The sequence below is a fragment of the Synchiropus splendidus genome, chromosome 7 (genome assembly GCF_027744825.2).
Source record: "Synchiropus splendidus isolate RoL2022-P1 chromosome 7, RoL_Sspl_1.0, whole genome shotgun sequence".
Lineage (NCBI taxonomy): Eukaryota > Metazoa > Chordata > Actinopteri > Syngnathiformes > Callionymidae > Synchiropus > Synchiropus splendidus.
The window spans coordinates 9649726-9893423 of NC_071340.1; the positions used below are offsets into that span (position 1 = coordinate 9649726).

Consider the following 243698-nt stretch of genomic DNA (forward strand, 5'->3'; position numbering starts at 1 on the left):
TTTCCATGAGACGTCTACAACATCTATATCTATATTTTATTTTTGTAGGTAAGTAAAACAATTTTTTTTTCAGATTGATACTTTCATTTGAATTATTGATGTTGAATTGTTGGAGATGATGCAGTTTTTTTTTTCTTTTTTGCCGCTGCTGGGTCGTCTCATCAGGGGCCGTCACGGGTCATTAGTCCGGCCAATCACAGGCTGCCAGGCGCCGAGCGAGTGCCAATCAGCCGGGACAGTTCAGATCTCCATCAGGCGACGGTGTCAGAAAAATGCAGAGTGGGGATCAGCGTGTCTGGCGGCGGCTTTGCCGCTGTCACCCGGCGAGCTGACTCAGAATATGAAACGTATCAATTGATATTCCCCTGGTCTCTGTAGCCGGCGTCGGCCCCAGCCAACCACGGCGAGCGCTTTACACTGACAGCGGCGCCACAGGATGACTAAATCGTGGCATGTACTGTGTCAGGTGTGTGCGGGTCTCCTTGTTTGCATGTGTCTGCGTACGTGTGTGTTTGGGCCTTCAGGGAGTGAGCGGGAACAGGTGGTACCTCCAGACTACAGGAGAGCTCCTGACAGCAGCGGGGTCCCCAGACTCCCAGCCCCTCATTAAACATTGACACAAAAACACCGCGACTGTCTGTGTGTGAACAGTAATGAAGCGCACACTGCTACACAGGTATACACACGGCAACTTAGCTCAGCACGAGGCCTCGGTCCGCCGTCCATCTGTGTGAGCTCATTAATGAGGCCGTCCGTCCACAGAGGTGTCCGCTTGGATATGGAGGAATTTGTCAGCTTTAGCAGCAAATACAGCCGTCTGGAGTCAGAGGCCACCGAGAAACGTCCATTTGTGATGTGATGGATGCCTGCCCGCGAGAGGAGAGTGTGTGTCGGAGCATGAAAACAGATTCACCTGTTCCTGAGCGCGTGGGACTCCCCGCGTGTGTGTGTGTGTGTGTGTGCTCCTGACCTGTACTCAAGTCCCCGCTCACTTCCAGTCGGTAATGACGTCCCTCGGGTGCAGCCTGCTACAGCAGCCTCCTCCGGCCTGTCTCACTGTATACTTCTAATGACATCATGATCACACGCTGCTCCCTTTCATGTCAAAAGCCCTCTTCCTCACCATAGCCATCAAAACTCCTGTCCCCCCCCCCACACCCCTCTGCACACTGCAGCGCCGCTCCTCAACACATCAAGACCCTGACATTCACTTGCACAAATGTCAATCTATTATACTGGAAACTTTCACCAACAGAAAGCAGCTTTCAAGTGGATTCTTAGTGAAAACAGCGCAGTTTTTTTTTTTTTTGTGCCGGAGAAAGTAGTTTGATCGAACCGACCAACAAAAGAAGCTGCAGCTCATTCTATCAGCCAACACTGCATGGCATTTCAGGCTTTGAAATCGTCCTTGAATGCAACACAATCTTGACTGTGTTTAGGGTTGACTTCAGATAAATGAACACACTGCCATTTTGGGCGGAAAGTGTCCGAGCCAAACATTTAGCTCCTTATAAACTACGACCAAAGTCCATGAGGTCATAGGTGAGATCCTCCTCAGCAACATGTTTAGCATTACACCGTCGTCCCTTCACTTGTCCCATGGTCTGGTAGCAGGGTCCCACACAAACCCTCCTGACTGACCAGGAACAAGGCATGCAGCAGTTCCATGAACACAATGGTCAAGGGGAAGTAAAGAAAACTGATGTGGAGTAGGGGGCGCTTCATAGGACCTTCATCAAGTGGTACAGTCATTTTTTTTTACCATAAAATTTGACCTAGCATTTTTGATTCATCCTCACTAGCCATTGCTGTTTTGAGTGTTCAGAGTCCACTACAACGTTTTCACCTATAAAATCTAAATGATTGTATTTTGGAGGAAACACCCTCCTGTTCATTATGAACTGCTTGCGGGCCGCTGGAAGAAGTGACCCTTCAGAACATCAGCTCAGCCCATCACAGACATGACTGGCACGGTCCTTCAGCAGCCTAGTATCTGTTACCAGAGGCCCTCTTTTCAAGTTTCAGCAGTTTTTGGTACTTTCTTTTCACCAGCCACCACTCCTAACGGACAAAAGGAGATTCATTTAATCACGAAGAGGCGAGGAGAAACAGGTGGGCGGAGTGGAGTCCGTTGGTGAGTGTGAATATGACACTTGCTTGTCAAGAAGGACATGTGGCTAAACACTGAAGCTCATCGCTCTGCCATGTTCCAAATGGCTGCTGGCTGATTGTGTTTTCTGAGGAAATGAGTTTACATTTTAACTATGAAGAATCTCCAACGACAAACACAAACTGTAATTTTAAAGTAAACCTTGGTTTTCGAACGGCCTGGCTTGAACAAATCGGAGTTCGAACAAAAATTTGCTTCTGATTTCAAACAAAAATCCAGAACTCGAACGCCCCCGAAAAAAGTCGGAAAAAACATTACGTGCGCGGCCCGATCAGCTGACCCACGACATGCTTTGTTATTGTGTATAACGCAGCCTCTGTATGCAGACGTGTCCCGTTAGCTACATTTACTGACTGTTTTCTCTTCATATTGAGGTGTAAAACCTTTCCTGTCTCCTCACTGGACCGTGGTAGAGTGTCACAGGGGAGGTGCTCGCTCTCCACACCTCCGAGGCTGGAGCGCTCACTCCAGGGTTTGATGTCCTGTTGGAGCTGGGACAGGGATGAGGCGAGTCTGGGACAGAGCGTTACTTGGTTTATGACTTTGTCACAGCCAAACTGCACAGAAGCGCACATTCAGAGCTGGACACGCACCGGGCACCTCTTCACTTCTGGAGAGACGTCACTCACTCGGCAACCCCTCCCAGAATCAGAAGAATCAGAATGTTATTATGTATAAACAGTTGGAATCCAGCTCGAAGCAACTGTGAGTTTGGTGAGAACCAGTGTTGGAGTTTTTAAGTTCTTCCTGTAGTTGTGTGGGTTTCCTCCTACAGTCCATAAACGCGCAGGTCTGTCACTGGAGGTGTGAATGGTTGTTGTCTATGTACCTATGTAGCTGGGGCCGACTCTTGCCCCTAGAGGAACTCAAATACGTGGTTTGAAGCTCATGTAACGTCTTACCAAGACGACACTTGAGTCAGTTGTGTCTTACTAATGAAAGTCTTCATCATCATTTGTCATAAAAGTTTTTTCAGTTGAAACCAGGACCTCATTTAAGTAGTCCTTGTCACTTTTTCAACCAGACTTAAAAGGTCACACGATTTTTCAATGCATTGTGGGACTTCGTTTACGGCCCTCAGCTAGCTTAGCTAACATAAGTGCCATTGCTGCGCGCTACTTGTTAGCTTAACACACACTTGGATTGAAATAGGGAAACTCACGCAATAATATACTTTTTTTCAGAAGTGCGTAGGACAACGAGTGCGCTGTGACAACGGTTTAACAAAAAAATTCAAGTGAGGCGGCCATTTTGTAAACTTGAGTACAAACTTGTAAATTGTATTTCGATGCAAAGCTACTCCGTGAGAGTCTGTAGGTCGATTACTGCAGAGAAGAAAACCCAATAAAGCATCTTTAACATGAAAATGCGGATATAAGAGCGGTGTATTTCCCACTGCCAAGCCAAGCACTAGCTGTCATGCTTATAACTCCTACAAATACACACGCACACGTGGCTGCTGTGGATCTCAGGAGTCAGCTGCAGATGTCATCTACCAGGAGAGTCTCTTCCTATCATTGGTATTCGAGGGCTGCCTCCTCTTCCTCCTGCTAAAATGTCCAGGGCCTTTGTGCGACGCGGAGCTTGATATCATTAGAGGAGCATAAAAAAGGATCATAGCATGTGTTCCTCACCAGCGCCCGCAGCATCAGCGCGGCGGCTACAGGGACCGTCTTCCTCCCCTGCTCTTCTCGCAGAAGGCCGTCGGAGTTTGATCTTGGCTCTCCCCCTCCATCGGCCCCGAGGCGTCTGATTAAATGCTAATTAAAGCCGTTAGCGGCGCTATCTCTGCCGCTAACTCTTCTCTCTCTCTGTCACAGAGATTAATGCCCCTCGTTCATCATCCCACCTCGGCCAGCCTGAGTACCTGCCCGCCTCGCAAAAACCTGATCAAGTCATCAGCCCCCAGACCCCTCTTCTCCACTCTCTCCCCCTGCATGAAGATGGACGAGGGGCTGAAATTTTAATTTGAAAATTGCCCTCAATTACTTGTGCGGCCACCACTTGCCGTGCGCTGGAGTGGGGAAGGGGTTACGGCGGCGGGTCAGTGGCCGCGATGAGCGATAAGGGGACATTAATAAGAAAGGCTGAGGTTCATTTAAAAACCGAAAGGACAGTGGGAGCAGCGTTCTCATTATTTAACTCCCCCAGCTTTATTTAAAGGACTTTATTTAAGGATACCAAGTTAATGTGTCCTCCAGGACGGACAGTTAAAGCGCCTGACAGAGTGAGAAAGTTGTGGCCATAACTTACACGCTGAGCACACACTGTGGCCCCATCCTTTTTTTTTTTTTTTTTTTTACCTCTTCTGACAGTCTCGCGGTTTTCAGGCGCAGTGCAACGAGCCTCCGAGGAGCATAAAATGTTAGTGGAAAGTTACACACGTCATTTAATTTTATTCCTTCACAATTTCTGGCCCACAAATGTTTTATGGCTTCCAATATCAGTAATCATTACAAGCTATTGGACGATATTGAGCCATGTATAACACGTCATGCCAAATGTCAGTTCAACTACTCGCCGATTACAGGCAGAGACGCGGCGGAGTCTCATCTGAGGATTGTTTTATGATTATAATTTCACCAAATGTCATCGCAAACAGAGCTCACAGCAAACAGGGTGTTGACATACACTAAACACTCGGCTCTGTGCTGCCCAAGGGCCACATTGGGACTCTAACTGTAGCGGCCTGGACCCTGCCTTGTCAATAAGAATCGAAAATTCCAGCATGAATATGCACAATTTACTTATTTTATAGGCTTTTTAAACTGTGGCTGACCTCAAAAGTCTTCACACCATTGGGCCAGTGCTCATATTCCATTTTTGATTTCATCATTTTAAATCTTTTATGGTGTTTAACTAGCTCTTTGTTCTCTCCAGTGTTTAAATTTAATTTTGTAAGATCCCCAAATATTAATGTTTCCCACTGTATTTAGGTTTGATGGAATATTTTAAACTTGCACTCACTTCTTTTTCTCAATTAAATAACGCTATTTAAAATTTCATGAGGTAGCAAAAATCTAATTTTTAATGTGATATATTACATTTACTACATCTCTTTTTTCATTTTCTTCACATTTCGTCTTCTTTATTGTTTCATTATTTTGCCTTTTTTATGATTAAACACGGCCAGTTTCAGAATATTCACTTAACTTCCTCACTGTGAATGAGTTGACTTCTGTTATTGGATGCTTAGAAATGAACCCAAGGCTACAGCTTAAGTCCTTGTTTTTCAGCCCTCCTAAACTAATCTCCAAGTTCAGTCAGCCTATTTTATTTGCAGACTGTAACTGGTTTTTGCACCTGTGACCTGCCATCTCATGCCTAAATGATTTTTATTTCCCAGTCTCGTTCGCCAACTCAGTCTTGGGTGCCGGTCCAAAAGGCTTTAAAGCCGACTGCCAAGTCTTCATGATTCCCCAATAAATGCAGCGAACTGGAGTTTGAGCTTTTCTCTGTTAAAAGCTTTTATAGATGAACACACTTTCCAGGACTCCGTCTCAGAGAGGTCATCTCAAAAACATGCCGTGTTTTCTATTTTCTATTATGTTTGCTGTATATGTTCTTCTATTGTGTAGGAGATGTGCAACGTGGACGACTGCAATTCTTGATGGGACCTTCAATGTGAGTAGGGGGTGATTTTTACTGGCGAACCATAGGCCTTGACATCATGACACTCGAAGGTGGAGAGGAATCCAAAGACACACACAAGGCTCGACTCAGCCTAAAGTCCATAAGAAGTTCAGTCAGTCAAACAAGTTAAAAGGTGAGAAAGGTCTCCAGGTTACAAGCCAGAGGTCATTCATCGCAGGATACATCCCCTTCTGACCCAGAGAGAAGCCAAAGTTATACTAAAAGAAATATACAAAAGTCGCCTATGCGTTACAATGGAGTCAGTATAGAACGCAATAGTCCACTTTCCCAACATCAATTTATAACGCCATAGGAGTGAGGATGAGTTGTAGTTGTGCACCTGGTCACAAAAGGGAGAAGTCCCTGTGTGTATCCAAGAAATGGTAACTCCATGTACCCCAGCCCTTTCAATCCACTCAGCGTCGACCAATTGGTTTGCTGACACCTCGCTGAAGGGTTGGTCGAAGGTTAGCAGCAATGTTCCCTCTAATTTTTCATGAGTCTGAGCAAACACAAAAACTCTCTTACCTGGACCAGTGAGAGCGGCCTGTCATTCTCGGCTGTGGTGACAGCTGTAATAGTTTATAAGCGTTTAAAAATATGTATATTAAAAAAAAATACAATTTACACACATTGAATGGAACATATGCGAAATGTAAAAATAAAGAAGTAGAAATAAAAGCCTGTCAATTGTCTTTGTATTGTTTAGTTTCTTTGTACATTTGTTCAACAGAATCATAATGTAATATATTCCCAATATATATATATCAAGAATCTTCCAATGCAATAAGTAAACTAACTCTGATCATTGAAGTCACATGACACCATTGAGGGCACTGCATATCAAACAACGTCATGCAACTTTTACAAATATTTATCCTTTCTCAAACGGCTTGATCTGGCTCATAAATCAGTCTGTTGTGAGACTGAAGTTTGTCCGCTTCAGGCCACCGTATTCTGTGACTGCTCCTCGTGGAATAGTGAGCCTGTGTGAATGAGGGTATAGTGAAGAAGGAACAGGTTTCTTTCACTGACTGCACAGTTAATTTCCTCACCTGACTAGTGTGTAGTCTCTGTGTGTTGTAGTCTGAAACCTGCACTGCAACGATTCTCTCCCATCTATGTAACTCCGCCGCCCCTATTGGCGCAGTGCATGCGCACGTTTTGACCAACCACAAGCGACTTTAAGAGAAATCAGCTTTTAAACATCTGCCAGCTCCAATAGTTCTCTTCAAATAGCGGGGTCTTCTAGTCGCTGTTCGTTCCATTGTGTGTATGTAGTTGTGTCACTTGGCGTACGGAGATCTTAAGCACTGTGCACCGGAGGAAAGGTGGAAAGTGCCAGCGGGGAAGGATACACACGGTCGAACAGCGCAGCGAGCGCTTCATTTTATTCTTCTAATGTCACAAGGCTTTCTGTCTTGATTTCAAGAAGCCTTGCAGGCAGGAAATTGCGGTAATTTATCTTCAATTCAGGATTCATTTTTGATCGTATCAGCAGGGTGCAATTGCGCACACGCTCATCTTAGAGAAAGCATTGGTTAGCAGACCAGATTAGCCGTCCAAATGAGCCCCACAAGAGAGTGCAGGGTCAGGTGCGGGATTGGAGAACCAAGTGAGGGGAGAGGAAAATAAGAGGGTAAAATGCTTTCACTGGTGAATGAGGAAGTCATGGCTACAATTTGCTAGCATTCCACCAGCTACTCTCATACTGCCTTTGATAGGGGTGGTTTTAGTTTCGTCCTATTGGAATCGATCTATTTAGTCACCTGTTCACTGGTTGAAGTTAATCCAGTTGGCACTGTGGTTGGACAGACCACCAATCCAAGATCGCTCAAGGTAACCCAGCTGTTCAGTTGAGGGTGGATATGTAGCGGTTTCGTTACGGAGGAATCTCGCGAAACCTGTCAGTCTCTTATAACCCAAGAATCCGGACTGTAAAGCCATCTTGTTACAAGGTCTGTTAAGGTGGATGCAGCACCATCACCAGCTAAGCCTAGGGACAGCAGCTGCTTGAGTTATCACTGCAGACAACATCACCAAATCACTGGTGATATCTTTCGCTAGTCGTCCAAATTGTTCCGCCGATTGCGAGCCAAACATATTGTCACATTTCTGTCTTGGTCCTTTGTCTGGTTGGCTCCAACATCATGGAGTATTTACTGTGCCGAGGCTTTGCCAGATAGCTTTAGAGCCAACGACGGATCATGATTCCAGGTAATGTGACATTTAATAGCGTGCCCATGTGCAATGAGGCAGCGCTGCAGAGAAAAACAGAACCTTCATCAAGCCAAGCGCGCGTCACAGGAAGAAATGTCTTTAACATTCCTTCGCCGGCTGATTAAAAGCCTAAATGAGTAACAGCATGATGTCCCCCACTCACTCCCTCACTCTGTCATTTTTTTTTTTTTTTTTGTTCCTTTCCGGCAGCAGCAGTCACTGTGCGTCCGGCGTTCTGGAACAAAGAAAGGCGAAGAGAGACGGAGAGAAAGAGGGATGGAGCGACAGGAAGAGCAGAGAATGAGAGCATATATCAAGGCCGCTCTCAGTGACATTTGTGCTCTCGGTGTGGAGAGCCACGATGAATATCAATATGAACCCATGGAGAGGAAACCTTGTCTTGTTCCCCTCCTCTCCCTCGCTCCGGCTCTCATTGGGCTATTCATGCACACAAGAAATCTATTCAAGTCAATGTAATGGCCAATCTCCGAGCCTGCTCACGGCTCTGTGAACACTGCTGCCTGGCTCTGCATCTTCCCTCTCTCATGAGTGCGGCTCCACTTGTATATTAGTGAAAAACACTTTACGTCAAGTGCAACTGTGGCCGACACAAGAGTATGTAAATCAAGCGCTCGCAAGAGTTGATATCCACTGGCACCCACCAGCAACAGTTTCCCTACCATCGTTTTGGGGTGTTTTCACGCTGCTCTTCCTCTGGTGCTGGGAGATATGGAGTCAAAGGGATGCAAATCTGCCCACTTCCTTCCTCCCTTCCCCCCGTCTGCAAACACTGATAGCCTCGGGCCAGTCCCATGCCTTTCTATATGCAGAACCAGTGACAGGAGTTATGCGCCATTCTCCGCTGTAACAAACGGTTCCCTCCCTAACAAGCGGCCGGCCTCCGTCTCTCTGGGCGTCCGAGGGCGTGTGATTGGTTTGGTGCCAACAATACAGCTAGACGCCTCCTCCCAGCTCAGATTTTCACCCCTTCTTTTGCTATTTTCATGTGTGTGTGTGTGTAACCAGCTGCTGATATGTGGGTAGCCTCACATGCAGCCTCATTATTTTCTATATATCTCAAGTTCATTTTTATGGTCGACCTTCAAACTATGATTTTAATATTTTACATTCTCTATTTCCCCTCACTTTATTTGTTTCAGCTTTTAAAATGATTTTAAAACTTTGCTTAACCTTTTGAAGTGCCTTTTTTTAAAAACTTTTTCCCATTTAAGTTGTTTATAGCAATTGCATTTTATTTGTTTAGTTTGGGTTTGGTGATGTGCCAAAATTTCCTCTACCAAAAGATATATTTTTTATTACTACTATTTACTTACTATCCTGAGGAAATTGGACTACCAACCCTTAGTTCAATGTCTTGACAGCTTTTAACAGTCAACTGTCAAAGTTATCACACACTTGTCTGCGCTGTTTGCATGATCATGTTGACCCATTTGAGTAAAACAATGTCTGTCCATCTCAGTAAGCCAGGGTCATCTGTGGTCATCCAAGGCCTAAAACCAGTGGCCTCTCAGACACTTCTGCCGGTATCTTTACATGGTAATTGAGCTGGGCCAACTTTTTTTTTGTGAGAACAACCAAGTAAAAATGCACAAATTCAAACCATTTCAAAGTCAAACTCCTGATGTGAAATTACTTCCGTTCGTCTTCGCAATGTCTCAATGATGTAGTGTTTGTCTCAATCCAAACTTTTGGTTGTGTGTCAGACAAATAATGGTCTTGGGACTAGGGTTCCAGTACTCAAGATCAGCCTCGGTCTCGAATGCTTTTTTACTGAGCTGACTCAGGATTTCTGTCGTGGCGGGATGGAAGCGTTCATGCCAGTGTCACTCACTCGGGGTGACCATGCTGACTCCTCACGGCGGGAGATTATTAACACCTTGCTGAAGCAATGTTGTGTTTGCATCTGTGTCAAAGCATAATTGGCAAAAGAAGGAGTCAGAGTTTTTGTTCAGTTTTCTTGTGGTTTTCCTTTGATATTTATGATGGGTCTCAGACTCATCCACAAAAGGGTCACAATGGCTGCAGGTTTTTGCGCCAACTCATCAGGAGGAGGATAGCCAAACACCAATAAGTTATCTGAAGACTGGTCCTTGTTTCAACTGACACCTGATTGGTTAACCAATGTGTGTTTGTTCCACTGAAACAAAAACTTGCACCCACTTAGTTTGAGCCTCCTCACATATACTGTCTTGGTCTTGTCTCGGCCTCAGTCTCCCAATATCTTGGTCTCATCTTGGTCCTGAAACTCTCCAGTCTTGATGTCTTTGTCTCAACTGATGTTGACTACTACACTACATGGATGTAAAAATCTTGACACTATTTCATGAGACCTACAAGCTTGGTCCTGTGCTGGGCTTGACCACTAACCGTCGAGGTATTGGTCTCAATCTTCTAAGTCTGAGTCTTGACTTTGGTTGAACACCTTAGATGTTTAGATGCACCTAACCCTAACCATAACCCCTTGACCCTCGCCCTTCCTTGCCTTACCCTGGTCACCCCCTGCAACGGTCTTGGTTCTCTCTGACAGTGACTAAACTCACCTTCAGGTACTCCACTGAAGCCACAGTGTTGTCTCCGCTGTGGCCACATCGTCATTGACAACTTCTTCTTCTTCTTCTCTAATGTTGTTGACCTTCCTGTGTAGCTTTTCTCACTTGTGTGTTCTCAAATAGGAAGTGCTGGGTTATCTCTTTGTGAGATGTGACACAGAATCCGATCTTGCTGATGTGTTGCACATGTGATGCCTAATGTGGACCTCTGCTTCTCTGACCTTTATCATCCTCCAGATCTGATCTAATTTCCACAGTTATCTTCCTGCTCACCTTTGTCAGTGTGTGTTGGCTGTTTCAGCGCGGTTGTGGATCGCAGGCCCGGAGCTTATTACTTTAAGTTGTCTCCAGTTCTGGCACTAATCCCTGTCTTCTTCGGGGAGGGATAACAATAATACAGCGCGATCCAGAGGTACTAATGAAATCCTATCTTCTCTCCCTGAGTCTGAATGTCAGGGTGAGAGAGGGAGGTGCAGCCAGCGTATGTGCTATTGATTGAATAGACAGCAAAGTAGAAAGGAAGTGCGGAGGAAGTGAGGAAAGTAAGGAAGGGCAGTGGTGGAAAAAAAAGTTACTGAAAAGGAACAAAAGTGAGGAGAGATAATCAGAAGAGAGGAGGCGCTGGCAGCGGAGAGCGGAGAGGACTTGTCAAAAGAGGAGATTAGAAGTGGATGGGAAAGTTGGGAACCAGCGCGGTCGGAATGTTTTCTCCTCGCTGACTGAACATGCGGAGGCTAAAACACATCAGCTCTGACTGGAATGGTTTTCACATCCAGACCAATTCTCCCTCGGCGGCTCCACCAGACCCACCGTGCGCCTCTGGGATTAAATTAGGGCCTGCCCTATTATACAGTTACCATGGGGACCATGACACCTCACTGACAAAGTGAGATCCACGCAAGGCTGCTGAAGTGTGTGTGGATTTTATCTTTTTCACCACGACCTCTCGACCATTTTCAGGAACCTTAAACATGTTGAGTTGTATGTGGAGGGAGAAAAGCATCTGGTTGCTGGTCGCTCCTCTTTCGTTCTGGCGATTTTTGCAACCACTTCTATTAACACATGACTCTACGACGATGAGTGACACCGACCACTCAAGAATGAGAAGTCACTCAGACAGCACTTGCTTTTCAGGCTCGTATTCCCAGTTCAGTGTTCCAGTAGAACATGCATATTAATATAAAATGAATGTTGTTCAGTCTGCAACTAAAGGGGTGACACACATAGGGACTTTTGTATGTGAGAGACCTCACACATGAAGATAAATAGTCTGGCATTGTTCATCATGTCTGTGGCATGTGCCCCCGAGTCCCATCGCACTTTGCGTCACAGCTACCAAGAAGTCCTCCAAACCAGAAATCATGATCCTGCCTGATAAAACAAAGAGGAGTTGTCACAACAAGATGAAAGCACAACTCACAACATGAAAGATGATGGTGGCTTTTGTGTCGTTTATGACAAAAGAATCCTGAAAGAAACATCACAGTAACCAAATGACAGGAGCACGTCTGTTGCTTTGCTGCCCGGACATCTGACGGAATGGACCGTGGTAGAATGGCAGCAGCTTGGAGTGAGATGAACTTCCAGGGATTAAAAACTAGAGCTTCTATCGGCATCAAGTCAATAACTGTCAAAACTGCCCCCTTTGCATCTTCGTTTCTCAGTCAGATCGCTTCACACCAATGTTGAAGTCGGGATCGATCAGCTCTCTCCACACATGTTATTACTGAATATGTTTAGCATTTTCAGATCCAATTGTCTGGTCAAGTTCACGCTGAGCACACCCCAGGATTCTCTTGTAGGATAAGCAAATTTAAGATAAAAAAATCGGTCAAGAACCAGCAAAACTGGGACAAAAACAGCCCAAATACCATTATACCTGTAGCCAATTTAGGTCAGATTTATAGAAGTTGAGATGATGAAAACATTCTTGTAAAAAGGAAGAAAAGAGTTTTCTCTTATATTTGTCTCTCTCTTATATAGTCACATCATTTTAGTGTTTTTTTTTTCTTCTCATTTTTAATTTGCTCAGTTCCGTCCCATACTTGGACTAAAACAAACTTACTGCACATTACAGCAACCAAAACAATATTCATTCAAAATATAATTATTAATTCCACAAAGACAGTAAAATAATATATTCACTCTTAACATTTGAATTTGTAGCCACAAACCATTTTAGGAATCTAATTATATACTTTTACTCTCGTTTCTTTTGTCAACTCACCATTAAAATGGTTTATTTTATTATTTTCATACACTATTTTAGCATATAAAGTACTTTCTCTGACTGTATTATCTTCTTTGCATTATTAATATTTAGGCTAGATGGGCCTGTAGACCAGACCTAGTTTCTCTTGCCACCCCTTAGGGAAATAAACTGCCCTCCTCGGCTCTGCAGTGTCAGTACAGGGTCTGTTTGCTCATTACACTTTACATGAATAGTTACATGAATTAAGAATTTAATTTTTTGTAACTGCAGAGCAAAACCATTTTAACATGTGAAATGAAACTGTCTAAGCATGTAACAGTAGATTCGAAGAATTGGTATTAGCTATACGGTCTAAACATATTCTAACTGTTAGCAACCCCTGAATCATCACAAAACAAGCTGCTTATGGACGTTAGTAATGTCATTTCAATGTTACTTCCGCTTCTATTTCTACGCTCATAAACTATTTATAGGCTTTTGTGGTCAAAGTGGATCAGTGCATTTGTAAATTCGATAGGAACCGCCATGTATATTTCTTTATTTACTCGCTTATCAGTTTTACTTGTGACCCCTGGGAAACGCAGCACTACAGAGATCATTTAACCACTTACTAACATCTTCACCACACACACACACACACACACACACACACACACAGACACACACACACACTCAGCAGAGGATACCTTGTCTGTCTCCCCACATTGGGAGTTTGTCACCAGTGCAGATCTAATGGATGGCCAGAGAAAAGGATGCCACCCACAGCACCATCTGGCTAATGCCCCGTGCTCCGCTTATGAATTACGCTAAATTGTGCCCAAGAGAGAAAAGCCACATGTTCATTATGAAAGCTGCAGGGGTATTAGAGATCCCCCGAGTCGCACCAAACGAGCTGCATGTCACAGGACGGCGTGACACACAACGCGGTGCCATGACGAGAATTGAAAAAAACAGCCCAAGCGTCTCCACTTTTAATAGGATGAATTCATTATCTAACCTTGAGTGAGGCTGGAGATTTGTCTGCGATCGTCTCACACATTATCAGACCTTCAATAGATTGTTTGTGAGGATGCTGATGCTTCCCAGCCATTGTCCGACATCCTTGGAGTCACTTTTCATGTATATAATTGGATTTTCTCGGCCGTACTTTCGAGGTCTCAGCCAGCGACTTCCTCAAACATTGTGTGCTACAGTACATCTGTCACCACTCTGAACACAAAGAACAACAACAGAATTTAAATATTAATGAAGTTTGTGTGTTGCTACATGGATAAGCTATTTACGGCCACTTCAAAAGTGAAAAATGTCTTTCATTGAAAGAGCCATAGGACAATGAACTGTCTGCAGCAAAAGAGTTATGAACTGGTTTTCTGTATGAAAACCCAGAGGAAACGGCAGGGAAGTAACGTTGAGAGTGAGCGCTACTTCCGCAGAATCCCCCCTCTTTTTACTGCAAAACCACAGCCGCAGCTTGATGCTCCACAGATGACAAAGGAAGAGAAGTGTTGAGATAAACATCAGTGTCAAAGAGGCAAATTTGGGCACAACCAAACAAGCTCTTCCTTCACCATTCCACTAAGAATAGTAGGGCACAAGGCCTCGCCAGGATTTCCACCTCTCACACTCAGTTGGTGTCCTGCTGGGACTTTTAGTTTGTTGCCAGATTGTTTGAGTGGACTCTTGCTCCTGACTCTCAACCATCCATCTGACCCTGCTAACCTCATCGACCCCGGATTGCCAACCCAAACTTTGTCCTCGCCTCTTTCACTTGGGCCGTCCAGCTGCTCCCCACCTCCTCCGAAAGGATGCAGGACTCCCCGTCTTCTCCGACCCAGGATTGCCCCTGAACTGCCTGATGCTAAAGGCCCATTTGTGCTCCCTTTATCTATAAAATAGTACCCATCCATTTCAAATGATGTTACCATCAGTGATCACATGCTTCCGTGTCTTCTTTAAGTTGCTGCTCACCAATATATCCACAGGGGATAGTTTATGACGACGACAAACTCCAAAACAAACATGGCAACTGTGGAAGAAGCATTGAGAATGTACCTCTTGCTCAAGAGAGGAAAGAGAGGCAGCGTTGTAGAAGACGATGATTGGTGAGGCTGTTGAATATATGGCGACTGGGGGACTGAGAATTTCTGCCATTGTCATGCCTTCTTTGTGTCTCTTTAGAGCTATGTATCGGACAGTAACAGCAACACTGCCCCCATGGTTTCTGGTGGAACTGCTTCGTTTGGTCTGTATCCGTAAGCTTTGTGGATACAAAGTAATTTTCCCTTTTCCACAATTGTTGCCATTTGAAGGGGTTAATAGATGATTTATCCAATCCATTGAGTCAAACAAAGCTAAGCTATGAATTGACGACTGCCAAAACAGCAATGTTTTCAATGTAACCTGCATTTACTTGGTTCAGTTCTGCCAAAAAGTACGCACTTTGGCCCCTGACAGGCTTCCACCTCTGACACCCCTGGCCTTAATAGTGTCATTCCCTGATGTGCATTGTTGTACCATGTTCACCTGCTGTGTCAAGACATTCCTCTCAACCCTCATTTGGCTGGCTGTATGCTTACCTACAAAGGACGTGATGCAGTAACAATAAACACCGTGTCTCTATTTCCTTTCTTGCACGAGGCCTGAGATGAAACATGAAGCCATTTTGAGGCAGAAATGTTCCCAACATCAGGCCAAACTACCACTGGGTGCCTTTATCTTTGTCTAGACCATCATGAGAGCAGCCTAACAGCATCTGTCAGTCCCAGTCAAACCCCCCCGGTACCATAAAAACCGGGCCCCTTCGCTAAAGGAACCGAGGCTGCGGAACCCAGTGGGGACTCGTATGAATCTATACCGCGAGAAATAAACTGCTGTTTTTCTCCATCTTCACCAGCGTGTGCCCCATGCATCGCCATGCGGGCAGATGGGGGAGGTGGGGATGGAAATAAAACATGCATGAGTCGCCTGCAGCCCCGGAAAATAATTACTGCCATTTAACAGACATGTAGAGGAGAGCGGCGAAGCCTGGTCTGCCCACAGTACACCGCCACGCCACCTGCATACCGATGAACTGGAGGGATCACGGCCATGTGGAGACTCCGGAACAGTAACAAAGACTGTACCTCAACTCTCTCAGGACCGTCACCGTGGATTGTGTATTTTTCAGGACAAAATCCCCAATGTATTGGTATAGTCGACTGGCTGATGACCTCTTCATTTAGAAGACACTACCTTCCTCAACCTCCACAACCTTTATACTGTGGTTCATAGTGCCCCTTTGTTTCACCAGCCTTGCTTGTGTTCAGTCTCCTTTCCTTTGCCTTTCCTCTCCATGTAAGACAGTGGAGGATCTGCTGAACTTACCAGTGTGAGTGAGTGGTTTTCTGTCTCGACTTGTCCTGTGACGGACCGGAGAGCTGTCCAGGGTGTCCAGTTGGCTGGAATAGGTTCAGAGTAAAACTAGTCAGTCAGTATACTAGTCAGTCAAACGTTTGTGGCATTTTAAGATGAGTTGCAGCTCCACATGAGCCTCACAATCAGAGAGCAAACTTTTCATCCACTCAATTAGTCGCCTTTCATTTTGAACTCAACCATAATAACCATATTTTTTAGAACACAATGTCTTCAAATTAGAATTTCATTAACCTGATAATAGTTTCCAAGGTCCTCCCAACCTTTCATTCACAACTCTCATTCTTCTTTTTGACATTTTTCTTATAATATCAACTTGAATTGTATCACATATTGTAATTTTATCTAATATAATTCATCACAATACACTTATACAGAAAAATACTTATAAGATATTGAATATAAAGTGGGCTGCTATTTTAGTCCCCTAACAGTCTATGCATAGGCATAGGACTTGAGTTTGTTGCTAAGATATGGTAATCAATTCAGCATGTGATCTGTCACCACAGGACAATAAAATGCATCCATTAGATATTTAGATATAGAACCGAATCAAGAGGAAATTGGGGTCAAAACAGTTTTAACTTCTGAGGGGAAGCCTGCATGTGACACGCCATGAAAGTCATGTGGAGTAGGGTCGACATAATTCACAAGTTTGGAGATCCTTCCTTTTCTTTCAGCTGCCTTGAGTCTGAGCGTGGGACAAATTTATGGTGGGTGGAGGGATGCCAGTGGAGGTCAAACGCGTGAGCGGCTCCCCATCTCCCCGGCTATCATTCTTTACGGCCGATCCAGTGGCGAAGCCTTCATTACCCTGAATTACACGTGGCGATTATTACCTCTCCCCCAGGCCCCAACAGGACGGCCCTGGCCTTATCGTCTTATCATCCCGCCCTAGAGGAACATAAGGCAGGATCTCTTCATATACATGCAACATCTGCCTGCAGCGTGAGACCACTGCGGATCTTGGAGCACCACATCTAGAGCATGCGATGTTTCACGGAGGACGGCTGAAATCAGCGGCTTGTTTGTGGACGTGCCGCAGAGGAGCCCTGGCGGAGGGGGTGTGGTAATTCCGCGCGGATTCCCTTCATGTGTGTAATGAAGGTCTAATTAGACGTACTGATCCACACATAATGGAAACTGATAGGTTTTTCTTGCTGCTGAAAAGATCCTGAATGTTGTTCCAGGCGCTGGAGCCGTTTCTTTCACAGCGAGGAGCCTCTCTGCCGACGGTGAGCCGCGCAAGACGACTTCGCCGACAATGTCTGGGATTAGATAACAGAATCGGAGATGGGGCACCAAATCAGTGGCCTCTTACCAACGTTCTGTCACCAACTCTGCTGCCATGACAACTCAAAAAAAAGGACCTCTGCAGTAGCGTCAGGTTTATTTCAAGGTGGGCGCTGAGGGGCAGAGCGACCTCAGATTCTCTTGTCAGTCATTAGTGAACTTCAAACTGATGCCATCTTTGTATTCTGAGTACGGAGCGTTCATTCTTTCAGATGAGGAGGGTGGAGGTCCTTAGAAGAATGTCACTGTGGCCTTAAAAGGTGGACGACAGCGGAGTGGACGAATAAAATGGATGATGGAATGACATCATCATGAGATTTCTGACTGATCTCTGTGTGTTAGTCAGAGCTGACTCTGGGGTGGAGGGTTTGGTCTCTTATGGTAAAGCCAGATAACCGTCTGCTCCTCTCTCTTGGACTATAGCTTCTCACAAAAATAGTTTACTTGTAACCAAAAATGAGAAAAACACTTAACCTGTGGCACCACTGTATTTCAACTTGATATAAAAAAACTATTTTTGAGGTCTTTCCTTTTAAGTTATTTTGGATCAAAAGTGCGAATTTAACAGATTTGAAATTACATTTCTCTTTTAAAATGTGCTTGAAGACATGCAGTTTTTGAACTTAACAGAAAAAAAGAAATATTTAAATCCAGACCATCCATCACACACACACACGCACACACACACACACACACGCACAGTCATACATGTTTATAACCACAACTGAGGTGCCAGTGTGAAGCCTGATAATCTGGGAAAGCAGCAGGGGGCTTGGATAGTTGCAAGCTTCGCCAATCTTGATATATCATACTTTTTTCACAACTCATCTTGTCGAGTGCTCGCTGTGAGAGGCCGCGCTGTATTGTTGTGGAGGAAATATCAATGCTGGCTCAGAGGGGGGTGGCAGGCGCGGACGGCATGTCACAAACACCGCTGAAGGCTTCATCATATCAGACACCAGGCAGAAACAGAATGATTCTCTAGACTTTCCATTTGTTTCAGGAATTTCACTTAAAAAATGTAAAACTTAAAAGTATTGCAGAGACAAATGTGACCAATAATAAATATAAAAAATGTAGTTTACAATCACGTGGGGAGAAATATCAGATATCAACATGAAATATCACAATATTATACATGTATCTTAATGCCGTTCCTTCATGAATGACATCACAATAATAAGTGAAGAGGCAATGGCACAGCATACTCCTCATTGTCATCCAATCTATGATTTTGATATAATTTCCTGACATGTATTTTATCCATATAATTCATGTTAAATACATTCCGAGTGCAATTTGCTCATCCGGTCTGCAGGTGGCAGCAGCAATGGATGAACGAGATTGTACATCCACATTTTGCCACAATGGACACACACAGTGTGATTTCCTTCAGTGATTCATTGGTATATAGTCTTTTATAAACTCAGGAGTTCCATGGCTTTTCCAACCCGAGACAGTCACATGACTGGAAGTGAGAAAAAAATTTTATTTTTCAAGTGAATATATTTTATGAATCAGAAATGCAAGTCAGTGCATCTTCAGTTGAAGATGTGCTTTCACATTCTGAAATGAATGGCAACAGATGTGGTCACATGGCAGCCATTACGGAACAGGAAGTCATAGGTTTCAAATCCAGTGAGGTCACCAGTGTGGGCAATAGTGTGTTCCAATGAATGTCCATCTTGAAAACGTGACCTGTGATGCCACAATGAATTCACCCCTCAGTGTGTGCCAATAGAGCAGATCCAGTTAAGTCAGCGCGAGCGTGGAGTCAGACAAGCGACGACTAGTCATGGTGATACGCGTCAAATTGTCGTAACACTGTTACCGCTGATGACTGGCTCTCATGTGACTCTGTAGATGCTCAGCCCGTATGGAAGGATCGTATAGCACATCTCAGCCAACTACTTCATCAAGCTGCACGCTTGTTGTACTGTATCATGACCTGCGTGTAAGTACAGACTCAGCAGGGGCTTGTAGACAGGATTTGGATGACACACACACATTCGGGCCGACGCACACACAGCGCCCTCCCTCAAGCGCGCTGTTGTATCAGGCAGCCAGGCAAGGAGTCAGGGAGCAGTAACAGGGCTATTAGGACTCCCAGGGACCCTATCGATCTCCTCATTGATCCCCTCCTGCCTCGGCTCGTCCAGACAAGTGTGAGGGTTTATACGAGTGCTTCTGGAAGGAGCAGAGCGATACTGCACACAAGTAGAGCAGCAGAGTGAGGCCCTGGAAGAGAGGGCGCCTCAACTTCAAGTGTGTGTCATTTCTTTTAGACTGAATCCTTAATGAGACAGACTGCTGCACATAGATATTCTCAGACAGAAACACCATTCAGACTTGGTGGTGTTTGGCTCCTTGGGGTCGCTGGGGTCACATAGTCTGAGGTTATTACGGCCCCTCAGGCCAAAGCAGAGTCCGGTTCTCTGGAGGTTTCTGCTGCTGTTTTTCTTTCCCACAGAACTGAACTATTGCTCTCTCATGGACAGGACTACTGCAGCACAATTACAATAAAGAACTGTGCCAAAAAACAATTATAAACATTAGTTATGAGTGAATTATTTATTGTCTCATCATTGCTTTTATCTTGTTGTTGTCCCTGTTGGCATTCACTTCACTTGACTGTAGAGGGAGCAAGTGAATGACTTTGCTTAGGCACAGGATTTGTATTCAAGTATAGGGGCCCAAGGACGGATCCCTGCTGCACCTGAGTATATACATTGAAATCACAATACTGAATACATGATGATTTTTACTCCATTGGACGCCTTAACAACGCTGCACTGACATTCCACAGAACTCAAACTGCTCCCTGCTTGAACCCTTCCAAAAATGACATGACTAATGGACTTGAAAAATAAAGATAGACCGTGCACATACAGATGTCTGACAAAACAAAGAGAAACCACAACACAAAGACTTATCAAAACCAGAGAGACACTCCGAATGGAACACATTAAAAACCACTGAAGTTGACGGTTGTACTCCATATGTAGAGCCAACTGGGGTTTCTTTGGGGATCGGTTTCACAGACATATTCTATGGATCTATGTGATTTATCATTTGAACAAAAAAAAACTTTGAACGTGCTGCTGTAAGTAAATCCGGTGCAATGTCGTCCCCTCTGGAGCAATATTGGTACTGCAGCCGCTGTTCACGTCAGCCAACTCATCCACCACACAGCGTGCGTCTCTTGTGGAGGGAGCTGTGCGCTGCTGAATGTGCAGTCTGACCTGATGTGTATTAATGACAGAGGAGGTGACGGGTCCTCATCAGAGTCCAGCTGATTAATAACCGGCCCCTTCACACCTTCACTCACAATTAATGGCTTTCTGTCGCGCTCTGTCTATTATTATCACTCAATAATGAGCTCTCAAAGAAGCCATGGTGAGAGTCCGAGAGAGACGCACGATCTGTACACGATGGTCGTGACTACCCCCCCAAAAAAGAATGTCATGTATATAAATACAGTATGTAACATTGTCACAAGTTGGTGTAGTGTTATAGCCGTGATCGTTTCAGATTTTCAAAGTTATCGTGGTCGTACTTTTATTTTGAAGAACCAAATACATTTCCGGTGCAATGTCCGCGTTTCTACACGCAGAAAACAAAAACTACAAATATGAGAAGAATTGTCGGTTATAACGCATTTTTTCCGCCCAACCGACGGTAAAAAAATATAATTGCATACTTGTATAAGAAATGTAATTCTGCCATGCGTATATATTGTCTTTGTAAAGGTTAGTTAAAGCTTAACCACGTTTTTGCTTTGTTTATCAATAATGTTGAGCTGTTAGGGGCTTGTTGTACGATAACAATAATTCAAAGACAATTTTAAAAAGAAACACGTAATGAATAATAATTAAGTTTCGTATTTGGATGACCTTTTTTTCTGAATAGTTGTTAGCACTCAAGCTAGCTCTGGAATATTGCTTATAATACATGTAATTTTGAGTTATTTTGAGTTTTGCTGTAGTTTTGGTTTGTCATGTCTATCCCATTTATTCAGCAAAAACCTCGTTTTTCTTCAATTAGTAGCATTCAAATAGGAAATAAAATGAAATTGAAATGCTGTGGAAACCTGTTTTCTCTCACCCACTTGTTTATCTTTCAGAATTCTTTGGAAACACGAGGGACGAAGGACCCTTCAGTTGGACATGAACCAAAAGTTAACTATCTATGCAGAAAGCTGAACACCGAGGGTAAGTCCTAAAACTCGACATAACACCTCAGATAAAGACTCTCATTCATATTTACTTGGATTAATTAAAGGCCTCTGGTTGCTCGTCGTATGTTATTTTATGGTGATTTATTGTCCATATGTGTCACACGGGATACACATACTGTCAGCGGCGTAACAGATGTGGTGTGTCTGCGAAATACTCACTTCAGTCTTTGGGTGAATATGTTGAGCAGCTGCGAACACGTGTTAAATGGCAGGCATAAAGTGAAATGAGCAGTGAATAATAGCAATTTGAAACTAACATGAAGATTTAGAGTTGGTTCTGGCCAGCCTTGGTTTTTATGCCTGGATCACTTCTAGTCGTCCCTACAAACCTCTTGAACCTGTTGTTTCAGTGACTACTAATAAATTCAGTAGTTAATATATGTGACGCAGAAAAGTACAATGCTGAGGTCGTCATTACTGGGTCAAACACAGTCGGCTTCTTGTGACGCAAAAGGACAAACCAACTTAATGAACAAGGACAGGCTGAGTGCACGGAAGTGGATGAAGTTACAAGCGATATCAGCCTAGATTTGAGGGATTTATCAGCATTCTGGACGTGATGACTCGTGCTTGTCAGAGGAGGAAGGGTCTGATGCTGTGTGATGCTTAACAGTGATGGGTCAAATAAAAATAAAAGAATTTAAGATAAAAAAGAACTGCGTGTTTCACACTCTTAACAAGAGTCAACAGTACAGAATATTAAATGCGTGCTTTTTGCTGCGTAATGCAGTTTGTTTGCGTTTGAAAACCCTGGCTTCTGCAGTCGCTTTCAGAACCTGTTTGAGGTGGACTTTCTGGCCAAAAGGTTCCAGCAGAGCTGCAAAATGATCGCTGCAGATGATCGACAACGCAGTCGATATATGATCATTTCCTACTGCATATTTATGCTTAGTTCAGGGGCCTGACTGTGACTCTTAAAAGGATTTTAAATTTGGTGACGCTGAATTTCCACATTCTTTATACATAGTGCAATATATTGCAGTAAGTAACTTTTGTAGCCCTTTAATATGTTCTCATGTCTCATGTACTGAGTAGGATGCGTCCCTTAACTTGGCACTTTTCATGCTGCTTTCATGCAAGTCTCTGTGGTTTCTTTGTAAGTTGGACTACACTTAAGTCTTTCTGACAGCTTGACCCACTCTTCTGTTCCCCATCTACGCAGTTGCTTCAAAGAAAACCCTCTTATGATTACAAGATTCCAGCAGAGCTCCGCTCCTTATGACTTGTTGCTGACTCATGCTATGAGTCCAGACAGTATGCGATAACAGTGCTGGCCATAAACAAGAAAAAAGACACATGTGACTCTTAAATGACATCATGCAAGTGCTGAATGTGTTGGTCCAGAGCTGTCGACCAAACAGCTGTAAACCCACGTCACTAGCCTGCTCCTGTCACCAGACATATGAGAGTGTAAACATGCTGAATAGGCTTCTAGTGGAGCAATATCGCTAGATTTGTTACTGATAACAATGATATGAGCCATAAAAGCATTCACCACAACAGTTTAGGGAGTGGTATTCATTCATACGTCCTTGACATTGCAGCAAGTGATAGTAGAGCTGGTCAAGAGCAGAACTTTTTTTAGAAAAGTAATCCAGGGAACTAAACAGATATAGAAGGTTAGTTTGATTCCAGCTTGAGGTGTCTCTTGGAGCTCACTTGGGACTTTCTCTATGGGATCGATATGTTCTCCCTGTGCTTGCATGTACATCCTGTGGTTTCCTCTCATTGTCCTGTAGCATAGCACAGTTTTCTCAGGAGCTACAGAGCCATTTTTGACCAGTGTACTTGCCTTGTGCTTCATTCTCAACGTACTTTAGAAAGGTGTGGAGGTATTTGTTTCTGAAATTCCAGAGTTTTCAGTGCAGACGTAATGCTGACGTAATGCTTTCATATATTCAACCTTCAGTTGGCAAAACCCTTATGGAGTCCCACTCTACCTTCGATGGGTTTGTCGTGTCGCCCAGTTCCTTGTTCAGGTTTATGCAATAAGAGAGCCCCAGCAAGCTAATAGGTGTGAGAGTAAAAGAAATATTTGTTCAGATTTTTTAAAGAAAAAGCAAGTTTCAGTTACTCAGTCGTCCCTGCGTTCATAACTCAACAGCCAGCATTCCTTATCGTCTACCTTGCACACGAGAGCTTCTTTCTCAAGGTTCTTGGAAACATTAACGTTTATTTGCAGACAGCAACCACTAAAGTGTTTTGACTGGGATGTTGTGCAACTCATGTCCAAGTGCTGTGAGCACATGCAGCCAGCAGGTATGAGTGAGAAGACAAACAACAGCTCATCCAGGCAGATGCGACTTCAAGCACAGCCAGCTTCTGCTGTGATGGCAGCCACACAGATGAACTGGGACGCCAGTCATACATATAATCCAAAAGCTAAGAACAATTTTAGCTTGAACTTCTGTGGAATATTAAATAGTGAACAGAGCTCTTGTGCCAATTTGCATATGGAATTGTACATATTAATTTTGATTTTTGAGTTCTGTTGAGCTAATGCAGCAAGATGGAAGTAGCACTGTAGATTTTTCCCCCACAAAAGTGTTTTAGAAAACACAACTCGCAATCGAAGTGACAGTCTGGGACATTAGAGTACAATTCAAGTGATGCCATACTGATGGATACTACGAGGGTTTGAATGGTGACTCAATAGCTGCACTGAAGTTATGTTCTAAATGCAATTGTGGCCGAGCAGCAGGTCTGACTATCCGGTCGAGGACTGAACTTACATACTCACCTTCATGTTGAAGTCGGAATAAACCGCTTTAAGGTACAATTCTCCCTGTTGACATATTTGAATTAAACCAAAGTTGGTACGACAGCGGAAATCTCACCGTATTTAAGTTTTAAATAATCTGAACTAAACTCCCAAAATTGCGATGAAAAAGCCAATAGTAAATGATGTATTTATGCTGTTAGAAAGCCTCGGGTCCGGTTCTTTGTAACTGACTGCACATTAATAGTGTGTTAATATACAACCAAGGAGGCTGGAACATCCCAACCACCTCCCACCTGGGAATGAAGGAGAAAACACACTCCCATGTGTTGGTAGTTGGAGGTATTTTCAATCCAGGACAGGAGGAATTTGATCTTGTGTTGAAAAAGAATCTCCAAAATGATGAAGAGTCTGAAGAGGCAGTTGTGGGCGGTGGTCCGCGGGACCCTTCCAGGAGTGGGTTTGGCTTTGACCTGCGCCGGGGCCTACCTGGCGTCCCTGCAGATGAAAGTCCTGCTCTCCTGGGGTCTTGCTCTGGCCTACTTCATGATCGTCCTTGGGTCTTTGGTGATCCTCGCGGGCGTCATCTGGGCCATCTGCAGCAGCATGGAGAGCAGAGCGTACCACAGGAGGCAACGACAGCAACGTGTGCAGATCTTTACAACTGAGAGGTAACTGGAGTCGTGTCCTGGAAAATACTTACAGTATTTCATATTGCTGAGCTCAATGGTTAATTATTTGTTTTTTTTTTGCATTATTGATACATGCAAAAATAAATGAATAGAAATTTCTGCAATGGCATTTAAGAAATAACCGAAAACAGTTGAAAATTAAAAAAAATGAAGAGGCAAACAAAAAAAACTGTAGGGAAAATATTAGAAATGTGAATATTACAGGTCTTTAGAATACATAGAAAAAGGAGGGAGGAAAAAAAATCCTTTAAATTCTTTACAAAAACATGATTATAAATAATACTTGGCATATACCCTAGCCTGGCATGTTTGTATGAAAATGACCGAGTTAATAACTGTTTAATAATTGATTTGCTAACTCGTCATTGTGTTGCAGATATGATTCATATTATTAGTCTGCATACACTGTAAAAGCTCAAAATCTTACCGTGTTTGTTAAGCCTTATTTTTAGTAAAAATGTCTCGGCCCACCACTTGATTTACATTCACTGGAGATGACTCACTCATTTCACAGTACTTTTACCTTGAAATAAGTGAAAAAAAATCTGCCAAAAGTACAAGTGAAAAAACATATTTAAGACTGCATCGTCTTAAGAGAAGTCCCACTACCTTGCGGAAATGTCATATATAAGTGTGTTTGTCTTAATTCAAGTGGAATGTGATATTTGAACTAAATGTATGGCTTGACAAAGTTTTTGCAGTCTGGAACATTTACCTGGCGTCAGACACAGCTGTTTATCACAACAACTTCCCTTTATAAAATTAACAACATACAGCACTTTTTAAATATTTGACTTGAAACTCGAAAGTAACTCAATGTAGTGACATGACATGGTTAGTATAAAGAGAAAAATCTCTATAATAAAGCCCCTTTTATAAATACAGTGGTGCCTCGGTTTTCGAACGTCTTGGAATTCCGACAAATCGGCATTCGAACAAAAATTTCGAGATTTTTTTGCTTCGGATTTCAAACGAAAATCCAGAACTCTATTTCCATTCAATGCAATGGGAAAACACGATTAAGATTTCAAACAATTCGCTTCTCGAACGGCCGTCTGGAATGGATTATGGTGGAGAACCGAGGTAGTAGAATGATAATGCATCTAAGTGAGAAACACTTAATAATAATATAGTAATATGTTTTTACAATGCACTTCCTTTATCCAGGCACTGACTCTCTTTGCAAGAATAAAAGTGCGTTGTTTCTTATTACAGTTCAACAGGTGTTGTTCACAGGTCTACCACTCTCTGTCCTGCTGCAGGTCCAGCTCTCTCCCACCATCTTACGAGGAGTCTCAAACCAGCGCCTCGCGTTGTAACGAAGCCTCTGAATTCGTGGTCATGGTGGACGGGTGGGAGATGGTCCTGACCTTGGCTCCTCCGCTCTACACCCAGGACAACTCGGAGGAGCCCGACTGCTCATGGAGCTGGGAGCGCCCGCCTCGCTACAGCCAGGTGGAGAGAGCAGATGCAGAGCAGACTGGAGAGGATTTACCTGTCCGGTGAAGGATTGGGGGAGACACTGACATGTTTCAGACCAAGCGATGGAGAAGCTTTCAAATGTGAGGATGTCATTTGTTGGTTGAAATGAGGCCTCCGATTGCTGACTGCCACAGAGCTGGCCAACCATCTACATGGCTTTTAGGAAGCTTGTTTAGGGGAATGTGCCATTGTTCGGAGGTCCTGAGAATATAGAGCACTTCTCACACTCGGCAACATTACAGTCCACCCAGGCTTGAGGATTGTGTTTCATCTGCCAGTTTATAATTCTAGATCTGTAATGATTGTGGGCATGGAAATGGTGTTGAGGTGAGTGTGAGATTACACCAGGTTCATATCAATAACAGTAAAGTTTATTTTCCGTACTTGTTGTTGTGTGTTTTTTTCTGTCCAGACTTCCTTATTTCTGGTCTCTTCCAGAGTCAAAAAGACTGAATTGACTCTTCTCCTTTTAATGTCCATCCATCTCTTTGTTATTTATTGTGAGCAACTAAAGTATGCAACATGCAAAAATGCAGGAAGTGATTTCTTATAAGATTTTGTATTGTAATATTATATTATCAATTCACCATTCATTCATTCATTGCATTTATTCACATTAATCCTTCCCAAAACAACACTTTCTACAGCTGTTTGGAGTCTCAAATAGACATTTGATTATGTTTGTTTATTTATTTAATTAGTTGGTTGCATTATGTTTCTCACTCTCACTGAAAACAAATTAAAGAAGTCAAATCCAATTTAATTTTCCAGTGAGCGAGTTCTGAGCAGACGTAAACAAGATGGGATACAGACGGCTGGTGTGAGTGGAACGCCTGCTTCTCCACATCTAGAGGGGCTCAGGCAGGTGTTTGTCAGTGTGGTTTCTGGTGGAGGAACTTAAGTAATAAATATGTCGTGAATATAGTCAGTCAAATAATCGAGACCTATTTTTGTTGAATGTATTGCATGAAATGTGTCATGTTATCATTACAAGTGTGATTTATTTGCTGGATGGTTTTCTATTAACAAGGCATTGCTGGAAATGATGTGAAACAGTTGCTCGTGTCAATCCTGTCATGTGTAGAATTGTTTTGAAACTTGATCCTCTTCATTTTAAGTGATGGGAAAAAGTAGTTTTAAGTCATGTATATTGTGGTTTTAGTATTGTTTAATACTAGTTACAGTGGCTGTCTATGACAAAGTCACATTCGCTGACTTCAGTTTTGCGATGATAAAGTGAGAGTGTACCTGGAAATACGACGGTGTCATCTTTATGCTCAATAAGATCATGACCTCTTACTTACCAGGACGGCAGCCAGATGCTGAACTGTGATCTGCCGGTGAAAAACTGCCACTGATCGAAACCTGACCTCTGACATTCTCTCACTGTTGGATGGGCCAATAACCTGTAATAGCTGACGGGTAATGAATAGATGACTGAGTGATCACATCCTCGTGGAAGTCCTCGGCTCGTAATGACGGCAGTCGGCCTGTTTATGAGTTCCTGCTCCCTGTCTCTTTCAAGATCAGGCCTTGTTGCTTCTTATCGCACCAAAACAGCGCCTGCTCTCCGGCTCTGTTCGCCGCCTTCATTTCAGTCTTGCAGAAAAGTACCACTGAGCACCTGAATAGATCAGCGCGGCATTTAATTATGAAAAATGCCTTTAATTAAAATCTAAAAATGCCTAGAGGCAGCACGCAGTATCTCAGTGTAATGCAGATTTATTGGTCCCCATTATAGCTGTCTGATTCAATTACACAAGCCAAGTGCTACACACTAAACACTTTAGGTGGATTCTTCGAGTGAATTCATCAATATCTTGTTGCTTAAAGGCGCTATTAAGGTATGAGTTGATAATTACCATGTATTTATTCACCGAAGAATGTGTCGTGTTTGGATCACCTGAGGAAGCAACGCCATTCCTGCACTGACTGTGTATTCATGTAGTTTTTGAAACTATAAACCGGTCAAAATCCTTCAATTGTTCTTTTTAGTGCACAAAGGGATGCTACATGCTCACGCTTTGTTCTACAAGTTAGCCTGCGACTACACTTCACAGCAACATTGAACAGCATTAGGGCTTCAATCGATACTTGTCTTTACATACACACACACACACACACACTCCTTAATACACAGTACACCATTAACCTCTTCCTCAGCACCACACCTCGTTCTGCAGAGCTTGCATCTCACTGTGCAATAGCAGCACCACAAAACACTCACTACTACTCACTACCAGTGTCTTTTATGTGCCCAGAAACACCAACACACACTGCAACTTTTCAACCAAAGTGTGTTTTAAAATAAACCCTGCACACACACCGCTTTGCCAGTAGCATGCATTTGTGATTGTATTCTCTGTGGAACAATGTATTATTAAAATTCAGTTCTTCCTGCCCTATTTCACCGCCTGCCCCCATTTTATATATATATATATATGTGTATCTTCGTTTAAACCATGGTGTCTTTTAAATAGCTTGTGATCACAGTATTTCAATAAAGCCAGCAAGGTACAATGGTCAAACTCACATGCACATTTATTACATAGTTGCTCTTTGGTATTCAGTCAAATTTGCAATATTTATGGAGTGAAGGCCCCTTAGTAGGTGGAAGTGGACTGATGCTAGGGTGAAGGCATGTGTCGGATAAGCAGAAACAGATGACCACAGAGCGTTGTTAAGGTGTATGGTTGGTTGGTGTGACGTGGTTCATGTGATGACATTGGGGCCACGACGTCCTGTCCTCTCATGGATGTTGGAGATCTTGAGTGCGATTGCAATGAGGGGACCCAGTACCACCTGCAGGGATGACACAAAACAGCCAACAGTTACAGTCATCCTGTTACCTATGATGTGATGTCCTTTGGAGGTACAGCTTGTGTGAAGATTGGGGACAAAGATAAGAGGGTAGGGATGACTTGTGGAGCGATTCATGCCCAACATCTCAATATTGATTCCACACTATATGACAATGGGTTTAGTGAAAACCACATAAAAAGGATGTAGAAGGTCTTATGTCTGTCTCCGGCTGAATTTGGCTTGCAGCTGTACATTGAAGGGCAAGGGTCAGGGGAAGGTTTTGTGTGAAAGGAGTGTAACCCCATAGTTCAACCCTAACTCAAGGATCACACTGTCTTTTACGTGACATGTTGCATAGCATCAGGGACTGCCAAGGCGACACAGGTGCTTAATTTGAATGACATATGCGTCAAAATGCAACACACCCAGCTGTCTTGTCTGTCACTCTGGGACACGACAGTCCACTTGCAAGTAGTCTCTAGTCAATTGAAGAGTCATTCTTTGGTACACCCCACTTTCAGACTTCCATTATGAGGCCTCAGCTGGTTGGTGGGGCAGTGACTCATCATTCACACCACAGGCCTCCCAAACTTGTGCATGAAAGGTGCTATTCTTGTGTGTCCCTCATACTCTAAACTGTCCCTCTTTCAAAACCATTTGTCCAGCGAAAATCACTGGGCCCTACCTCACTTTCACCCTGAAATCATCTGCTGGTAAGAACGTTGTGATGGCATTCATAGTCAAGTCAATGTGCACGTGTCAATAGTCTGTCACACACCCGTTTAGTTGGGTCCACCTTTCCTTGTTTAGTCATTAACCCTGGAAAGCGATGAAAGTATATAGTTTGTGATTCTGTCTATTCGCACATGGTTTGCGGAGAGTTGGACTGAATCCTACTGGACTGTGTGCAGGGAGAGAGACGGACGCATGGATGCTCTCGCTTATAACTAACGTGGGTTTCTGGTGAGCAACAGAATGTGTGCAAGCAGTGGGCCAACACAAACATTCCACAGGAAAAGGCACTGTGCTCTCTCTAGCTGGCCATCAACTTGAACTTGCACATGAAAGCAACAAGAAGCCAAGTCTTCCATCAAGGTTCACCCAGCATATTTCATAAGTTAATAATCACATAGCATTACATTACAGATTGAATCAGTGACCGTAGCTGCCTGGAATATGATCTGGGCTCATTTTTGAACACAGCTTGTGCTCTGGTGTGAGACTGGAGGGGAGTTTGGGGGTCTCAGACTTCAACACATAAGTCCATGAGATGCAGAGAATAGACAACAACAGCGGTTGTGTTGTGTCATCCTGCCCTCATAAACATTGCATCACCACCAGGCCTGGCCGAGCCATTTCCTGTTAATCGTTACACCGGATTCATTCACAAAGTTTGAACGCTGTGCATAGGAGTGCAAAACTGACATCCGGAAAATAATGTCGCTGAGTCAGGTAATGCTTAACTTGACCTGTTAAAGGCTGTAGTCTGTTGCTAATATTGTCATTGTTATTTGCCTACTTTATTTTTACAAAAGCCATATATATATATATATATATATATATATATATATATATATATATATATATATATATATATATATATATATAGAGATATATGCCCTGTGCCCCTGATCTGGATATCTTCGCAACATCTCTTTTCAGTCAACATTGTAGACGCAAGGTTTTACACACGTCCTCCAAATCTCTTTCAAATGGCTGACGTCATTCAAGCTGTTGGGGAAAAAAACACACTACCTATCAATGAGAACAGAAGGATTTGATGAGGACTGTGCGGCTGCACAGCGGGAGAGTGGCTAGTGCTGCGGCATCACAAAAAAGGAGACAACTCATTCTAGCTTGAGGCATCTTTAGCTTTACAGCGATTGCAAGCTCACCTCTATAAGCACTCCTGTTTCCTCCCACGGAGGCTAACTGGTAACTCTAAATTGTCAGTTGCCATAATGGCCTCGTAAAGGCAGGCAGTGCAAGAAAATTAAATGGAGGAGTTCTTCAGAGGAGTATTTTGTAAATATCCAGTTAGAAAAGCCTGGGGAGTGAGAAGCAGTGTGGTTGTGAATCAGTGCCTTTCAACTTTGAGTATGTCAGGCACTAAGGTCTGGTGTAAGTTGAGGTAGTAAATAATTGCAGAGGTGGAAGTGGTACACAAATATATCTACAAACTTCACACACAATGAATTCTGGAGCATATTTTCAGTTTGTTTTTGCTGTAGTGAGGGGACACAAGATGTGCCTGGATGAAAAAAAGCATCACTGTGCGAATAGTACATAATAGTATCCATCCCTTTTACTTCTTCTATATTCTCCCTCTGTGGTGCGTCCTGTGTTCCTGTTTAATTGACTTGTTTTCCTTGTGATTTTATTATTTTATTATTGATAACAGGTTGCTGAACAGTGTCACGTGGGTGAGGGAAAGATGTGATCTTGATTTATCTTTTTTTTTTACCGTGGTGTTTACTTATGGACATCACTTTTCATCCCCCCTTCTCTTGCATGAAAATACAGATTTATTGAATGATTGAAGTACAATAAGTTCCTATAGAGTAAGAGCTTATTTCTCCATCCAAGAAACCTGATTATTTGTGTGTCTTTTTTAGCTTGTCGGGGGTTTGTTTGTTGAGTAGACGTGCAGTAGGGTTCATATGCTTTATGTCTTGGAAGCAACGCCCTGAGCCTCGTCCTGAACAAGGAGCGAAGAGTGGAAGAGAGTTTTGTGATCAATGTTGCTGCATCCATGTCGGTGTCTGAAGCGGCTTCGTGTGTGTGTGTGCACTGCCAATAAAAACAACAGGATATTTGAACAAGGAGACCTTTGCGAAATGCCAACAGGCCCGTTCTGGTCACTAGCTCGCCCACATCTGCAGCCATCATGAAATAATAATCATGTAATATACGTACATGTGACATTTGCCGGTGACTGAACTGTAGACTTTGGAGTGGTGTGGATGTGAATGTGAGCTGCACTTTAACCAACACACCAGATTCATGTTCTGTCTATTTCAGCCAAAAACATTTTAGCATTCATAACTGCCTCTGTGTGAATATATTCAGTCAGAGCTGGAATCAATAGCTTAATTGCTGCGCTTGTAATAATGATTTAACATCAAGATGATGTCACATATTTAAGGATTACAGTTCTGAGCCTGCAGCAAAAATGGGCTCATTAATTAAATATTGACTAATATTCTCCTGCAACACCAGATTAACATATTGGATTCCTTTTGATGAATCACTGCAGATTAATACATACTAATGATGATGTGAATTATTTATCACTTCACACATTTAAAACGGATGATAGTTCGCTGTTTGACCACTGCTCAACCACCCGACATCTGTCACGAATGCTCCATCGGATCTTTCACATTCAAGATGTGCATTTAAATGCTCAGCAGCTCTGCGCAGCAGGGTCTTAGGGCTGATATTCAGAATTAACTCAACACAGTTTCATTGAAGTTTCCACCAGAAGCATTAAAGAATTGTATTGTGGGTTAAGGGTTAAATGCCATTCAATAACAACATTCATTTATCAGGAAGGGTTTTGCAAATAATAGTGGTGAATACATAGTAAGGTAGAAATAAGAACACTACTTGCTAAGACATGAAATACTGTACATTCTAGACTATTGGCTGGAAAATACTTTTCATAATGAACAATCCCAGTATACGTTCTATACTGGCAAAAGAAGTGTAGTGGGGAAAACTGAAGGCGAAAAGTAAGAGAAATAAATAGGCTGTTCTACCAAACACGAGGACGAGCAGATTACAAATACAATAATAATAGAAAAAAACACAAAATACTAAAAAGCATTTCTTCTTAAAGCCGTAATTTCAATATACAGTTCAGTTTTACTGCAGGGAAGATACACTTTCTACTTCATTAGTCTTATTGCTTGAAAATGACCTGAAAATACAGGCTAATGTGTGTCTTAGACATCAGATTATTGTGCTACAAAATGTGTGTGAATTTATATTTGACATTAATTTGTCTATTGATCACATAAACAACCAAGATTCGACTGTTTTGCAAAGCTGCACATGGAAAGTGCATCTCAATAAATGAATGAATATGTGGTGGTTGTCGGTCTGTATGTGCCTCTGGTGGAGGCCAGGGATAGACTCCAACCCCTAATACTCCTGTAAATGTTTAGCTTCCTCTCCGCTCTCATTGGTTTGTTTTCAACAGCGACGGCACACACTCACCTGAGTCTCCCTGTTGTGCCTCTCCGGGTCTCTCTCAAAGCTCTCGGCATATATTCGGACGGTGGCGCCCATCCCTCCGCCGCTCCCGCTCATGCGAAACACCAGGCGAGAAGCATCGCTGAAGACGATCCTTAAACCCTGAATACATGAACAACATGCATAGTTGGGACAGCGATGCATGAAAACATTTTTTTCAAACAATTGTACAAACGTCTACAACAATTTCTGAACTTGCATGCCACATTTTGAATGCAGCAGTTCAAACTAAAGTTATTTTTTCATGGATGTTTCCATAATGTGAACGTGGACATAGAGGATACATTGGAACACATTTATCATTTATCTGTTATGCTGATGACTGCTGTATTTATTTCCCCTGAATAAGGAGAGCTGTTTCTCTATCTGTCCACTATTCCATGTGAATATAGAGACAGGCTTTTTTGAACTCTGCCCCTTATTTGTGGAATGCCTCCCCACTTCATGTGATACAGGCACTCATCTTTAAATGTACTTCAATTCTTTGGTGTATATTCCAGTGCAGACTTGATCTTGTTATCACCATGGTTTTAGTCTTATTTGATGTTTTAGGTTATATATCACTTTGTTGTCACCGTGTGTTGCCTATAAGGGCTATAAAAATGTTCTGGTATTCGAGAAGGCTGGAACGCTTTTCATGTAACAACGACTTATATCCACTAGGGGGTGGTAGTTATCCTCCTTAAAAACAGCTCATCACCCTTGAGAACTTGGGACTAAAACAACCACATTAAATTAATCGTTTGTGGGTCGCAAATGTGAGCCGCAGATGATGAAGAACACACTGAATATGAAGCTGTTTAATTGTACAGCCTCAGATACAGATTGACAAATTGACCGCCTCTATCCTTGTCCCTTCAGTGTAAATAAAAAAGTGGGCAAGATCATCCAGGTTAGGGTTAAAAAGACTGCTCTAAGTGTGAAAAATCTCTGCCCCGGTCCACGTGCCAATGTGTTGCAGCAGGAAGAACACACAACAAATGCACACTTCGTAGTCTCTGTAAAACGGACCGCTCTGACGCTGTTTGATTGACCATTGACCCAGAAGAATCCTCTTTTACAATAGCTCTGGATTAGACGTTCCTAATCTGTCTTTGGCTGAATTTAGGTAAGCCAGGGTGATAATGAGAGACGTCCGGCCGTCCGCCTGTCTGTCTGTCCTTCTATCCGCTAGTGTGGCGGCTCATCTCTAACAATAGAGCAGCAGTTATCAGCCGGCTGACTAATGCCTGGCTCAGAGGCCCGGAGTGGAGCACATACCAGCCACAAATGGACTCCCTCCGTCTTTATCTGGCCTGAGTTCAGGCCTGATTTTAGTCTCACATCTGCTGTAAAAGTAATAATGCTGTGTAAAAGGTTTATCGTAAACACGCCGACATAATGAGCGCTGCGTGCTGCTAAACTGCCGCTCAGGTGGTAATAAGTGTCCTAAGGTCTGAGCCTCTACCTGTAAATAAAGATAGACTCAGCTTAATGAGCATCCTGGTGGTTCATTATTGGAGCAGCAGAAGCCTAAGTGAATCATAACGGAGAGAAAACTTTGATTGTATATTAAGACCAACTGGACAAAGTAATGCCTCCTTCATCCATTCAGTCCTATGAGTCTTCCCTTCCACTGCTGATACTCACTGGTCACCACCCTGCCTGCACTCTCTTCTTCACCTATTCTGATCTCTATAGATTATTCTTAGCGGTGGAAAAAACAGGCTTTGTTCAGTGGTACTAATACAAAAATATAAATGGACTACTACAGCCAAGTTCAACTTTGAAAGCCAAGCCCCCAGCAGCCAATAATGTGACTCCCACCCAATGTTATTGTCCTCTAATAGAAGCGAACTCTTGAGAGGCAGCTGGTCAATTGCAGGGAACACTGCTGAACATCCGTGTTCCGGAGTTAGTGAGCCTCTTGCAATCTTCTGTAACAAAGAAGACAACACACTGAAGTGCCTGTATTGATTTGATGTTTTAAAATGTTATGTTTCCCGTATTTTTCTTTCCAAACAGTCCTGAACACAGCACCGTTCTCTCTCTAAATATAGCTTGTGTTGAAAATATTCAGAGACAAAATACAAATGCAGTAAGTCCGACCCCTTCCATACACGTCTGTGTGTGTGTGTGTGCATGTGTGTCTTTGTGCCAACTCCCCCCTTCAAACACACTTGGCGAGCAGAGACGACAGCTGATATAATTCTGTCCTGGGAGGAATGTGTGCTGTAATAACACACACTGGGGCGACTGGGATGCTGAGGATTTACTCGAGAGGTTAAATCATATTTCAGGGTGACTGACTAACTAGCTGTGGCGCTGCTGTAACCATAGCAACGCGCAGAAGTGTTCTGGCCTGGATGGGGACAGGAATTGTGCTGTCTCTGATGTGAACACGGCTGAGAAGTTGGCAGGCAAACTCAAGCCAGGACACGTGTGGGAGACGCTGGCCACATATGTGTTCACACTTCTGCACATCGACAACTGGTCGGCGGTACAAAGTACAGCGTGTGCATGTGTGTTGTCTTGGGTGGGACCAGGACTCTGAGACTTCCCGTCTGGCCTAAACAGAGGGAGTCAGCTGGGCAGACGTCTTAGGAAAGGGGGAGGACTGAAGATAAATCGAGGGGTGTGTACACAAGAGGACCATCGATGTGTTTTGTGTGCAGGGAGAGCATCTGCTTTATCGTATGTATGGATATGTTTATGGATGGAAATAGAAGATGGAACACCATGTCCAAACATGGCAGCCCCTCAGGTGAAAGCCATGTGGTCTGGTGGGTGGTCCAACATGTGAAGGGTAAAAAAAAGTCATGTTAACGTTCCCTTTTACTTCTGCGTTAAAATGGATGGACGGATGTGGCGCACTGACATGTGTGACTTCTTTGGAGCTGATTATTTATGTTGTCGCTAATGGGCTGAGTCAGCAGGCAGAAGACCAGCTACAGATCTTTGTTTTTGGAAGTTAGCTGGGCTTAAGCTGCCACCTAAATAAATCTGGCTGCACATGAGAAGGAGAAGAAGGGTTTATCTGGTTTCCTTCTGGATCACACTGACCTGGTTTCGGGCCACTGTTCCGTCCACAGGGTCGATGTACTCAAAGTTGTCGGCCCTCTCCACGCTGTACAAATGATCTCCCACAGCAAACTTCTGGCAGGTGAAGGCTTTGTCAGAGATGACCGCCTCCAAGTCTCGCATCATGTAGAAGGCGGTGCGCGGGTCCAGGCCTTCGTAGTCAAACCTGAAACCACACAACTATCAAAGATCCTGTTGGAATTGAGTTCCTAATTCAAGACAGTCTACTCTTGAAACCTTGGGGAGTCATTACAGTGAGACTTTTATAGTCATCTTCAGACCGTGCCCTGTGGGAGTAAAGGTTCGAAGAACTCAGAGTGAGAACATGAAGCTCAGAAACTGTGTTCAAAGTCACAGAGATATGTGAAAGGATGGAAAGCAGATTTTTTGCTGACAGTCAAATAATTTGTTTGCGTAACATCCCAAAACAGTTTACCTGCAAAAGTAATGGCGACCAAACTTGGCCCAGTGTTCTCTCACTATCTGTGCCACGCTTTGTTTTTTAGCGGCCATGACGGACAACCACACCAGCACTGACCACAAGCCGTCTTTTTCACGAATGTGGGCAGAACCTGGAAGAGAAGAACAAGAAAAGGTTGGTTTTTATTCATTCAGTTCATGACCTCTTAAACCCAGCACCCACTCAGCTTATCATGTGTGCGTTTGATGTGTGCCCTGTGACGTGGTGAAATTCTAGTTGTTTTTCCATTTTCATGTGTCTTTCTTTTTTCCATCACCGCCTAATTTAAAAGAATGTTTCAGTGTCGTATTTTGATATTTATTCATCTTCATATATCATCATCACTTATTTTGTCCTAGCTAGTTAGGGCAAGAAGCTGGGACACATGGGCAGGTTGCCTGTCCATCTCAGAGTGCAATTTAAAGTCCTCAAGCTGGATTCAAAGTTATATTTTTATCATGACACAAGGCATATACTCATCAAAAATCAATCTTAGTCTCATATTCAGGACTCAGGATCCTTGTTAAATTTCCCAGTCACAGTTGGTAAAATGGGCCTTAGGGTTAAGGGTTATTATTCGATGCGTTTGAAGATGAGTGTCCTAATAAGAGTCGCACTAGAAATCAAGGGACCTCCCAGAAGACGTTCTAAACATTCCACTTCAAGCCAAGTCCTATGAACTGACAAGAAGTTCCACCTGGGAGAGATCTGTCTGCTCCCTCAGACAGCTGCAGTTCAGCCTTCTTAAGAATGGCCTTCTCCCTGTACGGAATATGGGGGTTCACCTCCAATCCGGGAGGTATATTCCTTTTAAATGCAGATTACAAATGACACTCACTGTACATTGGAGAGCTGTAGACTTGTCGCTCTCTTAAATCAAGAGTGAGTCTGGCTCCAGCCACATACAGCTGTTAGGAAAGTGACAGTTGCCAGGGTCTAATCCGGGACTCACTGCCTACCTCCTTTCTTTGTGATCACATAATAAAGCAGACCTTCCATGATGCATTAATCACAGTCATAAAAATGCTCCCGGACTCTTTAGCTGATTTGTTTGGCTTATACTTCAGCCATCGAACCGTTTTCCTGCTCAAGATGTGTAGATTGGGAGTGAAAGAGTTGGGGTGATTTACTCTTCTGAGTTCCCACTGAGTTTTAACCTTACATGGGTCGACATGCAGGAAGCCTCCGAGTGACTTCAGTGAGCTCCCACGTCTCTCCTCCTCATCAGTTAAAGGTCCTCCGCTCTGCTCCTCTTCCATTCCACACAACCAACCTCTCATAACTGACGCCGAGAGAGAGGACTAGAAACCTGCATCTGAACATGGTTCATCTCCTCTAACGGTCGAGCTGCACGTCTACATGAATAGAAATAATGCAGGTGGCTGTGCTCGTAGCTGTGATTCACTCCTGTCTCCTTTTATAGCAGAAGAATGAGGATTATTTACACATGCAGCCAGGGTCACGGCCCTCACATCTATCACTGAGACTTAAGCTGAGCAGTCGAGATGCGCCACAGCGTTCATGATCGCCATGGTGAGGCCAGTTGGTTTCAGATTTTCATCTGAAATCATTATTGCAGACACTTTCAAATTGTGCTGACTAACTAAACTAAACTCACAACACTCAAGCCACCACTTATACACTGTAAAAATAATAAGAGCGACACCATGAGCACTATTACAGGTAGTTTCATTTGTCTGTACTATTTCAGCACCACATCACCGTATATAGCCGTTCAAATACCTCCACTAAACTTACAAACCAACACAATGTTATTCTCACCACAAATATTATCGTCTGAACTACAGTTACCAATTTACTGTAACTACTGCTGCTTTCAGTACCAATACTACTACTACTATTATGCCTGTTAATCCTAGTACTATGACTACAAGACTATATTCGTCATTACTATTATTAGTACTACCATCACTACGATTTTTATAGCTGCTACTAAAATACTATTGCTGCTGATGCTACTACTAGTACTCCTACTATTACTACTTTAGACAATACGAAGATACACATTGAACGATACAATGGTGAGGGAAGGTGAATGGAAAACGCCCCAACTGAGAGTTACCATTTGAGCAGTCATAATAATTTATTTTGTAGATACCACTCACATGACTAAGGGAACAGTGAGATCTCAGTAGATTATTACTTTGGTCTCCAGAGACTTGCAGTTTGCTGTCCATGTTTGGAAATGAATGTGTGTCCTCTGGAGGACAGGGGCTTTTGCACAATAAGCCAGTATTGATTCTGACGTTTGCATTGGTCTAGATCAGAGTGTTTTCACTCTGATTTCCGTGGTAATGTCGAGCTCTTTGTTTATTAGCATTCCTCTAATGAAATGTTAGACATTACCTGAGGAAAATATGAGCCTGAAATGGTGCAACTATTGTTTCAACTCTTGCAGTTTAGATATTAGGTGAAGGTTTTTGGATAAAACTGTTTCTCAGTCACCAACTCTCGAGTCATCTAGGCCTGTGTGCGCCTGGTCGGTGTTGCACATGAAAGACATCAGACTTCAGTTAGCAAAATCTCCAAAGGTTACTACAACCTTCATGGGAAGACAGTCACTCACTCCACAATCAATAAAACAGTTGTGATGTTGTGAAAGATTGTGATAGTATCAGCATCTGTTGTATTTGTTGGTCCTACAAGTAATTCTCAGAATGAATAAATTTGTAGATAAGGCATAGTTTCACATTGCATGAAAGATTACTTACTAGTTTTAAGCCTTTTGACCCCCAAATCCTGTTTGTAAATCAAAGGTTACGGACAGACAAATACATCTATGTGCCACAGGGTACCTCAGTCACGACGACTGTCCCATTTATCGCAACTCACAAATTCATTGTGCAACCTCTAAATGCACAGCAAAGCACTTTTGGGAAGCAGCCATGTAGCCCTGCGTTGTGCACAGGCCAGGTTTGAAGTAAAAATATTGATGAAATCAAATGCACTTTTCTCTTGACCAGAGAAAAAGTTGGAGCACATTCCTGGCACCAGCAGCTAAAGCCATGTTCACAGGCACAACTGTTTCCTCTCGAGAGGTCTTCACTCACGCTCCAACATACTTTCCACTCTGGTGCCGAGGTTTAAGCCTCTCGCTGCCATATAACACCAAACAACCAGCATTTATTCATGTGCCATACCTGTGCCGAAACTTTCCTCTCCGCAGAGGGAACAGCGTCCAGAGTCCATCAGGTTTCCAAAGTACCTCCAGCCTGCGGGGGTCTCGTAAAGCGCCAGTTTCATTGCTTTGGCTACCCTACAATCAGGATTTGGAGAGAGCCAATTACAAGCCAAAGTCATCATCCGTGTAAGCACATCGTGCCTCTGGTTGAGGGGTCTAATTCCAGAAATGTCTGAGAAGTAGCCCCCCCGATGATGAAGCCAGTTCAAACAAAATAAGGCATTGGAATACAGAAAAAAGAATAATCTAATCCATGCTTCGAGTCTCGTGTATTCCAGAGAGAGGTAAACATGGATAGAGCAGGGCAAGAATGAAAGGGAAATCAAAGGTAACTATTGGGTTAAAGCAGCATTCACACATGTGAAGTAGGAGGTCTGAAGTGGCATTAACTTTGTGCATCAAAAACACCAATATACAGTAGGGTTTACACAGAAGTACACACAGTCCTTGTTAGCAACACCAACAAGTCGGGTTTACTGACTTAGATACGTTAGCTAGCATCAGAAAGCTGATCCCGCCAGGTATATTTTCAATAGCAGTTGAACGTGGCCAGTTCAACCTTACGAAACAATCTCCATTAATGTCCTTGTGGGTGATTCCAACAATTTCTCCTTCCCCGCCAAGATGTTGGGCTACAATGTCAACTTAAAGCAGTAGAATAAGGACAGGCACTTTCTTTAGTGGTTGTTAATACTTGTGTTCATGTGTTATTCATTTGTGTTGTTCACTGAATTACACAAGCTCTGATAGCAACTTCTCATGGAAGGATATTGTTGTGCGAATCAAATGTTGTGATGTAAATTTGTGTTTCCTCATAAAGCAGGAAAAACTCAAAAACCCAGCCACGTTGGGTGATACGCAGGTTGGAATATACAGTCCTTCTGCTCTTCTGTGAGTCTCTTGTGAAAGGATGAGCACCTTGTCCTGTTTTAAACTGTCAGCAATCTCTTCACTCCATGTATCTATAACTGAGTCATGGCACCACTCCCTCAGATCCAGCTTGTGCTTGTAAAGAAAGCTGTACATGTTGAATTCTGTCATCCAGTCGTTCCTCCTCCACTCAGCCCACTCCCTGCAGATCCATTGCATTTTTATGAACCCCGTCTGACCTCAGCCGTCTCCATTCTAACAGCTAAGTGCCAGGGTTCATTTTAATTTGCACATAACTACAGTATCTCTAAGTTTAATAACCACTGTGATTGGCTTGTCAAGGCTGAGTTATTTAATGTCGATAGCAACTTAATATGATTTGATATGTTTGTTCGTCACACAGGGTTTGACATTTCTTCTTCTAAATGTCTGTTCAGTGGAAATCATCATGGTATGATGTTAGAAAATAGAACTCTCTGCAGTCGCCAGTTGTTTAGTTGATGATGGGATAAATGACCAAATAAGAGTAAAGCAGCTCCCCTCAGGGAAATGTGAGAGTTGGAGCGGAAAGGACTGCATTCTAGCAGGAAAACAACATTTCAGGAAGAAGATGGAGCATGTTAATGACGCGTCCACACCAAACAATAACACAGCCCCACATAAGAAGAGAGTAATCGAGGATACAGGGAATGATGACGGTTTGATAATAATACCTAAGAAGCCAAACCTCATGAGATCTTCGATATCATCTGAATGAATTCTTTATCACGTCATTTCTGCTCCTGTATTACCAAATTCAGCAATGCAATCTTAGAAACAATCGTTTCTTGTGGAGAAGAATTTTTGACCAAACATAGTCTCAGAGCAGAGTTTGGGTTTTAAGCTTAAGACAGAAATTTAGATAGATCAATCGGCAAACTGAGCCTTTGCTTGATTTTCAAGCTGAGATCTGGAATGTACCGCGGAGGAAAACATGGCAAAACTCTCAGACCTCTACAAGTTTATGGGGAGCAACTGTTAACTGACACATGGTTTCTCATGGTTTCATATCTGCCTCTCACTTCGGCACTCTAGTGTGTAATGCTGGTCAAATACGTTGGGCATTTCACATTAGGGATGTCCACAGCAAATCCATCTTAACTCTGCCACACATATCCTCTTCACGTCTACCTTTACTGCAGCCCTGTACCTCTGCGATAGCTGTACGCTTTTTCCTGGTATCACTAGCTCTCAAAACTTCTTCACATAAGCCGTCCTTGTGAAATAAATCATCAATAAATCAAGCTAAAAAGCCTTCCTTCCACGGTAGCTGACACCCTCGTGTCAGACTCTGTTGGTCATTCCACCATGCCTTCATTCTCTTCTTTGCCTTCCATAATCTCAATCTGTGGATACATGGTCCATTTGGATATTAGGGGTTTCATTGTTTGCTCTCAGTCAGTTTAATCTTTAGTGTCCAGCAATGCGCTCTATTTCATGAGAAATACCTCATGACTCTGAAATGCAACTTCTCCTGCTGTTATGATTATACGACAATCTGCTTAAGCTTCTCTGAAAAGTAACTTGAAATGTAACAACCATTTCAAAGGTCATCTGCTCATCAGCCCCGATAAAACTGATTCTCTCTGTTTTCATCAGTTCCCAAAACAACCTCCTACATGAAAGAGAAACCGACATTAATCATGCCGTTTATAACACAGTTCACCTCACCATCATAAACACACAGCAGGGTGGGTTTGCTCAGTCTAAACACTCGCACAGGCAATTGGCTTTCCTAAAAAGGTCGGTGGATTACTCTACTCCCAAGTACTGTGCTAGATTTGTTTGAGCAGATTGCGTATCTTATCACAGCCTAATCGCAAATTCAGGCTTCAGGCTGTGGTACAGGGATGGAACAGCGGGAAGTTGGCTTGAGGTCAGATGATGACTTGTGTCTTGATTCTATCATGGTGGTGGTTGTGACAACCTGGTCAAGTATTTGCCCTTCGACTATGAACTTTTGTTATTATGGTGCATATGAGAGTTGAACTCTTAACTCAAAGTCAAATCTGCTACGCCAAATTGTTTTTTTTTGGCTGTGAGGCTGTGTATGATTACCTTCATGTTTTGGCTCAGTGTTTGTAGCAAACTGAGATCATAAATGTCAATAATTCTTCCTGAAGCTTCCAGAGTCAAGTAACCTTCCATGCTGGCTTGTTAGCTAGGGGGTAGTGAAAACATATCATTCACCAAACTGCACCATTACATCATTTTAAATCAAGTTGTTTGATAGATCAAAGCCATTAAAACTACTCCTGTATCCAAATGTATAACCTGCTTTTTAGGGTATGAAAGAATCAGGGCTTCCTCCAAGTAGCAGTGTTAAACCCTCAGTGGGAGCCATTTTGGGATCCAGAACAATGTTAATGGTGATAACTTCCCCTGTGGCCAAATCCACTCACTCAGCACACTCCCGCCTTACATAAGACACAATATTTATATGTACTGTGATTGATGGTGTGAGGTTGAGGTCGATGACCTGTTAGTCTTATTCATAGTCCGTTTGTCTAATAGCACTGTCACTCGTCAGCGAAGTGTGGATTCAGAATAGACTGAGGAGTTTTTACCTGTCGATGGCGGTGCTGGTTGCCACGCTCCTGCCAAAGCCCCGGACCCCCTGCTGTCTGAAGTAGGGGACAGATTGGAGGTTGGCGGCCATAATGGCGACGGAATCTGACGGGTTTATGAAGAATCCATTTTCTCCAAGGATCATATACCGATCCTGAAAAACAAGTCATATTGTGCATTAGCAGTACTTCCCTTGGCTGTGTAGCTGAAGAACTGAGATAGAGATATGACTACAAGTAAACCCACTCTGGTCTTGCGTCATAATTACTAAAAGAATCTATTTTGAAGACCGTGGTCACAGTATTATGCAACATTAAATTAAACTCTAACCCTGTGAGATTTCAGCCAGCGTTACTAATGACTGAGATAGTGAGTCTGGTGGGAGAAACCAAGAAAGATTTCCTGACGCTTCTCTGATTTATTGAGAAAACAGAGCATGTGTATGTGTGTGACTTTTGGCTGGATAAACGGAAAAAATGAGCCGCCAGCTGAATCATGATGGACACTGCCTTGTGCTTATCTTGTACTTTGCACCAATACACTTATGAGTCAATTGAAGAAATGATAACTCAGGATTTTCTCTCTGTATTTGAAACAAATGACACATCACATGCACATGATGATTATTCCTATATAAGAGAGTCACTTTGGAATTTGAACACCACATATGTCATGACCATTGACTCAAAAAGTTCATAAGAATATCAGTTTAACAATTGACTGAGCAGTAATGAGTTAGCTTCCCACCCATAGACTGTAACCCCAAGAATACAAGCTATTTTGGTTTCGGCTCGTGAGGATTTTAAGATTCATTTTCATTATCAGCATCTGCCATTTGAAAGTTTCACTTATGTTTTGTGGAAGATAAATTACAGTTCCATTCTATACCTCAGGATACCTCCTGAATGCTTGAAGAAAGATGTGTCTAGAACACTAGTTGAAGCTGTTATGTCCACAAACTACATTTTCTCTCTTAAGAAAAAAAGAGATTTTTCTTATTCCTGGTTTGACACCACAATCTTCTCTATTACGTGAGGTGCAGTAGTCTTACCCCGTCGGCATCAAAGGCAGCACCAAAGCCAAAATCTCCTCCCTTCATTGCCTCCACTAGTGAGGTGCTGTAAGTCAGATTTGGCTCCGGAGGATGTCCCCCAAAGTCCTCTAGGGGGACGCAGTTCACAGCAGAGTTAGCAGGGGCCCCTAACTCATCGCACAGAATCCGTCGCACGTATGGGCCCATCACTGAAACGCAAGAGATGTCTTAATACCTCTTTATTTATCACTAATAAATTCAGTTGGCTTTACCTCCGTTCATTGCATCTATGTGTATCTTCAGTTGGTCTGGTCCTGTAAGGAGGCTTTTAATGGCACCAAAGTCGAAAATGTTTCTCAGCAATTGGAGATACACCTCAACAGAATCCACGATTTCCACTGGAAACACAGAGAACATGTCAAATAGGTTTTAGAGCTGGTCCTTTATGGCATCGCTCTACCTCGGAAAGGCTTAAACTTGTTCTCTAAGTCAAAATCCTGTCGCCCCAGCCTGGAAAGGTCAATGCGGAGGTCAGGACAGATGGCGTACTCCTCCAGTGTCCGGCTAACTTGGTGGATCCTCTCCATCACTGTGTCAGGAGATGGACCTGCAAAGCCAAGTAGAGTGACCGACTGTCTCCGAAACAGAAAAAAGATGGTCAAGTCCAACCTCCGTTAGCCACGTTGAACTTGATCCCAAAGTCTGCCCCTGGACCACCAGGGTTGTGGCTGGCAGTGAGGATGATGCCACCGATGGCCTTAATCTTCCTGATGATGCAGGAGACAGCAGGGGTGGACAGGAGACCATTGTGGCCGATCACCAGGCGACCAATCTGGACATAAATGATCACGAAAACTGTCAAATAAATCACTGCTTTGAAGGAGAAGAAAGGTCTTAAAACTCATGGTCAAGACTCTGCTGATATCAATGGAGTTCAATACTCAATGACCCATTTAAAGTAAGCGACCCGTCCAGAGTGGTGCCTAAATAACAGAAATGGAGTCTCTATTTATATTTGCAAGCTACTTTTAAAGTGGTAATACCACTGACAGCCCGTAATTCCTCGTCATATCACCTTTCCAAAATGTGAGTTTACTCACAGGACAGGAATTTACTCCACTTACACCACTACACCACTGTGCTGTATACTAGCGCTCCACCACACCTAGACCCCAGTAACAGAATTAGTGCAAGACAAGGAATAAATATTGAGTATATTAGTTATATGATCACGCCTTGCAAAAATTTTTGTTTTCTAAAGGAAGATAAAAAACAGCACTTTTGATGTCATGAGTACGACTCATTGGGTCTCTGTTCCTGGTCATCTCTGCATTGAAACCAGGTGCTCACTCACAATTTAATTTCATTGTTGTCTTCATGTAACATCACAGCAACTGTAGGGTAAAGGTTAGAGAAATGTTTCACACTATGTCCATCAGCTAGTGGTCAAAGATTTGTGTGTACTACAGTGGAAATAAATGGGAAATACTGTGAATTGTTAAATGCTTTACTAAGACGCAGCTACTTCACCTATTAAAGAAACAATATTTCACATCTTTAGGGACACTTTTCACACTTAAGTCCAATGGGAATATAGCTGGTCAGCAACCGTTTACTGTGTACATTTTCTTCATATTACTTACCTAAAACTTCCTGCCTAAATATCTGGTTTCAGAGTCATTGATTACAAACCGGCAATTGTTTTCAGGATGTTTTAATTCTGTCAAGACGTTTCCTTGATGTAATTAAATTGCATGATAAGTAACGGGTGGGTGTCGTTGTTTTGGTTGTGCTGACTCAGTTCCGCGCTATGTGGCAGGGCAACCCCGACGCAAACGGTTTGACCCAAGAGAGGAGGTCCCGAACATAGGAGGGGAACAAACGGAGGCAGGAAAACGGAGCAGGATGGATGGCAGTGCTGATAAGGCTGTTTGGCAGGGCCAGCAGAAAAAAAAAGTGATCTGAAAAACAAATTATATTCCTGTCAGATTTGGCTCTGGAGCCTGTCCAAACCAATCACAGAGATCTCGGAGCAAGCGTTTTACATCAGCTCTGGGGGATTTCCTCTCCCGTCTTCCTCCTGCCATTTATCTGCAGCTGACACTTGAAGTTCAGACACATCCAGAAGTGCTGACAAGTTTGCTAACCAGATAATGGTACTGTCACTGGGAGTGTGAGATGGAGTGACAGAGGTGTAGCTTTATACTTGTATGTAGAACTATTCAAAAGAGTCCCTGCAGCGGAAGACTGACAGATCTAAACTGTCAGTTGCTACCTCTCGCAGTCAGCTCATCGAATTCATGTAGTTATTGCTGATGATTCTCAGGGTTACCTTTAGGGTTGCCTCAATTCATCCGAGTGTATCGGACTATATTGTTTTCATGACGGCTTTGAGGTAAACACCTTTATGATCTTCAACACAATAGGATCCATCTGGGAGGATTTGCATATGTATTTATTTTATGGCATCCTGATCTGAGGTTGAGTCTATATTGTGTTGCATTTGGCTGAATCGTGACTCTATAATCTATGTTAGTGTTTGTACTCTAAATTTGTCATGATAACTGATCGACGCATAAATGTTTTTAAAGTTTAAAATAGGTTAATAATGTTGCGCATACAATGATCCATTTAGACTATGGGTTCAAGTAAGGGTTCTCAAGTAGCCACATACTGATCCACACTTTTGTTGAAGCGAATTTGGAGTTGAAAATACACTGAATTAATAGTTTGACTTGGACATCTAGACTGAAGCACGACTGATAGAACATTTGCTGGAAAATTCGGCCCTTGAGGGAGTGAAGAGGGGGCGCAGTTGAGCACTGTAAACAGATACAGATATTAACTGGAGAGTCTCTTCCTCGCCCGGCTGTCGTGCGCGTCAGGCGCTAATCTCCCGGTCGTGGGTTCGAGCCCCACCTCGAGCGACACGGTTCTCCTAGTTTAATTGTACTTTGTTTCTTATTAAAATATAAGTTTTTGTAAGGTTAAACATTATATTGGGTAGTGCACGTTTTCGAACTCACCCCGTTGGCAGCTGCCATCTGCACTATCACCTCGATGGCGGTCCGGCTGAAGTAGCGGCCGTCGCTGCCCACCACCATGGTGCATCCCTGTCGGTCCCGCAGGTCGATGGAGGACAGCAAACTCTGGACGTAATTCTGCAGGTAGTTCTTTTTCCCTTCGAACACCGCCGTTTTCCTCCGTAGCCCGCTCGTACCGGGCCGCTGGTCTTCGAAGGGGGCGGTTTGGACCGTCACCACCGGGATGGGGCTCGTCTCCATCCTCGCCGGATCCAAACAATAAACAACTCGAACTGCACTGCTGGTGTCTTAAAGTGTCTCACATCCGCAACTCCGACTGAAAGCAGATATAGGCTCCATCCCTCTCACTGCAAGGCAACTCCCTCGTCTCCTTATAAGAACTGCAGAAGAAAAAAAAGTGTACAGGGAGGGACAGAAGCTTCAAGGCCCACAATCAGCTGAGTGTGGAGACCAAAATAGAGCTCTGCTGTCGGAGGGGAATTGTGTCGAACCGCTGCTGTAACGGGATACTGTTCATGCTGGTCCTGAGTTCAGCCCTGCGGATTCTAACTATAACGACATGATTTCACCTTCCCTCTGGACGTAACTTCACAGCCAGGTGGACTCTGTTCCATTTCATAGAGAACAGCGCCTCCTTGAGGCGGAAAAGGAGAAGTGTTTAACTCATGTTGACGTCGCACAGTTATGACCAGTTCTTACTGGCAGAACGAGGGGTTCCTCAACCGGAGTTGAAAGGACCTCCGCGCGTGAATTTAAGACGCCAAACAGTTTACTTATAAGAAGAAGTCAGTCATCTGATTCAAATACACCGGTGCGCCGCAAGATGTCTCCGTTTCACGTATTGAAATTTTAACAATTGTATCGTTTCAGAATCAGAATCAGAAAAAGCTTTATTAATCCCTGGCCCTCTATACTCAACATATCACAATAAATTAAAAAGAAACTATATTATAAAGTGCAAAAACAAAGCTATGCTAAAGAGCTTAGAAACCAAGTGAACAATGTGCAAGAAAATGCAGTTCAAGATGAATCCTTCATCGTGATTTTTTCTGTTGTGTTTTAGCTTGGTTTTGTGCTCTTGCAATTGTCCTGTCAAATGGAGACATTTTATCTTCGTATACTGGTAAAAATAAAAGAAAATTGTTAGGTATGATAAGGAATTTCAGCCATCTTGAATTGCAGAATGGAACTTTCACATTTAAATTTTAAATTGACATGAGCTCATTTCTATTTGCATATTCCGTACTAACGAGAAATTATGTCCCTATGATTTAAAGTACTATAAACATCAGAGAAAATAGTTAACTTGTCCAAATGAAGCATTTTACGATCCGTGTCATTTCACGCATCAACAAAAGCGTTTCACATTTAAAAAGACTATATTTCTTCAAAATCCTGCTCGACATTCACGAAGACAAGATCCATATATCATAAAATAACTGTCACAATTTTCTATATTCAGTCGGTGTTTTGCGAAACGTTTCATGTTAAAGGTCGAGCACATAAAAGCCTTTGCGGTGAAGTCTGATGTGTAGAATAACGGAGCAGTTCCAAACTTGGACCCAGGGGGGCAGAATTGAGACACTCGAGGCTGCTGGAGTAGGAACCAGAGATGGTGCGTGACCCTGCTCACTGCGTCACCGTCATGCAGCTGCCATCATCGTCAACACGCTGCCTTCGGCTGGTTTAGGGGATAACCGCTCACGTTTCTCAATAAAACGGAATACGCTGTTCGCACACAAACGTATTTACCAAGGATGCACCAAAGATTCAGCCACCGCAGCACTGTTTCCGTTTTTGGCGGGAAGATGTCTAGCCCTGAAACAAGTTAGTTCTTCTAGCTGCAGACGACTCCCTGTCATTTAGCTGGAATGAAATTAGTTTTGCATTCTTCTGTTTGAAGAACAAACATCTGACGCAAGAGCGTGTGTCTACATCAGCCCGGCTAGCTCAGTCGGTAGAGCATGAGACTCTTAATCTCAGGGTCGTGGGTTCGAGCCCCACGTTGGGCGCTACTTTTTAAATCTTAAATTTTTAAATCTGTGCTAAAAATAGTTGTGGCGCGAGTTGTCATACTGACTCGAACCCTGCGGTGTTAGTGCTGCAAACGTGCCTTTCATATACTGTATGTGTGAGCCTGTATGAAAGGCATTCATGACTCTGACTTGAAGATCTTGTTCAATCTTCATCCAAGTCCTCAGAAGTCACTCGCAGACAAACCTTTTTTGCATACTGCACGTGCATCATTTGCATCCTCACACACATATACACACACTGACAGTTGTCACAAACAAGCCGTTCCAAGTGCATCTTCGAGTTGTTCTCAAGGCTGAAACTTCTGGTATACTTTCATGGTGCTTGGTTGTGGAGGCGGGACAGACGCTCTCTCCCACCTCCACAACCTGGAACCCCTAGCTGAAGACTCTGAACCTCTTGTAGAACATGACTGCATCGTAGGATCAGTGACTTGGTGGATTAAAATTTTTGTCATTGCTCTTGTTATTACTCTTTTAAGTGAGGGATTTCTGTTTCAGTGCATTCCGCAGTTGGACGTGTGTTACTGCCCCAGTGGAATACAAGAAGATGGAACAGCGCTTTCTTTTTAAGTTGAAATGCACTATATTATTATTATTATTACTTCTACAAGTCCTCTCTGATGACAAAGCATCAAGGCATCTCGTTCCAAAATAGTTTGACCTGGATGTGTTGGAGGCCACCAGCATGAGGCTCTTAATCTCAGAGTGGGTTTGAGCCCCATGTTGGCCGTTTCTCATTTCCGCTGGAAGTTTTGGGCTGGAGGCTAGAAACTAGTACTGGGGGAGCGAGCCGACACGCCTACCTTGCTCTGCTGGTCTTGTCATGTTTGTGCATGCAAATGTGTTTTTCACACTTGGTGAGGCTGTCCTATTCAATAATGGAGTAATATGATACAATTTTCTATTTTTTGTTAGTTAATGAGCAATTACGGATACGCAACAAAACTATGGAATTTTGCGTATGAATAATGAATGATGAATTATGCAGCCATGCTGCGACAAAAATACTTTTATACTGGTGGTTTTCTAATGTCACTACTTGTACTTGGTCGGAAAAAAAAAGGTATCATAGAGAATATATGGGCACATACAAAGTAAGCCAAAGCATTAAGCTTGCTGTTGGTTTGTGAGTTATTCAATAACAAGTAGTGGGCCGTGTAAGCGTTAACATTAATGATATTTTCAGGCGACCCACACCTTCACCTGTGTGCTGGATGATAAAGAACCTAATTTCCCAGCAGTCTGTTGTCCAAACTTTAAACTCTGATTGCTGAGAAATGTATGCAGGAGAGACAGAGAAAAATATCTTCTGACAGCCGAGTGCAACTCAACTATTCCTGCAGCACCATGGCCCTTGAAAGCCGTCCGAACTTAGGCGCTCGCCGCCCGGCTAGCTCAGTCGGTAGAGCATGAGACTCTTAATCTCAGGGTCGTGGGTTCGAGCCCCACGTTGGGCGCTTATTTTTAAGTCAGAGCTCCGCTGTTGAACTGCTTCTGCACCTTGTTACTGTTCAGAAAGTCAGAAAAACATGAATGATAGGATTCTTAGCAACACAATCTGAGTTGCTTTTTTTCTTCTTTTTTTTATGATGGACATTTTCTTTAAATGACGTCATGATGACGTCGCGAGGTTGTTGCCGGTTCTGGCTGGCAAAATGAAGGGGTCCACAGTTTCTGACCTGCGCATGCCATGTTTTCCTTGAACAGCCTTTAAAGGAGTTAAATATCGCAGTGTGACACTGATAAAAGGTCATGCATCTGATCGCCGCTAGGAGTCTCTTCGCTACACTCATTGGAAAACAATATATATTTGAATGAATGCCATTAAAACGCGTTTGAAATCGGCTTATCGGAGAGGGTACAATGTGTATGTTGTAGCAACAATATAAAACTGCAGAATGGAACTTTGCTTTGTGTGCCCTGCTTGTTACATTCTAAATGAAAGCTAGTGGGGTCTAAATTGATATAAGCTGAATTTTCTGTTTGCTACTGGATGATTGCTGAGAAATGTAGGTAGAAAAAACAGAAAAATCTTCTGACGTCTGAGTACACCTGCAGCACCAAGACCCTTCAAGTTTAACCGTCGCAGCCCGGCTAGCTCAGTCGGTAGAGCATGAGACTCTTAATCTCAGGGTCGTGGGTTCGAGCCCCACGTTGGGCGCTACTTTTAAATCTGTGCTAAAACATACCGTGCAGGGCGCAAGTTGGCACACTGACTCCCAGTCTGTCATGTTAGCAGTACGACAAATGTGCCTTTCGTATGCGAGAGCCTGTGTAAAAGGTTCGAGCCCCACATTGGGATAGGAGGCCAGGACTTGCACTGGGTTCTCTTCATCCTGCAGTCTGTTGGAACATTAGAACACTGTTTAAATGTACGTGAGCCAACATGACGATAATAATATTGCGGCGCTTTTGTGCCAGTAATTAGGTTACTACTCACAACAACACAAGTGCAAAATCAACATTTAAAAAAATTACGACCTCAAAAAAAGAATTCCACATTTGTATAAAGATTTATTTCTTCAAAATCCGGTCCGACATTGATGAAGACAAGATAAATATTGGTCATAAAATAACTTACAGTCACCGTTTTCCATATTCAGTCATTGATTTTCGGATATATTACCACAAAATCTTATTTACAAACACTTGATGTTAAAGATAAAGCACATAAATATCATGCGTTTAGGGTATTTCTTTAAGAAATGAATCAAGAAAAGTGTCCGTTCTTTGCTCAGCAGTAAAGTCTGAGGTGCTCGTTGAGTATCGGAGCTGTTCCCAACATGGACCCAGGGGGGCAGAACTGAGACACTTGAGGCTGCAGGAGAGTCGGAACCAAATAGGGAGAGTGACCCGGCAGGAGAGAGGAGAATCCAAGATGAGGGTTTTGGTTCTGGGGGGTTTTGGGAGCGGGTTTACCGATGATGGAGTCGATGCTGAAGGAGCACTTGGACTGTGAGCTGGGCTTGGCTGCGGAGGTTCTGGTGATGTTGTCAGGTCCGCTGGTCTTGCAGAGAGTTTGCGGCAGGATGTGGTAGGACGATGGAGCCATTACAAGTCCATCCTGCATTGGCATGTAGCGGAGAGGCGCAGCGGGAGGAGGACTTATTTGCCCACGGACTGGATACGGCTGTCCGTACGGTCTGTAGCAGCCGGAATAAAAGAGAAGTCCGTCTTTGGCGAATTCACCCGGGCTCCTCTTGAATCGCTTCCTCCTGCGGAGAAAGCTGCCGTTGTCGAACATGTCCTCGGAGGCGGGATCCAGAGACCAGTAGTTGCCCTTGCCGGGGTTCCCCGGTTCCCTCGGGATCTTGATGAAGCAGTCGTTCAGAGAAAGGTTGTGCCGGATGGAGTTCTGCCAGGCCGGGAACTTGTCCTTGTAGTAAGGGAACTTGTTGCTGATGAAGTCGCAGATGCCGCTCAAAGTCAGCTTCTTCTGCGGGCTCTGGAGGATCGCCATGGTGATGAGGGCGATGTAGGAGTAGGGGGGCTTCACCGAGCTGCTCTGGACCTTCCTGGACGCCGGTGCGTCCGTGCAGAAGCTGTTCTCGCTCTCCCCGGAGGAGTCCGAGGCGTCGGACTCCAGTGAGGAGCAGAAGTCGGTGCGCTCATCTTCTCCCACAATGTCGATCTCGTCGTCCTCTGGAGCCAAAACATTCGGGTGAAAGGCGTCATATTCAGTGGACAAAGTCATGGCTAGATGTTTAAGTCCAAAAAAAAAACGCAGAGATGAAGTTACGCGTGCCGCACAGGCATTAAAGGTTCGCTCGCGGAAAACCAAAGTAAAGTGGTGCGTAAAGGCGCACAGAGAGAATCTGGCCTTCACTCTGGGAACTGATGGTTGTGTCGGGACTTGGAGCTTTATATGTTGAGAGTCCTCTGCTCTGCAGGACAGTCCCATTAGAATGTGGACCTATCAGAGGGGGCCTCTCCGCGGGGGGTGGGGGTCACAGATGGAGGGGGGGCGCACGAACTATTTCTTAATTTAGCCCACATCGATGATTAACAAGAAGGCACATTTATTGATCAAAAGTTCTGTAAATTGAGGACGAAATATCGATATTTCTTTTGTCGTATTTTAACTTTTCATGTGGTCTAATTTTCACTCAGCTTCATTAAAGACTTTCTTTTTCAATCAAAAATCCAAACCTAACTTTCTTACGTATTAAACGATAGTTGGATTTAAACTTGTTCTTTAAATTGTTATAAATGCGAAGAGCTTTTGAAAGTTAAAAAAAACAACAACCCTTAGTTAAATGTAGAATATTTGTGATTCATTCGCATTTATAACCGCATAAAACTTTTTAGTTTCAGATAAATGCGCCGGTGTTATTTATTATTGTGGTTAAATAGAGCCACGTGGCTTTCACTGATTCAAGTAGGTATAATCCAAATAAATGTTTTCCATGACCGATAAAGTAGATTTGTACCTCGAAATGAACAAAACATAAACGAGGGAATCCTTTTTAAACTACGAAAAACGCTTGAGCATTCACGGAAAATACCGAGCGCCTATTGTCACTCAACTTTAACAAAATAAGCAAAACAAATGCGAATCAATCCGTAGTTATGTGGTTGTGATTTAAAAAAAAAAAATTTTTTTTTACATCTCAGACTGGTTCTTATTGGAAATGGCGACTATTCTTACTGCGGCCCGTGAGTGTTTCCGCCCGAGGAACCCCGCGGGTCCGTTTAGTTTGCCACCTCTGGATGCCCGCAGGTGGTGTGACCATGAAAATGGCCGTGGCAGGACGTCCCGCAGGCCGCAGAGAAAAGGGCCAATAGTCGAATTAACGAGGTCATCAGCATCAGAATCGAGTAGGAAATGGCTCGACGGCCAGATGCGCTCTGGGCTACAGGACTTAGCTCGGCTTTACGACCCGGGATCAATACGCAAACGTTGGATCCGCGCTAACGCCGTGCTGCTAAACATCTCCATTGCAAATGACGGAGCTGGGAAAACTCCACCCACTTCCTCACCTGACTGGACCCTGGGATCCATGTGTGCGCGCGTGTGTTAAGTGACTCTCACGTGACTGCTAATACCGAGAAAACAGGGAAGCGAAAATAAACGGTATCATCGAAGGTGTGTGGATCAACTCCTAACGTTACAAACCGCCATTCAGGCAAATACATTCATGTAATTGGCTCATTTAGAAACGTGCATCTCACCGCCACTCTCCTATTGATATGTAACATTTTTACATCAAAATGTCAAATCATGTTCACCGTCAAAAAGTGCAGCATACCCTGTTTTAATTTCTTGAATGAAGATTATTTAAAATTTCCCTTCATTTTATCAACTTCACAAGCAGACGGCACAAGCACTATCATAAGATTCTTCATAGCTGATATGATTTAAAATAATAACTTTTCATACTGATACTCAGTATTTGTCCAAAAGGTTAACACCTTTTAACAAAGCGTTTTCATGTTGTATGACTTTCTAGATCACGTTTTGAGCATTACTTCACACCAGAGCATTGCTAACTATTGTATCTACCTTGCTTTATTTTGCACTCATCCTTCAGAAAACACCTAAAAACCTCAAATGTTAATGCATTTTCTCACTCGTTCCACACAAAGCACCTTTGTTTCTGTTGTTACGGTAATCTGCTGCCATTGACGACTGGAACTGGTTGGTGACGGGCGACTAATGATTAAAAACATGATTTTGTTGGAGGAAAGCAGCGACACAAGTACTGCGAAACAACAGCTTTATTTGAAATAAATAATTAAAAAAACAGCAAGTCAAATCCTTGATTGAGACTGAAATCCATAAGACAAATTAGCGTATGTTAGCATCAGAACTATGGCTCTATTCAGGAGTGAAGCAAACCTATTGGTCCGATGGTGACATTCAGAATCAAAAGCCTCAATATCAGATTCAAACTACTGTGGATGGCAGGACCTGTTAACTCGAGTCCCTTGTCATAACCACAGTCGAGATGAAATGTTCCTTCAGGATATCTTTGTCCAGATTCCTTCCTGTCAGAAAAGTCAGTGACATTTAACTTAAACCAGTGAAATACCAACAGTACACACTATAAACATTTGGACTTGCTGTGATGCTATTGACACAAGTTGAGTGTGAAGTTTTGTTGAAATGATTCAAGGGGCGTCTTTATAGTAGTATGTGCAAGACAGCTTCAAGTACTAACTTCCCCTATGAAGATACAAATGACACCCAGGACACATATCTTTTCAATGCAGCAGCATAATATTCTTTGCACCTTTTTGTTTTTGCTAAAATGGAAAGTTCTAAACTCCCTAAATATGAACATTGCCTAGTCTCGTTGATCAAAGGCAGTAAAGCAAGAGCTTGCTTTCACATCAAGGAAATAATAACAGAAATGAATGACCAGCTGTCAAATGATGGTTCAGTGCAGCTGATAAATGACATGATCATCAAGAGATGCCATGTTTGTTATGTTGCAGGAGCATGAGCGATGACATAATGTCACAAAGTAGGGAATTATTACACAAATATACGATAGTACACAGTAAATATTGCTTTAATATTTAGGTTTAGTTGGGATATTTCAAACTTAAAAACCTGTTCATCAAAGGTATCTTTTTAGGTTTTTTAGGAAATCCATTCATGACGTTTTATGTTCCCAACATACAGATTGGAGATTTTAATGTAGGAATGTCTGCGAATACAATTACAGTTATGTGTCAAGGAAAACTGACTCTAAAATCTAATCAACATAACATTATTTAAATATTACAGACAAAAGACTTGTCGCTTTTTATCACAGCAGCTTCTTGTCTGCTTTACAAAACACTAACCACTGTTTTTGAACTGATCAAGTATTAGGTATTTTCAGCCGTCAACCTGCAGCACTTTTTTAGTGGAAATATTAGTGGTAGTCTGAAATGAGCAATGAACGCAGAAAATCTAGAAGAAAAGTAAGTTTAAAGCTTACAAGAATACATTTTATCATTGTAAATAAATGCTGAAGCTCGTACACCGGTGTTAAGGTGACAGAACAAGTGAAGTGTAATGAAGCGTGAGTGATGCTTGTAATGTAACTCATTCATCTGCTCAAAGGCCGCTGCGTGTGAAAGAGCGCTCTGTTCACCTATAAAGACCAGGCGGCTGATCCGCGACTTCTCCTCCCATAGCTGTGGAGTCTCATTCAGCTCGTACAGCTCGTGGACCCCCTGCAGCATGACTTGGTGGGCTTTACCTGGGAATGACACGATTCCCTGCGGACACACCGAGACGCCAGTCACAAGTCGGCCATTAACCCACCAAAGAATGGAGAGCTGGGAACTGATTAATGCTAATGGCAGAGAGACGGTTATTGATCGGTGCAGCCGCCATTGTGCTGGGTGGTACCTTTAACCGGATGACGGTCATGGGCTGGCCCGCCTGGTTTTTCAGCGTCTTCTCCCACAGAAGATCCTGGAGGGGAGGAAGTTTGGGGAGGTCATTCACTAAGACAGGACGACTAGAGAAGGGCTGTGGAGACACTTGTACCTGAATGAAGTTGTTCAGAGCGTCCTCGCTGAGATCTCCAGCCGTCTCAAATGTCACCGTTAAAATGCTCTGGCAAGAGGAAAGTATGGTGTCAAACTGAAGGCCCAGACATTAAGTCAGGCCACTTAGTCATTTTACGTGGCCTGCAAGAGTTTTACATAGACTAAATACAAATTTGAAAAAAAAGAATAATAATGAAATAAAAAAAAAATAAAAGAAAAATTTCTCATCTAAAGCAAACCATGACAGTTGTGAGCCACAAAGCTCCAGTGGATCAATTGACTTCAACACCACTGTTCCAAGGCTTTTGTCGGATGATTTGACTTGTTTAAGCAACACACTTTTTTCTTTACCTGGACATTGTAATAAATCAAACAATGTTAGACTTGAGCAGAATGTGAAGCTGCCGGGGTGTGGATCAGCGTGGAGCACCAGACTGACAGATCAGACATGTGGCTCCGTTTACACGGCGAGAGAAATGATAAATTGGCAGCGTTTCTAATCAGATGCGGCGTTCGTCTAAACCGCACCAGAATCCTCACCGTCAGAAACTTTTGAAAACAGGTTCCAGGGTGGGAACTTGTGGCTTCAGTGTCTAGTGTAAACACTAGAAACCAAAACAGCTGTTTGATGCAAGCACAAGTCACAGTTTTACGGTGATATACGGGTTTAGCTTTTCAATTATCATTTACACATTATCCTCAGTGATTCCATATAAAAATGGCATTCTGCATTACGAACTGGTAATGACCTGGTAATAAAAAAAAAACAACAACAGTGTAACATCAAGTCCACAATACCAAAGTCACTAGCGTCAGGAGGTTACCCTCTCAGTTTAGTGAAACCAGAAAAGCCATAATGACTCCATGTTCTGACGCCACGGTTGATGACTTTGTTGGTAAGCGTGTCAAAAATCGCGACTGCAGCCGGCTCCCGAAACCGCCAGTGGACCCCTGTTATCTGCGGACGCCCCTCCTTTCTCACACACCTCCATACAAACACATTTCTCACCCTCGGAGACAATTGAAACTATGAGCTGAAGAATGCGTCCCTTCACTGCGATTATGAAAGTAAAGTTGCTTTGGATGATGTCGTATTATCTGGGGGCGACCGGAACAGATGTTCACTTTGGAACACTCACACGCCGCTGAGCCATGCTTCCTTACAGCATTAGAAGGGCACTTAGCAGATATTTGGTGTTTTTGCGCTCAAGTGTTAAGGCAACACACTTCCTTGTCATTTGGTATAACAACAGAAAAACAGCATTGTCATTTACATGAAAAGAGCAACATGGTGGGTGGGTGAGTGGGGGGAGGGTGTGTGTGTGTGTGAAGGGATGAGGCTCACTTCATGTGGGAAAAGGAACTTGAAGAAAACAGACAACAATGAAGCCCAGCGCTGACCATCACGTGGTAAAAGTTTATGGGGAGACAGAGACCAGGCGGCAAAGACGACTCCTGGATTACAACTTCATTTGAACTCATGCCAGTCATATATTCTAACAGTGAAATGGGAAGGAAGTATTTCTTATTCTCAAAATATATGTTTTTTTTTAAAGCAAAATTGTATTGCCAGATTTTATGGCAGCTTTATTATCAAGATTCAACCCTCAAAATTTGTTGATCAACAATATGATTCTATATTACATTATAACAAGATAATAGTAAATATTTAATATTTTAGATTACATTTTAAGACCCTATTCTTACAAATATATGTTGAAAAACAAAATGAAAACATACTTTTTTATTCTTTATTTTGTAATTTCTAAGCAAGATTCAATCCTCACACTTTAATTCTCTATTTAAACAAACAGCAATTTGTGCTGACAAAGAAATAAAGCCATATAAATGTATAATACACATACAATTGTATTAAGAATATATTTAATTCAATGTGCTTTTCAACCACATTATATCAGATGTTGCAAAAACAAAACTCCCCTCTTATGTTCTATTTAACATATTGTTTTCTGTTAATCAAAATAAATTTAATGCAACATAAAAAAGATCAACAACACTTAGTGAAACCTATCTTATTTATTCTGTTATTAATTTTACAGTTGTCTATCATGTATGGATTGGATGTCAACAATCTCAAATTTGATCAAAGTGTATATGTATATATATATATATGAATATATACAATACAAAATATTCATGCAGTTTTTTCTTTACATTTAGCTGATTTTAAAAGAGCAACTTTGGCACAGTGTGATCCATTCAGAGTCCATAAAGTGAATTTTGGGATCTAAGAAAATAAAACATCAAAAGCTTTCCACTTGATCCAAACACAAAAAGCAAATCAGGAGGGAGTTTTCACTGCAGTGTCACAGCCTGGGGGGATGCACGGAGGACTCCCAGGCCCGGAACACATCCTCCAGTAGGAAATGATGTGTTAAAATACATTAGCAAACAAAACATGCGAGCAAAGCGAATAAAAAAAGGGGGAGTCAGATCATGTGAGGAACTTCAGAGGCAGAGAAACAATACCTTGTCCAGATGAGGTCTTGTTGGGCTCAAGAGCTGAAGCTTCTCCGCCAGACTTCAGGGGAGAGAACAACATTTAATATCAAGACAAACCAGAATCTCAAGTTTAATTTGAATGTGTCAATGCTTAGCAATTAAAATGAAGACCAGGTTAAACAGCAAAGGTATTTGAAACAAATTAACAACACAAGGAAGACCTCGAGTGAATAGCAGTCTTCTTTACATAGTAAGATTTACAGGACTCTCCATTTAAACAACCTAAAAAGAAATAAGATTACCATCATTGAAGTTCTAACTGCTCCTGCGGCAGAAATGTTTTAGTTAAATCTAGACTTGTGTGAATTATTGTAAGCTTTATTGTTGAATTATTATGATTAATAATAATAACAACAATAATAATAATACATATAATAATAATAATAATAATAATAATAATAATAATAATAATAATAATAATAATAATAATAATAATAAATATGTTGAGATGACTACCTGTATGATGACTACCTGCTTGCACTAATCATTTTGACTTATTTCTGTCTTGCACTAACAACATAAAAGCTCCAGTAACAGTGAATTTCTCCTTGGTGAGATCAATAAAGTCTATCTTATCTTATCTTAACCTTTGCTCTCTACTGCCCCTGCTGGCTGAACATTGCAATCCGACAAATAAGCATGGTCTGCACATGATATCACGATTGTGTGTATGGTAACTTGGCAGATTTAACTGGTCTTGAGTCTAGATCGCCACGTACAATCCAGTTTTGTCTCGATTCTCAGCAGGGAAATGGGTGACAGTTTTGCCTCGGAACTGTCGCTGTTGTGGTAATGCAACCTAAATATTCAGTCAGGTCTGATCTACAGCTGCTGGGGCAGATGAGTGAAAGGTGTTGGAACACAGCCGTTTGTTTTGCACGACCTCCCACTGGAGCTTCATCCATTGGAAACCCGAGCATGTGAGTTTTAGAAATGAACCACTGGTTTGATGAATCACATGATCTGGCGCTCCATCAGGACCACCTCGACTGGAAGCACTGTTCAGACCTGCGCATGAACTTTGACCTCCCGTGACTGAGTTGTGCCCTCTCTGGCCTGAAAACATGAATTTCTGAATCAAAAGACCTTGACATTATTAAGCTGGCGCTCATAATGTTGTGGCATGTGAAATATGACAATGAAGGCTGGCGGTTTCTAATCTCAAAGTAAACATCAAGAACCCGAATCGTGGTTATCAGAACTAGAGAAGAGATTATCTTCTTAGAGCCGACAGCCATCAGGCTTTAAACCCGGAGTCTTAACACGCTTTGTTGTATTTCCCGTTTTATCTTATTGTTATTGCGTCTTATCCTTGTCATGACAAAAGTTAATCTTAATTTCAAAGCTGCTTCCCGAGTGAACAAAATGACTTTTATCTGCGTCTTTTCTCTCCGGCTATGACGGGAGGGCGAACATTGTTGTCCCTGCAAAATCCACTGTGTGCTGGTATCAGGGCTTAATGACACCAGGCTGAATGAAGCTGAGAAAACTTTTGAAATGGCAATTACATCCAACAAAACACCCACCGCTGCTACCAAACAAACTACAGCTATTGTCCCTCCATCAGACCTCCCGGTCCTCCCCTTCTCGCTGACCTCACAAGGAGGCTAAATGTTGTGTCCAGCGGCTTGAGCCCTGCGCGCTGTTAGTTAGTGCCACACAGGTGGAGCGGCGGGGGGCCGCTTCAAACAGCCAGCGTGGGATCCTCAGGAGGAGGGGTCCTGGCTCTCAAAGGCGAGGAAAGGAGCTATCTGTTGGGACAAGGGGGGGACACCTCGGGAGTCAGTGGACACACACAGCTCTAATCCTCTGCAGCTGGCCATGGAGAGTGAAGGCATGTAAGAGAGATTTAACACTGCGGCCAGCTTCATTCACATGAAGGGATGAACACTGACTCTATTCATGACAATGACATTCTGCAGGGGACGCAAGATGATGGCCACCCCGGGCTGCGACAGGAGGACGCTCAATAAAAGACTCTGTTAATTAGAGGGACGCACGGCGAGCAGGGGTATCAAAGAGTGCTTCAGACGGGGCAGTAACAATAGCAGCTAACGCAGAACGATGCCAAACTTCTTAATCCAGCACCACGAAACAACAGCTGATACTGTGCAGCACACAGTGGCACCATGCCTTCAACCACACTAACCGATAATGAGGGACCTTTTAGGCAAGTTGGAGCGTGTGAACACGCAGATGTCCAACTAGTTCCTTAAGGTGTGTGAAAACAATCGGCATAAAATAACTAAAAAATAACAAAATCACAGCTATGAAATATATACAAGTAACATCCGACTTACTTGGTTCCAACCGACCGGTCGTAAGTCAGATTGGACATAAGACGAATGCCATTCAAAATGCCCGACGCGAAGGTTATAGGTACTACTGTATAGGATACACGATGTCAACCTGTTGCGTTTTAAGCAACTTTTTCTATTGAATGCTGTTACATAGCAAGCTGTTTATAGCTGTAACTGTCGTACGCGATGCAGGCTGGCTGCCATAATTGTCGTATGCTTTGCAGGGCTGCTACATGGTCGTAAGTACGGGTGGATGTAAGTCGAGCAGGTCATAAGTCGGATGTTACTTGTAGTTGCATATGAAACATTGCAATACTGTGCGTCACCTTCAGCATCAATCCACGATACAAGTCCAAAAATGGCAATAAAAGTTATATTTCTCAGAGAAGAAATGAAATGAAGATGGAAGAATGAGTCTACAAAGGCCACCAGGTGCAGCTTCGGTGTGTGATGCACCACTTTTAAGAGCAGCTGACTACAGAACAGACTTTTTTTTTTTTAACCACAACAAAATTTTCCTCAGCATCAAAACAACACTCCTAACACAAGGTCACACTGTATGTACAGTAGCAGTAGTTTACTTGAAGTGTTTGGGGGTGAGCTGCCGACTGGAGTTTACAGCATTGTAGCTGTGCATCTCTATATTTTAATGTCTGTATAGGGTTTATTTATTTTTATTCAATGCCTTCAATGAGGGGTTTGCTGAAATTTTAGTTTTTTGTGTATATATTATTATTTCTCAATCTTTTTCATTGTTATTTCATCTCATTTTTCGTAGCTTTTGTCATGTAAAACTCACACAATTTGTAATATCACTCTGCAAGTTCGCACGTGACTGTATTATATCAATGAACCTATTGACTCACTTTGCACCGTCCTTACTGTCGAAAGAGTGTAGGTCCAGCACCTTTGAGAGATCCACCCTGCAAAAGAACATTTAGGTTGTGAAGCCCAAGCACGAGAGCGAAAAGAGACACGAGCATCCATGACAATGTTTTTCTGATTAACCTCTGGCCGTGCGGCCTCTTTCATCCTTTCACCCCGAACCCAGTCGGAGGGCAGGAACACACCCACAACCTTTGATGGACTCTGCTTGTGTAAGCCAGGTGCTATCTGGGTCCAATAACACGCAAACACACACACGCATATCTGCACGCACTCTAGTTTTATACAACCCTGCTGGATGGAAGACTGGAGGTCAGAGAGTAAAGACTGGAGGGAAACTGGACACCAGTGAAGGTTTGGTGTTGACACAGGGTGCAGCAGTGTGTGTGTTTTGGGTAATGTCACGCCTGGACGGCTGCATCTTTGATACAGAGATCAGAGAAGCAGAAGCACGTGGACTTCATCTTCCCCTCCAAACAAAGTGGGAATCCCAGCTATAGTCAACCCTGATAATCCCATAATAAAGAGTAACCTGCTGTGGGCACGAAGAGATTGATTACCTTGATCTCTGCGTTTCTAAAATCCTGGCAAGACCGTTGATTGACCTGAGGAGAGAGAGAGAGGAGCAGTGGAATGGATCAGCAAAATAGCCGATTATGTAACCTCTAATTTTCACACAGAGGCTAAACACGAAGGTACCAGCTAATAGACTTTTTAGGAGGTTTGGTGGGGGGTCATATCATATTTCAGGAGTTTAAGTAGACATCTATAATCATACTTTCGGTTTGAATTTCACTGATCTTTATTACATTTTAATAAAGACAAGTGCTCCTGGATTGAAATTCTTATTTAGATTATAAATCTAAATATTACACTGAATAGCACTGAATATGATTTTTTGCATAATATGTATTACATTTTAAAACAAACAATTGATAATTCAATTTACCGTAATTTCCTGAAAATAAATCACTACTTGATTCTTGCTGTCCGAACCCTGCGGCTTATACAACGATGGGGCTAATATATGGATTTTTACAGGCTAAACAGCGTCATGCTACTAAAATAATGAGTCTCGTAACATTTTATTTACCTTAAAGCACTCAAAATGCAATGTTTTCGCCCGCGTGACCGCAGCTCCGCCAACAGAGCCGAGGAGCGGAGACGAGAAGCAGCAGCTGAGGTGTCGGAACTTTGGACACGTGGGCGAAAACACCACATTTTGAGCCCTTTAATGGAAATAAAAGATGTGGCGAGTTTGTTTCATGAGTCAGTGACGACGCTGGACCCCATTTTCAAAACTAGTTTAGAAGTGATTCACATGCATTTCTAAGCCTGGTGCACCACTGACCTTTCTACAGTGCAGACAGCACCACTGCAACCACGGCTTATAGACAGGTGCAGCTTATGTATGAACAGGGTCTGCTTTCCTTCTTAAATTTAGTGGGTGGGGCTAATATTCCAGCGTGCTCTATGGTCCGAAATTTACAGTAATAAAAAAATTAAATAAAATATCACAGTCACTGAAAAGTTCAAGCATTGGTGGTGATGGTGGTAAGGAGTAGTAGAACAGTCGCTCCATGACGGTGTGAGAATATCATAAACACATTTGAGTGCATTGATCAAAAAGTGATTGTCATCTGGAGGCAGAACAGTAAGCACCAGGTAACCACAACTTAGCTTCTTGTGGCAATTCTTGTTTTTAAAAAAATGAAGCATGTTACCTTTGATTTACATATTTAATTTTCACATTTTATCTAACTGGTTTGACATATGATATGTCAGATTAGGATGCTAAAGTGTTGAACATTTCAAGACTTCGATGTTTTTCTTTATTATCTTGTCCACTCAAGTAAAACAAGCTCACTCACATGTTCAACGTGTTTCTACTAACCGGACAGCGTCTCTGATCTGGACAAGCTCCTCATCATTCACCAGGTCTGTCTTGTTGATGATGGTCAAATCTGCCAGAGCAATCTGCCTGGGGAGAAAAAGTGTGTGGGAATGAACAGAATCATAATGGAAAAAGTTGTTTGTGATAATGCAACGTTGACTTATTAACTGAGAGAATGAAGTCACTGATCTCACAGGACTTATTTTGATCGCAAATATTTCCCCCACAAAAGCAAAGAAATACGACTGAGAGCTAGCATTTCAGTTTTGAAGCACCAGTCGTCCATGTGAAACAACATTCAGCGCTACACAGCCAGAAACCTCATGAGACATGGGTGGGCAGTTGAAGTCAAATGGGAGCGTTTTGTTGTTTAGTTTGAAGGTGAAAACACAAACAAAGAGGAAGAATGTGGAGGGTCACGCAACTGGTCTTTATTCAACAGTATTTGTTCAACAACAACAAGAGCACACAGCTGCTGGGCCATACACACACAGGGCTGCCCGCAGGGACAGACAGGCGGGTGGCACCGGTCAGATATGAGAGACGCAGCGGCAAATTTGGCGTCGCATCATGAACAACAACATGAACAAGTGTTCCCAAGTATTACAAATGCTGGAAGTTGCGGCTGTTTTGGTTGCTGGTGGTCGCTATTTTGGCAGAAGTAGTCATGGCGGTTGTTGTTAGTTATATTTGCCCTTAGTGTGGTTGTTGTATCTGTTGGTTTACGTTGTCATTTGTCTTTAAAAAGATAGTTTTTTTATGTGTTGATTGTGGTTTCATGAGGTTGGATTTTAACACTTGTATGATGGTGACTTATAAGCGGATGATGTCTTGGCTATTTTCAGGCCAAGGAGGTTAGGCCTTCGATGGCATTGGTTTATTTCTTTGTTTGGGTTCAAAATAACTTTAACAGTAATGGACGGATTTGGATGAAATTTTCAGAAAATACATGAAATGGAACAAGGGACAAATTATTCCATTTTGGGAATTATCCAGATCATCGTCTGTATTCAGGATACCTTATGTTTGGGGAGGACTGAAGCTGCTTGGCGGAGGTTTGCACTCTCTGAATGCTTTTCTAGTTGATGGACTGATGGCTGTTGTGGCAGCTATAGGGAAGTGTCTGTTGTAGTGGCAGTGTTGCATTGGGTGGTTCTGGTGACTACACTTGCTGTGGTTGTTATATAGTTCCGTGATAATAGTTGGGTTACAGGTATTTCAGAGAGCTTGACCTACCTTGCAGCCTCATTTACTAGTCCGTCTGTTTTCTCTTCATTGAGTTGCTGCCAAAATAAAGTGAACACAAATCAGCCCAGCAGCTAAAGGCGCAGGACGAATGATGAAATGCAGCACTTCAGACTTAAATGGTAATGAAATTTCCATCTGTCGAACAAACAAAACTTCTCATAAGAGACCTGGAGGGAAAAAAAAAGAAAAGCAAAACAACCAAATGCTTGACAGAAGTGTCCAACACACGTTAGCGGGAGCTGATGTGCAGATTAAATGAATTTTTGACTTCGATTACTCTGTCACGGTGATCCTGTCAATCTCCTTCATCTGGTTTCGCCATACCGCGAGGACAGAGCAGCACCTCGGCTGTGAAAAGTGTCACCTCTGTGGGCCTGACACCTTCACATTACAGGCCATTATCTAGGTGTCACGTGCCCTGTTGCTTACTACTGGGAGGCCAGAGTGTGTGTGAGAGTCCATTGCTTTGGTGGGAAAGCGTCTTCAAAGTTAAACTGCTTCTGACTTTAGGGGCATTAAACTTCTCAAGTATTTCACTGTACATCTAAACTGCCTATTGAATGACATGCTTGTGAATACATTTGTTTTCAAATTCTCAAGAGGTATTTCAGACCTTTGTATTCTCTTCTATCATTTGGAGGTAATCATCCTCAACCAGCCTTTTTTGGGAGGGTTCTTTGCATGAAATAGATATCCGGGGCAAAAATTTATTAAGGAAAAACCTGAATTTTTAAAACTGAAATGGTAATAAAGTAATTACTGATACACAATAAAATCAATAGTAACAAACCATTATTAACATTTAAATGGACAAAACACTGCAAGTGCGTCATTTCTGTTTCAACTTTACAGTGTATTCTACATCTCCCTTCAACTGGATAACTTGAAACGTGACATCATTTCTGACAAATTCTGGTTCACGAAGGCATTCTTGAGAGCTTGGTTTGCTGGGAAATGATGGAAGAGGAAACAGCTTCACTTGCATCCAACAAAAGTGGAAGGTTAGGCTCTGTATTCTTGGATACATTTCTTATCATCCTCTGCTATGGCCAAGACATCTGTGTTAAGTGAAGATTGACATGGATTCAAGTCACTTTCCTGATGGAGACCCACTGAGATGTGCTGCATGAAGCTCTGTAATTCACCTGTGACTCAGAGTAGAGTCACTTTTTCTCTTTTGAAACAGGAAATATTTTGTTTTCTTTCATTCGAAGACGCAGAGACTACAGCTTCACTCCATCTGGTATGAGTCAATTTGAAAGACAAGAACATGACAGGAATGAAATTCAGTTCTGTTCAGAATAGAAATTCAGTTCTGTTCAGAATAGATATTCAGTTCTATTCAGTATATTCTGTTCAGACTTGCCATCCATTTTTCATGTTATTTCTGGGTTAGACTTCCCCATCTCCAGCCCTGCTGGGGGAATACCAAGGCGAGTCTGCCCTACTTTGATAAAGTAACTGTTTGGTGACCAGATTGATACCTGCATAACGCAAATAAAGGAACTTTAACACAAGAAAGAAATGTGTCATTATTACATACCTGCAGACCATATTTGGCGTCAATGACAGTCACAATTCCTGAAAAAGTCAAAAGGAAAAACTATAACTGATTGAGGTTTGAAGCTGCTGATGCCTTTTGGTGTTTGGATTGTATGTTTAACTCTCTTATTTGGAGTAGACTTTTGGTCTGCTGACCTGCCATGACAGAGCAGACAGCTGAGCAGTCTGCGACAGTCAGTTTGAAAAAAAGCCAATAAAACAGTCAAACAGGAAGAAATATGCTTTGGACAAATATCACAAGTTTCCTATTAAGGTTTAATGCGAGTTAGTAAATAGTTCAAAACACGGAAAGCGTTTCCTCACCATCCAAATATATGTCGCTGCCCAGCTCAGCATCCACCCAGAACATGGAGGCCACAGCTCCTTCAGAACAGAAACAGCTCTTTATTGCAAACACCAACGACCAGTGACTATTCTTCAAGGGTTATTATTATTATTCAGCATAAGAGTGAACAAAAAAAACCCAAAATACGTGAAAGGATTTTTAAAGAAATGTAGTTTTTTTTTAAACATTTTTAAAATTGCATAAATGAATAAAATCTTTCTGTTGTAATTGTTTTGTTTCCACTGTTTCTTCCCTGACCTGATGTCACCATGGCAACCACAGCTTGTTCACATAATGCACTTTTGTCAACCTGCCAGGTGAGAATTGGAAAACAATGTAAATGTTTGATGGATGTGTAATGAAAACTGGATTTGAGTGACACACGCCTGTCCTGCAGGTGGGGGGGGGGCATTCATGATGGACAGCAATAATAATAGACCAATGACAGATCTGTCCTCGCTTGTAACTGGTTTGTCTCAGACGGCAGCCTGGCGGAGGCAGATGAAGGTCTATGTTATCAGCAATAATTCACCGTTGTGGGAAGAATAAAGATTCATCTTATCAAGAGACTTAAGTCAATAATATAAGACTCCTGAAGGTGTCAGTAGAGAGCTGTACTGTCCATAAAACCTGAGCCATACAGCAAAATTACTTCTTTAATTTATCTTTTTCAAAGGAGAAAAAACATCTCTTTTTAAGTTTTACTAGTTGCTACAAGTGTTTTTGAGGAAGCAACAAATATAGCCCATAAAGTTATGCCACTTTTACTTCCCATGTCTGTGAGGGATTGTCACAGCGCTGAGCAGATGTTTTGAATGTTATTCATTTATTTAAAAGGAAATCCTGATCAACGTTCATGCATTGTCAAAGGAAGATGAGTCAATGATAATAGATAGTTACAGCACAGGGGAAAATACTTAACTCAACTGATTTAATTCACTGAATTTCAACTGTACAGTACTTATTGCTCCCAGTTTTGTGCAGAAAACAATTAGAAATCACTGAATGTGATTTTGCCATTGATTGATCTGTCTTTTTTAAGAATTAGGAAAATTCTGAAGGGAAATTAAACAGTTGATTTCATCCAATAATACACTTCTTTTAACAACAGATTTTTCTCATGTGCTGTCACAGCAAGTTGTTCCTGACACAACGTCTCAAGTTATTAAGACAAATATATGCTATTTTCTGACATTTATTAGTCTGTCGTATGACATTTCAGCACTTCAGAACATTTGAACACTATTGTGAAGATTTGCTCATTGAAAAGCAACTACAAAAAGTGCTTTTTTTTCTTACCTGGATCAGCAAGTCCAGTAGTTTCTAAAAGAATATAATCAAACTTTCCCTTCTTCTGCATCAGATTCTCAATAGCCTTCAGACCATTGTCCCTGAAGAGAATGACAAGCCATCTTTAACAGCAATAATTTCAATGAAAACTTTCAACTCAGAACAGAGATTTGTAAAGCACGATTAATAGCAGCTGTTTATCAACCTACTTAACAGAGCAGCAGAGGCAGCCATTCCTCAGCTCCAGCCACTCCTCGTACAGTTCTCCAGCATGGCCAACAGCAAGGGACTTCTCAAGGGCGCTACCTGCAGGAAAACGATTGGAGATACAGAGAAGTACGATGCCTTAACTATTTTTCTATATTAACTTTATTTCGAGAATTAACCACTGTAATGACTTAAAATAATGTAAACGTTTAAACATATGACCCACTAACGTGCCCTACAAAACAGGTGCAATGCTGCCCTCTAGTGATGACAATGAAACTAACCAACAAGTAATTTTTCAACACATTGTCGCATCTGGGTGCTAAAGCAACAACCAGGAGAATATCAGAAACTCACCTTCACCAAATTCATTTAATATGACAGCAATACGTTTATTGTGTTGTTCGGTCAGGATGTAATTCAGTAGTGTAGTTTTTCCTGCCCCTGCAAATGAATAGACACCAGAATTACAGGATTAATGGTTCAGGTTCATTCTTTTTCTTTCTACATTTCTGATGAAAAGTGTCTCAGTGAAGTGACCTCCCTCCACCTCAACCTGTCTTGATCTTCCTCCTAGTCACATATTTCCTCTCCGTGTGCTTGTTTACCACAACCATGGACCTTGTTGGTTGTCTTCCTCATCTCCTTAGACCTTGCATATGCACTTCCAGTATCTCCTCACTACGTGTCAAAACCATCTAGTGTCTCCAAACTTCTTTGCATTTGCAGTCCCTCTGTATATATATATATATATATATATATATATATATATATATATATATATATATATATATATATATATATATATATATATATAGTACCATAAAAACCCTAAAATCACTGTATTGAATGTAGTTTCAGATTAAAATTTTGATCCTGTCTGAAGTAATAATTATTAAATATGGCAAACAAGGGCTTTTGTTTGTGTTCCTGAACAAAGTGATGAGAGGGCGATTCAGTAATCTCTGTAATCGTCTTAAGACAAACTGTCTCACCGAGGTAGCCAGTGATGATGGTGACAGGTATCTGCTCAGTGACAGGACTCGGCTGCGGGTCGATGGGCACCAATTCAGGGCAGTCGTCCTCCTCTTCCATTGAGTCTCAGCCAGGAAGGAGGTGGTTACCCAGGAAATGAAACCGTCTTAAGCACAAGTGACACAGAAGCAATAAAAGATCTAATGAATACAACAGATAAATGTCATGTTGGATCTTGCAGAATTCAAATCTGTTCGCTCTACTCAGCAAGAATGTTGGTGTGCAAACTCAGAAATAATGCACTTGCACTTCGCACTAGTGAAGGATTGGTCGGCTAAAATGTTCAGGGAAAATTAAACCACCTAGGTAAATATACTCTAATACATCACGAGCGCACAGTAGTTAATATACGTACTTTCACAGGCACCAAAATACGCGACAACGATTATCCAGGTGAAGTACCGTCGTCTCGTGTTGACAATGTGCAACGATGAAGTTGTTCCGGTGAACACAGAGCAGAAAGGTTCCGGTCGGTAATAGCGGACAAGGACGGACTTAAAAATAAAATTAAAAACATGAAAAAAAAGTATTTAAATGATACATAAATTTTGATGGCGTTGGAAACATCCGTCATAATCTGTTTTCTCCGTCTGCATCGAATAACGCAACGAATTACACTCTATGTTGTAATGACCTGGGACAGACACTAGAGAGCAGAGGAAGACATGCTACAAACACAAACGCGTAATAAAACATTCTTTTCACTTTACGGAGATTACCATAAATTCTATTCAATTACTGTATGATCCCGGAGATCATTTAAGACTAACACCTAAACACACAGCCACACACACAAATATATATATATATATATATATATATATATATATATATATATATATATATATATATATATATATATATATATATATATATATATATATATATATATAGAACCGATTTCAATTGATATATATATATATATATATATATATATATATATATATATATATATATATATATATCAATTGAAATCTGTTCTTTTTTTCATTTCAGCATCTCCCTCATCATTTTCACTCTGGTTTACGAAGATTTCTGTATTCATGCCCCTCAGAGCCCTGGACCCTGGGTGTGTAACTCCGGCCGTGCTGAGCTGCCTTTACGATACTGACGTCACAGTTTACTAATGAAAAAGATAGAAAACGAGAGAGAGAGAGAGAGAGAGAGAGAGAGGGACTTGCCCTCCCTCCTTCACTCCCTCCCTCCCTCCCTCTACTCCCTGTCTTTCAGACCAAATCTAACGCGGAAGTTGCTACCCAGCGAACGTGAGTCCGCGTGAGTTTTGACATGACGCTGGACGAGTAGCGGCGGTGACAGCGACCGCAGGAACACGCTCCGAGCCCGGCTCTCCTGCCTTCCGGACCCCGGCACCAACTCACAGATGGCGTCCCTGCCCAGCGCCGAGAGGCGAGCCTTTGCCTTGAAGATCAACAGGTACAGACCGAGCACGAGCTGGAGCCGTGAGGAAGAATTGACAGCGGGAGGGAGCGGGAGTTTGGAGGGAACAGGCGACCACATGTAGTGAATAGTTCATGTTCTCGTCACAAGTTTGACACGTGATCAAAACAGGATCGATTAAGGACAGATCACATGCTTTGGCGTGAAGCGATCTGGAGAAGTTAGTGATGTGACAATATATCCTGTCCAGCTGCTGCACATGTGGAGCGTGTGTAGTTCCTGAGCAGGTGGGGAGGAAGTCTATTGTGCATGTGACATCTATCATAACAAATGCTTCCCATTATTAGCTTCAGTTCCTTTCAGTCAGATGCTTGAATGGATTCATGAGGGAAGCACGTTATGGTGGGATAGTTTTTAATCCCACTCTTTGGAATGAACAACATAAAACATTCAGATGAGCTTGATAGGAGTTTAACGAATGAGAATGCAACATGCCTGTAATGACGCTTTAAACAAGATATACACGGCGCTGTTTATTTTAAAGCTCAAACAGATCCAGCAATATCTCCGTCCATATCACATGCTTGCATGCATCACCTCTCTACAACGAGCGATATATATATATATATATATATATATATATATATATATATATATATATATATATATATATATATAATAGAATGAAGCTAAATAAAATAATAAAACATTAATATTTATAATAATAAAATAAATATTTAGATATCAATATAGTAGCACTGTGGGTCCAGTGAAAAACACTTTTTTTTGTTTTCTGTTAATTTTTTCCCCACATAAATAAGCACATTATAATACAGAAGGATGTAGAAAGGTGGACGTCTTGCTTCAGCTGTCGATCAAAGGCAAACATGGAGTGAGCTTTGTGGTTGTTTCGGGGAAATCGGTGGCGTTGATTTTGCGATCTTATCCTCTTGAAAAGGTATTTTACAGTTGTGGGGTAGTGTAGACTTCATTAAAAATATATATTTTATTATTTTACTTGTATGCTCTCATATATGTTGACATGTTTGCAGACATGATCCAAGTGTTAAGAAACACTAACATATGAATACACACCTCACCAAGTGCTAGCGTTACTGCTGCTGTATCGTCTTTAGGAGCCACCAACTACAGTACTCAGGTGTTGGTGATTTAAAGCCAAAATCGTCTCATTGTTTGGTCTCATCGGAAATCCACTTGTTCCTAAAACTGGTTTTCTCCCCTCTCATTGACTTAGCTCGTCCTCTCCATGCTTAAACAGATTAGAGAGGATCTTTCACTCTCACCCTGCCAAACCTGTCCTGACATGCCGGACGCCATCATAAAATTCCCTATAACAATAATATTCCTCTTGGATGCTGGTGTCAATTACGTTGAGCTTGGCTCGCCTCATCATCTGCTGAAAAAGTGCCACTTCTCCCAGCTGAGCAAGACCAGTCCTAGAGAGATGCTTCCCTGTTAAGTGTTCACGCTGAGCTCAGCTGCTTGAGCAGTGTGAGAGATGTGGAAGCTACAGACGGTGATAAGCCTGAGGAGCAGCTGCTGACTGATGATGATGCTGTTTGGAGAGACGATCTGCAATGTGTTGTTGTACACAGTCTGATCAGGAAACTGTAGCAGGAAACGGACAACTGTCACATGCACGAGCTGGTTTTACACAGTAATGAAAGGCGAGCTTTAAAGGGAGGGCTGCATGGATGGGAAGCTCCCAGTTGTGGTTTGGTTCACTTGAATAAAACATCTGATTGGCTTTTGAAGTTATACTGTCTGTTTTCTGAGGCTGTGTGTGGATTAGTTGGTGGAGAATGTAGACGTCTGAATGTGTGAGCCTTGAATGATGCCTTTTTTGGAGTTTTGTTTGTCATAAAGAGGCTTGTCGAACCATTGTTTTTGACATTTATGTGTTGACCTATATGGCCATAGGGCCTCATGTGGCCCTTTGATTGTGACCATCTTTAATGTTTGTATACTGCTGTAACGTCCAAAATTTCCGTACTGTGTGTAGAATAAAGGCAGTTTAATCTAATCTAATCTAATCTTGCTCCGTCCTCAGTAAAATGCCTTCACTTCCCTCCTTTTTATCAAAGGAATGTGTGAGGGCTACTCTGTTCCACTCTCTCCTGGATGATGGAGCCCCCCCACCATATCTTACGGGGACAATCCACACACCCTGTGGAGAACTCTCACATGGTCCTTTTGTACAAATAACCTAGTTTCTTCAGTCACTAGTCAAAGATCTTGACCACAGTTTTCCTCTTGGCTCTTTCTAAACCGTGACAGGTTGAATGAAGGTGCTGCGCTGGCTGTTGATCTCGTACTCATCTTATTTGTTCCTCTCTCATGACCTTAAGTGTTACTCCTCCTCCTTGAGAAGGACCTCATATTCATCTTGGACAGAATATTCCACCAACTGACAACCATCTTCTCAGAATCTGGTCTTCACCTTGGCTGTTTTCTGGCGACTTCTGGTGGAATATTTAATTCTACACTAAACTGATCAAATATTATCTCTTATTCCATCACACCCATCATGACCCAAATCTAGTATTTATAATAGTAAAATAAGCTTGCATATCGGATCATAACTTTCATTGTAACATGAAATAAAGTCCATTCTTATATCTATAACGTGCTAATAATTGCCCCGATATAACGATATAAATAGTAAGTAATACTGAAATGTACCTCAAGACCAATGTAATAAAAGGGGTTGAAGGTGATGGATGAGTGGACAGATGTTTTGCTGAAGGACTGAAAGAGGGTACTCACTGTGGGAGCTCAGAGAGAATAAAGAACGAGTCTTTATCCATGACTGAGAACTTTTCCCTCCACTCATTTCATCCCACCAAAGGCTTGCAGGTCATCATAAAGCTTAATTGTTGAGGGAGACAACCGTGAACGTGAAGTGTAATGGGTCTGTAAACGTTTCTGAACCATCTGAGTGATTCAAGGAAATCCTGCTGATGCTGACCCACATGTTGCTGTTTTCACTTCTCCTTTCTTGCTCTGGAGAACGTTTCAAATGAGGAACTGTTGAGGTCTGAACAAGGAATTGGTTACAATGGTCAGAATGTAGGTGACATTCGGCGGGATATTGGCAGTTAGCATGCGTAACAGGTGTTTGGACAGCTGTGGACTCGGGGCCTCTGCTGTTCAATACTCTTAAGAGCCTGAGGATCCAGATTGAATTACAGCTGATCTTCCTCTGACATCTGCTGGGTGTGGTGGACTCACTTAAGAGATTTGGGAAGAATGGTTTGTTTTAGGCTCAGAAACAGAAGAGCTAGCAAACAATAATGCATATTTTAGTTTCATATATTTTACATCCTTTTCTGTCTATCACTTAATGCATCAACAAGGCCGAAATAAATCCTCATCTTTAGATGATTGTATCATAAAAACCTCCTAAAACTCCTCAAAATTGGACGTACAATTGTCAAGTCTCAGTCAAACCGCTTCCTACTGGCCACATATTCCGTCTTGGTGCAGCCGTGACCTGAGACCTCCCAGATGACTGCTGTGTTTGTGCGTGCCGGCCCTTGACAGGAAGCTGCGCCGTGATGGTGCCGATAGCTCTGAGACACATTAAGTCTGGAGACATATGATCGCAGGAGACGCACGGCGGGGGCATCCCTCTGCTTCCCTCTTGTCATAGACACTCTTTGGCTCAGATAGCGGCGCAAGAGGGGATTTACTGGAACAGCTTTGCTGATCTTTGACATGAGTGGACGAGGGAGTCTGACTTCATCGTTGATCATTATTTGGAGCGGCGACAGAGGAGAAATATTTTGACCTCTCTTCTCTTCCCTCTTCCCTGGCTTCTATAAAACAAGGACAGCACACATGTTTGAACATCACACTGTTGAGAAGTGGGAGAGGAATTTAATGGCCTTTGTGGAAAATGTGTTTAACCAGACACATATCTTGAACTGCACCTCCCGCCCTGAAATCTCAGTCCAACTTATCAAATGTCTGATGCTGAGCATTGTAAGCAGCCGTGATCCTGCTGCCTCTCAGCTCAGGAATGCTTGGGCAATGATTCCAGAAATGCTGACAGAAACACACCATATGCACACACAGCAAGCGCAGGCCTGCTGCAGACAGCATGACACAACAGAAACGTCCAGCATCTTTCTGTCAGGAGAGGTGTTCTCAAGCTGGGAGCTGGAACTGAATCAAATCTTGTAAAGCTGAAAATCCACCGGGGCTCCCTTCAGCAGGAGCTCTGGGTCCATGTCAAACATCTGTCCTCCTCATGAATCTTGATTTCTACATTGAATTACAGATCTGCATGGCTTACAAATATCGCTGCCCTGATAGCTGGATGCCTTTACCAGACAACAATGACTTCTAAAATACGCGTCATCCTGCTGTGCTTCTCAGAGCTACATTTTAATATTAACTTGTTTGAATGAATGAATCATTTTAAAATTAATCTTGAATAATTATTATTTAGTTAATTCCTGTTTCAATACATGTGTTGTCCTGGAAAAAGTGATGACACGAGCACAGTTTTGTATTGTTGCATGTAAATTTATGGATCAGGACTTGTACAGTCATTTGTGTTGACTCTGTTTGTTCCATTGAAATTGCTTTAAAAGACATCAAACTTGTTTTGAAAAGTAGTCACATATCTTGCTTAAAATGTACATTTGATGACACCCAGATACATAAGCCCTTTTGAAACCATTAAAATGACTCTAACAGGGAATTTAAGGTCATGTAACACTTTGAGGACGGATTTATCATCATCTGAGCAAGGCTGTCAGTTTGTTTTCAGGAGTCTGTGGACAAAAACTATTACTATTATAAAACTAAGTGACTTTTGAGAAGTAGTGGGGATGTTGAATATAATGGCTTTTTATTTCAGTGTTACTATAAAAGCATCTGTGACTCATGTTTATTATATATTTAAAGTGAAATATAACTTTATTTGTTTTCATTTTACTTTTGTAAATAGTTATCCTTTCTCATGAATCCCTCCCCCTTTTTGTCCACTTCAGGCCACTGTAGATCAAGCCACATGCGCTATCTACCTGATCTGATCGGTCTGAAATAAATAGTAAGTAGTAATAGTAATAGTAATAGTTTCTTTTACACGTGACGGTGCATCGCATCATAGCTGTGGTTTGCTTTCACTACTTTTCTTTCACTTTCTTGGATGAAGCACTAAGCTATGTATCTCGGCTGCGTGCAGATGACACCTCCAGGGGTGTCTGAATTTTCAATGCTACTGAGGAAAACTGGTGTCACAATGGCTCACTGGATTTGTGTGTGTTGGGGACAAAACAACACTTGATAAAAAGCAGGACGTTATCAATTAGTACTGAATTTGCAACAAGTTGATGATGTTGCAAGTACTAGGGCAAAATGCTAGTTTAATGTGCGGAAATTTGTATTGTTTATTTTGACTGGAACTACACAAATCAGATTTAGCAGCCTAAAAAAAGACAGAAAATATCGGCTTTCATCAATGGGCTCCAAATATAGAGTCAATAATGTACCAAAGGAAGCTGCATCTCCATACTTCTCTGGTTAATTCTTAGTTTTTTTTAGGCTGAAAGACTGATTGTGTACAATTTTGTGTTGACCACAGTTTGTCCACCAGCAGAGGTGTTTGCTATCAGGTCAAGCATTATCACTGTAAAACTAATCCGTGCTGCAGTGTTTATTCAGTCTCGCCTTTCTTTCCAATTGTACGCTTTAAAACCCTCCAGGAGTCTTTTCATTGCTCAGAGGCAGCACATGGTTATTTTCTTCTCTTGGCACTGTTCACGTTTTTTTTTTTTTTTTTTTTTTAAGTTGGACATCATCTGACGGACAGCTTTGAAGTGCGTGCCTTTTGGGCGAAACCACAATGGTCATTCTCTGAAATCTTGGACCTACAATGAGGCCCCAGAAATGTCTCAGAAACCACTTTTGAAGCTGCCCAGTTGACTTGACTAACATCTGTTTTTACAGAAAAGATGCTGTGACCACAGCCCATCAATCCTTTGCTCTACCAACATTATTGACTAAAGACATCACTGCAGCGAGCCTTTCAAAATGCTTTCTATTGTTATTTCCCTTTGGGCTGGACTTCAGAACATCTTTAATCCCAGCTATCACTTACTGTTTTTTTCTCCTAAGTGGTATTTTGGGAAAAAGGGGGACTGGATGATGGAGACTATCAGACTAACACTCAGCATGTGTGTCTGGTTGAGGGATGATTTTCTCAATGTGAAGAGCTTAGCCATCCGAGAGAGACTCCCAATAAAACTGTTGTCATTCCACGTCGTGAAGAGCTGTTGAAGAAGTCACCGATTTGTCAGTCGATTTATCAGCACAGATATGGGCATTCATGATGTTGTGATCTGCCTATCAAATGTTGGATATATGCCTTTTTTATAAGATGCTATTTATATTCATCCAAGATGAGCAATGTTATTACTCTTAAAAACATTATATCACAATGTAAAAATTACAAAATAAAGCAGGTATTGCTCTGGAAAATCACACTGCTTGTTGTGATGCTGCAGAGACAGATTATTAACAAACAAAAAAGCAGTGACTTTTGTGTGCAATTTAGACTTCCAATAATCGGTATCGCCCAAACAACGACTATCGCTGCACCTGACTGAAACCTTCCCTGATATGGAGCTCCAGGAATGACCAAGGACACAAGCCTGGGCTGGATACTCTTCAAAGAGTTTTTGGATGAAGGGTTTTGTTACTATAGATAACACACCTCTAATTGACAAACCTGTCAATTCCAGTGCCATATTCTGTCAACACCGTGCAGGTCCTGTCAAGAAATCCTATCAGGCTATTATTTCCACATCGATGCTGGCCCCACCAGAACACACGCAGCAGCACTTTATCATCCTGACAGGACCAGCAATGGTTTGGTGCGACAAACGCTGCAGAGGCTCACGTCCAGTAAAGAGAATGGCAGATGTTTGTGGTGACAGGCTGTTTACAAGTGGTTAAATAATTCCTGCTGGCAAACACTGATTACTGTTTTACTCGCCTGGTCTTTTTATAGACGCCTTCCTTCTTTTCGTGCTCCTCGAAACAGCCTCCCCAGCATGTAAAGGCAAACTCCAGCCAGCAAGCCAAGTTGTCATTTTTTTAAAATGACATGTGCCATTACGGACTTCAGACTTTAAGTGGGGTGTTTTTTTTTACCAAGCTTTACAAGTTTGGATGCAAACTGAATTTACATACTGAATTTACATGACCGCAAAGTCAGTCAGGGATTATTCACAAGTCACAAACATTGCTAAGGCCTAGTAATAGTAATCGTAGTAAAATAAATGCTCTTCTTGTGGCGCCACATTTGGACTTTGAACTTGTGAACGCTCCCAACCATACCTCGAACTCCAGGGACTTTTAACTCTTTATTACGAGTGTCAGTCAAAGCAGGTGGAGCAAGAGTGTGTCTACAAGAATGGTAGACTAGGGAAGAGAAACAAACCAGTAACTCCTCTGTGTCATAACTTTACTGTCCAATGGAAAAAAAATGGAACCCTCTGTAGAATCTTGGGGCGACTTGTCTGTGTAGACTGTAGTCAAAACAAGTTTTGTAACCAATGCGTAGTAATGACTAAATTATATGTAATTACCCGTGTAAAAAAAGGCATCTATTTCAATAATAGTTGCAGGGCATCTTTTGGGCATCTTCAGAGAGCTCTAGAAATTAAGTGCTTGGTATTCAATCCAGCAACTACTGACATTTGAAGTTAACATTTCTTTTTTTCTGTAGCTGAATAATAAGAGTAATTGAATGGTTGATCTCTGGTGGGAGGAACGACAACTTCCCTCTGGAAATAACCCTGAAGACCTGAGCCGTGACTTGCTCACCAACCTGAATGACCGGCATCTGTTTATTATCATTGCGTATTAGACATTGCTAACTAGTTTATCGCAGCACCGGTGATACTCTGATGGTGTTTAAAGTTGTTCTCCTTTTCTAGATTGCAGTTGTCCGATGATGCCTTGTGTTGAAGGTTTGCCAGTGTGTTGGTGATAATTAGTGGTGTGGCTGTCACAACAAGAGCTGGCAGGTCATAACTGAGCAGATGAGCCTGACCACAGGGAGGATTGGTGGGAATGTGACCCATATTCTGAGGTCTTCACCCTGTAAGCTTCCCTCCAGCCTGGCACTGATTTAATAATCTGTGGCTCTCATGCACAAACACGCGCATGTCAGTCTTTTTTCTTTGAGCTGCTCCATGCCATGAAAACTGGTATGCCACAAATCAGATGCTTTATATGACTTCTCTCAAAACGTTGGCCTTCAGATCAAATATGGAAACCAGATAGTGACTCGTCGCACGTGTTTGCATACTCACTGACTTGGTCCACCCGCTGGATTTGAATTCCACGACATCACGATGTCGGGTTTATTTCCTGGTTCGTCTACCACTAAAGTCCAGACGCTATTTCTGCCAGTCAAAGCCGCTCGTACAACACAGTTGTGCTTCTGTGTCCACTGCACAGCGCTGTGAATGGAGTCATCACGGATGGTCAACTCAAACTAATAAGAGGGGAAACAATCATTCCTTTATCACTTTCTCATGCTCAACATTGTCCTTGTGGCTCAGTCACAACATTCAGATGTTTCTCAAGCGACACCATACATCCAGCCTGAGGCAAAGCTAGGTTTGATGTGAGTTCTTTCTGGGTGCTAGTTTGGCTTTTCTCTGGGCGCTATGGTTTCCTCCTCAAAATTGTCTATAGGTGTGTGTGTGTGTTTGCATGTCTCGCCCTAAGAAGCCTGTCATCATTGATCTCTCCCCAAAATGACAAACAACAGAGTGCAACTGTTGAAAATGAATCACACAGATTAAAAGCAAATAAGATGACTTTAGAAAATCAAACCAATTGCATACTTAATAAACGTTATTGGGCGAAAACTGAAGTACCATTTGGTGGAGGAAAAAAAACTTAATAAGCATCAATGTCAAAAGTGATGTTTTGTATTTCCAGAAAATGAATGATAACGCGTCAATATTCACAAAATACTGCCAACTCAGTCTTTACTTAAAATATGTACACAAACAATGAGTCTTTTTCGGAAAACATGATTATTTCTCTGAAATGCTTGTGATATTTTATTCAAAAGAAAAGTGGATGTTTAAAAATATGTCCTGTCACATACGTTCATCAAACTCTTGCTGACATGACAGTGCGCTTAGTCAGAGGCCTGGATGTGGCCCTGGAGCCTCGCAGTGTCCTTCCTGACTGTCGACCCTGATGAGTGTGTGTCTCTTCATTCCAGGCATTCGTCTGCAGAGATTCGGCGAAACTTCAGTGGCAGCTTTGGCTTCCATCATAGCAGAAGCAACTCCAATGCCTCTGCCACCATGAGCCTTGCGGTGGTGAGTTCACTCCCTCCATCCCTCCCTCATTCATTCTTTCATCCTCGACAGCCACATGAGGCTGTGGTGTATCTGTGCCAGTTATCTGGGTTTACTTCAGTGTGATTCATGGACTGCTCGAGGGGAGCAGTGCCAACGGCTCGTTTTGAATAGAACCCCTTCTTTTCTGTGGAAGCTAGCAGGTCATCTGCAGCTTTCAAGTGGCCCACAATTTCAGTGTCTGTAGAAAGGGACCCCTGTTTTGCCTCACATGGTACCACATGGTGTGTGCACACCATCGAAGCCCTTGCGTTTCGGATCCACCTTTTGGGATCCTCACACTGGTGTTTTCTTTCTTTCGACATCAGAAAAAGTGGTTCCTGATTGCCTCTCGGTACAACACCACTTCTGACGCCAATACTCCTCTGTAGGTAGAACCTGCCCTCTGAGAGGTGTGATGGAAATCTGCAACAAAAAAACAGCACATTCACATATTTCTTAATCCCACATGAATAAACCACAGATCACCTTGAAGACCCTGTTCTCAAGGATCTTCTACCAAACCCATCTATATTGATCCAAGGAAGTCAGGGGGCTACAGTGACGCGTGATGTTATCTGAGGTCCCGTCCCTGGAGTCACCACAAAAGGTCAAATTACAGCAATTGTTCGTGGACAGAACGGAAAGTGCAATTGACCATTTTTACAGCTGCAGGCAGCAAGAACGCCTGACTCAGGCTTCATTTTGAGAATTATTACTGACTCATAAATCCAGCTGGAGGATAAACAGTACCTCTGTAAAACGGTCTGGATATTTTAGTCTGCTATTTTTGGAGTAATTGTTCTTTCTACTGATAATTTCTGAAGTCAACGCGCTTTTCCTTAAACCGACCCGACAGCTTAGAGGATGGAAGTGCCGCAACTTTTCCCTGCAGATGATGGAACGTCATTAGGTTCTTTTCTTGCATAAGCCGAGCAGAGTGATTCCTGCACTTTTAAGCAAGCAGACGGAGCGCTGTGCAGTAATCCTGTGCGGGGATTTGTCCCCACAACACCGTGTCTCTGTGGTACCCTGCGTGAACTGATGTTCCTCCCTCCCTGTTTCCTCGTCACAGATCCCCTGTCTCTGCCACTTTGTGTCTCTTTTTGACTTCCCAAAAGCCCTAAGTCGCTGCCATATCTACGTGCATGACTGACTGAGCTGGAACGCTTTGATACCTCCCTGGTCATGATCCTTCAGCAAAGTCAGCTGACAGAGGGAAGAACTAGAGCCGACCATCCTCACTTAATCTCTAACCTGCTTGGGAAATGGGTCAGTGGCTTGGCTACTGGTGGTCCTGCTTACCTTGCAGCTTACATGGACAAATCTTTAATATGGTCGGATTTGGGATGTGGGAGAGGGATTTTAATGCCATAATCTCTGGAATCATAGTTTCCTGTTATCAGCGTTTGCATGGGCCTCAACGTTGAGGGTGCCATCTTTGTGGTTGATACAAACCTCCGGTTCCTCCACAGTTGGCTTTGAATTTTGCCTTTTCTCAAGAATCGATTTTATTTTGAAAAGTTGCTTCTCATGAGCATAAAACTTAAAAAAACATTTGGGGCAATGGGATCCACGGGTGGGTCCTCACTGGAAACCAAAAGTAGAAGTGTAAGTAGTAAACATTTTCTATTGAAAAAAGGAAAATGGAGTGCACTGGAATATTAGCCACATCCATTACATTTAACAACGAAGATCTTGTTCATCTATAAGCTGCACCACTGTGCTGTAGAAAGGTCACTGGTGCACCCGGCTTAAAAATGCATGAGGATCAATTCTAAACTAGTTTTGAAAACGGGGTCCCGTATCGAGACTGACTCATGAAACAAACTCGGCAATATTCTGAACTTGAATCATGAACTCCTAGCAGCTTTTATTTACATTAAAGTGCTCAAAATGCGTTGTTTTCGCCGGTGTGTTCCAACACCACAGCCAGATTCAGCTGCTGCATCTCGTCCTGCGGACATGCAGGCAGAAACGGTGCATTTTGAGTATATTTAGCTAATTAAAATGCTTCTGATTTTGTCAGTTTGATGTGAGGAGGCTCGATATTTGGGCGCCCTTTATCCTAAAAATCCATATACTAGTCGCGTCATTGTATAAGTCACAGGGTTGAGACCACAAGAAAAAAAAGTAGTATCTTATATTTCGCAAATTATGGTCCATTAATGTAGGTGATAGGGATGAATTGTATTTACAGATTTTCAAGGAAATAAACTGAATTAAAAAGGAGCATAAAAATGTTTCTACCCACAAAGTTAGCAAATATGCAATTCACATTTTTAGTGCTATCTGTCTTAAGAAACACATTATTGTAGGTCAGGTCTTTGTCATCTACCGCAAGGTGTTGTTCTTGCATGAAAGTGTTTTTCCAGTGAAAATCACGATACTGAACCCTCTAACTCATTCATTGGATCGGAACACTAATAGTACAAGAGGAGTTGTTGGGTTCTTCACGGTTTTGGATGAAACTGTACTTTATACTAGGAAGCAAATCCTTAAATGATATTTATGGCTCAAACTTTCCCAGCAGGGTTGCCTTAACTTGTCCTTGCTAGTGGTCACACCTATCCTTCTTGCTAGTCTTGGGCTCAAATGTACACAATTCTAAGAAGCTTCCTTCCTTTGTGAAGCAAAGGTAGGTGTTGCACACATTGTACACATAATTTCAGATTTGAAATCTGACTAGATTGTGGTTTTGACCTCCCGCTCTGCTACACCTAGTGTGGACCAAAAACCAAACAATTCGTTCATGTTTTTTTTTTCTTGCATTTTCTCTTCTGACAATTTTGGACGACTTGGGTGATGCAACTTCCTTTTGTTGCAGTAAGTGTATGTGTTTGCTGACACCTTGTTGACAACACTTCCTGTATCGAGTTGCGGTTTCTGCTGCTCACATACTCTAGAAAAGTCAAATGTGTAACAATATATTTGGAGGCTTCATCCTGTCTCCCTCTACTTAAACCCATTAGTGGTCTCTTCCTCTTTAAAATGCTTGAATATTAACTCGCTGCTGCTTCTTGAATATGAGGATGAATTTTAAGAGGATCTCTCTGCTGCATTGAAGCTTAGTTTTGTCACAGCATTCACCACCACCAGTCGCACGCTTTACGTTGCTATATCCGGGGTGCGCCATTTTCTGAGCTTCCCTTTTCTCTGCCAACTTTTCACCAGGGTAAGTCCGCATTTGCTGTATTATGAGGGGCTGCTGAACAGGCAATGAGGGTGTTTCTCAGGAGTTGTAATAGTTGTGTTGCATTTTAGCCTTTTATTTTGTTGAATTATTACTTAAGGTGTGTTGAAACAATGTCGGTCTCTAGTGGACATTGCAAATGACATTGCTTATAATTCTGCCAATATTTTAAACGCTTCTTCTCCTTTTGTCTTTGTATGCCACCACGATTGAACCATATCTTTTGTAATATTTATTTGTAGGATTTCAAAAGAGGTTTAGGCTGGTGTCCATGTAATAATATATGGTGAAAAATTTTGCTTTTTGTAAGATTTCCTCCCACTTTCCTGTGATTTGCTCTCATGCAGCGATAGATGTCTTCATCCTGAACTATTGTGAATAATTTACGATACTCTCTGCACAGTCCACATTTATTTTATTTTTGTTATTATATTGGTCTTTACTTCTTATGTGTTTTCCCTCATCTGAAATGGCATGCATCCGATATTTTCCTCCCTCTGTTTTGTTCTTTTGTAGTTTATTGTAATTGTTTACACATATGAACCTTCTATCTCTCACGTTGTTCAGAACATACTCATAAACACAGCACAATATTCATTTCAATTCCTCCAGATTTAAATAAACTATCTTTTTGAGTATTTTATGTTCTTCAGCCATCTGGTCCTCCTAAACTTTGAAAATTAATTACGGACAAAAATAGTTGCTCCATCCATCCATTATCCTCCACTGAGAGCCTATGTGAGTGCACCAGTTCCAGGTGCAACGTATTGTGCAACACTGTGTTGTCACAGCCAAATATCCATGATGAAGGAGACTACATGAGATTTTGCTGATGGATGCAAAAAGGTTTTAAAAAAACTTGAGGATTAAAGGCGGCACGTAATGCATTGATGAGTTTGTTCATCACTAGAGATGTTCTACCCTGAATTGACCTGACAGCTGCAAATCTGTGAGTGATGATGAAAAGAAAACATGATAAAGAAAGTGATGCCGTCCACCCCAACAGTAAAAACTGTTCAAGAAACATTGAAGCAGTTTTGAAAATTACATTTTATGGCAATACTTTCATTTACACTTTACTAATATCTTCTTTGGAGTTTAAATAAAATATACTATTTTTATTTTATGATATTTAGACATAGTTTTATTATATTTATTTTATTAAACATTTTCTCAACAGTTTGCATGAACTGTATTTTTTTTCTTGACTTGCACCTGCTTCAGCTGCTGGTTGGACTTTTCGATGGCAAATAAATATCTTTGTGACGATCACATGGTATCGTGTCATTTCACAAGGTTTTGGTTTGTTTACGTGTAAGTAGATTATATATGGTTGTTGATCACAAATGAAATCAAGGGTATTGAATCAGTTCTATTGAATGGGCCCCGGGCACATTTGTTCTGGGAAAGGTGGGCCCCGAGATCAAAAAGGTTAAGGAACCGTGGCCTATGGTAAGACGTTGCTGAAGACCTTGCAGTTGACCTTGCAGTTTTGCACTCAAGTAAGGGAGTGGAGCATAGTGGAGCTTGACTCATAAGCAGGTGCAGTCGTGGGCTGCTCAGGCCGGGAAGTGAGACACTGCATGGAGGCAGACAAAGTGTGGAGGCTTGAGTGGCTTGTTCAAGCACCACGGCCCTGGTGCCTTGAGCAACTGAGACATTTTGCAATTCACACATTTCTGACCAGATTGTACTGTCAAGTAAGCTGAAGTGCAAAGTAATAGCCCGCATATTTATTTGAGATTCTTCATTGTGTGAGGGAACTTTTTTGTTTGAGAATAGTCCAACAAAATGCCTGTTTTGTGTTGCTCAACCTTGCCTACACCATAACCCCAAAACAAAAGCTGTTATTTACTTTGTGTAACAATACCACTCTTCAGTCTTCTTCACTGTCGTCCTCCCGTGCTGCATTCTAGCCGATACAACTCAGCAGAGAAAAATATCCCCTCGGGTATCCAGATATGCAAAAACATGTCTGAGGAGAAAAAAAAAATGCGCTGCTCTTGAACATCGAGTTGAGCCGTGACTCATCTTGTTGCTGCTGTCGACTCCGCCTTTCTGGGGACTTAATGTTCCTCTCCTCACCTCACAAACACCAATTGCTTCGTATTCTCTCACAAAGTTATTGGAAGGAGGAAGATGAATTATGCAACTACGCTGCAAAGATACTACGTGTAGCTGTAGTGGGCAGCATGGTGAGATAGTGGGTAGTGCTGCAGCCTTGGATCCCGATTGAGGCAACTCTTGGGTGCTTTCTGAGTGGACTTTGTTTGTCCTCCACGTGTTTTTGCCAGTTTCCTCTCACAGTCCAAATTTGTTGCCTGTTGTTTGGTGTGAGCGTCTGTATGTTATTACCGGTATGTCACCCACCTCTCTGCCAATTTAGGTATAGTTGACTATAGCCTGCAGCTCCAGGTGACCCTGTTATTTCATCTCTATCCATTTTTGCTCTTATAAGCGGGTATCAAATCACCACTAGATTAGTGTTAAACCTCACCACTCACCAATGGAGTCTGTGCTCCTGGCATTGCTCCTTTCCAGGGTGTCCTCCTCCCTTACCTGATGTGCTTGGATTCACACCCTGAGGCCCAGTGCTCGATGTAAAATACATGCTTTGAACAAAGCAAAGTTGATGACTGACAGTAGAGAAATGAGCTCAACTCTCACAACTATAGTTCTGTACTCACCTATGAATTCTGGAGAGCCCATCTCTTCCAAGGGTCCGGAGGGATTCTGTGGTATTGAAGACCCATACCATTTCCCTTGCATTTGTACGGTAAATAAGTGAGAGTGCGGCTCTGACTTTGAGGCTGATCTGCTGGCTGATGACTGTCCTAAAAATAGACCCTCAGAAACAGATAAAAGCCCTAGTGCTCCACTTTCTATTTGTGTGCCTTTTTTTTTGTCTTGGCAGAAATATTGCTGATTTGAAGTGTCCCTGCCATCACACCTGCCATCTTCCTTTATTCTCCTGCCTCTGTTGACTCAAATGTGATCGCTCCAGAAGCCTTACTTCACTGAAATCTCCTCACAGCCACAGTCCTATGAAGCGGTGGAACCTCTGGACTTGGAGGAGTTCTTGATGTCGCAGCTACGGAGCGGAGATTCTGCCCTGATTCAGGAATTCGGGGACTTCCCTGATGATGACCTGAAGGTGGAGCTGGTGGAGAAGGAGTGTCGGACTGTTCGACACTCTGTGCCTGAGGATGGGTGGGTCGCACGCGCGATGAGCCGTGACAAACCTTGATTCTGTTTGAGCTGTTCACAAATCAAAGGCGGTCTAAAAATGAGCTGAGAAAACAGCTACGCAATAAACAGAAAATATGTGGTCCAGCCTCCCAAGCTAGCTCACTTCAGCACTTGGTTGTAGCTTTTTAACTCACTCCAAATGTGAAGCAGTCTTTCCGGTCACATTCTCACCACAAATTCTTGTATACAAAATTTTTAAAAAACAATTCCTGGACCTTTGTGAGGTTTTCCAGACAGGATATGTATGTATTAAATGTGAATAAATGATGAATGCAGTTGGAATGATAAGTGAGGTATGTACATGTGTTTAAAGAAGGCTTTTTCCATGACTGAATGAATATTCATGACACAGTGCAAAATGAGCTTGTCATGCATGTCACTCACAAGTCATGCAAAACAAAAGCTGTAATGAGAAGAAGTAAATAATCAAGATGACATTCTCATAGCAGCAGTCTAAACCACATATTTACTGTCATTTAGAATATTGTTTAGTTCCACCCCACCCCCACCCACTCACCCCCAGTTTCACCCCGAGCAACATTTTGATGTCTATACATGAGCTGGTTCTGTGTTTCTTTACTTTAACCTGCGGTTTCTGTCCTCCGTTGTTTGCAGAGTGGAGCTGGATCCTCACGTGAGAGACTGTGTGAAGAGTTACACTCAGCCGTGGTTGGTTGTAACCAGAAGGTAATTTCACATGCAGTAAAATGGTTATAATGATGGAGAAGGAAAGTAGTTCGACCCAATAACCTGAAATGATGTGCCAGGGAAACCCTGTTAAACCACAATCCTCTGTCTAATCCATTCTGCTTTACCTTCTTCATCTCCTTCCACCAGTGACACACACCTCCATCGTGTTCACCGACTTGAGGGGTATCTGTTGTGACAATGTGTCCTCTTGTGTTTGTGTGAAGGTGCCAGGGCGATGGCTGGGGCGCGTACTCGGAGCGATCCGGGCTCCACAAACTTCTTCGGAAACAGATATTTCAGTCGGATGTACCGACTGAAAAGCAGCACGAACCGGTGAGAGCCGCACGCGCTGACTTGTCATCTTCATATTTAAATGATGTCTAAACACTAGAAAGTCACGATGTTTGAGTTTCGATCTGAGGTGTGTTTTGGGCCAAGAAATCAAGAAAACAAACTGAAAATTGAAAAAAAAATGTGACAGAAAATTCAACAAAACCCAAATGACTCTCAACATTTATTGACATATCGATGTCATAGTTTTGATGTGAAGCTGTTAAATTTCATTCACACATTTCATCACATAATTTTCTTTCTTCCTCTTTTGATCACCACTCCTGAGCATCTTCAACTCACTTCTAATGCTGTTGCTTGTCAGAGTGTCAGAGTACTGTCCCTAACCCTGACTACATTTTAATTACAAGAACCAAATGATATAAGTCAACATCGGTGTAAAACCTAGTTGATATAGCCTCATGCTGAGGCAGCCCACATTGCATAAACCAGTGTTTTTCAACCTTTTTTAATCCACGACACTCTTGGTTCATTGAAGAAATCCAGTAGGAACCAAAGGAACCTCGGCCAAAGCTACTGACGCTCTGTTGTTTTGCCATCCCATAAGCAGAAACAAATTGGAGAAAAGGTATCTGTTTAAAATGTGTCTAGAGCGGGTGGGATGTGGCCATAAATATATCGATTTATTTATGCCTCTCCTTCGTAACAACAGTGATTCTTTATTTTGGAGCTCATTTATTTGGTTCTGCATTTAGCTAACTTGTAAACCATGAAACAGACTAGGACAGTTTACGAGTGTCAAAGTTTTAAAGTGAGACGTGACGCTCTGTTAGCTCTACGGCTGTCTTTTGTGTCGTGGCTATGCCAAGGAACACTCCATCGTTCTGTTGTGAAGGTGTGTGGTCAAGTTAGAGGCGCATCAGGTTTAAAAACAACTCAAAGTTGTGCATTTTGCCGGCTTCTTTGCTGTGAGTGTGTGGGAGGATGCTAGCAAGTTATGGACAATTTTACGCATCAGCATAGAACTATAGTGTATAAGAAGAATCTCCTCACATTGGTAAAACATATTCTAGTTTGTGATTTAACGTCATCACATGGCCGACCTCTAGCTCAGGACAAATGAGGTGAAATTGGATTATTTCCCATGGCTAGTGTGCTGCGGCTCACTGGTTGAAAAGCACTGGTATAAACTTTATACACTGACACATAAAAGCAAACATGATGCCGGTTGAGTCATATCCATAAAAGAAAGATAATCTCATGAGGAAATACGTGTGGAATACTAGACTTGGGCATTAAATGTGAGACTGTACGACAGTCGGTAACAAATGCTCAAAAGTGAGGAGCTCATGTTTAATAAAAGTCAAAAGCTTGATGTTGTAACTGACAGAAAACAGAGCAATAAGCCTGGCCCATATTTGTAGGCTAGCTGCAGTGCATTATGGGTGTCCTTTATACAATTATATTTTCTTTTCTCTTTTTATGCTTTGGCATCCTGTATCAACCACACCTACGGATCGAGAACCTTTAAAACACCTCTTATCAGGCTATCCTTCTTTACTGACTCATATGTATGTTGCACTGAGTCATCTGAAGCAAATACAGACGTACACTCCCTCTCCACAACTCAGAAGTCATCCGACGAGATGTCAGGTTTTGCAGTAGCTTCTTAGCTTGACATTGCAAAAATAGTCAGCTCTTGGTTCACTCTTGTTATTTCCTCATCGGCCACCATGAATCATCCACTTCTGTTATTTCTCACAGAATATATTCTGCATTTTTTTTTGTCGGCTTTGGTTGAAAACTTCTCTTGAACACCACCTGGAGCACACAAAAAGCGATCTGTTTGGTTGGTGTGAATTTGTGTTTGTACTGTGCTGTGGAACCTTGTGGATTTTGAGAGGAGCAATTGTGGAGTCAGTATGGTTGTCCATAGTGATCAAGGCTGGTGAGAGAGAAGAGCCAATGGGAATGGGGTGATATGAGGGAGGGGTGGGAGCCTGGTTGGAGGGCTCTGGGAGCAACACAACAGTGTTTTGTTATTCTTGTCACTCTCTCCCAGATTCTGAGAGTCTTTTTACTCCACTGACTTGTACACAAACTCGTTGTGAGTTTGTTGCGCTGTGTTTTCCGACAGCTCACGCCAAGTTCCCATCCTCGCCCCCAGTGAATGCAGGTTGTGCACTGTCAGAGGCAGTCGCAGCGCCTCTAGTCCCTGTCGTCTCTCAACACCAACTCTCTCCTGCCTCCAGAACCGTGCCAATTCTGGTTAATCACCCAAAGCAAAGCGCCTTCATTACTGCCGCAGGCTTGCCATGATCTGCATGCCAGACAGAGAGAGTGACAGAGCTGGGAAGAAAAGCACTATTGTCCTCCAGCCTTAATGGATGTCCTCTACGCTGCAGTCTGCTGGGATCCTGGGATCACAGTGTGGACTCTTGAGCTCCACCGGGGGGAAGGTCCAGGGCTGAACTCACTCAGGCCTGATGTGCTGGAGATGTGAGAGTGACAGATGATGGGCAGGGAACAGACAGAGGAGGGTGTGAGTTCAAAGATTGAGCCAGCTTAAGAGTGGAGAGGTTACAACTGTGCCCTGTATTTGGAGTCTGAGCAGTTCCATATGGTACTGGAACCATGGTGAGGGGGCCGCAGCGTGAAGATACACCGACTCTTTTTACTGTAGCTCTGTTAAAAGGATGTGGATATTATAATGCAGTTCGCATAACAAATGCAATGTAACGGAACCAAAATAATCCAAAATGTTTCAAAAATTCCAAATGAACATTGTCCCCCCTCGCTCTTTTCTGCTGTTGACCCCAGGTCAAGTCCCCAACTCTAGATGGGCTGAGTGATGACTCTGGCCGCACGCTGACCTCTTCAGACTTTAACCTTCGGTGTTTGACCCCGGACCCCAGAGTGGAAGGCCTGCTGGCCTTCAGCAACCATGAGGAACTGGACCACTTCCACCAAGAGGCACGACAAGGGAACCGACACCCAGAGCTTTTTGCACTTTACCCACCTGCCGACGAGGTAACTGTGAGGACCGGAACCATCTTTGCGTTATTCTTGATTAAACATTACTTCATTTGGAATTCTATTAACATTTGCTATTTAATGTTCCCTTCAACCTGGATGGCCATGATACTGTGCAACTGCCTGGTTTTGTGTAGTAATTTTTATTTATCGATTTATTTATTAAGCAGAGAGTATGAAAGTCAAAAATTGGAAAATGCAGGTGGGGGGCGTGTTTTTGTTTTTTAAGGGTGTTTGTTCTGGCTGCAGGAAGACGCAGTTGAGATCAGACCCATACCGGACTGTCCGAAGGAACACTCTGGAGATCGCATCTTGATCCGTTGCCAGGCAGTCAAGTATGTCCATCTGGAGGTGGAATATTCCATTCTTGTGTGACTACAGCTGCCGAATGTTTCTGTAATATGTTTGACTTCTTAAGAGGCTTTCATGAAACAGCAGTTAACAAACAGAACATTCTCTGCGGTTGAAGGATAGAATGGTGATGTGAGGAGGACTGTTCTCGCCTGCATAGTTACATGTGCTCCTCTGTATTTATACTCCCTTTGTGTCGCACTAAGATGCATAACTAATCACATTTTAACCATCAAATGACTTCTACTGAATCATCTTCTCCTGAAAACCTTTCAGATTTGAGATTGACATCGAACCAATCTTCGCCACGATGGCGTTGTACGACTTGAAAGAGAAGAAGAAGGTAAGAAAACCATGTTATTTAAAAACCTGATTACATACTGGTTGCATTAATTTCCAGTATTTATCATGAGTGTTGACAAACTGGTGCAACTGGACGACTATTGTCCACAAAGGAAGATTTTGGTTTCACTTCTGAGGAGGCTAACTGTTTAATATTCACTCATTTCCATAAACGTCACCAGCTGGGTGCAGACGTCACCAGTCAACCCCAGCTACAGTGCCACCACAGTCCTGACATGATTTATGAATGGATATTTATGAATATTTTCCAGCACTGCTGCTGCTTGTCATGTGCCTCGTGTTGATTTGGGAAGGTTTTATGGTTTCTTGTCGAGCAGGCTCAGCTTAATCTCCGAGGTTCTCGTCTGACATTTATGCCTCATGGGGGTTGACTTCTCTACATCACTTGTGGATTTGAACTCAGGGCAGAAAGGAATTTTCGTCTGCCTTGTCAAGTTTTTTTGGGTGGCAGTCAGCAGAAGTATTGAAATATAACATTCGCTTCAGGCTAAACTTTTCAATTTACTGATCTGAATGTCTTTGTGAAGTTGAACTCATAAGAAGTCCAAAAATATTCTTCGTTTTATACTTAAAATCATCTTTGTCATTTTTCTCTGTTGTTTTGCTTCTGTCTCCAACCGACTTGCTGCAACACATCGTTGCTATGCTTGTCATGTTTTTCTCCAGTTCTTATCTGTAAAATCTGAAACAGATGTTCCATGTATCTATAATACTCTGGTCAATAATCAGGCCTCTCGACCAACCACGACTGAGCCTCACATTTTGACTCCTCATGTGACCTACATAATGCTAAACGTCTCGAAAAGCTCATCCCGAGTGTGCTGCAGGGACGAATATGTGCAGAAATATTTCAGGGGTTAGAGGGAACTCTTAATAGTGTTGTTGTTCCTCAGCAAGACGGGACAAGCCCAGTTTCAGTGGGCTGTGACCGCAGCCGATTGGTTGGACACGTGTGTGTTGGATACTCTGCAATCAACTAGTTACATGTTCCAGTCGGCTTGTTATTTCATCACAAAAGCATCTCTGAGTTGAGAAAACTGAGTAGCACTGTCCATTCAAGTGTTTCAAGACTGAGGAAATGGCCCTGCGGCACTCGAGTGAACATTTACTCTGTTTAGATTAACAGATGTCTATTTAACACAGATAATAAAAAGACAGAATGTTCTTTTTAATGTGTTCAGAGTGGAGCTTCTGGAAAGACGCTCAGCACAAGCGTATCCTCCCTCTGTTTCTATTAAGGTGCCTGTAGTAAACAAATCTACTTGCCTTGGATTATAACCTAAGTAAAGTGTGCATTTTCAGGTAGAGTTTGTCCGTCAAAATACAGACACTAAACTACGTTAAGTATACCAACCTTTATTGAAACCGAATGAATCACCCTCTGGTAGTATTAACACTTGAATTGTGGCTTTGTTATGTTAAAAAAATCGCAAGAAAATGAAGCATCATTCCAAGAGAAAAATAACATCTCCATGTTAGAAAAACATGAGTTTAACTGTGGATAAACAGAATTTATAATTGAATATGGGTTTTGCTCTGTTGCATGTTTGAGTCAAGAACAGAATCATGTTGGTGGGTGCAACCTCTTTTCCAAACTTTATTAAAATCAGGGTATTAAACATTAAAAAAGAGATCTTAGCAACGTTTTAAAGGTCTTCAATTTGCATTCCAAAGTTGAATATTATTTTTGCTGTTGCTAGCTTGGTCAGTGTCAGTGAAGGAATGAAGCTCAACCGTGAGGGTCACACGGTGTCGTCGGGATATATGACTTTGCTCAGTGCCCGAGGGTTGAACTGCGTTGAACTAGTTAGCGAAGCAAAAGGTTTCAACTTGTAGTCTTGGTTGGTGGATAGATGGATTTATGTTACAGATCCAAAGCTGGAATCAATTGATTGACTTTTTTGCTGGCAGATATCAGAGAACTTCTACTGCGATCTAAACTCAGAACAGTTTAGAAACTTCCTGAAAGGTCACACTCCGTACGTGGATCAGTCCTCGCAGGCCAGATCTGCCATTTTCTCCGTCACCTACCCGTCCCCAGACATCTACCTGGTGATCAAGGTAAGGATGACTCAGAGGGACTAGGCTCTTTAGGATGGTATTTTTACTCACTTCTCTGTGTTATAGATTGAAAAGGTTCTGCAGCAGGGTGAGATCAGTGACTGTGCTGAACCATACATGACCTTGAGGGAGTGTGACACTGCCAAGGTAAAGAATGCTCAAGGCTGAGACATCAGTGTTGAACTATGTGAAGGTGGAAGTACAGCTGCAGTTCTTGCTGTCTTCTGAACCCAGAACAAGGACAAGCTGGACAAACTCCGTGGCCAGGCCGAGGCATTCTGCCACAGGTTGGGTCGCTACCGCATGCCCTTCGCCTGGGCGACCGTCAACATCATGGAGGTCATCAGCACAGCTACCCCCGAACGTGACGTCACCGATGGCGACAGCTTCAGAGGAGGTACGTGCTGCACATGTGATTTTCAAACGTTCCGAATTCAGGTGTCGACATTTCACCTCCTCAGGCAAATCCAGCAGCATTGATCGCAAGACGCAACTTCCTCGTAGGAATTCAGAACGTTTCAACACCTTCGACGATCAAGTGTGCAACATTTCCGCCTTCAAACCCGCCACCATCACTATCAGCACCATCTTCAAACAGGTCGGACCAAAATTGAAACAGAGAAAAACAACATAGTCACTGTAATGTTCAACATAGTCCGCCTCTTTTGATGGAACTACAGCTGTGATTTGGGATTTTTATTATTGTTGAAATTGTTTTCATAAGCCATTTTATATGGTATAATACAAAATGATGTTACATTGATTTATTATATTCATATGTACTTACATTTTAAACAAATAGTTACCATGGAGCGACGCTAATGGGTCACTAATGCCCCCTGCTGTTCGTTTTAGCTCACTGCTATTTCAAGTGTATAAGTCATAGAATAAACGTAGGACAATAATATTGGTTGAAAACAAAAATATTCATGCTGGTGCTCACTCCATCTTCTAGACTGCTGAATCAGCATTCACATTTAACCCATTCTGATATTTTTAACTGATATTTTGTGTCCTCCAGGAGGGTGATCGTTTGAGTGACGAAGATTTGCTCAAGTTCCTCTCTGAAATAAAGAAAACCTCCACCCCCCAGAGGAGGATCAGAACAATACCAGGTTGTAATCTGATTTTATTTTGGTGTGACGTAAGCGATGTAACGTGAGAGTGTGTTCCAGGTTCCATCAAGCTGGACATGTCTCCGCTGCAAGACCTGCCACAAGCCTGTCTGTCCACCGAGCTCATCCCGCTCATACCTGTGGCTGAGAAGAACATCCGGTGTGTCAAAGAGGTGCTGGAGTTCCCCTCCAGTGAGGTCTACGTGCCTCACAACATCTACAGGTGGGTTTTCTGATCCTTGTCTTTGGCAGGACTGAAATATATTCAGGTCAATTCCAGATATTTCAGAAAGGTTGTGAGGTCTCAAGGAAATACATCAATCTATATTCTGTGACAGAATTCTTTTTAAATAATCTCAAATGAGCCATAAAAAATCACTTTTTATGTTGGTGTGATCTAATTTCAAATGTGTTTGCTGCTTAAATAAAAAGCAAAATGAAGCAAGTGTCATTATTCGACATATGACTGGTGGAATATTCTCACATTTCCAGTCAGTCGGATTAGTCACTAATCTAAAGTCACTAAACACAAATCATTGGTGATCCAGTACATCCATCTAGTCGGTGTAAGCGAGAGATTAAAACTACGAGTTCAGACGTCATTTTCACTCCCGTTCGCTCAGTGGAAACAGTGCCATCTAGCTTCACTGTAGGGAACTACAAGAACCCGAATCTGACCACTGTACATTTTCAATGAAACGTTCTCCCGCCGTGTCTGCAGGAATCTGCTCTACATCTACCCGCAGAGGTTGAATTTTGTCAGCAGACTGACGTCAGCACGAAATATCACTGTCAAAATTCAATTTATGAGTGGAGAGGACCCGAGCACCGCTCTTCCTGTAAGTGGCAGTTAATATACCTGTGATTAATATGTGCTTTTTCAAGGAATACTTGCAATAAATGTTTTTTTTTGTTAAATTAGAGAGACAAAAGTTTAAATTACTGTACCAGGAATTATATTTATCTATGTGTAATATTCATTAGATGTTGATGGTTATTTTTCAATGCACATTATTATTATTTTTTTTTTTTGACGTGTCTTTGTTATTATACCATGAGGAGCTAAAACTTTTGGTTCAGGTTCTGACCTATTTGTTCACACCTTCTTTATGAAAATTTAAATGGATGAATAAATCACCTTACAATGTTGTGTTGCTTGATCTTACCAGCCTTTTGACTACAGCAGTTCTATTAAGCATTAGCTTGACCTTGAACATACAGCATCAGCTACACTTTCTGCTCTTTGCTTTTCAGGTAATTTTTGGAAAATCGAGTGGCCCTGAATTCCTTCAAGAGGTTTACACTCCGGTCACCTACCACAACAAGTGAGTGAGTGCAGGGTGTGAAGCACTTTCTGGATTGGGTTTTTGTTCAACCCTTATGGGTTTGTCAGGTCGCCAGACTTTTACGAGGAAGTGAAGATGGTTCTTCCAGCCCGCCTGACCGAGAGGCATCACCTTCTGTTTACCATCTACCACATCAGCTGCCAGCAGAAGCAGAACCAGAGCGGCAGCTGTGAAACGCTCATTGGATACTCGGTAGGAACATGTCGAGCTATTGTTTCATTTTGTTTCCCCTTTATTGAGTCGCTCGATTCGACACAGAATTATGCTCAAACAAACGTCACAATTTGAAAATATGTAGGACACAATCGCATCAAAAAGAACTTGTTTTAAATTAACATTTCCACATATAAAATAGTAAAGCTTATCTGTTTTATTGTCATTTATCAGTCCATCCAGGAAATCGCGATGTTGCACGCGCTACTTAGTAAAGTGTCCAATCACTGCGACTTTTGTGCAAATTCAGAGATTAAGTCATGTGTGACGCCAAATGCTCATATTTTCCCTCAAATATTGCTACCGAGGGCCGCGACTTGAACATGAACAATTCATAAATGTCCAAATTCCGGTTATGTAGATGTATAAATGGCGGGACAGAAGCGGAACTCACTCACTCGTGGACGCTACACAGGGCAGATTTAAATAAACATGACTAGGCTAACCGTGAGATCCATCTCTCAATCCACCTTTTCTGACACTCTACATCCAGACTGTGTGTAATATGCCATATCACCAGTCGCCACATTTAATTCGCCGTATTAATGTGCCGCACAACTCTTTTTTTTACCTGTCAGACTCAGGCTCTTCCGAACGTCCGTCAATCTCCGCCCTTGTGAGGCGCATCATAACAAAACTACAAGCGCACAGTACGTGCTGTCAGTCTAAAAGCTACTCATGGTACAGCATAATAAAAAGATGCACTCATTTTATCCTCTTTAAAAAAAAATAGCAAGTACTTTTATTTTTTTGTGTGTCCTTTGTGCTTGAAATATTCATTTCTTTTTGCAAATAAAGCAGACTGGAACTTTTTTTAGTTTGGCTTACAGTGTAAATTGGGCTTTTATTGCCTTTAAAACAGTGCAAAAATGATTTGATGTTTTAATCAGATTTCATTAATAGATCGAGAAGAAAACATCCCACAACTCTGATCATTGAACTTTCATTTTGGATAAATTTACATTGTTAATATTGTTAAATATTATTATTATTCAACACTTAATTGAAAAGTACTCACAGAGGTCCACTTTCACTTTCTGACCCTGCTTTCTTGCTCTGTTCCGGTCCCTCCTCACACACATGCATTCTCAAGATGTTCCTAGAGTCAATGCGAAACCTGTATAGCAAAGAAATGTATTGATGGTATTCAAGTACACTACCTCAGCGATAGGCACTAAAAAAGTTTCCCATCACTTGATGTTCCAACACTGGATTTAAACTGTTGTTCTCCTTCAGTGGCTTCCAATCTGCAACAATGACCGACTCCAGATCGGACAGTTCTGTCTCCCCATCATCTTGGAACGACTCCCTTTGAACTACTCACTGCACTCACCTGAGGTACCTCGTTTTTACTAGTTCTTGTGTTTTATAGATCTAGACAAAAGATGCTCTCAATGAATGTCGTACTTATACTGACATGGATGAAGTTGAAGCTTCTTGGTCTCTGCTCTTGTAGAAGCTTCCTCAGCAGATTCCTCCTGTCAAGTGGATGGAGAGTCATAAAGGACTCTTCAACCTGGAGGTGCAGGCTGTTTCTTCTGTGCACACTCAGGTGAGCCCAGGCCGCACCTCATTTGAAGTACTTAATTAAGTTTGACCAACACAGACTTCACTACTTTGATGACAGTCAGTATTGTACTTGTCACACACACTCTGTTTCAACAACACACGCCCCGGGGTGGTGTGTGTCTGTCTGCCTCTCTCCTCTGTCAGCTCCACTCTCTCCTTCTCCTCTCTGCTAGGACAACCACTTGGAGCGCTTCTTCACCCTCTGTCACGCTCTGGAGGGCGGGGCGACCTTCCCGCTGCGACTGAGGGATGATAAGATTCCGGAGAACAAGCTGGAGCATGAGCTGAAGCTCAGCATCATTTCCCTGTCCTCGTCCAGCTTAGAGCCGCTGGTTCTGTTCCTGCACCTGGTGCTGGACAAGCTGTTCACACTCATCATGCAGCCCATGGTCATCGCCGGTCAGACTGGTGAGGGCGAGAACAAGGATTTTCACAACTGAACATAACATAACATAACATTACGACCACGCTCTGCTGGTGTGGATTGTATAAAAGGTTTCTTTGTTTGTCAGAATGACTTTCAAAAGACAAGTAGAAGACTCAAGTGTCAAACAGATGCAGCATATAATTTTCTCCCTCTTGTTCAAATCAGCATTGAGTTATGAGTCACTTCAGCAGCAGCAAGACATGTGGTAGAACAGTAGCAGAACCAGTTCTCGTCTCTTCTGTCTACATTGACACCTCTTGGAGGAGAAAAAAAAAATCTCTTAAAACTATACAAATTGTAAGTTCAGGTCTTGTAATACCTCTATTGATTTATATTTATTAATTATATACAGTATATATTACTCGCTTATTAACGCTTGCGTTGATAAAATCATCCTTTGAGTTACATACAGTACAAGTTCTGTTTTTAATTTTTTTACAATACATCTGTGTCTCTTCTAAAGTGCTGATCGTTGTGACGACACATTCACCATCGACATGTATATTATATTGAGGCTCTGTGCTGTCCATTTACATCAGATAGGCCATACTTACTCATGATGCATGTCATGTACTTGTCAACAAAACTACGTGTGGAGTGAACTGTTGACATCTTTTATTGTTTGTTCAGTCCTTATAAATGAAGATGTTTGACTGCACTGTCTAAGATGAGAATATAATGAGAATTAAAAGAATACTTAGTATTATGTTTATGTTTTGGCTGAGAATTTCTCTTAAATATACGGCATATAAAGGGCACCAAAAATTCTGTAACACATTTATTACAAACACAAATATGAAGGTAAATAACAGACAAGCATGATTAAATTCTTAACTATTATAAAAATTAACTATTTTTAGAGTACTTCTGTCCACCAAATACTGTGAATTGTTCAAGATTTTAACACAACGCAGTTACAATAATGAAGCGATAAGAACCATTTTATTACATAGCTATTTTCTGACTTTTTGTCCCCCCTTTCTTCATCATGGCAGATGTGCAATGCGATTAAAAAGTATGATCACCACTGAGTGCTACAGAGCAAACATGATCAAACTGTATCTTTAAGCTGCCTATTATTTGTCCCTGTTCAATCGGCAAGTTTTTAGTTTGCTCTTCTCTTTTGCTTTGCTCTTTTAGTTTGACCGAGATCATAATCATTTTTTTTAAGCCCATAAATAAAGGCTCCGTGGAGTCTATTTCAGATGGCGATCACTTACAAAATAATGGAACTTTAAAATATGATGCTACAAGTGCATGGCTGCTCACTTTTACATTATTGATATATCATCCGTGTTAAAAGAGGTTCCTGTTACAGTAACAACTTTATGTTTATTCGCAGCTAATCTGGCCCAGATTGCCTTCGAATCCGTTGTGTCCATTGTAAACAGCCTTCACAACAGTCAGGAGCTGGTTCGAGACCAGCAGGGCAGGAACAGCCTGTTGGCCACCTATCTGTACTGGGTGTTTCGACTTCCGGACCCTCCTACAGACATGCAGAATGGTAAGAAATTGCCTTTTTTTTGTTTATTTGTACTTGTATTGAGGTGGAACTTTAAATCCTCAGGGTCCGGTGGTACTGCAGGTTCAGCAGAAGGCCGCTACAGCACCATGGGTCGGGCCACAGCTGCTTCTGTCGGTAACATGCTGCTTCAGTCCAGGATCCGCAGCAGCAGCAACCCTGATATTCCTGCTCCACACACATCTGCTGAAGACCAAGAGGTCAAGAACATCCTCTCTGCAAAGGTGCTCTACTTTATTTACATTTGCTTAAGTTGTCTGTGGAGTTTTGTTTATTTAATATGCGGTACACTCACACAAATGCACTCACACACCACCTCAAACACACACACACACTCACACACAGATCCATAATACTATTCTCACACTACATTAGGTGTCTTAATGGGCCACTGGAGTCCCACTCTAATGAAAGCATTTATCACTCCCACTGAGATGAAGCCTGTGTTTGTGTGTGTGTGTGTGTCTGCAGGGTCTCAATGTCCCAGGCAGCCGCATGTCTACCTATGTGGAAGTAAACAGCAGTCAGAACGCCTCAGGAAACACCAGGCCCTCCAACAGAAAGGTCTGTTTATCCAGACAACTCATTCGGATTCCCTTCTCTCTGTCCTCGGTCTCCATATGTGATGGACTGGTGACATCTTCAGGGTGTCCCCTGCCTCGTGCCGTCAGGCTCCATTGAAATGAATTAGACTCAAAAACGTTCACGCCGCTCTCTTGGCCGCTAGATGGCAGTGTGACATCGTTGTTCTCATCTGATCGCCCAGATTTTTTTTTTCTTTAGAAAGGCATCGGTATAGCCATCAAAAGAAAGCTGTTTGTCTCGCTGACCTTTATATTGTTTTCTCTCTTGCAGCAGTTTCATGAGGAGCTCGCCCTTCAGATGGTGGTCAGCACTGGGGTCTGCAGGGAGAACGCATACAAATATGCGTGGTTCTTCTTCGAGCTGTTGGTCAGTGTGTTTTCTGTGCTCTTTCAGTTCTCACATTACACAAGTCATATCACAAACGCCAATGTGTCATCGTGTATCAGGCTGCCTACCTCGCTCAACTCTTCAGTTGTGATGCAGATGTTTACAGTTCCATTGATTCTGTCCAACTCCCAACATAACATACATGTTATTGGGGCCGCAGAGGACAGATTCCATGTTTGATTTTATTTTGCATAGGTCAAAAGTATGGCTCAGCATGTGTCTCATCTGGACAAGCAACACACCCCCAGGAGGAGCCGTTTTTCGGACAGATTTAAAGATGACATCACCACCATTGTCTCAGTGGTCACTGCAGAGATCGCCACTATCCTTGTGAAGCAGCAAAAGGTACCACAGCTATTACACGTCAGCCCGTGATTCAACTCCACTTTGGCCACAAATCTTTACCGCCTTGTGTCCTGTAAACAACAGGAAGGTTTATCGTATTTGTTCTCTCCAAAACAATAAAAAATCAAAGTTGCACAGTCAGCTCTGTCCTGAAAGACATGTCGATTTTGTTTGTGCATGGGTGTTTTGTTAGGAGGTTGAGCAAGCAGAGAAGGTAAACATCAGTCTGGCCTTCTTCCTGTACGACCTGCTGTCTCTCATGGACCGAGGATTCGTCTTCCAGCTGATTAAAAACTACTGCAACCAGGTTGAAAATAAAAATCTACTGATCACATTTATACAAGCTCTAACTAGTTATGGTCCATTTAGATGTCAGCCAAGAATATCTCCATGCCGACGTTGATCAGCATGCGTCTGGAGTTCCTGCGGATCCTCTGCAGTCACGAGCACTACCTGAACTTGAGTCTGTTCTTCAGCAGCCCAGCTTCTGCTCCAGCGTCTCCATGTCCATCCATCTCCTCGCAGGTCCGTCCTCCAATAGCTTGTCAAATCTGACTCCTGTGTTTAACCAGTTTCACTGTCCTCGACCACTTTTAAAACTGCTTTACTTTTGGTACAAGCTCTTGCTCATTGTTCTTATTTAATTGCTTTTATTTAACAAATTTTATTTCTCCACCTAATGGTCCTAATTTGTTCTTATTTAATTATTTTAAAACCAATTAATTTTTTTATTTAACAGTGTTGACTGTTAAAACTGTTTCAAGAGTTTGACTGAAAGTGTTCAGAGTGTAATTTATTAAAGTACTTTTTTATTCCATTCCCATGAATTTAATCGCCTTCATTCCTCTCTTTCCATTCAGAGCTCTGGTTCATGTAGTTTCCACGAGCAGCAAAGGATCTTGGGGCTCTTTGAGCTTTCCCCAGAGTTTAAGCATCAACATTACCTGACTGGCCTGCTGCTGACGGAGCTCAGCGCTGCTCTGGACATAGAGTCAGAAGGGTGAGCCTGTGTCCCTGACTGGTCTCTTGATGCTCTTAGTTTGGTTTGGTGACTTGTGTGTCTCTACTCAGTGGGAAGGTCCAGAGGAAGTCCATCAATGCCATTTACAGTCTGCTGTGCTCTCACGATCTGGACCACCGCTGCATCAAAACTGACGTCAGGGCCAAGGTGGCGGCTCTCTACCTCCCTCTGGTGGGCATCATCATCGACTCCACCAACTACCTGGATTTCACCGGTAATTCAACTCGGACACATTCAGAATTTTTTTTTTATATTGTTTGAAAAATTTCTTAATGCAACGTGAAATTTATCACACCAGCGTTGCATGGGCTGTTTAAAGGTGTGGTTTTCATTTTATTCTGTCATTTGTTGACAAAAATATGGAAGAAGTTGTATGTTTTGCTGTTTATCTTAAAAAATGTGCTGTTTTACTTTGAAATGAACCTCCAGTTAAAAAAAATGGCAGTTTAAGCGAAGAAAAAACATGTTTCTCTCAAGTTTATATGGCTGAAGTGCTGAACGACTCATCCACATAGGTTCTACAGCTGTTATAAAAGGAATGTTCAAGGTATGATCAGAAATGAGAGGTCAGTGAACGCACCATGATGTAGTTCGAGTGTAGTTTGAGTGATGCGCTGAAACAATTGACCTCAGGCAAAAGTGCCTTCCATAACATCTGAAGCCAGAACTAGCAGGAAATGGCGGAATAGATTGTCACACCTTTTTTTGTGTTAGCGCTTATAGATGGTGTGAAAACTTAATGATGAGCCTTCACAGCCATTATTTCCCGCCGCCATGTTGTCGCCATGCGCCTGAAATTCAGTGTCACGCATGTTAATGTGATTGAGAAACTTGCTGCAGTGTTTTGTCTCATGTAGTCGAACAGATGTGATGAGGGATGTGATTAACACATTTGGCCTCTACAGTTTCAGATTCACGTGGTGGGAAAAACAAGACGGGCGGACCCGAGGATGACCTTGAGAGTGCGACACCCATCAATCAGTATGTTGCCATGGCGATTGCTGGTAACCCATTCAGCACGCTGGGGAGGAATGCCCTTGTTTCTATGGCATCTATGGTAAAACGACACAATTATTTTGAAATAATGAGACAACCACCGATAGTATCTTATTTCTAAATGTTGTTGAGTTCCAAAGTGCATGTTTGTGCGCGAGTGTACCGCTGCTTCACAGGTGAGCTGTACTGAGGTTGATTGATTGGCTGTCAGACGCACACACACACTTCATTCATTGCAAAAAAAAAAAAAAAAAACAAGCTCACACTCACACAGACACATGCACACATCTGCGGGGAGATGGTTTATGGGCAGCCATTGCCATCATAAGTGAACGGGGCCGTCTTCTCTGACAAACACATCAATCAAGTGTAGCTACAGCAGCGACACCGGCACTAAAAACTCAACTCGGTCATTCTCGTTCTCTTGCTTTTCTCCCGGAGATGAATAAGTGGCTTGTGTGCTGCTACATGAAATACTGCCTCGGAAAAACTGATTCTCTCACAGCGGCGTCACTGACCTGGTGTTTATCATGGGTCTAAACATGGGTGCTGCAGATCGCAGACTGAGCTGCGCATCACGAGAAAATTTGCATTTCCAGGTGCTCAAAACAAATGACTCCATGCTTAAAAACCGTCTGAATATGTACCGGTGACGTAAAACAAAGTATGGGAGCAATATACTGGTTTCACTCTGAGCGAAAATCTCGCTTTTTGAGAGTGTTAGACATCTGGGAAATGTGATATCTGAGAGGCGACCCATGTTCCCATACTGTCTTTTGCCTACAACAAGCATCTGGTGTGGCTCAGAGGAACATATATCCATCCATCCACTGCGTCCCTCTTCCCAAATACCTCCTCCAGCTCCATTTCCATGACAACACATTTGAAAACATAAACTCTCCATCATGCCCTGGCTCTGCCCAAGAGCCTCCTCCCTGTATGCCATTCCTGGAACTCCAAATTGACATAAATTTCAGCCTGCTGTGTCACTTCAGCCACTTGGATCGAGTTTCTTGTGACCACAGATGAGCCAAGGAACAGCAGTATACAGCATCCTTGTGACTAAAGATGCTTCGCCAACCTGTTAATCTTCATCTCACGGTACTTCAACGCATCACCGTGAGATCTAATGTCCCTTCCTGGGAGGACTAATATCCATGTTCACCAGGATCCTCACTTTGAAGTTTTGCAACAACATTTAATGGTGTCAGCTTGATGCGACCTCTGAACAGAAACCATTAAGTTTTGGCCACCACACACAAAAAGTAAGCTGGCTTTTGCAGAAGTACTCGTAATACTTTCTGAATTGATCTGAAGGTCGCAAAGAAAACATACTTTTTTCCAAGTAAACTACAAGTATCTGATGCTCCGAGTCATTGGGTGGAACAAAGATCTCGAAAGAAGGTTCCAGGTGGGGCATCTAGAGCAGTGGGAGGTTAATGGCTGCATTTATCAGAGCTGCCAAGAAGTGAGCCGGCAGAATCCCTCTATAGTCGCCATTCATCATCCAGTGAATGAAGGTTCATTAATCTGCCGTAGATTTTACACCTATTAAGACGCCAACAGTGCCATATTTCACGGTCACAAGTGTGAAAGAAGAAAGCAGCCGTGTTCGCCTGGTTTTGTTTTGGAGGAACAATTAGCATTTTCTTCTAAAAGTGGAGCGAATCAGCACTGGCAGGGTTATGGATTTGTTCCCAGGTGGGAGCCATATGGTAGAAAAATGGATGCGTTTGCTGCTGTGAAGCGTTTTACATAGAACACCCTGAAGACAGTCGGAGGCAAATGAGGAACAGAAAAAGCTGGAGATGATCTAATCTTTATTTATATCATTTTCCACTCGTCAGCAGCATTTTCCGCCCGATTTTACATCTTAATCTCGGGTGAGACGGGTAGAAACCACGTCCTGCTGACAAAAATACGACGTGTCTGGTGATCGCACACCTCCCCTTTCCTCTGTTGGGAATGAGATCCCAAGAATTCCTCTGCCTGGAATTCAAAGTTTCCTACCTGGACTCGCCACCCTGTTGTATAACATATGAATGATATCATTAATCTTCACGTTTATAATCACTGATACTTGATGTATATATGAGTCCTGTCTTTGTTTCTAAACTAATCCCACATGCTTCTTGTCCTCTTCACAGCATAGTAAGTCTGTGGCCACCCTCGCTGCTGACACCAGTCGCCACCTGCTGGTGTGTTTCCTCTGGGTGATGAAGAACGCAGACAGAAGCCTGATTCAGCGCTGGACCATCGACATGCCTCCATCACAACTCAACAAACTGCTGGAGCTGCTGACCATCTGCGTGTCCTGCTTTGAGTACAGGGTCAGCAAACCTTGTTGTATGAGCCAACCCAACCTTAAGTCTTAACATTCATGGTGTAATGTTCTTTATATTCATTTTTAACTGTTCTTATTTTCTTATTTTTGTCTGCCTGCTTCACGTGTTCCTGCCTGTGTCTTCATAGGGACACCAGAGCAGTGACAAAGTGAGCACCCAGGCGTTCGCGAAATCTCAGCAGGCAAAGCTGCAACTGGAACAAGCCCTGCTGGGAGGGATTGGAGCCGCAGGGAAGATGATGCGGCGAGTTGGAGGTACAGAAGCTTCTTGCTCTTTAGGAAAAATAAACAGTGATTTTTGCTTTAATGTGAACCTCAGATGACCTTGGTGCAGAAACCAGTGGCTTGATGTGTAAGAGAAAGTTATGAGCAACATCGTGTCTGGGTGAATTTATGTTCAATTAAGGGAGAAAACAATATTAGAATGAAGCTTTGAAAATTCTTATGTTCTACTCAGCTGAATATGCCACAACTCTCACTCTGAATTTTGAAAAAGTGAACTTTGGTGGACACTGTCAGGGGCCTCCAGGCTCACGTGCACATTCCACAAGGGGCCCAGTGACCTAGCCGATGTGCTTTAGAGAGTTTAAAAAGTTGTTAGAGGTGAGATGCATAGCACCTCTGACATAGTCCGCTTGAGATCAAAAACAAGTTCCTTTACATGTTCCGATGACTGACAGGGATGGATAGAACTTTGGGTCAAAGAGAGAATCTGCGATGGAGGAAAGATCTGACTCAGTGGAGGCAGACCAATGACAAACAAGATAAGTGAGTTGGCCTGTTTCCTGACATTGTTGTTGTGAATGTCTTAACATCCGCCTTTAATTTCAAAAGGACAAAAGCAGAGCTGGATCAGGAGGCTCTGATCAGCGGGAACTTGGCCACCGAGACGAACCTCATCGTTTTGGACCTGCTGGAGACCATCGTGCAGGTCAGTTATTTTTGTTAGCCTGAAGAGCCCTGTAGTGGGCGCACTTTCTAATTTTTTTCATTTAAGTTTTTAATTCTGGAACCAACTTACTAGAACAGTTGGCAGAGGCTCCCTAAAGTGTTACTGTTGTGTTGTCCAGGCGGTGCCCTTGGCCGACTGTAAGGACAGCGTGGTTGGTGGAGTGCTGAAAGTGCTGCTTCACTCTCTCACCTGCAACCAGAGCACGACATTCCTCTCTCATACGTTCAGCACATTGAGGTCACTCGTTGTCAAGGTTTGTACGTGATGTTCCCTCTTGTGTGTGTATATAAGTGTGCGTTTCTGTACAATACCGGCTTTTCAGCGACAATTTTTTTGTATCCAAATGTTCCTATTAGCATGGGCATTAGCATATTCAGATAAGTGTCATTGTGTAAACACACTTTTGTGGATTTTGTGTCTCCATTATTTTTTCAGTTTGGAGAGCTGCTGTTTGAAGAGGAAGCAGAGCAGTGTGCAGACCTTTGCCAAAAGGTACTTCAGTACTGCAGCAGCCCTGTGGATGAGAACAGGAGTCAGGCATGCGCCACGCTGTACCTCATCATGAGATACAGCTACAGCAACGCCAGCGTAAGCACACACGGACACAGAACACTTCAAAACATGCAACAGAAATCTTCAATGAAGGAGTTGTTTAGGAGCCAAACCAGCGTTTCCAATAACAAATGACGGTGGTTTTAACTCAAAGATAATACAACAACTCGAATTTAAGACCAAGATTTGAAGATCTTTGCAGAGGCCAGGGAAAACCTACATTTTCAGACATCTTAAAGGAGAGGACAAAGATTATTAGGGTTTGAGTTTGGGGTGGCCCAGTATTTGTGTTGAAGGCCTCAGATTTATTCATGCTAAAATCAAGAAAATAAAACCTTGACAATTACAAAATAATCTTATGCTGAACAGTGATCAATATAAAACTTTTTGAGTTGGAGACATGATGGGATAAATACTTCTTACTGCTAGAGCACAAATTACAGGGACCAAGATAATGTGTGAGAATTGAGACCCAAATAAGACCAAGATTAGAATGAGATATCATGACATAACTGAGACAACCTCCACTTTTGATCTCATGTCTCAAGTGAAAACAAGGCTTTTTTTTGGGTCAGAACCAAGATACAATGTTGACATGTACCAAAACCTTGAAACATCATTAAATTATTCTGCACATCCAAGATCAAGTCAAAGAAACGTTTCTAAAAATCCCGATGATGTTGAAGCTTTTAGACGAAGAATATATCGAGATAAACATGTGGCCAACTGCGTGTTTACTCTGCGCTGGGTTAGCCTGCCTTCTACCCCATGAAATATATGTCATTTTAATGCTGTCAATGAAATAATGATGGCTTCCAGAGGAACCCACCCTTGACCTTGATGGATATAATAAATACATAAAGTATGCATGAAGATATTGAACGAAGCGTAGGCTATTACACTGACACAAGTGTGAGTAAAAGGAGCAGTAGTTGGTCCTACAACACTATCATTATCCATGCTCACGTGCTGCCTTTTAGCAAAGTTTTATTGCTCCGACACTGAAGCAAACGCTCACAAAGCAAATGTCAGGCGGTGGCCTTTCCGTCAGACAAAGCCTTATCAAACATCGACGCTCGCAGGAGGAATTGTGTTTGTGTCAGATTAGGTTTTAGCCGCATAAAGAGCGCATAATTCACCTGATGTATGCTTTTACAGAAGCAGGGAGTCACACACACACACACGCACATATCCTCCTCTCGGCTTTAATGTCTTTTCCATATCTATTTTAAGACCGAAGTTTCTTATGAAGGATGTGATCCTGAGTAGAGAGCGCAGAGATGTGTCACTGTCTGCTTCCCCATGTTCCTGCTCCTCTTTAACTAATGACAGCCAGACCGCCGCTTGTGTGCGCTTCGTGTGTGTGTGTGTGTGCGCCTCAAGGGCAGAGGGAAAAGACGTGAAAGGGGCGGAAAGGCGGATATCATGATGGAGATAGAGGAGTGTTGTAGCCAGAGGTGAAATGGTGATGAGGGGGAAATCGAAAAGACAAGATTGAGAGAATAAGGAAGGGAGGGATGATTTTCTTTCATTTTCTCTGATACTTTGAAAACACAATGAAGGTGTGTGGGTTCTGGACTGTAGGGCAGGCAAAGTGGCAAAAATGCAGCCCTAAATTGACCTGGCGTTCAGGATGTCACTGCAAAACTACAAAATAACTGGTGCTTTTTCATCTTCAGTTACCATTTGGAACTGCAAGTATAACTTAATTTTTATCTATTTACTTCTCTTTTTTTCTATTTTATATCTGCTTTTCTTCTCCCATTGCTGTTATATTGAAATGCTAAATGAAGGCAGATTCCTATGAGTACTTTTGCTCATTTAACAGTATTTCTTGTCACTAAAAATAAATCAACAAGAAACGGAAAAACACCTTGTAATTAAGTCCCTTTGTATTGTTCTGTTACCAAGATATTCAGTACATAAAAACCTCTACTAATATTTTTGATTCATATTTAGTAGCCTTTAATAAAATTAAATGAAATTTAATTAAATAACTAAAAATATGTTTTCTATTGTTATAAAAGAAATAAAATAAATGATATATTAAAAAAAAACATGAATTGCTTTCACCTGACCTCAATATCCATTTGATTCTTTCTTACTACATTTTTAAACTATTTATAATTACATTGCATTTTTTTTATCTATTTATTTTTGGAGACTGCGGATAAATCTTTTTTTTTTTGTAGTAATGTCTTGTATAATAAGAAATAAAACCACTTGGCAAAAGAAAACATTTCCCTTTCCTGCAGTAGAAGGACAGTAAGTCATCTTAGCAGTTATATTACATTTTTGGTCACAATTTATCACCAATTCTCCCGTTGCTTGTGTCTTCCGTTCTAGTGTTCCTTCCCAATTCCTTCCTCATTGTTTATTTAAACTACATTGTGGTTCAAAAATAAAATACAATCAAGAAAAGCCAAATATTTGTGGTCTGGAGTCGTCTTCCTGGGAAAAGGTTATGAAGAGTTGAGGAGAAGAATAGCAGAAACCTCGCAAAGAGCTGTATCTGCTGATTTAAGATATCATTTAAGGTACTGTTGAGGACACGCACGCACACACACACACACACACACACGTACGTTCACACAGACTGGGTCAGAGGACAGCGGCGAGTGTTTGGCTCGGGCTACATGCTCAGTTGAACAGAATGGGGACGTAGAGATGATCCATGGGTGATTATGTCTCTGCTAATGGAGGATCATTTCCCGCTTAGATGGTCTTGCTGGAGATAGATGGAGCTTCATAAGCTCACAGCGACCCCCACTTCTGAGAATGAGCGTTTGTCAGCGTTTACGACAGCTGGTGTGAAGAGCAGAGCAACAAGAATGGGGAGGAAAAGAGAGAGCAGATATTGTGAAGGGAACTGGAGGATTTTAGAAGTGATCAGAAGAAAGTCTCTTTCACTCGAATTTTTGGATGGATATGTGTCAATCAGCCGTATTCTTGCCTCAGTACATATATATACATATATATGAAATATGAATTAACGTATTCAGTCATACTCTTTTCTCTTGAGCAGAACTTCTCCAGGGTGAAGATGCAAGTCACCATGTCTCTGGCCTCGCTGGTGGGAAAGTCCTCAGACTTCCAGGAGGAGTACCTGAGACGTTCACTTCGGACTATCCTGGCCTACGCAGAGGAGGACACTGAGATGCAGAGCACACAGTTGCCCTCACAGGTACCTTCTTTCTTTTCCCTCTGATAGAACCTGTCTCAGGTGTTTATGCTTATTTCAGGTGGACGAGCTCCTGAGGAATCTGAACAGCATCTTATCTGACACGGTCAAGATGAGGGAGTTTCAGGAGGATCCGGAGATGCTGATGGATCTGATGTACAGGTGAGACGTCTCTAAAAGCTTCCCTCTGTGTCTGCTTATCTCCTTCTCGCTCTCTCTCTCATCGCTCGGTGGCTTCTTTTTTTGGCCACTGCTGGCTTCTATTTCTCTGCGGTCTGACTTGTTTTGCCTCTATTTACCGCCCTCACTATGGTTACCATGTGGTAGCAGTTTAGTGCTCTGATCTGGCTTTGTATATATGCAAATGCAAACAATGTGCGTGTGTGTAAGTCCAGATTGGAAACATTGAGACGAGAGCAGCGTACATGAGCTGTATGATGATTTGGTTGTTTCAGCTGCTTAAATGTCACATACATGTATCATTTATCATTGACTGTTTGGTTTAGCGTCACATTCGCCTAGCGAGGGCCTGACAGATGTGCAGACGGAGCGATTACCTTAGTGCCATTACCTCGACTCACCCCAAAACTTGCAACACGTTGCATGATCGCAGTGTGAGGACATTTGGCTTTAAGTCATTCAAGTCACTTTTTCTCCATAGTAAGCTGTGTTATTGCTTTTTTATTAATATGCAATGATCACTGCTGAATGAGGTTCAGCTGCACTGTAGGTGACTGGGTCAGGAAGTCAGTGATGGTAGTCAGTGACTACCTGACTAAACTGACAATTTAATGAGCCTGAAAATTCACAGACACACGTTTATCACTTTATGGTTTCGGATTGAGTCATTTGCTCATTTTCTAAAGTGTGTCTGCAAACTTTTGTTCTGGATAATAACTGGTTTGACGTACTCTAATGTACAGTATGTCATCTTGGGAGTTTGTGGCGTTTTGAGGTGAACAAACTGTTGATAATAGCACCTGTTATTTCCGTGAATAATAGTTAGTGCTATCCTGATTTCAATATGTAATGAAATTGTAATGTTTCGTTCAAAACATTCATCTATTTTCTTCAATTCATTCTCTTAATGGGGTGTCCATCACTGGACATACACACGGACAACCACTCACACAATCACTCTTAGCTACTTAAAGTTATCTATTAAGTAACCTGTGTTTGTTTCAGGACTTTGGGAAGAAATCAGAGTCCCTGGTAGAAGCACGCACAAGCATGCGCAGATAGCAAAAACTCCCCACTGATAGGACTCAGTGCCTTAAAGCACTATACACTTGGGAAACAAAATGAACAATGAATTTGATTTTAGAATAAAGACATTGTACAGTACAGTACGTACAGTAATCCATCTGCTGAATATTACCGAAACATTTGAAAAGCAAAGGACACAAGCAAAATTTAATCACGTCCATAGGGATTGTTCAACGGGGAGGAAGCCTTGGGTCACACCTAGGACGCGTTAAACCAACTCATTGTCATTCCCAAAGCGTCAAATAGCATCTATTTTCAAGCAGACTTTTGTGTCCAGTGTTGACACTGAAGTCGGCCTTCTGCATAGCATGTTAAGGTGGTGTTTCCCCTCCCTGTGGGCTATTCCAAATGGAGGGTTTGGGATGTGCATTTTGAGGTGCTCTGCTCTATATACTGAGAAATCCAGTTGTTTTTTCATTCTTTCTCTCTTTTATGTGACACGCTATCCACACAGTGCATCCATCAACATGCAACATGAAGGTTGAATGCAGCATCACTTGAGGATGCACAGGTCACTTGCAAGTAGTCACTATTTAATGCCTTGTGAGTGAGAATATGTTGGCTTAACTTGTTTTTGGTTGGTCTGCCTCAGTATGGCCCAGGAGAGCTGGCGGAGAGGGAAGTCTGGGCCTCTCTGTTTCAGCTGACATCGATTGGATCTAATTCTGACTGTTGCTTAAAGTCAGATGCTAATGATAAGTGACAAAACAAACTTGTTGTCTCAAACTGTATTTCAGTAGCAGCATTCTTATGTTCATGAAATAAATAACATTGACTGCGTCTTTTCCCCTTTCCAGAGCACATTTAGCAAGGACAGTCATTCCCATGTGTACTTACCACTTTCTATTTTTGTGACAGTTTAATGCCGTGGTGGTATTAAAGTCCTAATGGCTGTACAGTGCATGTGGTTAATTATAGGAAATCTCACATCCCTCCCTCTTCCGCCTCAGGATAGCAAAAGGCTACCAGACGTCTCCTGACCTCCGGCTGACCTGGCTGCAAAACATGGCAGAGAAGCACAACAACAGGAAATGTTACACTGAGTCGGCCATGTGTCTGGTTCATGCTGCTGCCCTGGTGGCCGAGTACCTCAGCATGCTGGAGGATCACAAGTACCTCCCTGTCGGCAGCGTTACCTTCCAGGTACAGCGTTTATCCGACGAGTTTAGTCTTGCCGCGATGAACTGATGCTTCTGGAGTTGAAGCTGTACTCTTCAGGCCATGAATTTGGGTTATAGCGCTCGATATGGCAGGGAAACGTGTGAGAAGATGTAAACAGGGTAAAAACAGGCACTCACCATGAGGCCATGAGCCATCATGAGCTGTATCCGCCACACATCTCAGTGGCACTCAGAACCATGTCAACAGGTCATCGATACGCATTCATTCTGTTTCCCCACTGTGGGACATTTCCGTTTGAAGTCGGCCTTGTGATTGATCATTTGATGAAGAGGCTTAATTGATTTATTAGTGCACTGATTCTTTCCCCGCCTCAGAGCATCTCGTCCAACGTACTGGAAGAGTCTGCGGTATCAGATGACATCCTGTCCCCTGACGAAGACGGGGTGTGTTCAGGACGCTACTTCACGGAGAGTGGGCTGGTGGGACTGTTGGAGCAGGCTGCAGAGCTTTTCAGCAACGTGAGACCACTGTTGTGCTGTACTGAATGGCTAGTTTGTCACTTATGTATATGTGTTTTTAGATAATTCACAATGGTTTTTGGTTCCAAGCCCACAGTACAAGGCAGATAAACCGTGGTACTGGTGCTTTTGTTGTCTCAGGGTGGGCTGTATGAGGCGGTGAACGAAGTCTACAAGATTATAATACCAATCCTGGAGGCTAACAGGGACTTCAGGAAGCTGGCATCCACTCACGACAAACTACAGAGAGCTTTTGATAACATCATTCAGAAGGTAATAGTCGTGTGGCGCTGGGGCAGCTGCAACATCGATCCAATTAATCGTCACTCAAGGATGGGAATGTGTGATACCAAGGTGGATTTCATCAAAAGTGTCGAATCGAGATCCTTGTTAAACACTGCTAATGATGTTAGTATCCATGATCTCTTCTTGAGAAGTCACAGATCCCCATCGCCTCTTGACCTCTCCAGATCTCTGTCCATTACCCTGCGTGATCAATCTATTTATTTGAACTGTGTTTTGCTACTTCTTGTCTGCGCATCTTCTCATCTCCTTCACGCTTCATCCCGCCTCCCTCTTATTCACACGCTTGTTTCCTCTACTCTCCATCGACTTCTCAAACTCTTCACTCTCACTTCTAATTCATCAGCATCGATTGTCACCTTTGCAGACTCCACCCTAACCTCGTGTGTCAGTCTGTCCATCATCATAGTAATCCTACTCTCATGCGCATTCTGAACTGCCCTCACGTACTTCTGTGGTGCTGGTTCTTTGCCCGAATGCATTCCACTGCTCACCTTATGGTGTGGCTCGTTCTCTCTATAGCGACTGCAGTAAAAAAAAACTGCAGTAATGTGCATATCACATTTGTTTAAGCCACGTCGCCCTTTTTGCATATACTATACATTTGTCAGTATAACAATACCTCAAGGTGTTATCTTAATTATCCGTGCAAAAACCGTTAAACTTTTACCGTGTTTTTGCGCATAACACTGAGCCTATGGCTCTTAAGCGTAATTGGACGGCGCGGTAATAACGCCCTTCTCATTAGGTGCTAATAAAAATGGCCCCTTTATTTCCCACCAGGGCCATAAGAGAATGTTCGGAACATATTTCCGGGTGGGTTTTTACGGGGCCAAGTTTGGAGATCTGGATGAACGAGAATTCATTTACAAGGAGCCGGGCATCACACATCTACCTGAGATTTCTCATCGTCTGGAGGTAAGAGACAAGGGAAGTGAGAGACTGCCGAACGTTTTGCACGCCTTTATTGCATTTATTTTTTCACTCCCAGAACTTCTACAGTCAGTGTTTTGGGGACGACACTTTGGTGATGATTAAGGACTCCACGCCAGTGGACAAAAAACAACTCAACCCAAACAAGGTAAGACAGCAGTTGTCAGCACTTCAGTCGCACCACCACTCCTTACACGTCAGGTGTGATGTAAACAAACAAACACGACGTCTATTAACTTGCAACACTGAAAACACTGTTAAAGACCTGCCACCTACACATGAAAAATGTACTATCATTGAGAGATGGATAGCCAATTGAAGGTAGTAGGAAAGAGAGCAACATGTTTGCTACATTAAAGCCTGCTCATAAACACATTTATTTTTACGTTTTATTAACAGTCACAGATACTGATTTGATTCAGCTGGATGTGTTGTGACATTGTACCGCCATACATTAGGCCATACATTTGGTCATTTGGCAAGGTCAGTTTCTCCTTTTATCTTCTGTGAGCTACTTTAACACCACCTGAGAGCCTGAGAGCTACCAATGTGTTAGTGGCGTTTTTGTTTGCAGAATAACTCCAAAAAGACAAATCTATTTCAGTAAAACCTCCAGGACTGGTTGGGCTTACAATGTGATTTGATTTTTGGTGGTGTTCTGTCAGTTTGTTTGTTCAATAGTTTTCCCATCGTTTTTCAAAAGTCTGGGCAACGCTTCGGGTCACATGACGAACTCCAGTTTAAACAGCAGAAAGCATGACATTTAGATTTCATAAAACAATACATTCAGTTGAAACATCTGTCATGTGACAAAGACTATAGAATTTCCCAAGGTTTGGAAGGTTTTCTTATTCATTACGAGATCACGCCTTCTTCTTCATGTCTATTATGCGTGTCGTAATGGTACTCCTGCACATTACTGCCACCTGCTGTCTGTTTGCTCATTACATTGGTTATATGTAGCATGAAATGCATTAATAAACAATGATTATGAAAAAAAGAGTTTCATAGTGGCGTGGATGCGAGTGAGTGGCTTGGGTTGGTCTGCTTTCTTGTGGGCAGAGAGTAGGCAGAAAATATATGCCCTTCCATTACTGTGAATTAAAATGCCATTTTATTAAACACTTTCTAATGCGCTTTCCCAGGATGTTTACCTCTTTAAACGATGTCTCGCTTAATGCGCTGGCCTTCTCTGTTGATTCAGTGAAGTGGCCTCACAGAGCTGACAAGGTGCATCTGTCCTCCGCAGGGTTACATTCAGATCACCTATGTGGAGCCGTACTTCGACGACTACGAAATGAAGGATCGTCTGACCAATTTTGAGAAGAACTTCAACCTGCGGCGCTTCATGTACACGACGCCTTTCACCAAGAGCGGGCGGCCGAGGGGCGAGCTGAACGAGCAGTACAAGAGGAAAACCATCCTCACCACCATGCACGCCTTCCCCTACATCAAGACCCGCATCAACGTCATCCAGAAAGAAGAGGTAGCTGCCGGGTTCGTGCCGGTGGTCCTGTTTATGTTCCCGTCACTCATCGTTTGTCCCCCCTCTTAGTTTGACCTGACTCCCATTGAAGTGGCGATAGAGGACATGCAGAAGAAGACGAGAGAGCTGGCTGTCGCCACACACAGAGAACAGCCGGATGCTAAAATGTTGCAGATGCTGCTGCAGGGCTCAGTGGGCACTACAGTTAACCAGGTGATGTATGATGGAGGCAATATGTGTTTTGAATATCTCTCAATAAGCACAGTGAATAGACAGAAATGTGTTGAAGTTTTGTAATCTCAGTCAAGATAGCAGCTCAAATATTGTTCCTCAATTGATCTAAATGTATTGAGCAAAGCCGCTTGTTTTGTGAGTGCTTCCTTCTGTGGTGTCACTGGAGGAATAAAAAGAGAACATGCGCCTTTATTTATCTTATCGCCTTCCCAGCCTCCATTGTGGAGTGCAGGTGGGGAGACAGTGATCACATCAAAGCTTCCATCCCATCCGAAAGCCTAATCCTTCTTTCTGCTTCTCCTCTGATTGAGTTAAAACGTCAATTCATGGCCCCACTTCCTTTCATGTGCGCAGGAGCGGAGGTCTCTTTGATCTGATAGCTTCCAGGTCCTGCCATGCGTGGTGAACAGTAGAGTAATGATGGTGCGAGCGCCAGCGTCTCAGCTTTATCTTCCAGCGTCTAATCTGACAGGTCCCTCACTCGGACCTGATGGCTGTATATACACAACTCTAATGCTCAGCAGCTCTGTAAACATATAACTCTGGACCTTTAATCAGGACAGGAGGCTCCGTTTGTTTTTGTGTGTGCGGCTGGGCGCTGCCTGGGCCGAGGATGGAGGCCCGGGTGCAGTTGTGATGCTAATCAGAGCTGTTTAACTGGTGGAGCTGAGCAGGCGGCGGCTTGATGATGAATATGAGTGGGGATAACAAGAAGTCGTACTGGAGCAAATGGGATCCAAATGGTGAACGTGTATGGTGCTGCTGGTGGCATTAGCTGGAAGCCAATCACGACCTCTCCATGCTAGCTTACAGTCACTTTAGGGATTTAGAGGTCCCTGACTTGGACCCTCTTTATTTATCAACGTAGATAATGTGTTCCAAACTAAGGCTGGCCAATTGATTTTTGTTTTTTAAGTTAGAGCCTCAAACCACCATAAATCTGCCGTGTCGCTTTTTCCGATTTTTCCCTTCTTGTAATTCTTTTTCTACCAAAGTTTCCTGCTGTTGTTTATTTTCAAACCCAATCAAACGTAAGGCAAATGCAAAGACTCGTTCCTGGACCCATGAAGACAGTTGGCCCCAAACTGCTCCTCACAAGACTCAATTTTTCATCTCAACTCGTATATATTTTTATAGCCAAAGTCTACAAGACTTTGAAAATATGTATACAAGGTTAATCTTCCACAACCTAACCCTATGAATTAAAATGACACTGCTCCCGCTTGGCATTGAAGTCAAATTAAACATTTAATGGCGCTGGACATTAGAAACTGAAGCGCCTTTTTGAAAATTGTCTGACAACGCTAGTGAAACATTGCACACTTTCGACTTGAACTTAGCTGCTTGAGCTGAATAAACATAAACATTTGTTGAGGAATATGTTTCTTTCTCAATCCTGTGACACGCACTCTTCCCATCCCCTCTTGCTCAGTGTAGTCTGCTGTGTGAGTGTGCCAGATGGCTGCAATACGTGTGTCACACGCTGAATGCATGAGACTTGAGACCTCTGGGCTCAGTATTGTTCCTCTGAGGTTGTGGACGCTGGATTAGCTCACAGAAGATTAGAAGGTGAACTGGCTATGTAATCCAGATCCGTTTTGTTCTGCAGTGTCTGAGCACAAGTCTCTATATGACGCAGGAGCGATGCCAACTCCTCAGTATGGAAAGTCGCTATTGGTGAACCGAGATCACCTAATTTGTCTAATAGCTTTGTACATGCGCCACTCATTTACCGCCTGGAGGTGGAGTGGAGCTGCATATGCTGATCTCTGACTGCAGAGTGATGTCCACTCGTACTCCTCAATGAGTCCGAGTGAGGCGGTGAGGCAGCAATGTGTCGCCAAATGTATCGAATTGTTAAGAATGTGTACCATACCTGTACATGGCAACACTACTCAGACATACTAATAACCACCTGGCGAATTGTGGTGAGTTGTATTCATGAATATAGAATAGTCGCTGTTGCCAAAGAATACGTGGGTTTAACTGTCTGTACAGTGTCTGGTTCTCTTGAGGTTTCTGTCTCAAAAAGTAGTTTTCCTCATAGCAGTTGAGACATCACGGCAGTTGGTGGTACACTAGTTTGTTCATGCTACATCACACATCCATGGAAAATCCTAAATTCCACAGTAATGCATTGCTATGCCCAGATTCCTTGGTAGAATTTGTTGACAATAGTGAACTCATGGTGAATATAATTGGGTTTTTAGTTCTTTCCCTGACAGACTGAGTAAAAACGTTGCCCTCCAAGTGCACGATTGGCCCATGACAGCTGCTTGTCAAACTGTTCCTGTTGTCAACCAGATGATAAATGGGTGTAAGAAGTCAGTTCAAATGCTATAGCTATTAAATAGCATCAAACAGCCTTGAGCAGATTTGCATGTCAAGAAGAGAGGCGGCTCCTTACAGCCGCTCACCTTTGTCAAAGCAATGCCTTTCAGCTGCACGCAGCTTTTTAACGAAGTGCATTTTCTTTCTGTCTTCTTCTACACCAAGCACTTCCTCCCCAACCTCCTCTCCTCCCCTCTCTTACATCTCCCTCCTAACTTTCTCTTGTTGTTGTTCTCCCTTTCCTGCCGCCTATTGTAGGGACCCCTGGAAGTGGCCCAAGTCTTCCTGAATGAGATCCCAGCGGACCCCAAGCTCTTCCGTCACCACAATAAACTGCGCTTGTGTTTCAAAGAGTTTATCATGCGGTAAGTCCCACAAGGATGAAGTCGCTGCTTCATAATTTCAATTTCTGTTCATGTTTAACCACCAATCCACATGATATAAACAGAAATGCTGCCAAATATGAAACATGGATTCTTGATCGTTTTGATTTCTCTGTTTAATATTTCACATCAAGGATCACATATGATGATGTTCTTGAGCTTTCATGTCTTGTTTCATGTCTCATATTCTTGACAAATGTTTTGCATCTTGTGTGCTTTAGTTGTTATGAGGTCTACGCCGACTAGTCGACGTGGTTAACTACAATTGACAGTTAAATTAGTCATAGCATGACCATCAATCCATATGCTGACTAGTCTGTAAGTTTTGTCTTGTCAAACAAAGCGACAAGAAATGTATACCTTAAAAAGTTTCGTGCCCTTCATTCAGTTCCTAAACAGTCAACAATGTATCGCCAACTCACATCTACTGTATTTGATGCACAAGCCTTCAGGACGGTGCAACAAGAGTTTATACACTTCCTTTTCAAAGTGCAAGTCTCCGTCCTTTTAAACATTCAGATCCGGTCTCTGATAAAGAAATTCTTCTGTGTGCTTTCATACTCTTGTGCGTGTGTGTTCTTGTCATACATCCATGCTTTGCGTCCGTCTGCCAGTTCTGTTTGCCTTCAAAAGGTGTTTTTCATTTTCTATCCTTCGTGTCACATTCCGTCCGACTTGATTGCTACAAGCAGGTTTGCAAATATTTACCATAATTCCAGCAAGGTTTATTTTCTGCTCCAAGTCCTGGTATGTTGGCACTGCAAGCTCCCTGCGTCAATGGCCTGTGGCTCTGTTGTAAAAGAAATAATTCATGGAAAGTTGAGTTCAAGCAGGTAAAGAACAGAGGCACAAATCCAGAGTTTATTTGTTTCAGGGAGAAAATAAATTCAGTATCAGATGTCAAGGTTGACTGCAACAGACTGGATCACCTGTCATGGGCCTCTTACCCCGTGTAGCTGGGATTTTTTACCACCCAGCTCCCACTCAATCCATCAATCGGCCAAAATTTCACATATGTGACATTCTATATTCGGAAGAAGTAAACAATATATTAAACTAATATTAAAGGTTTAGTTTCAAGAAATAAATTGTCACCACTGACTCACAACACTGGGGACTTTCTTATTTTCTTTTTTAAGCAGAAACGTTCATCCACTTTCACATATTTCATTCAATTCTCTTTTACCAGCTTTCATTTCAAGGAATTTCAAGACTAATTCCTTGTTTTTATACTCTTCGCTACTCATGAGCCTGTTGAAGGACTTGCTTGAATTAGCTCGAGTCCTTGTAGGTGAGATACTGACATTCTTTCTCTTTTTGGCCCTCCTTCAAGTAATTTTGAGTGTGGTTTGTAAGCATTGAAAGCTCTAGGCCGGATTTGGGCCTTGAGTTTGACATGGGTGCCGTAAGGAGAGTGGTATTTCTGCAGTAGACAAGCTTCATTGCCTTTTTCCTACCCTTTATCTGTCTTCCCTCACACTCGAGGCACAAGGTTTGGCACATCCTCTGTTTTTAATTGTTACTCTCTGGGGTGTCCTTCAGTTAGTCAGAAGCATCACATCAGTATCTATGACGGCGACCTCGCATCTGTTGCTAATCCCCTCCTGTTTACTGATGCACTTTTCCATATTACGCTGCTTAAAGATAGAAGCGCTGACATGTGTTTGCAATCATCCCGGTCTATTGCATTTCCTGCAGTCACACTGCTTCACGTGGACAGAGTGGCCCACTGTCCTGACTGCATCTCTGAACTTCTGCTGCCTTCCCATATCATCCTACACTTCCCCTCTTTTCCAGAGCAGGATTGAGAGCAGAGTCACTTTTAACCTTCTTGGCTCCGTTGGCCTTATTTAATAGCAAAGGGAAAAAGGCTTATTTATGCCGAGTAGTTCCCAGATGCAAAAACTGCGGAGTGGATTTGTAAATCCTGGAGGATGGAGACAGGATTACAGCTAGATTGGGTTGTGTGGAGTTGCCGATCTCAAGTTCTGGGGTCAAGAGGAACACCTTTGATTGCATTATTAGAGTAATCTCAGTAAGAGGTGGATGTCACCTTCTTTCATTTTGACGGTCAGGTGCGGTGAAGCCGTGGAGAAGAATAAGCACTTGATAACGCCGGACCAGCAGGAGTACCAGAAGGAGCTGAGGAAGAACTATAATCGCCTGCGAGAGAACCTGCGACCCATGCTGGAGAGGAAGATCCCCGAGCTGTACAAGCCCATCATCAGACCTCGGCTGGAGAACAGGTAAAGAAAGACAACAACACGCAAGCTATCGACCCTCTTATCACAGGTATGATGGCTGGACCCAGAGGAAAGTGAGTACAAATGGAATTGAGCTGAGATCCAATCGCGCTGACCGTGTCACCTCTACAGATATTGATGCTTCACGAGTGTCACACAGCAGCAGAACCAAAGAAGGAGGGCGCGTGTTGAGTTGATATCCAGGTGTTATATTTATTACAACACGCCATGCTGTGGAGACAGAGCCAATGATTCTTACATTTTAAGAGATGGGCTACATTGAAGAATAAAACTGTTGGTGAAAGCCACCATCGGGAGTTTTGCGGGGATTGAGGTCAATTGATCGAGAAGGAAATTTGTTCATAAAGATTTTGAATAGCTAATGTCCAGTTGACTTTGTAGGTTTTGTGCAGAGAGCGATAGTGTTTCCTTCACTGACTTTGTCGTAATTGAACAGTGCACAAGCACTGCTACTAATACTACAACTACTAATACCAATACGACTTATAACAATACACATATACATTTAGCCAATTAACTTACTCATGATGCTGCATTAAAAAATACAATCAATATTTTCATTGTAGATGCAGGTGAACCTTACAGGAGTGGAAAAAACATGAAAAGGGTATTTTTATGATATAAGGGGAATATTTTCAAATATATTTAAAAAAGATTAAGAGGAAGAAGATTACCATGAGGCTTAGGGGCAAAACAAAAAAAATAGATCAATGATTATTACAAATATCAAAAAAGAACTGGTTGAAATACAGAATAAAAAACCCCCCTAAATAATACAAAAAGAGTAAAAAAAAAAGAAAAACAAACATTATTGTGAGAGTTTATACATGCCATTCAACTTCACCTCTGAAACTAAGTGTTCTTAAAAATATTTTGAGAGATTTTATTCAATGATAAAACAATAGATAAATAAAACAATGAAAATGACATAATGCAGTAATGAGGTAGAGTACAAAATCAACCTTGAGAATAATATGTATTTTAATTGTATACTGTTATTGTTTTTATTGATCATATCGTATAGCTCCAGGGAAGATGTGTGAGGTACAAAATTAAAAATATATATTTCAAAAGGTATTCAATCAAAGTCAATAGACAGTACTGAATTAAGGGTGTCTTTTAATATTACAAAAAGTATGTTTGAATTAAAAACAAAGAAACAAAAAACATGAGAAAAATATGAAATGTGTTTTCAAGATTTTCACAAGTCTTTCTTGAGAGGGATGTGAAGTGGTCAGTAGGAGTGTAATGAATGAATGAATGTGTAATGAATAATATTAGTGCAACGGATTCTTCAACAATTTGGTTGTTTTACCGGATTTGTTCTTTGGAATTTCTCCGCACGTCAACTTCCCTCTGTTTTCACAGGGATTCCTTCAAACGCCTGAGTTTCCGCAGAAATCAGGAAGAGAACGCTTGAGACGGCACAAGAAGGCTGAAGCTGCAGAGGGGTGACATGGTACTTCTCCTGGTTAGAGAAACTGGTACTTTTCGGCCACCAAATAGACAGTCAGGGTTTTAACAACTGCACGAGAGGTACAGTGATCTCACCAAGCCTTGAAGCGCTGCAATCCTCACATGATCACAACCCCTGAAAATGCTGCGTTTCCTTGAACTTCACTTCGAAGAAAACTGGAGTTTTCTTTCAGGTCCTAGCTGGCTCGGGCCGACGTGAGTGCCAATTGTCTGTGGAGCTCAAGAAAGGTGCTTTGAGTCAGTGATGATACATGTTTTGAACCACTGAAATCCCAACTACCTATTACGAGCTGGAGGATTGTACACTGGATACGATAGACACCTCCTTATAACAGCTGTACTGCTGGTGAGCTGCACAGGACTGGGTAGCATCATTGTTAAATTATGAAGAGTTCTCCAATGTTTCACAAGCAATAGATTTTAGCCTTGTCAAAAGTCACATTTGTACATAGAGATAATATAGAAAAAAAAATATATATATCAAAGATGGATGGGCTCTATTTTGAAAATGCTTTTTTTTGTTTTCTATAAATTGCAATAACAATGAGTCAGTATAGATGTCTACGATGATGTCCAGTCATTTCTGTGTATAATAATGCAAATTCCCTGCTATTTACTTGAGATACTTCTGACCTTCTTTGGACACATGTTTACTTAGAGTGAGCATTCCTTGTTTGGCCAAATGACACCACAGTGTTTTTGATAGAAGACAGATTTCATCGAAAACATTTGAGCACTGTTGCAGAAATGGGTCTCTAAGTTATTGTTTTTGTACCACTGTTGCCCCAAAGTATTGTAATAAATGACTAAAAAAAACCCTCAAACTGTCGAATTTCTTTGATTTTACAACTTTATTGCATTGATTCGTCGTCATGTCATATTTATTTGAGAGGGTTTCAATCCAGCTGAAGGTGTCACACATTTGGACTGAAACGGTTGCCTCAGGTGAGCAGGATGTTTCTTGGGATAGGGAAATGCTTTTTTTTTTTTTTTTTAACTTTAATGGTTTCTGTAAATCTAACTGTAGTTGCTTTCAATGATGGATTTTTAAAAAAGTCTTCCATTTTAGTTCCCCTTCACTTTAGAACACCTTTGCATTCATATAAGCGTCAATTTTTTATGTCTGAATGTTTATTTGGCGTATTTATAAAACAAAAAGGCGGAGCAGACGGAGCCCCGGAATGAAAACTACAACTCGTCGCCTACTTGATGACGACATCATCGTGTGCCACGTGCTTCCTCAGTCTCAGCGCGAATGGTTGAAAGATGCACAGGGGTATGTTATATAAATAAATAGCTGTTTACTCGTTGTCGGGTACTGTTTGCTGTTTTCCCTTGAATCTCCCTGGGTGGAAAAAAGAAGCCAGAATGCTTCGTCTCGATTGACAGACGGAAACAGAAGCTGGTGTTTGATGTTGAGTCAAACCTTGTCACTTCACGGCTGTGTGAGAAGTCAGCGAACTTCAGCGTTTTTATGAAAATGTGACTTTCAAATCTGCGTAAAACGTCTGCATCCATTCCAGCAGTCTAAAGAGTATTGTCGCGTTTATTTCAAGGAAGTAAGGCTTTCTTTAGCAGCCGTATTTTGCAGTTAAGCGTGAAGTCAAGTTCGTTTTGTGACATTAGCATCATGAATTAAACATGCGGGGTTAACCGTGTCTCACTGACAAAGAAACCAAATTGTTTCTTATTCGGACACTAAATAATTGCAAGATGCCTTAAAACTTAATAAAACATATTAGAGAAAAATGTTCAAACTAGTTCTATATTTATTCTTCTACCTGTATTCTTTTATTAATTTCAGAAGAAATATCGGTAACAAATCACTTCTTTCTCTGTAATCTCTCTCATAGTAGGATAACTTTGATCAGTTGTTTTCCTTGTGTCATGACTTGTTCATTTCAAAACAGTTCGTCTTTTTATTTTTTTATCAAAATGTGGTTGACCAAAATTTATGATTGAAAACTGAAAAATGTGTACATGCATATTGCTGCCAGTTTCTGATTTTGACAATGGGCGCTTGAAAATGTAGTGATTCCCAGAATATCTCTTGACTACATCTTGTTTACTACATTTGTTTATAACCTAACATAACGTATACTGACAAGAGCATTGTTTTGAATAACCTGAACAGGCTCAAAAACATACTAAAAGTAATATTGTAAGAATTTAAGTCTTTATAAAATCTTCCTTCCTTTCAGTATTATTTAGAACGGATCCAAAATGTGTCATTGTTTTGTGATTTATTGTACTTCGGCTCGAGTGTTCTTAATTGAGATTAAATATACTATAATAATACTGACAGCCCTAAAATATATGTTGTTTGATTTACCTGTTCATTTGTCTGCTAGGCCCCCCCACACTTTTAAATATCGAGCACCGTTTGTGAGACATGGATTCGGAGAGTGACTTGAATCCTGACACGGATGACCTTCCACTCTGTGCTAACACCAACCACATCCTGGTGAAGCACTACGTTCTGGACCTGACCGTCTGCTTTGAAAGGAAGGTCATCAGTGGCAGCATTGTTCTGTTTCTGGACCCTTGCTCTGGATCAACCGAGAAAGATGTGCGTGAGAAAACCTGCTCGGAATCCAGTTCAGCATCTATGGATCCAGAGGTTGAATCCAGGGAAGGATCTGTGAAGAAGCACGATGACATGGAGAAGCTCTCACGCTCGTGGGAACTCTCTAATGACGGAGATTTCACCTTAGTGCTGGACTGCTGTGACCTGGCTGTGTCAAAGGTGGAAGAAGTGGACGTTTCTCATGTGTCTGACATCGGATCTGAAAAGGCAGGGGTCTCGTCTTTGACCCAGAATGCTACTCTGGTTCAGAACATCCTCTCCATGCCCTCCACTCGGTGGAGACAGCAGCACCAAATGTTTTCTCTCTGCAGCCGAGCGCCTGGGGTTCAAGGCGACAGCTCACTGCGGTTCCATACAAACCGCTGGAGCCTTCAGGTGAGGAAGAGGCACGTCTCATCCTCGCAAGACTTCCCCAGGGTGCTCAGGGTCTTTTATGAGACGAGGCCTGAAGGTGGCTCTGTAAGGTGGACCCGGGATCAGGACGACAGGTGGGTGCACGTCTGCAAATGCCTCACATTTAAGAGCAATTGTAGCTTAAAACAATTTATTCAGTCTGAGATTCTCCCCTCTGGCTTTTTCTTGTGTGTGTTTTTGGCTGGTCCTTTGAGAATTCAAATGAAGGTTGTTTTTAGTTTCCTGTTGTTTACCCTTCCAGGGCATGCGTTTACACTGCCGGCTCGCCCATCAACAACCGGGCCCTCTTCCCCTGCCAGGAGCCACCTGTTGCCATGTCAACGTGGCAGGCGATCGTTCGGGCCCCCAGTGACTGTGTGGTTCTGATGAGTGGAGAGGAGGCGGTGAAACCGACAGAGGACTCGGGTGAGGAGTTGAAGAGATTTGCATCTGTCTTGAAAACCCTTTTTAAACGTTGAAGGCAACATTCATCAAATATGTTATTTAACTGAGAAAATGCATGTTGTCGGGCCCGGATTTCAGTGTGTGTGAGTTGTTTGTCCCCTGCATCAAGTACCTGGAGCAGACTCCTGCTCCCTCTGGCCGCATTAAGAGACTGAAGGAAATTTGTGTTGCATCTTGAGGGTTTTTCTTCTCACTTCAGATTGTCTCATCTGGAATTACTATGTCACCATGCCCATGCCCGCCTCCACCTTCGCCCTGGCTGTGGGCCACTGGCGCCAAGTAACCGACGAAAATTCCCCAACTTTGGAAAAAGAGTCGGGGAACCGGTTGCACTGCGGAACGGGGGAAAACTTTGGAGCTGAGACCAGTGCTTTGTCCACACTTGGAAATTCCACCAGAGGAGAAGTAAAGGTCTCCACGCTGCAGCCTGGCAGGTATTTTATTATTTTCCTGTGTTCACCTACTTTCCAGACGTGATTAACCCGGGTCTGGCCCTTCCACATTCCGAAGAGAGATTTCCCTTGGCCTTCCAAAAACTAGTGCGGGTTAAGTTAAGGTGACAGCAATGAGCTGGTGTCCCGCCTGACTGACTAAAACAGAAGTTATTATGCACCCACAGACACACAAAATGTAACAGTACCACACTTTCAACCACATGCTAGTTGTTGTTGTTCGGAGGTGTCGATGAGTTGGTCATGACTTGACATCCTGATAACTTCAATTCACCTGAACATGAGGTTGAAGATCCCCCAGGAGCTTCTTGATAACTCTAGTGGGCAGCTCTTAAAGCCTCAAGGCTCTTGGTCACTGTGCTGGGACTAGTACAGGCCTTTTTGTGAGAAGCCACAACATTAGATCGATTGTTGCACAGACCATGGACCTGATTTAGATCTGCATTATTGAGTTTTTATAAAGAGCAGTTAAGTAAGTTCCTGCAAAGAAGCATGGCCAAGAGAGATACTATATCAAGTGGAATAGTGCTACACAATAGTGAACATATCGGTCCATGCATTCATGTCGCCTTTCTTGACTAGTTACTGCTAATCTACAAACACGATATCCTGACTTGACCAGGCATCAGTCATCTCAAAATTGTTGAGCAGAATTCAAAAACAATATAATATGAACGTCCCTGTCTTAAATAAGTGGGAAGTGGGAAGTCCGAAGTTTGACACCATATGGTAACTTTCAACCATATTCAAATCACACTCTATTACATCACGACAAGACCCAGTGCCTCGACTAAATATGTCTTTTTTTTCCTTTGTACTAGACTTTCAGTAATCTGGGGAGACAAGTGGGGAACATATAGCCTCCACACTGAGGGGACCCACAGTTGGCAGTGAGTAGATCTGGGCCTTCATGCTGTGCGGCACAGCACCAGCCACTCCACCATTGCTCTAGCAACCCAACACACAATAGGATCAATGAAATATGACTGCTCAACACAAGGGTGCAGTGTTTCTCATTCCTTCATTCTATCAATGATCCAAAGTCTGTCAATATTTCTGCTGGCAACTTGAGGAGTTACAACAAAGTGACCGCAGACGTGTGTGACATCGTGTTGTGTGAAAATGACACTTACTGAAGTCACTTTAAAGTTAATATCTTCCTGCTTTCTCTAACAACAAGAAGAAAAACGATTTCTCTGCGTCTCAGCGAGCATGTAAATAGTTAAGAGTCAGGAGAAAGTCGGCCAGAAAAGAAGGGCAGCCTCAGATTTTATAGCTACAGGATGTAGCTGAGGCCCACTTGCTTTGGGCAGGGCAGGGTCAGGGTCCCGTCTGCTCAGAAGTCGAGCTGGACTGCCAGGAGTTTCCAGTAATCCTCCTCCTCCTCCTCCTCCTCTTGGTGTTGCTCCTGCAGCAGTCCAGCTGACAGACCCTGGAATCTCCCGCTACAAGGGAAGCCTTTATTTTCTGTCATTGGCTCAAAGGAAACTTGGAAGCCATGCGAACTCATAGGAACAGTCCTGACTCTGTGGATAAAGCCTGTGCTGGATATTGAATTTATAGTCGACGAGATTGCACGTCAAGAACCTCAGTATTATGAGGGAAAACTCTGGGCTGCTTACGTCACGTACATATTCCATATTTCCACTGTTTTCATTTCCACACAGGATGTTAAGTTATCTGATCTGAATTTCTGCGTTTTAAGCTGTGATTTTAAAAAAGCTCTTCTTATCACATCTTTCATGATTTTTATTCTCTTTTTTTTATTAAATATATATATATATATATATATATATATATAGTCTGACGTCACAGAGGGACACACTATCCATAGTTTGGCCCCTAACATCATTCATCCATCCTTTCAGCCTTTCTGAGGGCCCTTCCTCAGTTTTCCCTGCAGACCTCTTATGGATCATGTCTTGGCCAAGGATTTGACTGCTCTTTCCATGCTGCTGGGTGCCACAGCGGCAGGATTTCTCACTGCCACGGTACTCAGCACACATGCAGAGTCGGACTAAAGTCACTGCCTTCAGCACTTCGCCTCGGACTGATACCTAACCAGTCCCTCGGGTCTCAGCCTGGAAACTGCCTCCTTATGCCTCCAGCTAACCTTCCTCCTCTGGGCCCCTTCTTTTTTGCTCATCTATCAAAATCAAAATGCGAGATCTTCTCACATCCACTGGAAGATGGCAGTCTACTTGTTTTCAAGTATATCTTCAACCCCCCAAACCCTTTGGTGAAACAACCCTTCACCATGAAAATCCATTTCATCCTGCTAATCCTTGTATTTCCCATGTTTATCTTTAACAGGGGACACCAGACCTCCCGCTCGCCCCCCTTGTCATCTCACCCTTCCCTGGAGGAGAAGACTTCACATTGCTCAGCCGTAGTGGATGACAGCATTCCTTGTTCCCATGGCGACTACCCTTGCCGAGTCGCTGAGAGCTCTGTGAGGTCCCAGCAGGTGATTCCACACCGTGTGTTTGCCCCAGACAGCCTGCTGCACAAAGCCCAGGTGGAGTTTCTGTCTTTCCTCACGAGATAATTATATTCTGCGTAATTGAAAAGCTGTAACTATCAGTTAGTGTCTCTATGACAACATTTATTATCTCCAGAGTAGACACTTAAGTTTCCTTAAACTAACTTTGAAATCTCATTAGATGTGTTGACGCACCTTTAGCTTTCTCTTTACCAGGGTGTGAAACGATTGCACGAAAGGGTTTTAAACACATTCCTAATGAGAAGCAGGAGAAGTCCATCAGAGGGAATAAGGATCCAAACAAAGCGCAATATCAGTCTCCATGTTGATTATTGCAGGCCGATTTTAGCATGAAGCATCGCTGGTTTGTATCAAAATCCAATTCATTGTACTCCTTCACCACCGATTCCTTGTGAACACAATGACACAGAGAAAGTATACATCGGTTTTTGCATCTTTTATCTTGACAATGCATATTTCAAGCTTTTATGACTTGAAATGACTCGAGTTTGACACATGCTCTAAACAGTTTGTGGGTCCCTGGGGAGGTTTCCCCGCCTCTCTGGTTAGAAACTGCTTCTCCTGGCACCCTTGCACATAGGCAACAGAAAAGTGATTTTTTTTTTTTCCTCTTCTTTTCATCACAAAATCCCATTTGCAAATCAGTGTATGGTTTTATCTTCAAAATGAATAACAAATTGTGTTATGATCAAACAAATATCAATGTATTACACTGGACATGCAGTTGTAACAGAATATAAATGATATAGTTGAGTGATAGTTATACAAAGGAATGTAGTTCATCTTAGTTTCTTGAATGTGGGGGAAAAGTGAAACTAAAATAAACATCAAATGCATTTTTAGGGGTTTCTCTCAATTCCTGCTCAAGTCTTTATATAATTATAAGTCTTTATATATAAAAATATATATTTTATATATATATATATGCTGAATATTTCACAGATTGGAATCTTGTCTCTTCTGCCAAAATGCTTGGAAGCAGCCTTTGAGGTTCTAGGGGTCCATCCCTTCTCCCGTCTCGATGTTCTCGTCGTTCCTGCAGGGTTCTCCAGCCTGGGAATGGCCAGGTAAGGCTTCATTAAATTGGTTTGTAAGTGGCTATGTCCATATTTTACTTGAGTTTCATACTTGTTGTAGTGGAGTGTGACGTTGCAAACACTTACACACACTTACACACACACACCCATGTTATGTTTTGTGGGGACATTGCATTGATATAATGCTTTCCCCAGGTTCTCACCCTGAACCTAGCCGTACTAAATCACACTTATATACCATTATAATGACCCACTTATTTTAAAGTTTTAATCCTCAACTTGAGGCTTAACATCCTGGAAACCAGCAAATGGTCCATACAAGGAGGTGTGTTTCCTAGAATTGGTCACAAGAGGTATAGATACAAGTTCATGCACACACATACACACACACACACATCCAAAACAAATGGCTAAAATTATCTGTCTTCACCCTCAAACTCTGGCTTGGATTTGTGGGGTCGTGCCAGCTGGTCCCCACAAAGGCATAAGGTATCCACAAGTAAGGATCAACCAGACACACACACGTTTTTTTTTCTCTATTTTTGTGAGGACTCCTCATTGACATGATGCTTTCCCCAGCCTCTCACCTGTAGCAAAACAAATGGCTCACCTTAACCAGGACTCTTTACGAAACCGTTTGTTACTAGACTAGCTTTACTTGTGAGTGGTGTCAAGCTAACCAAACAAATCAGAGCACATACTGCAGCTACCCGATTGTCCGTTTTCATGCCATGTTTTTACGACGTTGCTAACTGGATATGATCCATGATGAGCAGAACTGTAATTCTATGCTATTTCACGAAGTGTCAGGATTTGGAATGTAGCTTTGAAGAATACATTTTGCGCGCCCCAGCTATCCTTGTTTGCTCTTATTATAGGGTGAACAGCTGCTGATGTTGAGATGATGAAAAGAAGACAGTGAAGTGTTTTCAGTCTGTGTGCATGTTCATCATCACTGTGAGGACATCAAGTCCTTTAAACAGATCGCTTTCCCTTCTGTTGCGTGTTCAAGTCGCTTCTAAGATGCCAAATTTAGTCCAGACATCCACCTCTGCAGAGCAGACCTGACTGCGCTTTTTGTCTGCCTCTATTTTCCTCTTTTTATCAGCCCAATATTCAACATGTGATAATCAGTGCGGAGCAACTTAGTGGTGATGAATGGTGCGGGGAACTCCCTGTTTTTAATCTTGCTCTCTTGTTTTGTGGGTTGGCCTCTTCTTTAAAATGACGATCCCAGTCAGTCTCAATCACGGCGGAGATTTGCTTGAATTATGATCATATGGAATTAATCTGAGGAGCTCAATCGACTCCATTGTGATGTGTGCATGAGCCATGGAAAACATGGGAAAGTTGTGGGTTATTTTATGGCGGTGCACCTATCTGCTGGGCTACATTGTGGTTTACATTTAAGTGCGGCGTTCATACTGTCGGTGTGTCTTTGTAGAGCTCACGTCCTAATACTTGTGGGCCAAGTTGCATACAAGGGAGCCGCGGTCTTGTTCTTGACATTGCCCACTGGCCGCTGCTTGTTAAATCACTTTTGATTGTGCATTATGATGCCAGCAAGTCTCTCAGTATGTGAACGGTATTAACCTTTAGCCTGCTGAAATTGGAACAGCAAAGAGAAAATGTTCTCCATCACAACATCTCAGTTCAGAAGACGACCTCGGATGTCTTCAAAGCATCATTTCTAAGATACCTTGTTATAAAACCTGAATTCATTTGAACCTATTTGATCCCTGTTTAATGTCTGCCAAAAAAAAACTCAGATATGTCATTATTTTTCTGACATTTTATGAAAGCTCATTTGTGAGCAACAATATATTTTCAAACTCCTATCAATGTCTACTTCAAATCATCCTCTGTGTTTAATCCTCGCCTCATTATAGTTTGCCAGTAAGTTCACAGTATAAGCCTCATTATACTGTGAACGGTTTGTGTTCCCCGTGATTCTCTGCTATTTAGAAGTTTATTGATATGTTTGCGTGCAGGTTAACCTGAGGTCTGAAGGCAAAGGTGTGGGAGCAAGACAGTACGGAACAGCGAGTTAATGTCCAGTAAACTATAATATAATAATAATATAATCCTCCTCCATACATTCACTCTCCTTCTCCACTGACCTCCTCTTCCACTTCCATATGAATTGCCTTTTTATTCTTTTAAAACTCTCCTTTACAGTCATCTATCCTGAGGAAAATACGCATTCTGCTGCTTCTGTTTTTCAACCACTCAATGGTGCTTTCTTTCTTTTGATAGCATCTCTCAGACTTGTTAGGCCTCAATCACCAGCCGCACCGCCTTTTTCTTCTTCTTCTTCTTCTTTTTTTTTTTTTTTTTTTTTTTTTTGTGGCCAATTGCACTTCAGTCTGGCCGTGAGCGTTCTTCCAGCAGGTCTGGAAATGTTATTTCATACAGCAAAACACAGGGCTCATATGGATGACGGAAAAGTCCGACCTGGAGCTATGAATCGGAAGTGAAAATTGAACAATGAAACAATCATGGTGACCAAATATATCCATCCCTTTTTTTAGAATTAATTTGATAAGGTACGCTGCTGTCTGCACTCAGCGACCGCAGTCTCCTCCACGTCTGTCTTTCCTCTTTGGTGGAGAAAGTGCTCCAGACAGGATATGAGCTCATGAGTGAATATTTATTCTGTGAATGGCAACCTCCATAGCCAAAGTAGTTGTAGCTAAAGATATTTTGATGGAGAGCTTGACAAAGGGTCCGAGTCTGGGACTGTTTTGGGACAAACTACGCCACATACTTGATTTAGCAGAAGGTTTAAGAATGTATGATGACCGCTAGTATAATGTCTGCACAGTCTCAGGACTTTGAGACGGGTAGAAGCTGATACTTGTCAGCTTCAAGAGGCACCTCCTAGGTGAGGTGTTCTGGGAATTTCCAGCTGGGAGGAGGTCCAGGCCACTGACCGAGGAACACCTCTGTATTGAGGAGGATTTCTGGAGAGAGGAAGGTCGAGGTCGCTTCACTTGCTGCTGTGACCTGACCTCTTACAAGCAGGAGAAAGTGGATGGATGATCAATTGATTTGACGGTCAATTGCCAAATGTTCCCTTACTGAGCTCAGCCACTTTATCCATTTATAGGACAATTTATTTATTTTTATTTGGGCATTGCAATATTCAACATTACACAACTGAAAATAGCAGATTTAAAAATGAAATTACCTTACAATGATTAAATGTAACCGCTCTTGGAAAATGTAATAAATATATTTGGAAGTACCATATTCCTTTTATTATTCACTTCTCATCTGAGGTTTTCATATATTTTTTTATTTGCTTTTCTTTTAAATACATCATATTTTATGTAGTTTTAAATATTAATAACATACTTGAATGACAATTGATTCGCTACAAAGGCTAAGCATCATCACAGTTTCTGAAGCAACTATATGATTTCCATCACCTTTATTTTTTTATATGTGTTTGGTCGTGTTTGGGTTCCTCATTAAGGGGTGAAAAAGTTTGGTTTCCCGCCATTTTCCTGGTTAAAATAAGTCTTGTGTCATGTACTTTTACTTCTCGCTAAACATGTTGGGTGCAAGAAATGGATTGATGGCTTTTTCCTGAATGTGTCAGTGTGCACATGTCAGTCTCTAATCCCTGTTTGGCTTGATAGTTAGCTTTAATTAACTTCCTCGTTCAGGGGAAATCCCTCTCCATACTTGGCTGTTCTGCTCCGGCTGCCAAACGTCTTTGTTTTCCTTCTGTGAATCCAAATTCCTTGTCGGTATTCGATAAAATGCTGTGATAATGACTATTTAAACACAACTGTCGACAGTGCGCCGTCCATCTGGGCTCCATGTGGGCGGTTTGTCCTGTCATGGTCCAGCTTCTAAGTGGATGGTTGCACCATGGGAAGGCAGGAAGGTCAACCAAAATGAAAGTGGAGATTGAGATGGAGATGGGACAAAGAGGAGGGATTCGCGACAATCAAGTGGACCCCCAGGATGTGGGAGAGGATGTGTGGATTATTCCCAGCAACAAAAGCTATTAGACCCTGGACGGACTTCAGAGACTGGCTGTATTTAATCTGGAGATTGGGAGGCATGTGGGCCCCAGAGCTTGGGACCGTGCCAAGCAGAGGTTTTGTGTACCGCCTCGGTGGAAACAGCAGGAGAGGAGGGGGCCGCGGTAGCTGTAGCAAGGAGGTATGAGGTTGTTGGAGGGTTGCAAAAAGATGGGGGAGGATTCACACTGGCAAGTTTGAATTCTCTCATACAAAGAGGGAGGGCAGGAAACTAAAGATTAAGAAGTCATGTAAGGGCAAGTGTTCAGTGTCGCCACCAAGCTGGCACACACACTCAAAATAAAGACATCGGCTCGGTTTACTTACTTCGTGCAGCCTCTGATATTGTAACCTGATCCTCATGTTTGCTCTTCTTCTCTTTCCAGGTGATCCCTAGTAGCCCAGTGAGTAAACATAAGTGCACATGGATCAGAGGCTTAAGAACACAACATAATTCAACAACAGTCCTCTCATGCTTTCCTTTTACTTTATCTAAGTATCATTTAAAGTGGGCAGATGTCGCCTGTGATGTAGTGGGGTGGGGGGAATCTACTGACGCCCAATATGAAGAGGAATGAGGTTTTAGAGAATGTTTAAGTGTCTGAAGACAAGAAACTTCCTTTGTTCGTCAAGAACAGGATGTTTTTTTTGTTTGTTCAACACTCAGAACATTGTTGACTAAATATAGTTGAAAATGACCTTAGACTGCTAAAGTCCTCCTGTGCATAAGGAAAATCACTTGTGAAAAATGATCCTTCTTTGTAAATAATGAAAAGCAGAGACAGTTAATTGATAAGTCATATTATTATATTCTCATACTAGAAAAAAAAACCTACTATAATGAACGTAAAAGCTAAAATATGAAGAGGTTTTTATAAACGTTTTCATACGAATAATCCATTATATGTGTAAAATTTAAAAATAATATATAATCTATATAAAAGTCAGAGATTTGGGGAAAAAGCTGCATTGTAAGGGTTGTGGTCTGAATATCTTACTTCAGTTCAAGTTGCAACCTTTAGTTACAGGCTTACTACAGCTCCCCTGCTATATTACTCTGCCTTAATGCTTGGCTTCGATTTGCATCGTGATTCAGTTTTTTATATTTGACTATGAAATCTCCCCATTGCATCTCGGTCACGTCATGCGGTTCCAACTGGGAGTGACAGGAAAGGCACAGCATTTCCGCCCGCTCTTTGAAGCTGTGTGTCCTGAAGGCTGGACCTTTAATACCGATCAGATATGTGTTTGCTATGTGGCCAAATGAGAGGCCAGTGGTCCCCGTGAGGGCGGCGGTTTGTCCAGGAATGACATAATTGTTGAAAGTGCTCTCTTTTAAGCGGCGTGGGCGATGTGGGTTCGGTTTGTCTCCTGTCAACAGGCAGATTCTTGTTTTGGCGTGAATGCATGTATTGTTCAAGTGGTGGCGGTGAAAGACTGATGCTGGGGAAACAGGTTGTGTGCTTTTGTTTTTTTTATGGTGTGTGACAGTGAAATGGAAGCTGGTGCGACGTCCAAGGTCCATCTAAACAGATTCTGCTGTTTGGGTTTGATGAATAGATTTCACCCTGTTTCGCGAGCATGATGGCTAACACTGACCCTGGCACACTTTCAATTGCTTCAAAGGCAACATGGTAACACAAAAGTATGGACTAATGAGATTTTGATTCCTTTTTAAGATAATATGTTCTAAATATTATTTTAAGACTGACTGGAAACAAACCCACTTTTGTTTCTATACACCATATTTCTCCCACATTTTCTGTCATTGTCTTATAAAACACGTTTTTTTCTTTGATCGTAAAGGTCTTTTTGTGGCATATTTCTTTTTTTGTAATGCAGCGTATTATGCTGCCACCAGCAAGAAATCCAGTTTTCATAACCCATGACTCCCACGGCAATAATGCACTGCCCACAACTGGCGTTAATAAAACCTTGTTATTAATCGCTGTGAAAGCTGCGATCATGGTGGTCCGTGGGTGGACAGCATCCAGGGGCCATCTGAGCGAAACAAGTCATGATTTGCCAACTTCCTGACTGGAAAACATCGTACCCAGAGGAGATTGGGTGCTGCGGCTTTGTAAGTCAGTGCACCCTGCACTGCCTAATCGACGAGGGCCACATCACAGCGGGAGGGATTAAACTGTGAAATACCTTTCTGAGGATTGACGAATGGAAGCTCCTGGCTGTGGCTGGAGCCGTGACAGGGTTAAGGGAATCCGAGTATCCACCTCCGCTGGGAACAACAGGGACACATCCCTGATCACTGCTGTCCTACTGAGATGTTCTGGAAATTAAAGAGGTGTTGCATGAGTGAAGAAAGGTTGCTTGCTGACCTTGGACGCTGCAGGAGGGTGTTTGACAGGTCGAAATATTCTACAAGGGGTATCGAACTAAGTCAGGTGTACAGTAGAAAACATGCACATTACAGTAAAACTCCTTTCACTGATGGCAGAATTTGATATTAACCCCTGTTCAATGATTGCTGTAATTATTGTTCATGTTAATTTCAGTGTAAATCTCAGAGATTCACCAGCAGTTCTGACTCATAACACAAGAAGAACTCAGGTTTTAGGTGATCTAGTTTTTATTGCTATATTGAATTTTATTTTAAGCCATTTGAGTCTGTTTTTACAGCTCTAATGTTCTGAATATAATTACCTGAGAATGACAAACACGCTCTCCAGGACTGTTGAGAATAGATGTGACATTTGAGCTCATTGCTGTTCTTAATTTTGGGGGTTAAATATAATTTTTTTTATTTTACATATCACCTTCGGTTCTTGATGCTTGTGGTGGTTCTGTTCTTCTGAGGTGCCAGCCCTACTCAGCCGAACTGGTCTTAACTTGAGCCTGCCCTATCTCAAAATCCAGTCTAAGTCCTGCCACAATGCAAAGAAAACTAGCTATGTTCTTTCATTCACCGCTGAAATCTTCTGCGCAAGGATGATAGTTTCCTCGTCCTGACTGAAGATGCTGGCCCTATCAACCTGCCTATCACTTGTCGACAACACTCCAAGATGCTTGAGCTCCTTGAGAGGGGTTGAACTTCAGAGGCATCATTATTAGACTCATGATAATACAGACAACTGTAAACCGTACCTTTAAGAAAATCTGGACTGAATATTTCACAAGTTATGTGGACGGTTGGACTCAATGGAGTTTCAAGTGTTAAGGGAAACATTCAGCAATGGAAAGAACCCGAAGAAGCTGTAGCAATTTTATTGTAAAGGTGTTTGCTCTTCTCCACTGCTGCATCATCCTTAGGACCCTAAGTAAGTGTTTACTTTTACTATGAAGCTTTTTATTTGATATAGTAATTGGCCTAGAATGGTCTAATGATTTTAAGGTTCAGAGGTATTTATTATAGTTCATGTCCATGATCATCTGTGTCGTCGTGCCATGTGCCAAATTAGTTTTTTGTTCTTGTTTATTTGGGTAAATGAAGTTGGATGTGATTTAATTTAATCCGAACAAAAGGGGTGTCCTGTCCAGGCTTGTAACTTAATTCATCCGTTTCCTCACCGACTCCCACATCACTTCACACCCTTAATAAACTGCACCTGCTGTCTTCCCCTTGTCCCTGTTTTCTCATTTCTCTGCCGTCCTCCCCCTCTCCTTGTCCTCCTACCTTCTGATGTCTCAGTGGATTTCTTGCCTTTCTGCTCTTCTCTCCGGTTTGATCTGCGAAGTAACTCTAGAAGGGTGTGACACAGACCCGCTCTTTCAGAAGCCACTTGGGTGGGGGGTGTTGAGTGGGATGTGGCAGACTGGGAGGGAGAATGGGAGGCATAGGAGACAGTTAATCAAATAGTCAAGGATGAGGTGCCTCTTTCTTGCTGGTGTGAGAAGATCTGCCCTCACTTTTAGCCGCACAAAAGAGCCTGGCGGGCTGAAAGGTAGCTGTGCATGCCTGCACCTGGACAGAGGGAGAGCTTGCTTTCAAAAGACAGTTAAGAGATTTAGCTGGGCCGTCTTTCTCTTCACCTTTTACCTTCAACTGATAACAAAACGCAAGTGCTAACAGCTGCTATCTTTTCTTCTTCAATATCTTTCATGGCCTGACCTTTCCCTCATAGGAGGATTGCATGACTTTTGTTGTTACTGGAACATTCCTTTCGAGCCATATGGGGCCTTTCAACTTGCCTCCTTCCTCCACTGTACATGTTTATCACTCTGCACTGAAATGGCGAGCAACAGTCAATAGAAAGTTGTAAAACAAAATCCCTTGTTTCTTCTATCTTAACCTACAAGTAACGTAGTAAGGATTGGAATTAATTTGTCATGTTAACACTTAAAATGTATTCTTAAAGAAGCCTAGTTTTCAGTCAGAAAGGTGAGGAATGTCCTTGTAAGTTAGCAGTTAAATCTTCTGGTGGAGGAAGTGACCAACCTTGGAAGCACATCCACTGATCCTCCACATCCAGAGAGCAATTTGAGGTGGCTTGGCCACGTTCTCTCTGTGTCTCTTGGACGCCTTCCAAGCAAGATATTACTACAGTACCATGTCAAACCAGTAGGCAGACCCTGGGCGCACTAGCATTCCCAAAGTGGAAGTCTGCACCTCTGATTCAACTGCTGCTCCATGACCTTATTTTGGATTAACTGCGATGTACTAGAAATGAATCGGAAATCGGTTCCTAACAAATCTAAGGTACTGATTGAATGATGGGACATTTGTAATATAAATTGTGTATTTCATAATAATGTGTAATATTGTTCTGTTTCTTTTAATCGATATACAATAATGAGTAACTCTTAAAATGGTCAAAGGGGTAAAGAAGAATAGCCTGCGTTGACAGCCATGCTGTGGTAGTGGGCATTGACAGTATGTTGGTGAGAATCTTAAATAACAAACTTGATTTGATATTATGAAGCATATGAAATCCTACATATGAATGTGAATCAGGCTTAGACAAACCAATGATCCATGCCTTATAGCTAAAACGTATTTCAGGTAAAAGCCTGATTTAGGGTGTGTTTCCAGTTCTGCTGCTATTGAATGTCTCTCAGATCCTCCAGCGGAACTGTAAATCTGTGATTGTTCTGTCTGTGGTATCACTCAGGATTACAGTTGCTATTGGATTTGTTGTTTTCTCACTGTCAACGATCGTATATGATTTCTGATCTGTTGCATCCAAGTGGCTGTAAATGTGAAGCTGCTGGCAACATCTGGTATATAACCTTATAATGAACAGCAAAGCCGCCACACTGTTCCATAACTCTGGATTAAAAGGCCATACACAAGACGAGCCTGTCGCTGCTCACCCATTTCACAAACTAATGGATGAGTCCAAGGAAGCTATTCCCCGCAGTGATGCATGGCTCCAATGTGAGGCACAGGGGAAGCTGCCGTCGCCGCCGCCACTACTGTGCTTTGTGAGCCATGCATGTGATAGTGGAACCCAGAGGCTGAGGGTAATTTCATTTGTCTGTGCAAAGTCAGACGGCTTAATGTCCGTGGGACCTCTGTGCTGAACCGGCTAAAATGAGACATTTGAAACAAAGTGCTGCAAAATACTTGGCAGTAATGCTTCCCATGTCTGGCGTCTCCTTCTTGCCCCGGGCTGAAAGATGTGCCACCAAGCTGCTCTCTGAGTTAGTGTCGTGCAAGGTGATATTTTTCATCTTATTCACTTTCATAAATTCAGTCAGTGTTGCAACGTATAGACCTCATTTTAGAGAAAAGCTAAACCGAAATCTTGAGCGACGGAACTCTAATGTGTGCAGTCTGTAGTTAAACTTACCAGTTGTGGACTCCTGGCTATAATGGTTGACACTTTTTTTTGTATGTGACTTACAATGCATCTTCAAAACCTTGCCCATGGGTCTGCGGTGGAAACCGCTCTGGGATTCGAACTCACGACTTTCCATTGTCTGGTTGTATCTGGCTACAGTTAATTTTCATTGATCATGTTTTCTATTTTTTATTCACATTTCACATATGCAGTTTAACAGATTTCAAATGAGTCCAACTGTTCTCCATGTATATGTCTTGTGATGGACCGCAGCCTGTTCAGGGTGTCCCCTGTCTTGCTTCAACCAGTTGGAATAGGCGTTAGGCCGCCACTGTGACCCCATCAAAGGGATTAACAGGAAGCAGAAGTGATATTTGGAACTGTAGACTGTTTTGCTGATTGAAAGTTTATGATGGCCCCTGTCTAACCAGAAGAAAGCTGTAGCTGTCTTTTACACATGAGAGTGAAAGGGAAGCTTTACTAGACAGTCGTGACATCTGCCCTGATGAATGGTTTTGAGACAGTAGCTCTGACACAAGGACAAGAAGCAGAGTTTCAGTCAATGGGGCAGAGTTGAAGATGTTCCGGTTCTCGTTGGCAGTGACTTGGAAGTACAAGATTAGCATTTGCTAAGATCATTGCTGGTGCCAATTCAGTCCCCCGACCTGAAAATTTTTCATCTATTGCATTAATTTGCTTGAACCAGAGAGTGATAATGAAAAAAAACAGTTGAATGAGCGTATTCCAGTCGTTGCATTTGTAACATGCAGTAAGTATAAAGCTCCTATGACATTAGCAGGGAAACTGTGACTGCAGCTCGGCCTTGTTGCTTCAGGTTGGTGGTTTTTGTTGACATAATTACAGAATATCATCTGTCTTCACCTGCAATCTTTACAGTCACATTCTAAGACAGAGGCTGCGTTCTTCAAGTGGCAGCACCCGCTGACTACCTGCTCGTCAAAACAACCTCTCACTGAAGTATTCCGTCACCGTGAGCAGGGAGGACTTAAATCACACATCAGGATGATGAGTGTTGCACGCAGTTTACCAATGATTACCTATTGTGTTGCCCTGTGAGTAGGTTGTTAAAAAGGTATTTAAATCCCATGACCTTCGACCTGCAGTGAATCCATCAGAAGGAGGTTCTGTGTGCTCAGGTGACAGACTGAAACCTGTGGAGGAGACAGCTTGGCTTGCTGGCTAATTTCACTTCGATCTCGCCTCCATCCATCTTTTCAATCTGTCAGAGACTTTTTTTTTTTACAAAGCCCTGCAGTACTGAGCAATTTCACTTGCCCTCACTGTATCATTCTTTCAATTACTTTAAAAAAAAGGAGGAGAAATGCTGTATAGATTTTTTCCTGTCGCTGTCATCGAAGCACTGGGAGAAGCCGCGGTGAGGGTCGGAGTGCACTGATGATTGATGGGCCTTGCATGCAAATAGGTGGCGTAAAAATAAGACAGGAATGCTGGTGATGTCACATCATCACCCCCCTCAGTCTGATTGACGCAGACTTGTTTCAGGCAAAGACATAATTTCTATTTAATCCCTTTTAATAAGCCCTTTTAATAGGAATCCGTTAAAACCGTGATGTCGCTGTGAATAAAACATAAGATCCAGGGTGACACACTTTGCACAGGCTGTATAACAAGAAGTTCCCAGCTCACAAAGCAAAACTCACTGCCCTTGTAGCCGAGCATGTCGGGTGAATCTTCATGCATTAGATACCGGAATTCTTCATGAGTTCCCTTGTTTTGCTGTGCAGTGGATGGAGTGAATGAAATATTCCATTTTGTAGTACATTCATATTTAATGTGATCACAGATCCTGTCTGAGTGGAGTTTGTATGTATGCCTCTGTTGGTTTTCTCTTGCTGGCTTATTTCTTTCCACAGCCCCAAAACATGCAGGGGCTTATTGCTAACTTTAAAAAATAGTCAAAGTCAATCACTCCAGAGGACAAAATTTAAACCACTTTTGAAGTCACAGGCCAAACAGACTTGTGATATTGTAACAAGAAACAAGTGTATATTTTTTCCAATAGGAGAAGCCCATCCATTTTCTACCCCTCACCTGATGTCGGACTGTGCCCCAGAAAACCCATTTTGGAGGCTTGTGGTTTTATTTGGTCACTACCCAATGCTATATCAAGAGCTTTGTCTTTTGACTCTCCTCTTTCTACTCCAAGACAGAACCATACATCTTACCTGACTGAGCACGTATCATGGTCGCTTTGAGTTCTGGTGAGAATTTGAGCTCTTGATCTGATGGAACCAACAGCACCACATTGTCTGCGAAACGCAGGGATGAGATACTGAGGTTGTCAAACCTCTCCTCCCTGGCTGAGCTGAGACACACAGCAGGCACAAAGTAAAGCTACCCAGAGTGAAGGATGGCATGCATCCTGTTTTCCATAGTTTTCAGTCTACGTTTGTTAAAATGGTTTGTCATTTATTGCATACTGTCGGGGTCCTTCCAAAAACATCACCTTGACATACGCGAGCACAGTGAGGAGTGCTCATGTAGCGCTGCCTCCTCACAGCAAGAGGGTTGTAGGTTCCCCTCCAGCCTGAATGTTGTGTAAAAAATGTAACATACTTGCATAGTTCTACAGTATGTAGGGATTGGCGATAGCTTATCCCCGTGATGAGAATTTTGCATCTCATGATAAATTTGATAAACACACGGCACACTCGCCACATTGGACTTCTTGGACATACATTTATACAACAAGACCATGGCGGTGTGCCACACTCTCCAGCTCTGTGGCGTTTGACAGGTGTGGAGAGTTTGGTGTAACTTTGGTTCATGATCATAGTTTCAAACTTATTTTTAATGCAGAAAACTTTTCAGTGGTCCGCCTTGGTTCATATCAAAACACACAGGGTCTCCCACTCCAGACTGCTCAATTTAACCCCTAAATAAAACTGTCAGACCTGACCAGGTTCTACAAAAGATGTGAAACGTTGAATTTCTCATCTGTACACTTAGTTAACTGTTAGATTTATACATAAACAAATGAAGATGTTGCAGTCAAAATCCACTTTTAAGAATGACTGTATTGCGTCCAACACATATAATAGAATGAAAATGTATTTTTTTGTCCTTATCGCACACCCATAGTTCTCCGTTTCAGTGTTGGCTTATTAGCATGCTAGCATTTACAAATACAAATACAGTAATCCGTAAGTGATGGTGCTTTCATATATAGACTGCTGATTTATGACCAAATAATTTTTGATGTCTCATACACTCGTGTCATAAAATCAATAAACGTCCTGTTCCGGAGCTCAGAGAGTTCCTCCGATGACCTGCAATATATTTCCAGCAATGTATTTTCAGGCTGTGATAAGATGCATTGTCTGAGGGTTAGCTGGCTCTCCAGGGGCCGCAGCCTGGCCCCTGCTCATGTGATCTGGCCCTACATGGCGTGGCATTTGCCCTGGCCCTGAGGGGGGTGGGAGGCTGTGTCTGGGCAGAGTGTGCTGATCTGCAGCCACCCTCGAATTCCAGACATTTGAAGTCAGACTGGTTAGAAAAGGAAGAAGGCTGGAAAGAGTTAGATCAAATGGGCTGTGTCCGAAATAGACCACTGACCGTCTGAGGAGGAGTGTTTTCCTGGCTTTTGTGTTCGTAGTAAAGAATACAGATTACATTTTGTTTTTACTTCCACCGAGCTTCCATCCATCTTGTCTGCCAGTGTCTCTCTTTGAAAAGTTTGTCTTGGGTGTTTCTTTACGGAGTTTTGTGCACAATGTGTGAAATTTCACTGGTGATGGAGTAACTGTGTCTGTGTAAGAGACAGTGTTTCAGCATTTCAACATTTTTCAGCACGCTTCAGGGAAAGAGCAAAAGACTCATCTCACTCAGCGTTAGACAGAAATGCTCTTTCACTTTTCCTCTCTCGACTTCTCTTTCGCCTTATTTCAATCAGCCTCATCGACGTTTAACCTTTATTTTCCTGACTCACTGAAACACACATACAGTGTGTGTTTCCTCTCTCTCTCTCTCTCTCTCTCTCTCTCTCTCTCTGGGGGCTGCCTTACTGGTGTCCCTGCCATGAGTCGAGCTGGCTGGGGATGTCAATTACAAGAGTATGATCGGGCTGCTGTTGTATTATGCATGGAAGTGGCCCCCAGGGGAACAAATGTCCTGCAGCTAGCAATGATGGATGGAGGGATGAATAATGGATGGAAAGATGGAGAAGGAGAGAAATACTATTGCTATCTGCGTCTTTCTAAATCGAGGACTTGGCACGGCTCACACCTTAGAAGCTCAAGGCCAAGTCAAGCGGTGGTAACTTGCAGCTGAGGGCTTGTCATTCGAGGTCACAACCAATGACTTGCCTTTTAGCTCAGCTCTTTATGACTTCAGACCTCACTCACTTGTGAACTACAACTCCCCTACATGTGACAGAAATTCATGCACATTATGTGGTGGACTATCCTGCCACACTCTGTGTTAGAGGGACTGATCCTCTTCCCAGTTGTTGTTGGAACAGTTTGGCTGTGTTAATAGGAACATGATTTGATATAAGTAAAACGTCTGACAGAAGTAGCTGGTATGCCACTGTCAGTACACAGTAGAGATGTCAGTGATCTCAGCTTGTGATTGTATCATGTTATTGTCAAAGACTTGTCAGCCACAAAGCGTTGTCATGCTTTCAGTTAAAAATAAATGCAATCCAGCCTACGGATGAGTCAGAGAACCTGTTTGAGGAAAGTTGTTTTGGACTACATTGTTTTCCTTCCTGACACCACACAATGAGACCCATTGTAAGCGGCCAAACTTGAAGTCTAGCGGTGAAACTGTTTGTAAGGGCATCAAACACAAATTCGTAATGGAGGTGACTGACTTGGTCGTTGGGGCAACCTGTTGACCGTAAGACTTAAAGCCACCTTTTTCTGAATTAACCACTTTATTGAAACTTAACCTACAGCCCATGTATTAAAGAGTCATCTAGGAGTCCAAACAGTAAGTAGCAACTTGATTGATTTATTTATTTATTAGAGTCTTGAGATCGCTATTGGGTCCATTTTTGTTGTCAACTCTATTGAATTTTTTTTTTTTTTCAAGCCTGTGGTTGACCAACTCTAACTGTTGCTTCATACTACTTGAAACTTACCTAGGTATATCAGCCTGGTAATTTTGTGTGGTGTGGTCAATTCCCCCCAGTGTTTCCACCGCTATCAAACAATCATGCTGGAGACATAGTTATTCATTGGCCTTGCCCTCCATGGTGTGACAGCTCATCTCACTTTCACCGCGTAAAGTTCCTTAGATCTGTGTTGCTGTACTCTGCTGTTCTGATTACTTGACAATGGAGTCAGCCATCCAGCCAGTTGTAAGACGTCTTCTTACCTCAGATCCAGACGAGCTGTGTGTGTGACTTATAATGCGGACAGACTGCCCGACAAATATGATGCTGTAATTATATACTGAAACGTTGCGTCAGTTTGCACTCAAAAATACATGTCACATGCGGCGAGAGAGGTCTTCTGCCGGTGGCCAGCAGGAAATCACTGTGGAATTTTAGCTTCACAAAATAAAGACGATCACCTGCAAGTATAGTATTGTGTACTTGTGACTGTCTCCTGACGTTGGTACCTCAATGTGTACACATTCATTACGTGGTCAGGGAGCACAAAGGACACTTCTGTGTTGTTTTAGAGTACTTCTTTTTCGTGCTTCATCACGCTGAGGAAGCAGAGAGAGGGGGCAGGCGAGCAGCTAGTCAGCAGGGGTAACTATTTCTTGAAATTCTTGGCAGTAGGAAAGTGCCTGGAGTTATGAAGTCCCATGTTCAAAATAATGGGATGATCCCGGAAATCGTATTATGAATGACGTACAAGTCAAAATTGGTCATCTGATCTCCTGTCTTTCCAGTCACTTATGGGCAATATGCACAGTTGGTCAACGGTGCTGAATTTGTCTCCCTTGAAGTTTCTCATCCAGTATCCCCCTTCAGTCAAACTGATTCCTCAACCAAGAACTGCAGGAAATTTTCCAAAGAGAAACACATTCAAGAGAGCATGACGGTCTTTAATTTTAACAGAGCGTGTCAGCAAGCATGTGACGCAAGATGCAGACGGTGGGGAAAGAAATACAACTGTTGATGGTCATAGATGTGCTGCTCAGCGGCAGATAAGTTTGATAGTGTTCCCTGAAACCGTTGAGGCTTCCTCGACAGTTCTCATGTGAGACATTAGTGTCCCCACTGATGTGAGGTTCGCACACATCTTTTCCAGGTGCTCCATATGCATGGCTGCCTGTGGAGGTCCTCTCATGCAGGAATTGTTGACAGGTCCCAAATGTCAACTGTTGTCAGTCACTGTATCTGTGAACATGAAAGATGCTGTTGTTGTTCATCCCCACTATGGTGGGATGACACTATTTGTCACTGCAGTGATGGATTCCGCCTCCCTCGGAGCTGCATGTGCAAACGCCGTTTCTGAAAGGCTGTCTTTGTGCTTTACACTCGCGCGCGCACACACACACACAGACGTACATATTCGCGCTGCTTGGTTTGACAACAAAAGCCTTGCTTATTCAATTGTGAGGGAATAAGATTAGGCTACAATGAAACTCATAAGGCTAATGTTTGCGTCCCTTGCTCTAGTGAGAGGCTTTGTTTGGCTAATCAGGAAGAATATGGCTTGATGTTGGAGATGCCGTCTTGGAAATGATCCCCTTAAGACCCTATTGTATAATGTTGACATGCTGTAAAGGCGGTCTGTCACCCATCTGATCAACCATCTGCAGGGAAGATCATTTCATTGCTTTTATGAACCTGCCAGACCTCAAGTAACCCCCTTTTTTTAATGTAGACATCACAGCACTTGACTCCACAGTTCACATCCAGCTTGGAAAAGAACATGTTCTTTGTCTTCCACTTGTGTAAAAATGTCACTTCTCTCTTAAATAAGTTGTTGTGGTCTCTCTGACCCTGGAAACCTGCAGTCAAACAGCTTGGCTGTTACGTCACTGCACAGTTGACTTTCTAAGAAACAATGATTAGTTAAATTATTGCGTGTGATTTACCGGACACTTGCTCTGTTTGAGGCATTGGTCACAGTTGTCGGGTGGTATGACCCCTTTGACTCCACTTTAAAGAAGAGATGTGTCGTAGGCCAATAAATTCCAGCGCTAATGTCATGCCCAATAGTGTTTAGAACACTTGAGAGTGAGAATGTGTGAAAGGGAACCTCAGACAGTTTGGTCCTGTTACAGAGGCCAGAAAAAAGGCAGACTATTCATCCTCACCTCTGTGACCCCTCCTCCATTCTTCTGTGGGAGAATAGACCACCTCTCACGCACAGTCAGTCGAGCCCCCTCAGGGCTCCAAGAGGCTCTTGCATAACACAGAAAGGTAAAGAATGCTCCAGAAAAGTCTTCAGCCATGACCTTGGCTTTGACAGGGCGTCCCGATTTGGTTCAGTTTTTAAGGCAGTGCCACATGCTTGGTTCTTCTTGAGATTCCAATAAGAGTTTGTTCTCAGATCTCTGAATCTTGCTTGTTCTGATATTAATTCATTTGCTCAGAAATAAATACCATAATACGCTGTTTCAGATAATAGGACCTATGTGCACTTGAATCAGAACTTTTAGTAGTTTATCCTTTAGTCCTTGTTACCTCTGCCTCGGAGGATAAAACATTTATGAGCCTGAAAACTTATGGATTTTCAGAAACTCTTGATAGTGAGACAAGGAACAACATTAAAATTTGTGTTCCCGGTTACTGTATTGATCCATGAGTCTTCATAAGGATTCTGTAGAGAGCTACAGCACCATGCTGCGTTCAGGACGTTATCCAATAAAAAAAGTGTGCAGCGATCAGATGAATAAGACAATGTCCATGTGGCTGTGGTGCCAAAATGTGCACTTGAAATCAAGAATGTGCTACGAGTAGAGGGCTCCAACATTGGATAAAAGTCACTTTTCACTGTTGTATTCTCGTAATGTTTTTAATGAATGAATATGAATATTTTTTCATTACCACATCAAACATGCATACAATCATTGTTTCATGATCTGAGGGATCAAAAAGGAGCAGAGAGAAGAACCGTTCTGCTCCTTTTTTTGCATTTTCTTTTCCCAGACAGGTTTAGATTTCCTGTTGGTAAACTGAAGTGTACAATGTTAGATACACTGATGCTGACCACTCATTAATACGAAGCATGTTACACTTAATTGACCATTTGTTTTATGATTTCAGTTGGTTTCTGAATGTGTAACTCTCAGTCTTTACTCCTCATTGCTTTCTTCCCTCGGTTATTGTGCAGTGGACTCCTCAGGGGTTTTGTAGATTACCGTACGACCCTCTTGGAATGTAACTTTCATCCTCTCAGAGAAAAAAATGTGTGACTCTGGCTTCATGTCCAGGAACGTCTTTCTCATTACCACTTCTTCCTGTCGTAGACCTTTTGTGGGTAATCATGGTCGAAGGTAATCTTGATCCGATAGTTGATGGTGACGTTCCTGGCCAGCCAGGCTGCCCTGAGAACCGTAGATTTCTTCACATCTTGCTGGACTTTCGTATGGGGAGGATGGGGCTTAGCATGGCACCTTTTCCGGGTTCATGTGAAATTGGTCGTTGCATACATTTTCAATAAGGAACTCAGCTTAGTCCACTGTGCATCCTTTTATCTGTGCTTTCTTTGTATACGCATTTTTGAAACACGTCATTCCGTCTTGCCTACTCAAAGTGAAAACAGCCGTTGAGCACAAATCCAATGCAACAGTTTTGTTAAACCTGTCTCAAGTCCTGAACTGGAACATGGAAAGTCAGGATAAAGAGCAAATGCAGCTTTCGATTTGTCTGTACTAAAGGCGTTTTGTAAAACTGTTGACACATATCTGCAACATGTTAAGATGTAACATTGCACAGATGTAACATTCCCCTCTGTCGATTCTGCAAATGGGTTCCTGGTGGCCTAAATTCTCGCATCATAACAGCAACCGTATGTTTTATACACCCCTGAGAAATGTGCAGCTAATATCTTTCATTAGTTATTGTCGCTCAGTGATTAGCTGAAGACTTAAGACACATTTTGGGCTCAGTCTTATAGCGCCAGGAAATGCAGTCTACTGATTTTATTTATTCCGCTTTACCCGCTGGAACAAAAGGATTGAGGCAAACATGATATTCTTGGTCAAGGTCAGTGAAGGGCGACAGATTCTGTTATGAACACAACACAGACGGTGATAAAAGACCCCACAGTTCTCTGTCCAAGTGCGCTCGATTGTGTTGCGTGTTGTTGCTTAATTTTTCATAATCATAGGTGTGAAATGTTACCCCAGTAATCTTCTTTTTTCCTCTCTCTCTCCCCTTTGATCATTTTTGGAAGGTGGCGTGGCATGGCCTCGTCATCCTTTGATTTATTTTTCCTTCTCAGGTCTGAAGTGTGAATAATTATTGTTTTGCTTTTCGGGCTGGGGTTTATCTGTCTCTCTGTCATTCATCAGATCGTGTGGAAAGAAGAATGTGACTCACCTCAGTTCAACTCTCCGTTGGACTGTAATTGAGTTCTGCCTCATTGTTGCTTTTCTTTGTTTTGTTTTTTTTCAGCCCACATATCGTTTTTCTGTCCCAGAGTGTGCTCAATGCAGGAGGGTCTGGTTCTGGGGAAAAGGCAGTGGCTCTGTGTGGGTCAAGGCTATGCCATGAGATTGCCCACTCCTGGTTCGGGCTGGTCATTGGAGCCAGAGACTGGACTGAGGAATGGATCAGCGAGGGCTTCGCCACCTATCTGGAGGACGTGATCTGGGCTCGAGCACAGCAAGTATGAGACAATTTTCTAATTCTTTAAGACTGGATTATTTTCTTTCTATAGCCTACAGTTAAGACACACATACACAAGTTTGGAGTGACCCCCCCGCCCTTATACAAATGACACCTACATCAGGTTGACCCATTTATCTTCTTTCGGCTTCTTCTGTTGTGTTCCACTTGTACACCTCTCTTTCTCTCAATTGGGATCGACAGACACTTCATGATTCCATAACATTTGTAACTCAGTTTTTCCACATTTCTTGATATACGGTACCGCTCTGTGACCACTCCCCACTTAGTGTTTTTAAAAGCACTAATAATGAGAAACAATATGATGAATTTAGTTGCATTGTCTTTTTTTGAGCTAGTGTTGGGATGAAGCTATAGATGGTTTACGTGCTGTTTTTCAGTTCTGTCTCTTTTACATGGTATCCATTCAGAATTGTTCATGTCTGAATCGAGATGTATCGAAGAATCAACCCCCCATCCCCATGAAAAATGCAATTGCGACTTATCATTTTTAAAAATAATACATCAATTCATCGATTTTTTTTTTCCAAGTTGAATCTGTCTTTATCAAGCCATCAATTTCAAGCCTTGTATTCGTAGATATTGAGTGTAAAGAAAAAAAAAAAAAACATCACAAAGTGCATGAACCGTTTTTCTAAAGTGATTTTTAATACTACTTTTCCTAGTTGCTGTGATTGCGTCTTGAATGTCAAAACACAAAACCTATTAAGTTGTAATGCAGCACATTCTGTAGTGTGAAGAGGCTCTTCTGTAGCTGGGGTTCTGACCACCAAGGAGTCATTGTCATGTGGCGAAGGCTTATAGTTGGAAATTCTGCAGCAGCTGAAGTGCCTCTGGCATCTAGTCAGAATGCCATCTTAAGATTGTTTGTCATGTTTTTTTTTTTTTTATTATTTTAAGATGGAAAGTTTATCTAGTGAGAGGACATTCTGGGCCTCTTTCTTTCGACTGCTGCCCCCGCAACTGAGGATGAACTGGATGAACTTTACTTTGAAATGGGGTTTATTTTTGACTATGGAGAGGTTATTCGCAGTTTGACCTTTCAAATGTAGCCGGTCATAAATTCTCTGACAGTCTAAACACTGTGTCATGTTTGATTCTTACGGGCAAATGATTTCAGCTATTCAAAATCAAACTGTTTTTGCAGTCTTTCACTGAAAACAGCATTTTTCTGTGGCTGGTTTGATCAGCCCAATCGACCCGGTCAATGCTCAGTATGGAGCCGTCTGTGCACAGTTCAGATATTTTATGAATAAAACGTTATGTTTGAAATATTGGCATCATTTATTTTGCTGGGTTAGTCTTGACGCTGGTGCTTTCCAGCAAAGTGCACGTACGGCAGGAGCCAAGAGTAATTGTTGAGTTTGGATTACACGTCTATGACCGTTATACACTACGAGCTCTGAAGTTACTCAAATAAAACAGGACAACTCAAACACATGAGGAATCGGTTTGCACGGGCACCAACCCAAGTCCTCATTCAGAGGAGCACAAACAAGGAAAAGAAAAAAAGTCAGGGGGAGTTTGCCAGTGGGTGGGAAAAGAGAGAAATCCCACAGAAATAAACCTAGTTGTTTTATTTGCTGTGAAATTGAAAAAATATATAGACAACTGCCAGTGCACATAGATTTTAATATTATTTAGTCATTTGCTCCTTTGCTACTGTCTTATCTCTGTCTGCAGCTTTCGTTTGAGGATGCAGCAGAACAGTCGAGTTTAAAGGCTCTGCTCAGATGGAGAAGACTTTCTGACGAGTTGCAGAACTCACAGGAAGAACTTCAAATCCTCAGGTGAGGCCGCTGTCGCTGACAAACCTTTGAATAAATTCTTCTGTCACCAATGGGTGCCTTCACAAGTTGGATGTCCAATTTAAATAATATCGCCAACATGTTCACGGTGGCATTTGTTTAGCCGTCATTAAAAGCGGAATTCTTCTTTTCATATTCGTCACTTCAGGGATAGATATTTGTGATCAGTTGAAACTGGAACAGACCCATGCATGCGACTCATCTGTCATGTTTTTACGTCATACATGGCAGATGTAAACTGAGCTTTTCAAGCAGGGTGGCCATGTTGCACGCTTTGACCTGAACTTGGCTGAATAATACTACTAATACTTTATGTCTTCACATGAGACGCAATAACTATCGATGACCCCACTGTGGGTCACTTTACGTTATGGTGAGCAGAGGCAGAAATCAGAGCACATGGTCATGTAGCTTTGCTTTAAAATCATCCTCTCTTGTAGCAAACTCAGTCAGTCTGACCTTCATGAACTCGAGCTGAGCTACGACTCGACAACAAACACAGCAGACGTTACTCGATGCTCGGAGTATGCAAGGCTTTTGTCAGCGTCTGCACGTGCAGGCGAACGTGAGCTGCATTCCTGAACTGCAGGTGTGGCAGGTGTGGCAACAAAGTATATCCAGGTGTACTGTACCATCATGTCTCAGAAAAAAATGCACACAGACACACTAACCTTACAGCCTGACACAGAGGCATCCACACCCTGTTTGTGTGATCTGGTGTGGAAGCACTGTGTCATCAGAGGATTACACGTGTTTAACTGTTTCAGGGTGGAGTTGATTTAGCAATGTTTATCGTGCTCAACCACTGAAAATCTGCAGTTTCCAAAAATCTCTTCATCAAGCCATCCATCCTGAACTCCTCCTGGCCGTTCATGAGGCGTCCCACGGTCTTCTGTCCATACATTGCCTGTGCTGCTTTAGCTAAGCCTACACACTGTGTGTGTGTGTGTGTGTGTGTGTGTGTGTGTGTAATAGCCGTAATCTTGGGAGGGAGGTCTGTGTTTTTGTCCTGTTGCTAGGGAAAATATTGATTCATGAATGCTCTCTGTGCTGCATATGGCAGTTGAACTTGTAGAAGGATAATGAATAAATTGGTGTAACCTAATGTGACATGGCAATGAATGACTTAAACAGTGATGCGATGGAATGAAAAAACAAAGTTTAAATTACATAAGCTGACACATTTATTTGTAGGATATGTTTGGAGATTCTTATTTAACACTACAAAAATGGCTGGTTTCTTTATTAATTGAATAAAATGTTAAATTAACATGGTGAAAATGCCCTGTAAAAGTTTCTTTTATCTTCAGCTGTTTGTTTACTCCAGCCATTATAGATTCTTGTGCGAGTTCTGACCGTTCCTCAGCTGGGAGAACGACATCAGCCGGCTTTTATATTATTAGCGCTGGTGGTGTTTAATCAATTTAAGTCCCCCACGCATAGAAAAGCTGTTATACTGGATAGATTCCGTATTGGCAAGAGTCTCGCTCGGCCAATGTAATTAAGAAAGGTTGTAATGCGTACAAGGGGACATTGTTTAAGAAGATTAGGACAGTACTGGCAGCAGGACCGAAAATCAATATGATATTTTTGTACTGCACATTATTATTCAAGGTTATTAATGATCCATTTAACTGGGCGGAGGAGTTATCCATTTTGTATGAACATCTTTGGCTATAGCAAGACTGTGTAGAATTAGAAATAGTGTATATTGTAACAACCTCATGTCTTTTTGAACCAGTTGGTGGATAAGTTTCAACTGTCACAGAAATATTTGGAGTTTTTGGCCGTCAATTACTCAACATTAAACTGTCAGTGTTGCTTGAACTGCACTCAGTGATGGCCCTCTCATCAAACTTGGACAGGATTTTCATCCCTTATTGACTCAGATTTGGCCTCGCTTCAGAATCTTCTGCAAACCATTCTACTAACAATTGAAGGTCTCAGTCTAGATACACAGATGTGTTGGTGCATACTCTGTATTGGTCTTTCATAGTGAAGTAAGAAGTGAGGAAGCAAGGATCTTTGTTCATGCTTCACCTGTGGTCTCCAGCTATGGCTAGTGACCAAAACAACAAGCTCATTCATTCAAGCAACCAAACTGAGTTCCGCACTAGGTTACTGAACTCTCCCATTATGTTTTATTTGTACTATTATTTCAGTTTAATAGCTATAGACACCAACTATGTTAAACGGTTGATATAAATATTGAGCCCCTTTTATGGAGACACACAGGACTATTGAAGCCGAGGAGAAGATTGACTCACCATAGCTTTGTCAGGATTAAAACGCGACTCTCCTCTGGTACCACTTTAGCAATTACTTGTCTTCGAAGAATTAATGTGCTTTCATGTTACACAATGAGACTGAAACTCACACGGGCTGGTACCTGCTGGTGTGTGCGGGTGCATGCTGTATTTGCATTTTTCCGATGTTAGCTTTGTGTTGTTGATTTAACCCTGTCAGGTGCAGAGAAACCTAATCCTGATCCTCCTCATCACCGGTGCATAGGGGAACACCCTGAGTGACCGCAGCAATAATAGTCACTTTAACTCCTTCATTTCCAAACGGTATCGCACAGTATTATTAGTCACAGAATCATATATATATATATATATATATATATATATATATATAGGTGGACTGTGACAAAAGTCACCTACAAGCTCCCTCTGTTTGGAGGTATCTTATTTAGAATGTGTAGAGATACATTTATTTCCTGCTCTTTGAACACGGCACGATTAACCATTAGACCATAATAATAATTCCAGTAGAGAAACTAATTTTGGTTGCTTGTACTCGCAGTCTTTTTCACTACTTTTTCACTTAAGGTGAGAGTAGGAACATAACAAATCAATAGTGTTGCCTTCTGGCTTAGCACTTTATTCGCACGCCATGTTATTGAACTGTCAATTCCTGTGTATGCCATGTTCCTTCATGTATGGTTGATTGACAAACGTATTTGCCTCACGACAGGCGCAATATGTATCTTTCATAGAGCTGCTTGCTGTTTGTTTTACAATGCCGCGAGAAAAGAAACAACTAGTATTAACAAAAAGACCTGTGTTTTGTTGTTACTATTTCATTCTGCTTTAATATTATTACCCAGCCAAGGCTTTGTTTAAGTTAAGTATCACTGGATTTTTCTGGAAATGTTGGGAGAATGATGCTTCAGTTTTAGTGGTGGTCTGGATGCACATGTGGATCATGGAATCTTTTAATAGACTCCTTATTCTCTGTTAAGGGAGAGCTGCAGCGGCATGCTGTGTTCAGTACACTTCGTAAAAACATGACCTAAGAAACAACAGCATGCTGTCAAATAAATCCCTTCACAAGGCTCTAGTGCTGACGTTTTGTTGTACATTTAACATCGTGTCATGCTTGGAAGTGGGGAGGAATTATTGCTGGAGACTTGATGACTTGGATGTTCTGACACCACTTGAATGGAGTCTTCCAGGTTTGCTACGATTAACGATCATGTTGGTGACCAACAGTTACTCAAGAAAGAGCTTTGAATACTGAACAATATTATCACTGAAAATCACATTACAGGTGGAAATGAGGTGCTTGGCTGAGTCTCTGCTCTCACAGCGTTTTTTGTTCCCTCTATTACTTCAATGACACATTTGAAAAAGCTGTTGAAACATTCATCACAGTTCAGTTAGTCAAAACAAGATCCTGAATACATTTCTCTTATTTAACAGATCGCTAGTAGTTAACACCCTTCAAAGTCATGCCTGCAAGTTTGACATCTGTATATAAAGTAGATATAAAATGTTTTCATCTGATGTAGCGATCAAATTTCATGCAGTCCAAATAATGACCATCAATGCCTCACACACTGTATGAGCCTGACAGTAAGTATCACACTACGTTACAACAGTGTTATACACAGACACACACTGTCCTCTTCAAGGGTGGTGTGATGTGAAATCTATGTCTTGTTTTCCCATCAAGCAATGTCTGCTTTGTAGTGTTAGGATTATTTTAATATGCATGATTCAGAGATGTCACACCGGGTATCACCATTCTCATAGTGTGATGTACTCCAGCAGTTCTTGTAAATTTAATTAAATAGTATTACTTATTTAATATTCCATTAAAGATGATTAAGTATGTATTTTCCACTGAATGTAATGAAAGGAAATGTTAGCTGCTGGTAGAACAGTAGTCCTGAGGTTGCAGTGCTGAAAATTTGCAGATAAGCTTTAATGTCATTTGTTTTATTTTATTTTATTTTATTTAATAATTCAAATTTCACATACTGTTTTTTTTGTAGTGGCCTTTCGTAATTTGATTCTGTAGTAGTTGGACTGTGGGTTGTTCTGTGTTGTGAAATCAAGTGCATCTCCTCAAAGAAATGAAAGTGTAACATTAAATACCGGTTTCAGGAGAGGCATTTTCAATACAGCATTTTTTCAGCGCTCTGCAATGACTTGATTGTTCAAAACACTATCATGGCGGCAACAACAGACGTATACTTGGTCAAGGCGCAACAATCACATGTCCTCATCAGTTTCCCGGCACAAACAAACCCGACACTTCCACAAAGCCAACATGGCATGTTGTGCATTCCAGGTTCAGTGGGTCACAGTTGACACGGCGTGATCCAGCAGGGGCCCCAGTGGCCAGTGTTTATCAGTCCATTTCAGATGAGTTATATTTAGGCCGGTCTGAGCCAGACACCATTCTCCCTGCTGATTTACTGGGCTGCTGGGAGCGCTGCTCTACCTTATCCGGTTTCCACAGTCAACTCGGTGTAATTTGTCAGGATATGGCTCGCGGAGCTATAAACCTCCTGTGTGTGTGCATGTGTGTGTGTCTGTGTTTGACATTAAGTTGTGTCAGTAATGGCTCCTGATTTCCTCCTGTGCTTTCTCTCTCTCTCCCTCTTTCAATCTCAGACACACCCAGGTGTAAGCCTGGGTAAACACACGCATGTACACACTCGCACACACACACACACACACACGCATGCTCACCAACACACACGTATATAAGCACCCTTCCCCTCTCAGGCAACTCTGATAAGAGATCCATTTATACTGAAATACATTGAGCTATTGTGTGATTCTCCAAGAAAGCAGGCTGCAATTCCTCTTAAAGCTGCTGTAAATCATCTCTCACAAAGAGCAGCCCCGGGTTTACACGTCCATACATCCCTGCACCGGACAGTGGGAAGGGTGGAGTTTCTTTGTTAAGCGCGTCAGTGATGGATAAACATTTTCTTCAGCTGTCGGTGACACACAGAACAGACCAGTCTCCGCCAGAAATACATGTTCTGTCACCACCTCTGTCTCTCGCCTCGGTCGTTTTTGTGTTGTCCCCTCCTTTTTGGGTTTGCACACTAACATACAAGCACTCACATATCACTTCCCGGGGATACGGCACGTCCTGCTGTCTTAAAAAGAACCCATTTCATCTTATCAGCACCAACAGACGGGCACCGGCCCTCACCACAGCCAATGTGAGGTAAAAATATCATCAATGTTTAAAAACAGGAAAATGTGTCAACGAAACGGAATTGCTAAGTTAAACTCACCCGACAACAGGACCAAGTCACCAAGAAACTTTGCAGTTTTTGACGGTGCTTTACTTTTGTTTTTCGTTATGTTTTTTAAATTAATTTTCCTTGTCCCACGTAGTCTCTATGTTCTTCGCTCCTTGACCAACTTTGCACCCGCCTGAGTTGTTGATGAAATGCATGAAGTGTCTGTTTCCATTCTAGGTGTGTAAAAAAGCATGCCAAAAAGGTAATGCAGTTGTGTGGATTTTATCCTGAATATACTTATCTTTTCTCTCGATTTTTCTCTAGAAGTTGCTCTGCCACCTTTGAAAGGCAGGGGCACCAAAGAGGTTTTGAACAGTTATTGGCGCTGTAGATGATGCAGTGTGCAGCCTGTTGACTGGTTCAAATGTGTGTTCAAATACAATTATAAACTGTATGTTTCTTAATCCCCATTTATGATATGACATTTTTCATGTTAGGTACAGTTTCCTTTGGAATATTGAATGTAAATCCATCTTCAAACTTTTTAACTTGTTTGTCTGTGTATTGCCTGTGAACAATGCTAGTAGTCAGCATTCTGCACTTCGGCACTCCATGCTCTTATTATTTTGATGTAGGATCTTTAAAAAAAAAGGAGTGAGAAGTCCATGTTTTACTGCACTATCATGTCCTTGTTACACCCATGCTGGAATAATGTTTTTTGACAATGGACAACTGCTTGCATTGTGTTTGACTACTGACACATTTTTTATATATACATATATATAAAAATACACCTTCAAACTTGCAGGAAACAAAACACTTTTCCATTAATGTTGTTGTTGTTGGACAATCTGCATAGGTGGGCGGTCCAACACAAATACATAGACTGTTTAAGCCATCATTTGATCTGCTTTGGACTGCAGGAAGAAATTGTAGTGTCTGCAGGAAGACCACGCAAGCAACATACAAAAAAACACACCGCAACTTTTGCTTATCACATTCAGATCAAAGCATACTCTGCCCTCACTGGTCTACTATGAACTGTCTGGGTGCTAGCAGACTGAAACTCACACGTGGTAGCAAACTAGTCTAAATCTTTGTAAAGGCTGAAATGTAGTGTCAGTCTCCCTTCATGCATTTGAATAAACTGCTGTTAAACAAAACTCTTATTCATTCTGGTAGCTGCACTTTTATATTGTTATAGTGAAGTGGCTCACGATGAAAGTCTTGCAAGTGTCCAGGCAAATTTAGAAATTCCAGGAAGCTGATAACTTCCTCCCCATCCGCTGAGCAAACCAAACATTCCTGTCCTCGATTTCTCCCACACTTCCTCCTGTTTTTGTCCTCCTGCCTTCATCTGCTTCACCTTTCACCTGTTTTTCTCTTCAGCCACGAAGAGCAGTCTTTCATTCATTTATAAATGAGAAAAGGAATTGTTTGGTTTTGGTCTCTCCATGTGTGCGTCTCCGGCCGGACCTGTCATGAGGTAGCTGTGTGAAAAGTGCTCGCTGGTGATGAAGGTTGTATTGATCCGGCACTAGGCGCCTGCCGTATCGACTGGGCCGCAGGGTGATCCTTCAAGGCCTTCCTATTGGCACACTGAGTTAATCTGCTCAGTTGGATCAATACCGCCTAACTGAAACTATCATTGCACAGCATCCCACATCAGTGATCTGTTTGTTTGGCTTTTATTGGTTGTATAGCTGCGGAGGTTGAGGCGTTGATTTGTATCAGTGTGATGGGAAAGTGAAAACCGGAGTGTGGCCTCTTTTGTGTGTGCAGAGGAGGGGGCTGGTTTCTTCCGCTCATGTTATGTGTTCACTCAGCAAGCCACGGCCGGCGGAGTCAAGAGTACACAATCGTGAGGTCATTTAAACATGTTAGCCAGCTGTAATAAATCTCCTGCCGTGGCCAGATTATGACAAGAATGGCGCTCACTATTGAGATCCACCGCCGAGTTTGCTGATGTTACTTCCTCTCTTGCAAGAATTCACCTGAAAATAGAATTGTTTGGGATTTGGAAAATAATCTGCAGTTCGTTTCACTCTGAAATTGAAAACCTTGAATGTGTCCTTCTGAATCCTCTTGCAGGCCAAACATGGAGAGAACAGGTCAGGTCAGTGACTCCGGCTCCTCCACCGTCAAACATGCCCTCAACCCGGACAAGTCCTTCATGCAAGTCCATTACCTCAAGGTGAGCTGTTTTCTGAAACACATGAGTGTTGAAGTGAAAACCACAAATAAGCATCAGATTTGGTCAGCACTGTGTGCGGCGAAAAAAAAAAATGTTGTTCCAAATGGAACCATCTCAAAAAGTAAAAAAGAAAAACACAGTCCTGGGACAAAATTAATTTTATCACACAATTTCATTCACTACACTATCACACTTCCTACTTGGTTGTGCACTGTTGTTCTCCTCAGAGACCTATTCTGTAATATATTTTTGTTCCCTCCTTGTGTCAATATACCATACTGTGATTTCTTCACTGGGGTCCTATACATCAATGTCAATTTGTGACCCTAATGAGAAACTGTCTTTTAAAGAACAAGGTAAAATTGAACAAACTGCACCCAACAAGTTCCTGTGAATTGAATTACAAAACTGTAAGTGAATGAGTTGGATTTGGAATTTGGAAAATGTCCCCCTGGAACTGCAACCTTATCGTGGTGGGGGAGTTTGTGTACCTTGAATGATCCTAGGAGCTATGTTGTCGGGGGCGTTATGCTCCTGGTAGGGTCTCCCATGGCAAACAGGTCCTAGGTGACGGGTCAGACTAAGAGCAGTTCAGAAGCCCCGATGACAAAACCAAAAACATCGAGGACCGTGACGTCGCCCGGCATGGCGCAGCCGGGGCCCCACCCTGGAGCCAGGCCTGGGGTTGGGGCTCGAATGCGAGCGCCTGGTGGCCGGGCCTCTGCCCATGGGGCCCGGCCGGGCCAAGCCCGAACGAATGACATGGGCCGTCCCTCCTGCGGACCCACCACCCACAGAGGGAGTCATAGGGGTTGGGTGCAAAGAGAACTAGGTAGCAGTCGAGGCCGGGGGGCCCGACGACCTGGTTCGTGTGGACATTCTCTGGCTCTTGGGACATGGAATGTCACTTCGCTGGGGGGGAAAGCGCCTGAGCTTGTGCAGGAGGTTGAGAGGTACCGGCTAGATATAGTCGGGCTCTCCTCCACGCACAGCCTGGGCTCTGGAACCCAACTCCTTGAGAAAGGCTGGACCCTCTACTTTTCTGGAGTTGTCCGCGGGGAGAGGCGGCGGGCTGGCGTAGGCTTGCTCATAGCCCCGCAGCTCTGCAGCTTCGTGTTGGGGTTTACCCCGGTGAACGAGAGGGTCGCGTCCCTACGCCTACGGGTTGGGGACAGGTGTCTCACAGCGGTTGCGGCTTACGGGCCGAACAGCAGTGTAGACTACCCGGCTTTCTTGGAGTCACTGGGAGGGGTACTCGACAGTGCCCCAACCGGGGACTCCATTGTTCTACTGGGAGACTTCAACGCCCACGTGGGCAATGACAGCAAGACTTGGAGGGGCGTGATTGGGAAGAACGGCCTACCCGATCTGAACCTGAGCGGTGTTCTATTACTGGACTTCTGTGCCACCCACAGTTTGTCCATAACGAACACCATGTTTGAGCACAAGGGTGTCCATAAGTGCTCATGGCACCAGGACACCCTTGGCTGGAGGTCTATGATAGACTTTGTGATCGTGTCATCTGACCTTCGGCCACGTGTCTCGGACACTCGGGTGAAGAGAGGGGCAGAGCTGTCAACCGATCACCACCTGGTGGTGAGTGCGATCCGCTGGCAGGGGAGGAAGCCGGTCAGACCGGGCAGCCCAAACGTATTGTGAGGGTCTGCTGGGAACGCCTGACGGAACCCACTGTCAGTGGGGTCTTTAACTCCCACCTTCGGGAGAGTTTCTCCCAGATCCCGAGGGAGGTAGGTGACATGGAGTCTGAGTGGTCCATGTTCTCCTCCTCCATTGTCAGTGCGGCTGCACGCAGTTGTGGACGCAAGGTCTCCGGTGCCTGTCGCGGCGGCAATCCCCGAACCCGGTGGTGGACACCGAAAGTAAGGGATGCCGTCAGGCTGAAGAAGGAGTCCTATCGGGTCTTGATGGCCTGTGGGACTCCTGAGGCAGCTGACGTGTACCGGCAGGCCAGGCGTGCCGCTTCCCGTGCAGTATTGGAGGCAAAAACTCGGGTCTGGGAGGAGTTCGGAGAGGCCATGGAGGAGGACTATTGGTCGGCCTCGAAGAAATTCTGGCAAACCGTCCGTCGCCTCAGAAGGGGGAAGCAGTGCCTCACCAGTGCTGTTTACAGCGAGGGTGGGAGACTGCTGACCTCGACTGGTGATGTTGTCGGGCGGTGGAAAGAATACTTCGAGGGTCTCCTCAATCCCGTCGTCACGTCTTCCACTCAGGAAGCGGGGACTGAGGACTCGGATGGCTCTCTCATCACCCGGGCCGAAGTCACCGAGGTTGTTCGTAAGCTCCTCGGTGGTAGGGCCCCGGGAGTGGATGAGATCCGTCCGGAGTATCTGAAATCCCTGGATGTTGTAGGGCTGTCGTGGCTGACACGTCTCTGCAACATCGCGTGGCAGTCGAGGACAGTGCCTCTGGATTGGCAGACCGGGGTGGTGGTCCCCCTGTTTAAGAAGGGGGACCGGAGGGTGTGTTCCAACTATAGGGGGATCACACTCCTCAGCCTCCCTGGAAAGGTCTATTCCAGGGTACTAGAGAGGAGACTTCGGCCAATAGTCGAACCTCAGATCCAGGAGGAACAATGTGGTTTTCGTCCCGGTCGTGGAACACTGGACCAGCTCTATACCCTCCACCGGGTGCTCGAGGGTTCATGGGAGTTCGCCCAACCAGTCCACATGTGCTTTGTGGATTTGGAGAAGGCGTTCGACCGTGTCCCTCGCGATGTCCTGTGGGGGGTGCTCCGGGAATATGGGGTGCGGGACCCTCTGCTAGGGGCTGTCCGCTCCTTGTATGACCGGAGCAGGAGCATGGTTCGCATTGCCGGCAGGAAATCAGACCTGTTCCCAGTGCATGTTGGTCTCCGCCAGGGCTGCCCTTTGTCACCGGTTCTGTTCATCACTTTTATGGACAGAATTTCTAGGCGTAGCCAGGGGTCGGAGGGGATCCGGTTCGGGAACCACAGAATTTCATCTCTGCTATTTGCGGACGATGTTGTTCTGCTGGCCTCATCGGACCGGGACCTTCAGCATGCGCTGGGTCGGTTTGCAGCCGAGTGTGAAGCGGCCGGGATGGGGATCAGCACCTCCAAGTCTGAGGCCATGGTTCTCGACCGGAACACGGTGGTTTGCTCTCTCCAGGTTGGTGGAGAGTTCTTGCCTCAAGTGGCGGAGTTTAAGTATCTCGGGGTCTTGTTCTCGAGTGAGGGAAAAAGGGAGCGTGAGATTGATAGACGGGTTGGTGCAGCGGCAGCAGTGATGCGGTCGCTGTATCGGACCGTCGTGGTGAAGAGAGAGCTGAGTCACAAGACGAAGCTCTCGATTTACCGATCGATCTACGTTCCCACCCTCACCTATGGTCACGAGCTTTGGGTAGTGACCGAAAGGATGAGATCGCGGATACAAGCGGCTGAGATGAGTTTCCTCCGCAGGGTGGCTGGGCGCACCCTTAGAGATAGGGTGAGGAGTTCGGTCATCCGGGAGGAGCTCGGGGTGGAGCCGCTGCTCCTCCACATCGAGAGGAACCAGCTGAGGTGGCTCGGGCATCTGATCCGGATGCCCCCTGGACGCCTCCCTGGGGAGGTGTTCCGGGCATGTCCTACCGGGAGGAGACCCCGGGGAAGACCCAGGACTCGCTGGAGAGATTATGTCTCCGGTCTGGCCTGGGAACGCCTCGGGATCCCCCGGGAGGAGCTGGAGGAGGTTTGTGCGGACCGGGAAGTTTGGGCTTCCTTGCTCCGAATGCTGCCTCCGCGACCCGGCCCCGGATAAGCGGCAGAAGAAGGTGAAGGTGAAGGTGTCATCATTTGTTTAAAAATGTTTTAAGCGTCAAACACAATCCTAAAGTCTTTGACTCAAAAATAATGTCCTAGATTTGGGGTGCTTATTTTTCTAGTGGTTTCAGGTCCGAAGCTCAGGTGACACCCTACAAACCAAACAAACCAGCCTCTTCTTCATAGCTTTAATTTTGGACTGAATGAATGCATCCCTTCGTTTAACATGATGAAATGCATTGCGCTTCCATTTCTTCCCAGGGCTATTTCCTGCTCAGGTTCTTGGCCAGCCAAGTGGGGGAGCAACAATTCATCAACTTCTTCAGGTTATTTGTGCAGAGATACCACGGGCAGCTAATTCTCTCCCAGGTGAGGCTGCAGTTAGTTTTCCGAATTCACGTGGAAAACTCTGAGATTCGACACAGTCTGCCGTTAAACAACGTCATGATCACGGACTGCTTTCATATGGGTCGCCTCTTGGGCACAATGCTATTTCCATTGATGTAGTGAAGCGCGGGTGAAACCCCGGTGATTTAAATTAACGGCCATCACTAACCTGGCCAGCATATGTTTATTCATCCTACACCGTGAAGCTGAGGGTTCACACCTGGATGTCTGGACGTGTGTGTCAGTGATGTGATGCGTTCCACCTGGCTGCCGCTTCTTCAGACGATTCCCCACTAAATAATGGATGAAACATAAACACTGTTTGACCTTGCACTCCCGTCTTCAGATCTGCTTTTCTCCTTCCTTCTGACGACATCCTGCAAACTCTCTGTGCTGATTTCTGTCTGTCTCTGGCAGGACTTTCTTCACATGCTGCTGATTACCTTCCCTGACATTGAAAGGTATGTATTGCCTCCATCGCGAATCATGAATAATAAATGCAGTCAAGCTTGAAACTAATGTGGTCTCTGCTCAACCAGTGATGTCTGGGTTTTTTTTTCTTTCACTGTTTCTTAATCTTGTGTGTTCATATCTCTGACTATTCAGTCGGAGTTCAGAAATCGAATGGCATGGAATACTGAAGTGCCAAGCAAAGAATCCCAGATATACTTTGCCAGAAATCTCATTTAGGTCTTAGGTGGATGGCCAAGACATCATTCTCCAGGTATGTTGGTCTATCTCGAGCAGGACAAGCCAGGAATGCCACTCGTTCCTGGATAAGCCTGAACCACCTCGGTGTGGTTCTCTTCATATGAACTCAGGCATTATCATTTTAATCTATATTGAAAAGCTAAAGGCCAGACTCACGATTTTGTGGGCAATCTATACTCGACTGTGGTCAAACGTCAAGATGCTAGGTTTCTCTGCTGGGTGTCTGGACCCTCCTTGAGTGAGTAGCTCAGAGTAGAACCGCTCCTCTTATGCATTGAAAGAAACTTTGGGCTCGGGCATCTGACTCTTGGACATCTTCCCAGTGAGAGGCTGCAGGCATGTCCAACTGGAAGGAGTCTGCTGGGCAGACCCAAGACGCTGTTGTTCTGCCAACAACTCTGTGGTCCCCGACTAGACTTGGAGTCTGAGAGAAGAAGTCACTTTACTCAGAGACTGCTACGAGAAGCAGAAAAGAATCAATGGAGGAATTAAAACAGCTAACATGGCATGACTGACAAGGCTTCATTAAAATGTCAACATTATCTTTTAGTTCTCTCTGCACATTTTTATGTCGGGTTTTTTTTTTCTGGAAATATAAAAACGACTAAAGTAGGCTTTGCTTATTGTTTTTGACTTTTTTGTTATGGAGTTTACTCACACATAAGAAGCAATGTTTTCAGCTTGTAAATAACATGTTTGCTGATTTCATCTAAAAAAATATATATATATTTTACAAATTCTGATTTTTCAATTGATCTTCAATCGTCCGTGTTAGCTTTCAGTAGAATGATGCAGCTGCTCCGATATTATAATATTGGAGTGGTTGTGGCCTTGATTCATTGACAGGAAACTTTCCCTTCAAGCTCTCAACCCGTTGAAAGAGCAGTCTCATCCCCTCTCATATTAATTGAAGTGTAAAAAGATAACTGCTCCTCCTGCTCCTCCTCCTCTTCCTCCTCCTCCTCTCTGCCTTTTTCTCTCTCCTTTTCCTTGCTTAATCAGACGGCTCTCTATTTCTCCCGATTGCCTCATTAACCTCCTCTTCTGCCTGTCTTTCTCTCACATCTGTCTTTCACTCACAGGCTGGCCCACTTACCTCCATCTCGCTCTGCTCCCCCCTCAACTTCTCTTCTGTCGGCACACTTTTGTTTGCCGTCATTGTGGTCTTTGTGTCGTCTCCGTCGTGTCTAGTGGGCCGCTGGACCGGCAGAGATTGATTCAATTAAACAGAGGAAGTTGGGGACGGTCAATATTTGGATGGGATGCCTCTTTCGGTAAACAGCCCGCTGAAAGAGCGAGGTTGTGGCTGAGAATAGATGTCACCTGCTGAAATGACCGAACGATTCCACTGTGTCAATCGAACAGCCAAACATGGATTCATTTTACCGCACGCTTCTTCTCCTCACGGATTACAGGTTGTTTAGAAAACAGTATTTTACATTTTTTTTTTTCCACATCTTCTGACATGAACACATATCAGGACCAGACCACCACACTTCCATTCGGCCTAGATGAGTTCAGGGCTGGTTGATTCTTAACTATTCACTGTAGCCGTTACTAAATGAAACTTTGAAGGCAGTCAACCATGTTCTTTGTGGGTTCTCGTGGTGATTTTGCAGTATGGACCTGTTGCTTTGGGATAGTCGACCTACATATATGATCTGTGTCGTATAGTGGTCTATATTTTGGGCGAAAAGCCAGGTACTTTTTGCAGATGTCGGGGTGCTCAGCTTGTCCGGTTGTTCTCTGGGATTTTAATGTCTTTGGTGACGGTGTTCAAGTATCTCAGAGGCTTGTTCACAAGTGAGGGGAAGAGGAATTGTAAGATGGACTTCAGGTTGGTGAGGTGACCTTGTAATCGTTAATTTTAGTGAAGAAAGACCTAAAGCAAAAGACTCTCTGGGGAAATGGGACGTCCATCACAGCTGAATTCTCTGCATTCCAGTTATCAAAGTTGGCAGAGATCGAGATGACAAGAAGTTACTCTCACAAGTGCTTTGTCTGCATAATATGAGCAACGTTTTGATAGCTCTGCACTCAGTTTGCTCCTACAAAACCTGCTGGATGAACACAAATTTAACAGAACAGTATTTTAGTACATGCCATTGATTCAAAACCTCTGCCTCCTCGTGAAGTAACTGAAGGGAGTAACTGGGAATTTCTGAGCATGATGCATGATACAGCCCTCGATTTATCGAATGCTCTGTGTTCCTACTTGTATATACAGTCATGGCCCAAGAGACGTGATGAAAAGAACGAGAGCATGATACCAGTTGCTACAAGAATCTTTCGTCTTTACTGGACTCTTCCTTCTAAACCCTGCTCCACCACATTGGCAGACGCACGTGGATGGATTGACGGTTGGATGGTTGGCACTACTCTTTGTTTGGAACACATATTAGTCTCAGTCTACCTGACTTCCTCCATATTAATTTTTACTTTGATTAAAAACTCAAATTGCTCTATCTTAAATAACTTTTTGTAGCTTTTTAGCTTGATGCTGCTCAGGACTTCTTGTATCATAAACACCGTAACTAAGCTCTGTGGGTAATGTGGTCATACTTGTTTTCACTTTTGACTTCAATTCTAAAACTGTGACAAATGAAGGAAGCAGAATGAACCACTTCATAATTCTAACCGTTTAGAAGTGTATGTAAGAAGTCGTGTTAGCAACAAGTGGTGGAAGAACTGTGGTTTTGTTGGTGATCAGACACACATATTCTGGGACTGCCCCGTTGTGAAACACTTTTGGACTGATGTAAGAGGAATATTGGATAATTTACTTGTAAAAAGATACAGAGAATTGAACAAGTTTGTTTAATGGAACAGTTTACAGCACTTTAGTCTTATTGGAAACTCCATTTGAGCCTTGATGGTTTTTGTTTTCCTTTTTCTACTGGAATCACATATTTATATTGTAGTATTCTGCCCAATCTCAGGACTTATGTATTTGTTCATTATTTTTTTAAAGTTAAAAAAGAAGTGCATCTACACCAACCCTAAGACTTTAACAGCTTCTATTAAGTCTCACTATTTTTTGCTTTTGGTACTGAGAGGATCTTTCAGGAGTCGTGTTTAATCCTCTCTTAAGGATTCTCAAGACAGATGTTAAGCCTCTGTAATAGTTTCTCCTTTTTGTAAAACTGTCAAGTCTAATTGCTTCATGTTATTTGCGGGGATATTCCAAAGCACTTTGCCACACTTCAGTCATGACTCCTGCTGTTCCCCACTGATCTCCTGATCTCACTGTGCAAAATACAAGCGCAGACGAAACGTGGTCTTGGTCGCCTCGGGTGAAATTCTGGGCATAGCAACAATATTCACGTCAAACTGTACAGGTAGCAGGCAATGTGAATGTTTGCTGGTGAAAAGGTAGATCAGCGTTTGACAGGTTCATTCTGAGAGTGTAAAACCTCTTGTTTCCTCAGGGCATGAATAAGGTTGTATCATTGTATGCAGTCTGGTAGTGCTAGCCGAGGCAGACCAGATCTTGCAATGTGGCCACCATTGATATGACTGTGTTAATTTGCCAGCTAATTCTTCATACGTTGCCACTGAACGTGGAAGTTTATACCTCTGTCTTTATTTTTATCTATAAGCAAAACATGTGTTCGACATCAAGCCTGAGCAACTCAGCCCTCCAAGTGCTCTCTTATGGCCTAGAGAATCTCACTGACATCCCTCTCCAGCAAATCTTGGGGCTTGCAACCTTTAAGGCTCTAGCAATGATGCTTGCTAATACCAGAGTGCTGTTATTCTTCACAAACAATAATAAGTCAATAATAAGTGACATCTGAAAGTCCCATGAGACTTGCTCACTCTCGTCCTCACATACGTCTATTTCCGTTCTTGTCCTGTTCATTGTCTAAGTCTGACTGTTTGTTTAGGATAGTGGGTGTGTCGAGAAGTTTGTTATGACCCAAGTGATTCTCAGAGAGCCACGGTTCTTCGTCGTCTTGGGCAACAACTGTCATGGCTGTAATAATATGAATCACTCCAACACTGGTGTCGTTCTGCAGGCGAGGCTTAACGCTGAGTGCGATTTATGCCGACTGGTTGGATCGGCCTGGAATTCCAGAGGTAAGACAAGTCTTTTTTTTGCATTCTAATTCTAGTTACAATCCTCATTCCTTTGACTTTCATTTCACGTTACCGTCTAGTGCCAAAATTGTGTTCTTCGTTTTCAAACACGATGTCAACTTTCTTCAAAGATGTCCACTTTCTTAAAATGTGTTGAAATTAATTGTATGTAATAGCTGTAGCATTTATTTTAAATGTATATTTTTTCAATTGGAATCTATCCCTTTCATCACATTGTTTCCTTTTATTCATTTAAATATCAGTATCACTACTGTTTTAATCTGAGTGAACAAGTTAATCGCTATATAATTGGCTCATGATTTGGCTTTATTATTAAAAAAAGAAAAAGACATGAATGACTCTCATTGGCTTTGGTTGTTGGTCAGGATTTACTTTACTATGATTTTTCAAAACTGAGGATGTTTCACAGGGAATACAGATTATATTTAATACTTTGTCTCTTTTAGTGTTCCCTAAAAAAAAAAAATATATATATATATATATATATATATATATATATATATATATAAAATAGAATAGCCAAAAAAACCCCATCTTTTTTTTCAGATTTTCAAGCGCCAAGCTTTTGTACGTTGCCATCTGTTAGTTGAACTGAGCAGCTGTAAATAGTTTTTTAAATGAAAGCTTCATTGCCGGAATCCTCTCGTATTAGCAGTTAATAATGTTTGGCGACGGTTTGCCTGCAGGACATCAACATGAAACGGATTCTTGAGGTGACAAGTCTTTGTGTGGCGGCTACAAACAAGCATCGACGTTATCGTCATGCTCCGCCTGTGTCCTGCTGTCAATGCTGTTGCTGAACCGCTGAGGCTGTGTTGAGTATTGACAAGTTGAGCGGCTCTTCTTCAGCCCTCTAATTGAGAAAAACATCCAGTTGTAGATGTAAATGCACAATCAATCCACTTTAACATCTGTCTCCATGGCAACTGGTCTTAATTACCACTGTGCACTTTTGTGTGCCTGAATCTTCACCTTCTGGCCGAAGTGATGATGTCACTGGAAGTCTTTGGTGCCGTGGAGTCAGGACTTCTGCTTTCCTTTCCGTGATTGGATGATGGCTAAAGTGTTCTTGCGGAGGCTTTTTGTGTTTGATGTGCCACTCAGCGGCTAATAAGATCAGCAGATCGATCGAAACCTTTTACACATACAACTGCTTTTGTTTTTTTGTTTTGTTTTTTTCCCCCGGCAGCTGGGCAGAAACACTTCTTACACTCCCTCTCTCTCTCTCTCTCCTTCGCTCTGCCTCTGTCTCTTTTCGGGGGCCATCCATTACTTGATTCTTTTGGAAAGCCTTGAATTTGAAGATAGACAGGAAGCATTGTGGCCTTGTCATAAACAATAACACTCGGCAATCTGGTCTGGGGTGTGGCGAGGGAAGGTCAGTGGCGTTATACTTCAGACGTCAGCATTGTGATGAGTCAACACTTCCACCTGGAATAGGGAAGTGGGGTGATGTTTGTGAGTAAACAACGTATCCACCTCCTTTCTTGGGTCATTAGAAGAGATGAGTTCTGACAAAGTAAAGAGATTTCATTATTAAGCCTCTGTCTTTTGTTTTGTGGACATAACAGAAAGTATTTAATGAACCTAACCAAACTTCAAAGTAAGTCGCTGTACTGCTTTCATCATTGGGGAGATAAGCCAAGCGGCATGATTCTAAATATTTCTATATCTTTTCATACCTGCTGCCACAGCTGTTGGTCATGAACATACATTTCTCGACTGGACTGTGCTGGGGGTGAACACACCGCCGACAGCCTATGAACCAGTTGTTGCTTCACGTGCGTCTTAAAAAATGGGATATAGAGTTTTGTTGTTTAAATGGTGCTCAGAAAGTTGAGTCAAGACGATGTCATTGAACACAGTTTTTCAGTAATTAAAAAAGGCTATGAAATGCTGTTCAGTGATGTCAATGCTCATAATCCCGAATTGAATGTCCAGTAAATATGTTCACATCACAGAGACTTTCAAGTGACTAAGATCAACGTCCTAAATAGAGGTCGTATGTCCAGAGTCATGATGATCAACAAGGTGAAACGGAGAGAGAAGGCAGGGTGGAGGTGCAGTGTCATAATCTCCACAGTAAGACGATGGATGTTGACATATTTTTGTTTGTATTGATATTTTTATTAATGACATGTAATGACTGTGCTGCATTTCCATTTCTATCAAGAAATGTTGAGAGTTGCGTGTTTATTATGTTGGAATCAGCCAAGGCTGTCGTTCAATCTCAGAATCAAGACTTCAGTTCTGCACGTTTGTCATTTTGGATTCAACTCAGGAGACTTGAATGACGGATTTCTGCTTCGGTGACAACCTATATTTGTAGAGCCAGGAGAGACGAGTCCCGAGAGCCTCCTGAGATTTGGTGAGAGTGTCCTTGAGGAACACACTGAACCCCTAATTGTCTCTGATGAGCACTGTGACAGCTCGCTTGACTGCCTCGGCTGCGGGAGCCTGAGCGAAAAATGTTGAAGCCCTGAGAGCCGCTGAACTAGTCTGTATCTGTCTGCATTTTAGCACTTAAGGCTGAGAGAGTAAAAGAGATTCTTTATTGTCTTGTGGTTAGGTAATATCTGGGTACATAGCTATGAGGATTATAACCTGACTAAGATTTGTATTACTGTAAGATGCGTGATTCACTCTGACGTCATAAACTCATTCCATTTTGGAAGAGAATTTTGGCCTTGCTCTGTTAGCGAGAGGGCTTCCGGTGCTGACTGACCATTATTCCATAGTTTTCTGATGAGCACAAACCTGGATTTTAAGAAGGGAAAGACCTCTTTACTGGCTTTGCACCCTGGAAAACCATGCGTCAGTCACCCATAGTAACATGGATCCCACCTGACTCGGAGCTTTGACCTCACAAGTACTTAGCTTTCACCAACGGGTTCCATGTTTGCTGCAGTTGTTTTTATCAAGGTTTTGCTTATATAGGGTTATAGAGCCTTAAATTTGGAACCTTATATTCTGAAAAAAAAAAAGCTATATCATGTGTAAGACAGTGATTCTGCCCTTCACCATTTAGTACAGCTCCAACTGAAATAGATTAAGTTACCTGAGGCTTTGTCATGTAGTAGGCCCCATCTCGATATTATTTCCGAACTATAAGCCGCTACTTTTTATATGTGGTAAACCCTGCACCTTAAACAACGATGCGGTTAATATACGAGCCAAGATATTAAGCCTCTTCGCATAAGACTATGAAATCACAGGCTTTTTCTTCACAGCAAAGTGCTCAATACGCAGCTTTCGCCCGCGTGTATCCGCAGCTCTTTCCACCACTGCTGCGTTGTTTGAATCAGCAGCGCAGAGCTCTCAGAACATCTATCGCATTCAGAACATCAATGGGTTTGTTTTCATCACCGCTCTCAATGCTGGACCCTACTTTGACAACTTGTTCAGAAGTGATGCTACGTATCCTTGTGCATTTTTTAAGCCAGTACACAAAGATCGCTGACCTTTCTATGGTGCCCGCTGCACCTGCGGCTTATAGACCCAGTCTGGACATTACAGTAAATACTGTCTCAAAATTGTGTCTAATTTTTTTTTCTTTTGAACCGGGGCTCACTAATGCACCAACGTTCAAATGGGTTGACTATTTCACTTAATGGTGGTCGGTCTTGAACACTGAGTGCGTTCGTAGCCATCAAAGCCATTTGTTAGAATTCTGTTAAAACAATAATGAGTCTCTGCGTTAGCTCCACTGATCCTCATACGTGTTTTGATTGAGTGGAGACATGTAGCACAAATCAGGGGAGAGAGGGGGGGAACCAGCAGAGGGTCTGAGGAAGACAAAAGCTTCAGCTATTCAGGGAATGGTAGAGGCATCTGAGCAGCAAAAGAGCTGTGAGGTATCCAGTTACACAATGCCAATTTACTGCTTCAACACTCAGTGCGATCTATACGGCCCACTCTAACTACCCCCTCTCTTTATATCACTACACACACTCCTGCTGGAGAACCTTTGTATGATACATAGAGAAGTGCTCAGGCGTGCCCCAATACTATTGAACCGGTGTCGTCGTGCCGCTGGCAGATCCCTAATACCTGCATCTTGCTGGTTTGAGAAATGCTTCAAAGCGTTGTGGTTGATACAGTATAGCTTGATAATGTCTTGTAGCAATGTAATACATATGTCCAACCTCTAACCACCTCATCAATACCATGTTTCTGCCAATTCAATGCCTATTCCCGAGTCCGGTTCTCTGAAGGTTTCTGCCTCATATTGCTGGAAGACGATTATGGAGATGCAACCAGGGAATGTTTGAGTTGAGAAGTGATACTTGTGTGCAGTGTGTATAGGGATTCCATTTCCAAGCTTATATGTGGCCCTTGTTTTTTATTTATTTTATACTACAACAACGCCTTGCCAGTTCTGATATTAAACCATTAAACCATCATCGCAACCATCTCCCTGCACTAGAAAATGATGAAAAACTTTTTGTCAAAATGTCATGTGTGTTCTTGAGTTTCCTTCTACTACCTGCTCGTGTCTCAAGAAATGTCAATGGGAATGTAGGTGCTAATATTTACACAGCTGATGTGAACATCCATCCTGTAATTTCTGCATGCAAGGTTGTACCGTTTTTCGTCCTCTCCCTTTTCTCCTCGCTCTCCTTCCTTTCCATCCTCTCGAGTCAAGTTGCCAGTTTCCGTCATAGGAACAAGTGATTGTGCTCCCACCTCCCTCTCCTCCCCTTTTCTCCTCTCTCCCTCCCCTTTCCAGCTCGCCTGCGCTCTCTCGCTGTGGAAGGATTTCACTCAGTGCTTTTCTCCTCTCCTCTGTTGCTCAGTGGCTGTACGAACGGAGCGCCGTGTGGTCACAGACGAGGCTGGTGGAAGAAGTCAAAGCCGAGGTAAGATCTCTCTCTCCTTGCCCGCGTCGCCCAACTTCAGGGCTAATTTAAGACCACGAACTTGATCACATTTGAGCCGTTGTTTGGTCATTTTCCTTTTCTTCTTCTGTACGCTCAGTGTGTGTCATCTCATCTCTTATCTCCTGCGCTCCATCTACAGCTTCGTGTTTCACTCTCATCTGTTGCATGACATTCCTTCCTTCAGATCAGGTTTCCCCAAAAGCTGACCTGCTCTCTTAAGAATCTAATTTGTCATAACTATTATTTCAACTGAAACTATGTAATGGGCTTTCAAAAGTTACCATGTTGTCGGTGGTGTTTGGTTGAATTGAATGCTGCTTTCTTAGACGGCGTGTTGGTGTCAGCCACCTTCCTCAGCTTGTCCCTTGTTGCATCTTCCTCCCTCACCCCTCCCCATCACTCGTACCTGCTACTTTGTTGTTTCCCCTCACTCTCTGGTGTTCCCGCCTTCATTGCTCTAACCCCCCCACTCCTCATTCTCCCTCCTGCAGGTTGTAAAATGGATTCTCCCCAGTCACAGGCATCAGGGGAAGGGCAGAAAGCGGAAGCAATCGGAGCCCAAGGTGAAACACAAAGAGGTAGGAAGCCATATCTCTCTTAACTTTATGTAGCCTGTCCCTTTAAGAGTCCTACATTCCTCCATCTCTGCTTTGCCATAAATACTGATTATTAAGTTTTTATTTGTCTGACAACACAATCAATCCGGGTGCTGTTTATGTGTTGTGTCTGCGAGCGTAGACTTCCCTCTCTTCACCTAAGTCTGTGTTTATATTGTGCCCTCCTCCCACATATTTAACCTTTTAAGAGCTTGTGTACATCACATCCCCTCCAGTCTGTTTGCGTGCGGCCATGGTCAATGTGTGTGTGTGTGTGTGTGTGTGCGCGCGCTCGTGTGTGTGGGAGTCTGCTTCCGGGGGAGTGAAGGCATAGGCAACATTTGGCCACGACACACCGGGTCGGAAAAGCTCTGAAATCTTCTTAAATTTGTATCTGCTGTGGGAGTCTGGGTGCACATTTGGACCCTTGTGAGGTCACTTTAATATTAAACTTGGTTTAGATAACACTGAAAACATTCACCACAATTTGAGCTCCTTTATTTTATTTAAAGCAATTCTATAACACTGTTTGCCTTATTTATTTTACTGTTTTCTTAAATAGTTTATCATGTTAAGTGTGAGTTACTGCTTTTTCATTTTTTTAATTTCTTTTTTTCATTCATTTTCTTATATTCTTATGTTTTTTTTAATACTGTCTAAATTGTGATTTATGTTTACCGTTTCCTCCATTTATGATCATGTCCCCCTTTTTAAAATGTCCAACTTCTTTTATTATTTTATATATAATCTCATAAAATGTCATCTACAGTAAAAAAAAGTGTGCTGTCTTCCCCATGATTTTGCACATTTTTGTTTTGATTTTGCACGTCCATCTTTAGCAACCCAGAATAACCACTGAAAAACTAGATGTGGGCACTGAGAGCCGAAAGTCAAATGAGTGGCCTGTTTTCCACGCAGGGCCAAGGGGAAACTAATTGCCCATCCCTGTTCCTGCCGTTTAACAGAGGCAGAAATACATAAAAAGCAGACATAGGTGTGTTGATGGTGTTAATGAGGGGTCTGTGGGGACAGCTAATCCCCTCCACTCCCTCACACAGCTGCATCATTGATGAACACATGCTGATCTATAGGACATGCTGGGCCACCACCACCGTCACTGGGAGAGGGTCCATCACCGTGGCCTGACCTACGGGACTTGCGTGAAAACTCTCTCAGTCTTTGGCTAGAAATTACAGGGAGTGAATCATTAAAGCCCTCGGGTTGTTAACAGTCGGATTGGAAGAGTCTGCGACTGCTTCATATTCCAACCTTCACAAAGAGGAAATGTGTCTTGAAATGAGTATATGCTCATTATATCAGAGCCATTTGTTGCTCTTGTGCCGGTTGTAATGAATTCACGAGTCAATTATTCATCAGATGTAATTGGCAAACTGCAGCACCAGTATTTGTGGTGCGTTCATGTGCTTCCAGTAACATGGCGTCACTTTGGCTTTGTGCTTTGACTGGATTTTATTTCACCATTTTATGTATGTTTCCTCCATTTTCATTCTGGAAATATGTATTACACTTTTCTCTCACTTTCCATTTTGTGTCTTTTCACTTTCAATTCAGGAAAACATCTTTTTTTTAATCTTTCCAAATATTAAGGAGTATTTTTAAATAAAAATTTAAATAATATGTCAATGGTAATTTTAAATCATGTCAGAAAAGGTCCAGCAATACCTTCATTTTGATTCCCAATACCAAGGTAATGGTTATCTTACAGTTGTGCTCTACAGGAAACTTTTTGTTCTCAGGCACGTTCCATCACATGTGAAACTTTGAATACTTTCTAACGCAATTCTGCTCTTAAATGTCATGCTTTGAAGCGGCTATCGCATATTTGATCAGGGTTTCTGGATTCTGTTAAAACGTTTTGGCACGTCTGCGAGCACCGTAAACGAAATACCTTCAGAGCCTGCAGCTCTCAATCACCTGATACCGCCGTCTGGCATATTTACAAGGCGACACAAGTACACTTAGTTCTGAGGGGCAGCGAAAGGGCCTCTTCCTGTGCTGGGGAGGGGGAGAGAAAGAATAGCCAATTACTGTCCACTTGGCCAATAGTGGTGACAATAGTGAAGGAGCAGAGGGAGGGGAGATGAGCGGACGGATGGAGAGAGGGAGCCGGGGGGAGGTCAGCGTTTGAAGTTACACCATAAAAGCCACGGTGAAAGGAAACATGAAGTGACCCCCTCCACCTCCGCACACACCCTCTCCTCCCTTTTCCATCTCCCTGGCGATTCTCTCCTCATCTACATGTCGCTGCCCTCCCTTTGTTTCACAGGGTTGCTGCGTGGATGGACCAGGTGTATTTTATAGCTCTCCTTTATGGACTTCAAACATCATAAGCAGCCCAATTTTTTCCCTCACCCCTCCTCTCTGCTCCCACCTTCCCTCCACTTCTCTGTCTCGAGTCCACCAGACTATAAATCACCAGTGGAGAGCAAAAATGGCAATTAAATCAAGAGCTTTGACAGGCTGGGACGGCAAATTATTATTTATTTAAAGCACCATTATATATTCATTCACATAAAAAAAAGAAAACAAGAAAAGAATTGTAAATCATACTACGTCTTTCTTTAATCTTGGCTTTATAGTCGTCTGCAACTCAGGGTGAAAATCAAAAAACGGCTGAAAAAACACCATAGTGCCGTCAATCACAGGACATAAAAGATAGTTACAAACAGAAACTAAAGCATCTGAGAATGAAAACGTCACATTAAATGAGAACGTGGAGAGGAAGGTGATGTTTAAACATTCATGTTTCTTTTCGACCACTAAGGCGATAGCAAGGGACTGGCGTTCCACCTCAGACCCCTAACAACTGTGGCGATATTTCAAAAGTACTGAGTTGATGGAAGCAAAAACTCATTTGGAGGTGTTGCATTTGCCCATTATATCACGAGGAAGAACTGCTGAGTTGCCAGATGTGGCTAATTGAGGAGCTGATCCAACTAACTACAAACATGCTGCATAAACACTGCAATTTACTCACTGTAGTGTAATGGCCAGCAAGCCTCGATGAAATGAAAAATGAAATTACACCTGCCAGTTAGCAATGGAGCCACCTACAACCCCCTGAAACTGTACATATTAAACCCTTTCCAAAGTGTGTACTTATTAAACTTGTCAGTCACATCAAACAAGAGTCGCACAACATTATTCTCTTGCTGCAAAATAGCTGGTCAAAGGGAAAAGCTTCAATATGTACTGTAGGTTACCTCGTTTTTGGCGCTCTTTCAATTAGAATTTAATTTCTAGTGTCCCGCAGGCCACGTAAAATGAGTGAAGTAAGAGGAATTTGCCGCTGGGCCTTGCGTTGGACACCTGCTGTAAACCATTAGATGGTGAAGCTCTGATAAGTCTCATGTCTTTGTGCTTGTTCATATACCTCTTATCCATAAATATTCCCAGGACTACTTAACCAGTTTTGTGTATGGTGGTCTTTGCCGTGTTGCGGTGAGAATAGCTTCATGAGAGCATTTCAAAGTTCCAAAAATATATAGTGTCCAGTACATCATGATGATCCATTTACAGTACACTGTAGCCATTAGCGCTGTAGATAGACAGACATCCCTGGGTTCTCTTTGCTGTCTCTGGTGTGTTATGTGACAGTGTATTGAGGTCCTTGACTCTGTGTTTGTAGTGTAGATAGAGCTGGAGATACTCTGAGGTCAACCATGAATGTGATAAGGAGATGTGTGACTAGCAAGGAAGGTTAGATGGAGCAGGCTTAGTGCTGCAACAAAACTTTGACATATCGGTCCAGGCAACACATAAATAGGAAGTATATGATGTAAGAGAAACTATAGTTTGTTCCCAACTCTCTTGTGATGTTTATCTGCCTTCAGAATGTGGGTTTAGACGTTTGACGTCAAAGTGGCTACAAATGTATCAGATTGTTTGAGTTGGGCGAGCTGTTGGTTTGTTGCAGAATGGTAAGCTATCTGTCCCATGACAACCGTGGGGAGATCATATTGGGAAATCGAACCCGAGTCATTTTAATAGCGAGAAAGTATTTGTGGTTTGTGACTTCCAGTAAAGTAGTGACTGCTGAGGGCTTCTGAGGAAATGAGGATCAGAGTGGATACTTGTCGGGATGAAATACCCCAGGACTGGCGCGGTGATGTAACGGCGGTTAGGTTGAGAGGAAAGAAATGGCAAAGTAGAAGAAAGAACTTTTTGTGGGCAGTGTTTAGCGCTAATGACATGATGGATGTTTGCGGAGTAAACGGACTAAGCCGAGTCGTGGATGTGGAGGGTGGAAATGGCCAGACACCCCCCGCTGAGTCGCCCGAGTTCTGGTCAATCTAATAAAGTTTATTGCCTGCCTTCACCTAATTTCTGTACAACTGCAGTAATTGTGCCGGTCGGACGACACAAAACAGCGCTCGGATGTGGGAGTCTGCATGGGATATTAGTCACGCCTGTGTTGTAATGGGCCTCATTTTGCTCTTGTTTTCATCTGCAGTGGACTTAATGAGAGGGTCCGTCTGCCCCCGTCGATCAGGACATGAAACCCTGGAAGCAAATACCTTCGCCATAATCGCCGTCAGGATGGCGTTTTCTGGATGTAAAATTGATCTCTTAACTGCTCCGCGGAATGCGCCTGGGGTGATGTGCTGATTTTTGATGAAAGATAATGCCTGATTGATTTTGGAAACATCATAGTCGCATGATACTTGAGCTTTCACGACCACGCTAATGGCTCGGAGCCCAAATGAGTCTTATCCTTTGGGAGTTTGACAGGTTCATGTGCTTTGCTCAGTTATATTTGTTGGAAAGTCATGAGAACGGTCCTAGTGGGTACAGTGACTTTAGATCAAGTAAAGATAGAGAGGAAAGAAAATAACAATTCAATGAACATTTTTTATAAGAGGACATGAAGATATGGCATCAAACCCTGACAAGTACATACATGAAGATATGTCTTTATGGTCTGAAATATTCATAAACTCCGGATTTTTCTATAGTCGATGAACACACAAAATACTAGAAGAATAAGTGGCAGTGCTTAGTTTTCCTCTTTCGCTTCTTTATTCTGCATACATTGACTAATGTTTGCTGATTTTAATCATTTTATCTCCATTATTTTTGTAACATGTTGCTGCTAAAGATTGAAGCCATAAGCAGCACAAATTAAATCCAGTCATTTTCGTAAATCTTTCTGCTCAGTTGCTGCACAACAGGTGGACGATGAGTCAGCGCTGATCTCAGATACACACCGTCAACTTGCTTGCACCTACATGGCGGCTGCGTCCTTCTGTGCCGGTGGCAGCATCCGACATGTTTGGGTTTCAGCCGGAGAAAATGTCAGCGACAACAAGAACTGCCTGCAGATGATGTATTCGGTGGCGTCTGTTAACATGAGTACGATTATAGATTCGACTTATACTAGATGAAAAGTGTAAGCGTGATAGAGGGGACCGTCGATGCTCCTTAGTGGAATAATTTGATATTGTTCCCAGCAACTTGCAGTAGATTTAGAGGTCTGCCTAACAGAGCTCTTGTTACTTTAATGGTCTGAAACCTGATATGTAGCTCTGTACTGACCACAGGGCCTCGACTTCAACTTGACTGTTTTGGTATTGCCACTGCTTAGAATCATGTGCCGCCATAGTTTGAGGGTTTTTGACTGGTGTGAGCATTGAAGTCTCCTCTCACTACGGTTGATGGAAACTGTAGTTGCCCTTCTATTCTTTAATTTACTTCTACAAAAAACATGCTGCTGTAATGCATGACTTTGGACAGTGGGCAAGATGGAGCAAGGTTGCCTGTCTCTGTGGGACCTTTGATGGACTCTTCAGAGAAGTTGTTGGCAGCATTTTGCCTTTATCAAACTCATCATAATTTCAGAGTTTGTTTTGGAGCGAGGGATTGTCTTTAAACTCACTGTGCAGCCATGATTTCAGTGTCTAACATCCCGTGTCGTGAGGTGGCACGGTTGAAGCAGCTCAGTAATCACAGCCCGATGTAAGGAGATAAAGAGCGAAGGGAACATGATGAGAAGTCTGTGGTTGGGCGAGGTTGGCAGGTGGCAGACATGACTCTGCCATGGAAGCTTCTGTAAGTAGACGATGAAGGAAGAGGCAGGAGCGAAATTGCTTCCGTCTGTGCTTCTTGGCACTTTGTCGTGGCTCTGATTGCTTCACTGAGGAGTGGAAGACGGATTTCTGAGATGGAAATAAATGAATCGGATCACCGTCTTGTTTTGCCAATACGCGTCGGTGACGCGTTATAAGCTGCTGGTCCGCTCTCAACTGAGTTGCTCCATCAAGGGAAGCCATCACTTGCAGCCTTGCGTTCTTCAGGTCTATATTCAGGACACACATCTGGCTTCCCAAGCTTTTTTTCAGCCTCGGCTGTTTATATAGATATATTTAAACTTCTTCCCTCCTCTGCTTGTCTTATATCAGCCCTTCTCTGTGCGCGTCTCCGTCTCTGTGATTTATTGGCAATGAATCAGGGATGAGGGAGGATGCCGGGGCAGAACATTCAGGGAAATGGCTGTTTCCGGCAAGACTTCATCTCATCAGGATAGGAAATTGTCAGGAGATGAATGTGTGTGTGTGTGTGTGTGTGTGTGTGTGTGTGTGTGTGTGTGTGTGTGTGTGTGTGTGTGTGTGTGTGTGTGTGTGTGTGTGTGTGTGTGTGTGTGTGTGTGTGTGTGTGTGTGTGTGTGTGTGTGTGTGTGTGTGTGTGTGTGTGTGTGTGTTGGAGCTGCTTTGTCTAAGAATAAGTAAATCAGTCCACTAGAGTTGTGGCTCTTCTCTGTAATATTGACCAGTCATATGTGAGCAACCAAAGGAGAGGTCAGTCTAGGTGAATGAGGAGGAAGGCGAATGAGGCCGCTGTGACAAAATGACACACACCTCACAGACTTGGATTCAATTAAAGCCAAGATATTGTGAGATGATAATTTGAGGTTTTCGTGTTGTGTTGCCCACTGGGCATGTTCTGCAGGAGTTGTTACAATTGGGACTCGATTAAAAAATAATATTATTACAGGTCTTATGAGGAATGAATCGCCTTTAACATTTGACAACAGAATGATCAAATGTATGTTGAGAACATACACATAGGCTTTCACCTCAGGGTGACGCGGTCCAGTGACAAGCGAACACTTAACGAACACTTATTTTTTTACATTTTTGTTTGCATTTAATGCCCATCAGCGCAATCTCATTTACTCTCTTTCATCGTCGATGTTTTGGTTATGACATCGCATTTTATAATGCGTTGCATTGGTGACTGAAAAAAATCAATAAATAAAGTGACACGCAATTGACACGTGCTGTTTACGTTGACTAATTCTTATTGCCTGTAAATAATGAATCAAATGAATGTCACGCCCTAGTTTCAGCCTGACATTCTCTCTGCACATACATAAGTGGAACTGACATCATATTATGGCCTACAAAAATTCTGTACATTTTTATTGTGATTCCTTACTGCATACTGTACATTTTACCTACGTGTTTTAGTAATGAAATATTCCAGAATGCATGAGGGCCGAGGTAAGGGAAGAGGGGCCACGCCCACTATGCTCATAGCCAGACCCAGAAAACATCAGCAGGGTTTTGAAAAATGAGGCAGATCCTGTCAGTAACATGTTTATTTCAAAGATGAAGCCAAGAAAGTCTAGTGCAGTGAGTAAGTGGAAGCATCTGCTTCATCTACATATTCTATTTTTACAATGCTAACTTGAAGGCCAAACGTAATAAAGGATTTTGATAATGAAGTGATGCTATTTCATAAAATATTTTGGATTATTATCCCAAAATGAAATCGGACGACGGAAATTCTATCCCCTTTAGGTCCCAATTAAGCTTTAACTTTCATAACTTTCTATATAACTACAGAACAGGTGATTCAATGTTGTTTCTTTAGGGGGTCAGAGAATGCGATAAATACGACTGAGGGGCCCCTGATGGTTCATGAAGGCAAACTTCCTCTGGCTAGCCACAGCAGGCGGGGGTCTTCCTTTTTGGCACACTGAGACATAATGAAGCTCGAGCAGCAGATTACGAGAGAAAACAAGCGAGATCTTGCGCTCACAATTTACTTCCTACGGCCATGTGATTTCAGAGAAGATACCACTGTGTTACCAGATGTCTAAACATCAATGAGAGAATAGACAAATGGATTGCTGCTTCTTCACGCTCCCCAGTGTGAACAAATCCATTCCAGCCGGAGAAACGGCTTTGAAGCCAAGGAAAAGGTGAAGCAGCCGAGTGACTAATAGACACGTCGTCCCTGTTATGGACAGGAGAGCTCACACCTCGAGAGACTACAGGAGATTGGAGTTATACATTCGCAAGAGGTGTTAAAGAAAGATACCTCGAGTTAGCAGAAGGTGGGAAAGTAAGAAAGAAAGAGACGGAGAGGTGAGAGCCGCAGAATTAAAAACAACAAATCAATAAACGTATCTCCACTGCTTTGTCATTTTTCCGCGGGAGCTATTGTTAAAAGTGCTGAGCGTCGGAACTGATTGTGTGGGAATCTCGATTCACTCATCTCTCACTCTGACTTTTTATCAATAAGTTGCTGAATCAGAGCTGCTGCCCCATATAATCCTTTACCTTATTTCCAAACGTCTCCAGAAGCTTATTTTTCCATTCCATTGACCTTTCAACAGCGCACAACACATGGTGAGGCGATAAAAGCTTCTTCCTAGAAGTGTTATTAACCTGACACATTGTGCAAAGATTGCCTTACCGGGGCTTAATGATGCTGTGATGTTTTTATCCCTGCCATAAAACGTCAGGGAATATGACACTTTAATGTACTCTCTCATTATTGTGCTGTATTGATGGAGGTGGAATTTCACCCATTAAAATCCGTTTCCCTGTTTCAAACCCCAAAATACGGTTGCTATCGCGAAAGAACGCTCCGTTCTAGCATTAGTGTCACTTCAGTCCGTGTTTCTGATGAGTTTAAGTAAAGGCTTGTTCACTCACCTGATGTGGCAAAAACTGACCTCTGATGGAAAGATTCTGACATGGGAAAGATACGTATTTTATAGCAGTGGCACTCGATTAAAAAAATTATCTAGTTCATTTGAGAATTTGTGATTAATTGATCTCAATTAATCACAGTTTTATCGTATAATAATATTTGCCACAAGGAGCCACATTTTTCAATTTGGTATATTACTGAATCAAATGATGGAGCCATACATACATTTAAACAACAAAATATTGTTTATTTTGCATCAGTTTGACAATAGCACAATAAATCAGGATGGTGGCTATATTCAAGTTTTTATTTCACCTTATTTAAACTAAAGCTCTTTTAATGTCTTGAAAATATCTGTATAAGAATTTCAAGTCCATTCAGAGTAGTGGAAACCCTGACCATTGTGTAGTGAAAAACATCCCTGAACAAAAGCAAACAGATGCTTTTGTTTGCTTTTGTTCAGAGATTCCTCCATGTTTGTTGTTGTTGTTATCATCCTAGCTGCCACGTGTCTTGTGCATCAGTGTGATCAGTGGACCAGGAACACTTACAAAGGTTCCCTGTTGTCTGGAGAGCAAACTGTTCAATAAAAAAAAATTAAATTAAAATGATTAGTGGTAAAGTGACGATGAGTCTGGGGATCTTAGGAGAATCAGCCTGAAGTCCAATGTTCGAACCTCTGGTCAAGGTGACGGTTCACTTCAATGGTGGAACAGAAACGTCTGCCCCACCTGCCACTACTCCACTGTCAGCCTCCTTAAACTCCTTTTCAGGCAGTGATAAGACCTTCCTCTGAGGTCTGACCTCCATACTTCCCTCTCAACACCAAGCCCAGGCTGTCTACTGGCGGTCAAGTGGGTTCCAGGAAGATGCTCTTCCATCGCAGGAGATGATGCCTGGAATGAGAACCGTGCTCACATCAGAATGGTGGCGCATCACCCATACTGATGATGATGATGATGATAAAGTGATGAAGCATTCCGCTGCATCCTGCAGTGTCCAGGGGAGGGTTTTTGGCACAGTGGGAGGTTTTATTTTCTGAGGTCTCAAAGCAGTATCTCCATTTGAGTTTTAGATATGTTCCCAACCTCCCTTTTGATCGACCCATGAAAGAACCAAACGATGGACAGTAGAAGCGCAGTCATCGGTCAGGTACAGAAATGAGATAAAGAAGCTGGAAAGGCTCGGTTCAGGTTGTTTTGTCTTCAGTTGGAGTATAAGAAAATCACCATAATATCCCTCTGAATGAACTGAGCAATACAAGCCTGCCACCTGGTCTCGATGGGCGACGGTGAACCTATTTTCATCTCAGTGACTCATTTGAGAGTCGAAATCGTGATGGCACCATCAGAGAAGTGTTGGGATTTATGTGGCAAGATGGAAGCAGAGAAGATGGAGAGGTGGTTACGTTAATGAGGGAGAGCCAAACAGAAAAAGTGAGCCCCAGCGTGTATTGGTCTCATTTATCACTCAGCGGCTGCTGTGCTTTCGGGGTCATTTGAAGCTCACAGGCTTGTCTTGTCTGGCCCAGGGACTCCCTGCTGCCTGTGTGCTATGTGTAAGGGTGTTTGTGAATGAGAGGCTTAGGGTAGAAGTGACCCGGTATCGCAGAGGAGGCGAGGATCACAATGGGAGAAGATGCCACGAAAACACACACGAATGCTCTTCATCTACACTCGCACTCACTCACATCCCAGAAGCATTGGTGTCATTAAAGTGCAGCTGTGTTTGTCTTTCCAAAACACATGGAAAACACATCATCGCTACGGAAAGAAAGAAAATGAGCCCCGGAATACAACCGCCACAAAGCGCACAAAAACAAGCACTGTGTCACACATGCAAGTACGCAAGTCACGAGACAGTGCAAACACGAGCGTCGATGCTCAATGGAACACACTTGAATGCGGCGGAGGAGTCCTGTTCGGCACAGAGTTTTCACAGTGCATCAGTGATCCGCTCACATATGCTCATCACCTCATAACTCATCATCGCAGCTCTGTGTGTTTGTGCCAGAGTAGCACTGCTGAGTGCGAAAACATCTGCTGTTCTGTTTTGACTGGGGAGCCAACAGGACACCGACACCAACACACTCTTAACCTTTGCACCTGGACTGAATCATCACATTGTCACTTACAACACTTGAAGTCAGGACTTTTTTTTTTTTTTTCCGTAGTTCTTACATGCTGAAGAGTTGGGAGTGTTTTAATGTACAAACCTAAAGGGTGGTCATCATCGTGCACCCCACCCTTTCCTCTGTGCTCTCAGGCCAACCAGACATTTGTGAGCCCTCTCTGTGAAAGGCGCTGTACAAATGAAGTTTACTTATTACTTACTTTACATAATCTCACAAGTGGGCTCTGCATGTTCGACAACTACTCTCACTCTCGGTGCACCACAGTGTCCTGTCAAATTTACGATTTTTTTTTTTATGATCTTTTTTTTTAGACAAAATACCCCTTCAATATTTGTACATTTTTGTGAAAAACTATCTGTGAATAGAGAAGTATTTTGTTTTGAAAAATAAAGCAAGTGAGGCAGTAAATGAAATAACAATTTGTAGGACAAACTAACAAAACAACACAACTCAAAGTGTCCTGAGTTCTTATTGGGCTGGACATCTAATCCCTTCCTCATTGTTGCGTTGCTCTTCTTACTCTTCTCACTGCTTCAGCTTTAGCTTGACCAACTTTGAAGTGACAAATGAGATTTGTTGAGTTGAAGGATTTGACACTGATATATATTGCGATCTTCTGCAGCTGGGTTCTTATACCACCCTGTGTTTCATACGATCAACGATCACCAATCCTGCAAGTTATACCGATGGTTTCTGGTCACCAAGCGTCTGTTATGGTGGTATCTTTAATCACATTTGAACAAAGGCAACAGTTGTGAGTTTAACAAAATCTTGACGGCAACATTTTCTTATTGACTGCGATTGAACGTCCAAATATCGGGTACTGTCCTTTTTGACTACTAAAAATCATTGTCAGGCATATCTGACTTCACTCCATCTCTTTCACAGCCTAGAACACCTTAATCCCTGTTAGCTTGGATGTTGACGTGCATTGGAAAGCTTGAGTTTTTGAGCCAAATATAAATATTCAAAAGTCAGTTTTGGCGCCCCGTCTTCGAGTTTGAAACAGTGCCCTAAAAATGAACACAGAGACAGTCAATATGTGGATGATTTATTGAATGTGTGTGCTGTTCAGTTCAGCTCCGTCTTCCCTGGGAGCAGATGTCCAGACCATCACAGCAAAGAATCCCTCACGTAAGATGTTTTCCTTCCGCTAAAATCAGCACTAAGGCATTCTTGGCTCAGTCATGAAACCCTTGTAAGGATGAGCTTGTTGGTTTTTCAGTAATTGGCGGCGCTAGCGGATGATAACACTGTATTGTCTCACTCTTTCGGAAAGTGTGGTGTAATCCCGTATCAGGACATGACGTGCGTGCAGATTCATGTTCAGACCAAGTTGTTGCCAAAAGCCATTCGGCAGGCGGCAGTCTGGGATATCATGTGACGTGAAAGCTGGCTGTGGTCCTATCTCAGACTGAAGTCTTCCTGGTGTGAGGTCTCCCCCCCAACCCACCCCACCCCGTTGGATTTGCCAGTTTTTGCAGCCTGCTTCTTCTCTTCTTCTCTGATATCGGTGTTCTCTTCGAGCGCTTCGACGGCACAGCTGCGCGTGCATCTGTCTGGGCTGCAGATATCTGGAGTGAGTTTGTCCCGCATGCTTCTGTCGTCTCCACCGGCGTAACCCAGAAAATGTGGTGCTCACATGGGAAGCAGCACGCAGACAAACAAAGCCGTGTGTGTGTTGTGCTGCGTCTCCTGAAGCCATTAATATAACTCACACGCATGCGGAGGGACACACAGGAAGAAGCCTCCTCCTGAACATGACCTTTTCCGTTTGATGGCTCCAGCTACGTTTGTCTTCCCCTCATCCCTGGCTGCCATTTGTGTTTAACCGTCTCTTCCTAGTCTCCAACAGCAGATGCAATCACATCCAACTGCAGGTCGTCACTGGTGCATTTTATCTGCTGCACGTGTGACTGTGCTTGTCCTGCTGCACTGGATTCATCTGCTCTGGTGACCTTTCATGACAAAAATATCTATAATAGTTAACAGAAACAGTATAACCATGAAACATTTCATTTGAAGTCACACCCTCATATTCTTTTCAGTGGTATCTACAATGAAAAATATGATTACAATGGCTCCTAGTCTGGACCCAATTTGAACCATGTGACTCCAATTGAAGTGGAAACCTGAATCTGCTGCTTCATTTTTGGATACAAATGGATGGAAATGGTCAATGAGAGCCATTGGCTTCTGTGACAAAAGTTTTAACTTGTGTTGGGATGACAATGATCTGAACATAAAACATGAATATGGAGACACGAGTTACTTTATTGTTGTAAAATAACCTCACATAGAACTAACAATAAACTCGTATATTAACATATTTTTTAAATTTCCTATCAGCGGATGTGATGCCCATGTACTCCGTCGATAATACATGAAGGCAGCATAAATGAGGATTTTCTTTGTCGTCTTCATCTGTTCCACCCTGCCTTCACTCTTTTCTTCGCCGCCCTTCATCTCTGTCCAGTACCACCATCTGCTCTGCTTCCAATAAATTACAGCTGTAATCACAAATCTTTTTGTTCTGGTTAGAAGAAGGAAATCTGAATAGTTTAAATCGAGTGAGCTTTAGAATGGAAACTTTATATTTCCAGCAGTTCATGGTTTTGTTCCTTCACTTTACAGTGAGAAATAATGACGCAGTGTACATTTTGTGTTCCCCTGTCAACCTGCCGCGTTAATAATTTAGTTATGAATTTGCTGCCTGGCTGAGTGTTCACGGCTGCGCGAAGTAGAATTTGTGATCGACTGAGATTAAATGATAAATATTTCAGCCGGTGCAACAGCGTGACTCAATAATAATAACAAATTATGATGTTTCATTTACAGAGACATGAAAAACATGTCAGTTAGTGTTACTTGTAATTGCAAATTAAGCAAGGTCGCGGGTTCAATTCCAGTTGAGAATGCGGACATTCATGGAAAAGGCGTTACTCTCTACTCTCTTCTGCCGTGGACTGGTGACCTTTCTAGGGTGTCGCCTACCTCTCGCTCCAAGTAGCTGGGATAGAAGCCCACGACTCCTTAAGGGAATAAGCAGAAGATGATGGCTCTGCACCGGCCAGTGAGCCCACCAGACGAGAGTTAACTAAAACGCCGACCCTCTTTCTGTATGAGCCGAGTTTGCTTCAGTGCAGAACAAATGGCACTGGGACAGTCAACCTGAGCTATTTTAGACCCCCATCACATTTCAAACTGTACTTTAGGTGCTAAGTGTGTGGGCAGCTCCGCGTCAGTGCAGTGCCTTCGGCGTGTTGTTCATGTTGTTGAATTTCAGATTTCAGTTTCCCCATTTCCTGGTAACGACCGTCAATACGTGAGCAAATAATAGCCTTCGACTTCAGTTACCCGCGACACAGATCTCATCTGTGTGAGACTCATTTGAGGAATAGATCTGCTGCCCTGCCGAGTGTTTACAGCAGGCAAGTTGATGGAATAAATAATCAACATTTCAACCATGCCTCATAATGTGTGTAATAACTGGGACGGTTCGTACGAGTGTGTTTTGATGTACTGAGTGTCTTGTTGTTTTTTTCTCCCTTGGATTTGGATCGTCTTAATGGTATTTGAAAGCATCTCTTCGTAGCTGGGGATTGACTTCCCTCACTGTAAACAGGTGTTTCTTTTAACCATGTTTGGTCAGCTGCTGGTTCCCAGAATGACCAGTCCCAGTCGGGGTGGCCTCCTCCCCTCCCGGTAGCGCCGCTCTTCCTGCACGGCCGTCAAGTTCACAGGTTCTGGCCAAATGAGAAAGCAGCGTGAGGTCACAGCGGGGCTGCGTGCGCGCTGAGCCTTGACTGCTTACTCTGAGGGGAAATGCAGCCGACAAGCAAAACTCACCGCACGCCTTGTTGTGAACATGCACCCCGACTTTTAAAGCCACATGGCTTTGTCTCTGCTTAAATAGAGGGCAGTTAGCACATTGTCTTCCTACACACCTCAGATAGCAGCGCTTTGATTCAACTCTGGCGCCACGTCAAGAGTCAGATGTGATTTCAAGTCTCCACGTAGCCACACTGACCAAATATAGAAGGATCAGGGGCTGAACCTGGATCGCACCAGCGCCAGATGAAAGCAAGAGGCTTTTTCAAACAGAGTGGAAACAAAAGACTGTTGTGTTGCGTGTGAGACGGCTCAGCTGTACAACAGTGAAACATTCAAACAGCTGGACTGCAGTGCAGACAAACAGGGTGGCGGCGAGATAGAAGGAGCACAGCAAACAAAGCAGCCCATTGTGCAGCGTGGGTGAACAACATTGGTGACTTTTATTGTGGTTGTCACCCAACTTTGAATATTTAAATTCAGCTGATGACTCATGCGCTGTAATGTAAGGTTCAGAAGGTCAAGGCTACAGTTGGAGGAGTGGTGTTTGGGACGTCCAACTTCTGGTGAATACCGACTTATCGTGGTAGTGGCTACTCTGGAACATGTGACTCATCCATTATCGAGCATTGGCGCCTCTGTTTAGCTCGAATGGCATCACCTAATGCTACCTGGCACCACACCTTGTTGGTCTCAGTATTCTGTCAAATGGTGTCTTTCATGATCTGTTAAATCGGACGTCACTGGGTGGTGACTTTTGAAACACTGGACTAGAAATTACAGCAGTGTCCGCTACACGCCTCGCGGGACAGATTTATTGTCATTGAGAAGAGATGTTTATTTGTGTTGGTAGAGCAATACCTTTATTCAACAACAATATATGACATTAGCCTGGTTACCATTATCTTTCGACTGCTGGTGGATAGTTAGGACCGTGGCCCTTGATGAAACATTTTACTCCAAACTTCAATAGCTTTGGATGTTAGGGTTTGTTCTGTATCCAGCCATATTGCTACAGCTACTCATTTGTCAATGTAGTCTTTGTCTCTCGTCCAGCTAACATCTGACTGGACCAGGTGGAGTCGGATAAACCAATGACATGGTTTGAAACTGACATCATGGGAAAGACAATCATGGTATAAATCCTCCTGAAGAATATTCACCATTAAATACATCCACTTCATGCATTATTCATTCAAGTATTCATGTTATTCAAGTCGAGCTCTTTTCCTACCACAGCATTTTTATTCAGTACTTCAGATAGATGGCGCTCATCACGGTGAAGAACAGAACAACAAATCATCTTATTTGCTTGTTTTATTTGTTAATAACTCCATCTTTTCACGTGACAAGTGCGGCCCAGGGGCCACATGGGGCCGCAGACACTTCCTGTACGGCCCGCAGTGGCAAAAAAAAAAGAAGCCATACAAGCGTGTAACGTTTTAGCACTACTGTGTAGATCTATTAACTTGTCAGATTTGTTCCATTATCTCCTGCCTCATATGTACGTTGCAGTTTTGGCGAAATATTTTTTCTCAGTATGTGTTTATATAAAAATGTATAACAATTTTTTTATCATTCTTTAAAATAAAGCATAAATTGACAGTAAAATAATTTCAATCAGTTTTACTTCCCTTATTTTCTAATTACAGTCATTGTAATAATATTATTTCATTCAGCATGATGACAATTTTCTCATCATCTAGGGAAAAAAATGTATGCATATGTTTTATTTCATATTTCTTTGGCACTTTCTCGCCATCATCCTGTACTCTAATATTGGTTTGCCTCCAGTTCTTTTACTGTAGAAGCGCGTGTCAACAGCAAATACATCGGACGCTGCTCAGGTGGTAACCGCTTAGATAATGAGTCGGTTTACAATGTATCTGGAATATCTCCTTTCACTGGCGTCCGCTCCTCTTGTGAGGTGAAAATGATTCGGCTGAGTCGGACCTCCCTCTCCTCTCCGCTGGTGATTGAATCAGCACTAAAAGCAGAGCTGAAATGTTGTTAGCTGGAGGTCATCGCCACAGTCATCTCTCCGCGCGACTGCATGCATAACCGCGCGGCGTCATGACTAGCAGCCTCGATAAGTCCATTTCACCAGTTAAAAGGGTAACATGCGACTCCCAGATAACCTTTCGCCATCCTCCGCTCGTGTACCTCCAATCTCATTACTTGAAATTGGTTTGCAAAATCTATGATGTCAGCAAGTCTCTTTCATTCCGTCGGCTAGGTGAAGCCAGTTTTTCTTCTCTGGCTCTCGGCACACTTAACATATTTATAGGTTTGATATTTATAGACTCCATAAGATTTATTGAGCCCTCACATACGTGCTGAAGCGAGAGGCTCCTGGCCGCTGGCGCATGACCATGTGAGCAGTTCATACTGTCTCCATGTGGAGCGCCTGTAATAACCTCATACCTGAGTGATTCAGCTGAGTCAAGAAGGTTTGCACGGATTTAAGCGTTCAATAACTGCGCATTATTAAAATGGTAAACTGTCTTCTTCAAGTACCAAGGTTTTTTTTTTTTTTTTTATATTTATGATTCTCATTTCAACAGTTTCAAGTATTTGTTTGCTTTTAAATAATATCCATACATACAAATTAATCTATGTCTTGCATTGTATGATAAAGAAATCATGTGATTGTATTTTTAGATGATTCAAACTTAAACTTTTACGTGAATAAAAATGCTGAAGGTCATTTCAACCGCGTCGTCTTTAGAGGTAAACAAACAACTGCTCTTTCACGACCAACATTACATCTATTATATCTTGTGATATGTGTCTCCCTTTGTAAACATAACGTGGCATTTAAACAAGGACCATTTCTGCTCAGCCACAACAAGTCAGCTTCGTCGTCCTCCCAAGTCACTCCTATCCTCTTCATGTTCTCCTTGACCACATCCATGAAGCTCATTGGTTGTCATTTCTTCCACCTCCAACACTCTTGGTCCGACACTGTCTCTCCAGTCCAAACCAAACGTATGCTAACTTTGCCTGCAAACTTCTCCACTTGATCTGTCCCTCTGACACACTCATTTCTGATCTTGTCCTTACGAGTCACTCCCAATGAGGACCTCTACTCCAGCAGTTCATACTGCCTTCACAGTCTCACTCTCTCTATAAAGCTTACCCTGGATCTTGCTCCTTCTCCTACATCAGCCATGTCCACCAGCTCCACCCTGGCTGCACTCTCTTCACTCACTCACTCATCTCCTCCGTTGAGGCCATTCTCAGCTGATGTTGTTATTTTCATCCTTCCAAACTCAGCAGGAACAGCAGTGTTCAGCCAGCGCTACCTGACAACGGTTATAATTCCCAGGCTACCAACTCGTTCCCTTGCATCATTCAGATTCGGACCATCTGCTCCCTTTTAGAAAACTCTGCAGCTGCAGTTAAAGGCTAATTAAAAGTCCAAGTGTTTGTGATCCTCCAACGCTGTCGTGGCTGCTGCCGAATGACAACAGCTGCTCGCCTCCCTTTCTGGGTGCGCTGGTGAATGTTTGGCCTCTTAAATCAAGAGCCAAATAAAGACAGATAAAGAAGGAGAAGCATTTAATTGAAGGGCGCGGACAATGCTGGCCTGAAAGGGTTTGGGATCGAAGGCAGACAGTCATGGCGACAGCGGCGGCCAGGGAGAGAAAAGCCGGGATTTGAAGGTTAGATTTGGTGAAACCTTAGTACCTGAAGCCCTGGCTGCCGGTGCCAGAATGCGTTTTTACGAGCCTGCGGTCAGACGGGAATAAAAGGCGGCGGAGCGCCTGAATGGCAACGTGCGCACACACACACGCCTCAATAGCCTCTCAGAAATCACAGTTTGGTTTTTATAATGTCACAGTTCTTCAATGTCTCCAACCCCTGCGATGCACGGTGACTGAACAAGCGCGGCACTCTTTCTCCCGGAGAAAGCTTCGCCAACACCTCTCCTTTCAAAGGTGCCAAAGTCAGGCTGAGACGGCTTTTAAACGGCATGCGGTCATTATATGGATTTTATAGCCGCTCGGTCCATCAGCCACACTTTTCCAGATTGTTCCACTTTTTTTTTTTTTTTGTCATTCCCGTTATTGTGGCTAATTACCTCTCCGTCTTGAAGTGATTTACATGAGACACATTCAGGGGCCTCTGCCGGCTCAGTGTTGAGGGTTGGCCCTGGTAAAGCAGCACCCCCCCACCCCCCTCTCTTAGGGCTGGTGGGCTCTTTTGGTACTCGGCTTTCATGTGTGCCACAGGCTCCTGTCATAGACGGGTCATTTGTCTCTCAACATTTGTCAAATAAAGTCACACCACATCTTTCTGACAAGATCCCATCGATCACAACTGTCTGCCTCTACGTTTATCAAATATGGACCCCCTCTTTTTCCACTTGGTGCCGGTGGATAGTTTCCATGCATTTACTGGAGCTGTCAATCCCGCCATACATTCGCCAACACAGTCTCACACACACCGCGTTTGTGCCATTGTACTGTAGAGGCTGAAAGGTCAGCAGGAGCGGGGACGGCTCAATATAGACCTCCGTCGTGGTTTTATATGGAAAGGCCCATAAACAGGACGTTAAGTGCGGGCCGATTGTTTAATATACAGCACAATGGCCACACACAAGAGCTACGCTCGGTGCTGCACCACTCGCTCTGTTTGAAATGGTTCTTTTGTGCGGCGCGACGGTACGTGCGTCTGCTTTTCCCACAAATCAGTGAATTTGAAACAGATTCTTTCTGGTTCCAGTTGTGGACGTGTACACTGTGGCACTTTTGTTGCCTCCTCTTGATCTTCACATGAACTGCTCATGACACCGTGTGTGTGTTTAAGCATATATATCCTTGTGAGGTCCAGTTTGGGGAAAACACCCCCTTGTCCCCACAAGGTTAAGCCTCAATTTGAGGATGAAGACTTCAAAGCAACAGGGTAGAATTGGGTTTCAGTTTGGTTCAGAGTCCTGGTTAAGGTTAGCCATTTGTTTTGGATGGTTATGTTGGTATTATGGCAAAGAAAAAAGTGTGGCAAACCTATTTGTGTGCGTGTGTAAAATTATTCAGCCTGATTCAAAAGCATTTTTAATAATGGATTTGATGGTACAACTGGTGCAAAATAAGTAACTGTGAACAGATTATACTGTACTGATGGATTCCTGTCTGCATCCCTCCATAGTTATCCGTACTCCAGTTTGAATTGTCCTCATCACTTGAAGAGAGGGATCTGAGCTTTGTTTGTAAGCACACAGTAAAGAGTCAGTTTAGTTTATCGATAGAATGTTGGGACCACAGATCGAAATAAATTATTCCTCCACTCTGACTCCAAATATTAAATTGGTTTTGAGACAAACAGCAAGCAATTCAGATTTTTTTTTGTTTTGTTATTGTAAGTTAAAAAAGAAAAAAACTTCACGTAAAAATATTTTCTCGTGAGTAAAAACTTTGGAGTAAATCTACAAAGATACAAACATTTTTATATACTATTTGTCTTTACAGAGTCGTTCCACAGCTCTGAAGATGTAACAAAAGAAAAGTTGGGCACCAATGGAAACACGTTTCCAGTAGACGTGTGTTTAAGTAGGCAAGAGGTTGTCAGACAGATAAGCTCCTTCATCGCACTCTGGCTCGCGCATCAGAACACTGTGAGTCTGTGTGTACTGTGCCAGGACAACTTCCTGGTGTGTCATCATTTAGCAGGAATTTATTTTGGAGACGATGGCGCAGACATATTGATTACCGCCATGGCAACATAAAACACACTCAGGCACAACAAGCCTGGGTGGCGAGGACCTGTGTGTGTGTGAGAGTGTTTTAGTGCTCTGGACGGATCACTTTACACAGAAGGATGGGTGGGCTCGGAAACAAACCGGGACCCCCACTTCAAAAACACTGGGTGAAAAAGAAAGAGGGAGAGATTTTCCACGACCTTAGATGGTCCGCTGAGTCTTTGTGACATTTCATTCTCGCTTTTAAACTGCTGTGGACGTGTACGCCATTTTTTTCTTTGCTTGGTTTAGTTTCATCTGGGCACTCTGGTTTCCTCCCATAGTCCAAACCCGTATGCTTGACTGTTGTGTTTGGTTCATTCCCTCAAAATGAAATTTTCTTTTTCTGACCTCTGTCAGACTGCGACATTTGGTCAATTAAATTCCCACTGACATTTAAAAAGCGATATCAAAGCCTAAACCCCATCTTCCTTTGGTTCTGGGTCGAGAAAATTAAGAAACAGTTTGGATTTTACAATGAAATCCAGACTCATGAATCATAACTTATTCCTCCAGTCTCCCTCCTCCGCTCACGTAATAGCTTTTTCGGCAGCGCCTTCCTCCATTAATTGCGCTCCACAGTGGGGGCATCGTAAAGGAGCGGCCGGGTGTTTCCCGGAGAAGCAGACAAGAACGGGCACGGCCGCATCCCCGGAGGAGGAAGTCGCTCCTTCATATCGCTGCCCACATCCATCCTCTGAATTATCTTCTCAATTCGCCGCTGAGTTCACCGCGATCCCTGAAGGTGTTAGTCATAGAGAAGGAACAAAGCTTCTCGCTGGGAGGTTTTCAAGGAGGAACACAAACGGCAGCACAAACAGGCGACGACACCAATTTCAAGTGACCTTTTTACATTTTTAGTGGTAAAATATTCCTCTCTATTACAGTCCTCCTGTGATGGAGTCATATTTCAAAGTGGCACCTTCATTACTTTGTTTCACTTCTGGTTTCCCCACGCGACTCATAACCTGTTGTTTTCCCCCCTTTTTATTCAATTACCATTCTGGCGCTTTCATTATGCAACAGTTGGAACATTAATCGCCTCCTGATATTCACAAGCATTGTTCCAGAACACAGTTTATTAGTTTACGTTGTTCCTGCAACACAAGACGTTGTCATCCAGGACTGCGATGTTAATCTCATTGTCTCTGCTCAGGTGACGTCAGATCAACTGGTGCTGCTGTTGGAGTTCCTGCTGGAGGAAGCCAGGCTGAGCGCGGCGAAGATGCGCGCGCTGGCGCAAACCTACGCCCTGCAGAACCAAGACGCTGAGGTAAGCGACCGCTTGTCTCAACCCTCGGCCATGGATATACAGTTCTTTGGTCTTGAGGGCGGCGATGTGTAATGTGTTGTAAATTCTCCTGTAATAGCCGCTCTCCTCTTTATAGCCACCATTACTGACAAAATCCCACAAGTATTCGCTTCATGTTTTAGTGCTGCACAAAGTTCCCTAATGGCACGATTACGGCTGTTTGTGAGTCTGAGTGCCGCTTCTTTGTGCGTGTGTGTGTGCGGGGATCTAAGACGCCTGAGCTGCACCCGAGTTTAGATGTTTTTAGTCGGGTTGTAATGAGATGCTCATCTGTCGAGACGCCAGACTGGGTTCATCAGAACGCGCTGAGAGAATTATGTTTAAGATAACTAAAACCACACCATCTTACTCCACATACTGGCTTTTTTTTATTTAACCGCATCAAAAAATGAAGGAGAAATTTGAAATTGTTAATAATGCGCATCCTTGACGGGATTTCTTTTCTCAAATACTGTGAAATACGGCTTTTTTTCCAATGTTGTGTATCACGGAAAGTTGTACATATGTTGCACATATTTACGTATGCATTTATGATTATGTTATGAATGAATGAATGGCCTCTAATGTATTACGTTTTCATATTTATTTGGCTTGTCTAGATTGAAAAGGCCTGAAGAACAGTTCTTATAACTTCTGTCCCTTATTCCCACTTTTCCCTGTTGTCCTGAACATTGCTTGTGTGTAACTGTGTGCAGCATGTTACAGTCAGTTACTTCAACTCTTTGAAGTCTGTTCTCCAGAGCAACCTTGCAGTTTCTGTGTCGGGTTACTTTAAAACCCTAGTATTGTGTAGGTTTCTCCATTTCCTTGGTCATTGAGTTCCACACAGCTCAGTAATGTTGTAGCCCGGGATCTTGTCTCACCCCTAGTTTTCAGTTATCTAAAGAACACGGAAAGTCAGATTAACACTACAGTTAAAACATAGGTGTTAACAATGTCTTCTGCCAGTTGATGACCTTGTGCCAGACCTCCAGGATTGAAAAAACCCTCTATAAGCGAAGCGTTGATCTCGTTCTTCAGACATACTTCCGGTTCCATGTTGCTTTTTGTTTCAGCTGCACTGAAGTTTGAGTCGAGGATCATGGAACGTTACCTTTGGCCATTTCTCATCTGAGGATTCCACACTTCCACCTCCTCCACCTTCACCTACCCAGCACACCCATCCTCTTCACTTACCGTATCCATGAACCAAACTGCAACTTTTTTGCACTGTAGACATTAGCTGCGAGCGTCGTATACCCTTAACCGTCTTTTCCTTTGCAAACCCTCCTCCACGACTAAGGGCACAAACCCCAATACGAGTTTACCAGGAGGAGGAGTCCATTCATCGACCACAGACTTGGGGTGGAAAGATGTCTCCTTCCCCTCAACCTAGACCATTACAGGGTCTAATCTGGGTTAAGCTGGGAACAGGACTTTCATCCTCAGAAAGCCGTCACTCGTTGCTGTAATTGACCTCGCGGCAGCAGAACCGAAGCCACTTAGTTATCGGCCTCGGGTTTGTCTCCTCGGTGGAACTTCCTGGCAGATGAAAGGAAAATCGGATCTGCAATTTCCAGGAAAAACATGATGGTGTTGCTAAAAATACACGGCGCCATTATGCGCATAGCCATGCATGGGAAAGCGCACTTGAACGCGCGCGCACACACACCTGCACGCTGTCCCTGGAGGCAATGGTCCAGTCCTAATGTAGCTGCTCTCATTCAGAGCAGGTCAATCACCTGCGTCGCCTCCTATAAATGTGCCCATTTGTTCTGCTGCCTTTCTGCTTTTCTCTCCCTTTTGCTCTCTGTTGTGACCTCATCTCACCTGTGCTGGAGATTGATGATCCATATCGTGTTTTCGGATAAACATTGGCCAGTAAAGGAGGCCGCTAAAGAGCCACTCAATGACCTCAGGGTGAGAGAAAGCATGGTATGATCCAGCAATTATGGAATCTGAAAGGGAGTAATCACATATTGACCCACTTGGGCTTGATGTTTGATGAAACGTACCATGCTCGCTGCCAAAGAATTCTCCTCATGCAGAACATGTGACGGGAGAGGAACATTAAAATGAGTCAGCCAAACAGTTCAAGTATAAATGTCAGGCTCATGTAAGAACGTGTCTGTACCACAACGTTTGTCTGCTGTGAAGTAGTTACTTCTCATGTCAGACTTACATTTCTTTTGGTCCCCATATGAGTACGTTGGCCACCTTGACCAATACAATTCGGACTCCTCCTTGACTCAACTGGTTTGGGAACTTTTAGGAGCACAGCTCATGTGACTCGAGGGCCCCAGCTTATTCAATCGCAAGTCTCAGAGACCTTCACAGCTTTGTAGACCGTGAGTAATATCTTGGAAACTTTGACCCGCAGCAGGCCGGGTGTCATGGTGTCTTCTAGCAGCAGCGATAGATTTTAAAATGGAGACTGTTTCAGAGACATATCCTCCGTTAGAGCACTTCTGTTCTGTCGGTTGCCGTGATGTTCACAGTCCGCTGACGCTGGTGTGGCGTGCCAGCCTCCACATGCGTGACGTGCCCTGCAGTCAAAGGAAATGTGTGGCGGACCACAAGTTTGCCTTTGTCGACGGTGGCCATACGTACGTGTAAAGCGGCAGCATGTGTTCGCATGTAAGAGACGCCGTGCGTGACTCTGGTCCACTTCCTTTCATATGAGCCTTGTGATGGAGAGGAGGGGGACGTGTGCGTCCATATTTTATTACATTAGTCCAGTCTTGTTCACAAGGGCCTTTGTTTCCGAACCACACGTTTGAGCTTGAGCAAACAAGAGGTGGCTGCCTCAATGTCACCCTGACGAAATATTCACAAATTGAAATTCAGAAAAGGAACTATAATCACAAGTGAGTAGTTAAAATATATATATACACAACCTGAGTCTGAAACTGCCCAGTACAGTAAATATCATTTACAGTTCTAAAATGCTTTTTTTATGCAGAAAAATACAAATGAATGAAACCTCAATTTTAAAAGAAAGTGTGATGTATTTTATGATAGTGGATAATTATATAAAAAAGAAACAAAATCAAAGAAAATAAAAGCAAACTGTTGAAGATAGGTAGAAGTTATGATAAAATATGACAAGATTGGTATTATTAAAATGTAAATAGCATACTCTTCCTTTTTTAGGTATCTAATTACTGCGCTTAAAACATATCCACAAATATGAATCATAAATAATTTCCACCAGGAGTATCTCAGTATCACAAAAATAGCAATATATTTCAGCTTGTTTAGTTTCACAATGATCTCGTGGGGTTCCCAGGAATGTGGCCACACTTTGCTCAGAGGTCACAAGGGTGCGCGTTATCATAAGAGAGGATGACGCAAAGTTGAAGGCTTCACATTCTCCGACCACTTCCAAAGGTTCTGCCTGTCCAATGACAAAAAAATAAAAAATCCCTCACACGTACCTGCTCGCTTTGACTCCCGAGGGCATGTACAGTCAGCACAGTAGATCTACAGTATATTGGCTACAGGAGAGTCCAAACATCACCGATCATGTTCATTCTGTTCCAAATATCTTGAGATATTGTTCATATCACTTCAGTCATACTTTGGGTTGGTCATCTTTAATATGAAATTCTTTGTTGAGTTATGGAGGCAAGAAAAGCTGCCCATCACATGTGTCTAACTGGCACGCACACACACACAGTGTGTCTGTAAATGCTGTGAAGACAGAGGGAGTGTGTAGTGGTGGTGAGTGTGTATGGTTGGGGGGGGGGGAAGGGGGTCGCTGGTAATAAATGAAGGAATGTCACAGTGTAATTGCATGTGCTGTCAGAAAGTGAGGTCCTGGGAGAGGAAGCGGCGAAAATGCAGGGTAAGGAGAGGTTCAGCAGGCAGCTGCTCTGCCTCAGGGTTCTCCCCAGGAATGTAAGCCAGCGAAGGCAACAGCTGCTGGGGCTACACGGGGCAGAAGGGCGAGACTGGCACTGCAGGACACACACACACACACACACACACACACACACACACACGCTTGCTCCCATGTGGGCAAGGACCTCAAGATCACATTACGTCTTGTGTTGCTCGTCATGTCTGGACGAGGATTTGTGCGTCCATCCAGAATAAACATCCATCTGAGATGAAGATTTGAAATTTGGACGCCAGCTCTTCGGAGACCAATTAAAACTGGTGTTTACGCAGCAGGACGTGTGGATGAATTTGTTGTCTGTGAGGCGACTAAATCCTTGGCTGCATTAACAGCAGGAAAAATATTCCCACACTTCTGACTGCTGTTTTTCAGAAAAGCTTTATGACTGTTGCGATGTCCTTTTATCTTGGAGAGTCTCTCCAAACAAAGTGACGTCCGTATTTGTGGACAGAACGACTCAGAAAAGGACGGTGTTTGTTCTTGCATATTGGATCATATTTTGCTGAGTCAACCAAGCGATGGGATACCTTTTTTTTTTTTTAACTCAGATTTGATCCACTTGCTTTTGCCAAACAACAAACATCAGGGTGGTAGATGAGAAAAACCATACTGGGTCAGCACTGGTGTCAGGTCTGCCTTTGGTGATGTTAGTCGACAGGACACAAGTGAACATTGGGACACTGCAAAGGAACAGAAGGGAAATAGTTTTAGACGCACGAGTTGGAATGGAATGAAATGTTGGGGTCTTGACTGGAAAGGGTGGGGAGTTGGCTGATGTCCAGAAGAATGATAGGCACATCATGTGTTCTTCACACCAAGTGGAAAGGACAGAAACACTGGGGATGGAGTATATACTGAGTGAATCATAAGTGTTATTGACCATGTCGTGACACTTCTCTGTCCCTCGTTTTATGTTTTAGATGGTTTCCGACCGTATCATTACTCCGCATTGTTATTCAAATTCCATTGATCATGCGCCAATGAGCACGTCATGCCTCGGCAGGGTTTTGGTAGGTTTCTTACCTTACCATCTTGGAGCTCAACATTAATGCACATGCATCCCCATGCTAGCTTAAAGCTAGACGTTGCTAGTGAGTGCTTACGTGCCGCAGGTAGGATGTCAGCAGGAGAAAGAGGAACTCCACCTAACTAGACGGGATGATGATTCCCAGAGGGAGAGAACAGTCATGGGAGCAGAATTCAATGGCTATGTAGGAGTCAAGGACAGATGGTGGAGGTGAACACATCCTTCCAGAAGAGAGGAACGCATGGTGAGATGCAAGAGATCAGTGACAGAAGAGTAGCAGTTAGAGTGAAAGGAAAGATCAACAGCACAGTAGAGAGACCTGCTAAGATGCATGGGTCCGAGACAGTCGCTCTGACACAAACAGATGTGTCAGAGTTGTAGATGCCCAGTTCAGTGGGAGTGTCCGGGAAGGTGGAGAGAGGTTAGGAGACAAAGAGAGACATGGAGAGGTGAGGCATTGAACACGACGGTTTAAGAATGTTAGACATGGAGGCGATGGCCTGAAGAAGTGATGGAAGAGGCGGAAGACAACCACTAAGGTTCACCAATGTGACGAAAGAGGACTTGAAGAGAATAGGTGTTAGAAGGGAGGATGGTCAAGATACTGTAGGTTTAGGCAGAGGCAGACTTGCAGTGGCAACTTCTGATGGGAAATGCCGAAGGTCTCTTTCAGAAGAGCATATCAATTTCAAACTCACAGTCGGCGTGGATGAAGAAGGATGATGGCTGAGGCGGGAACAAAACTGGCCTCTGATCTCTCCTGTAACCGCGGCAACAGAGCTGCTATTGATTCTCAGCGTGGAACTTCCAGGCATCGTCTTCCTCACACTGGATCCCATGCAGTCATGTCACAACGCTCTCTGAACTTGACATCTATTTCTCATGAAGATGTTGGATTCCATGACTTCCTGAATTCTTTCCCTCCGCTCCCACATTCCAGAGCAGAGTCAGGAAGGTTCAACTTTGATAGCAACCTTCAAGTAGTCCTAGTCATACTCCCAAAATATTACACGACCGACTTGAAGATACGAGCCAGAGTTGACAACGTTTGTCTGTTTTGTCAGTGGCTTGTTCCTAGCTAGCCAGGGTTGTAGTTTAGCCAGAGACCAGGACCGGCTTTCTATTCATGACACCAAGATGCAGATATGTGTCAATTTTACTGTAAAAAAAAGAGCATCACAAATCACTTTTGTTGGCTTATTTGCGGGAAGACACTTTGGTAAAATGGTCTTCTTGTTCCAGGTTCGCCATCGCTGGTGCGAGCTGGTGGTCAAGCATGGATTCTCTGAAGCTTATGGAGACCTGGAACACTTCCTGGTTCACGACCAGGTAAATCCTGTCTTCCTGTTCGGCCTCATCTGCCTTCAATGTTGAAAATGTTCACTTCAGAATTTGAAATGATGGGCTATGTTTGTTTCCATAGGCCATGGGTGTGTATCTCTATGGTGAGCTGATGGTTCACGAGGACTCGGAGCAGCAGGAGCTGGCTCGCCGCTGCCTCTCGCGGGTCAGTGCAGAAATGGACCGGTCCGCACGCAAAGTGGTGGAGGAGATGGTGCTGTGACAGGTAGCTCCACTTCCTAGATTTACTATCACTGGCAACACCGTCTTCATCTGGCTCTTGTTGAGCAAGAATAAATAGGCAGCCACAGGACTCGACTTTCATGGCCTCTCTCTGTTCCTACCTCCATGTTTGTGTTGAGTCGTGAAGTTAGAAGTCTGCGGGGTGATTCACGGGTCTGAATCCTGAGTTTTATTTGAACTTATTCGAAGAGAAACCACGAGCAGCAGGCGTGATCATGTGACCAAGTCAGGCTCTGACCCTGGAGTCTGAGATAACACGTGTAAAACAAAGTGTTGGAGAGCCGTCGCCGCTGCAGCCACTTGGCTACCTTTCCTTCACATTCCTCCCTGATCACGCTGTGTGTCTGCGTGTGTTTGTCCTCTCGGAATGGGGCCTTTTCCGTGGTTTCACAGCAGCGCCGTCAGGATGTGTTTGTCAGAGAAGGAATTTGGGAATGTGCTCCTCAAACAAACGAGAACGGGTCAGTGAGCGTTTTCTAAGGGGCTCAGGTTCGCCTACATTTGACATGGGGATCTTTCTTTTTTTTTAAACCCTCGTGTGTGTGTGTGTGTGTGTGTGTGTGTGTGTGTGTGTGTGTGTGTGTGTGTGTGTGTGTGTGTGTGTGTGTGTGTGTGTGTGTGTGTGTGTGTGTGTGTGTGTGCGTGTGCGTGTGCGTGCGAGTGGCCGCACCTCTGATGAGAGAGGAGTTTATTGCTTTTACTAAATGAGGGGCAGATCGAAATTGATGGTTCAACTCCACAGGAATAGGGAGGATGCGCCTGAGTGGAGGGGAGGACAGTGGTGACACCTCTCTTTGTAGCCTTTGATATCACTCCTCTCTTCACTGACGTGAGACGTTGAATAATGGAGCAGGTAATTAAACAGTCGAGCGTGGGAACTGTTTATAGATGGTGTCTCTCAAAATCCAGAAAGCATAAACCTGCTGTTTTGTGTGTAATGGCACGTCGCAGGTTGTCCACAGCTTTTCATTAAAGCACAAAAATGGCACTCACCACCGCAAACACTTCCTGCTTCACGACACACACATCGGCATTTTTAAATGAACCGTTCTCAGGAGCAGTGGTCAATGTGTATTTATTGAGGCGGACAAGTTGAATTTAAAGTTTTTAGTCAGGAGAGTGAAGCTTATCCGTGCAGGGGGTCAAACATTTTATCGGTGAGATCATCCTCAGTCAGCATAAAGCATCTCTGTTGCCCTCCACAGACACACTCCTCTCATACATTGTCACTATGTTTGACATTATGATGATGTACAAAACCACCATACGAGATCAATGGAAACAATTCTGCCTCCCTGCATTTTAACTTTCCACTAACTTCAGTCCTGACCCTCAGTGGATTGACCTTCTTTTCTAACACCACTTGAGGGACGGGGGAAGTTGTTTATCAACCATCGAACACGAACCAGAAGAGCCTCACTCCCATCTTACATTCAATTCCCTCCAATCTGAAAAAAAAAAAAAATAGTTTATTTGTTGACATTTTCCATCAGTCCATTTTGAGCCAACTATATGTATTTGATGCTCCTCCCTGCTGCATAAATTGATTTGGTTCTCAAAAAAAATGAACCCTGACCATAACACAAAAGATTGAATTTGATTTATTTACACAGAAATGTGGAAAGATATTATTATTAGATATTAAGACAGCAACCCTTCCAGTGCTACCTAATGGTGGCGCTCATTTACAGTCTGCTAAATTCAAAGTAAGTGCAAGGTTTAAATAGTGCATTATTAAATAGGGCTGATAAAAGTCTCAAAAATATGACATCAGTGGAAGAAAAGATAATGTCAGCCTGAAAAAAAGGATACAATCTTAACCACATCATCAAAAGAGAAAAGAAGCTTGAAACAAGTAGAAAAGGGGCTTGTGTGATTTTAAGTTACATTTAGCAGTACACACAGTTTCTGGTGCACCTAGGAGAAAAAAACTGTTTGGTTTGAATAATGTTCTTTTTTAAGGAACTATAGTAAACATTAACTTAACTTGTGAGCACAGATGTGATGCTCATGCAGTCACTTCTACCTTCCTTCTATTGTTCTCACTTTATCTTGTAAAAGTCTTTGGACTGAGAGGGCATCAACTATCTGAACTTCCAACTTCATTTGTGGCTTTAAAAAGATGTTTCGGAGACAGCTGACCAGCTTCTGTGCTCACATACTCATAGTGCATTGTCTGTACTTGAACCTACGCTGCAGGAGGTGCTCACACAACACAGCACCACCACTGTCTGTCTGCCACCAGAGTCTCCAACTTTGGTCGGTTCTCTGAGCCAAAGCCTCAAGAGCACCATCAGCTCTTGGACTCATAAACTGGAGATGTAATGACTCTTCTGTGCCTTGGCTTCACGCCCCCACGCCAGTGACCTTGGTCAACTACACGTCATGGGTTCTGCTAAATATGTGTGGTCATAAATCTCAGTGACTTACGGACCCCTGTCCGAGACCCTCACCAAGACCTGCTCTTATCTACAGAAACACAAACTGGCACAGACAGCTCTACACGTAGGTTGTGAAAGGCTTTCCAGACAAGTGCTCGGCATCTGGCTCGCTCCTAATAAATCACACACACGCACACACAGATCGCCTGTCGGCATCCTTCACTGCACCCCCCTGTGGCACCAGGAGGAAGGGAACACGGCAGCTTTGACACAACAAAGACATGAAACATTTAGAGACGAATCTCTTCGCTTAACAACTGTGTCCCCGCGGACAGGAGCCAAGCGGCATCTGTAACTTCTCATGGATCAAGCTGGTCAAGTTGGGTCAGGTCCAGGTCTCAGTCCAATTAAAATGAAAGATGGAGCAGACCCCTCACTGTGTTTTCGTATTGCACAGTTGGGAGACTGATTTATGTTTTACTGCTCACTTTGTGGATCCTCGACGTCCATTCTTATGTGGAGCACTCCTCCATGTGCCCCACACACACACACAACTGAGTTCATGCTCTGGACCAGTGGAGGGCAGTTCCTCACTCCATTGGGCCACATCAGAAACTGCTGTCGCAGTCGCCCTGAAAACATTTGGGCGGAAAGGAAAAAAACAGTCCCAAGAAACGCCTGGCATGTGGAAAAACTATTACTTGAAAAAATGAGTACTTCATAACTCAGGAGCAGTTTAATTCATGCATATTCCTCACTTATCTTTCGGGGCTTGACAGACCCTCACAACAGTCACAGTATATGATGCGGTCACTTCTCTTGCCGAGGGGTCAACTGAAAACATGCCTGCGTCTTCTCTGAGTTTTCATCCAACAGCAAACCCTGAAAAGGAGAAGGGTGGTCCCTCCCTGGTTCTCCCCCAGTCCACATGCCTCTGGAATCCCTCTTGATCCACTTAATGAGGGGCATTTCGCCGGGTTAGCCGAGCGTGGCGAATGGCAGAGGGCTAACCAAAGAATGAGCGCGAAGACCAACAGGTCTGTTTTCTCTTCGCGACTCGGGAGGCAGAGAAAAGTTGAGGAGGTTCAGCACTGGAGCAGCGGGCGTTCTCGACTGTCTGGGCCGTGAGGGTTCCTGGCGTGCTGATTTGTGACTTATGATAAAATCACATTGCCAGGGATTACCACACAGTCCTGACCCAGCCCGTCGCCACGGCAACCAAAGCCCTCGTGTCCCCACTCAAGACACTTAAAAAGACGCAACTTCCCGATGTTTGTGACTGTCAGAGTGAGCGGAGGGAGGATGGTGACTCTGTGAGGGCCGGGGTGGACCTCGGAGGAGCAGGCTGACAGATCCTCGACCTCCTCTCCAGACAGGCGCAGAGCTTAGCTGATTGGTGAACAGTGATTGATTCCCTCTTTGTTCACAGTGGCTAAGTTCTGCACCTGAGGAGAGCCGCACTCAGACCAGCAGACAAAGGAAGCCTCCTTTCGTTCATTATCTACTGAGCATCACATCCCTGGGCGCCAGCTTTGTTTGCCTGCCACTAAGCCAGCGGTCCACTGTCACCTTCTGGTCCCACCCTCCTCCTGTGTCCTCTCCACTCTCCCACCTCCAAAGCGCTTCACCTTCCACAGAAACAAAACTTGTCTTAAATTCAGCAACATTTCTGAGGAGCGTCACGCCGCGCGCGCTTTCATCTGCCTCCTTTTCTCCGTCTGCTTTCACGCCTCCGCCTCTGTCCGCTCTTATTAAGGCTAATCCTACAGACAATGTTGAATTCCTGCTCTGTAGTTGTGGAGAAGGTGAGAGCCAAGTACTCTGGGAGTGAGACGCTACATTCAAAACTAATGAGGCTCAAACGCAGCGATCACTGCAGACAGATATTTCATCAAACAGGAAAAGAAGGAGCTGTCGGCTGTTTTATTAACAAGTTCTCAAAGTCTTACCGTGTTCAAACTTATTTTGAGTCAACTTTGACCAGCAGAGGTCGCTACAGCCATCGAAGCGCCTTCCTCAAACACTTTTAGGTTGTTGGTTAGTAAATCCAGAGCATCATCACCAAACCCACCGACAGAGCTACTCTGGGGCTGCAGTCTCTTAAGGACCCTCCTCCAGCTCCTCCTGAGGTCCAAGCTTCTCTCCGTGTCTTTAAGGGAAAGTCCTGACACATTTCAGCCATTTGAATTCACAAACTTATTCTGATAGTCACTGCTCATTGCTCTTGAGCCAACGTAAGGGTCAACTGCCTGCTCATTTGAGATCCCAGCCTTTTGGCTCAGCTCTTTTTCCCAGGATACATTGCAAAGATGTCATCACATCCACCCCTTTCCCAATGAGGAATCATGGTCTCTGACACAGAGATGACCCTCATCCTGGGGGCTTCCTCTCACTCTCATAGCAACAGAGTCTAAATCCAAAACCTCCCCTTCCTCTGAAAGTGAAGATTTCATCCTCGTGTCTTCAAGATGGAGGAAAAACTCTGATCAAGTCAAACCAGTGTAAGAAGATCAACAAACACCATCTCTGACTGATTCACCGTATCTCCAGCTCATTTATTTCCCAGCTACTCCTTTCCGCAGCCAGTCAAAACAATGACAGATGGTACATCTTTCTGAAATGACCAGGCTTTTTTTGGACGGGCTAATATACGGCTCTATAATATTCACAGCGACAAGATGGCGCTTAACCGGGGACAGATGTGTGAATTAGAAATGAGGGCCATGTGGGGCTTGTCATTTCTCCTCTATATTTAGGATCTGTTAAAAGAGTAATGACCATCAAAGGCCTATGAAAGAGGGAACAGTCATCAGAGCGAACATCTAACGCCTGATTTATTGCGAGCTAATGGCGAGGAAATGGTGCTCGGCACATCAAAGACGGAGCGACGTTGTCGACCCACACTGAAAATAAACGCATTCTGATCGCACCGTCTTCTCTGCGGCCTGCTGAACGTGATTAATCGTCTGTTTAAAGTCGGGCAAACTGCCGCAGCGCCCACAGCCGCGTGTGCATGCGCCGTCCAGAATTCACTGTTGAGCCTCGAAGCGCCATCCACTTGGCGCGGGCAGAGATGTTGAGAGACAAACCGTTGATATCAGCAGAGGGCGGGTGCAGACGGGCGTCAGTCTTCATAAGACACCAGAGCTCAGCTACACGATCTGCCTGTCAAAATGTGGGCTCCTCGACCGCAAGGCAGCCAGAAGAGGGAAGGTTTGGGCCTGGCCTCCTGTGCCTACTGAGCTGATAATCAGTTTTATTGAACTACTGGCTCAGTTCAGCAGGAACAGGAGTCCGGCCCACTCTCTCACGACACAAACCACCCAGTGAATTATGGGTTTAATAATGTGGGACGTTTTGTTTCCTGTCTTTTTTTTTAAAAAACATGTTACAAATAAAAAATGCTGAGCAACAGATTGTTCCGTTGGTTTCTTCTTCACAAACAAGAGTCGATGACAAGACTATCAAAAGACTTCTGTATCACTGCCACCAGATCTGTCACAGCATCAGATGATCACTTTCTTAAAGTCATCGCACCACTTCCAGCTCAGAAGCTTTCTACTTCACTGCCAATGACAATGCAGGACATCACTGGGTCGACCTGACATTCCAGTAACATCCAACTTACGACCTGCTCGACTTACGTCCACCCGTACTTACAACTACGGCCAGCAGATTTTTTTTTTTACGTCCGGTTGGTCGGAACCGATCCCGGTGGTAAGTCGGATGTTACTTGAATATGGACTACTAAATGGGTGCAGGACATTAAGGCTGCTGATTAAGTTCTCGCACAAATTCCAGCAGTCTTTCTAGACTCTGGGTTGAACCCAGAGCTCAGTCAACACCACAACCAAGATGTTGTTCCACCACAAATGTCGACCTGATTTTCCACATTTGCTAACATGTTCTCTTTCTCACCCTCCAGGTGGCTGACAGAAGAAGAGGGTTCGCCTCTAAACACGGGCGAGTCAGACTGCAGGAATGTTAAGAGCAAAATTCTTCGCGCCAGTAAACAAAATGCTTCTCATTTTGAAAGTGGAACAAAACAAGCTGCTTCTGGTGAGACGGAATGCGGACAGATGGTCGAAGGTTGAACCTGTTTGGCTTTAAGGCTGGTCTTATAGAAACGTTCCACTGTGTACATCTGAAGCTGTGGGCACAGGCGAGTGTGGAGGTGTAGTCTGAAGTCATGAGCTGTTCCCAGATAGTTTAGACTGCAAGTGCTCTCAGGTGTGTTTTTATTCACAACAGATGACTTCATTCCTGACCAGGATGTGAAATACAAAACAAAGCTCTGTGACCACTGCTGTTCCATGTTGGACTCTTTTTATAAAAATAAATATTTTTCTTTAAAATTGTCGGTCTTCTGGCCTTTTTTTATTTTGAATCAAGTCATAAAATGAACATTAAAGAACTCTGACTGATGAATAGTTGGATGGGACAATTTGGATACATTAAAAAGTGAATTCAAACAGACAAATCCTATTTCAAAGGCTCACCAAAGGTCATTGCTTCTTGATGGGAAGATGATGCAAGCAACAGTCAGACACCACTCTGCCTTCATTCTCTTCTAAATAGAAAGCTGAAAACACCTTGTGAACCATCAGGAACCGCAGTGAGAAGCCTTGTCGATGGGGCTGTTTTCATCAAGTTAAATCATATGACTCGATGATTTTAAATGCACCAGAACATTAGCAGTCCAACTAGGTTTCCTCTGTGCACTCTGACTTCCTCCCACAGTCCCAAAACATTAAGTGGTTAAACTGTACCCCTGGGTGAGAGAGAGTGGTTGTCTGCTGCGGCCTGGCGAACTATCCGGGGTGGCCCCCGCCTCTCGCCCCTGACTCCAGCCCACGACTTGTAGAAGCCTGCTAAACAAAAGGTCCTGGGTCCACGTGTTTCTGTGATGTCTGTTGAACTTTACTGAACACCACCTTTCTGTATTGATATTCCTCTCTCTATTATAAAAATGATCAGCCCAAATCCTTTAAGCGCTGACACGCGACAGTTCAGTAAGAAAATTTGAGACAGGTTTCCCGTGAGGTGCCCATGCCAGAGTGGAGATTAAGGTAACAGGTAACAACCTTAGGCACTGATCCGGACGGCAATCCATGCTAGAGGTGGGATTAAAACGCAGAGTAGCAACCACCACTTACAGTTCAGAACATTGATTTCATCCACAGAGTGTTCTGACAGTCATTTCACAGCCTACACGTGTTGGCGTCAGTAAATATGTTAAACTAAGCCTGCATGAACAAGAGTGGCCATCTGAGTAGAATGACATCAGAGGAGCAGCTCACGAGAATAACATTTAAAAGGGAGCTCTCTCTCATCTCAGCGCGGCATTCGAGGAATCAACTTTGTCCATTATATCTTTTAAAACATGATAATAAACCTACATTGAGAGACTCACGAACCTCCCTCCATTTTCAGCCCATTCCCCAAAGAGGAGTTGAGAGCAAGAACTTGATAATGCGAAAACAAAAGCGCTCTGTTGAGAACAGCCGCTCCGTTTCTCAGATCAATCTCCCGTCCCATCGTTCTGTCAGCGAAACCCTTTTAACTTTGGCGCCAACCCAGAACGCGTCGAATGAGGACACAGTATCACCATGTGCCAAAATAAACCCCAAATATCAATCACCTTAAACTAATGTGGGCATCACAGGGACTCACTCACACCTCGGATGTGACTCACGGTGGTGAAGGGTTTTATTGTGCACCGTGTAGAGTGGGAGCTGTGTTGACAATTATCAATCCACATCTTAAAGAAAACAAGGAGCTCAGTGAAGTATAAGGCGCGTGTATTTGCAGAGGGAATATTACCACTTGGTTTTAATTGTGTGTCTTTACAGTCTGCCAGTGTCGCATGAAAGATTTATACCGTCAGGCTTTTTTAATGAGTGGGAGGACACACTGAACGAGCCGCTGCTTCTTTTCTCTGTGATCTGTCACTGCTCAAGTGTCCTTGCGGGCCTCGTAGTTGTTGGTGTGTGAGCGCGTACGGCTGCAGCCGCTTCACATAATCTGTCCTTGTGGTGTCGCACTGACACACTCCTGTCATTGTATCGCAGCGTGCTCACACCAGAGCGCGGCCATTTGTCATTCTGCAGGCGCAGCCGGAGAATAGTACACCCGAGGATGAGCCGGCTGATGAGCGCTTAGGTGCATTAATGCCCGTGTCAGCAAGTCTACGTCCTCACCTGTCTGCGCCGCCGCCGCCTGCCTCACATGGCGGCGTGTGACTGTGGCAGAGCCTTCTGGAGCGCCTTGATCCTGAGATGAGCTCCGTTGGCATCACAAGACAAGCTGCTTCTTCCTGTGAACCGCTGCTCCAGTGACTCGAGGGCACGAGCTGCCTCGCTGACCAAACCGCAGCGCTCCACCACCTGACAATACAGCCAAACTTGACTCACTCAAGCGCACACAGAAGTCTTGCAATCCATGGAATTAAAGATAGCTCCAAGGCAAGGCAAAAAAAGAAATATATAAGAAATAAAATAAATAAGAGTATTGTAATTGCAGTATTACACAACACAGAATCCAAATGTGGAGTTGTGTTCTGGTTCTTAGCAGGAAGAACCAGAACACAATGATTCAGACTGAGACTCAGCTCTTTTTATTTCACCGTGAATATAACAAACTTGAGTATGAAATGAGATGAGACGCAGCAGCTCCCCGGCTTATTCAGTAGCTATGTAACGCTCGCTACAACTGCTTCCATTTTAAGTGAGGAGGATCTCAGGATCATCATTCAGCTCTGGGTTATAACTGGAGCAGGAGAAGAGCATTCACCAGGGACTCACACTGGTGGCTCGGAATCAGACGCTACCTTTAAAGGTTTTCCATTAGAGCAAGTAAATTGGCGGAGGAAGTTGAGCTACACAAAGAGGAGCCACCTCTCCGTCTCTACATCACAGGTGCTTTGGGAGGATCCATTAATGTCATCAGGCTAAATGACTGGAGCAACGGACAAACACGAGAAGCAATAATCTAGTGTCCTCACCATCTTGAAATTATCTGTGGACCCACTGGGCTGGGAGAACACGGCCGTGTTGACTAAGAGGTCGAGGATCAATACCGGAGAAAGTGCTGGCTGCTGACTGTGAGGTGACAGACGGGCGACAAAATACTGGAGTTGCTGGCCAGACGGAGGACATGCTGAGAAGGAGAGCAGGAGGCGCGATCGCTCCCATGCTTCTGCAGCATGTACCTGGGGATGAAGGTGACATTTCAGTCATTATCAGACATCGGCAGGGGAAATGAGGTTCGATACCTTCCCTCATAATCATAAAATATGAATGTGGAGATAAGGCGGATGATGACGACCGGAGCGATGGCGGTGACGGCAGCGAGTCAGCTGAGGTTACGAGGAGCGCCGGACAATCAGGAGACAGAGAACTCTGAGGCCAGCTGGCCAGACGCTCATGGGGAAATCAATACTACATTCCCCTCTTCACCCGGCTCCCCTCCCTCCTCTGCGTCTCTCCGTCTTCACCGTCTCCCGCTCAGACAGGGGCCATCCATAATTTATTTTTTAATGTGTTTTTCATTCCTCCTCTGTATTTGTTGTGCAGCTTTGGGCAATGAAACTCCCACCAAGAGCAAACAGAGAGCGTCCACAATGTTTTGTTCTAATATTGAACATGCTGTACGATGGCCTTCTCATTCCTCTTATCAAAACCTTCCAAGAGAGCTTGATTTTGGCTGCTGGGCTTCAGGATATAAAGCTATTTTGAAGCACTCCAGCCAATGACGAAACATACTAGTAAAATACCAATCTGTATCATTTTGGATATTACCGTGCAGCAGAGGAGATTTGCTCTCTGAGTCAGACTATTTTTAAGCTGCAATCTATATGTATATATTGTTATTATCATTGATATCATTATCAAGGTTTCAGAAAATCCTTCAGAACTCCTGAAAGTCAGTTGTAAAGTTACATTCAAACTCTTTGTGAAGGCACATTGAACAAGAAAAGAGATTTCACTGACGTGCCGTTGTCCCTCATCATTGATTCTGTGTCCAGTATCAAGAGAAAAAAAAGCAGTGAGAAACAACTGATGACCATTTAGCAGTGTCGAGCTCAGAGGCTACACACCACAGAATAGCAGGAGCAACACAACATCCACAGAGACTCAGGCCACAAGGATGGACGCGTGTGTCGTACACAGTCCACAGACCACTTAGAATAAGGAACCTATACGCCACCAAAGACTTAAATTTCGATTTCAGGAAGTCCCAACCACTGCAAGTGCTATTTTGTCAGGTGCCACACTGACACTGTAGGACTCCAGTCAACGCAGTGTTAAAGACAACCGTGTTTGTAACATTCCAACTGTGTTCTGTTCGTTTCATTTTAAGGTTAAATCGCGAGTGTTTGAGATGGTGATTGAGAAAGTGAGTGTGACTGAGTGCTCAGAGGCGCTGACAAAGAGTTGACAAAGATATGTTACTATTTCTTCTACGACCGACATCTGTCGCCATCATTGTGATGGGAACTGTTTCGTCAGCGATGCGCAGCGGAAACACTGACAGAGGGGTGTAGTCAAGACGAGGGAAGGAAACACGTCAGGAACACGAACCATTTAAAGATCAAGCATTGTATCGCACAATTCATTGTTATCTTTCTGTGAGGTTCAAGTTAATGAAGGTGTTGCTCATCTCACCAGCTGCTCTGTCCTGCAATGACCCCTGTTGGTAGGGTGGTGATAAAAGGTCAACAGCCACAGCAGGCCGCCGCTGTGCTCAGCTTCACAAGTCACCAAGAGCTGTGTGGCGACCTGCACCCAGCCGGCGCACTGGACGAGAAGAAACCAGACCTCAAATATGGTGCGGTGTCCCCTGGAAGAGACAAGAACATTTCAATATATTTAATACATAATCTACAAACTAGTGTCTGAACTGTGGGACATGCTACTCTGATGCCAGCCATGATGAGAAATACATACAAAATTATCTCAGATGTCCTCATTAAACGTGCACAAAATCCAACCACTAGATTCAACCAAACAGTATATTTGTGCTCTTGCCTGATTAAACACTATAGATCTCAAATGGTCCCTACATTAGTCTCCAGCTCTTTAAAGAGCAAGAGACGTTTCACAATAATTTTAACTCGCATAATTTAGAAAGTCAGTTGAGCTATCAAGTTCAAGCAAACTTACAAGCCTTTATTGTGTGCTAACCAACAGAAATGTTCAATTTTCAATGTAAATAGAATAGAATAGCCTTTATTGTCCTTGTACAGTGTACAAGATTTGAGCGCTACTCCCTTGGTGCAAACAATGTAAAAAGAATATATCAAAAACAATCAAGCAAAGCAGAAAACAAGTAGGTACTAATAAATAACATATACAGAAGTAGCAGCAGTAAAAAGAGCCTAATAACAGAAAGACAGTGACAGACCACTTGAATTGTCAAAGCAAATGTGGGGCCCTAAACATGCTTTATAATTGACAATTTTTGACAAACATACACTGCTCGTTTCACTGTATTTATTTCAAATGTAAGTCCTTCACTCTTTGCTTGGCACTTGGCTTTTTTTGATTCTGGATTTGTACCAGGCTGTAACTGAAAGACGAGGAAGACGCTCATTAAACTTCCTTCCTCACACGACGCTCTAAAATACAATTGCTGCTGGGGATAATTGGCCTTTTTGCAAAGTGCAACTGGATGATATCAGATCCTCATTCCAAAACGGCGTCATGATTTATGATCTTTTTCTCTTGTCTCTGTGATCTTTCTTTCTTCAGCATGCCACTTATGCATTAAAGTTTTTTTCCTCCGCTCTCCATTGACTAAGTGTTCCTAATGAGCATGGGGAGATGCCATGCAGGGAACCAATATCTCTTCCACGGCCATGGAAGAGGAAAATGCCAAGTAAACAACACTTCAACAGCACTAGATGGAAACAAGGAATCAACACATTGGCATTCAGTGTGAGACGGTGAAGCTTTCCGCAGCTATTGTCGCTCTAACCTGCTGCCGCTGTCACCGTCTGCCTCCTCTTCCTGCTCCGTCAGGCTCCGTAATGAGCCGCTGAGCCAGTTTAGGTGAAGTCTCCAAGCCTCCTGGGGCACCTCTGCAAGAGGAACAATCTCATTTTAATGATGCAACTTAAAATCTCTCCCTGCCAATTGTAATTAAGCCTGCAATAAGGCCTTTAACAAGCATGCACACTATCATAACTTGGATAATTGCTATATCAGGGCCTTCAGAATTTCCAAAATGGCTTGCTATGCAAAGCACTGACAAGTAAAGGTACTTTCAAATTTTGAACTGGTTCCCACAAGAAGCTGTTTTTGCCTGATGTGACAGGGGCGGTAAGTAGGGATGGCCCTGACACTCCACTGACGTAATACACGAGAGCGAGGGAAACGTATCACAGACATGTCAAGAGTGCTGCATGTTCAGGACTCCCAACCTTCATTGCCGTGTTCTACAAAAGACCTTACTTCTGGTGCAACTTAAAACGCGCCAGAGACGGGTGGTTGAAGATATGGTGTTATAAAGGGTTTGTTTGCCTTTGCACTTGGCAAGTCACCATCATCCTGATCCAACGGACTTCTTTGTGTATTCTGCGGAGCGGCCATCCCTTCTTCTTGTTCAGTTGACTTCCATTATTTTTAACATTTAAAACCTGGCATGTCAAACTCAAACTCAAGACCTGCATACTCCAACTACCCCACAATTTACTTCCATATGGCCACAAAATATTTTTTATAATGATGGAACCCACCAAATGTGTGAGTTCATTTCTAAATGAAACTCAATGAAAGTGGTGAATTGTAAAGCTAGTGATACAGATGCATCAACACATTCTGACACACATAGCCTGAGGCCACCCATGGACACGTGTCGTATGTTTGTAGGTGGCATGTCAAAGTGTTATGTGACTGCACATACTGATGTGCCGTAGTCATTCCATGTCTAAAGCCTCCCCTCACACACATGCACCACACACAGCATTCAAGTCTGCCGACGTATGCAGAGCTGCAATCTGGCCAACTATAATGGTACATAGGACCCTTGTCCTGACTTGTTATTGACTCGCCCCATGTATCACACAGTGACCCTGAAATGCAGAGATGCTTATTCAAAAACATAGTTTACAATTTATTATTATTAGTATTATTTATTATTAGCATCAGAGCTGTGTCGATACAGCGGATGAGTGTGTGACACACACCCTGTGTTTTTTCCCACACAAGCGTGTGACTACTAATGTCATTATTGAGAGTTTCTTGTATTAAAAACACATTTAAAACAACGGTTGTGAACAGAAGTCCTTCAGACTCCCCAGGATGCTTTATGTGTGTCGGCTGCAAAGCGAGGCGCACCACCTTGATCTCATCGCAGCCGTGTACGTGAATTGGGAAACAGTAATAAACTGCAAAACTGCAAGTACGCTCATGTATTTATTTATCGTAAGATGTTGAACGCTCATCATGGGGATTGTTCTCTGGCGGTAAACTGTGTACGATGAGTTACAGCCCATTCCTGGCAGATGTCAAACGCAACTCACAGCATTTTCCGCCCACTGGAACCATGATGTGTCCAACACAGGGCATTTCTACACGCTACACAGGAACAATGATGGAAAAATACAGGTCTCCATCAATGACAGCACGGCTATACAACTAGAGGATCCATAATCATCACGGGTGAAAATTGTCAGAGTAATTGTTAAAGGAGGTTTGTTTCTTGATTTTGATTTCAAGTAGTGGCAACCTTGAGTTATTCATTGTTTTGCCAGAGTTCCATTTCTCGTTCACATATGCTTCAATACCCAAGGGAAGCCAAACTCGCACTAGAATTTTCAAACAGATGAACTACAACTTCCATGGAGCCTCAAATGAAAATTGCTCTTCCAGCAATGACAAACAAACATTAACTCCAGGTTCTGGACAGGATCTAGTTTGTCCCAAAACGACCTCATTCAGGTCCTGTGAATCATTCCTGCCTGTTGGAGCAACAACAGATAAACACTCCTGGTGGGCCTTTGCTAATCCAATGAACCCTCTCAATCACAGAAGAATCCACAGTGAACAAAAGGCCCTCGGAAAATATTTCACTTAGAAATAAGAGCCATGAATAATACTGATGGAGGCAAACTGTATGTTCTTCCCAAAGTCCAAAAAGATAAGCATCACATCCAGTTTTGCACCATTGTGAGGCTTTACGCAACAATGGCGTCATTGTTTTCACATTGTGTCTATATTATTTACGTTAGCAACTTCAAGTGACTAAACAACGATTGAACGATTGGAACAGAGTTTATGTTTAGAGCCACATTAAATGGATACAAAATAAACCAAAGTGACTGTAATACATATGAAATAAAGGTTCTTAAAAGAAGGTTGAGTAACATTTGTAAGGGGAAGAAATAAGAATAGCTGAGCCAGAGAACGTGCGAGAATCTGCTCCACATCCTGTCAAAACAATAATATATATTACTGAGTGACTATTGATCAGTGAGAAGAAGAAATGAAAGAGCCCATTGACGGGGCAGCAGGAAGGTTATGTTGACACACTGTTAAAGTACACCTCAATGGCATCGTCCTTACACTGACGCTTTGTGTGCTTTGTCAAACTTCACGATTCACATTTGCGCCCACTGACCTGACGGCAGGGTCAGGAGAGGAAGCAGAAGATTCGGTGGAGCTTGTGGAAAGAAGGCCTTCAACGAAACACTCATCTGTAACAGCACAAAGGAGACTATTATTTTCACCCCGACAGCATAAATGTAAATCATACTTAGCACGGAATCGTACGTCACAAGGCTGTGCAAGCCTGGAAAAAAAATGACATTTTAAAAGGGCGACAGTGTAAACGTGATGCAGTGGGTGCTAATGTGTAATGTGGTGTGTAATAGGCAGAGTCTCGTGCTGTGTGACTGTGGACGTTCCAAGCAGGACAACAGTAAATACACCCTGGCAGTGCCATCTACTGGTTAATGACGGTGAACAGACCATCAACACAGCATCAGATCTGGCTGGCCGTCTTCCTGAACACATCATTCAAGTGCAAATTGTCTGCACGGTTTTAATTTGAAGGGTGAAATATTTATAGGAGGTGGCAAAATTAGAACTTGTGAAGAAGATGTAATTAGCATTTATTATCGACACAGTCAAACGTGCCGTCCCTGTGGCTCGGTAATTGGATGACGCGATAATTAGACTTCCTTAATTGAATTTTTCTGCAGAGTGAAAGAAAGAGAAAATTGCCAAAAGGTTCATTTATTACAATTTGAATCACCATTTTTTACATCTTAAGAAGAAGTCTTTCCTGCTCAATTCCAAAGCCACATACATCCAAAGAGCTAATGTCAGAGTGTGTCTGTGTTGGATTTCTGTTTACACCAGAGCAGTTCAAACCAGTCAGTTTCAAGGAAATAATTGCCATAATTTAGTTTAGAATTTTTTATTTCTGGCATTGGGTCTTGAGCTAATTATGTACTAAATTATTCAACCCAAATGTCTGACTGTATTAAAGAGGTTAATTAGAGATAAAGAACAATATTAAACAGACACTAGAAAAGATTTGCATGGAGGAACTGAACAAGGAACATAACTTGAAATTTGGATAATAAAAAGATTAAAATGTAAATGTCAGTCGGCATGTTATCTTAATAACAACCATTTTATGCAACCATAAGCAGCAGAGAATGACTCATTGAATACATCGATTGTCTCCTCGTACCTCAAACTAAAAGGTCTTTAAATGTCACGGTGAGAGAGCAGTCGCCTTGACAGTGCCTAAGTTGGATACTGATTCATTTGCTTTCCTACAGTAATTTCGTTTATGGGGGTCCCAGCTACACGGGCAAGAGGCTGGGGGCACCATAGACAGGTCTCACACAGAAAGACAACTGCTCAGACCAAGAAACCTGTGAGTTTTGGACAGTGAAGGGAAACCAGGGACCAAATGTAATTCATTATTGTTCAATAATCTGACAGCAATATAATTTGATGGTTGCACTTTACATTAGGGAGCATAATTCGTGCATAATCATGTATTAGCAGTATATTAGCCAGTTATTGATCATTATAAAGTACTGAAAAGCAACTTCCACTTCCACAACTGACAAATTTTACCTTAAAACAGTCAATACAAGTTCACTCAAAACTAAAAATGAATCAGCAGCGAGTGGAACAAGACTTTGGGCAGTTTGGGTTTGTGGATTTGGATACATTCAGAACAGACTTAGTTTTCAATAATACATATATAGTTAGGACAGAAACACACCTGTGGCTGCAGCACAGTCAGCTCCCTCAAGAAACAGCAAGTGAACGTTTGGATGAAACGTCTCACACGGCCGTTCTCTTCCCGCTTCATCAGGATGGACCTTTTATCGGGACAAATGACACAATGTAGCTTACAGTAACAAAACGGTTATCAATACAACAATCACTATTTTGTCTCACCGGAGGATGTCATTCACCACCAGGAATATGGAACAATGGCGTGCGCAGGCTTGTGGCTGAAAGAAAGATGAAAAATAACGCAGGAATGAACATTTTACCACTAGATGGCACTATTTCACTGTACAACACATTATCAACACTTTTTCATTCACTGATAAAAAACATCCTTAAAAAAATCCAACGTGGTCATTAACATTGTTGGGAGTATGTGCTTTGTTGTTAAGATAACTTTATCTTCCGTACATTTTTTTCATTTTACAATAAGGACACGTATTTTTTTTAAGTAGCCTTGTCATGTGAACGGTATTTTTTACTACACAAAAAAAAAAAACTTTACAAGCATGTAAAATGCATTTCTTCTTATTTTTATATCAATAAACCTTATTCCAAATCCACGAAGATAGACTTGGACTATTTGCTTGGTGTAAGAATGAGAATCACCGCCACCGTGTGTTTCAAAGTTGTAACGACAACGACGTAATATGAACGCATCTGACAGGTTTCTTTGTTGTCAGCTCAGAGTTGAGACACCTCAAAGCAGCCAATTCATGTGTTTATGCCTGTACTGTGGGCATCAACGATATCGTGTTATATATTTATTCAAGTGGGTCGCATGGCAGTGTGCAAACTGTCATGCTTCCACTACTGAAAACAGATGGAGGCTGCAGCATTCTCCTCCATACCTTACCACTAACACTTCAAGGAGGGTCAATTACAGCACGCAACAAACATCCTGTTTTTGGCAGCCAGGCTCAGGAAGTGAGTGTTTATTGTTATTGGGTTAAAGTCTTGCTGGATCACGAGGAGGCTGAATGAGCCAAAACTAGGAATGTGAGTCTAATTTCAGGTTTCCCATTTTTGATTGCAGTTTAAACAAGCCATCGCGAGGAAGGCGAGGAGAGAGGCAAGCCAGTTGGCTCTGAGCGCCAACATGTGCATGACTTAACACACACACACACGTATGCATGAATGACACATCCGACATCCAAACAACCTGAAGGCTAAGTGTAACATAAACGTTTGCCCCTCCGCCTCTTAATGACAGACACACCATACCAGATGTAATATCATAAACAAAACACTGAGGTGATAAGAGTGTGTGTGAGATGGTTTGCATGTGTGACCAGAGGATAAAACACACACACACAGAGTCTGGGGCAATCTACAGGTCTGGATCTCTCAGGGGGTGTGATGTCTGTCACGTGTGAGCGACTGCCAATGTGAGTGTGAGCATTGCAGCTGAAACCAACACCAACAAGACTTATAAACAGCTCAACTGGACCATCACTCTTGCAGAGCAAAAGTGACAAAACTGACAAACACCGCCAATATTTACAGGACACATTCAGCCGAGTGGTACCTCTGCTACCTGAACAAATGGATGTCAGAATATTCACTTAGATTAATATGGGGAGTCAAACACATTCTTGAACATTTAATCTAAATTAATTTCATCAGTGCGATCAATAGTCAGATGGGTTTTTTTAACCCCAAATATGTTTATTTTATAAAATGGTTTCTGTCTGTATCATTCACACCTACTCTTTATGTATGTATGAAGTTCTCATGACATCATTTACAAGGACAGTTTAGTTCTATTAAAGCAAAACTCACCAAAGAGTGTGTGGCTGCACTTATTGCCAAACATTAAAATAGCACATACACATCAGGATCTAAATACTCGTGATACACCCTCATCAAACCAGTTTAAGATTAATTATCTCCTACCAACAATGAATGAAGAAATGATGCAATCCAAAAAACGTGCCGAGAACAACTCAGCAGGAGGTCTGCCAAATTAAAAACGGCTGCAGTAATATTCTCAGGACTTAACACAGAGAATGTGGAGTTCTTCACAGAGAACCAAAACATTTTGGTGCACTTTTTCTCAATGTTATTTAAAAGACTTGGGTGAAGTTCAAGCTAAAGGTCTCAATGACAGGCACGCGTGTTGTTGAACCTTCACATGCCACTAACATTTACTGGCTTCACCGCAACTGGTATTTCCAAAACAAAGTAGTTAGGCCCGACCCTTTATGTGCCAATGTACCATTTTTGGCTGTAACCAAACTTAAGCATTGTTGGTGATAAATTCTCCCCATTCAAGCCTTATTTTCATCCATTTTTACTATTGTTTTTTTAAATCTGTCCCAACCAACTCTATGATGTAAAACTAGAACAGCATGGAGAGAGTTCAAACATTTAAAGAACTAAAACTCAATTCCCTGACCAGGAATCAAGCCCAAGCCACGGCGATGACAGTGCTGAATCCTAACCTACAGATTACCAGGGAGTGACCTTGAAAAAGGTGTATATCATATGTACTGCACACCTGAATTGACGGCTAAAACGATCCACATTACTCATCGGTCCATGACTTTTCAAGTTACTTTGAACACAGACAGACAGACAAATGAAAAGAAAACATGAGAAGAAAACATCACTTCCTTGGCAAAGGTAAAAAGGAAATGTCGAAATTAAAAATTAAACCAGTTAAAAGAAAACATGGTGGAAAGCGAAATTCAGTACCAAATAGAAACCAACTCCAGTTGCAGGAGACTCGGAGAGAAAAAAAAGTCAAATGATGTGTGATACAGTTCCCAGCTTGCCAAATGATGTGAGATGTAAGTGAAGCGACTGGTGCAGTTCGTCAGAAAAAAACAGTTAATAAAGATCCGTTTAAAAAAGCCAGAAGAGGGTTTACACAGATGATGATTTCTATAACAGAATGAATCCATAAGTCAGGATGAAAACTTCTGCCATTCACAGACTTTGGTTTCACAGTTTACGGACACATCAAACGGGAACTTGACGCAAATGGGGTGAGCGTTGATTTCTGATGTGAGGGGATAATTCGAGGCAACTTACTGTGTGTGTATCGAAACAAATTTACCATGAGGAATCACCCACTCATTATGACTTTACTGTGGATTTTAAAATCTGACATAATTCAGTGGCACCACTTTAAACAAGTATTCAGTCAATCCTCAAATTTGAAGCACAGCCTTTAAACGCACACAGTTCACGTACACACTGGTAGTTGTATAATACTGTTCCACTTCTTGTTTATGTAATGGAAAATGTGACCAGCATATACTGTAGAGCTGACAAAGACATGGTAAATAAGTCTTAAATTCAGTGCTTAAGTGCCTAAAAAACAGGAAGTTATGTACATCTGAAGAGAGAAATTAGTTTCAATTATTATCAACAACAATAATAATAATTGTATATTGTTTGGGAAGTGCTTAGGTTCAAGTGTCCGTGCAATGGAGAATGTGAGAAAGAGGTGAAGAAGCAGATGCAAGCAGGATGGACTCATTGGAGAAAAGCGTTAGGTGTGATGTGTGACAAAAGGGTGTTGGCAAGGATGAAAGGGAAAGTACCAGGCCAGCAAAGTTGTATGGTTTGGAAACAGTGGCACTGAGAAAAAGACAGGAGGCAGAGCTGGAGGTAGCAGAGATGAAGATGCTGAGGTTCTCTCTGGGAGTGAGCGGGATGGATAGGATCAGGAAGCAGTACATCAGTGGGACAGCACATGTCAGGTGTTTAGGAGACAAAGTCAGAGAGGCTAGATGGAGATGGTCAGGACATGTACAGAGGAGAGATAGCCAGTACATTGGTAGGGAGATGTGGGGGTTGAGAGGAAGGCCAAAGATGAGATTTATGGACGTGGTGAAGGAGGACATGAGGTTTGTAGGTTTAAGAGAAGAGGAAGCAGAGGACAGGGAGATGGAGATGAGATGGAGGAAGACGATCTGCTGCGGCGACCCCTGAAGGGAGAAGCCTTAAGAAAAATAAGAAGACATTAAGAGAATCCAAGAGAGGGATTTGATTTAAATTTGGATAATCTAAGATGAATTCACTTTGAAATTCCTCATCCCAGTTCAAGATCAAAGGCTAAGATCTTACTGACAATGAAGTCGGCTAACAAATATTGTGTGTTCTCCAGTTTTCTAGTTACAGTGACAGGTGGTCACATGAATGAGGAACTCAATCTAATTATAAATTTGAACCCACCAGCACAGACTGCAAAACTTGCTGCTCTAGCTTCTGTGGTGTTGGTTCACTGTGGGTGAGAGCAGATTCTAGCAGACTCAGCGCAGCATCTTCCAGACTGGGCAGCCACTGACGCCACAGAGAGATTAAGGCTTGCTCATCTAAAGACACACTGTGGCTGAAAAACAACAGAGAAAATGTCACACAAGATCAAACGGCAATACTCCTGTTCGACAGCTGTGTTCCAGTACCTCAAATAGGCAGCGCTGACAGCTTTCAGGAAGTCTTCACTGAGTCCTGCATTGGCGCAGGTGAGAGGTCGCTTCAGCAGCGCACCGATCAGAGGAGCTGTTTCAGGGAAACTCACCAAAGGGACGCAAGCTTCAGACACAGCCAGGCTGCTCTCACAGGAACATCTGGGTGCATGTGTAAGAGCTCGGTTAAAATTAACATTGCTCTGACTTAACTCATTACTCACATGAGGCAGTATTAGTACATCAAATCTGGTAACAGGTTTCAAGTATTAAAGTATTTACAGCAGAAGATTAAGAGTAAAATCTTCTAACTCAAACATTAAAAATATGTGATGCAGGAAATAGCTGGCAGAGGAACTCAGAATAATGTAAAATTAGATTACACATCATGTAGTAAATATTTATGGGAACCTGTGTTGTCATATTTAAATAATAAAAAAGTTGGATTTCAACATTAGAAGTAATTGTGCAAGTATTAAGAATGACATTACCGTTGCGCTCCGTCATACGAGCTGCACCTTTTTTCAATAACCTCTAACAACTGAGCAACCATCTGAACAAAGAAAGGGGCAAATGATCAGTTGTCTTCTGAACAGTGTTAGTGTTCTACATATGCAGAGTACCTTTTTGTGCACTTTGTGATGGTAATGCAGCGGTGAAACATTCATGCGTGTCACTAGTGTTCGCTGTTCAACATCCTCTTCCTCCATCACAAGTTGAGACAACACTTTCTGCATGTGAGAAAAGATAGTATTAACCAGGTTGTTGTTTTGTTTAGATTAGAAACCATGACATAAAGGATCTCACATCATCAGACACACATGGAGAGAAGAAATTCCCGTAAGTGAGGATGTATGGACAGCACATGATATTGGAACTTTCTTCATTACAAAGAGTCCTGGTGTTTTACAAGCATTTTTCCAGAAGGGGCCTCATCATAAACTGATAAAAGAAGATTAATCGGCCCAGCTGATTCTTGTGTGTGAGCACACTTCTCATAAAAACACGGAAATTATTTCATACTAACTGGTGATCAATGCTTCGAGCGTGAACGTGTGGTTTGTACGCAGACTCAGTTCAACAATGAACACTCGTAAAAGAATAGAGAGGGAGTTATCTCAACTATGAAGAAATTAAAAGTTGGGGGGCATGTGTGAGAAACCTTTTATGCAATTGACACTCGAGTTTCAAAGTTTATTAGTTACTGACTTAACAAAGAGAGACAGCCTCCTAGATACTTTCAGTTGAGAAGCATGTTTTCTGGATCGGAAATATGTTATCAACATATCTGGGAGAGGAGGAGATGAGGCAACACAAGAGGGTGTTGGAACACTTTAGAACACTCTAGTGAGGAATAAGAGCTTATCCAAAGACGGCACCAATGTTGTGCTCATCTTTGAGACATATAGTATCGTAGTAAATTCTTGGGAATTGAAACAATAGAACTTAGATGCTGACAAATTTTAGTATCTAGTTCGGCCAGCTCTGACCGTGATCATGGCGGCGTGTCAGTGCAAAGAGTGATTCAAACTCTGCAAACAGCGTTATTGGATATTTTTGAGAGTTGGAGGGTGAAAACAGTGTTATAGTCTTATATATATATATACACACACACACACGGAGAGAAGGTATTATCTCCTAATATGCACAATATTAGGAGTGTTCTCACTCCTAATATTGTGCATATCTAGGAGTGAAAACAATGGACCCATTGTGGGATCATACATTTTAGACAAAAACATCCAAGTGAAATAGATATAAAGTCTAATAACCTCAAGGAAATGAAGATAAATTGGGTAAATTACCCTTAAAAGAAAGCATAAGGCCTAAATCCCAGACTGAGAGGTGTTGCTGTGCTCTTGATGGAGCTGTGTGGTTTCGTTGGGCTGGTTCAACGGCACGCCAAGATATTTACCCTCCACATCTCACAAAACAACCTCAATCACTACCATCTGAGCAGCCTCAAAGCCAGCATGCTGAAGGCATACAAAACCAATCACCCACCCGTGGTAAGTCGACACAGTGAGACAGAGGGATGTGAGAGGAAAAGAACGCTGGAAAGTCGGTTCGTAAAGGCTTTTTCTTGAAAAAGCAAAGAAGGGTGAAGGGTAGAGCAAAGAAATACGAAATAAAAAAATGAAAAATAAAAGATGGGTAGAAAAAGTGTGGACTTGAACTTGAACAAAAAGGGAGACGGTGAGAAGAGATAAACATCACAGATAATGTAGTTTTCAAAATCCTCTTTTTTTAGCATCCTGAACTGGAAAAAAGGAAATGGATGGCTTAAGTTCACCTCCACTAAAACGGACGCCCAGGAAGATAAAGGCATTAAAGTGTCTTTGATGATGTTTTAAATGTGTTACTTCCCATGGGAACATACTTCTCATGGGAACAAAGAGTCCAAAATGTCAGAGACCAACCAAAGTGGCTTCAAGGCCTCCTGTGGTTTTGCCTGCCAAAAACATACAGATCAAAGATGATGCCATCAAACCAGCTATTCTCCGGCCCTTTAATATCTCACTCTCATGCATCACTTGTCTGTCATCTCCTCAGAGATCGTGCCATGTTACTGCAGCACTGTGTGGTCCCTCAGCCAGTACAGGATGTCAAGAAACACAGCTAATGACTGTCTTTCATAGCCTGCAGCTCGTGGCTGTGCCCCACATTCATCATCAAGCCCTTCTAAACACTTAGATGTGGAGAGCAGAAGCAAAGCCAAAGGGTGAGGCCATGATATTAAGATAAATACAGGGAAATCGACTGCACAACATCTTTGTTAAAGGAGATATTGTGGGATAAAGTGAAAACACAGAAACAAGATTCATGTACCAAACCAAAGCAAGGGTTGTCAGCAGCAGCCCATAAGAACAACCACTGAAAAATGCTTTAGTATAATTGATAATCAGAGAAAGATTTGGAGCTCTTTTTCTAAACACTCTTAAGGAGGTCATCGAATGCCTAGACTGGAGTTTTCAGGCTGAGATCTTGGTCAATCAGATTATTTACAAAGTCACTACTAACCTCAATAGTGGAACCACTAAGCGGGCCACCATGAATGAAGATGCATGCATATGATGACATGCAGCGTATGCTCATTCACCAATTACCAAAGCCATGCCCAGTGCTGGTGCGTTCTGGTTTAACTTTCTCTGACTGGGGGACATTTGAGTGTTGGAGATGTTCTTGAACCAAGAGAACCAGGTAGATAGTCAGAGATTCCTGTGGAAGTGACCAGTTCAATAATGGTGCTACATCAGTGATGAAAAGGAATTAAAAGTATAAGACAAGATGTTACTGGGAATCAAGTACTGTGTTGATGTTAGAGTCCATGTTTCCAAGACCGTCTTAGGCAGTATTTCCCAGACGATGATTTGTTTTGAAAAGCGCCAAACAAAATAAAGCAAAACGTTACATCCAACTATGCATGCAGTATTAAAAGTGTAACTATGTACTTCATAGTATTCTGTATTTCGAAAGAGACTTTAAAATAAGTAACATACCCGAATCCAGAGGTTGGTTTCAGTTTCCAGAGGATTGCTGGGATTATCAGAGTAAAGACCCCACAGACAGTTAAATACCAGCTTTCTACACGTATCTGCAAACCACACCACACAGAATGAAAAATGAGTCCATTCAATAGAATAACCAGCAAACCCAAGCACTTGTAAGAAAAAAGATGAATTGTGTCACTCACCATTAGCAATCACCAAATGGTTCTGGCACAGTTGTCCCAGAAGCTGTCCCAAAACTGGAAGCCTTGTTGTGATCTCAGCTGTGGAACTCTTTTAAGAAAAAAAAAACACTCTTAAAAAAAGATAACTAGCATTTTACAATTACAAATTACAGTATTGAAATTCAGAAAAAATAAAGTTTTCACATGTTAATCACACTGATAAGAACAACAGTTCATTCAACATAAAAAAGATGCAGATACAGTACACTCACACACAACTGTGACTTTACTGCACATGTTTACATCTGTGTCAACCACTTGGATGTTTTGCTGTCACGTTCATTGACACTTGTTTTTCACCATGTTCTCACTAAGTTAGCTAGACTGAAAGACGTATAGAACAGAACACCTGGCCAGGTTCTGTAAAAGTTTAAGTACATGTATTTCCCTGCTTGTTTATCCTGCGTATGGCATTGGACCATGTGATGTATTTCCACTAACAGCCAATTAAAAATAATGGCAAGATCATTAAAGACAGATGTAAGCATCAATCATCTGGAAAGAAACAGCGGTAAACCACAGAATAAATTCAACATGTCGCACATTGATCAGAGGTTTATTAAAAGCCAACTACAATGAAGCCTGAAGCAGAATAAAATAAATAGAATGCATTAAAGTATCCTGATTATAGAATAATAAGAGAAAAACAAGCAAAGATTAAAACAAAGGATGTTTAATTTGTGAGCTTTTTGGCAACTGAATTATGAATGAATCAGTCTTTTTTTGTCTCTATTGACATGACTAATAATAATAAGAATTATAATAATATAGAAAGTTGTCACGCTAATACAAAGCAAAACATGATGTCATTTATGACCTGATGGAGAGTTTAGAGGAGGTAGAGTTACATTAGAAACAAATAGGGGCTATATATATTTATTCACCATTTGAAATGATATCAAAAACAACAGTTAAGGAAAAAATGCAAGGAGGTTCAGACCAACAATCATTCTAAAGGAGAGCTGCAAAACAGTGACAAATTACTTCCTTACTTCCTTCGGCATATCAATAAGATGCTTGTATAAACACGTACACGTATCTAAAAGTATAAATAACCAAACTCAACAACGCTCCCGGAATGCAGTGCAGATATTCAAAGAGAATCACAAAAGCAGCGCGAGCTAAAATGAGGACATGTAGGTAGCTTTCAGCCTTTGGGCTCAACATGAGCCCCAGACAGACAAGAGAACTAATTTGACTCATTCAAGTGGATGAGATCACCATTAATGGGAAGCAGCACTGCTAAAGGTTAAGTGGGACCTCTCCAAAAAGGCCCCACCGCACAATATCATCAACGCTGTCTGGAACACAGATATACACTCTGCCGTCCTATCAATCAACAACACATGGGGAATGAGTCCCAGCGCATGATGGAGCCACAGTGGAATGTTCATTTACAATAAGAACGTAACTCTGCTTTGTGACCGGAATGAACCGTCCCAATAGAATGAGCCAAGTCATCATCAAAGCCTTGTCAGTATTGTCGCCAATTACAAAAGAAGGTTGAGTCCACGCATCTTGTCCTGATTAGGGACAGATATCTGAAGACAGAAGTGACTGATTACTGTACGCGCAAGCCAGCGAGGCAAATGGGACACGTTTATAGACGTGGTTGGCCATGTAAAGATGAAGAGAACCGGGAAGAAACACTTGCCCCTGACATCATTGAATCAGAATCAGAGGTGCTCTGACATTGAATGGCAAAGTCACTATGGTGACCGCGTAAATACACAGCGGAGTGAGTCTTGCAGGAATCCTGATCTGCTTGAAACTGTGCTGCGAGATTTTCCTATCAAGTCCTTTCACATGGACTATGGAAGTGGGTAGGCACTTAATATGATGCCCTGTGGACTTGCTGACACTGTCAATTGAAGCCCACGCTCTACGAGAAGATCCATACAGGGAGGCTTTTTTTCCTGGAAATGGCTGTTAACTCAGGGGATATTTTTCAGGTTTGGATTCACGCCAAAAGAAAGTTGTTAAGCTATCAAGGGATGCAGAATACTGCCAAGAAGCCAGTGATCCTCAGCTGGTACATTTTATGAGCCCAGAGCCAGTAAAAGGATTTAAGTCCAATTAAACCATAGCATTCTTTTATCTTGCGCTACATCCACTCACTCTAAACATGCCAGCAGCTCTGCATAATGTTTACCTGTATCCATCAGGGAGCAAGAAAAGCAGATTGACCAAGTTTAACAGGGATGGTTGTTTTATTATTCAGCCAATGTGCTCATTTGAACATCTATGTCAAGAGGACCTAAGATTACCCAACTAAAATACAGCCTACGTTGGTGGAGATTTATGGTCATCAACATCAGAGTTGACAAAAAATGGTCCTTGAGAGGCAAGTACTTAAGTAATGCTGGCAGCCTTCTATGATCACCTTCTCAACAAGCTTAGAAACAGCCAACTACACGTGTTGAGCTAGATTAGTTTAGAGTTTTACTGCACCCAACAGCAATGAGCAGCAAATACAAGCTTAGTAAGCGTAGTATAGCATGAGTTGTGCTGCCTTTTAACAAGAAACCTCCCATGGAAGTAAAGCAAAGCAATTACAATGGAGCGGGCGGCACAGGCACCTAACTGTCAGATCACAGTCGATGAATGAATGGATGGGTGGATACTTATTTCATTTTTCTCTAATCTTTGGACATTATTTACATTGATATTTATGTGACTTACATTCCTCTGCATGATAGCTGTTGCTTCTTATCTTTGAAGTCTCTTCTCTAAAGTAATCTTGAAGTTTCTGTGTCAGACACATTATGCTGAATGCAGTCATACTCGTAAGGTTTTTCATTTCCTCTTCACATTCGTGACAGTGAGGTTCTTGCATATGCTTGGGAGAGGTTTTCTTTTCTGCTCAAGATCACCCAGTAGCAGATGAACCAGTAGCAGTCCATTTCTGGCTCTTAACATAAACATGTTTGTCTCTACAGGCTCAGATGACTTAAGTACTCTTGCTTCAGCAAACCACCAGTTACTTGACACAAAGAAGAAGAGGATCAAATAGAGCCATGGCATGGGAAATTAGAGTATGTATATATACATACCTACAATACCTACAGCACACCAAGGAGGATATGTGTGTGTTGTATATAGAAACCTTGGATTTATTAGAACTTTGAAGACAAGGCATTCAGAAGCACATTCTAGCACAGGAAATATCTCTATCAAGCATTTGCTCAAACAAGATAAATGAAACTTGTTGAAACTGCAGGACACTTGTTTGGACACCAACACCAACAGTCCTTCCATCCCCAAATTGCTGGCCCTCATACGGGGGATACATTAGGTTAACGCCGGAGGTCCCAGTGCGGCTATTACCTGACAAACTCAGAGCTACAGCAATGCCAGCCAGACGTACACAACCTCTGCACAGCACAGAGCGTCCACTGTTAGCAGGAGCCTACCAACGCTGGACTCAGTGTTCCTCTCCTGGCACAGACACAAAGCAAGAGTGTGTGTGTTTGTGTATCAGGCGTGTTGATGTTGGAGTGAAACGAGGGCTTCATTAATGTGACGACAGTGAGGTTGGTAGTTCTAATGGACTAACCTTTATAAGTTACTAGTGAACTGTGTCAAACATGGACGTTCAACAAGCTGGGTGAGACAGCTGTGATAATACATCGTATATTCATATTCCTTCATCAAAAATAATAATGTTTTCAAGCTGTTTAAATAACGATTTGGATTGCAGATGCTCTCATTACCTTTGCATGAGTAGGGTTCAAATAAAATAATACAGCCCAGAATGATTTTATTGAGGTGGCTATAACCATTGGAACAAACTGGAGAGACAAAAGTGCTCACACGAGCCTTAGTCAAAATACATTACGTCATTTATATTACCATGAAAATGACAAATTGTGGGAGTCATTTGTAACACCAGTCATCCATGAAGAGGATTCAGTGTAACTCTAAATACAAGTGAAAAAGAAGCACATCAACCGTGTAACTTCTCATTGCTTACCGTACTATTGATTTGCACAAGAAGTTGCTGAAGGAAGTCTCTTAGTGGATTTAAAAATCTGCAGGTATCTCTTAAAGCATCTCGACTGTCGGACCGACTCCAATTCACGGTCCTCTCCAGCCAGATATGCAACTCCTGCACCTCGGACTGTGGTGGCTGAGACATGGTTCCGCTTTATCAGGGTCAGGGAGAGCTCCTAGGCAAGACACAAACAATACGGTAATTGGGATTTAGCATGAGGACATACATTAATTGACATTATTTAAGATAACACAAAGTCTGCCGCTACCCCTCATCAGTGAGAATTTGTTCTGGAGCTGTAGTATCGTCCTAACAACTCCCAGACCACTGAGACAAGTCAGAAGAATGTTATTTCTAGCGCTAAGCCTGTCACTGAACATTAAACAGAGGCTTAGCGTTATTAACTGTTGCGCGTCTTTGCAGGTCCACAAGTGCACTGACTTTATTTTCACAAACAAGAGAAATGACTTACACTCTGGTTGAGTCAGGCTGGGCTGTGTGAAAATGGCCATTAATTACCACGACATAATGATCACACATTTTGTGTTCCAGGTGTTAAAAGCTTCCACACAGAAACACACACAGACCTACACACACACCGCAGACTCCTGAGAAATAAACAGCACAGTCTTCACCTTTTAAGATAATTGGACGACAAAACACTTCAGGAGGCAGATTAAAGGTGTGTAAGGATCAACCTTATTTTGTGCAAAATGTGTGTGTGTGTGTGTGTACGTGAGTGTGCCTGTGTACTTGGCGAACCTTTTTGCCATAATGACAGGTCTGTGTGGGACACCACAGGGCTGTGTTTTACGATCACCTCGTTACACACGATTTGTTTAATGTCTTGCCATCATCTCTGCTGGAAAGCCCCTATGGCTCGCTGATGTGAATATATAAATACTCATTTTCGGGGAGCAAAAAAGGCCATCCAAATTAGGAACAAGCCCCACTTGTTGGGATTTTTTTTCCTCAGTTTTCAGAAAAGCACGCTGGAAAAGAACAGGTTTTCAAAGACTGAAAGCTGTACATGTACAGAGGGCTTGCACACACGACGACTCACACACGCCCAGTTGTAAACGTGCACATGTTGGACAGGCGCAAAATATGAACATGTAGAATAACATACTCAGCTGTCACTCCAGGTTTGGCTGAACATGCTCTGAGCAGGAACAAGATCTGACTGCTCAAATATTATGTCTGAAGATTTGTTCAACTTAGCTTGTGGATTTTGGGTTAGAGTGAGTTTGCTGTTCCAATTAACAGATTGTTGACGTTATTTCAGCTCAATAAAATTGGTGAAACGTCAGCATATTGAAGGATGGCGTAGAATATTAATACAGATGCTGACATATTGATAACATGAAAGAACCTAGGGCTACGCAAGTTTTCCATATCTGACCACATTATCTTCATATGTAGACACTGAACACACTTGATGCCAGTAATAAGTAAAATGGTCATATAGCTGGAAGAGGAAAATTGTCTAGGAATCGGTTCGTTTTATTAAATCCCTAAAATCACTTTCACATCATGTTCACATATTAAATTAGAAACTTAACATTAAATTAGAATCCCTTCTCCCTTCCTGTGCTATTCCATGGGCTACTCCCCGTGAGTCTATTCATCTTCCTTGCATGTCTAAATTTGGCCCAGAAATAACATCTTAAAGAAAACAGGAGCAGGAGGCAAGTTTCAGACTTGTCAACAGCTCAACTTTATAACCGGTGCACCAAGTCTCACCAGGCAGCAAGCATGCCGTGACCATCTTCGCCCACTTGGTGTCAGTATTTCATTCGCGCTTCTCTCACAAACACGTCGCAAAGAAACACAACCAGCTCTTTTTATTGTTATAAACGTCGAATAACCACTTACTCACCAGTGTCACATCTTAAAAACTAAATACCAGCCCCAGCTGCTTGCTAACCTGTTGTTAAGCTAAGCCTTCGCCTTTTAGCAAGTGTCTCACTCCATTCAAAGTCCACGGATAAGTCACTCTACAGTCAATTTAACTGAGAACTTACGTGTGAATGAAATGAAGAAACGCTTAAAGAACGTCCTCATGTGGTTACCGTCAGCTAGATTCATCAATTACTCCTTATATTACTTTAAAATCGTGGCTATTCCGGAACGAAACACTCAGACGAATTTCCCTCTTTCAAGCGTCTGTGTATAAATGAAGATGATTGGCTGAGCGGTTAATGACGCAGCCCTGCTTTTTGCCGTGAAGGTTTTCGGGTAATGTAGTCGTTGTAATCGTAATACGTTCATGGCGAGATTAGATTAGATTAGCTGTCGTGTATGTGTTTCAGATGTCACGGATTGCAAGTAAAAACACAGAATGAAGGTGTTAGTAGACCACTTGTCTGTTGTCAACGGAACATTAGGCGCTGTCACGAGTCCCAAGTGTACAGGTATGTAGTTTCATTTTGAAGTCTTATCCATTTTACTGGTGTCAATGTCCGTCATCAAATCAGATTTTCCCAGTAATCGTCACGATCTTCTTTGACAAACACGATGTTCAAGCTTGCTAATGAAAACCACTGGACTTTAAAACCTGATTAAAGACTACAAGATGTTTCATGATGCACAAGAGTTTTGAACTTACGACCCCTGCAGTGTGGATAAACCATCCAATGTTTGTGCATGCTGCACAAAGTGCTCTGACATTTTCTTTTTATTAATGTGAGAAGTAAGATGTGTCTACTTTTGGCTGGAGGCTTTTTCAAAGCGTGATGTCATCCGCTCGCCCTCCATGAATATATGCATTCTCTGCCGTGTGAACATGTGTGTGTTTGACTGAGTATTGTGATGTCAGAGTCCAGAGGGTGAAGCAGAGGGAACACCGAGGCCAGGAATTCACAGGTCCTGGACTGTGTCCCTCTGGTACCAACAGTAAACTGTAAAAAGTTCCCGCTTTTTCCCCAGTCAGAACTGATTATACCACAGCAGGAAACAGTTCTTTAAACATGTGATGTCACGATTCCTCTGTGTTCTACATCCACAGTTGCCTGCAGGACATCAGAGAAAATGATCAAAATAAAATGTGCATTGAAACATTTGGTTTTCTTTGGCCTTAGAACAAATTGTGTGAAGCCTTAGTAATGTTTCTGCTGCAATGATCAAACAGATCAGTCAGCGCGCAGAGACCCTATCAAGTCCACGAGGATATTGCTGGTAAATAAAAAAAAAGTATATAAAAATATTTGTCTGATCATTAGTTGGTTTGGCTCACATGCACGTTAATAGTGTATTTTTTTCCATGCAGCATTTTAATGCATGTCAGTAGTTTGACAATAGCACAATAATTCACGATGCTGACTATATTCAACTTTTTATATCACCTTATTTTAATTAAAGCTCTTTTAATGTCTTGAAAATTTTATAAGAATTTCAAGTACATTCAGAGTAGTGGAAACCCTGGCCATTGTGTAGCGAAAAACCTCCCTGAACTAAAGCAAACAGATGCTTTTGTTTGCTTTTGTTCAGGGATTCCTCCATGTTTGTTGTTGTTGTTATCATCCTAGCTGCGACGTGTCTTGTGCATCAGTGTGATCAGTGGACCAGGAACTCCTGCACTTACAGAGGTTCCCTGTTGTCTGGAGAGCAAACTGTTACATTACATTAAATTAAATTAAATTAAATGTTGTTGCAATTAATTAATCGTAATAATGCTGTAATTAATAAATCATAATTAATTCGTTAAAGTCCCACCACCAATAATTTGTAATAAATATACCATACCAAATCATGTTGTTGTCCAGTCGTTATTATCTGCAGTGTGCCATCTATTGATTTGAGTGTTTGTTGACGCTTCCTCCGCAACTGTAACACAGACGATAAAGTTAGCGCCCCCTCATGAGTATCATGCATGCAAATGATGATCGTCTCCAGCGCTATTTGGGTGATAAAATGAATCGGCGAAGTCACGTAGGCCAGATTAAAGAAGAGTTCCTCAATAGAGGCCGAGCAAAATGATGTATATTTGATGCGTAAACACCGAAATATTCCTGACGTTTGACTAAGCTTCAATGACATCAAATTCATGAACCCTCTCAGCAGTTTAAAATCACAAGGGTTGAGGTTCCCCATCAGCCCCGCCCTGGCCGCCAGCCTGCTCCAACAAGTCATCTCACCGAGGTCACTCCACTTCAGTGTGCCTGAAATCCTGTGAAAACATCAGCGGACGGCTTTGGAACCCAACCTTTGGTGATATTGGACAGAGACGGAGAAAGGGAAATAAAACTCTTGCAGAGGAGTGGTTTAATGCCGAAAGTGGAAACCCACACACTGATCTTTTTGTGTGTCTGCGTGTGTTTATGCGTGTGTCGAACGGCCTCACATTTGGATGCAAGGCGAAATGTAGTGTAAACCACATGTGTTTTTCCTGCACTGCTACTCTGTGATTATTACGGAGCTGAGAGACGGGCTGTCACGCACCCAGAGTGTGCGCATATGTGTGTGTGTGTCGTCCAATTTCATGGTCGAGGAGTAGCCCTGATTTGCCAACTAGATGACTGGACCCGCTTACAATAAATTCACAGTTGCCATTCAAGTGGCCCCTTTATAGACTTAAATCAGCAACTTCAAAGGGAACAATTGGGCCAATGAGGTATGGAAAACATTCGCCTTTATATTTTCCACATTAAATAGTATGTTTTAATCGTTTGTATCACAGCGAAAGATCACATTAGTGTCATTACTGGCCAAACATTTACACGCTGTGCTTCTCGCTGGCAGACAGACCTCGTGCTAAGTCCCCTTTGAGATGTGGTCTGTGCCCCCAGGCCTCTGTAAGAGCTTCCCTACCTGCTGGTCTTGTCAGGAACAAGGTCATCGAGGCAACGGCTGAGATGAAAAGCAATCCAAACATCCTCAGTGAGGTCTGCTTGCACTTGTCTGCCAAAACACATGGCAGCACAGAAAATGTAATTCGATTTATTCGGTGACGCTTTGTTTGTTGATACGACACGATGAGTTATTTTCTAAATCCGATGTTTTTAAGTTAAACCAGATCTGTTTGAAGGCTGCTGTTCTTCTTTCCGAGGACACTGGAAACAGGACAGAGAAGACGGAGACCTTCTTATTAAAGCGTAGGAATGTCTCATTAAAAGTGCTCAGATCAGTTTAGACTTCTGCTCTCAATGCCGGGCTCTTTGAGAGGAGTGAAAGAGGGGCACACTTTGGAGACGAACAACTAAACAGAGGTCAAAGGTGTTCTCAGAAAGAGGCCTTCCCAGCCTTGTAAATGGATGAGCATCTTGCAAAAAAAAGTTTACCGGTTTTACTGATGGTCTGTGTGCGTCTGCTGGTTTACGTGCTGAGGTTCCCCCATGTGAGCCAAACCCAGGTTGTCATTTTGGAAGGGAACACGTAGCTTGGAAATAAACGCCATAGAACAACCATTGGCGTCAATAGCATTAGTAGGAGTTCAACTGTTTCAGACTTGGAGCCAATAAACAGAGGAAATGATTGACTCATTATTGATATTAAACCATTTCAATGTGATTATTCTTCTGATAGATTAAAAAGTAGTGCAGGATTGTTTATGGTTCCCAATATGTGCTATGATAAGCTTCTTTAATTCCAGCAGGACAACATCCGTTTGATGATCCAGCATTGGTTATTTTTGCAACACCCTTATAATTGCTAAACTCAAAGCATGATATGAAATCTCGCGTGAGGAAAAGTGGAATTTTAATAAATTATTGATCATGGGAGAAATGATTACATTTTGGTTTTTCCATAACCATCTGGATCCACAGTGGGAGCGCAAGCAGCCGTTCTCTAGCCGTTATCTGAGCGAGAGAGTTGTGAAATGTTACTGCCACCTGTGGTCTGATTCAGCTCAGTACTATTAATGATATTTCAAATGATAAAAATGTCCTGAATTCTCTGTTGGAGAGAGATTTTTTTCAGTAGAATCAAATTAACCCATCCTCACTCCAGCAGCGTACTGACTTTGGCTTTTGCATCCCATAAATGAAAAAAAAAAAAACACATTGTGGTCTATCGTGTTTGGTTGGGTGCAGCCATTGCAGAGGAAATGAAGGATCTTTTGTACCTGTTTTTCTCGAGCTCTGTCTGATGGCAGCAGCATGAAGGAGTGGTGGAGTAGAAGATGATATCGAATCAATTTAGTAAGGTTTTGAAGATTTTCTCATTCCAAGCTGTGTGGCTCATTTTTTGTCTTGTCCCCAGTGTTGCACTGTAGTTATACCGCCACCTGTTGTCCAAGTGAGGCCATTACATATCATTGATATAGATAAAATACATGTTGGGCAGTAATGTTGGGACAAAAAGTGTTGAGGTTAATAGCCTGGTTGAGCCAGTGCTGCCCCAGTGCTTTTTGCTTATTTATCCATTTCATTTATCTTTTGACTTTTTATTCCATTTTTTAAATAAAATGATGGATTTGGTCGTATGACTGAGATTTGCAGGCTGTCCCTATAACGTCCCCTGAATTGTGACAAGAAAAACACCGATATTTTTCTGATGTGAAAAATACTTTTGGATTTAAAGATCCGCTGACATATTTTATTTAATGTACTCATTTGTTATTGTATCTTGAATTAAACTTCAAATTGAAGTGACAGTGAAAACAAATCTGAGCCACAACAGTATAAAGCTAAGTGAGGACATAGATCAACCTGGGCATAACCTTTGGTGGTGGTCAATGTTCATTCAGTACATTAGAAAAAAGGACAATCAGCAATATCTCATAAGGCAGCAACCCAAAATGATATGTTGTCAACCTCACCATGTTAGTTAGATTTTTTTTGTCATCTTTCATGAAGAACCTTTAAATTTGACAGACATTTTAAACATGAGGAACCAAATAACCTTAAAGAATTTTTGCTTTCTCCTATATTTTCACACTCATGCAGTCACAAGGAGACAGACTTTATTGCAATTCCAGACATTTTTAAAGCGAGATTCTTTACTGCTTGGGAACAAGGAATTGGCTGAAGAAGAGAGAGTTTCTGTGACCAATGTGAAACAGCTCAGCGAGCACACATGCCACTAAATGTGAGGTGCACTTTGGTACGACTACCAACACTTGTCTGCTCGCTTTCACTGGAAATACTGTCTGCTTGCAGGTGCCCAGGTATAAAACAGATGCCTGCAGCCCACTATAAAGTGAGTGACTAAAGGGCCCTCAAATCCAAATTATCGACGGCACTTTGATGTTAAGGTTCCTCTGACATAGCCTCACACAAACTATTTGTTAAGTGGACCGTATATAAAAAAAAAAACTTAAAGATAGTTCAGAACTTTTAAAAATGTTTCATATCAAGCAGTTTCTCATACAGAGAGTCAATGAATGTAAGGTTTTCACGCTGACTTAGCAACATAAGACAAATGAAAATGATGAATAGCACATCCACATGTAAAAACCCAGAGGCGTCTAATGAAAGTGTCGATCCTTATGCAAGTTTCTGAGCGTGTCTGTGTGTTGATTTAGGCTCAGCCTCCCTTTGGGGTCCTCAGCGATCTCCTCTAGCACTGTTCCTCATCAGGCATCTGTCACGGTGCCAGAATCAATAAGCACAGATGGAAGTTTAAAAAACATATATCTCCGCTAGCCTCATTCTGAATAGGAAGATCATTAACAAATTCCTCAGCATTTACCATCATCACGGAGTGGAGACCCTCTGAAACGTCTTGGTGTGGCATCAGTAGGGAAGGGAACATTTGGATTCCTATTAGAATCCGTCTAGTTCAGGAAAGACAAACATCTTCATTTCAACAAATGTGCCGGGTGGTTTGTCTTCATCTGGTGGTGTGTGTGTGTGTGAGTGCGTCAGTGGCTGTGCTTGTGCGTGCCACCAGAACAACATTAAACAAAAGGAAGAAAGGATGACAGCGTCCAACTCCGCGTTGTCATTCCCAGTGTAAACGACCGTACATCATGTTAACATCTTACATGTGCTCGTCCAGATTGCAGCCGTGTCGACGCAGCGGGAATGAAAACAGAAAAGCACAGAGCTGTGAGGACGGATAGAGACGCTTGGGAATACATTCAAAGGCTAAATACTTCCAGTGTTGTTGCTGTTTTGAAGTCGTCATCTTTCACGAAACAACAGGACTGGTGGGTTTTCTACCTCCTGAGAATAAATGATGCGAGGGGAAATGGGAGTAAACAACATCGCTCATTATAATTGCTCTCATACGGCCACTCTTTCCAACCATCCGGCACCCTTCCCGTTCCTATCGTCCATCTGCATTCGCTCAAACATCAATGCTGATTGCGACATCAATTTTACGATCTGGTACGCTGAGGCATCAGAGCCTCAACAAGCTTCAAGCTTCACGCTCCCCGGATGATCAACAGTAATCCATGGAGGTTATATTTGACAGAAGCTTTTTCTCCAGCTTGTCCACTCCACTGACTACGGAAGAACATCTCCAGGAGTGTGTTGACCTCAACTTCCTTCAGAGGTATGTCTCCTTGTAGTAGGCATCAACATGGATTCAGGCTTCCGGCTGAACAGTTCCATCTCCTGTTCTGCGACGCTGAAGTCTGGCTTCTGACATGGGTCGAGTTATTCCATCCATCCAACCATTTGGTGTCACAGGGGGCACAGACCTATAGACAATTTGCAGTCACATATAATCTCTGAAAGTTTTTGGACTGTGAGAGGAAACCAGAGTGCAGAGGAGAGACTTGGAAGAACATTCCAACTCCTCTAAAAAGATGCAATGTACAAGTATGAAACATGTATTTAAATGCTTTTAAAGAGGAGACAAGAAGCTCATATAGTGCACTGACTTGTCAAGAGTTGTAGATCAGAGTTGGTAGATGAAGAGGGTCAATATGGTTCTTGACCACCCACTTTGAGGTTAAAAAAAAGTCAAGGAAAAAACAAAGAGATGCTCGAGTAAATAGCAATCTTGATAAGAAGGACAGCAAAGTTAAAGCTGAAGAAGGTTCATCGACAGTCACGGTGGCCAGGCGCAATAATAATCTTGGCCAGGGTCTTGATGTTTTTACTGCTGCCGATGAATGAGGGACATTCATTGGCTGTGCTCATGGATTTCTTTCGCGGCTGAAGCTTTAGAATCAGTCAATCATGTCAGCTGTTCTCAGAACTGGACGCAGTTTCTCCACTGTCTTGGAACGACTTCACTGATCAGTTTCCTCTAATAGAGGCCTGCTGAAGACCTGAGAAGGATGCTAGAGGTCATGAAATAAAGAAGCTCCGATTAAATCTGGAAGCTAAAGAGCTCACATTTAAAGACAAATGTTAGAAGTTTCTTCATGTCATCATATGGTCATGTTCAACAGAGCAACTCAGGACATTCCCCCAGGGCAGAGAGGGAGTGTAGTAGGCCCGGTTCTTGTGTCGTGTTGTGTTGTGCTGTGGTGGAGTCAAGCCTGCAGACTGTTGGGCTCTTTCTTTCCTGGTGTTCCTTGTATTCAGATAGTGCAGGCTTTATTTGCTGACTTGGACTACCTAACTGTTGCGCCTCCTTACCGGTGGTCATGTGTGTTTGCCCTGTTCATTCTTCCATCCATCCATAAACCTCACTGTCTTTCAAACAAAGATCTAACTTCATTTTAAAGGTGAGTCCAGACATACCTCAGGTACCTCAGGTTTTCCTCCCTTTCACTTCTCAAAGCTTGTGACTGGGAACTTTGGGTTCAGCAGTCTCTCATTCTCAAACCGACCATCTAAACTGTCCATCTAAATGTCCTTGGTTGCCAATCTCTGGAATAGAAGGTCAAAAAGTTTGAACTCCTCCACCGGGAGAAGGCTCTGATCCCCAACTTGGACTGGCTATTCCATCCTTTTCTGATGGAGTATCATGATCTGAGATTTAGAAGAGCTGATCCTATTTCCACTTTTCACCTGGCTTCGAATTATTCAGGAGAAACAGTGCATATTACCCAATTATGAGTCATAGAAGATTTTGTTTTTCAGAGTAACAGAGGAGAAATCGTGTTTCTCTAGCAGCCATTCCTCGCCTTTAACGTTGATGCTTTATTGGGAAGTCCCAAAATGACAGAGGAGATTTATGTCCCAATAACACACACACAAATGTGCGCTGTCGCGTAGCCGTACTTCAGCTGAACAGCCGTTAACTTTTATAGATGTACATAATGAGGACAGTGTGAACATATCTACGACCCCATAATGTCAGTGCATCAACAAGAACAGGTTTTCAGTCCGTCTGCAACACCTCAACACAATTCATCTGGACCTATTAACAATCCATGTGATGCTTCCAGCAGATTTCTCTGAGAGTGGTTAAATCTGGTTCTGGATCAGGGAGGACTGTGTGTGTTGAATGAAGCCACGCCAACAGAGCCATCGTTCATGTCGAGCGGAGCGTACACTCAGTGGGTTTAGCTCCACTGGCAGGTGATGATGGACAAACCTTTCAGGGAACAAGTCAGGAGACAAGGGGGGCGAGAGTTTGAGCAGGACTGCGACGCCATTTTTCCCAAAATGGAGCGACGAAAACAGATTGAAAAGATCTCATGCATCATAAGCATCCAGTGTGTTGTCGCCCAGCTAAGAGCCACAGCTGAACTAGCTCTGGGGAGAAGGAACTTTGCCCCCTCTCTGCTCCTCTCCTCCCCCCTCGTGCCCCAAAGCCCCCCCACCACGCTTTAGCTGAAAGGACAGGTACCGGAAACACTTGTTCATTAACAAAGCAAAGCACTCAGTTCCACTTCAGTCTGTGAGGAGGGGTGAGAGGTGGAGGGAGGGAGGGGTGGCGAGTGATGACCTGGGCTCCCACAGCAGATGAGATAAAACAAATTGGACGAAAATATTACCTACAGTGTGAAGACCATGTTTTTCAATGTATTTTTTAAACCAACATGATTTAAAAAAAAACTCATCCATCAACAATTGGTGTTGCTCCAATTTGATGAGACACGTGCAGGGCTTTTTTCATTGGGTAGATTGTTACAAAAAGCAAAACCTTCAAATAAAGCAGGAGTTTCCAAACTTGAGATGAATTATAGATTATTCATATGAAATGCATGTGTTCATGTGAGGAAAAATGGAAGCAAATTCCCTTCCTCATTTCAAATATATTAAAGAGTGATGGAACTTCTAAAGAAGATATCAAAGGAGAGTTCCCTTATTTACAAGTTACAAACATGGGGAGGGTAACACTGGTTAGTGCTGCAGCCTCAAAACAAGAAGCTTGCTCCTTGAACAGAATTAAAAATAAATAAAACAGCAAAAATCAAAAACCTTTTTTCTTTGCATCGGTTGAACGTTTCTTCTGCATATTATTATGATCATCTATCTTTTCAACTGAATGCACAAAGACCTGATTCATTACGAGTCAACCACAACTCCAACATAGTCTTTTAACCATATGCTTGAGGCTTCACATAAAAATCTTTATTTGTTTTTGTCTTGTGAACTTGTCCTAGACTTTGCTCCCTCACTGAGTAAAAACGTCAAATGGATATAGAAAATGTGACACTCAACACTGCCACCCAGGTTTCAAAACACACCTCGTCTTTCTTGGAATGCGTGCGGCCGAATGGTGCGCCTTTATGATAAAACAATATAATGACATGCCTCTAACCGCTGATCTGGGGTCAGCGAGTTCCTCCTCTGTGAGGTTTCGCTTCGGTTTGGATGGAAAACAGATCCTTTATTTGTAGTCACAAAGAACAGAGGAGTCAGAGCTGGGCACTTACAAAACAGTCCCTTCCCGACACACTTGTGCGCGAGTCTGTATCCAGCGCTTCTTTATTACCTGCGTGTATTAAAGGCAATATCCACCACCCATGCAGTTGAGAAGGCTGCTCTGCATCTCTGCGAGGCCACATGCCCATTTTCATTACT

The 243698-nt window shown here is 42.8% G+C and overlaps 6 protein-coding genes, 1 long non-coding RNA gene and 3 other non-coding genes across 27 annotated transcripts; 6 read left to right on the plus strand and 4 right to left on the minus strand.

Moving 5' to 3' along the window:
- Positions 1–21139: 21139 nt before the first annotated feature.
- Positions 21140–37490, plus strand: LOC128762623 (uncharacterized). Its single transcript, XR_008415567.1, has 3 exons — positions 21140–21187; positions 21633–21720; positions 37265–37490. It is a non-coding gene; the product is annotated as an uncharacterized LOC128762623 (long non-coding RNA).
- Positions 29155–48554, minus strand: pgm5 (phosphoglucomutase 5). The gene is made up of 11 exons (XM_053870986.1): positions 47957–48554; positions 45600–45762; positions 45391–45537; positions 45203–45328; positions 44949–45139; positions 43897–44051; positions 40380–40495; positions 37195–37330; positions 36741–36924; positions 33663–33800; positions 29155–29441 (listed from the first exon to the last, which is right to left on the minus strand). Exons 1-11 carry the CDS (start codon positions 48212–48214, stop codon positions 29352–29354), a joined length of 1704 nt encoding a protein of 567 aa, XP_053726961.1. The 5' UTR covers positions 48215–48554; the 3' UTR covers positions 29155–29351.
- Positions 48555–49913: 1359 nt separating this feature from the next.
- Positions 49914–49986, plus strand: trnak-cuu (transfer RNA lysine (anticodon CUU)). The gene has a single exon. It is a non-coding gene; the product is annotated as a tRNA-Lys (tRNA).
- A 1408-nt stretch (positions 49987–51394) lies between these two features.
- On the plus strand, positions 51395–51467 carry trnak-cuu (transfer RNA lysine (anticodon CUU)). The gene has a single exon. It is a non-coding gene; the product is annotated as a tRNA-Lys (tRNA).
- Positions 51468–52098: 631 nt separating this feature from the next.
- Positions 52099–52171, plus strand: trnak-cuu (transfer RNA lysine (anticodon CUU)). Its single transcript has one exon. It is a non-coding gene; the product is annotated as a tRNA-Lys (tRNA).
- Positions 52172–52413: 242 nt separating this feature from the next.
- foxd5 (forkhead box D5) lies at positions 52414–53823 on the minus strand. The gene has a single exon (XM_053871300.1). It carries the CDS (start codon positions 53702–53704, stop codon positions 52745–52747), a length of 960 nt encoding a protein of 319 aa, XP_053727275.1. The 5' UTR covers positions 53705–53823; the 3' UTR covers positions 52414–52744.
- A 1831-nt stretch (positions 53824–55654) lies between these two features.
- Positions 55655–72264, minus strand: cbwd (COBW domain containing). 2 transcript variants are annotated; one of them, XM_053871904.1, is made up of 16 exons: positions 72148–72264; positions 70729–70874; positions 70091–70177; positions 69736–69832; positions 69536–69627; positions 68215–68274; positions 67892–67929; positions 66337–66383; positions 65101–65187; positions 63767–63811; positions 63188–63244; positions 59989–60040; positions 57497–57565; positions 57356–57421; positions 57096–57222; positions 55655–55998 (listed from the first exon to the last, which is right to left on the minus strand). In XM_053871904.1, exons 2-16 carry the CDS (start codon positions 70826–70828, stop codon positions 55925–55927), a joined length of 1098 nt encoding a protein of 365 aa, XP_053727879.1. In that variant the 5' UTR covers positions 70829–70874; positions 72148–72264; the 3' UTR covers positions 55655–55924. The 2 variants fall into 2 exon arrangements, with proteins under 2 accessions (XP_053727879.1, XP_053727877.1); XM_053871902.1 differs by lacking the exon at positions 72148–72264 and adding an exon at positions 71124–71213 and having other exon boundaries at positions 55660–55998.
- Positions 71993–124647, plus strand: dock8 (dedicator of cytokinesis 8). Of its 2 annotated transcripts, XM_053871900.1 has the most exons (48): positions 71993–72202; positions 81447–81546; positions 87792–87967; positions 88622–88693; positions 88921–89029; positions 91808–92017; positions 92270–92355; positions 92648–92714; positions 94646–94795; positions 94862–94942; positions 95030–95192; positions 95257–95393; positions 95817–95910; positions 95971–96133; positions 96632–96749; positions 97165–97235; positions 97304–97448; positions 98706–98807; positions 98926–99021; positions 99212–99446; positions 100808–100969; positions 101033–101211; positions 101459–101551; positions 101843–101938; positions 102155–102304; positions 102498–102611; positions 102674–102829; positions 103165–103304; positions 103376–103539; positions 104231–104382; positions 106469–106651; positions 106794–106920; positions 107346–107433; positions 107500–107596; positions 107736–107870; positions 108053–108205; positions 111195–111353; positions 111412–111512; positions 113567–113759; positions 114113–114256; positions 114398–114529; positions 115343–115477; positions 115551–115640; positions 116742–116978; positions 117048–117191; positions 119802–119908; positions 122002–122172; positions 123559–124647. In XM_053871900.1, the coding sequence occupies exons 1-48, from the start codon at positions 72150–72152 to the stop codon at positions 123608–123610; spliced, it is 6282 nt and encodes a 2093-aa protein (XP_053727875.1). In that variant the 5' UTR covers positions 71993–72149; the 3' UTR covers positions 123611–124647. The 2 variants fall into 2 exon arrangements, with proteins under 2 accessions (XP_053727875.1, XP_053727876.1); XM_053871901.1 differs by lacking the exons at positions 71993–72202; positions 81447–81546 and adding an exon at positions 84479–84739.
- Positions 124648–124885: 238 nt separating this feature from the next.
- On the plus strand, positions 124886–209825 carry aopep (aminopeptidase O (putative)). Of its 8 annotated transcripts, none has more exons than XM_053869561.1 (18): positions 124886–124942; positions 126018–126741; positions 126909–127072; positions 127311–127545; positions 129877–130081; positions 131009–131133; positions 150444–150657; positions 152361–152467; positions 160068–160170; positions 164213–164320; positions 164756–164799; positions 169069–169129; positions 173947–174009; positions 174522–174608; positions 196449–196565; positions 202754–202840; positions 202935–203078; positions 209402–209825. In XM_053869561.1, the coding sequence occupies exons 2-17, from the start codon at positions 126059–126061 to the stop codon at positions 203073–203075; spliced, it is 2544 nt and encodes an 847-aa protein (XP_053725536.1). In that variant the 5' UTR covers positions 124886–124942; positions 126018–126058; the 3' UTR covers positions 203076–203078; positions 209402–209825. The 8 variants fall into 8 exon arrangements, 7 of the variants coding, with proteins under 7 accessions (XP_053725536.1, XP_053725538.1, XP_053725540.1 ...); XM_053869567.1 differs by having other exon boundaries at positions 124906–124942; positions 126565–126741; XM_053869562.1 differs by lacking the exon at positions 124886–124942 and having other exon boundaries at positions 125826–126741.
- fancc (FA complementation group C) lies at positions 183488–236398 on the minus strand. Of its 9 annotated transcripts, XM_053869573.1 has the most exons (18): positions 236320–236398; positions 236016–236083; positions 235624–235704; positions 231859–232054; positions 227847–227934; positions 227653–227747; positions 224776–224883; positions 224644–224705; positions 224150–224314; positions 223920–224076; positions 219903–219958; positions 219724–219823; positions 218098–218173; positions 215455–215557; positions 214143–214317; positions 212480–212686; positions 211677–211862; positions 203650–204543 (listed from the first exon to the last, which is right to left on the minus strand). In XM_053869573.1, the coding sequence occupies exons 4-17, from the start codon at positions 232021–232023 to the stop codon at positions 211701–211703; spliced, it is 1719 nt and encodes a 572-aa protein (XP_053725548.1). In that variant the 5' UTR covers positions 232024–232054; positions 235624–235704; positions 236016–236083; positions 236320–236398; the 3' UTR covers positions 203650–204543; positions 211677–211700. The 9 variants fall into 9 exon arrangements, with proteins under 9 accessions (XP_053725545.1, XP_053725544.1, XP_053725548.1 ...); XM_053869575.1 differs by lacking the exon at positions 236016–236083 and having other exon boundaries at positions 236320–236396; XM_053869571.1 differs by having other exon boundaries at positions 236016–236391.
- Between the last annotated feature and the right edge of the window lie 7300 nt (positions 236399–243698).

What these genes read in the sequence shown, in the direction of transcription:
- pgm5 (XM_053870986.1), bottom strand. Translation starts at nt 48,214, where the DNA reads ATGGAGACGAGCCCCATCCCGGTGGTGACGGTCCAAACCGCCCCCTTC. An exon ending in GTTCAACGTGGCTAACGGAG is followed by an intron (nt 45,538 to 45,599) that starts GTTGGACTTGAC and finishes TTGGCTTTGCAG; the next exon opens with GTCCATCTCCTGACACAGTG. An exon ending in CAAGTTTAAGCCTTTCCGAG is followed by an intron (nt 45,329 to 45,390) that starts GTAGAGCGATGC and finishes CTGTGTTTCCAG; the next exon opens with TGGAAATCGTGGATTCTGTT.
- foxd5 (XM_053871300.1), bottom strand. Translation starts at nt 53,704, where the DNA reads ATGACTTTGTCCACTGAATATGACGCCTTTCACCCGAATGTTTTGGCT.
- cbwd (XM_053871904.1), bottom strand. Translation starts at nt 70,828, where the DNA reads ATGGAAGAGGAGGACGACTGCCCTGAATTGGTGCCCATCGACCCGCAG. An exon ending in CAAGACCTCATCTGGACAAG is followed by an intron (nt 57,566 to 59,988) that starts GTATTGTTTCTC and finishes TCCTCTTGCCAG; the next exon opens with AGCATTTTAACGGTGACATT. An exon ending in CTCTGAACAACTTCATTCAG is followed by an intron (nt 57,422 to 57,496) that starts GTACAAGTGTCT and finishes CCTCCCCTCCAG; the next exon opens with GATCTTCTGTGGGAGAAGAC.
- dock8 (XM_053871900.1), top strand. Translation starts at nt 72,150, where the DNA reads ATGGCGTCCCTGCCCAGCGCCGAGAGGCGAGCCTTTGCCTTGAAGATC. An exon ending in TTGTTTCTATGGCATCTATG is followed by an intron (nt 104,383 to 106,468) that starts GTAAAACGACAC and finishes TCCTCTTCACAG; the next exon opens with CATAGTAAGTCTGTGGCCAC. An exon ending in TTCAAAGAGTTTATCATGCG is followed by an intron (nt 119,909 to 122,001) that starts GTAAGTCCCACA and finishes TTTGACGGTCAG; the next exon opens with GTGCGGTGAAGCCGTGGAGA.
- aopep (XM_053869561.1), top strand. Translation starts at nt 126,059, where the DNA reads ATGGATTCGGAGAGTGACTTGAATCCTGACACGGATGACCTTCCACTC. An exon ending in ACCCGGGATCAGGACGACAG is followed by an intron (nt 126,742 to 126,908) that starts GTGGGTGCACGT and finishes TTACCCTTCCAG; the next exon opens with GGCATGCGTTTACACTGCCG. An exon ending in GAAGAACTTCAAATCCTCAG is followed by an intron (nt 152,468 to 160,067) that starts GTGAGGCCGCTG and finishes ATCCTCTTGCAG; the next exon opens with GCCAAACATGGAGAGAACAG.
- fancc (XM_053869570.1), bottom strand. Translation starts at nt 232,023, where the DNA reads ATGTCTCAGCCACCACAGTCCGAGGTGCAGGAGTTGCATATCTGGCTG. An exon ending in GTCAGCGCTGCCTATTTGAG is followed by an intron (nt 224,077 to 224,149) that starts GTACTGGAACAC and finishes GTTGTTTTTCAG; the next exon opens with CCACAGTGTGTCTTTAGATG. An exon ending in TCTCCTGACCCTGCCGTCAG is followed by an intron (nt 215,558 to 218,097) that starts GTCAGTGGGCGC and finishes TTCCTCTTGCAG; the next exon opens with AGGTGCCCCAGGAGGCTTGG.